At 38.5% G+C, this 220,160-nt stretch overlaps 1 protein-coding gene across 30 annotated transcripts; it reads right to left on the minus strand.

Annotated features, from left to right (window-relative positions):
* Positions 1-5,789: 5,789 nt before the first annotated feature.
* NEB (nebulin) lies at positions 5,790-219,872 on the minus strand. Of its 30 annotated transcripts, XM_045479819.1 has the most exons (166): positions 219,775-219,872; positions 219,072-219,156; positions 218,481-218,546; positions 214,599-214,640; positions 212,717-212,938; positions 210,824-210,931; positions 210,243-210,347; positions 209,430-209,534; positions 208,654-208,758; positions 203,433-203,537; positions 196,887-196,991; positions 196,147-196,254; positions 193,531-193,647; positions 191,561-191,665; positions 191,367-191,474; positions 191,165-191,269; positions 190,669-190,767; positions 189,521-189,625; positions 188,439-188,546; positions 188,240-188,353; positions 186,722-186,823; positions 186,512-186,619; positions 186,318-186,422; positions 185,220-185,318; positions 184,089-184,193; positions 183,437-183,544; positions 183,238-183,351; positions 180,354-180,551; positions 178,593-178,700; positions 177,001-177,099; positions 176,118-176,222; positions 175,922-176,029; positions 174,241-174,552; positions 173,935-174,141; positions 171,510-171,614; positions 170,703-170,810; positions 168,588-168,899; positions 167,267-167,473; positions 165,373-165,477; positions 164,185-164,292; positions 162,502-162,813; positions 161,720-161,926; positions 161,154-161,258; positions 160,892-160,999; positions 159,935-160,246; positions 158,603-158,809; positions 156,891-156,995; positions 155,791-155,898; positions 153,988-154,299; positions 153,641-153,847; positions 152,362-152,466; positions 151,267-151,374; positions 145,841-146,152; positions 145,450-145,653; positions 142,120-142,224; positions 140,593-140,700; positions 139,929-140,240; positions 139,285-139,488; positions 138,642-138,746; positions 138,448-138,555; positions 137,141-137,452; positions 136,639-136,842; positions 136,061-136,165; positions 133,036-133,143; positions 131,109-131,420; positions 128,469-128,672; positions 128,052-128,156; positions 126,455-126,562; positions 124,939-125,250; positions 124,073-124,276; positions 123,253-123,357; positions 118,610-118,717; positions 117,201-117,512; positions 115,649-115,852; positions 115,077-115,181; positions 114,013-114,120; positions 112,430-112,741; positions 110,234-110,437; positions 108,567-108,671; positions 108,318-108,425; positions 107,616-107,927; positions 106,694-106,897; positions 105,286-105,390; positions 100,207-100,314; positions 98,503-98,814; positions 97,493-97,696; positions 96,661-96,765; positions 95,964-96,071; positions 94,615-94,926; positions 91,688-91,891; positions 91,228-91,332; positions 87,037-87,141; positions 86,625-86,936; positions 85,833-85,937; positions 85,156-85,254; positions 84,859-84,960; positions 84,613-84,720; positions 83,887-84,198; positions 82,437-82,541; positions 82,240-82,344; positions 81,754-81,861; positions 80,853-80,960; positions 80,639-80,752; positions 80,012-80,209; positions 79,517-79,621; positions 78,719-78,823; positions 78,517-78,621; positions 75,261-75,368; positions 73,303-73,416; positions 72,808-73,005; positions 72,410-72,514; positions 71,412-71,516; positions 69,657-69,764; positions 68,158-68,265; positions 66,855-66,962; positions 66,201-66,305; positions 65,997-66,101; positions 65,256-65,354; positions 64,782-64,892; positions 55,949-56,053; positions 54,982-55,086; positions 54,608-54,712; positions 51,935-52,039; positions 51,670-51,774; positions 50,942-51,046; positions 49,809-49,913; positions 48,394-48,498; positions 47,666-47,770; positions 45,879-45,983; positions 45,392-45,499; positions 43,257-43,361; positions 41,555-41,659; positions 41,051-41,155; positions 40,281-40,385; positions 40,081-40,191; positions 39,260-39,370; positions 38,915-39,016; positions 38,701-38,805; positions 37,940-38,050; positions 37,093-37,197; positions 36,438-36,542; positions 34,949-35,053; positions 33,599-33,709; positions 33,069-33,179; positions 31,870-31,983; positions 30,833-30,937; positions 27,609-27,713; positions 26,961-27,065; positions 26,212-26,304; positions 24,869-24,961; positions 22,377-22,469; positions 21,795-21,887; positions 20,720-20,812; positions 18,920-19,012; positions 17,874-17,966; positions 17,221-17,313; positions 16,575-16,667; positions 14,740-14,832; positions 14,348-14,440; positions 13,927-14,019; positions 12,770-12,877; positions 12,480-12,663; positions 12,082-12,174; positions 11,022-11,186; positions 10,599-10,705; positions 5,790-6,546 (listed from the first exon to the last, which is right to left on the minus strand). In XM_045479819.1, the coding sequence occupies exons 3-166, from the start codon at positions 218,514-218,516 to the stop codon at positions 6,373-6,375; spliced, it is 22,704 nt and encodes a 7,567-aa protein (XP_045335775.1). In that variant the 5' UTR covers positions 218,517-218,546; positions 219,072-219,156; positions 219,775-219,872; the 3' UTR covers positions 5,790-6,372. The 30 variants fall into 30 exon arrangements, with proteins under 30 accessions (XP_045335775.1, XP_045335744.1, XP_045335743.1 ...); XM_045479788.1 differs by lacking the exon at positions 47,666-47,770; XM_045479787.1 differs by lacking the exon at positions 48,394-48,498 and having other exon boundaries at positions 219,775-219,827.
* Positions 219,873-220,160: the final 288 nt, after the last annotated feature.

The raw sequence follows: 220,160 nt of genomic DNA on the forward strand, positions 1-220,160 counted from the left end.
TATATATATATATATAGATATATATATATACATACCATATCTGCTTTATCCATTCATCTACCAATGGACAGTTGGACTCTTTTCCATAATTTTGCTACTGTAAATAATGCTGCATTAAATAGAGATGCACTTATCAAGTTAGCGTTTTCATATTCTTTGGATAAGTACCCAGTAGTGTAAATACTGGATCATAGAGTAGTTCTATTTTTAACGTTTTGAGGAACCTCCACACTGTTTTCCACAACACTTTGGCTACAATAGTTTGATTTCCCACCAACAGTGTACAGGGGTTCCTTTTCCTCCACATCCTTGCCGATGTTTATTGTTTCTTGTGTTTTTGATTGTAGTCATTCTGAGAGGTGTGAGGTGATCTCTCATTGTAGTTATTTACTTAATTATATTTAATTTTGGAGAGGGAGAGAGGGCAGAGAGGGAGAGTGAAGATCTTAAGCAGGCTTCATGCTGTGTGCAGCCCAACATGAGGTTCAGTCCCATGACCCTGGGATCGTGACCTGAGCCAAAATCAAGAATTGGGCACTCAACTGACTGAGCCACCCAGGTGCCCTTCTCATGGTAGTTTTGATTTGCATTTCCCTGATGATCTGTGATGTTGAGCATTTTTTCATGTGTCTGTTGGCCATCTGTGTCTTTGGAGATACATCTGTTCACATCTTCCTATTTTAATTTGGATTGGTTTTCTTTGGTATTGTATAAATTCTTGATATATTTTAGGCATTAGCCCTTTATCAGATATGTCATTTGCAGGTATCTCTCCTATTCAGTAGGCTGGTTTTTTTTTAGTTCTGTTGTTGCTGCCTTCCCTGTGCAGAAGCTTTTTATTTTGATGTAGTCCTGAGTTTATTTTTGCTTTTGTTTCCCTTGCCACAGGAGACATATCTAGAAAAATGCTGCAATGGTCAATGTCAGAGATATTACTGTGTGTGCTCTGTTCTAGGAGTTTGCTTCACATCTCACATTTAGTCCTTTATTTAATTTTTTTTTTTTAATGTTTATTAATTTTTGAGACAGAGAGAGACAGAGCATGAACAGGGGAGGGGCAGAGAGAGAGGGAGACACAGAATCTGAAACAGGCTCCAGGCTCTGAGCTGTCAGCACAGAGCCCGACGCAGGGCTCAAACTCATGGACCGTGAGATCATGACCTGAGCCAAAGGCGGACGCTTAACCGACCAAGCCACCCAGGCGCCCCCACATTTAGTCCTTTAATCCATTTTGGTTTTTTATTTTTTTTTGGATGATGTAAGAAAGTGATCCACTTGTATTCCTCTGCATATAACTGTCTAGTTACCCAACACCATGTGTTGAAGAGACCATCTTTTTCTCATTGCATAGTCTTGCCTCTTTTGTCAAAGATTAATGGGTCATATATAATTGTGTGTTTGTTTATGGGCTTTCTATCCTCTTCCATTGATCTGTGTGTCCTGTGCCAGTGCCATACTGTTTTGTTAACTACAGCTCTGTATATTTTGATATCAGAGATTGTGCCACCTTCAGTTTTATTCTTTTCCAATATTGCTTTGGCTATTTAAGATCTTTTGTGGTTCCATACAAATTCTAAGATTATTCTACTTCTGTGAAAAATGGCGTTGGGATTTTGATAAGGATTGCATTAACTCTGTAAATTGCTATGGATAGCATGGACATTTTAACATTATTTGTTCTTCCAATCCATGTGCATGGAATATCTCTCCATTTGTGTTGTCTTCAATTTCTTTCATCAGTGTTTCATACATTTTGGACTGACTACTGGTCTTTCACCTCCCTTGTGTGAAGTTTATTCCTAGGTAGTTTATTATTTTGTGCATTTGTAAATGGGAGTGTTTCCTTAATTTCTCTTTGTACCTCATTATTAGTGTATAGAAATACAATGGATTTCTGTATATTAATTTTGTATACTGCAACCTTACTGAATTCATTTAGCAGTTCTGGAAGTTTTTTGGTGGAGTCTTTAGGGCTTTCTATGTATAGTATTCATGTCCTCTCCAGATAGTTGAAGTTTTACTTCTTCCTTGCCAATTTGGATGCCCTTTATTTCTTTCTCTTCTTTGATTGCTGTAGCTATGACTTCTAGTACTATGTTGAATGAAGGTGGTGAGAGTGGACATCCTTGTCTTATTCCTGACATTAGGGGAAACACTCTCAGTTTTTCACCATTGAGTATGGTATACGCTGTGGGTTTTTCAGATATGGTCTTTATTATGTTGAGGTATGTTTCCTCTATTTTGTTGAGGGTTTTTATCATGAATGAATGCTGTACTTTGTCAGATGCTTTTTCTTCATCTGTTGAAATGATCATGTGGGGGCATCTGGGTGGCTCAGTCTGTTGGGTGTCCAACTTTGGCTCAGGTCATGATCTCATAGCTCATGAGTTCAAGCCCCGTGTCAGGCTCTGTGCTGACAGCTCAGAGCCTGGATCCTGCTTTGGATTCTGTGTGTGTGTCTTTCTCTCTGCCCCTCCCCTGCTCACACTCTGTCTCTCCTTCAAAAATAAATAAAATATCCTCTTGATGTAATATGTCATGTTGATTGACTTGTGAATATTGAACCACCCTTGTATTCCATGAATAAATCCCACTTGATCGTGGTAAATGGTTTTTAAATTTTTTTTTTTTTAATGTTTTGTTTATTTTTGAGACAGAGACAGAGCATGAACAGGGGAGGGGCAGAGAGAGAGGGAGACACAGAATCCGAAGCAGGCTCCAGGCTCTGAGCTGTCAGCACAGAGCCAGATGCGGGGCTCAAACTCACGAACCGTGAGATCATGACCTGAGCCGAAGTCGGACGCTTAACCCACTGAGCCACCCAGGCGCCCCAGTGATTTTTTTTAATGTATTATTTGATTTGGTTTGGTAATATTTTGTTGAGGCTTTTTGCATCTGTGTTCATCAGAGATATTGGCCTGTAGTCTTTTTATTTTTGCTTTCAGTGTCTATCTAGTTTTGGAATCAGGGTAATGCTGGCCTCATAGAATGAACCTGGAAGTTTCTTTCTCTTTTTGGAATAGTTTGAGAAGAATAGGTATTAACCTAACCTTCAAAATGTTTGGTAGAATTCACCTGTGAAACCATGTAGTCCTGGACTTTTGTTTCTTGGGATCTTTTTAAATTACTGATTAAATTTCATTGCTGGTGATAAGTCTTTTCAAGTTTTCAAGTTTTCTGTTTCTTCCTGATTCAGATTTGGGAGGTTATATGTTTCTAATAATTTATCCAAATCTTCTAGGTTGTCCAATTTGTTGGCATATAATTTTTCATAATATTCTCTTATAATCCTTTGTATTTTTGTGGTGTTGGTTATTTCTCCAATTTAATTTCTGCTTTTGAGTCTTCTTTTTTTGTTAATGAATCTGACTAAAGGTTTACCAATTTTGTTGATCTTTTCAAAGTACCAGCTCCTGGTTTCAGTAATCTGTTCTATCTTCTTAATTTCTATTTTATTTCTCCTCCAATCTTTATTATTTCTTTCTCCTGGTTTGGGGTTTTATTTGTTCTTTCTTTTCTAGCTCCTTTAGGTGTAAGGTTAGATTGTTCATTTGAGATTTTTCTTGCTACTTGAGATAAGCCTATATTGCTATAAACTTCTTAAAACAGCTTTTGCTGTGTCCTAAAGATTTTGGACCCTTGTGTTTTCATTTTCCTTTGTATCTATGTAATTTTTTTCTCTTTGATTTCTTGGTTAATGCATTCATTGTTTAGTAGCATGTTATTTAACCTTTATGTATTTGTGTTTTTTCCAAATTTTTTTCTTATGGTTGATTTATAGTTTCATAGTGTTGCGGTAGGAGAAGATGCATGGTAATATTTTGATCTTTTGAATTTGTTGAGACTTGTTTTGTGGCCTAATAGGTGATCTCTTCTAGAGAATGTTCATGTGCACTTGAATGTGTGTTCTGTTTTAGGATAGAATGTGTCTTCTGTTTTAGGATAGACTGTTCTGAATATATCTGTTAGATCGATCTGGTCCATTGTCTCATACAGAGTCACTGTTTCCTTGTTGATTTTGTTTGGATGATCTATCCATTGATGTAAGTGGGGTGTTTAAGTCCCCTACTATTACTGTATTACTGTCAATTCCTTTATGTCTTTTATTAGCTGCTTTATGTATTTGGCTACTCCCCAATTTACAATTGTTATATCTTTTTTTTTTAAAGTTTATTTATGTAAGTAATCTCTACACCCAACATGAGGCTCAAAGGTGCCCCCAATTGGTATATCTTTTTGTTGGATTGTCCCTTTTATGATTATATAGTGTCCTTCTTTGTCTTTGTTTTAGTGATTTTGTCCTATGTAAGTATTGCTACCTCAGCTTTCTTTTCACTTCCATTTGCATATAGGCGGCATCAAGATGGATCTTGCTTTTTTATCCATTCCATCATCACTTTATGTCTTTAGATTGGAACATTTACTCCATTTACATTCAAAGTAATTATTGGTAGGTGTGTACTTAATTGCTTTTTTGTTACTTGTTTTATGGTTGTTTTGTAGTTCTTCTCTGTTCCAGTCTTCTCCCGTTTCCTTCTCTCATGGTTTGCTGGCTTTCTTTAGTGATGTAGTTGGACTCCTTTCTCTCTTTTTTAAAGGTTTATTTTTGAGAGAGAGCGCAATCAGGGGAGGGGAAGAGAGAGGGGAACAGAGGATCTGAAGCAGGCTCTTTGCTGATAGCAGTGAGCCCAGTGCAGGCTCAAACTCACGAACTGTGAGATCATGAACTGAGGTGAAGGCAGACACTCAACCAACTGAGGCACCCAGGTACCCCTGGATTCCTTTCTCTTTATTTTTTGTGTATCTATTACTGGTTTTTGATTTGTGGTTACCATTAAGTTTACATATAACATGTCTTTTGCACCTAGCAGTCTATGTTAAGTTGACCATTAAGTTTGAACCCGTTCTTTGGTTCTTGCCCTCCCCTCCCTGACATTTTGGGTATAATGGTGTCATACTTTACATTCTTTATGAATTTCTTGACTGATTTTTATGCTTAGTTTTACTGCTTTTGTGCTTCCAACTTTTCTTATATTATGGCCTTTCCTTTCCAAAGAGTCCCCTTTAATATGTCTTGTAGGATTGATTTCGTGATCATGAATTACTTTTGTTTTGAAACTCTGTCTCCTTTTCTGAATGATAACCTTGCTGGATAGAATATTCTTGGCTGCAGGTGCTTATCTCTCATCAGTTTGAATTATGTTATGCCACTCCTTTCTGGCCTGTGGAGTTTCAACTGAAAAATCCCCTGATAGCCTTACAGAGTTACTCTTGTATGTAACTTTTTATTTTGTTGCTTTTAAAATCTCTTGTTAGTAATTTTGCCATTTTAATTACTGTTTTTTGGTATGGAACTCCATGACGTTGATTTTGTTGAGACTTCTGTGCCTCCTGGATCTGAATTTTATTTCCTTCCTTAGGTTTGGGAAGTTTTCAGCTTTTATTTCTTCAAATAAATTTCCTGCCCCCTTTTCCGAGATTGCCAAGGGCATATTGGAGGGGGCAGGTCAAAGGGAAATAGTAGTGGTGGGACTTGCTGTGCCACTGAGTTCCTGGTTGTCACCTGCTGATCCCATAGCTGTTTCTAAAATGTTATCAGCTGAGCCATAAGGGAAGCTTACTGAACACAGTATAGATCTGAGAAAGCCTATGCTTGTGCATTTTTAGCAGTACATTTTTTTAAGTTTTTTTTTTTTTTTTTGGTGAAGTCTAATGTAATGGATTTGCTTTATTGAAATTTTTTATTTGTAGATCTTAAAACTATTAAAAAAGTCATTACATCAGTGGTGTTTATCGCAGAATTATAGACTTTATTAGTTACTAGCTTATCAACAGTTTATATCAACTGTCACCTTTATAACTTCAGAACTGGAATAGAATTAAAAGCATCAGCATTCGGTAAGCAAGAAAAGGGGAGTATTTCTGCCATTTTTTCCTTAATGTGTTTAACATGTTCAGAATCCTGGTATTAAATGTTAAACATTTTCATAATGGAGAAAGACTCTGGATTGATACAGCAATAACATTGCATAGACTTTTAAAATGCCTATTCTATAATTAAACTTATTTAAATAATGACAGTTTTAAAAATAATGAACCTATGGGTTTAATGTTGTCTCAAGTTTTATATCCAAGTCCAGAAAATAATGAAGTAAATCTAGTTTAATAATTGAACAGATTGGTGATATTAACATTTGTTTTCCTTGAAGAATTACTTAAGTTCATATAGAAACAAATTAAGGGATGGTATAACTATTAGTCATATTGACACAAAAAGATCATTAGGCAGCTTGAGTAACAGTGGAGTGTCTGAACGGAAATACTGACTAGAGGTTCTGCAGGTCCTCTAGACAGGTGCGATACTTGAAATGCTTAAATAGCCTCCACGTAGTTGGCTGGCAGCATGCCGGTCCTGCCGGTCCTCTGCACAGTGCCATACATCCAACCTTCATCAATCGCCTGAACATTTACAATAGCATCTCCGTCTCTGAAGGATACCTCATCTGCATCAGCAGCCATATAGTCGTACATGGCACGGAAGATTTTCTATTTGTGAAGATGAAAAAAGGTAAAAAAAAAAGATACATATTAGATTTGCAACAAGTACCCTAAACACCTAGTTTTAAGGTCTCTTACAACTTACTTCACAAATTTAAGTTGCCCAAAATAGAATGAACAACTACCACCAAGAAAGTAAAAAGACTACTCACAAAATAGGAGAAAATATTTGCAAATCATCTATCTGGTAAGGAATTACCGTCCAGAAAATATAAAGAACTATAATTCAATACTGATAAAAGGTGGGGGGAAGGGCAAAAGATCTGAATTCTCCAAAGGAGATGTACAAACAGCCCGTAAGCTCCTGAAAAAAATGTTCAAACCTTAGTAGTCATCAGGGAGAACCACAATGAAATACCACTTCACACACATGAGAATGGTGATACTCAATAACCAGTTTAGGGGAAGATATGGAGAAATTTGAACCCATATAAACTGCTGGTGAGAATGTAAAATGGTACAACCACTCCGAATAGAGTTTTGGAAGTTTCTCCCATCTTAAATACAGAGTTAGCATATTCTGGTCCTACGTAGGTAAATACGTCCACATAATAACTTCTACATCTGCCACTGATAGCAGCCCAAAAGTGGAACTAACCCAAATGCCCACCAACTGATGAATGAAGAATGAAAAGGTGAGATTGTCATACAATGGAATATTATTTGTTGATAAAAGGAAATGAATTATTGCTGTATGATACAACTAGATGAACTAAGACCATTAAGTTAAAAGAATCTAGTCACAAAAGATCACATATTGTGTGATTTCGTTTACATGAAATGTCTTGAATAGGCAAGTAGAAACAAAGTACATTAGTGGATCACTTACAATTGGATGGTGGGGGATGGGGAGTGACTGTTGATGGGTACAGGGTTTTTTTAGGGTGATGAAATATTAGGAAATTAGATTATGGTAGTGGTTGAATAACAAAGAAAATCACTGGGCCTGTACACTTCAAATGATGAACTTAATAGTATGTTAATATATTCATAAAATTGTACGAAAAAAGAATGTTTTGTATATAGCCTTTTCTTCCCTTTTGAGGAAGTCAATCTTGTGTTTTGGAGAAGAAAAATTTGAAAAACCATAGCAATATTGCATGTATCTCTCACTTTCGGAATTTGGGAGCATGTTAGTAGTAAAAGTTGCTACAAGCTATCCTCCACATGTTAAAAAAACAAACAAAAAAACCTGTAACATGGGAGGGGAAAATGGGGAATTAAAATCAACAAGCATAAAGTTTCAGTTAAGCAAGATGAATAAGCTCTAGAGATCTGTTGTTCTGGAGATCTCTAGAGATCTGCACACACAGCCTTGAACCTATAGTGAACAAGAATGTACTGAACACCTAAAAGTGTGGCAATAAGGGGGGGCTCCTGGGTGGCTCAATCAGCTCAGCATCTGTCTTGCCTCTTGATTTCAGCCCAAGTCATGATCTCGTGGTTCAGTTCATGAGATTGAGCCCTGTGTTGGGCTCCATCTGACAGTGCAGAGCCTGTCTGGGATTCTCCCTCCCTCCCTCTCTCTGCCCCTTCCTCCCCCTCATCTCAAAAATAGTTTTTTCTAAATGTTTTATGTATTTTTGAGAGAGAGCAAGTGAGTATGCATGAGCAGGGGAAGGACAGAGAGAGGATCTTTCTGAGAGAGAGGGACAGAAGGGAGGATCTGAAGCAAGCTCCATGTTGACAGAGAACCTGATGGGGGCTTGAACCCATGAACTGTGAGATCTGACCTGAGCCGAAGTCAGACTGAGCCACCTAGGCACCAGCACCGCCCCCCCCCCCAAATTTTTTTTAAATATGGTAAGAAGGTAGACCTCATGTTAAATGTTCTTAGAATAGCAAAATAAGATTTTTAAAAACTGTAACAATTTGGAGATAAAAACAAAGATTGAAAGTGCTCAAATTTTCTTGATAGGAACAGGCACTAATTAGTAATTAGTATATAACCTACATATTTTTTCCTAGCATTCTGAAATATACATACACATGTTCATATTCAGTGATAGGTTTCCCCTTTCCTGCTGTGTAAGTAGAACAATACTATAAATAATACTTACTGTTCTTTCCATTTAATACAGCTTTGAGGTCTTTCCATATTTTAGTAATATCACAAATTAGCCAGGTCTATACTTTTGGTCATTTAATTGTTACCATTTTTACTTACACTAATCCCCGAATGTTTGTCTTCAGGCAAGTATTTTAGGAAAAAAAAAAAAAAAAAAAAAAAGCTTTTAAAGGTGAAAGGTCAAATGGTACGTGCATGTTAATTTTTTTAATTCACTACCATAATGTTCTAATATGCTACTTTATTATTGTTTTAATTTGCATATTCCTGGTTAGCAATCATCTTTTGATGAACATCTTTTTTGTTGGGTGTTTTATTTCTTCTGCTGTAAGTTGTTTATTCATTTGCGTACAGGTCTTTCTTATTTTGACTGGAAGGGGAATAATTTGTCAATGAATTTTTGAGTGTTATGCTTTTTAGATATAAATCTTTTTGTTATGTATACTACAAATATTTCTTCCAGTTTGACATGTTTCTTTTTGTTATAAAAACACTTAAAGTTTTATGGTTAAATATATGTGGTCTTTTCTTACACATTCCTAGGTTCTAGAACTTGCTGAGGAAGGTCTTCCCCTGTCCCCAGTATTATAAAAGTAGTCTCCGCTTTTCTATAGTATTTTACAATTTTGATTTTTTTTTCCCTCTGCTAATCTGTAATTCTTTAAGGGTCCATTTCTGGACCTCATCTATTTTCACATCTATTCCCATGCTAAGATCCATATTTAATAACAATTTTATAGTATGTGTTGCTCTTATTTGGTTAATAGGTTCCTATTGTCACTTTCAAAATTTACTTGATTATTCTTGCATCTTTACTCTTTCAAATAAATTTTAGGATTAATACACAAAATGGTTTAAAATTCCTCTAGGATTTTGACTCGAGTTGCCTTGAATTTATGTATTTATTTCAGGAAAAATGACAACTTTACAAGATTCCCTTCCTGAAATATAATGGGTCTCAATACTTAGATCTTTATGTCTTTTAGTAAAGATAGTTTCTTCATACAAATATTTTTATTTCAACCCTAAAGAATTGATGTTTTTGTGATATTATGAATGAGTCCAGGGTTTTAAACTAACAGTTTTTTTAAGTAATCTGCAGAACTGTAAACATGATTTGACTTATCTCTTCTTCAATGGATATTAACAAGGGAAATCTAAAATAATGACATGTTTATATGTGTGACATGGGCACACATACATATATTCTTCAAGAATGAGGGGCGCCTGGGTGGCTCAGTCGGTTAAGCATCCGACTTCAGCTCAGGTCACGATCTCACGGTCTGGTCCATGAGTTCGAGCCCCGTGTCGGGCTCTGGGCTGATGGCTCAGAGCCTGGAGCCTGCTTCCGATTCTGTGTCTCCCTCTCTCTCTGCCCCTCCCCCGTTCATGCTCTGTCTTTGTCTCAAAAATAAATAAACGTTAAAAAAAATAAATAAAAATTAAAAAAATTAAAAAAAAAGAATGATTCCAAGCAGCAAATACAGTAAGACAGTGGGTAGGACCAATGAACCCCAAATGATCATTTGCTTTAGTTTGTTCTAAATCACTGAATAATGCTTTTTAATTAATTTGAGTTTGGTAATGAAAGGTTTCTGATATTACTGGTAACATGAGATGTGTATTAAAAGCATTACATGGAAGGAAAAATAAGATAAAAACAGGGAAGGAAACCCTAAGACAGTCTCTTAACTACAGAGAACAAACTGAGGGGTGATAGAGAGGAGGTGGGCATATAATGGGTTAAATGAGTGATGGGCATTAAGGAGGGTACTTGTGATGAGCCCTGGGTGTTGTATATAAGTGGTGAATCACTAAAGTCTATTCCTGAGACCAATATTACACTATATGTTAATTAACTAGAATTTAAAACTTGGAATTAAAAAAAAAAAAAGACCAGAATAGCGATAATCATTATTGCACATATGAAAAGATAAGAATGATTTCAGTAAGCTCCTGATTGCTTACTTACCCCCGCGGTAGATGGGTGAGATGGGATAGAGGATACCGTGGTCTGTTGGGTGGCAACTGAAGACGATCGCTGTTGTGGGAGTTCCGTGGTTTTCGCATGTTTGTAAGCTACACGGTAGGGGGAAAGTAGTTTACGAGAAGAAATGGTGGCTAGACGTCATTCAATCAGTGTCAAACAGTGGAACAGGGTTCTCTTTTCCCCTAACTTAAAAAGAACGATTTCCAAGAAAGGAGGCTCTCATAAAAGTTAATGAATGAAACATCTGGTTTCATGTGCTTCTCCACAGTTCTAGGCTTTTCTTATCATTAGAAATGATTTTTAAAAATCCAGATTTAAAAAAATTTTTTAACTGAAAGCATCTGCCCTAGTAACCCAGTCAGCGGGCGGGCCGCGACTGTCCAGGGCAGCGCCACCCACTTGTACCTGTGGAGGTGGCCGAGAAGAAGACGCCGCCGTCGCTGTAGGTGGAGAGGCGCTGGTCGGCCGCTTCCGAGTGCTCGGACTTGTCCTCGCCGCCGCCGCTGACGCCGCTGACGCTCAGCGCGCTGGCCGACCGCGACTGCTCCCGGCTCCGGCGCTGCGCTTGCGCTGGCGGGTGGGGGAGCAGGCGTGAAACTTACGCGGTAGCAAAGCCTGACTGTAATGAATCTCAGTTCGGTGGGGTGGGGGATTTGCGAAGCGTGGTTTTCGGTAGACTTCCACGGATTAAACCCTCGAAACCCTTGTATATCATGTGGTTGTCATCCTCATTTTCCACATGACAGCTGAAGTGACTTACCGAAGGGCGCGTGACTGCTAAACGGTACAGCCACGCTTCAAATCTCAGCCTGTCCTGGCCCACAACCCCTTCCCTCCACCCTGTCCGATTTCCTGGCTCATAAAAATTCACAAACTCCACATTAAACTCCTCCAGAAAGCCCTCCCTCACTTCCAAATTAATTTAGATCCCTTTCTCTGAGTTCCTACAATTTGTGTGCAGACCTTTAAAACTGCACGTGTCAGGGTGTAACCACTGATTTACTTGTCTCTCCATCAGGAGAATAGAGTGTAAATCCTTTAAGGACAAGCACTATGTATTATTCTACATTTTAACATGAACAGAAGACACAAAGGCATGTGGCCTGTCTTGTTAATAATCTTCCTGGATGACATAAGAGTGTTCAGAAAGTTGCCAAAGGTCAAATTCATTCTCTTCCCGGTGCCTATGTATTTTTTTCCATTATGTCTCCAATAGAAAGATGTACTACCTTTTTTTTCTTTAGAAACAAAACGATAATAGTGGGGCCTAAGGAGATTTACATGGAGGCAGTGAGGCAATCTTTCCCTGATACAAATTTTCGTAGAAAATGATGTTGTCCCACCGGTCAGGGAGGTGTTTCTCTGCGGAATGGCAACTGAGAACACTGAAGACCCTTGAGTTTCCTTGAGGTCACCGATGCTAGCCCACTAAATGGTGACATTTATGTCATAAGCTATAACATACCATTAATCATGTGTAAGCTTCGTGATTGTATATTGTCTTCTGCTGGATCATAGTCAAAAACTGAGCCCGGATTAGTACGCCAGACACGTAAACCTAAGATTGAGCGAAATTAAGGATCAGAACAGATGTTTTTGGATGACTCCTGATATCTTGGAAAGCAAAGCATGAGCTTAATTGACCACAGGACCACTAACACCAATTTAGCTTAGTCCTCAGAGGAGAACAAAGCAGAAGAAAGAAGAGAGATCAGCTTCGCAAGCTGTGAAATAAGTTTTCTTTTACAACTAGTGAAAACAGAGACTGAGGTCCCTTTATCCTTTGCCTTCCTATGGGTAATTCCACTCCTGTTCTTCTACCCCCTCAGTTTAGAGTTGATTTTCCTTGTAGGCATCATATACCTGTAATAGTCTCCTGATCCTGGTCATTCCGTTTTTGTTCCATTTCTACCACTTTTCTCTGAATACCTCGGTAGTTAATGTCACTGAAGTCCTGTGTGTTCTTCTTTACTCGTTCAGTGATAGGGTCCGTCACCACTGGTGTGAAGCAACCCTTGTGTTTCTCAAAGTCTTCATGATATTTCACCTGAAATTTCATTAATTCACTTTGTAAAAATATGACGGTGTGATCATTTCCTTTTCCACCTGATCCAGCAGGCTGGCCCGTCAATCCTGAAGAATCCCGGACTCACCGTTGAGATGTGACGTTGGGTCTCCCGCACCCGTCTCATCTCTGGAGTGTCTAGGACATAGGCAGCTTTGCCTTGTATTTGTTTCCGGAAGCTATCAGAATAAAGAACCTGGTAGAGAAGAGACCGTGAATTAAGTCCAGATCATGGTACTGTTCTAATTCTGAAGTCTCAAAACTTTTCCAGCACATGGAGATAAAAGTAGCTGGGAAGGGAAGCTTGAGTCAACTGGAAAGACCCAGTGATACCCTTGACTAACGGCTGAACAGATTAGCATGAGGACAAATGGGCAGGGCTCTCATCAGGAGAGAAAGGACAAGTTTTGTCTTTGAAAATGCAACTCTGATTTTCAAGGGAGACAGAGCACAGTAGAATTTCAAAGAGGATCGGAAGAAATTGGTCTCTTGGATTTGCTGGGAATTGCAGCACCAGCAGACTGGATGCTATTTGGCACTAGGTGTGATTCTGACATTGAAAACAACTATCCTTTTAATTTTTTAAAAGTTTAATTAATGTATTATTTAATCTCTACCCCCAACACGGGGCTCAAGCTCATGACCCTGAGATCAAGAGTTGCATGCTCTTCTGACTGAGCCAACCAGGTGCCCCTAAACAACTGTCCTTCCAAACAAGTGATCATTTTCACAGGTTTATGTCCAGATTTCATAAACCCATATGTTAACACAGAAATCAAGGTCCTCCAGACATGAAAAACCCAAAATACCAAAGCCAAAGAAGGCATCCACCTCAGAGTATTACCTGTTTCATAGAATACCTTAAAAATAAAGGAGAGCAGAAGATTGAGGCTGTTAGGAAGTCAATTTGTTACAGTTGGTTATGTAAGACTACCTAGTTGGTTATATAAGATTACCTTGGAGTAAAATAAAGGTAAGAGAAAACATTGGCAATTAACTTGTTATTTCTTAGTATGATCATTTGGAATTTAAAAGCACAGTTGTGTTAATTTTAATGTAAATTTTCAGTTGAATGAGAAGGTGCATGTTTTTATGGTGTTAAAAATGTTATTTTCCACGATGTTGCATTTCTTTTTTTTCATTTTAGTGTGCTTTCCAAGTGAATGAGAAAGGCGTGTTTCTATGATGTTAAAATGTTATTTTCCAAGTTGTTGCACTACTCCTGTGTTTAATCCTAGACAATACCGAGCTAATGTTTTCTTGGTTGCGCTTAGCTCGCTCCATCTCTGGAGTAACAGGTGTCGGAGTTGCTTTTCTCATATTCTCTTTGTATAATACCTAGAGGAGCCAAGAGAGCATCCAGACATCAGAAAGCAGAAAACCAGTTCTGAAAACCATCATCTAGCTTGTGTTACGGCTCAATTATATCACACTCTATAAGAAACGCATCAGGGAGATAAAGCCATTAAAATGTTATTGTATAAAGCCAGAGAAGAAGAAAGAATTAAATCAGTTTGAGCTGGAGGGGTTGGTTGGTTGTTTTTAAGTGGGTAAAGATGAACTTAAAACAAAAGTTCTGGGGAAAATGTGAGGTAAATTAGTGATATAACCATGATTGCCAGGCTTATTAAAAGGGTAACGATTTCTTTTTTCCTCTCCAAAATACCGAGCTAAAGTTTTCTTGATTGCGTTTGACTCTTTCCATCTCAGGAGTAAAGGGTGTAGGGGTCGCTTTCCCCAGGTTCTCTTTGTATAACACCTGTGAGATACAAAGTTGGACCCGAAAATCACCAAGAGGCAATATTCAGGCTATTAAATGTAATGTGATTTGGGGAAGAAAACTCCAGGTTTAATCTACTACATTAGTGAGAACGGCTCTCGAGAAGAAAGCTTAAAAAAATAGTTAATGGCAATAATACATGTAGTAGGTCATTTACAGGAGATTCTAAAAAAAATTGGCATTTTGCTGGTTTTTAACCTGGGATGGAGTTAGGAGCAGGCCAAACTGCAGGGGTTACTTTGCAAAGTTAAAAGCACTTTCGTTTCTCAAGACAATACCGAGCTAATGTTCTCTTGATTGCGTTTGACTCTCTGCATCTCTGGCGTGACAGGGGTTGGGGTGGCTTTCCCCACATTTTCTTTGTACAAAACCTACGCGGGTCCAATGGATCCAAAAAGCCAAAAAGAAAAAAAAAGTTACAGTTACCAAAAGATTAAACGGAATAGATAATTTGTTATGAGGTTCAGGGTGTCAAACCATTTAGGCAACAAGGTTAGGCAGAAAGAGGTATGTTTCCAAAGGAAGCTGAGTATAGTTACAGCCAGACACACATTTCCAGGGTAGGCCCCTGCCCTGACATCCTGGCAGACCACCTGACAGAACTGCAGTGTGCCCCAAAAAGGATGAAAGACAGCCTTCATTTGCCCACTAGTCCATGAATTTCAAGCACCAGACAGATCATCTAGAAAGGACTGTGGGGGAATGCGCTTGAGTGACACTGAGAAGGCGGGGCCAGTCTCTACACAGGAGTGGGCGACTGGATGGTTGGTTGTGCAGCAACTCTGTATACAGACACATCCATACAATCCTGGGCCCACAAACAAGGATTTCTCCTACTCTTTTGTTCCCTGCTGTCATCCGTGCTCTGTCTCCTACTTTAGTTCACCAGCAAACTTCTCAGTAAGGAAAAATATTCTCAGCGATTACATCATTAGCATCACCATAAATCCTTTACCTCAGTGTCTCCCTTCAGTGTCATTCATGGGGAATGGGTTTGGGAAATGATGTTCAAGAGAAGGAATTCTGTTCAAGTAATGGTTCTCAAAGTGGGGTCCCTGAATAGCAAGCTCAGCATCGCCTGAGCGCTTTGCTAGAATTGCAAATTTGCTGGCCTCACACCAGACCCAGAAAATGAGAAACTGTGGGGACAGGGCCCTACAATCTGATGTAACAAGTGCTCCGGGTGATTCTGATGCTCTGTGCTCAAGTACTGGAGAAACCCACACATAGCGCTGATGTGAGGGGTCACAGGCTTCTTCCTTACACGAGCTAGTGTCCTCCCCATACGAATCCCAATCTCCGCTCCCCCCCCCACCAGTAATCACTAAATATATATAATATCACAGAGCACAGGCTTACAGGAAATGGTTTACTAAAGCTAACAGTTAAAGACCACGCTAAAGACAAAAAAAAAAAAAAAAAAAATTAAAATTGGCAAAGCAAAAACAGTTCGAGTGACACTTTCCTTTTTAAGTAAATTGATAGTCATGTGCTGAAATCACTAGTGGATCTTAGTTTTTTCATTTCTATGAGCACAGTACCTCCAAACAATCACATGGGGATTTGAGATTGTTAGAACTCAGTTTTGTTGTTATCCAAGCAAACTGAAAGTTTTTTTTTTTTTTTTTAATATTTAAAAATATCCGATGGAATAGAAATGTCATTATCCTTGAAGAAGAGAATCAGGGGTTATTTCCCCAAGGTCTCTTTGTCTAAATCTGACAGGATAAATTAGAACCAAAAGTCATAGGTGCAAAAGCTGAAGAAGATCACAACTCCGATGTTCCAGAAAGAGCTCTCATACCTACCATGCCACCCCCCAAATTTCATGAGTGCATAAAACAAAGAGACCTTGAGGATAGTAGATAGAGAGTAAGTTTGGGGAGAGATGAGTGAAAGGATATTTTATTGGAAAATCTGTTACTTCCTGATATTAGAACTTTATGGATTAAAGCAATGTTGTTATTACAGGGTTAAAGCTAAGAGTAGCCTTCTAGGAAAGAAGGATACATGTGATAAACAAAATTCACAAAATTTGTTTTTTAAAAGTAGGATTAATAAGTATTATTTTAAATCATTAAAGAAGTAGTTTTTGCTTTTCTTGCCAAAGTACCGAGCTAATATTTTCTTGATTGTGTTTGACTCTCTCCATCTCTGGAGTGACAGGTATAGGGGTTCCCTTGCCCATATTTTCTTTGTACAACACCTGTGTGATGAGAAAGCATCCAGAAAAAAACAGCCGTCAGTAATATTTCATTGGTTTTAAGATTTTAAGGATGAATTCAACTTCCTTGTTACCACATGACACAGGAGTTACAGGTTGACAATTTGCCACAAACTATTTTAATGGCAGCCAGTCTTGGGCTGGGAAAGAGGACTATAGGGCAGCAAGGACCTCAGCTGCTGGGGAAAGGTTGTCAGTTATTCATGTTATTGTTCCATTTCTGTGAGCACACTGCCTCCCAATCGTGGGGGTTTGAGATGGTTAGAACTCGGTTTTGTTGTTATCCAAGCAAATTAAAGACCAGTGGCTTAAACAAAAATATTTTAAAATATCAGATGGAATAGAAGTCAATTAACTAAAATTAAAAACTGAAGCCATAGTAACAAGGTAAAAATGCAAAAGTATGTCTTTTTGCTAAGTGAGGTATGTTAGAAACAAAGGAAGGGTAGTGGGTTTTTAAAAAGGAATAAATGTTAAATATCTATTTAATTATGAGGTTAAATGGCATCTTCTTTTCCCTTTCTTTCCAAAATACCGAGCTAAGGTTTTCTTGATTGTGTTTGACTCTCTCCATCTCTGGAGTGACAGGTATAGGGGTTCCCTTGCCCATATTTTCTTTGTACAACACCTGTGTGATGAGAAAGCATCCAGAAAAAACAGGCATCAGTAATATTTCATTGGTTTTTAAGATTCTTAAAGACAAGTTCAACTTCCTTGTTACCACATGACACAGGAGTTACAGGTTGACAATTTGCCACAAACTATTTTAATGGCAGCCATTCTTGGGCTGGGGAAGAGGACCGTAGGGCAGCAAGGACCTCAGCTGCTGGGGAAAGGTTGTCAGTTATTCATGTTATTGTTCCATTTCTGTGAGCACACTGCCTCCCAATCACGTGGGGGTTTGAGATGGTTAGAACTCGGTTTTGTTGTTATCCAAGCAAACTAAAGACCAGTGTTCTTTTTTTAAATATTTTTTAAATACCAGATGGAATAGAAGTCAATTAACTAAAATATAAAAAAAATGAATCCATAGTAGTAACATAAAAATGTAAAAGTATGTCTTTTTGCTAAGTGAGGTATATTAGAAACAAAGGAAGGGTAGTGGGTTTTAAAAAGGAATAAATGTTAAGTATCTATTTAATAACGAGGTTAAATGGCATCTTCTTTTTCCCTTTCTTTCCAAAATACCGAGCTAAGGTTTTCTTGATTGTGTTTGACTCTCTGCATCTCAGGGGTGATGGAGATTGGAATTCCAGTCCCCAGGTTCTCCTTGTATAGCACCTGTATGATAAGAAAGCATCCAGAACAAAAAGAGCAATCAACCACTTTCCCCCACTTGTGGAGAAGTGGGGAGTAGAAGGGCAAAGAGGAAGAGAATGAGTTAGAGGAAACACCAGAAGCTTCTAGATCCAACCTGTACGAGCCTAGAGACATAAGTAAGGGAATGCAGGAAAGAGCAGCAAAAACGAAGAGATAGGAAAGGAAAGTTTTGTTATTTTTGTTGTTTGAACAAATCCCTGTAGCACTGAGCAACAGAGTGCACCATGAAAGGGAAGGATTAGTGCCCCCAGTTTGTTATGAGGAAGAGAAAAAAAAATTAAAAGGGTAAGAGACAAAAGGAGAACCGAGGAAGTTATTTTTGATTTGGAAATGTTATTAATAATCCACATAAGGGTATTTGGGTTTTAGAAACATTGTATATATGAAGATACCTACACAAACCTTCTTTTGTTGACTTTTCAAAAGAAGTCCAAGTATTTAATTTTTAGTTTGGGTGAACACATTGGGAGAATTACTTATTTTTAAAGCAAATGGAGAGCAATGACAAGATTCTAAAAAAGGAAACTTCAAAAAATCTGTACAAACACCAGTAGGGGCAGAGAAAGTTAGAACAGAAATGAGACCAACATTCTGATCTTTGCTAAATAAATTTTTATAAGCTTTACATTCAGATCAGATTTGCCAAAGCAGGATAAATGTGGGTGCTTAGACACTGAGAAGGTTATGTTTTTAAAGCCTGGGATAGAACACTGAACACTTTTTTGTTTTATAAGTCAAATGATTATATTAATACTTAACCAAAATGGGGAAATGGATTCATAGGAAATGGCAGCATTAAGTTGTGAACAAGACAAGTCAAAGTTTTTATTGGGATAAGCTGATTAGATTAAAATTATAGCCATTAATTTTTGGTTTAAAAATAGTTAAAGGGATTTTTTTTTTCTTTTAAATACCGAACTAAAGTTTTCTTGATTGTGTTTGACTCTCTCCATCTCTGGAGTGATGGGAATTGGGATCCCTTTCCCGAGGTTTTCTTTATACAACACCTGTATGACACAAGAGAGCATCCAGAAAAAACAAAAGCAGTCAAAACAGCCCTTTCATCCGTCCTGTAGGGACCCTCGTACGAGACTACAGACACCAAACAGGAAAGACAAATTCACAAAGTCAACCTATCTCTTCAAATACAGATCTGGATGAGAACACGCTCCATATTTCCTTAGCTAACGTGCCAGTGTATTTGGTATTCAACTCAATATCAACTCATATTATACTGAATGTTTGTTTCCTGTGTTGGGAATTAAGGAAAAAATTACAAATAATTTCATAAAGGCACTAAAGTGCTTAGTGTACAATAGAAAAATTATTTTTTAATTAGATTGACAAATACCTATTTTACCTACATAGAACATCTATTTTGCAGAATAATAGATATTTAAATCCCCAGGCCAAATTTATGCAATATAGCAAAATTGGTCTTTGTTGAGTAAATTCAAATTCTGGAGGTGGCCAAGTCAGAAAGGTAATGTTTTAATACACAGTACTATTTATTTCACACAGAATCTTGAAAGCTCTATGCACCACTGGACAACTTTGCCTAAATGCAACCTGTGTAAAAATGAACACAATGGTTATGTAGGAAAAAAAAATTGCCCAGTACTGTCAGGATCATTACGATCTCAGATATAAACAGTATACTTACTCTAACGTAGAAGAAAATAATTAAAATATAGTTTTGAAAATTAATGCAAACCTTAATTCTTCTAAAAGAAGAAATCATCATCATCATCATCATCATCATCATCCCCCCACAGGGAAAATAATGACTATAACATTCCAAAGGTAACATTAATTTACATTGACAATTTAACAAAATTGAAAGGTTAGTGAATAGTGATTAAAAACAAAGGAAAACAAAACCAAAAGACACTGGGACCAAAGAAAGTTACTGATCTAATTATGTGGAAGAATAAAACTTTCTGAAAATATTTAAACTGACAATAAAAGCCACTTTGGATCAAACCTGCTCCCCCCAAAAAAAACTCCAGCTAAATTTTCCTGTTGACATTTGATTTTCTGTCTCAGGCATAAGTGACTGTTAGGATCCTTATATAGCAGTTTCACAGACTGAGTATTACGGAATTTTTCAATAGCATTAATACAAGAAAAAATAACATTAAACATACATTTATGATTTGATTTGTATATTAAAAAAAATCAGAAGGTCTGGATCTGTATTCATGGAATAGCTTGTTCAGCACAGTATCAAGATAAGATTGCTTTGGGTTCCAACACTGAGCTACTTTCTTTTTCTGTCCTGTGTTTATCCAGATAGGATCTAGGTTAAAGTAACCACTGCTCCCAAGCCAGAGCCACTAGTTCTGCATGTGGTCTCAAGTCCTATGTCTAGGACTTCTGCTAACCCAGAAGCATCAAATAACAAGAGTTCTGAGTAAATAAGAGCTATGGTGTTTGGGTTTTTTGGATATCAAGGAACTTCAAAAGTCCCAGCGGCAACATAAAAGTTGAAAAAAGAAGGAAAGGAACCAATTAAAAGTTTTAAGGGACTATTATAGAAGGTATAAAATGTTAGAATCAAATGGTAAGTAAAAGACGTGAAAACAGGATCCAGTTGATGATATTAAAAAATGTTAAACTCATTATTTTAAAGGCACTAATAGTGAGAAGTTTGTTTTATAGAAAGTTGTTATTATTTTTAAAATATGGAATTAAAGGAGGTTTCTCCTGAATACCGAGCTAAAGTTTTCTTGATTGCGTTTGACTCGCTCCATCTCAGGAGTGACAGGAAGGGGGGTCCCCTTGCTCAAGTTCTCTTTGTACAAAATCTGTGTGCACAAAACCAACAATCACATCAGCATGGACCCATCTTTTAGGTAATTAACCTTCAAACTAGTCTCTAAAACTATTTTTGTTTATTTTCATAATGGCATGAAATAGGCCTGACCAACTTTAAGAAATAGAACCAATCACTTTGACATTTCGTCACACACAGTAGGATGTCTGTCACTAAGTGGCATTAATAGAGACATAGCTGCCAGGCTGCAGGCAGGAGTCACTAATATAGGTCTTCTCTCAAAGACAGAGGTATTAGGCCTGATCAAATAGTGTTCAAGTTCATTGAAATTAATATCCATAATGAGTTGTTGGTAATGCTAAAATAGGGAACAAGAGAGAGAGAGAGGTTGGGGGGAATAAAATAAATATTAATAAGTATTAGAAGCTAAATAAACATTAGCTTTCAATGGTCCTTAAGCTATTCCAAAGTAAACCTCATTTATATCTGATGTGGTACACAAACTAACTGAGCCACATTTCTGAGTTACTGTAAATTGTTCTGTCATCTCATGAATGGAAATATTAAGAGTCACATTCTTCTACAAAAGGCTACAAACACAAACAAATAACATCAAACAGAGCCAGAATAAGCACAAATAAAATTCAAATTAACACTGACCTTTTGAAAGGATGTTAGATTTTTACTTTTGACTTATGCCACAACAGTTAGAAACACTTATTGTTATTAAAGGAGGATTTGAGAGGGGAAAAACACAGAACACTGAATATTATGGGTTTTAAAGGAAGTGACAAATAGTTATGTTTTAGGGAAAACAGTTAAAAATTTCACACCAGAACTCAAGTAACTACTAAATTAGATTTGGGTTGAAAACTGAGGTAATATTTGGTATCATTATTTTCATTATATGAATTTAGTAATTTTACAGGGAGAAAAATCATATGTTTGTAATGTGTTAAAAATATTATTTTAAATAAGAATTAAGGGATTTTATTTATGCCCCTAAGAAATACCGAGCTAAAGTTCTCTTGATTGCGTTTGACTCTCTCCATCTCTGGAGTGATAGGTGTTGGGGTTCCTTTCCCCAAATTTTCTTTGTACAAAACCTGTGAGATACAAGAAAGCACCCAAAAGACATTCAAAACAGGCACAAAGATTAAGGAAGGGAGAAAATCAGGGGCAGGGAGTTGGTGTGAAGAGGGAATCTTTCGGTGAGTAATTAATTTAGTAAGGATAATGCTTTTCCTTTTTCTTCACCACTTTAATGATGAAGTCTACCATGCTAATTCTGGGGATGAAAAAGTACATTGGTTATAGGAAATGAGTATAATGATGAGGGATCTGGTGTTAATTCTCCATACAGTAATTCAGACCTAAGTATCCACACTTGTCAGTCGCTAAAAATGTTAAAGTACCATCAGAAAAGTGAGTCACTATGTTTAAGTCCAGATGGTTTGGGTCAGGTAATAACACGCATACGCACACACAGGATTGTTAAGATGTTACTTTAAAAAAAAAAAAAAAGGATAATGGGTTATTCTTGTAAATTTTTAAATGGGGAAATAGAGTTTCTTATTTGATATATTTGTAAATACCGAGCTAAAGTTCTCTTGATTGCGTTTGACTCTCTCAATCTCTGGAGTGACAGGGGTTGGAATGCCTGTTCCCAGGTTTTCTTTGTACATAACCTGTAGGAGATAATTAGCCAAAAAGGTAAAATGACCATGAATCCTTTAGATTATAGCCACATGTGTGGGCTGTGTGGTGGAAACCCCTAAAAACAATCTGCTTTCAGATAAGACACTCAAGGGATAAGCAAAAGAAACTCCACAAAATTTTATGTTCCCTCTTCAAAAGTAGTAATTTTACTACCTTGAAGACTACTTTACACACAAATGTGTAATTTAGTACACGTTTTCTATAGTCAACACTTAATACAGTCCTAAAATTCATTAAAAAGTGGTAATAAATTCAACAATGAGAAAAATCTAACCATTTCATGACATTTAGTATCAGTAGGTCCACGGTAGATTTGTACTTAATACATAGGTTATGTGGTTTAAAATCTTATAATCATGTGACACACTATTCTTTCAGGTTTATTGAGAATTTTGTTTTGTGTTTTCTACTGAAAATTCGTAGGCGGCACCTAGTCTGTAGGTGCCCTTAATATGACAAGATTTAAACAGTGTGTTTTTCAGAAATTCTTCCCTGGAAATTCCTGATGACTGTTGGATCATGTAAATTACTAGTTTTCAAACTGAGGGATGTCCCTATTTTTTAGGGGTCATATCAAAGGTCTGTAAATTTTAATGAAAAGAGTAAGGAACTTCTTGAGCCTCTGGCCTCCTTTACCTTCTTCCCTCTTGATTAATGTTAAGAATTGTCAGCCTAAAGAAATGAATGAATTCTTTTCAAATAAATAGATCCTATGGTGTACTTGAGCACGGGTGGGGTCAACATGAACAACGTGGGAATTTGTGTCACAGATTAATTCTGAAAATACTGACAGACTAGTGGTGATATCTTTGTTTTGCTGAGAAACTTTTAGGGATCTTTAAAAATCTACCGTGTTTGGGGCGCCTGGGTGGCTCAGTCGGTTAAGCAGCCGACTTCAGCTCAGGTCACGATCTCACGGTCTGTGAGTTCGAGCCCTGCGTCGGGCTCTGGGCTGATGGCTCAGAGCCTGGAGCCTGCTTCCGATTCTGTGTCTCCCTCTCTCTCTGCCCCTCCCCCATTCATGTTCTGTCTCTCTCTGTCTCAAAAATAAATAAAACGTTAAAAAAAAAAAAAAAATCTACCGTGTTAGACAAACTTGTGTTTCTTTACCCAGCAAGGCAGCAGACCTGGTCATGGACAACAGAACAAAACGTAACCAGAGAAAGACAGGAAGTTGTAATCAAAAGTGACTAAAGGAGTTTTCTTCGACTGGTGGCCACAAAAATGTGGATTGAAATTTGTACCATAAGGAAGCCAGAGTATAAGCAAAGAGTGAAAAGGGAGTGAGATCTAAATAGTATGAGCAGTTTGCAAGAGAGATATCAAGGGTCTCCTAATGGCAATGAGAGTTCAGTCCTCCAGAGACCAGCAGAACCTATAAGACCAAGGTCGTCACCTTTTATTGGCCATCAAATATTTCCCAAGCTCCACAGTGTCTCTTGCTAGTAGCCAGCTTTTGCTTAGAATCTGCTTACAGATGGGAAAGCTGAGGGAGTGAGCGTTTGTGCACGCGTGTGTACGTGCACACAGTGTTGGGAGGTGGGGAGGAGAGGCTAGGCTAGCCTGATAGAAGTCAGGAGAAACATATGCTTAACCTGATTATTTCAGGTGTGAGGGACCACCCCCATCCCTCACACCCTTCCCCCACAGATAGACACTATGCACAGGTGCCTGAAATTCCTATACAGAACATGCTTACTATATGTCATTGTGGGTAGATAAATGACAGCTGGCACCTTAGAGACACAATGCATTTGCAAGACAGCAGACGATACAGGGCAAGAGATCTTGAAAGGGAGAGGAGAAGGCTGCATAGACTTCACAAGTCTACCTAGAGTTTTCCTGGATGGGGGAGAATAACCTGAGGTGCATACTCACGCAAAGATATATATAAGAGTAACACAAAATCTTATATATATAATTTTCTATATATATATTTTTTATATTTTTATATATTTATATATTTATATATATATAATATATATATAAATATATATTTTTATATATTTTATATAAAATTATGTATAATTTTATATATATAATACAATATATATGCAATTATATATGTAATATTTTGTATTTTTATATTGATATCTTTTAACTCACTTGAAATCATTCTGATAATCTTATTACTGCTGGCACTTTTTACTTTAGAAACTGCAGGCATGATGATTAATCAAGAAGCCAAGTCCCTTCTGCTCCTTAATTATGTGAAGACAGAAGTTTCTTATCTAGGATGGAGGGAGGGAAATTCACACCCTCCTCAAGGCACGGGAAGCCCTTGGTAGGAGGAAGAAGGGATGACAGGTAGGTAGCAATTGGGAGGTGGCTGGTTGCACAAATGCATGCCCAACACACGGGCCATTACCGAGCTAATATGCTTCTGTGTCTCCTTGACACGTTTTACTTCAGGCAGGTCAGGGATTGGCGTTCCTTGTCCAATGGTTTCCTTATACTTCACCTGCAGATATAAAAATGGGAACATGTGCATGTGTTTGGTTAGTAGCTCCGCAGTTTGTAAAGTCACAATTTAAATAATACAAACTCTACACTTAGTGTGAACGGGGCCCCAATCTGATGCTGGGTTGGAGAACAATTATGGACAAGGACACTTGATCTCTTTCCTATCAATTAAGGGTGGGGTGAAAGAGGAGTCCATACTTAGACTGTAGCCCCTCATCTTTCCGTGCACTCCAATGTTCTTATGCCCAATAGTTCATTTGGCCAGGACAGATATATTCACATGTATATATCTAGGAAGGTTGATTTTTTGACTTTAACATATTCTATTTTCTTACAAATGACAAACAGTCTCTCCTAGACCAAACTTTAGTCAGGGTCCTCTGATTCCTCTTTCCAATCAGGCCTCAACTTTTGGACTTCCAAGTCTGTCTTTGTATTTGCCCAAATTTAGCAAGAATCCTTTAGCCAGAATCCCCCTACCCTTGGTATCTCATCACTCTTGTTATCTGACCAAATTCCTTAGCCCACCAGGCAAAGTCTGGTCCCCCTGGCCTGCTGCCAGCAAGAATCTGGTTAGGTAGGTTCAGCCAGAACCTCCCTACCCCTGACGTTTTCTCTAAGTTTCTGTCCTCCCTCTGCCTCCTTACCCCCCTGCCCTGCTCCCACCCCCAAATATAAATCCTTTTCTTTTTAAAAAAAAAAATTTTTTTTTTAATGTTTATTTAGTTTTGAGACAGAGAGAGACAGAGCACGAGCAGGGGAGGGGCAGAGAGGAGACACAGAATTCGAAGCAGGCTCCAGGCTCTGAGCTGTCAGCACAGAGTCTGACGCGAGGCTCGAACTCGTCAACTGCCAGATCATGACCTGAGCCAAAGTTGGGCGTTCAACCGACTGAGCCACCCAGGTGCCCCATAAATTCTTAGCTTTCCTTGCAGTGTTTGAAATTGAGCCCAGTTCTATACTCCGATCTCTTTCTCCTATTTTAACAGTCCAGACTAAAATCTGTTTTTACGTCTTGAATCAGCATCTAGCTCTGGTTTGCTCTGATACCAGCCTCTCCATCTCCTACGCATAACCTCCCCTCATGACACCTGCTCAGCACCGCGCTGACTGTGCGACGGTGCTCAGCACAGGCACCCATTCCAGCAGCTCCTGGTGACAAAGGTTCTGAGGGCAGCTCAGCCCTCAAAGTAAATTATCAAAGGGAGGCAGAAGACACTGCAGGTGAGTTCACGGAGGCATCCTTACCGAGCTAATGTGGTCCTGTGTTTGCTTCACTCTCATCATCTCAGGGGTCTTTCCGATTGCCGTTCCCGGAGAGACATCCTCTTTATATAAAACCTGGCCATTCAGAATCAGGACAATGTTACACAGAGGAAAAGAAAGCCCAGCGATTCCTGGAGGAAGACTAGGAAACATGGCTTCTGTGAAAACAAAAGACCCTAGAGAATGTCCTTAGCAAGGTACTGGAGTATCTGACGATCTGACATCTGCATCAGCATCAGTAACTCCTACCATATATACAACACGGATAACTTTCCAGATCTTGAGAGCCCTTTCAAGATTACCGTACTGTATTAACACAGGATGAGAAAAACCAGAAAAATGTTGATTTAAAGAAAACCCTCCCATATGAAACACAAAATCCGTTAAAGAAGTGTGAAGTCAGTTATTCTGGGGAAGGAGAACAAAAGAAATCACAATGTCAAAAAGAAATCTATCTTCATGGAACAAGACAACACGTGTTACTCCTCTGGGATTAAAAAAATTAGGAAGAAAGAAAAGTTACTGTGTTAGCAGATTTAAGTTGTTATTTCAAATGGTCCCCAGCGTCATGTTTTTAGAGCAAAGTATGGGAAATTCGATCAAATAACCGCTGGTATTAACTGGGGAGGTTAGATGTTAATTGTCTGAATCAACAAGAGGCTAGCATATTTCTACAGAGGAGAATGGAATTATTCGGTTAGCATTAAATGGAAAATAAATAGTAAATATACCGAGCTGAAATTCTTTTGATTTTCTTTAACACGCAGTATTTCTGGCGTGTCTTGAACAACTGTAATTTTTCCTTTACTGTTTTTAAGGTCACACTGGTATTGGAGCTATGAAGAAAGAGTAAACATCTTGTTAAGATCTCAACATCTTAAAATATATTTTAAATTGTCTATATTGTGTAAAGGAAGTTAAAATCCAAATTAAAAAAAAATACGTATGCCACAATGATCATGGTCCGATAGCCAAAGGGAAATTCTTTAATAAGAATTTTATATAAAAAAATTTTAAAGACACTAAAATTTGTAAAGTATCAAATTAAGTTTCTTAAAAATGCATCTCTTCCTGAATCGATTTTGAAAAAGACCAATGTCAGCACGAATGGAAGATGGAGACAGTTCACATGCAGTGGCAAGAAGCTACTAACACAGTAGCAGGTGGGTCTTTCACGTTATGATTTGGTACTGAAATATCAGGTAATCCCGGAGCAGAATGGAGCACACAGTTCCTGGGCCACTGGTGGGAGTTGTAAAGGGCCACCGCACAGCCCCACTGCAGGGGGACGGCCCAAGTGTGTAGGCCCAGAGGCATCCACAGTGCCGGCCTTATCCCAGGGATCAGTGGGCTGGGTCTTAGATTCAATAAAAACTTACAAGGCTGAAGTTCTTTTGGTTCTCCCGGACTCTCTGCATCTCTGGAGTGTCCAAAACAGTCTCATAATAGGACATGCACTTCTCTGCATCTTCCTTGTACTTTTTCTGAGAATAGATTCCAAGAAATAAGGATGGAGAACACCACAGGAATATGGGCCAATGGGACCTAAAACGGCCCTTCCTGCTCAGTCAGCAGAAGGAAAGTCCTTTGTAGGTTTTTGACTGTTCCTGGATATTAGGTTGTTCTAAAGCACGGCCCTCTCTGGTCAGTGAGTGCCATGCCTTTTCTTTCTGGGAGAGCTGAGGCTGGGCATCCAGTAAGACCCACTGTCACGGCAAAGATGGCAGAAGGAGGCCCTCGCTGGCTGGCCCACCGAGGAAGGGGACAACCAGGCTCCTGGCAATGGGGTGCCTACTGTGAACTGGATAGGGAACCAGCCAGGAGCCGGACTTCCACAGGCAGGGAGAGAAAAGCAGGAGGGTTAGGAGCCATCAACAGGCCTCTGTAAAGCTGGCCTTAGCTGGTGACAAGGAGATTTTTGCTGAGCTGATGTGTGGCTGGGGTTCCTGGCCACAGGATGCACCAGGCAGGCAGGACCAGCAGGTACTTCCAGAATGTGGCTCTGATGCTGCAGCACTGGGGGCTCTGCTAAACAGCATTACGACCAACTGACTGGCCAAGGCTCTGAGCTGGCCTTCACCTCTCTCAGGCTTTCCTGACCCTGCCGAGCCTTTGGTTGGACACTGTGCCCACAGGTCTGCTCTTCTGCCAGACACCTATACAGTCAGTCCCTGCAACAGAACTGACTCACTTTGGTTAATCTTTGCAGCAGAACACATACTTTGCCTGAGAACCAGATTTTTCTTTTATTGCTTGTCACTAAGTCCTTTCACTTTTCTCTCCAGCTTTGTTTACCTCCAGTTTCTCCCACTTTTCAGGGAAGTTTGGGTGTGGCAGAAAGGCTAGCTACTTTTGCAAGGGGATAAAACTATTCTTTGTACAGCTCTCTCGTCTAACTTGTACTACACACACATTATGAATTACATTTATATGTTGAAAGATTTGATCTCAAAGATGATAGCTGTTTCAGTCAATAAGAGATTTCAGTTTAGATGTTTAACAAGAAGCCAGTTAAAACAAAGATTTCTGGAAGGAAAGAACAGTTCATCACATTCCCAGTTCAGGAAAAAGTAACCTGAATGAATTTTCTTAGTTACGCAAATGTAAGGCAAAGAGTTTTCTTTCTCCTGGGAAAGGGGTAAGACCAGTCCTTCTTTTTTCTTTTTTCTTTTTTTTTCTTTTCTTTTCTTCTTTTCTTTTCTTTAACGTGTATTCATTTTTGAGAGTTAGAGTGCCAGCGAGCAGGGGAGGGGCAGAGAGAGAGGGAGATACAGAATCCGAAGCAGGCTCCAGGTTCTGAGCTGTCAACACAGAGCCGGATGTGGGTCTCGAACCCACAAACCGTGAGATCATGACCTAAGCCGAGGTCAGGCACTCAACCGACTGAGCCACCCAGGTGCCCTTTTCTTTTCCTCTTATTTTCTTAACATTGAGCAAAAGCTGCCTTAACTGCTTGGCCAAGCTAGTGATGGTCACTAAGAGGGGTGATCAGTTTGTATTTGGAATTGGGGGTGTTATGAAGGGCAAGAGTCCTAGATCCCTGGCATTAGGAAGTATTTAGTATATGGGGCACCTGGGTGGCTCAGTCAGCTGAGCGCCAGACTTTAGCTTGGGTCATGATCTCACAGTTTGGGGGATGAAGCCCCACATCAGGCTCTGTGCTAATGGCTCAGAGCCTGGAGCCTGCTTCAGATTCTGTCTGTCTGTCTGTCTGTCTGTCTCTCTCTCTCTCTCTCTGCCCCTCCCCCACTCACACTCTGTCTCTCTCTCTCAAAAATAAACATTAAAAACAAAAATTTTTTAAAAAAGTATTTAATATATTATCCTGAATTTGTGGGCCCATTTAGACTGTTTGCATTAACCCCCAAGTATGAGATTTAGAAGTTATAAAATATGTACTTTTCACTGGAAACCAAGAAGCAATTTTGTAGAAAGTACCAGCACTACTACATCACTGAAAGGTAAATACTAATTTAAATTGGGAGGGAAGTAACTCGTCTGGCCATATTTTATGCCTTGAGGAACTAGCAGAGGAAAGTCCCAGGAGAACAGAGTAAGTGATTTAATTCTTCCCTGGAAAAGGCCTGCACTCTTGGGTTTTCTTGAAAGATCAGCATTGTCAAAAAGCTCAAGGTTATACAGCTGGCAAGCCTCTCACAGCCCCAAGAATGCTGACTTCCCCCAATGAACACAACATAGTAGTTTGGGGCCCATATAATTTTGTTAATGATTCCCCACCCATCCCCAAAACAAAAGGTTTATTTCTCCCATTTGAATATATCTATTTCTTAAATAAACAATTCTCTAGTGATAACGATTTTTCATGTCTAATTTTACGATATAAAATTATATGTTGATAGTACAGGATTTAAATTCATAATTTCCCTGACGCAATTGGCCATTGAGAGATCACCTGTGACGACTGAAAAGAAACAAACAAATAAAAACAGATTTCCAGGGCCTACATCAGTCTTAGTAGCTTTAAAATTCCAGGGTGGGACTAGGAAAATTATATTCTCAGGTGTTTATAATGCATAGCCTAGTCAGGTCACGACAGCTTTATAACTCACTGCTCAGAAGACAAGCAAAAATTCTACCTTGTAGCTTCTTAAACAAATTGCAGATCCCTGATATCACTGAAAATGAAAACAAATGAGGGTATATCCTGGTCTATAAAAGACCTTCTACTTCCCTTCATTTCTGTTTGTGGGAAGATAGAGAGTTATCTCTCATGGGAAGAATTGGGGTTAGATTGCATGGTTGGTGTTGATGACCTATTTCAATCTGGTTAAGGAGACTGATATTCCAGATAGGGACTGTCTACTTTGTTTCTTCCAGATTTGCACATAAATTTTACATCCACATTATAGGAGATTTTACTTGTTAAAATACTGATTCATTAATATGGGTGGTACCATGTAAGAGTTTGTCAGCACCTTAAAGTTCCCTCCCATAATCTATTTTAATTTGGATACAGCAACCTCAGCTTCTCTTTTGTTGGGCAAAACTGTGTTTTGAAAGAGGCTACTTAGGTATTCATGGAAAGACTTTTTTGTTCCTCACGCCTGGGGTCTATGAATGATATTCCAATGAATGTCCTTACCTGGCTTGAAAGGTTCTTGACTTGCTGGGCATGAATGATCTCTGGAGTATCAACCACAGAAGTGAAATTGGCTTTTTCCATTTCTGCTGATTGCTTATACTTAATCTGCAACAGAGCACCCCAAAATTGGGTAAATGTTTACAATGTACATGTTTGTTGATTTTGTTTGATTACGAGGTGGTCAGTATTTCTTTTCCAAAAGGATTCATTCATTTGAGATTCGATATTTTTTCCTATTGTGTTTATAGCTTTGTATGAAAGAGAAAGTCAGAAAGGTTGAGTCCTAGCTATTGAAAGACTTACTATGTAATTTGGCATAGGGGCTGGGGAGGGAAGAAGTAATGGGAAAGGAGCAAGATGATCAACACATAGTAAGGCATGGATTGTTTACATATAGAAGAGCTGGGAGCAGGACAAATAAGCAAAAGACAATGTGAGATGTCTAAAAACTACGTTTAAATTTAGGTCTTGAGACAAAGCATAAGAGACTGTTAAAAACTGAGAACAAACTGAGGGTTGATGGGGGGTGGGAGGGAGGGGAGGGTGGGTGATGGGTGTTGAGGAGGGCACATTTTGGGATGAGCACTGGGTGTTGTATGGAAACCAATTTGACAATAAATTTCATATATTGAAAAAAAAAGTGAAAAAAAAATAAATTTAGGTCTTGAAAGGAGGAAAAGAAAGAACCCCCAAAATAGTCTAAACAAGGAATTCTTCGTGCTGAATGGGGGTGAAATGATGAACAAATATAACCAAGATGTCAGAATCTGCCCTAGCTCCAAGTTCCCCAAGTTCTACCCTTTGCTCTGAATGTCTTCTGTGGTTATAGACTCAGAAAGACAGACAAACCCTTTGCAGGCCTGGCATAGGGTTTCTGATTCTTATATTAGAATGGATTCCACCAGGCAGATGTTTAAAAATGCCACTATATACATATGACTGTTATTGACCAAGTAAGATAATAGAAGGACAATATGTGTTGTAATCACAACTTTTTTTTTTTTTTTCCAAGATTGACCTGAAATAATGACACTGACCTGACTGGCAATATCAGTAGCATTCCTGGCCCTCATGAAGTCAGGAGTTTCATTGGCCATGGCATTCAGACCTCTTCCTTTGACTTCCAGCTCCAAGTCTCTCTTATATTCTTTCTGTAGTAGCATTAAAAAACAGTTACCTAACTTTCACAACTAGGTAGTAAATGTATAGCATGAAAATAAATCCACATAATATATCATTTCTGTTACTAGTGTTCACCTTCACCATTCCATGTGGTCAGAGGCAATAGTGACCACAGAAACCAAGAATAGGAAATAGAATAGGAAGCAGGAGTAGAATAGGAAACTATTCTACTCACATCAACATGGAAGCCTTCCTTTTAAACACTTTTAGCATTCTCTACTTAGAAAATCGAAGTACAGGGGCACCTGGGGGGCCTAGTCAGTTAAGCATCGGACTCTTGATTTCAGCTCAGGTCATAATCTCAGTCATGAGGTCGAACCCCATGTTGGGCTCTGTGCTCAGCATGGAGCCTGCTTGGGACCCTCTATTTCCCTCTCCCTTTACCCCTCCCTCGCTTGCACACACACACACTCTCTCTCTCTCTAAAAACTAAATAAATAAAAAGACAACCAAAGTATAAAAAAATTTTTAAATTTGGTCTGCTACATAACTAGTTTTGAACCTAGGTGCCCAACACTCCAATATGGTATTTTAATTTAAACAAGCTCACTATGGGTGCCTGGGTGGCTCAGTCAGTTGAGCAACTGACTTCAGCTCAGGTCATGATCTCACGGTTTGTGAGTTTGAGCCCAGCGTCAGGCTCTGTGCTGACAGCTCAGAGCCTGGAGCCTGCTTCTGATTCTGTGTCTCCCTCTCTCTCTGCCCCTCCCCCACTCATGCTCTGTCTGTGTCTCAGGAATAAATAAACATTAAAAAAATTTTTTTTAAACGAGCTCACCAAATGGATTGTGGTTAAATCAAATAGATCTATCTATCTGTCTATCCATTTATCTATCAAATAGATAAATAGATTATGATAGCCACTAGATACAAACTGTTATAATCTCAACTCATCAGAAATTGAGATATCACTTATTTAATGGCTAATAACCACGTTAGATATGGAATTTGAAATTCAAAACTCTCTTTTTCTCTCTTCCTTTTTCAGTGTAACTTGGCTTGGAGGAAGAAGATGCTCTGTTAATTATATGCATGCAGTTGGCTGTGGGCCTACCTCATTGAGGATTTGAGTGGCGTTCTTTGCTCTTAGCATGTCAGGTGTGTCTTCCATTTCACTGAGACCCTTCCCACGGATGCTTTCCTCTAGATCTTTCCTGTATTCTTTCTATATCACAAAATAAAAGCAACATCACTGACAAGAAAACCCGGATTGTTCCTCTTAAATAAAGAGCCAAAAAAAAAAAAAAAAAGAAAAAAAGAAAAAATACCCTTCCAATTTTAGATAGTTACAGTTTAGTGATTAAAGATATGCATAAAGGCAGGTCATCGGTTAATACTAAATATCAGATAAGAAACTAGACATTAACAGGATGCTAAGGTAAGCATATTTTATTAGGTATTCAATTAAAAAATGAGAAGTATTAACGTGAGTAATAGATTAGATGGTAATACCAAACACATGTGAACCCAACTTGAAACCCGCGAAAGTTAGGTAGTGATGAACTTGCTAGAAGGAACATTGATGAGTGTCATTAGTGCAATTATTGGGATCAACAGGGAAAGAAAAGACCAAGTGGGCACTACCTCGCTGGCTATTTTGGTTGCATATTTGACATGTAATAAAGCTGGCGTGACCTCCAGGCCCGTCAGGTTTCTGCCTTTAATGGACTCTTCATAATCTTTCCTATATTCTTTCTAATGTGAGTAGGAAGGAAACACAAATTAAAAAAAGAATCTTTATCACAACTTATTTCTCAAACCTAGGAAGAAAAAAAGATTATAACATTGACCTTCTATGTATGGCCTTTTAACTGGATCATAGTTTTGCTAACAGTCACACGTTTGAAATGAGTCTGATTATTCTGGAAATTCTTTGTCTACAGCAAAAGAGACTCAGCTGTTGAGAAGCCCTGTTGGGCTCCTTGTTCACTTGTCAAACGCTGTGACTCAGGCGGCCCCACTCCCTGCTTCACAATAGGGCAGGACAGCAGAAGGTCACATGCGCCATCAGACTCTGAATCCATTGTCATCTCTCCCCAGGCAACAAAAGATTTTACTTCTGAACTAGAAGTAAGTGAGGGGAAGATAACAATGCAGAGGAAGAAGAGCCTGAGGGCACCAAATGCAAATTTGGCCTTTTTAATTTTGATAGGATTTTAAATTTACAGAAAAGGTGCAAGACTAGTACAAGGAACTCCCACAAACCCTTTGCCCACATTCACTAATCATATGAAACATAGTTTAACTTTTGATTATTTGGCCTTCTATATACCAGAAAGCTCTGTAAAATGCTACTTTATTAACAACCATTTATCTTTATAGTTGGAGATATGCCCCATGGGGGGAGAGGTAAAATGCAATCCAAAATAAGTCTGTTTCCCAGTGAAAACAGACCTCCTAACATTCAAAGTAAGATTCCATTCTTCTCTGCTATTGGTTAAAAAGGGAAAAAACAATGTTTTTTTTAGATGCTTCCGGTTACATTTCTAAAATAGGAAATATGGCATCTTGGCTTTTGCTGTTTTGATAAACATCTTGATTACTAATCTCTTGTTTGGTTGGGGTTTCCTATTAAGACAAGAGCAATCCAAAGCCAATGGTGGGTCTGTGCAGAGGGAAACTCTCATTTGTCAAAGAAAAATTCATATTACATTCAATATAATTTGCTTCAGAGTTAGGAGTAGTTTGCTATGCTCTAATGCTATGGAAATGAGGGTTGAAATAAAACATACAATAAATGTTTAGTATTCAGAATATTTGTTATAACCGAATCATAAGATTTCTGAGATGGAAAAATTTTAGTGACCACATGTCAATAAAATTTCCGTCATCTACAACTTTTGGATAACAGAAGGCTGGACACATTTGAGGGCAGAGTTTGTTTTTAACAGCTTGATGTATGTTTGCTGTGTGGTGTGTTTTTGTAGAACTTACCCCACTTTGCATCTGTTGAGACTCTTTGGCGGTGATGTACGTTGGTGTTTCAAAGTCCAACATGGGCTTTCCTCGTTCCTTTTCGTACTTTTCTTTGTATTTCACCTAGTGATGAAAAGCCTTATTAGATATAACTCCTCTGATCAATTCACAGACAGAGGCCAGTTTAGGGATAGTTTGTAACTGATACATTAGTCCACCTGAGTGGCACCTCATTGCCACCCAAAACAGGTTCCTGTAGTGTTTCAGATCTAGTACTTTTTGTTATTGCCTGGGAGAAAATACCATTACTGTCTGCAAGGCATAATAGGATTTATGTTCAATCCAAGGAAACAAAGAATCACTGCAGAAGAATCAGCTGAGAGAAATGTTGAGGAAGGAAATGCATGGGGAAAGCACCCATAAGATGAAGGTTGGACAAGATCTGGTATGTGTAGATGTGAACATTTTAACCATAGCATCTAACCATATTTCTGAGAAATATCTCTAGATTTTCTTTCGTAAGGACTTTTATCAGAGACCTGGGGTCCTAATTTGATAGATAACACACACAACTTTATTTATATGTCAATAACTGGGTCTCGGTCATAACTGGTCACATATTCAATGCAGTCAATATAAATTCATATAGAAATGAAAACTACTTTACATGTTGGATGACTTAATAAATTTGACCTTCACAAAAGACCTCTCTGAACTATTTTACAAATACAATGTTCTCATCCTCATTACGTGTGATTAGGAGTGGGGGCAGCCCATAGATATTCAGAAATTGAAAGTCAGAGAGACAGAGGCCCTTGTTCACAGAGCATCTTAATGGCAATGCTCAGTCTCAGCAATCTTGCTCAAAATAGAAAGCTGGGGATGCGGGCTGCTTCCCAGATGACACGAAGACACTTCCAGTAATTTAGCCCTCTTTGTGAATGCCCAACAAGAAACCTAAATAATGCCAACCTAAATAATTTGTGATATAGGAAGTCGTGTGACAACAAACTCCTTCTCTGAGTCCTTTCTTTTGAGAAACTTTATTTTACAAATTTTGCAATTTCTTAAATACCCTCAGATATTTCGGTGGTATATCTGATCAGGTCACTTCTCTGTTCAAAATCCTCCTAAGGCTCTCTATCATCATTGTAAGGCTTACATCCTTAGTGGGGGTGCAGACTTGTGAGGGCACAGTGGGGTTGGTGTGAGGGGTCTGTCCCCCTTGTAACATAATACGTATGCTTCCAGCCCCTGTCAGTAATCTGAATAACACACATTGCATACACCGGCACTGTGTCTCCAATACATGTCGATGCTCTTATTTAGAACATAAAGTTTTGTTGCAAAATGCCACTAAATTCCAAGCCCCCTTATATCTTTGGGCAGTTTTCTCCAGCAATGGTTATTAAAACTGTAACTACCATTCTGAGGGGGAATCCATGAACATTTTTTGACACTGTGGCTGAACGAGCATCAGGACAGAAGGCCGTCTTGATTGACTTACTATACTCTGTAATTCTGTGGCCTCCTTTAGATGAAGCTGCTCCAGATTATCTGGTATTGTGTGGTAGTGGCCTTTACTCTTCTCATAATTCTTCTTGTACTGGTACTGAGGGGAAAGTGGCATAAAGGCACATTGAGAGAAATACTGCTCAGCATTTCTGTTTTTCCTCTTTAGGTTAGACATTTATGCAGCAGCAGCATCAAGACCAAATTAAAACCAGCAAACAGTAAGTGGGCGGTTACAAAAACCTTTTAAAGGAGGAAGATCCACATTCTGTACTGCCAGTTAATACAGGATGGTAAATACTTTGGTTAAATGGCTTATTCAAAGTAGGTTTTAAAAGTGAAAAGTGAAAAGTGAAAGAAATTATTCCAAACCATAATTCCATGTCCTTAGAAGGAGGGAAGGGCTTAGTTAATTGGGAAATAAAAGTTTAAATACTTGAAGAATAAAAGCATTTTTATATTCTGAGAGATGTTACAGTCAGTGGAGAATGGATAGACTAATGTTTAATTTGGAAGAATGCATTCAAACAACAGAAGAGTTTTCTAAAGCTAGCATCTCAGGAGCAGAGAAGATGTGTGTGAGTTCAGCAAAGGAATTCAGCCACAAATGGGTGAAACATGCTGTTTCTGTAGCAAATGGCTGAGCTTACAGAACTGGCAAGCTGACTCGTATTCAGCACGTGATTCATTATCAGAGATTCCTTCATGTCAGTCACAGGTTTGTGAAGTTTCTTCAGGTCAGCCTTATATTTAACCTGCAAGTCCAGGGGAAAGAAAGAAATCACATAAACAGGAAACGGAAAACAGTACTAATGGAAGCCATGCTACGATATCCCATATCCTGAAACAAGTGCTGGAGATGGTGATGAAAATAACACCCCTAGTTCACAGTAGCTAAACAGTGGCAACAACTCAAGCGTCCATCAACAGATGGGGAAGTAAAATGTGGTGTATACATACAACGAGATTATTATTTAGTCATAGGAAGAACTTCAGTTCTGACAAATGCTATGACACGGACGAACCTAGAAAACATGGTAAGTGACATAAGCCAGACAAAAAAAGACAAATATTGTATGATTCCACTTATATAAAATTCTCTAATAGGCAAATTCATAGAGACAGAAAAGAGATTTATAGAGATTACCAGGGGCCTAGGGGGAGAGAGGAATGGAGAATTATTGCTTAATGGTTGTAGAATTTGTTTGGGGTGATGGAGATAACGGTGGTATGTGGACAACACTGTGAATGTAGTCAATGACACTCAATTATACATCCTATGTATGTGTGTGTGTGTGTGTGTGTGTGTGTGTATTTATTTAAGTAATCTCTACACCCAGCGTGGGGCTTGAACTCATGACCCTGAGATCCAAGAGTCATATGTTTTTATGACTGAGCCAGATAGGCGTCCCTCAATTGTACATCTGAAAATATTTAAAATGGCAAATTTCATGTGATATATTTTACCACAATTAAAAAAAAAACACACACACATACCTCACTTGCAAGATTGTTAGCATCTTTCATGACTTTGTAGAGCTGGCTGTCTTTTGGATTGTATTTTGGTGTTTTGCCCTTCTCTTTGTTGAAATTTTCTCGGTATTTAACCTAACAGGAAGTGCAAAACTCCAAATTATTTCTGAGCATCAATTATTTTGAAAACTAAGAAACGGACGAAATATAAATACAAAAGAACACGTCCTATGTAAAGTGATCATACAACTTGTTTTCCGAATAGGACACTTGGAAGCATAAAGAAAAGCACAGCTAATAGTTATGTTCATCCATTCATCCCCTAGTTCTTAGCCCAGTCATGAAATATACGGATGCTGAATGAAAGAATAAAGGTGGCTGCATCCGGGTGGGTTCTAGAAGTTCAAATGTCATTACTTGTGCCTGTTAAGTTCCCACAGTTGACCCAAGTATGAATCCCACCCTTGGGATGTAATCTTACTACCTGAGGAGAGGTGCCAGTAGGCCCTCACAATCGATGTTTCTCTTCCATGAAGATAGTTAAGCACACAAACATCTAGACACACCCACAAGTGGAAAAGTGGAGAATGAGAAAGGCTTGAGATGTTTGACAGAAAGGAGAGAGAAGGTACTTGGTATGCCTTCATGATACCACTTTTCCAAGCTCAGCACTTTTATCAAAGACTGAGGATCTCTTTTGTGGCTACTATTGCACTTTCATTCTGGGAACAACTTCCTCCCACAGGTTTTTCACATGAGAGCTGCCACTCGCCCATCTGTATTACCTGGCTGCTCAGCTTGGCTGCCTTCTTGGCCATTTCAATGTCTGGGCGACCAAGCATGCTTAACCCATGGCTGCCTTCCTTACGGTGCTTGGCTCTGTACTCCACCTGAATCAAAGAAAACCAAGATAGGCAATACATTCTAGGGGGTGGGTGCCTTGTACTACTTGGTGGCAGTGACCTCTGGGGAGCAGGTACGTTTTAACCACACCCTTACCTCACTGGCCTGTTTGGCTGCCTGCGTGGCCTTCTTGATGTCCGGCCGATCGGCCACTGTGGTGTAATGCAGGTTTTCCTTGGCATCTTTTTTGTAAGCAACCTTTGTTTGGAGAAAAAAGAGTGTTTACTCACTTGGGAGATATGCTACCTTTAAAAAAGTCCTCATTAAGCACAAGGAAACTTTTTATTAAAAGCAAGCCAATTTTTTAAGCTACCGTATTTTTTAAACTACCAGACAGAGAAAGTAGGGCTACCACTCACAGGAAATAGCTCAATATGCTCCAATTTAGGATCCACCAGCTCAACAGAACCCCTGAGAGTATAGAGGGGTAGGAGGACTTACATTACTCTGCTTCTTGGCCACTTCCATAGCATGTTTCACCTCTGGGGGCTCCAGCATGATGGAGTAGTTGGATTTCCCTTTCTCCTTGACAAACTTCTTTTTGTAATTTGTCTAAATAAAGACAGAATTATTTATGTGAGCAGAGGAGTCTGGGAACAGAACTGATTTACTTGAGGAACTGTGAGAAGACCTCCAGGAAAATCTGTGGCTTGCTATTTTGGCCTCAGTGTGGAACCTGGATCTCTGATCCATATTCTAGCTCTTCCCGGTCATTTCTGTCCTGGAACCCAACACTGGAAACACATAGCAATCTTTGGAGAACTGACTACAAGCCAATTAAGTTCTTTTCATTTGCCATTTCTATCTTGGAAAAATACATGGAACCATAAAGGGCTCTAAAAATATAATACCATGATTATTAAAGCATCACTGATAAGGACAAAGTGGGCAGAGATTACGCAGATACAAAGTGGTGATTTTACTTCTCTAAAATTGTTGAGCAGTTTAATGACAGGAGAGGCCACTCTTAATCAGCAATGCTTCCACCTTTTATTAACACTGGGTTACTAACATCTTGTCCTGCAGATAACATGCCCTGTGGCAAAACCCACATTTTCTCTAGTTGCCATAATTGGAAACCTAATAAATATCAAGTCCTCCTTTGAAGCAGAATTGAAAATTCACAAATGGGCATCGATGGTAAGGGTGAAGCGACATAAAAGAAAGCCCTTGTAAGCAAAAAGGCAGCTTGTGCTGGATTTCCCTGGGTTCTACGGTAAAGTGGTATTGCTGTGCCAAGAGTTGTGGGGCTGGTCACTTACATCACTGACATTCTTGGTCACTTCCTTGACGTGAATAGTGTCCCTGGTCTCTGGCAGTGTTGTGTATGAGCCCTGGGCCAAGTGCTTCTTGACGTGGTCCTTGTACTTGTTCTGAGGGAATCCACAGAGAGCTTGTTAGAGTGTCTGCTTGGGGCGTTAGCCCAAGTCGGAAGGAGAGCATATGGTTGCTAGAGGATTACCTCAGACACCAGATTGCTGACAGTCTTTGCCAGGAGGATCTGAGGAGTGTCAGGCACAGCATGGCAGGTTCCTCTTTCCTTGACATGTTTCTCTTTGTATTTCAGCTACAGGGGTGAAAAAATATTTCTTTAGTTAGTCTGGGTGTCCTGTATATATTTATTCAGTCCCCAAATCACTAGACAGAGCTGGGAAAACAGCACCACTGACACAGGATGAACATTAAACTCAATAAAAGACTCGATGTTTGGAAATCTTGGAAAATGTACAAAAGAGATGTTCTTTCTCTCTTGCAAGTTGAGGCTTCAATAACAATCAAAATGGATTTCATGATGAATCTTTCTTTATACACCTAGCCTTAGTTCAAAGGACTTTCAAATATGTCATGTGATCTGCCCCCTGAAGCCTGGGAGGCATTCCTGTTTCTCCTTTACAGATGAGGAAACAGCAGCAGAGGAAGAATATGATCACACAAAAATGAATGTTTCCGCATAGAATCCAGCCAGAACTTCAGTTCCCAATTCTTGCTGTGTGAATTATCTCGTGGTGCAGTATAAAACAAGAATGAACACCTGGGTTTAATGGTTTCCCCTGCTGTGACCCTACTCCGCCATGTGGCTGGTGTTCAAGGGGCAGGGTCGTATTTCAGGACTCACGCCTGAGCTCCTACACCAGCAGCCTTCTCTGTCGTTCCTTGGGTGTGGCTGGAGACTGTGGCACAGAGGACAGCCCCGAGTGAGGTGAGCCATCATGGAAGGCACCGGATACTTACGTCACTTTCTATTATAGAATTCCTCAGGGCCAAGACCATGTCTTTATCATCAGTGACAGAGAGCTTGCAACCCTTGAGGAACTCTCGGTCCAGCTTATATTCAAACTGAAACAGAAGAAAGGCAGAGGAAGAAGCGGGCATTTGATTAAATTTGTAAGGGATCCTCCTTTGAAGGGCACTATGACGACTTGCTGCTGGAATGGGGGCAGAGGCTTCCTGGCCCCTCACTGCATGCTGGGCTCCCCCTCTCCAGCCCCGTGGCCAGGACCAAGCCCTCCCAGCCTGCTCACCCCCAGTTTCCAACCCCACCTGCAGGAGACCAGGCTCCACGGCAGCGGCTCTGCTTCCTGTACTTGCCTTCCACCCCTCACACTGCCCCTCCCCCCATCCTTACTGGATCTCAAGTGAACTAGGCTGACACCCGCAACAGTGGCTATTATGAGTAGTCTTTCATTTTTTCTGCCTCAGGCGTGTCATAGAGCCCAACCCTCTCTCCCATCTCACATCGCTCTGCTGCAGGGATGACTTGGCTGCCTGGATGAAGTCCGGTCGGTCAGGGGTCCACCTCCAGTGGGCTTTGTTGGCCTCATACAGTTTCTTGTAGTCCAGCTGTTTATAACAAGATGGAAATCAATCATTTTGGTCAGTGGACTGAATTCATAACCGCATGTGGCACAGAGGGACTCCTCTTGCATTTCAACAGACAACATTATCACTGTTCTTTATGCAAGAGAGAGCCCCAATTAACATTTCTGTACAATTTATGCAACTAGTCAGCCATTTAAAAGGTCATCTTGTGGGACCATTTGGTCTCAAAATAGGGGCTAAAAATTTTAAAGGCCTCCAGGTGAGATAATCCTAAATCTGCCAGTGCAGCTTTATCATCTTCAGAGTCAAGTACCGTTAATTTCTAGCTAAACTCAGGCTTAATTGTCTTTTTAATTATTAAACTTATAGTATTTATTTCATGCCAGGCACTCTTCTAAGTGCTTCATAACTATGAACTCATTTTAATCTTTATAACAACCGCATGAAATGGACAGCTGAAGAACCGTGGAGAGGGCTAAACAACCTGCCCAAGGGGAGGCAGCTAGTAAATGGCAAAGCAGAGACTGGCTTTGGAGACACTTGCACACTTGCTAGACTTTCACCTGAGTTGGGCAGCTGGTGGCCTGGGGCCAAATCTGAGGTACAGGTGCTACATAATTTAATTTTTCCTTGGAAGAGCCCTCACTGTCAGGCACATTTCTTTCCTCACTCTTTTTCTTTTTAGTCAAGGTACCTTTTGCACATAATAAAATCTGCATGCTTTTGACATGAGGGTTGCTTTTGGTGCTATTCTATGAGGTTTCCCCCCATGTTATTATGAAATTTTTCAAATATACAACAGAGCTGCAAGAATGTGAGAGAATACCCACCCATCCATACATGCCTGGATTCTACAATGTACATTTTACTGCATTTGCTTTTTCACACACCCATCCTGCTACCTATCGCTCAATCCAACCGCGGGACACCTACAATACCTGCCAGCCCCTAAAGGTGTCTGCTGACCCTGATAAATATATGTTCCCTCTGGCACTAGTGGGCATTCATTGAGTTATTACGGTTTCATTATTTAACCATCTATATATCTTAAAAGTCAATACTCCTCTAAATGCACAAAAATGTTTCTGTGGTTGAGGCTTTAAGATGTCCCACCACAAAAAAAGTAAGGAGTCCGTGCAGGGAGATCTGAAAAGGAGAAAGGCCTAGGCCAACCTCTGACAGCCTCAAGTAATTGAAATGTGTGTGTGTGCGTGCACGTGTGTGTGTGCGTGCACGCATGCGTGGGTGTGCATGTGTTTTCCAGAAGAAGCAGGTGCTAGGATTCAAGGCAGGAGGAGGATACAGAAGGTGGAGGGAATGAAAGATGCTGAAACACTTATTTCAGAATAAAATCTCCTATTCTTCAGCCACCTAGCACACAGGCTGAGGGGCGTGCCATCTGTCGTACAGGGTTAGGCCACCTGTGCTCTTCCCCGTCTCCTTTGTGACAACCAAAGGCAGCATTTATATTCCAGCATCATTAATCACGCTGCTGGGGCCTAACTCTTGATCCAGACTCATTATAGCTCAGTCACCTGAAGAGATGTAAAAGGAGGTCATGTGTCCTGCAGAAGCTGATAAATCCCTCATTAGACTTAGGGAAGTTTCTGGAACTTACATTGGTGTTGACCTTGTAGGCATCCTTGGCTGCTTTGATATGAACAGCATCTGGCACTATGGTGCAGTTGGACTTATTTCTTTGGTAAACTTCTTTGTATTTCAGCTGTGGGAGGAAACACAGTGACAAGGTTAATTTTTTTGGTGACCTAAGCATTTTTAAAAAATGACAAAAAATTAAAACCATGACTGTAATACATAATGCTTCTTAAGACAGAATAACCTGTTGTGAAGAAAGAATGTAGCCATGCACATTCCTGTCTCAGGTCTTAAAACTAGCTCCCCAGAATAGATGGAGTATGCTCACCAGGGTCACCGTAGGATTTATGTCCCCTAAGCTTGGCTGAAAGGGCCATGTGTGTTTTCCTTTCCCCAAATCAGAAAATCCTGAGTTCAGCACATCTTGAAAACTGCTGATGGAAGAGAAAATCCCCCCACTAGCTTACCCAGATGTTGTTAGTCTTGCCTCCTTCTGTGCCCCCACACTTCTGGCTGTTACCTCATTGTGTTGTAATTATGTGCTTACCAGTCTATTCTTCCATTAAGTTGAACCCCTTGAGGACAAAGATTGTGCACCAGGTTTTGAAAAACGAAGGAACTGATGGGTGCTGTCCACTACCATAATTGCTAGAGCCACATCTAGCAAGTTGGGCGTGTGTGGGTTTGGATGGGAGAGAGAGAATGGGAAAGCTTAGCCTCTGTGGGCTCAACAGGTACTTGCCCATCCTGGGCTTGGCGTTTCTAGCTTCACCCACTTCTGCTCCTCTTAAATCCAGGCTCTGGGACACCCTCGGGGTCTTCCCACTACTTGTTGCAGAGGACTTTGGGTTTTAGTGTTCAGCCTGAAGTAAAACTGTTCTAAGGAAGCCCCTTATATCATATGATTCGTGATATAAATCACGATCATCTGCCACTTTGCCATAGACCTAGTAAATCAGTATTTTTAGGGAAAAATCCACATTTTTCATATCTCCGGTTATTGTTATAATCAGAAAGTTTGAGGGAATGGATACAGAAAAGTTTCATTTTTCTACAGTGAGAGGGAATGGACGGCTCCACACAGAGGATCTGATAGGTGTTTATGAACCAGTGATGTTCATGTTTGAAGTGCCAAAACTTATTTTCACATAAAAAACATTTTTAAAATGTTCTATACATTTCTGCCTTCATAAACAGTGCACTGGACGTAATTAACATTTTTCATGGCAACTCTGGGTCAGCAGTGTGAACACATTTATTTACCTACCAAAGAATTCCTGTGCACCAGCCATAGTCAAGGTTTTGGGGTAGGGATGAGCTATTCTACAGTTGCCTTTACTATTCTTTCTTGTGCCCATATAGCCATGGAGTTCTTTAAAAATTTTAATCTATTTTTTAAACTAAAATGGAGATAGCCTTCAACCACAGAATCTAGCCACATATCTGAAAATTTATTAATACAATTTCTCCTCAAATTCAGAGTGTTAGAATTTAATGGTTACCTTGTTCTTCTGGGTCAAGATAAAGCTTACAGAACATTAATAGCACACTGCGTTTATGGCACACTGCGTTTTTCAAAATGACCTCAACAATGCCACAACCCCTACCCGCACCCCCTCTGTGCTTCTCTGCAATGTGATCGTGCCATTTGTTCATCCATGGTGGCACTTATCTCTTCATCCCTTGAATCTGGATATGCACCGTGCCTAGCAAAATATGGTGAAAGTGACTCTGTCAATTCTAAGAGTAGCCCTTACCTGGTCTGGAAGTTTCTATCTCAGGCTCTTGGAACCCTTCTACTGTGCTTTGACATGTACAAACCATATGGAAAGGACACATACAAGGGTTCCTGTCTATGCAACAGTCCAGCTCTTAGCCCATAGCCATCCTCAGCTGCCAGCTATGTGAGTGAGCCATCCTAGATGTCCTGGCCCACCTGGGCTTCAGCTGCCTGCCAACAGCACATGATGGAGAGGGTCCACTCATCTGTGCCCAATTAGTTCACAGAATCACGAGCAAAAAAAGACGATTCTTGTTTCAAGCCACTGAATTTTAGGATGATTGCTACACAGGAATAGATACCTGGAAAAGGGTTTATTGTATCATGTTAGCAAGAGCCCGAGATAACAGGTGCTGCAAAGCCATTCTTGTACTTACATCACTGACTTCATCTTTGACCTTTCTGACATGCAGCAACATGGGTGTGTCGTGGATTGTGGTGTAGCCTCTGGGTTTGGCCTTGTTGTATTCCAATTTATAAAGTATCTGAAGGAGAAGTGAAGGCAGAAGGAGACAATATGGTACGTCTCAATTTATAATACAATGTAATATAAAATATAGACACAATTTTTTTTGGATTTTTTTAGTGTACATAAAGGAAAGACAATTCTATAAACTCAACAGGTAATTTCATGCTTTCTGCTAAAGCTCCACTGCCTCTAAAATGGTGTGTCTGCCGATTTAGTTGAAATAATTCTTCATTACAAAAGAAGAGTTGTAAGCATACCAGGACATTTAACATCCCCGTCTCCCTCCCACTAAATGGCAGTAGAATCTTCCAGACGTTGTGACAATCAAAAATGTCTCTCCGTATTTGCAAATGCTCCCTGACTTTGAGAATCCATTCAGTGTTTCTTGCACTTACATCACTAATTTGTTTGTTGACTTTGGTAGTACGCAGGTGTTCTGGAGTATCCACAACTGAGGTAAATTTGTCCTTTGATTTTTCATAGTCTTTCTTGTACTTGATCTAAATTGTAGAAGAGAAGAACAAGTTAACTTGAAGTAGAATCAAGGGCTTTAACGATCTAATTTTCTTCTTGAGAGAGTCCCACAGCAAATTGTAGGATTAATACATAAGTCACAGATGTGGGGAATGTGGGGCATGGTGTCATACTTTCTCTCTTAATCCTAAGAGAAATGTTTAATATAAGTCCATATTTGATAGTGACAGTGTAATGGAGTAGCAAATAATAAGTGACATTTTCTATATTTGCATACATGTGGAAACTCAGGCCCAGAGAGGTTAAAAGACTGAACTAAGGGGGACACATACAGAGTGAATCTCAGAGCCAGGACTGGACCCTTGTTCTCTGGACTCTGACAGGTAATGATTACTTACAATACGCTGCATCAAATATGTATAATGTCTTAAGGCATGTATCCATGTCAAAGATGAAACAGATACCAAATAAAAAAGGAGTATACATGGTATAAAGTAGTTATCATTTTTAAAAAGACACTCACTTTCATAATTTCCAAGTCACGGGTTGTTTTCATGCACATACGCTGTTTAAAGCAGTACAGATACAGAGAGCACAACAAAATTTCATGCACAACTATCTGCTGATCACATCAGGCAGGACACAGGAAAAAGTTCAGGCAAACAGGATTTTCTATGTAGACCTCATACCCTTCATTTCACGTATTGATTTGGTGTCAAACGTAAATGATAAAATGAGTTTCTAATACAAAAGACTGATTAAAAATTGTGTTTTTTGGGGGGGACAATGGCATTTTACTAACATTATATCTGGTAGTTAAGCAAAATCATCACTGTTTTTTGTTTTTCGTCTTTTGTTTCGCTGCTTCAAATGTACCTCTCAGCATGTGATGGAAAAGTGGTGATGTGAGCTTCAGCTGACCTTGTGGGAAGGCAATGTCACCAGAAACATCACTAACACGTGTGTGTGTGAGGACAGATATGTTGGAAATAACCTAGCAAATCAGCATCAAACGAGAGGCCATAAACGTGTGTAAGATTCAGAGAGCTGCCCTGCGGTCTTCATCCCTCCCAAATGGTACAGTTGTAGTGATCACTGAACAACAGGTATTAGATGATGAAAATATTATTCATATATTTTAGAAGCCATTGAATCTACTTAATTTCCTTAATCCATAAGGAACCCATTTTTTTTTTAATTTTTTTTTTAAGTTTATTTGTTTTTGAAACAGAGACAGAGCATGAACGGGGGAGGGTCAGAGAGAGAGGGAGACACAGAATCGGAAGCAGGCTCCAGGCTCTGAGCTGTTAGCACAGAGCCCGACGCGGTTCTCGAACTCACAGACCGCGAGATCGTGACCTGAGCTGAAGTCGGACGCTTAACCGACTGAGCCACCCAGGCGCCCCAGGAACCCATTTCTTGGGGAAAATACTAAAAAATTGAAATTAAAGTTATACCAATTTAGAAATAAAGTTTAAAAAAGTCTCAGTTAATCTTACTAGGAGTTACTAGATGATGTACAGATGATGGCTGCTGCATCATCACTCTTGGCCAAGCCAGAGTTCATTTATAAAGAGTGAATATTTATGCAGCTTAATCACACGAAACCAGTTTGGGCAGGGAGCCAGGGAAAGAAATCAAGGGAAGGGTAAAAGTGAACGCCTTCAAGGCCTCTCAATCTCTTCTTCACATCATTATCAAACATTACCTGGCTCCACATGAGTGTGTTGTAGAGGGCAGTCAACATATCTGGACGCAGAATTTCATTACATCCTTGTTTCAGAAGCATCTTGGCACTAGATTTATATTTTCTCTGTTCATGCAAAGAGCAGTGAAGCACAGAAGAGACTTATGAAGACAGAAAAGAACATGGCTCTATATCCCAATCACTTCTGAGTGAAGAGATGTAGGCACGCACACTTTATGTACTCAAATATACATGTGGGTGAAGACACTAAACCCATTATACTGCCAAGTAGAACGACTGCAATACTTGCAGTTGAGCATCCACAGTCCTTGTGAATGGGAGGTAAGACAGCTCATCCTGCTAGCGTTGCCTTACAGGAAAAGAAGACATCGCTGGAGTAGAAAACTCCACGACGATGTTCTGTCTTCTTTCCTTCCATGAATTTTTGTCTTTGTTTTTGCTTTGGCAACTCAATTTGCAGCTTACAATTAGACCCTCCAGAAAAATAAAGGTGAGGGGTCCCAGCTTTTCTTTTTATCTTCACCACAGCATATGTGAGGACACAGAGCATGGACTGGCACACTCAAATAGCTCATGGGCTCTTTGGGTGGCTAGACAGATATTTGAAACAGAACATCCCAATATCATAGGCAGAACCTATGACATCCTTGCAGCAGACGGAACGACATCTCATGAGAAATCTGGAGCACAGTCCTGCCTGGGCTGTCCAGCCAGCCCCATCACAGTACCTGACTTATCTGGTCGCCTGCGATCTTAGCCAGCAGATGTCTAGGCTCATCGACTACCAGGTGGTATTTATCTTTCCGCTGCTCATAATCAGCTCTGTATTTTTTCTGCTCAAACATCATATCAAATTATAGCAAGAGTACAACTTCAAGGCTACACAGAAATGTCTCAAGATAAACACTCCAGAGAACCAGAAATAGGTCATTTCTAGAGGTGGGCTCTTAAGGCATCCAGGGTAATAACAACATGGAGGCAAAGAGAGTCAAGTGAAGATCACCTAGAGAAGGCTGGGGCTTGGGATAGATATGACTGATGACACCAAAATTGGACTACCTTGTGCGTAAACATCTTCCATCTTTAAATATGATGCCATTAGCAATGTTAGGTTTTGTGGCATCTTAAGTAAGGCACTGATGAACTACAGGTTTACTATCTAAGGCTGTGAGAATCAAAAAAGCATATTCATGGGCAAATTCTACCAGTCTTCTAATGGTAGTGAATTTGATTATAAAAGAGACCCTGGAAATCTTTTGCAAATTATGAAAACAGAAAGAAAATATATCAATACTGTCTTCCTAGGAAGCTATTGCAGTAATTCTTCAGTCATCTTGCCTGGAAATCTACTGAAAATAAACGATATCAAATTTAAAAATAACAGAAACAACACAAGATTCATATACTGAAATAAATATACTATTGGCTACATTTTCATTGTTAGATACATTTTACTAATTTTCTAAAATTGTTTTTTTAATTTACATAAATCCATGGAAAATCCAAAGATAGGAAATTAAATATAAAGCCATCCAAACATAAGTTAATTCATAGCTTGCTCATTTTTGGCCATTTTAAGCTAAATTTAAATTATTGCTACAACAGTTCCAGAAAAGATTTGGGTGCAAACGGATACTTCTCTGCACCAATATGAGTAACAAATGGCACTACATTTGAATGCATGAATCACAACTATCCCTTTAGGGGTAGTTATTTCAACCACTGCCATTTCTGTGCCTTGGTAAGGGACTCCAAATGAACCTTGAGCTTCTGGGTCTCCCAACACTCCACAATGTCATTTTTAAAGGAGTTCAGCTGTTAGTCAACAAAATCCTTGACCTCTTTCCTCTTGTCACCTAAAGGGCTGTGCTGCCCTATGCTAGTGCGAACAGAGGCAATGATGGCTGTGGGACCCTTACACCACTCTGGACAGTCCCTTCACTTGTTTTGTTTACTGGACAGTTTCTTCCCTCTGCTTTTGGCAGAGGCCATCAGATGGTGACATTATAAGGGCCCAAATCTTTATCTTGAATCAATATTTAAATTGACTTTCCTGTCATTCTATGTATTGGGCTTCAATCAAATAACTCTATAGACTTCTTAAGGGAACTGAATAGGTTGAACTGGATAATGTCATACATACCTCATTCATCAACTGAGTTGCATACTTGAAATGCTTATTGATTGGACAATCTGCTTCATACTTGAAATCTGACTTTGTCCTTTCAAATACCTCTTTATACTTATACTAGAGAAAACAGAACATGGTTACTTGATAGCAGGCTGTGATTACCTTAAGAACAAGACATGTCATTTATTTTATCATACAACTGAGACAATTTATTCAGTGGAGGCTAACAAGCAGTTACTGAACACTTACTTTGTCTCCTAAGGCAATGAAAAGTATACCCACATGGAAACCCTAAACACTAGCCCCACAAGACATACTTTATTGAATGGATGTCAAATCCATCTTCCATTCTAGGCAAAAATACAAATTAGTTTCTTCTTTGTTTCTATATATTATACTGATTATTATTTTATTTTGTTTTACTCCAGGTGAACTTGAGGGCATTTTTAATCCATTAATTTGAAATGATTTTCCAGTAATTAATCAGATAATCATAATACTTTAAAGCAGAGGTGAGCTAACATCTAAATCACCATCTGCTTTGAAATGACCCCATGAACTAAAAATATTTTTTTAAAATAATTTTAGGGAATTATAACAAAGACTATGTGACAGAACATGGCCCATAACATCTAAAATATTTATTATCTGGCACTTTTCAGAAAAATTTGTTGACTCCTATTTTAGAATTCAGAGGAAGCTAGTCCAACTGCTTTACTTTGTAAATAGGAAAATGAGGACAGAAAAACCAAGTTATTTGCTTCAAGTCACACATCTCATTTGTGGATTAAAATAACCCCACTTTATATTTGCTAACATATCAACTATCAACTCTAACAAGGTAAGTCACTCAGAGACACAGTAATAGGGAGGGAATTCTGAAAGGGCCGTGAGGAGTTATACTGAGATGACTTTTTATCAAATTCAAATAAATGATACAAATAAATGGCGACTACAGTCAGTGAAGTCAGTACGAAAAAACTTCCTAAGCAGAGTGAACAATTCAGTATGCACTCTAGCTATAGGGTCTAGAAACAGAACAGGGATGGACTTATGAAAAGTTGTTTCTTCGGTACTAATTCTCTCTGTGGGCACTGGAATATGTTACATGCAGGTAGGTGGCTCTTATACTTGAGTAGACATACCTTGCTATAGAGAGTCTTGTTCTTTTCAGCCAGAGTGAAGTCAGGAGTATCATAGGCATAGCAACCAATGCCCTTAAGCCAGGTCAGATCTTCTTTATATTTTACCTGGGAGAAGAACATCATCAAAGAATTTTACGAACCTGTCTCCAAACAGTAGTAGGTTAGGGTCAATACAGGTAGGCCAAATAGCAGCTCTGATTGCTGACGTATAAATATTCAAGTATTAAGGCAATTATTTAACAGAAGTTTCTACTAGTACTGATTTCTGCTTATTTTATGGTGTACTGTTCTACATGGAGATTTTATTTTTTAATACTAATTAAAGCAGTTCAAATTAAATGGGCATATTTTCCTAGAAAGTATATTACCTCAGCAGCTGTATTTTCAGAGAGAGAGAGCTGAAATTTCTTTCCAGATGAGCATTGTTATGTGTCTTCATTGATTCATGAAGTTGTTCATCAAAAGGTCAAAAATACGCTATTTCTTAAATGAAGCATATCACTTCCAGTCATGTAATATGCTATTATGCAGGTAGGTATATAAGTTTGAATATAGATTTCTCTCTCCTAAGTTAAAGTTCAGTTATGTAGCAAGGAGTTTTAGGATTTAAACATCCATATAGAAGATCTAAAATCTAGCCAAGTGTTCAATTTTTATTCAGTGTATAATTTTATAAGTCACACGGGAATATGAATTTATATGTAAAAACAGAAGATTTTAAAACTCACATCACTGACTGCATCAGTAACTGCCCGATGGTGGAAATGCTCTGGGCGATCAGGAATGGACCTCCAGATCCCCAACTGACTCATGTAGTTCTCCTTGTATTTCACCTATGGTAAAAGCACAAAGACAGCTATAAAGTCTTACCCAACTTTAATGTAAAAAAGTCTACTTTTCTCTAGAGAGTTTTAAGAAAGGAAGAATACTTAAAAAAAAAAAAAAAAAGGTAGATTACTAAGCCCAACACAAGTAGAAACAGTAGGGACATACTTTACTAATGTCATCTGTGACTTTGCGATGATAAACAATGTCCAGAGCATCCTTCACAGTGTGGTATTTTCCTTTGGTCTTTTGAAAGGTTTCTTTGTAGCGTAGCTGGAAAGAGAAAAAGCACACGGACTGTAAAAAAAAAAAAAACTACCAAATTAAATAATTGAGTTCTTTTCAGTTTGAACTCTCTTGAGTCTTCTCTCTTGAATAAATTTAGGAGAGATTAAAAAGCTCATTTTCACATCCTGGAAGAGAAAAAGGACATTGGGAAAAAAAATTGGTGAAACCTGAATAGAGTATAGAATTTAGTTAATGATAACATATCAATATGAATTCATTGGTTGTGACAAATGTACAATGGTAATGTAAGGCATTAATTAACAAGGGAGGAAAATGGATGTAGGGTATATGGGAACTCTCTGTACTATCACTGCAACTTTTCTGTAAATCTAAAACTACTTAAGAAGTTTATTTAAATCTGAAACAAACAAAAAGCTAATTTGGAGGAGGAAAAAAGAAAACAGCCTTGTTGAGCCCAAGGCTTACTAATGTACGTGGAAAGAGGAGAAAGATTTAGTTTCTCTTAGTATTAAAATGACTTCTCCATGAGGCAGTCTTAAAATTTTATTTTATAATCTTGATCTTTCTGGTATAATCTTGATCTTTGTGCTATATTATAATCTTGATCTGTCAACATCTCTTGACTTAAACCTAAGAATATCACACAAGATTCATCCCATTTACACAAGATGGGTACTTCTCTGAGTAGTCTGTTTTCAATCTCAAGTAAGTGTTTTCTTTTGGGGTAGCTGAGCAAATACGTAATTGAAGATGACTTTTCTCCTGACATTGTAACTTTAGTTTTCAGATCTCATAAAATTGCTTAGCTCTACTTATGGGGACAGCCACCTATACATAAACCAAACTCAATGCCAGATACAACCCTGGTTACACTGGACTGTTTTAAAGGTTAGAGTTATTAGCATTGGTATAATAAAGTTCTAGGGGTGGGCTGTCCATTTGGGGCATAATGAGCCCCGGGGGCCAATTTCACTGTGCGACCACTCCCAGAGAGTGGTGATGTAGAGTAGGCTTGTTCAAATTCATATTCAACAGCTAACATTGAAGTGATAAAGATGAGGATGTCAAAAGACGACTAAAAATACCCTAGGGGATAGATTTTGAAGGTAGTATATGACTTTCTTAGCTTATATTTTAAGCAAATGTTCTGCCCCTGGACCCCTAGAGTGTAAAACCAGTGCCTTGGTATGTTGGTACACTGCAGGGCTGAGCAACACCTAGGCCACTTCTATGGGCATTTTACCTTTAGTGAAGAGCATGCTAATTACTTTGGATGTTTTAGGAGATGCTGGCATTAGATGCTCAGCCCATTTATCAGGCCACTGGATCTTGTGCAACTGTACACCAGGGGTGGGACCTGAGGTATCCCAAAGGGTCAGGAGCCAAGGGGCTAGTCCAGTTAGCAAACTCCTTTCAGCTCTAAATGAACTGAGATATTGTTTCAATTTGCTGTATCCTTTCACATTTCTGTTTAGAGATCACTGTAATGACTTTAAGATGCCTTGAAATCCTAGAGCAATATTCTTAAATTGAGGGCTTATAGGGTTGCTTGAGATTTTGCCTGAGTTTACGTCCCAATATGCCCAATGCTCCAGGATTCTGGTTCTGGTAATGGGTGCAATGCATTTGCAGATGGGCTCTGAGATACAAAACTGATAAGAACAGGTTACCTACGTTGAGCTGATTAATTTCCTACCTTTATTAACAGGTAATCCCATTACCATTAAAAGCTAGTCATGTCCTTGATCATGTGGCATGGGAAATGAAAATCTGTCCTAATTCTAATGAATGTGTCATTCTCATGACTTAGGTGGTCAAGAGAAGAAAGGGAACAAACGTTTTCTGAGTGTCAACTAAGAGCCCAGCACTGCACCAGGAATATTATGTACATTATCTTGTTTTGTCTAATTATCCTCATTTCACATATAAGAAAACAGAGTCTCAGAGAAACTAAGTAAATAACATAGAGTCATACAGTGGGCAAGTGACAGCAACAGGATTTGAAACCATGTTTGGCTGATTCCAAGACCATGACGCTATGGACAAGTAACAATTAGTTGTCAAGTATCCCTGAAAATGCTACCAGAGAATTATTAGAAAAGGTCATAGTTTTCTCCAGAAGGGCAAGGAGAAGAACAACGGGCTTTTAGCATCTCTCAGCATTATTCTTTTTTTTTTTAATTTTTTTTTAAATGTTTTATTCATTTTTGAGACAGAGAGAGACAGAGCATGAACGGGGGAGGGGCAGAGAGAGAGGGAGACACAGAATTGGAAGCAGGCTCCAGGCTCTGAGCCATCAGCCCAGAGCCCGACGCGGGGCTCGAACTCATGGACCGCGAGATCGTGACCTGGCTGAAGTCGGACGCTTAACCGACTGCGCCACCCAGGCGCCCCCTTTCAGCATTATTCTTAAGTACTGTGCCTGACTGATACTAGTTATGCCCTTTTGTGGTTTCAGTGTTGTTGTTCTCATGACCCATGTTGTGGGCCAGGTCTTTGAAGTATGGATGACTGTAATATCTTCTGTTTCTTAGGTACGATGACCTGGGCTGTCCCTGTCATAACAGAAGAAAAGAAGAAAGGGATGCATACATCACTGGCATTCCAATAGGCCTTCTTGGCTCTGATGAGGATTGGCGTATCTGGAACGGGGGTGTACTTGTCCTTCATCTTTTCATACTGAATCTTGTACTTGTTCTAAGACATAAAGATGGAAAAAAGAGACAAATGTAAGTTCAAGTGTTTTTATCCTTCCCAGTTCATAACCACATCACAGATCCAGCCTAGACACATGCTGTATCGGGCTCAATAAGAGAATAGCTTACCTTCCGTGTTTTAATGTTGCTGAGCACAGTGATAGAAGTGTGCTCTCTGATCAGAGGCAGCAAGTGAAGGTTTTAAGGGAATACTTTTTTTTTTTTTTTTTCTTTAACCCAGTGCGCTTTGGTGCCAAATTCCCAACTTACCTCACTGACCATGTCCTTTACATCTTTAGCGTGCTTCAAGGCTTTGGTCTGGTTTCCAGCATGGTGATGGGGTCTTTCTTTGGTGGCAAGTTCAACATACAGATACTAATCAGAGAATAGGGATCAGATGTGATAGAGATAAAACATTCATTATTTAGTATCCAGTTATTTTCACTCATTTCTACCCACTAAATCGGAGGGCCATGTCTACCTATTGTTGTCCCGGTTTTTTATTTATCATATATGTTTCTGTTCTTTTTTTTTTTTTTTTTCAACGTTTATTTATTTTTGGGACAGAGAGAGACAGAGCACGAACAGGGGAGGGGCAGAGAGAGAGGGAGACACAGAATCAGAAACAGGCTCCAGGCTCTGAGCCATCAGCCCAGAGCCCGACGCGGGGCTCGAACTCACGGACCGCGAGATCGTGACCTGGCTGAAGTCGGACGCTTAACCGACTGCGCCACCCAGGCGCCCCATATTTCTGTTCTTTTATTTCTGTGTTTCACATTTGGAAATACGTGTACAACATGCTAGTTACCTAATACCCTTACTGTTGGGTGTGGCCCAATCTAAATCCCCGTGATAAAGAATGCCAAGGGGAGAATGAGAACGTTCTGGCAAAGCCCTCAACACATTCTTTCCCCATTTTCATCTGAATGCATAAACTGTGGTTTCATTTGTCATGAACATCAGATAGGTCCTACTGAATGAATCAAGCAGTTTAGTCCATAGATCACTCATCCAATAACAAAAGTTGCATAGAACTTAGAAAAGTAGACATGGGATTACTTGTTTATGTAAAACACAACCACAGTTATGATGGCCCAAAAGAAAACTACTTCTTGAAGTTAAGGGCCATTAGGCTTTATCAAGGACAACCAAGTGTGAGGGGCTGCACTGACCTGGAGTGGTCAGCCACACATAACCACCCCCTGTGCTGCCAGTGCTGTAGGTTTATGAATCTTACCTGACTCTGAAGCTTCTGTCCTCGCTTGGCTCTTAAAAGATCAGGCGTATCAGGAACTGAGGTGAAGATAGACTTCTGCTTTTTGCCTGCAGCTCTGTACACCAGCTGGACATAAAGGTCATTACCGTTATTTCTGCTTCATTGACACATTATGTTCTCTGCTGAGAGATGCCTTTACTACCTACTTCATAAAGAAATCAGGGCCTGCCCCACTGCAACAATCTCAGTTTCTGCCCAATAAACCAATAATTTATTTACCTCCCTAGCCCTCCTTTTCTTTTTCCCTCGTATCAAAATAAGACATTCTATAACCTGCTCGAGATTCAAGCCTCCTACTGTGTTCTTGGGCCTATGCTCGCCTGTTCCGTTCTAGAAGCCTGTGCTAGCAATGAATTATACCCTTCCCCTCTACACCTTCAACCTTCCTGTTTCTCCAGCCCTCCCCCTTCATCTGCTAACAAATTCCAGTCCCTTCCCTTTCACTAAGCCTTTTCCAATCTCTACTGACGACCTTGTTTCTGCCTTTCACAGCCAAGAAATACTATGTATTTCTTCTTTTTCTCTCTTTTGATTAATTTCTCAAGGCAACAGTTTGGCTTGCACCCAAACACGCCAATGAAGTCATTCTTATTAGGTCTACCAAAAACTTTACGACTGCCAAATACAGAAACAGTTCTCTGTAGCAACTAAAACTGCTCAGCAGTTTCATTCCCGAAAGTGTTCTTTTCTGCCTCCAGCATTCTAAGTGGCCTCCTATCTTTCAAGGCACTCCTTGGCTTCCTTCTATGGTTCTGCCCTAGCTGCCACTAGCTGGAGTCAGGGTTGGCCTCTTTCACCCTATGTATTTTCCATGCATAACCTCATTTGTATCTATGACCTCAATCATCAATTTGAGATTGAGGATTTCTAAATCTATATATCCATTATTTTTCCTGAGCCAGACCCAAATTTTCAACAATGTCCTGAACTTACCATGTTCAATGTGGCATTCTTTATATTACCATCTCCAGCCCCAACCTGCTTCTTCACCTGTTTTCTCTACTTTGCTAAATGGCTCCTTGATCTCTATCATGTAGGACAGAAACTTGAGGAGTCATCTTAAACTTCTCCCTTATTCCCACAATAAATGGTCATGAATCCTGGGCTCCTAACTTTGTGATATCCTTTAAGTCTGATCCACTTTCTCCTTTCTCACAGCCAGTGCCCTAGTTCAGCCTCCTTTATCATTTCTTCTCTACACATCCTCAAGAGCCTCCTAAAACACCTTCCTAAGTCTCCCACTGGACCACTCCATATGGCTTATTCATCTTTCACAAATCTGAGAAGATTTTATGAATGCTCATAAATAATTCTTCAATGATTTTTCATCAAGTCCAATATTAAGATAGAGCCCTGGAGTCTTTATAAGCTGGCTTCTATCCTATGTTTCCAGTCTCTTTTCCTAACATTCTTCTACACTTCCTTTGTGCGATTTGAAACTATTTCCAACTTCAAGAACTGATGATGGCCATTTTCATATACTGCCTTTTCTGCTTAGAATGTTCCCCCACTCTTATCTGCCTGGAAAGCTCCTAGAGTCCATACTGTCTTGATTATCCCTACAGGATATCATTTATCATATTGATGTTTGTTTCTTTTCACACATTATGAGCCCATGGAATGCAGGGGCTCAGCTCTTTTTTTTTTTTTTTTTTTTTTTTAATCACCATGTGTTTGGATAAAAGATCTGAAAGATAGTAGTCCTCTGATAAATGTTGAAGGAATTTAATATAATGAGGCAAACTGGGAAGTAAATCTGGGACAAAAATTCAACTCTCCCATGCCATTTCTATAATTTTCTTTGTCCTTTCTTTCCCCTATACTTAGGTATGCATTGTTCATGCTTCTTGGGACAATATCCCTGCTTCCTAGTATTACAATGTATAAAAAGTCAAAAGTCTATACAACTCAAAGACAATTCAAAAGTCAAGAACTTGAACTTCCTTTTGCCATCAAACTTTTTACTCAGACAATATTTATGAAATTTTCCTGATCCTAAAATATCCCAAAGTCCTTATTAAAACAGATTTATAGGTTCTACTGAAGATTTTCCAAATACAGAATAGTGGCTTGGATCAGTATTTTTTTTTAATTCAGTTTATTTAAACTAAATTTCTCCCTCTCACTTCTCCCCACCTATGGTGCCCACTATACATATATATATATATGTATACACACACACACATATATATACATATATATACATATATACATATATATACACATATATATATACATATAATTTTTTTTTTTTTTAGATTCCACATATAAGAAAGGTCATATGGTATTTGTCTTTCTCTGACTTATTTCACTTGGCATAATGCCCTTGAGGTCCATTCAAGTTGTTGCAAATGACAAGATTTCATTCATTCCAATATTTGTGGCTACCATTTTCAGGACACCTCTTGGTCACTTGGCCCTGAAGGTCAGGGGAACTTGTGTTTCTGGTCCCATGGGACTGTTATAAGCAGGGTCACCCAGAAAGGAGCTCATAGCCTTTTTTGGGAGCCTAATCTTTGCAGCCAGGAGACACCTCTATACCATCTAGGTCTAGTGGCTGGTAGGGCCTACTCTTATTGGTCTCATAGGACTTTAACCAATGGAGAAAAAGTTCCTAAATAGCTACCATCCCCAGGCACAGCAAAAGACAACAGACCCAGGACCTCATTCTTTCAGTAAAGACTTGTTAGCTAATCATCATGACTATAGCTTGAGGGGCAGACTTCTTTAAATTTTTTTTTTTTTTTTCTTCAACGTTTATTTATTTTTGGGACAGAGAGAGACAGAGCATGAACGGGGGAGGGGCAGAGAGAGAGGGAGACACAGAATCGGAAGCAGGCTCCAGGCTCTGAGCCATCAGCCCAGAGCCCGACGCGGGGCTCGAACTCACGGACCGCGAGATCGTGACCTGGCTGAAGTCGGACGCTTAACCGACTGCGCCACCCAGGCGCCCCGAGGGGCAGACTTCTAACTAAAAATGTATCTTGGAGCTGACTATAATCCTTTTCAGAGATCTTAGAGGGCATGTGCTATCTTTATGCTCACCCTCCACTGTGCTTCAGAGCACCAGCATCTCCTGGAGGGAAACTTTTTACACAGCTGGTGCCTGGGTTTTGCAGCTGCCAAGCAGGGGACACCCCTTGACTGCCTAGCACTAGTAGCCTGGGGGGCTTGCATTCCTGGGTCCCACAGGACTATGACAATCGGAAAGACAGTTCTTGGTAGGCTACCACCCCAAGGGCACAGCCTGAGGCATACTCCTAGTCTTTCTATGAAGAAGGCCTTTTTCCTTTTCCTGAATCTTTGGCCTGAGGGGTAGGTGTTAGGTTTGACACACACTTAGTAGCTTATAGAGCTGCTAACAAGGAACATAGGTTGTGGATGCCATATTGGTTCTCTACCTTTGCCTTGCTCCAGCTTGCTGGTTTCATTTAGAAAAAAATGTATACGCTTGTCTGGGGTCCCAGTTTCTATGACCACCAGCCAGGAGACAACTCCAGATTGTCTGGCTCTGGTGGCCAGCAGAGTTTATGCTTGAAGTCCCTTAGGACTGTATGTATTTACATACATTTAAAAGTTGATGCCTGGGGGTCTGGCTTCCAAGCAGCCTAAATCTAGATGCTAAGATCCTTCCCTTTGGGACATTGGGTGGTGTTAGCACATCCTCAACTACTGGGAGCTATTAAAGAGATAATAGGCTACTTGCCCAAGCACGAAGGTTTGAGAGACAAACAAGAAATGAAACATGATTGAATAACAAGTTTCACTTCCAGCATGAAGCCACTCCTTAAAGACTGGGAAAGGTAGTTGCTTCATTTATTGTATAGAAATTAACACAGAGAGTTGAACAAAATGAAGAAATAGAGAAATATATTTCAAATGAAAGAACAAGATAAAACTAAAAAAATAAAAACAAACCCAGAACAACTTAGTAAAATGGAAATAATTTACCTGATAAAGAGTTTAAATTAACAGTCATAAAGATGCTCACCAAATTGGAAAGAAGAATGAATGAACACAGTGGGAATGTCAACAAAAAGATGGAAAATATAAGAAAGTATCAAATAGAAGTCACAGAGCTGAAAAATATAATAACTGAACTGAAAAATATACTATAGGGGTTCAACAGCAGACTAGATAAAGCAGAAGAATCAGTCAATTCAAAGACAAGGCAGTGGAATTCACCTAATCAGAGCAGCAAAAAGAGAAAAGAATGAAAAAAAAAAAAAAGTGAAGATAGCCTTAGGGACTTGTGGGACAGCATCAAATGGACTAAAAGTTGCATCATAGGGCTTCCAGAAGGAGGAGAGAGAAATGGAAAGAAATCTTATTTGAAAAAATAAGGGCTGACAACTTTCCTAACCTGGAGAAGAAAACAGACATCCAGATCTAGGAAGCTCAGAGAGTTCCAAATTAGAAGAACCCAAAGAAACCCACACCAAGACACATGATAATTAAAATGTCAAAAGTTAAAGACAAGAAGAAACTATTAAAAGCAAGAGAAAAACAACTTGTTACATACAATGGAACCCCCATAAGAGTATCAGCAGTTTTGTCAGCAGAAACTTTGCAGACCAGAGGGAGTGCCACAATATATTTCAAGTGCTGAAAGAATACTTTACCTGGCAAAGTTATCATTCAGAAATGAAGGACAGAGTTTTCTAGACAAGCAAAAGCTAAAGGAGTTCATCACCATTAAAAGCAGGCTTATAGGAAATGTTAAAGAGACTTCTTTAAACTGAAAATAAAGGGTGTTAATTAGTGATAAGAACACATGAAAAATAAATCTCAATGGAAAAGTAAATATATGGTAAATACAGTGAATTAATCATTTATAAAACTAGTATGAAGGTTAAAAGACAAAAGGAGTAAAAATAACTACGATTACAATTTGGGAAGGGATACACGTAACAAAAACATGTAAAATGTGACATCAAAAACATAAAACATGGGAAGTGCTAATGTTGACCTTTATGATGAGATCAAACTTAAGTTGTCATCAACTTAAAATAGACTGCTATAAATATAAGTTGCTATAAGTCGCCTCATGGTAATCATAAAGCAAAAACCTATAAGGAACACACAAAAGATGAAAAGAAAGAAAAATAAGCATACTGTTAAATCATCAAACCACAAAGGAACAAAGGAAGAGAGCAAGATGAGAAGAAAGAGAGAAGGAGGGACTATAAAAACAGCCAGAAAACAATTGATAAAATGGCAATAAGCACATACATATCAATAATTACTCTAAATGTAAATGGACCAAATTCTCCAATCAAAAGATATAGAGTGGCTGAATGGATTAAAAAAACAAGACCTACTGCCTGCATGGCTCAGCTGGTTAAGCATCTGACTCTTGATTTTTGCTCAGGTCATGATTTCATGGTCATGAGACTGAGCCACACATCTGGCTCCACATTCCCAGAGCAGAACCTGCTTGGGATTCTCCCTGTCTCCTCCTCTTTTTCTGCCCCTCCCTGCCTGTGCTCTCTCCCTCTCACTCTCTCTCAAAATAAATAAACTTTAAAATAAATAAATAAATAAATAAGATCTATCTATCTGCTGCTTAAAGAGACTCACTTATTTATTTTTTAATTTTTTTGTGTGTGAGTTGAGTGTGTACACACACATGTGAGCAGGGGAGGTGCTCCCTGCTCAGCACAGAGCCTGGCATGCAGCTTGATCCCACCACCCTGGGATCATGACTTGAGCCGAAATCAAGAGTCAGATGCTTAACCAACTGAAGCATCCAGGTGCCCACAAGAGACTCACTTAATATATAAGGACATACAGAGACTGAAAGTGAAGGGACAGAAGAAGATATGCCATGCAAATGGAAACCAAAAGAAAAGTGGAGTTGCTATACTTACATGAGACAAAACAGACTTTAAAACAAAGACCAGTAAGAAACAAAGATGAGCATTACATAACGATAAAGGGGCCAATAAGAAGATATAACATTTGTAAATATGCACCCAACACAGAAGCACCTAGATATATAAAGCATATATTAACATACCTAAACAGAGAGACAGCAATAGTATAATATTTGGGGACTTTAATACCCACTTACTTCAATGCATAGATCATCCAGACAGAAAATCAATATGGAAACATTGGCTTTAAATGGTACAGTAGACCAGATGGATTTAACAGATATTTACAGAACATTCCATCCAAAAGCAACAGAATATACATTCTTCTCAAGTGCACATGAAACATTTTCCAAGATAGATTGCATGCTAGGCCACAAAACAAGTCTCAAATTTAAGGGGACTGAAATCATGTCAAGCATCTTTGCTAACCACAATGGAATAAAACTAAAAATTAATTACATGAAGAAATCTGGGAAATTCACATATATGTAGGGATTAAATAATATACTGAACAACAGATACAAAACAACAACTTTGACAATGGGTCAAAGAAGAAATCAAAAGAGAAATAAAAAAAATATCTTGAGACAAATGAAAATGTAACATACCAAAACTTATGCATGCATTTTTTTAAGTTAATTTATCTATTTTGAGAGAGAGAGAGAGAGACTGCATGAGCTGGGAGGAGGCAGAGAGAGAGGGAGAGAGAGAATACCAAGCAAGTTCTGCACTATCAGCACAGAGCCCAACACAGGGCTTGATCCCATGAACCATGAGATCGTGACCTGAAAGAAATCACGAGTTGACTGAGCCAACCAGGTGTCTCTGGGTGCAGTTGTAATCGGAAAGTTCATAACAATATATACCCACCTTAAGAAACAAGAAAAGTCTCAAATAAACAACCTAACTTTACACCTCAAGGAAATTAAAAAAAAAAAAAAAAAAAAAGAAGACTAAACGAAGGCCAAAGTCAGTGGAAGGAAGGAAATAAAGATCAGGGAAGAAATGAATAAAATACAAACTAAAAAAATAATAGAAAAGATCAGTGAAAGAGCTGGTTCTTTGAAAAGATAAACAAAATTGACAAATCTTTCACTAGACTCACGAAGAACTCAAAATCAGAAATGAAAGACAAGATGTTTTAACTGATATCATAGAAATACAAAGTATATAGGAGACTACTATAAACAATTATGCACTAACAGATTGGACAATCTAGAAGAAATGGATAAATTCCTAGAAGCATACAACCTACCAACACTGAATCGTGATAAAATAGAAAATCTAAACAGACCAATTACTAGTAAGGATATTGAATCAGTAATAAAAAACCTCCCAACTAACAAAAGTCCAAGATCAAAAGCATGCATGAATTCTGCATTGATGAATTCATTCTTCACTGATGAATTCTACCAGACATTCAAAGAATGAACACCAATCCTTCTCAAACTCTTTCAAAAACTGAAGAGGTGAGTCAATATTTTATCATTCCCACGTCATTCTTCTGGTGAGGCAAGTGTGGGAGGAAATGAACTACTGAAGAATATCTATTCTTTTTCCTCAGTGTTGATGCATAAGATGCAGAAAATCCCAAAAGGAATTAGGAAAAGGAGAAATTAAAGTTTTAGATAATTCTGAATCCAAACAGCCAAGAGAAATAAAAGTATTTCAGAGATACCAATAAGCAGTTTAAGTTACCAAACTATGTTTTATTATGTGGTAGCTGGAGGACAGATGGGATACTTTAAAGCAGTGGTTTCCAACACTGACTGCATGTTAGAATCATTTTGGAGCAGCTAAAGGCATGCAGATGCCCAGACACAGACAATCAGAAAGTTTGCTGTGAGGCTGAGGAGTTAGAGCCCACTCAAGGGTAGTTTAGAAACATTTCCCAGGTGATCCTGATACTCTGCCAGGGTGGAGAAGCACAACTTTGCTGAGACAGAAGAACGTAAGCATTCCTGGAAAAGTGCTCGTGCCGGGTGAAGTAACACAGGTAAGCTTTCAGGAAAGCAAATGCACTCAATGTAGCATTTGCAATAACTAAAGAAATAATCATCCTCTGCCTCTAGCTCACTAGGAGCGTAGGAAGCTGCACATCCCCTCCACTGAGGGCAACATTTGGTTTGCCAGGACATCTCAAGGTCTAAGAGCATAAGTGATTCCTAATTAGCAGCATCAGAACTATTGAGAATGGGGAGTCAACGAAGTGGCCTGACCGCTAACATGTGGCTTAGCTCGGTGAAGTCTGAGGAGGCCACAAGACAAACTGAAAGTTGAATGAGAACAGCCAATTCATCTATAATAAGAAAAACTATTTATATTTGTGAAATGCCCTGATCTTTACAAAGCACATTTAGTCACTGGCAGCAAGGCACTATGGGATACACAACTAAATAAGATGGGGTCCAACCCTCACTGAACCAAGTATGCAGGTGAGAGCATGAGATATCTATGCACAACTGTTTATAATAAATCAGAAGTCTCAGTGCCAACCGAAAATGAAACAACATAGTAGTTTGGAATTTGTTGTGGGCAGCAGAGCAGGGAACCATATAAGACTTTTCAAATGGCAGTGCTGTGTTCAGAGTTTCTGATAGCAGGGATTAAAGAGATAGTTTTGAAAAAAATTCAGTTTGGAGACTGCAACAATAGCATAAGACAGAAGACCTTTCTAATTTATAAAATCATGTGAACTCTCAGCAGCCCTAGTCACAGGTAGTCAAGTATCAACAGCCTCATCAAAAGGGGACAAAATCAGTTAATTGAGGCAAAATGAGGTCAGTTGACTTGCTTAGACATGATGGACGTGTCTGTAATTAAAGGCAGAGTGGGGATTTTTTTTGCCTAGTGTAGTTGCCTGAAAAACAGTCACCGGAAGAACAAGTCACTTATAGTGATAGGTTCAGCATCCTTACCTCACTCAGATGTGTCTTCAGTTCCTGTACTTTTCTGTATTCTGGAGTGTCAAGAACCACTTTGTATTTGTCTCGCATCTTCCTTGCTTTATCAGTGTACAGGTAATTAGACTTAGAGAAAAAAAAAAAAACAATGGAAATACAAGTTAATTAGTCATTTAAGGAACTGCGTGTCGTGGTCATATAACTCTCTCTCAAATGCTGGTATGTGCAATGTGAGCAGGCCTTCCATGTGTCCTGGATGTCTTCCCGGGGAAGGAACAAAGACAACTGTCATTTAATTGAGTTCATCACCTCTTACAGAGGCACATGGCATCTTAAGTGGGTCATGACTTATTCAAATTGGTTAATGGTAAATTTACCCTTAAAAGTAGCTGCAGGCAAAGAGTCTTTCTGTCTAGGACCTTGAGGCTGGTAATGAGACATATGGAGGCTGTCCAGGGGTAGCCGTGTGTTGTGAAGATGTGCACTCACCCAGAGCTTGCGCAGGTGCCTGGAGCGGACCATGTCGGGAGTGTCATACAAGAAGCAGCCCAGTCCCTTGAGAATCTGCAAGTCCTCTTTATATTTAATCTGTGTCACAGAAACAGAAATATAGCAGGCTGTGAGTAAATGTAAACCAGGAACAAAGAAGATAGAGTAGTGATACTTTTTATATTGATATATCTTTCATTTTGGTTGAATGCATCTACCTGGTTGAAAACTCTTAGTTTGCGTGCACCCAAATGAATCACAGGTTTTAAAATTTAATCTCTAATTCTGAGCTGAGGAGAGAATGGAGTATTATGTTATTATTATATTGATGGGAGAAAAGCATAGGCTGAATGGAGTGGCCTTTTAGGAGAAGGAAACATTTAAGGAGAAAAAAAATGGTAGAAGGAAGTTGCTAAAAAGGGTGAGAGTGGGGATGAGCAGGAGAAAGATAATATAAACAGGACCTAGGATCAGAGGTCATGTACGGTGAGGAGCTGGTAATGATTCAGTGTTGAATGCAGAATGGTGGTCAGCAATTTTTGTCATTCTCATGTGTTCCTCTTACTACTGTTTTCATAGCTGGAGAAATGTGTGGTCCTACTTCTACACAATTTCGCCTCCAAGCTGTATATTCAGTTTAGAAGTATTCAATGCAGAAGGCTATTCAAAGACCAGTGGTGGCTTAAATGCAGACAGCCTCTTGGTAAGAGCCTGTCAGAAAGATCCCTAGGAGATGCTTACATCACTGGTGATGTCTCCCACGTAGCGGCAATGGATCACTTGGGGTGTGTATGGCAGTGAGATCATGTGGCCTTGCATCTTGAAGAAGTCTGATTTGTAGATCAACTAAAGAAAAACATACCCAGAAACACACATCAGAGACTGAATGGTTGACATTCCTGCCTGGGTTCCACAGCCTTTCCTCTCTCCTAAGAAAATACCCACCTCACTAACAGCCTCTTGTGTCTTCTTGACTTGGCGGATCTCAGGTGTGTCAGGAGTTGTATGAATCTTGTCTTTCAGTTTATGGTACAATTGTCGATACAGTCTCTACATTGGAGGAAAAACCATTCCAGTTATTTAGTGGAGGAAGATGAGGGCAGCCATTGACTAATCAGCAAATATTTTACATAAAGAGCCATGAGAGGGGTGATTAAGGACACAAAAAAGTGATTGGGATTAGGAAAAAAGAGAAAATGGTATTTATCTTATTTAGGTGAAGAATTTTGACCACCAAACCTTCCACATTCTATCAGATGATTGGATAGGATCAGATATACAAACCAATCATTTGTGTAGAAAACCAGGGTCATGAGTCAGACTAAAATGCAAATTTATTGAAGTTTTTTGTATATAAATGTCAAAAAAGGAATTAATTTGCATTATAATCTATAAATTGGATCTGTAGAATGGCATCAGCAAATATAGAAAAATGTTGCCAATGGATACCAGTATCAAAATGGTAACTAAAAGGGCTCTCTTACTCCTTGCTGATGTGTGAATTTATAGCTAAAATATAATTAACTTTTAATGCATTTCAAACAAAGCCATGGTCTTTGAAACTCAGTCTTTGCCCAACAGAATCCGCATTCACAGTACCTCACTGGTAACATTGTTGGCCCTCCGGACATGGACAAATGGAACGTCATTGGGACCAAGTGTATATCCGTTTGCCTTGATGTGTTCATAAACTTCTTTGTACTTGAACTGCAAAAGCAAAGTCAGAATGAGTTCACAGATGGGTAAGCACAGAGTAACTTTATACTTCTCAAATAGAAAAGAGCTGTCACTTTCATTTGAAAATTACTCTCTAAGCATTAAGTATAAGGAAAAGTCCTTGACAAAATTTCTATAGTAATTTGAGTCTTGAAAATTATTTTGTTTGCTAATAAAGCCAGGTCCAGAAAGGAATAAAATTCAGTGTTGCCTAGATAAATCTGTTTATAGGCAGGAAAGAAAAATACAAGAAAAAACCCTGTATTTTTAGCCCTAGTACAGCTAGGGAATTAGAAAATGCAAAGAAGACATAAGAGCCTACTTTTAAGACTGATGAATGGCCTTACAGACTGATTTAAAAAATGACATGTTAGATTATTCAGTCTGTGACTCTGCTTTGGAAACCTTATTTTTGGGCCCCTGGCTATTGGACCCTACCTGGCCAGCAAGTTTGATTCCCAGGACTCTAAAGGGCAACATGGAAGAGACGGCTTATTCTTCGACTGATGGTTGATTTGTGTGTATGGTATGCAGGCCAGAGTCACAGACATAGTAACACTTGCCTAGGCTTTTCCATAGGGTAAATGCATCACATTCCAATGTGGAACTTTTAATTCCAGGGAAGGTTAGTGTCAGTGACATGTGGACAAGCTACAAGTGGTGAGAGCCTATTTACCCCCTCTGAGCTTTTTTTTTAAGCGAGCACAGAAGGTAAGCAGTGGGGCAAGTATCAGAGCCAGCAGCAAGGCAAGAAGTCCTTTCTTTTTCAAAGGAATACACAGTGATGTTGTATCTTGAAGGTAATACTGTTGCCACACATCAGCAGTGCATGTACGAACTTCCGTTACTGGTATATGGCTTGGAATAGTTCAGGATTCTTCTGTGCTAAAGCCAACAGAAGTAGACGTATCCTAACAGCCATAAACCATAAGCTGAAGTAACTGACTCATGCAGATGCAATCCCACAAAAGCCCTATGCTAACCCACTGGGTTACACAGATACTGCTAAAGCAGGAGCAAGCCAATTCCATAGCAACCCTAGAAAACACACTGTCTCCCCTTCTCTAGTCCCATCATTATATCATGTTGAGCATTCAGAGTATGACTAAGGGCATTAGGTAGGCTATTAATGAATATTAGTGCTCCCACCACCTTCAGACCCCATCTTAATGAGGAGACCACTCACATAACTGCTCATATATCGGGTGTCCTTGATGTGTTTGAAGTGAGAGGTGTCCACGGGAAGCCTATATCCAGTAGGCAGGGTGCGCCGGCCAGCTCCTCGGTATAGACCCTGCAGGAATGAGGAAGAGTAGATAAATGACATCTACATCAAATAACTGATCTAAGTTAAACAAGTCACATGCAGTACACAATAGATTTTCAATTAGATACTTAATGTTCTTATGATCACCAAACTGATTTCAGGAAGAAATTAAGTAAGTTCTAAGAGTCAGGCAATGAATTAAGTTACTCTTAACTTTTGCTTTTGAAAAGAAGAGTGATGAGTGAAGGGGCTTATAGAAAATAATAATTCTCTGTTTTTGAATTTATGCCCCATTAGTTGCATGACAATCTAGCAAGAAAATAGGAAAAGTAGAGAAAACAGGCAGTCAGTGCTGCCTCTGTCATTAACCCCACTCTTAGATGCTATTCATATCACCAGCAATCCCTGAGACAGTCATAATTATAAGGCACATCTTTGGAATCCCATCCCCACCATAAACGTGGCATCTTGAAGTCAGGCTGTGAAGAGGTCAAGATACTCCTATCCCTAGTAGAAAAGGGAAAGGAGTTTCTCTGACTGTGACCTTTTAAATAGTCTGTCTTGGGGTGCCTGGGTGGCTCAGTAGGTTGAACATCCTATTCTTGGTTTTGGCTCAGGTCATGATCCTAGGGTTGTGGGATTGAGCCCTACATCAGGCTCTGTACTGAGTGTGGAGTCTGCTTGAAATTCTCTCTCTCCCTCTCTCTCTCTCTCTCTCTCTCTCTCTCTCTCTCTCTCCCTCCCTCCCTCCCTCTGCCCCTCTACCCCTCTATCCCGCTTATGCTCACTCTCTAATAAAAACTATAAATAAATAAAAATAAATAAATAAATACACAAGTCTGTCTTTAAAGGGAGCTACAGGAGTAGGAACAGTGTTTGAAATGTTAAAAACTAAATTACTTTTAACATTCAATATAGGAGAGTAACATTAAAGGGTGAGACAAACGTAGCATCACACCAGGTAATACAGAATAGGGATATTAAATATATGAGTGGAATCCAGTTTCTCTTCTGAATTCCAACAGCAATTTCTAGCTCTAGCTCTTAAGTGAAGTCTTTTATGATTATGTGCCTTGCCTTCGTCACCTTGATTTTAAGTTTTTTAGGCAGAGAGTGTAAGTTGGCTTTCTTCATTGTATCTTGTAAATATTGCTCCAGAAAGTACCCATTGCTTGCTTGGTATAAGGATCTTGCCAGCCAAGAGGAAGACAGACTATGTACTATTTTGGTTTTTTCTTTGTTTTGCTTTTTAACTCATGTGAATGGAACAGCACTTATAAATGACAAGGTCAGGCTGAGATATATGCCCAAGCCTTCTAGATACATGCCCAAGTGGCTTCTAGAGAGGCCAGTGGCCTGGCCCTTTAGGTTGCATCTTGGACTTCTGCTGGGCCCTGTATTGGGTTCTAACTACTCACCTCACTCTGGAGCTTGTATGCATGGAGGGCCCGATCCAGATCCACAGTTTTCGTCGTTGGAGCCACTTTGCCTCTGACACTATGCACATAGTCATGGTGGTAAACAGCCTGTGTGCAGAGAGGAGAAGGGTCAGCTGATTCAGACTGCATCAGCCTTGTTGGAAAGAAGTAAATGGAAACCCAAGTCTCTCTTAAAAAATGAGAAAAAGCTAGCCTGCTTCCCTTTGCCTAGGGGACTCTATCTGATCTATTATTGTGTCTTATTAATAGGATCACAACCAGTGTGTGCTCCCCACACCGAGAGAGAAGTAGAACAGATGGCTCAGGCTTAGGAAGAGGAAGAGTGGGTATTTTACCACTATAAGTTTCAAAATAATAGGGTTTTTTCCCTTTGCATTTTTCTTTTTCTTTCTTTTTTAAATTTAAATCCAAGTTAGTTAACATATAGTGCAATAATGATTTCAGGAGTCGAATTTAGTGATTCATCACTTATATATAACACCCAGTGCTCATCCCAACAAGTGCCCTCCTTAATGCCCATCGCCCATTTAGCCCATCCCTCCACCCAATGCCCCTCCAGCAACCCTCAGTTTGTTCTCTGTGTTTAAGAGTCTCTTATAACTTGCCTCCATCTCTGTTTTTATCTTATTTTTGCCTTCCTTCCTCTATGTTCACCTGTTTTGTTTCCTAAATCCCACATTTGAGTGAACTCTTATGATATTTCTCTTTCTCTGACTTATTTTGTTTAGCATAATACATTCTAGTGCCATCTCCATTGTTGTAAATGGCAAGATTTCATTCTCTTTGATCACTGAGTCATATTACATTGTATATATGTACTACGTATTCTTCACCCATTCATTAGTTGGTAGCCATTTGGGCTCTTTCCATAATTTGGTTATTGTTAATAGTGCTGCTATAAACATTGGGGTACATCTGCCCCTATGAATCAGCACTCCTGTATCCTTTGGATAAATACCTAGTAGTGCAATTGCTGGATCATAGGATGGTTCTATTTTTAATTTTTTGAGGAACCTCCACACTGTTTTCCAGAGTGGCTGCACCAGTTTGCATTCCCACCAACAGCGCAAAAGAGATCCTCTCTTTCCACATCCTCGCCGACATCTTATGTTTCCTGAGTTGTTAATGTTAGCCATTCTGACAGGTGTGAGGGAGTCAAAAGAATAGGTTTTAACATTCTAACTCACTGGTGGGATTTGACATTTACTTATTGACCTGGGAGGTTAGTTGAAGATAAGAAAGTACAGCTTTGTGCTGGGTTCATCTGCTGTTTTTCAGGCGTAATGGATATACGTGGTGTACACATAAGGATGCCGAGGCTCAGAGGGATTAGGGCTTTTCCCAAGCCTCACGAAGGATGTGTGGTAGGGACTGTCCACATCTCTGACTTCAGAGTTTTCTCCCTCCTCACCCTAGTGTCATTTGCTCTAATTTATTAGAATTCTTAGACAGTTGAGACAGAGCTGTTGCTCTTGACACAAGGATACAAGAAGCAACTTCGGACACTCTAAAACACCAAGTATTTAGTAGACTTAGATCCCTTACAACTCCTCACTGGGACATGATTGAACACATCAGGTTTCAGAGAACAAGAGCAGAGCTGTAAGTACTTTCCAAGGTACTAACTCTGGTTTCCCAGTGAGAAAAGACCACTTTTTTTTTTTTTTTTTGCCACTTCTGCTTGAGTGGCAGTCTGTCTTTACTACTGTCCACACTACTTCCCCGTGCACCTACATCACTTAGTTGTTTCCCACTTTTGACAGCCTGCACATAGAGTGGAGTATCAGTGACCAACTTGTAGTCATTCCTCGTCTTCTGTGCATGAGCTTTGTACTTGATCTGTCAAGAGAAGAAAATAAACCTGTGTTAGACCATTCACTGTATCAGAAATTGCTGGTTTTCACAGAGGGTCTGATTGCTTTTAACTTTTTTCCCCCAAGTTTATTTATTTTGAGCAAGCAAGAGAGAGAGAGAGAGAGAGCACAAGTTGGAGAGCACAAGGGGAGGGGTGGAGAGAGAGGGAGAGAGAAAGAATCCCAAGGAGGCTCCACACTGTCAGTGCAGAGCCTGATGTGGGGCTCGAACTCACAAACCACAAGATCATGACCTGAGCAGAAGCTGGACACTTAAATGACTGAGCCACCCAGGTGCCCCAATGTTTACTTTCATTAGCACTTATTCAACTGACCAGGATGTATTTGAATTTCATGACAATCTGTGTAATCAATGTTTATAGTCCTATAGAGCTTCCAGAGCCTTCTAGCAGGCTTGACAGCTGCTCTTCTAGGAACATAGGAGCTTTTTCACTGAAATCTTGATTACACTGTTAATTTGCCTAGCAAATCCTCTTTTTATAAATAGATCCTGTCTATAGCACCACAAACTCCTAACAAATGAGATTTTCCTAATATGCAAATCATGTGCTCAATATTTGAAATAGTCCAAATGTAGAGAGAAGAAAAGAGCCAGGGGTCCCTTCTCCACAAGAAGACAGTGGGACAGCTTGACTGCAGTGTTTCATTGGAAAGCTACAGGCATTCCTGTGCAATGGCCATTCTCTGCTCCTTAGCATCTTTCTCCAGCTCAGCCATCCTCAACACCACTTATGACATAGCTGGTCTGTGACAATGTCCATAACTCTCCCCCTGACTTATACTATGTAGAAAAGGAAACATACTTAAAAAAAAAAAGCCAAAAAACAAAACAAAACAAAAAAAAAAAGGCAAACTCACATCATTACGTAGATCATAAGCATGTTTGGCATGAAGAATTTCAGGAGTGTCCCAGATGTAGCAGCCAATGCCTTTTAGCCAGTTGAGGTCATCTTTGTATACAATCTAAAGGATTGCAGCAGACAGAAGGAATCAGACCAAAAAAAAACCTGATCATAACTTTAACACCCTCTGGACCCAGGATGACTTTATGGAGTGAAAATCAAAAGGCATTACGCTGTGAGGCTGAGGGTACCATGGAAACATGGGCACACAGAGCCCTGCTTCCAGGGATAGACCCATAGGTATGTAGGAAAGCGATAGTGGAAGAAGGCTGAGGGGAAGCAACAGGGAGTCTGCTTCTCCTCAGGATGGGATGTGGAGCCAGGGAAGGGGACCTTCATAAGCAATGGGCTTACGTCGCTGATCTGATCTGTGACTTTTCTGACGTGGCTGTTGACTTGCAAGTCAGGGTGGCAAATCCACTCATGGAGGTGTAGGCGGTAATCAATCTCACTGACTTTCTTCTGAGAATCCTTAGCAGTAACCATCTCCACCATGTCAGGCACGATGTGGATTTTCATCTTGTTCTTTTCATAAACTGATTTGTATAGGCGCTATGAGGATAAAATAACATGCCAATCATACAGGAAATTGTGAAAGGTATCCTGGCAATACATGCTTTTCTTATATACCAGAGAAGTCAGGGTAACCGACTTACAGCAATCAGGTGGGATCTGGAATTTTCTGACACTTCCTACAGATCCACGGGGGTTGGGGAAGCAGAAATAACACTTCCCTTCTTCACATATGCACAGTCAGTGCCATGTGCATTAATAGGAAACGTTCTGATCTATGATAGATGGCTATATTACTTGGCTTTGATTTGAAGGAAGGTCTTTGGGATTACTTACATCAATGTTAAACTTGCCGACTCTGAGACACCGTGCTGTATTTGGATCATCTTCGACGCTTTTTGGTAAAGTATAAAGAGCTTTGAATTTTTCATATTCTTCTCGATATTTGATCTACAGAGAGAAAGTACAAAGGGAGAAAAAGTTTTGGAGAGTAATGGATTTATATTGTTAAAGAGTATGGGACATAATAGGAAGGGCCCAACCCTGAGATTCAGCCAACGTGGGGTCACCACTTCTCTGGGCTCGTCTCCTCATCTTTGCAACTGCAGAGAGGTATAAACTTTTAGTTACTGTTTTAAAAATGCCCATACCGGGATGCCTGGGTGGCTCAGTTGGTTAAGTGTCTGACTCTTGATTTCAGCTGAGGCCATGATCTCATGGTTTTTGAGTTCAGGCACCATGTCGGGCTCTGCTCTGACAGCACAGGGACTGCTTGGGATTCTCTCTCTTTCTCTCTCTCTGCCCCTCCCCCACTCACATGCATGCATGCACATATGCTCTCTCTCTCTCAAAATGAGTAAATGTCAAAAAAATAAAATATAAAAATGCCTGTACCAATACTTCTGCTACTACAATTAATTCATTTTAAAGATTATGTAATTTTTAAATAATCTCTTTCATGATAATGACTTTGATTTTCTCAACCATGAATGAAAGATGAAAAATGTGCTCAGTTCTTTTAGTAATTGACAAGCCTGATGCTTAAGAGACATAGTCCTTGAATTTCAGTTTTTATGAGGTTTCCCAAAAATACACTGTAACCAGTTTCTATGGGAAAACCAACTTTTAATTCTTAAGACATATTGCCTATGAATTAATGCTCCATGATTACATGAACTAGCAGGTAAGGCCCTTACAGAAATGAAGATCCAATCTCCTAGCACATGATAAAATTTCTCTCATAACTCAAAGGCCCACAACTTAGTAAAACAAAAACAAAAACAAAACAAAAAAAGGAAGATGGGATTATTTGTGTAAGAATTGCAGTGGAGCCCTTTGCTGACTGGAAACCAACAAAAATTCCCAACAGAATTTTCCAGAACATTAATTCACATGCTCCTTACATCTAAACCATTCCTCAGTTATAAAGAAGATAGTATTCAAAGGCACCTTTTTTTTTAAGCTACTGTTGAAATCTTTCTTTTAAGGGATTAATTTCTCTGTGTCCCACCTTGTTCCAAAAACAAGTTGCTGAAAATTCTGCTTCTATAACTTTTTTTTATGACTAAAGGAGCAAATATCTGCTGAGCTTTTCAATTCTATCTACAAAACCTCTCTTTCCAAATGAAGTTTGCTCCTTTGGGTTAGTCTGTTTGCAGTCTTCCAAACAGACTTGGGTCTGAGAAAATCACATATATTCGTTTTTCTTTCAGGTAAAAATTAAATTCCATATATTATCTAACAAAGTCCTTTCCTAATTACACATCTCTAGGTCCCATGAGAAGGTAGTGAAATCAATTTACTGGGTCATTAGCACTTAAATGAATAGAACAGAATCGAAATGATCAGAGTGCATTGTTTTTAGTGTAGCAGTATGCTCTCTTCTGTAAAATATTTATGTCAGAAGGAACTCATGTAAACTTCAGGTGTGTGTATGTGTGTGTGCGCACACGTGTGTATGTATTTGCATGCTGGCTTGCAATATCAAATCAATTTCTCACTGTGGGTCATGGTAAAAAAAAAAAAGGTATGAGAAATACTGATCTAAAATGCTATGTAAAATGTTCACAATTAAGTGGTAAAAGTCTCTAGAAGAGGCTTAAGTTTTAAGAACACTTTAGGCATAAAGGGTTCAAAAGACTAAAGATCTAAATAGATCATGTAATTTAGGATTTTCTTTTACAATATACATAACATACAACATAATCCATATGACAACCAGAAAGATTCTAGGAGCAGAGAACTGGGGAAGGCAGATGGTGGGTGGAAGGCTATCACATTTGTATTTGACTTACATTGCTGGCCAGATGCTTCTGGTTCTTGGCATGTGTCAGGGACATAGTGCTGGTAGGCAGGATATAGCTGGTGGCTTTCACTCTATCCCAGGCCTCCTTGTACAGGTTCTGTAGGGGTTAAAAATCATCTTGTGAATACAGAAAGATGCATTCTTGTTGGCTCTTGAGGAGGGGATCTTTTCTGTATTTGTCCTTCTCAGAGACTCCTTACCAACCTCTAGATCTTCACCTTCAGGAGGATCCACGTACCCCTACATGAATAACAGGTCTAATGCCATGACTATAATTTCACAGTCCATTATTTTGTTCCCTACCATAGTACTTATCACAGTTTGGCAGTTATCATGGGGTGATAAAGAACTTTTCTATATCTTGAATGCAGTGGTGGACATGTGACTATGCATTTGTAAAGCGATAGTATTATACATCACAAAGAGTGAAATTTACATAAATTAAAACAAAATTTTTGATGCTATATTCATTCTCCATCAGTCTAGGAATTCCTGGAGGATGAAAACCATTAACTTAAAATCTATTTATCCTTTCCTACTTTTTGGTAGCTGAGAGCCCCCAAAATATTTCCACTCCTAGGTATTTATTCACTCAAGGGAAATGAAAACTTACCTCTACACAAAAACCTATACACAAATGTATACAGCAGCTTTATTCACAATTGTCAAAAACTAGAAAGAACTCAGATGTCCTTTAAGCCTGGATGGATAAACAAATTGTGGTACATCCATGGAATGGTATTAAAAGAATAAACTACTAGTTTATATAGCAATGTGTGTAGTACATAAATTCATTTTGCTAAGAGAAAGAAGCCAGACCTGATGACTACATAATTCTTAATTCCGTTCACATAACATTCTGCAAAAAGGTTAAAAAATTTTTTTTTCTTTTAACAAGTGCAGAAAATGCCTCTGTGGATGTCAAGGGAGAAAAAAGGGGAAGCAAGAGGGAAATTTTGAGGTGATACAGAAGTTTTCTGTATCTTGACTGTGGTGGTGAATACATGACTCCATGCCTTGCTAAAAGCCATAGTACTACATACCACAAAGAGTAATTTACAGTATGCAAATTAAAACACAGAAGCAACCAGAATGGGGGACAGGACTAAAATAGGGTAAAAACTCTAACAAACAAATCGAATTGTGTTACAAATGTGTAACAAACTACACTGGAGGAAGTGAGAAAGAAAACTAATTTATTTTGGAAAATGGTATTTTGTCTGTAACCAAAATAACCACACAAAATACTGTACTCTAGTTATTAAATTTGTTTCCCACAGGAATATGGGTTAGCAATTGTGAAAACATTTTATGTGCCTGTAAGAGTTGAACAAATAAGTACATGTATCATAGGTGATGAGAGTTGGGCTTTCTGGAAAAATTAAAAAAAAGACAAACACAACTTGGAAAAATAAGAAAAGGTAGAAGGCTAGAATGAACTCTGTGGTGTAGAGTTATATTGGAGACATCAGTAGGAACTCATGTTTTAAAACACAGATATGGTTAGGTAAGTATAGAATACAGATATGTATGCATATGTGGGTTAGTATACACATATTTCTGAGCTCTGTCCCCATAGGAGTCCTAGCAGCAAATGAGCACACCTAGTATTTTGATCTTGGTTTTGAAATGCCATTCTCTAATAAGTAAACTAGGGCTCCTTAGAGAGGTGGGTCTAGAACAGGGGAAATACAAGATGAGCATGTTGTGGTGCCAGAAAGTAAGGAAGTGCTGGAAAACAATGATGGAGTATGTCAAGGCCTTATAGGAGACACCTTGAAAGAGCCCCCAGTGGTCAAAGGTAAAATAATTAGAGCAAGAAAATAAATAACATTATAGACTACATCCTATGGAATAAAATAAATATCCATGAGTCCATACTGATACAAATAAAAGAAACAAATGGTAGGAAGAAATAGTTGTTTCTTACAGAATTCCAACTAATAAATGTAGAAAGGATGCAGGAAACAGAAAATCACTAACAGGCATATTCCATAGCAATAATTGTTTCAGGCAAGATCCATCAATAGATGCTAAAATACGTGAGAAAAAAGTTCAAGGAAAAACAGGATACGTGCATAGTTCCAAGTATCTCCTCCATGATATTTCTTCATAACAAAGGAGAAAAGAGTAACTTTACAGTGGAAAAGCTCAGCAGACAGTGACCTAGCCAAGTTACCAAGGTCAACATCACCAGTTATTGATGTCATGTGCCACCTGCCATGATGCACTGAGAGAAGCACATCACTTTTGTGTTATGCTCGCCAGAACTGCACATTATTGATCTAATCATGAGAAGTCATCATGTAAAACCAAATTGAGGGACATTCTACAAAATAACTGGTCAGTATTCTTCAAAAGCGTCACAATCAGAAAAAGACAAGGACGAACTGAGAAATGATCAGATTGGAGGAGGCTAAAGAGTCACGACAACTAAATGCAATGTGGGATGATGGACTGGCATCTGAATCAGAAAAGCACACTAGTGGGAAAACCCTGGTGAAAAGTGGATGAAGTCTGTAATCAACACTGCAACAATGTTAATATTTTAGTTTTGATAATTGTATTACAGAGAAAAATATGCTGGAATTCTCTGTACTATTCGTGCAACTTTTTTGTAAATCTAAAATTATTTCAAAATGAAGTTTAGGGATGCTGGGTGGCTCAGTTGGTTGAGAGTCCTGCTTCGGCTCAGGTCATGATCTCATGGTCAGTGAGTTCGAGCCTTGCGTTGGGCTCTGTGTTGGCAGCTCAGAGCCTGGAGCCTGCTTCGGATTCTGTGTCCCCCTCTCTCTCTGCCCCTCCCCCACTCATGCTCTGTCTCTCTCTGTCTCAGAAATAAACATTAAAAAAAATTTTTTTTAAAATGAAGTTTAAAAAATGCTTGTTGAATTAACCAGTTCAGAGGAGGAAAAAGAATGTGTTTGCAGGCTGTAAGCCACTGGCTACCGGAGAAGTCAGGGAAGGACAAGTCCAGGGTCAATGTAGCATAACTTCAACTGCACCTGCCTGCAATAAGGAAGGAGCTCCTAAATTTGTGTCAACTGCATGAAACGGTGCAATATTTAAAGTGGGGCTTATTTAATTGTAACTAGGACTACTGATGAGATAGAGTAGGAATTTGAAGGTTCATGAAAAAAAACTGGAAAAACTTTTGGGGGTAAGGTGTCTATCCCAACTATTCCCTTATTGTCTCTAAAGGAGAAAAAGAGAACTCAAATACAAAGATGAGAAAAAGAACTCACACTGCTATAAAGATTCTTCAGGTTCTTGGTTCTGTCGTAATCCACTGTTTCTAGAACTGTCGTATATTTGTCCTTAATCTGATGATAATTTTCTTTATATTTCACCTACACACAAAAAAGATGAGTTATTCTTTTCTGCTGTTTGAAAATACATAAAGACAGTAATGGCTTGTCCTGGAAGAGTAGTACAAGGAAGACGCACCTCACTGGCATTAATGCCACTTTGAAGGGCAGTCACGTAAAGTGGTGTATCTGTGACCAGGTTATAATTCTGTAGATTATCTTTACCTGCTGCCGTGTATTGTAGCTGTAAAGAAAAACAAGTGAGCAGAAATGGTAAAATTTCAGCTTTCACAGTTTGTGCCAATTTAGATGAGCCTTTATTTCTGGGTTTCTGCTTTCATACTAACAAAGAGGCTGTCATTCTATATTCCTGCCAACATGGTTTGGCTGTCAAAACTAATAGTTTGTCTTTACCAACAGTGGAGTTTGGCTCTTTGCCAGGTCCTCTTCCTTTTTGCCTTTTCTATGCATGTACCCCAACCCGGACTACAGTCCCACAGCCTCGACCTTCCATTAACCTGCCCTATCAGCCCAAACATATGCTGGGCAATTTTCCAGATATCTACTTTTTACTTCAGAACTTATCTACCTAAGGTCAAAGCATGCATTTGCATCTTACTCTCTGCAAGTTAACCTCATCAACTTCAGGACAGATGCTTGAGAGTTAGTTCACTAGGAAACACCTCCCAGGTAACTTTTTCTTATAAACATCAAATGCTTAAGCCACAGGAGATACTAAAACCGAGAAGGTCCAACACAAGAGGAGGTCACCAGGAGAGGTTCTACTGGGCAGGGATCCTTTGGTTTCCTTGGATCATGCACTGTTAAAGCAGCTTTCTCCGCCTGGGCACAGGGATGGCCTAGTTGTCACCCACGGAGAGAATTACAAAGTCCACGGATTCAGAGTGAGCCAGTCCTTCTAGGAAGATGAGCGCACCTGACTCTGGAGATCATAGGCTTTCTTGGCATGGAGGATCTGAGGTGTATCCCAAACGTAGCATCCAATGCCTTTCAGCCAGTTCAAGTCATCCTTATACACATTCTGCAAGAAAGAAGGGGTGATGAAAAGTGGCAGGTGCTAACTGAACTTAGAATTGCATTTTGATAATTTCCTATCAGCGGCTGGCTGTGCTCAGTGGTCATAGAGTGGGCCTCTCAACAGCTGGAGGTCATTAATGCCCCGACCTAAAGAAACTCAGGAGGAGAGCAACAGCTAAGTCAAATCTGGTATAAAAACAGATTAAATATCTAACATAGGTGTCACAGGACTCAGAGGGGACTCTTACACCAAAAAGTGGTTACCTGTGCCACCATGTTTAAAAAAAAAAAAACCAGCCACATTTACTAATACAGGGACAATTAGAGCATTGAAGGCCTAGGCAGGGTTGGGTGAAGCCTGTAACCAAGTTAAGCTTCAGAAAGGACATCATACATCACTCAAGATCTCTTGGGCATTTCGGGCCCGTATAACGTTGGGTTCCTCCGGAAGAGATGTCCACTGGTGGAAGTAGTGTCGATACTCCAGGTCACTGAGGATGTACTGGCATTTTTTAGCCAGCACGTGATTCATCATATCGTTGGGGATATGAACATTGGCTTTGGTGTCCTCATAATCTCTTCTGTAGTTCAACTAAAGAATAATATTTTTTTTAAAGACAAAAAGAAGAAAGGAATTAAAGTGTGAATTATTCAGATTGATCTCTCTTAGAGTCTAATCTCTACCATAGATCAGTACCTTTAGAATAAACAAAGATTAAAAAAATTATACTTTAATATATTCTTCTTTTTCAGTTTCCCATCCTTTCATAATAGAGGGGTAAACAGTTACCTTGTCGTTTTCTCCTTTTTCCAAACAGCTACCTCACTGTGTGTTTGGTAGTGGAGGAGGAAGGAAGGGGAGGAGGCCCATAGCTGTCAAAGGTACACAAGGCTAACTGGCAGGGGTGGGGACTCATTCCTCACACCCCATGCCCCTCTCAACCAAAGAACAGATTACAAACAGGCAGACTAATAGTACACTTAAGGGTACAAATCCTCCACTAAGGTGAGTTTTGCTTACCGCACTCCTCATCTTTTGGAAATCCAGACAGTGAACCACACCAGGGAACTCACTGATTTCTTTTCCAGCCAGATAATGACCCTTCTGCTTCTCATATGTCTCTTTGTATTTAAGCTGTGAAGTAGGTACAACATTGAGAATCACTGGGATTTTCTAACCAGCTTCCCAATCAAGAAAGACTCTGAAACCTATGAGAGGAAACAGTACTACTGACCTCACTGTTCACATAGTCGGCATGCTTAGCTCCAACAATGGGAATATAGCGTTCATCCAAGGTATAGCCATAGGCCTTGGTTCCTTCCCATGCCCCTTTATACAGTATCTAGAACAAAGAAATGTGTGTCAACAAGTTTGTATTCAACTTCCTTCAGATATTGCTAAAAAGAAAATGGTAAAACCAAGGTAAAATATTTATGTTTAAAGGCAAAGCTTACGTCTTTATTTAGAGCCATGATCATGTCTACCTAAGAACAGGGCAGAGTCTTCTGGCTTATTGCAAATTAAATCTACAGACACTGAGGCATTTTATAACAGAGTTTAACTAAGTTCTAATAAAAGTGAAAAATAAATTTTCACATAGGGAGAGAATCACCAAAGATTGCTTTCCATTGGGCATACAACATACACACTATGTACACACAATCATCATTTAAATTAGCTGAATTAAAATTTGGAGGTCAAGTCTTCCATTTGTTGGCTACAGATATTTATACATGATTGTTAAAGAAGAACCGGCCTTTCCTCTCTTTTCTCTGTTGATAGATGCTCAGTCCTATGTGCACCTAGAGCTGGTACAGCACTTGTGACATTATTATCTATTTCTTTGGATGTCTGTCCCTCTCATTTGCATGGGCTTGTGAAGGAAGGACTTGTCTTTATTGAGCTTTAGCTCCTTAGTGCCTCCTACCGTCCCTGGCACATCACAGGAGCTCAAAAATACTGGCTGAACAGATACTACTTCTAATAAACAAGACTAGTTATTTCTAATAAACAAGACTACATACAATAAAAATAATAGATCTTACATGTTTAGTTGTTCACAAAATCAGCCAAGGATATGAATACTGACAAGAGCTTAAAATTAAGAACTGAGTTGTAAATTGCATAAAACTTACGGTACTATAGAGTTTTCCCATGTCTTTGGAGTGGGTGATATGTGGTGTATCTGGAGAAAATGTATACTTGCCCTTTATTTCTTTATTAAATGTTTCTTTATACTTTATCTAAGGAGAAAACAAGACAAAACAAAACAAAGCCTTTGGTTACTGTAAATGTGTATTTAAAGTTTCATGGGTTCTACCTAGCAAGATAATAATCAGTCTAGATTTAGAGGTTAAAACTAACCAACTGGTTGAATTTCAGCTCATTTTTAGCTAATATAGCAGAAAAATTTGGACAAGAATACAGATATTATCTAAAAGTGAGTAGAGTATACATTCTACTAGTGACTTTTCAGACATTCCCACCAAAGATGATCTTACAGTTTCCCACCCCAATGTTCATTTTCTTACAAGCAGTTATCTGGAGTTATGCAAATGCATTCAATGGTGGACAGCTAACTCCCCAGTCCATGTACCTCATTATACACAAAGCAAACTTACATCACTTTGATTGACTGAATTAATCTTCGCCAAAACAATCTCTGGAGTATCCTCTACACTTTTAAAGTTAGGATAGTTGTCAAGAGCATCTTTCTTATATTTTATCTGCAAGGAAACAGAGATGATTAAGGCTGGGTACCTATCCCCACACAGCAGGCAAGGGAGTCAGGCATTAGGTGAGAAAAGGCTCTGTGTACCTGATTCACCATTTCCTGGTTCTTAGTAACCCTCACATAGTCCACAGAATCCAGGGGGATCCAGCCAATGCCACGGAGCCACTCCAGGTCAGCTTTGTACACATTCTGAGAGCAGGAAGAGAGACAATGCAGGTATAAATGACTCAGACATAGTATTACAGACAGCAGATCAGAAACAACTTTTTCAGGAGCTTTTAAGGATTTATGTCTCATGGCTCTTGTCTCATTGATTCCATCATGATTTCATCTGTTTACCTGGGGAATATTTCTCGAGCCTGTTACTATGAGTGAGGTGCTGTGCTAGGTGCTTTGAGGAATAAGTATATAAAGGAATCTAGTGTAAACAGAAGTCATTTACAAGGTGAAGGGTGGTAAGTGCTATAAGAGCAGAAACATTCAAGTGCTGTGGGAATTACGGCCAGTAAGCCATTATTTTCAGCAATGAGCCTAACGAAAGGTTTTACCAAGGAGAGTGTAATTTTAGACAGACTTGTATTTGGTATTTAGAAATATGTGGGACATTTACACTATACAAAGTAAATTACACAAGTAAGTGCTCATGTATTATAGAGTAGGGGGACACATCCCTCTGGCCAAGCCTAGCTCTCCTCTCCCCCACCCAGTGCCTGGATTCTCTTGGGCCACCTCATACCAAAGGAGCTGCTAATCTGGTTAAAGGTTCACAATAGTCACTCTGTTGTAGCAACAATGAGGTGGGATGTTCAAATTCGGCACCTGTGCTACAGGTGGTCCTTCACTTCTTGATTCTGATTTGGTAATGAGAATATCAGGCAGGGTTAGCTCCAGGGTATACCCAAGCATCACTTCAATGCACTGTGTTTCTATTCCTTACAGACTGTTGGTGGTAGCTAGAGGTCTTGACTCAGGCTTCGGTGTCAGATGGCCTATGTCATGTATTCTCTACCCTAGCATTACCAAAGCTGTGCATGAGGGATTCTGGGCCCTCCTGTGGCTCATTAGTACTTTGTTTCCTTTTTGTTTTGATTCTTTGCAAGCAAGTCCTTCATAAATGCCTGAAGGAGTGAAATGCTCACAAAGCAAGAATGGGGTGTTCCCAGGTCCTTGACTACACGATCATCCAATATTGTTAAAATCCCAACTCGCTCTCCAGTATCACCCAAGCCAATTGTTACTCTAAATCAACTGATAACTTTTCAGGCAGATGTGAGATGTTGCTGATGGCAAAGATGATACAAAAACAATTTTTTTTATTTGACTTTGAAAGTTATTCAGAAATGCATCGTCAAGGCAAAGCTGTCAATCACTGCCCACGGTCTTTCTCTACTTCATATCCAGCCTTATTTCCCTTCTGGGAACAAACTCAATATTTATGGCTCAAAGTTTCCAAGACTGGTGCATCCAGAGTGCTGCTTATAATTCTCAGAGTACACCATACATTTCTAGATAATTAAGAAACAAAATCACTTACATCACTCTGTAGGTCATAGGCCTTCCTTGCCTGGATAACATCATTTTGATCAGGATGACATATCCATTGGTGCAGGTAATTACGATAATCAATATCACTGACAAGCTCCTGCCCATGCTTGGCGGCCAACACCGACACCATGTCAGCAGGTATATTGATTTTGGCCTTTGTTTTATGATAGTCTTCTTTGTATAGTCTGTCATTCTGAATCTGGCCTGCGTGCTCAAACCAAACCAGTTTAGGATCATCTCTCATCGTTGGAACACCAACATAATGACCTCTTTGCTTTACATGTTCAGCTTTGTATTTCAGCTGGTAGGAGAGAAAATAGAGATTCCATCAGTTATGACAAGCACTCAAGGCAAAGGGGGCTGGAAACATCAGCATTCAGCCCCTCAGCCTTTTGTCAACTGACTCACTGAGACTAAATAACAAAAAGCAGTGAAATAAATAGATATGAAGAAACAGCAATTTAAAAATAGAAAAAGAATATTTGTTTTCTAATTCTGCCTGTATTTTATTTGAAAGCTTAGAGATTTTAAGGAAGAGGGGGAAAAGAAGAAACAGTAAAGCATGCAAACAACAGCTTTTAAAGAAGCCAAAAACAAACTCCCAAAGCCTAAAGGAAGGACTAGAAGGGAGCAGATACTCCAACCATCCCTAAGCCCGGCCAGGCCTGCTAAGCCAAGGAACACTCCAACGTGCACTCACATAAGGATAAATTACCTCGCTCTGAACATCACTAGAGTGATGGGCATGGACAAAGGGCACCGCATCCGGAGGCAAAATGTAACCTGTAGCTTTTTGCCTCTCCCAACCTTCCTTGTAGAGATACTAAAAGACAGAGAGCCACAACAGAAGCTTAAGTAAGGAGTCACAATGAGGGATTGGTCATGTACATACATCTCCCACAGTTATATTATGGTCCTTTGTCTCCACACAAAGTACCAGGCATCTGGCTAAAATCCATACCTGGTCCAGAATCCGGGCTGCCTCCTGGGCAGTGTGCAGCAAGGGGGTTTCTGTGAGGGTGTACTTTGATTTGGTATCATTCCAATCTTTCCGGTATTTAATCTGGAAATGAGAGGCAAGAGGGTAAGTTACTTGATGTTAAGAAAATATAATGTCGTCCAAGCAAATGCAAGCATCATCTCAATGACTACAATCTGTATCTCAGACAATGATTGCATGCTGAGCTTAAGTAGGTGGAAAGCTTTGGAAATGACATTTCACGACTGGGCAATTTTAGAACGACAGCCATGTACTTACATCATTTAGGATCTCACCACTTTGTTTTGCAGTCACATAATCAACTCTGTCATCCACAGGAGTAAAGTTGAGAGTTTCTATTTTCGTGCGGTATTTTTTCTATGGGAAAGAAAATATCTTTCAAACAGTTGTAGTTTCTGGTCCTGTCTGAGCTGAGAAAGAGATACTAGACTTAAGGGTCCTTCTCGACTAGAAGTGTAGAGTGCCTATTTGAATGGCACCTTCTTGGCAATTTGGCCTTTTTTCGTAGTCTTTTATTTTTTAACAACTGAGTGGTTTCTCACACCTCCCACAGATTTTTAAAGTAGCAGGTTTGCTTAGTTATCAAAGTCATGTAATACAATACTCTGTGTATCATGATACTCAATGTGTGTTTTTTCAACTGTGTAAACTTCTCCCAAGTGCGGTGTCATTGCTGACAAAAGAAGTTTTCCATTTACACAATTCTAAGCATCAGTGAGTGTACTGGAGTGGCCCCATACAGTGAGTGTATGGATGTGGCCCCATGATGTGATAGGGACAGTAGAGGATTGTTTTGGGACAAGATATTTCTGGCTTAAATGACAGCAATTGCAGTTATTAACATTGCTGATGGGGCATGACTTCATTTTGGCTTGTGTAATTTTGTCCAGTCTCCCAGGAAATGCACTAAATGGCCAGGTAAAATCTTGGAATACCTCACTGAAGATATCTGCAGCATGTTTGGCATGATTGACAGAAACGGAATCAGTTGGCATCCACCCGATCCCACGTAACCATTCCAAGTCAGCCTTGTAGACAGCCTGTGGGAACAGAGCCATGTGATTTCAGCAACTCTGGTCATATGGTCCTATTTATTCTATCTATTGATTTGATGGAAAAATACAATATAAAGATGACATACTCAAGCAGCTGGGAAGGTAACATAAGTAAATTCATTGGGAGGTCAGGAGGTATGAAAAACGGGGAGACATTTTTCTATTTAAAGGGGGTTAGCCTCAATTGGGCTCCAGTTATTGTTGCCAGGGCGTAACGCATGTCCAGGAATTTGTTCTCTGATTTTTCTAAAGAAGTAGGGAATCCTAGATTTGTACCCCAAGTTTCCTGATTTAAAAAACCTTGGCAACTTAATTCAAGATTTTTAAACACTATATCAACTGAAAAAAAGCCTACCTGTGCCTACATCCTTTCCACAGACTGCCAACGTTGTACCTTTGTTGCTACATAAATTCCATAAATAATATTTTCACAGTAGTTGTCTTTATACAGTCACAGTTAAGATTTATAGTCACACAACCATATATTCCTTAATACAAAATCTACATCTTTCACAGCTTTGATGGTTTTTGACACCATACTATATGATGTAACTAAAACCAAATTCTTGGCTATATAAAGACAGGAAGCAGTGATACAAAATTTAATGACAAACGTTCTGGGAGTCATGGCAAAATGAGAAAAGAGCTCATGCTAAAATGTAGCCCACTCACATCGCTTTGCAGTTGGTAGGCTTTCTTGGCCTGAATCACATCGTTCTGGTCAGGCATGCACGTCCACTCGTGTAGGTAATTGCGATAATCAATGTCGCTGACCAGAGTCTGGCATTTTTTAGAGTGCAAGATGGAAAGCATGTCTGCAGGGCTTTGGAACTTAGTCTTCCATTTGGCCCAGTGCAGCCGGTACTCTCTTTCATTCTGAATCTTGCCAGCGATGAGGGCCCACCGGATCTTGTTGTCATCCCTGGCTGTGAGGGTACCCACGTAGTGTCCCTTCTGCTTCTCATGGTCAAGCTTGTATTTATACTGGAGATGGAAAAACAAAGCAGATGGGTCACAGTATGTGCTCTTGATGCACCTAGGATGTTTGCTTAAAAACTGAGAAGTTAAACAAGGCCACACTTACGTCACTGGCAATCTCCCTGGAGGCCTTGGCAGCCTGGATAGGGATGGCATCCAGCCGCACATCGCAGCTCATCTTCATTTCATCCCAACCTTCGCGGTAAATTTTCTGAAGAGGAGAAAAAAATAAGGTATAATTTTGGATTCAAATGTACCAATAACTTCAGGGGCTCAAGTAGAATTAATATCAAAGCAGTACAGTTTTGAAGTCCCAGAATAGGTTGAAAAGAGGATAGGTAAAAGAATAATTCCGCACCACGCTACTGGAATACGAAATTGTGTATGGAGTCCAAAGATCTGGGCTTGACAAGAGTTGTTTCTTTTTAATTTAAATCATGGCCTCTATGTAGTTATTCATAGTTTATATAATAGCATTTAGATGCTTCTTTTTTTTTTTTTTTTTTTTTTTTTAGATGCTTCTTGTATCAGTAGCACTGGGATAAGGTTATGGTTAGACTTAATGAGAAATCACTGGGTTTCTTTAAGTTAATAATTCCAATTTATTTAATTTTAAAATTCAACTCAATTCTGTCACCTTCAGAATTATACACTTTTTATATTTGTGGGGAGGTTTTCCCCAGGATGGTTTCTTAGATTTTTTTCATGTAGTTGATGATGCATATTGTTTGGGAAAGTTAGATATTCCTTCTGAAGCACAATTGTATGTTAATAGCCATTAAAATTTTTTTTTCATGTTTATTCATTTTTTAGAGAGAGAGGAGGGGAAGGGGCAGAGGGGAAGGAGCAGAGGGAGAGGGAGACACAGAACTCGAAGCAGGCTTCAGGCTCCATGCTGTCAGCACAGAGTCTGATGAGGGGCTTGAACCCATGAACCGTGAGATCATAACCTGAACTGAAGTCAGGGGCTTAACCGACTGAGCCATGCAGGTGCCCCAATAGCCATTTTTAAAATGCAGTGTGTTTTTATTTATACACAGGAATTAAGGTAGTGATTTACAGATAACTTTTAAAATATATGTTCATATTTAAATGGACACACTCTGTGTTGATGATGTAAGACTCAAAAATAACAGTAATTTAGGGGCGCCTGGGTGGCTCAGTTAGTTGAGTGTCTGACTTCGGCTCAAGTCATGATCTCACGATTCACGGGTTCAAGCCCCGCATTGGGCTCTGTGCTGATAGCTTGGAGCCTGGACCCTGCTTCAGATCCTGTGTCTCCCTCTCTCTCTGCTCCTCCCCTGCTCGCGCTCTCTCTCACTGTCTCAAAAATAAACAAACATTAAAAAACAAGAAGTAACAGTAATCTAAATGTATAATTCAGAGATCATACCAATCAAGGTGGAAGCTTTAAAAGTGCAGAAAGATGAATTTCAATTATTGACAGTTTCACGGGCTTTGCATATCGGAAATATGAGTGTAGACAAGTTTTGTATGAATTTTCATTCAAGTTCTTGTATGAATTTTGGGTAGGCCTATTTAACAATTGACTTTTATTTTTAGACAAAATAAAAGTGTTCTCCACATTTAAATGTAGAGTGTTCTCCCACATTTAAATGGAGAATGTTTAATGCAAACTTGTCATGTTATTTAGAATTTGTTTTTATTTTATTACATATAATGTTATACTGTTTTTAATTATGTATTAAATTTTTGTTTATGTGTTCAAATATATTTTTTATTTGAGTTAAAAAAAATCAGGGTTTGAGACCAAAACTTCGTCTACTAACTTTGAGAACACGGATCAATTCCTCAATCACTTTAAGTCTCAACTTTCCCGTCTGATAAAAACAAAATAGCACTATATATTTTATTCATGTGATTAGATTAAATGAGTTAATTTAACATGAATTTGCTGGTTACCTAGAAAATTATATACAAATATCTTGAAAAAGTTGTGCTTTCCAAATGATAGAAACAGTCTTAAGTAGTGAATTTTATCAAGATTATAGTAATAGTGACACCATGTTTTAAAAAAATGTACCTTTTGGTTAGCATTCACATGGGAGGTTTGATTTCCTCCAAAGCACAAGCCATTCTCATTAATGTCTTTTTACTTTTAATTTTAGAGAGAGAGCAAGAAAGTGTGTACAATCAGGGGAGAGGGGCAGAGGGGGAGCGAGAGAGAATCTTAAACAAGCTTAACATTCAACACAGAGCTCATTGCGGGGCTCGATCCAATGACACTGGGATTATGACCTGGGTGGAAATCAAGAATCAGATACTCAACTGACTGAGCCACACATGCGTCCTTCATTAATGTCTTAATATCGAATATCTAAATATCTGAAGTTTGTAACTTTTGGTATAGTTTCAAATACTACTCTTGCTTACATCGAGATTATCAGCTGTAGGATTCTGATATTTCCAGCTAAGAAATATATCATACAAAAAAGAGCACATGAGACTTTCCCTGATTGTCCAGCCAAAGGTGCCTCTGGATGGAAAAGAAGAGGCTGAGGACTTTGTTTCTGCTGCAGTTTGGTGATGAGAAAGCACTGCACCATAATACTACTCTTGCCTGAAAAAAATGTATCAACGCCCTAAAATTTCATTTTCTTCCCATCTCTTGGAAAAAACTAGCTCCCAAGTGGCCCATTATAATACAATTGATGGTGTGGTTTGGCACGTGGTGAGAAATCTTTTCTGGGCAGGTTCCTTCTCTCACAAAGATTTATTATTTTTTGAAAAATGTCAAGTTCCAAACCATGGTGAATGACTTTAAAGTAGTATACTTCTTCTAGGGTCATACTTTTTCTACTCACAAGAAAGCTCTATGATCCATGAAGACAGTACCTTTCTTGAGATTTCTTAAAGTGTGTAGCTAGCCACTGAATTCTCTCATTTTATTAATTATACTCTTTAGTTCATTCTCTTCCTTTTTCCAGACATAACGATTTATCCTGTAGGTAATGATAATTTTGCCTTTTTAAACCCAATATTTATCTCTTACTCTTATGTAATTATTTTGGCTTGAATGAGCTTACTCACTTAGCTAGAAATTCCAGCAAACATTAAATAATGGTGATGTCAATGGGCATCCTTGTTTCATTCCTAGCTTGAATGAGAAACTTAACTTACTGAGAATGAGTCTGGCTTTGATTTGAATTTGAGATTTATTCTTTTAGTCACATCAAGAAGATAGTCATTTAACCTTATTTTACTAGGATTTTATTTTTAAAAATAATGGATATTAGATTTTGTCATATGCCTTTTCAAATCTATTAAAATAAAGATGTGATTTTCTCTTTTGTTCAGACACATTATTAGGTTTCTGAATATGGAACCCTCCTGGCATTCCTGAATGAACCCTAATTATTTTTTCTTGTATCATATTCACATACTATTAAACTTTATTTGTTAATATTTAAGATTTTCTTCACTATTGGTTTACAGTTTTCATTTGTGGAACTATCTTTGACAAGTTTTGGAAATTGTGATGGCTTTCCTTCTTTCATTGGGCTCTATTATAGTTTGATTATTTCTTAAAGGTCTGAAAGAATTCTATGAAATCATCTGGATGACCCTGACATCTGAGAGGAGGGAGGAGAGTCTTTAATAATCCTCTTAATTTCTTGTTATATGTTTTTTTTTCCCCTTGGGCTCATTTTGGTAATTTATGATTTCCTAGAAAATCCCCTACAGATCCAGGCTTTAAAATTAATATGTATAAAGTTTTGCAAGAATTCTTATAATTATTTTGTTCATCTGACTATTGTTAATTCCCCTTTCTTGGTCATGTGTCTCTTCATTCTTCTTTAAACTTTCTGGTCCTTATTACCTTCTCCCTTTCTGTCATGTTGACACTGGCTCACCAGTAACTGGCCTTGCTGGGTGACTCAGAGCCAAGGATCTGCTCCTTTCCTCACTTTTTTTAAGTTTATTTTTTATTATGAGAGAGAGAGAGACAGAGAGAATGCAAACTGGGGGAGGGGCAGAGAGAGAGGAGAGAGAGAGAATTCCAAGCAGCTCCACGCTGTCAGTGTCAGCTAGATGTGGGGCTCAAACCCACGAACTGTAAGATCATGACCTGAGCCAAAATCAAGAGTCAGAGGCTTTATGACTGAGCCTCTCAGGTGCCCCCTGCTCCTTTCCTGGTCAAGGACTTATGGTAAGGAGTCTTCCCCATCCCCACCCAGTCAATCTTTTCTCCCTTGGCTATGAAGAGTTCCCTGGGGATATCATAGCACCAGCTGGGGAACTTATAAACAAAAAGGGAGTCTGTTGAGGTACTTACATTGCTCACATTAAGAGCATTGGCTCTAGCAAGATTAATTTCTGGAGTATCCGGCATTATGTGGACTGAAGTTTTATCCTTGTCCCAAACTTCTCTGTACTTTGGCTATGGAAAGACCCAACAATAACAAAATTACTTTGCAACTTGTAATTTTGCGAGTTCCAGGGCACAACTTTCAACTTTTCTGATCTAAAATCTTTTCATATTAAGGAAAAAAAACTTCCAAAAGTCTTTCATATAAGTTACTCAAGTTTAATATGAAATTGGTAATGATACCTTTTGTTAGTACTTTGAGTTTTTGTTTAAAGTTTATGAACAATAATAAAACAGCCCTATCAACATTATGGATTAAAATCTTTGCTATCATCAACATCATTATCTTACAAACAGGTTGCCAAGTTAATTATTTATCATTTACGAGCATGATTTAATTTTAACACAGAGGGGAAAAGTGACTTACAATACTAATATTTTCAGCATTTGACTTAGCAAGGACAACTTCGGGTGTGTCAACAATACTTGTGTACTTTAGTTTCACCACAGGTGTCCTATAGACACTGTCTCGTAGGATCTCCTGGGCATTTTTGACTCTCAACACTTCAGGAGACCCTTCGGGCATCCAGCCGATGCCACGTAGCCACTCCAAGTCAGCCTTGTAGATGGCCTGGGAAAGAAAACAAAGTTAAGTAGAGACAGTGTTTTTTTTAATTGTGGTAAAGTAAGAAAGCAGTTTTATGTTATATTTTACCTTCCACAAACGATAATTAAAAATGAGCATTGACAGACATAATTCCTCAAACGCACAGCAGTGTTCAGTTCTGCTTTGTTTTTTGTAGCAGGGGCACTTTACACACTCTTAAAAAAGCAGAATGATGCAGAAGGAGCTCTCTGTCTGCGGGATGCATGGAAGATTTTGAGTTATATTTAAGTAACATCATACCAGCTCAGGTGGGCTTTAAAGCAATAATAATGGGCTATTCAGTAAGTTCTCCACACAGCAGCTGGAATGATCGTCATAAAGTTTACAATTCAAATCTGATGCACCACATGCATCCTATGGCTTCCCATTGGTCTTAGGACAAAGACCAAAGTCTTAACATGGACTAGAAGGTGATGATAATCTAGCACCAGTCCTTACCAATTCTTCCAGTCTCGTCTTATATGTGCTTCCCTTTAACCTATGCATTATGACCCCAATGGACTTTTGGTTTCTTGTTTGTATAAAGACCCCTTTGCATATGGTGGTCGTTCTGCAGAGCCAACTCCTACTCTCCCTTTATATTCCCACTCACTCAGTACTTCCTTGGTAAGTTTTCCTCCTCACTTTTTCATAGCACCATGGATCACTCTTTCTCAGCCATCTGATTTTTTTCTATTGATATTCTGTAGTTAACATCTGTTTCTTTGTTATCAGTATGAACTCCCTAATGTCTAGAACTTTGTCTTGTTTCTTCCTCTTCATTCACTGTTGTATCTTTAGTGCTTAGCACAGTACTTGGCACATGGTGTATTTTAAAGGGATAATTAAGGATTCAGTCCCACTGTGGTAAATAAGCAGTTCCTCAAAAAATTAAAAACAGAAATATCATATGATCCAGCAATTCTACTACTGGGTGTTTACCCAAAGAAAATGAAAATGCAAATTCAAAGACCTACATGCACCCCTATGTTTACTGCAGCATTATTGACAATAGCCAAGGTATGGAAGCGATCAACAGATGGATTGATAACAAAGGTGTGGTAGGTGTGTGTGTGTGTATGCATATGCATGTACACATGAAATTTTACTCAGGACAGAAAAAAAAAAAACATGGTCTTGCCATTTGTGACAACACATATGAACCTATTATGTTAAGTGAAATAAGTCAGACTGGGAAAGACAAATACCCCATGATTTTACTTACATGTAGAATCTAAATAACAAATGAATAAATAAGCAAACAAACAAAAAGCAGAAAGAGACCAATCAATACAAAAAACAAAAAAAAACCCCCTAATGTTTTCAAGAAGGGAGGAAGGTGGAGGGATGGGTAAAAGGGGAGTGGGAGACACAGGCTTCCAGTTATGGAATGAATAAGTCATAGGGATAAAAGGTACAGGATAGGGAATATAGTCAATGGTACTGAAGTGGTGTTGTATGGTAACAGATTATAGCCACACTTCTGATGAGTGTAGACTTGTTGAATTATGCTGTACCTCTAAAACTAATGTGACTTTACGTATCAAGTATACTTCAATAAAAAAAAAAATAAAGGAATTCAATCCCTGGTTCCACAATTTTGATCTCAGTTGTTTTTTCTTTCTTCTATTTCCAAGATAGCACCTCCCTCTGAATTGGGATTTGCATTTTCTTGGTTATTCAAACCTGTTTTTTCAGCTATAGATAAGTGGTTAACCAGAAAAAATTGCTCTATGTTAAGCACCGGTTATTAATTTCATAAAAAAATCATTCTGTTTTTCAGAAATGGTATTTTAATAACCAGTTAATAGGATACAAATATCAGGATAAAAAAGGTAGTAAGAGGAGTGAAAATGCAGTAAAATTTCTATCTTAATGAAGAAGAACGTTATATATTTTAGTGTGTAAAGTATGATGGATACCCAAAATTCAGAAGGATTCTCAAAAAGGATTACATATAGATTTTGAAGTTTGCCTTCCTCATCCTTTAGAAACTTGATTCATATGCATTCCATTATATGCTAATGTTATTCAGGTTAATGGAGAGACTGAATTTCTCTAGAAACTGGCCTAAATCGACCAGTTGGCAATTCATTTCAAGTGATGGATACACTTTTCTATAACAAATTCATTCATCATGAAAGCCTCCCTTGAAGCTTATGGGAATCAAGTTCAAATAATTTAAAGAAGGCATTCATTCTACATACGAAATTAATACCCTAATGGATTCCATGATTTCTAAAAGATTGGATGAGCAGAAAATATGAATCAAAAAATACTTTAAGTAGACTAATGAAACACCATATTGTGAAAAACACTGAATTAAGGAAACTAATGAGTTTGGAATACACTGCTAACCTTTAAAATTAATTTCAAAGAAGTAGCCCTGTCATTCAAGGACCATAAGACCATAGGAATTCTTATGTTTAGGAAACTACAGACACAGCATATATTAAGGAATCTATAGAAAAAATCTGGTAGCACCACTACAAGAAAGAAAGAAAAAACACTTTCTGAATAAGACCAGCAGTAAGGTAGGCAATCAATAAACTTGGTAAGATGTTAAAGAGATGCTCATGTAAGGAGAGTTGCATTTTCCTGAGTCCTAGGAGGAATGACCAGGCAACGCTCTGGAAGGTTTTCTCCCTGGGAAACAGCTCATTCCTCAGGCACCTCAGTTGGTACTCTGTGCACAAGCAACAACTTACATCACTCTGCAGGTCGTAGGCTTTCCTGGCTTGGATCACATCATTCTGGTCGGGAAAGCAAGACCAGTGGTGCAGGTAATGGCGGTAATCCACATCACTTGCTAATGCTTGGCCTTCTTTGGCAGCACTGATGGACACCATGTCTGCCGGGATGGAGATCTTGGCCTTGTTGTCATTGTAGGCCTTTTTGTACAGCCTGTCATTCTGCATCTTTAACACTTTTGCTGCCCAAACCAGTTTAGGGTCTTCTTTGGCAGTGCGACATCCAATATAATGACCTTTCTGTTTCTCATAAGTAGTTTTGTATAGATACTGGTGTATGTGAACAGAAGAAAGAAGAATTATTTTTCCAAACTCACTTTTTCTAAACAGCCTGCTCAAAATAACTCTATCTCCCTTAGATGAGCCTTTTATGGGCCCTGTTTTTAAGTCCATACTGTAAGTTTTATGATTCTTAACACATTGCTTTGTCTATGTCTACATGCATGAAAACATTGTGAGCACCTCGAAGGCAACAACTGGGCTTCTGGATTATTCCCAATATAGGCTTATGTGGTGTTTCCCAAACTTCAGTCACTGTCTACCGCCTTCACAGGCTTTTTGCCACAATTAAGTACTATCAGTACTTCATACTTTATCAACTAGATTCTTTGTTTAAATAAATTTAAAGTGTGAACTTTAAAATATTTTTGTTCTAAAATTTATCATTCTATGTAAATGGGGAAAATCAATACTTGTCTAGCACACATTAAATCATAACTTTTTAAAAATACTTATCCATCAACTGCATAAAATTATTACAGGAACAACTTATGTATGCTGCACTTCAAGAGACAACAGAATTCTGGGGCTCCTGGGTGGCTCAGTCAATTGAGCCTCGAACTTCGGGCTCAGGTCATGATCTCACAGTTTGTGAGCTAGAGCCCTATATTGGGCTTGCTGCTGTCAGCACACAGCCCACTTCAGATCCTCTGTCCCCCTCTCTTTCTGCCCCTCCCCTGCTTGCATTCTCTCAAAAATAAACATTAAAAAAAAACCCCTCAGAATTACTTTTATCCATTGAATTTTTATAACTGCTTGTAAATTAAATAATATTGACAAGATGCTGAAAAGAAAATAAAAATCTGTTCTTAAACATAAGAAGAGCCAAGCCCTGATGCAAAAGCATCACCAAACTGTTGTAAAAGTTATTCCTGAATCTGAGATGTTAAAACAAGACACTAATCACAATGATCTCTATTCTACTTAAGTATAATTCCTTCGCAAATAAGTTAAAGATTAGACAAGTATTAATTTCTCGTGTGTCGTCTGTTAGCGTTGGTTAAGTCTGTGAAAGGAGTAGCTCTTACATCACTGGCGATATCCCTGGAAGCTCTGGCGTGCTGAATTGGAATGGCATCTTCTCGCAGGTCATAACCCGTCATCTTGACGTCTTCCCACGCTTGCTTATATTGTTTCTGCAAATGGAGATTGCAATGCCACAGTTAATCTGAAGAGGGAGCCACTGAGTCAGCATTACTGATGTGTTTAAGAGAATATGTTAAGTTACACTGAAAATTAGTCTCCCCTTAAGATTTATAAAATAGGCTGGTTTCATACTGAAATTAAGTGCCAGTAGATTTTTAATGAAATTAATTAAAGTTCATTTTTTTTAAAGAAAGTAATTTAGGAGACAGTAAATCATGTGAAAATGAGAAAATATATATATCATTTTGCTTTAAGAGGAAAAATCAATGATGGGCCAGTACAAAGAGAACCAAATATTACTATACTTGCATATATATGTTTTTATGTTGTTTTTGGTGAAACTAGTGCATTTTTCCTTCCAAAAAAGATAAGGACACACATCTCTATTTATAAACACATGCATACACATACGAGTGCATTTGCATGTGTGTGTGCACACAGAGCACTTATCGTTAAAGACTAGAAATAAAAGGAATGGTAGGGAAATGCCTTTTGCTTAACTCCCTCTGGAGTGTATCAATTTAAGTTTCAGTTAGGCCAAAAATATTGTGTAAAGCAAATGGATGTATAGTTCCTTACATCACTGATCTGCATGGCATTGATTTTGGACTGCAGCATCACTGGAGTGTCAGCCGGCACATTCACATTTGCCTTCTCTCTTTCCCAGGCATCACGATACAATGGCTGGTAAAAATGAAAAACAAAGGGTGGGTGATAAGTAAATAAGTCCATTACTACGTGAATAAATTATAGGTACAATTAAAGGTTCTCCTTGGATGTTCTCAGGTAAAAACATAGATCACATTTTGTTTTCATTGCATTTTTATTTAAAAGATGCCAGTAGTGACTTCAACAAGAATATATTCTTGTGTGATATGATATAAATGGAAAATGAGTCAGAAACCTGGTAGTAAAATGATCCTTTCCCATTAATTCACATGTAATTACCAGGCAGGTAAACCCACAATGCAGGTAACTATGAAAATCCACATTGCTAATCAAGTTCTGGCTTTCTTGGCCCAAATAACTATGATAATATCTAATATTGGGGCCACCCCCCTGGACTTTTCAACTTACCTCATGATTAAAAATAAAAAGGTGGCAGTGATCATGGTATTAAGTGGTGGACTTGTATTACAAGCAAGACCTCAAAATGTATTCAAAGTGTGTTATCAGAGTCTGTGGGGTATGAAGATGTCTACCACACTTATGTTAACCAAAGAGTTATCTAAATAAATGAAATGTGGATACTGTTAATTGATCGACTATATGAAATTCTATCTGGATACATAAATGTTCAAGGTTCTAATGCTGGCATTAGCAATTTAAAGTTCACAGAGACTTCTAATTAATTAAAGTTCACCATTGAGACTTCTCCACTATGTCTGAATTTATCATCAGCCCGGCTTACCTCACTGATTTGTACAGCATTGATCTTTGCCTGGATGACTTCAGGGGTATCAACAATGCTGGTAAATTTGAGGGCCTCAGGCCTTATACGATACAGCCTCTCATTCAGGAGATTCTGGGCATTCTTCACTCTCATCACTTCCACAGAACCCTCTGGCAACCATCCTATACCCTTCATCCATTCCAGGTCTGATTTGTACACGTTCTACATGAAGGAGAGAACCACAGAAGGCAGAAGAGTCAAATCTTCCCACAAGAACACAATGCCAGTGGCCACACACTACCTCTAATCAGCTGGGTGGCCAATCCCACGAAACAGAAGGATCAACAGTAATTGTTAATATTTGGGTGTTACATCCCGGGCACACATTTCTGGGAGAAGTTCACCATATCCTACAGGAATTGGAACAGGACTGACAAATGACACTTATAGAATGACAGATAGCAATGGTACTTGATTTTGTTTTTATATAAGGTTGAGCTTCTGTGCTCACCATTTGAAATCTGCCATTTTGGTACTACTAGAATAACATCTGTAGGAATTTGGGAGAAAAAGGTCTTTAGATGCATATATAATGAGGAAAAAATATATACTTTTACTTATATACACCTCCCTCTCTATAAATATAAATATATATATACATATTTTTCCTATATGTGTCAGAGGAACTTAAAATCTAACATTTCCTTAAGTTCACATTTGTTTCTGAAATTTAGATATCTGATTGTACAACTGTAATGGGTTGAAACAACTGGGACTGAAATTTTCTATCTAATTACATAGAATGAGAGGGTGATTTTTTTTTTTTTTTTTGTCTTAATAAGGCCTTGCTACATGAAAAGGAATCCTCTGTAAGATAGAGAATGTTCAAAATAACTCTACTACCACGAAAGGTACAGATTAAGTTAGGCTCTATTAGGATTACCACTTAAATTATGTCCCTAGGGAACACACTGTGATGATATACAGAGACAAATATCTCCCCAAGAGTCTGCTGATAATATACGCACATCGCTCTGCAGTTCGTAGGCCTTCTTAGCCTGGATCACATCATTCTGATCTGGCAAACATGTCCACTGGTGCAGATAATTGCGATAATCAACATCGCTAACCAGGACCTGGCATTTCTTGGCCTGAACAATCGACATCATGTCCAATGGCGTATTGTGAATTCCTTTAGACTTCTCATAAGCTTTCTTGTATTCTCTGTCACTCTGGATCTTGGCAGCATGTATAGACCAGACCAATTTGGGGTCATCTTGTAGGGTGCGGAAACCCACATGGTGGCCCAATTGCTTACGGTATCCTTCTTTGTATTTGTACTAAAGTTGTGAAAAAACAGACAAAAAAAAATGAAAATAATGTAGTAAGAAGACTTTTCATTAAATGTTTTCAGAATATTTTCCCTGCCTTAATGTAAATTGGCTCAACATTGGCAGTCATTACGTATTTCAGTAAGGAAATAGGGCTATTTTTGGTAGTTTCATAGAGAATATGAGTAAATCAGGAGGGAAGTAGCATGGTGAATGAGAGTAATTACAAAAAATTATAGCTAACATTTACCGAGCAATTACTAAATGCCCAATACTATTATGAGTGGTTCAAATGTATAGGTTGATTCTTGTGAAATTGCTGAATTTTTTAGTTAAAATAGTTGAGTAGTAGCAACTATCATCTCAATCTTCACAACATCTCTGTGAAGTGGATACTATTATTATCACATATTTCAGATGTGGAATATAAGACAGTAGGTGTAATCATGGTCCCCAAGGTTTCCTGGAAAGTGGGATGTTAAGTCAGATCGTCCCCCAAGAGCACTGAGAGTACCTCAGTAGGAAAAAGTCATTTGTGTGATTTTGGAGACAGATAAAGCAAAAGGTGCATATTTCAGGAATGGAAAGCAAGGTCATTGGTGTGAATCAGATGACAACAAAAGACCTGTAGGCAAGAGTTTCCATCTTGTCCACACTTGTCCTAAGTTTCTTAGGACTAGAGTAAGATAGCATCTGTTTCTTTTCTATATTTGGATAACATAGAAAAGTTTGGATAAAAGGGAGAGAAAGAGAACTGGGAATAAGGCAGATACTATAGATTGGCTATTGTGTTTAGAGTTAAAATTGAAAATGAAGAAGGAACAGGTAGATATGGGAGATAAAAAATAGAGCACAACCCAGAGAAAGAGCACAGGGTTGCTTAAAGATTTGGAGCTGGGAGTGGGGGTAAGGGGCTGGGTGGGATAATTATTTTAAGTTTTTAAATTACTATTAAATAAATTTCACAAGGTTACTGAGAGCATTATACATAAACCTTCAGTATAAAATCTTATATATAAGGTGCGATTTCAGTCTTAAGTCTTATGTGAAACTTTCACCTGTTATCTACATTTATAGATAATGTCATAAATATTTGGGGGATAAAATGATACTGGTCAACAATCAGATGTAATGAATTCTCCCAAGAATTCTGCATAGTCTCTTTTGTGTTATTTTACATCCACTCAGAAACAACTTAGAAATCATTTATACATATACCTCATCTATACTAACCTTAATGTGCTTCATTCCATTTTAATGGTTTTAAATAGGGTAAGTCTTTAGTGCAAAAAAAAAAAATGCTTTTGTTTGCATAGATTTTTTAAACCCCCCAAATTCTTGAAAAATACTCTCCCTATTTGTTGTAAGAAGAAAAAAAACCACAAGGAAATAAAACTGTACCTCACTGGCAATATCTCTGGAGGCTTTGGCCTGTTTGATTTCAATGGCGTCTGCTCTTAAGTCATAGCCTTTCTGTTTGGCCTCATTCCAGTCTTTTTGGTAAAGATTCTATTGAGGATAAACACAGGTTTGTTTACAAGAATTGAAAATAAGTGAATATATTCAAAGTACTCAAAATAAGATTCGTAAGACATAATGTAAATAAAGACAGCATAAGATGAAACATTTCTTTTTTTAAATTTTATTTTATTTTATTTATTTATTTTTAAATATGAAATTTATTGTCAAATTGGTTTCCATACAACACCCAGTGCTCATCCCAACCGGTGTCCTCCTCAATACCCATAACCCACCCTCCCCTCCCTCCCACCCCCATCAACCCTCAGTTTGTTCTCAGTTTTTAAGAGTCCCTTATGTTTTGGCTCCCTCCCTCTCTAACCTCTTTTTTTTTTTTCCTTCCCCTCCCCCATGGTCTTCTGTTAAGTTTCTTAGGATCCACATAAGAGTGAAAACATATGGTATCTATCTTTCTCTGTATGACTTATTTCACTTAGCATAACACTCTCCAGTTCCATCCACATTGCTACAAAAGGCCAGGTTTCATTCTTTCTCATTGCCACGTAATATTCCATTGTGTATATAAACCACAATTTCTTTATCCATTTATCAGTTGATGGACATTTAGGCTCTTTCCATAATTTGTCTATTGTTGAAAGTGCTGCTATAAACATTGGGGTACAAGTGCCCCTATGCATCAGCACTCCTGTATCCCTTGGGTAAATTCCTAGCAGTGCTATTGCTGGGTCATAGGGTAGATCTATTTTTAATTTTTTCAGGAACCTCCACACTGTTTTCCAGAGCGGCTGCACCAGTTTGCATTCCCACCAACAATGCAAGAGGGTTCCCGTTTCTTCACATCCTCTCCAGCATCTATAGTCTCCTGATTTGTTCATTTTGGCCACTCTGACTGGCGTGAGGTGATATCTGAGTGTGGTTTTGATTTGTATTTCCCTGATGAGGAGCGATGTTGAGCATCTTTTCATATGCCTGTTGGCCATCTGGATGTCTTCTTTGGAAAAGTGTCTATTCATTTCTTCTCATTTTTTCACTGGGTTATTTGTTTTTTGGGTGTGGAGTTTGGTGAGCTCTTGATAGATTTTGGATACTAGCCCTTTGTCCAATATGTCATTTGCAAATATCTTTTCCCATTCCGTTGGTTGCCTTTTAGTTTTGTTGGTTGTTTCCTTTGCAGTGCAGAAGCTTTTTATCTTCATGAGATCCCAATAGTTCATTTTTGCTTTTAATTCCCTTGCCTTTGGGGATGTGTCAAGTAAGAAATTGCTGCGGCTGAGGTCAGAGAGGATTTTCCCTGCTTTCTCCTGTAAGGTTTTGATGGTTTCCTTTCTCTCATTCAGGTCCTTCATCCATTTTGAGTTTATTTTTGTGAATGGTGTGAGAAAGTGATCTAGTTTTATTCTTCTGCATGTTGCTGTCCAGTTCTCCCAGCACCATTTGTTAAAGAGATTGTCTTTTTTCCATTGGATATTCTTTCCTACTTTGTTGAAGATTAGTTGGCCATACTTTTGTGGATCTAATTCTGGGGTTTCTATTCTATTCCATTGGTCTATGTGTCTGTTTTTGTGCCAATACCATGCTGTCTTGATGATGACAGCTTTGTAGTAGAGGCTAAAGTCTGGGATTGTGATGCCTCCTGCTTTGGTCTTCTTCCTCAAAATTACTTTGGCTATTCGGGGCCTTCTGTGGTTTGATACAAATTTTAGGATTGCTTGTTCTAGCTTCGAGAAGAATGCTGGTGCAATTTTGATTGGGATTGCCTTGAATGTGTAGATAGCTTTGGGTAGTATTTACATTTTAACAATATTTATTCTTCCAATCCATGAGCACGGAATGGTTTTCCATTTCTTTATATCTTCTTCAATTACCTTCATAAGCTTTCTATAGTTTTCAGCATACAGATCTTTTACATCTTTGGTTAGGTTTATTCCTAGGTATTTTATGCTTCTTGGTGCAATTGTGAATGGGATCCATTTCTTTATTTGTCTTTCTGTTGGTTCATTATTAGCGTATAAGAATACAACTGATTTCTGTACATTGATTTTGTATCCTGTAACTTTGCTGAATTCATGTATCAGTTCTAGCAGACTTTTGGTGGAGTCTATTGAGTTTTCCATGTATAATATCCTGTCATCTGCAAAAAGTGAAAGCTTGACTTCATCATCGCCAATTTTGATGCTTTCGATTTCCTTTTGTTGTCTGATTGCTGATGCGAGCACTTCCAACACTATGTTAAACAACAGCAATGAGAGTGGACATCCCTGTCGTGTTCCTGATCTCAGGGAGAAAGCTCTCAGTTTTTCCCCATTGAGGATGATATTAGCTGTGGGCTTTTCATAAATGGCTTTTACGACATTTAAGTATGTTCCTTCTATCCTGACTTTCTCGAGGGTTTTTATTAAGATGCTGAATTTTGTCAAATGCTTTATCTGCATCGATTGACAGGATCATATGGTTCTTATCTTTTCTTTTATTGATGTGATGTATCACATTGATTGATTTGCTAATATTGAACCAGCCCTGCAGCCCAGGAATGAATCCCACTTGATCATGGTGCATAATTCTTTTTATATGCTGTTGAATTCGATTTGCTAGTATCTTATTGAGAATTTTTGCATCCATATTCATCAGGGATATTGGCCTGTAGTTCTCTTTTTTTGCTGGGTCTCTGGTTTAGGAACCAAAGTAATGCTGGCTTCATAGAATGAGTCTGGAAGTTTTCCTTCCCTTTCTGTTTTTTGGAACAGCTTGATAAGGATAGGTATTATCTCTGCTTTAAATGTCTGGTAGAATTCCCCTGGGAAGGCATCCGGCCCTGGACTCTTATTTGTTGGGAGATTTTTGATAACTGATTCAATTTCTTCGCTGGTTATGGGTCTGTTCAAGTTTTCTATTTCTTCCTGTTTGAGTTTTGGAAGTGTGCGGGTGCTTAGGAATTTGTCCATTTCTTCCAGGTTGTCCAGTGTGTTGGCATATAATTCTTCATAGTATTCCCTGATGATTGCTTGTATTTCTGAGGGATTGGTTGTAATAATTCCATTTTCATTCATGATTTTATCTATTTGGGTCATCTCCCTTTTCTTTTTGAGAAGCCTAGCTAGAGGTTTATCAATTTTGTTAATTTTTTCAAAAAACCAACTCTTGGTTTCGTTGATCTGCTCTACAGTTTTTTTAGATTCTATATTGTTTATTTCTGTTCTGATCTTTATTATTTCTCTTCTTCTGCTGCATTGAGGCTGTCTTTGCTGTTCTGCTTCTATTTCCTTTAGGTGTGCTGTTAGATTTTGTATTTGGGAGTTTTCTTGTTTCTTGAGATTGGCCTGGATTGCAATGTATTTTCCTCTCAGGACTGCCTTTGCTGCATCCCAAAGCGCTTGGATTGTTGTATTTTCATTTGTCTCCATATATTTTTCAATTTCTTCTCTAATTGCCTGGTTGACCCATTCATTCTTTAGTAGGGTGTTCTTTAACCTCCATGCTTTTGGAGGTTTTCCAGACTTTTTCATGTGGTTGATTTCAAGCTTCATAGCATTGTGGTCTGAAAGTGTGCATGGTATGATCTCAATTCTTTTATACTTATGAAGGGCTGTTTTGTGACCCAGTATGTGATCTTGGAGAATGTTCCATGTGCACTTGAGAAGAAAGTATATTCTGTTGCTTTGGAATGCAGAGTTCTAAATATATCTGTCAAGTCCATCTGATCCAATGTATCATTCAGGGCACTTGTTTCTTTATTGATCCTGTGTCTAGATGATCTATCCATTATTCTAAGTGGAGTATTAAAGTTCCCTGCAATTACCACATTCTTATCAATCAAGTTGCTTATGTTTGTGATTGTTTTATATATTTGGGGGCTCCCATATTCAGCACATAGACATTTATAATTGTTAGCTCTTCCTGATAGATAGACCCTGTAATTATTATGTAATGCCCTTCTGCATCTCTTGTTACAGCCTTTAATTTAAAGTCTAGTTTGTCTGATATAAGTATGGCTACTCCAACTTTCTTTTGAGTTCCACTAGCATGATAGATAGTTCTCCATCCCCCTCACTTTCAATCTGAAGGTGTCCTCAGGTCTAAAATGAGTCTCTTGTAGACAGCAAGTAGATGGGTCTTGTTTTTTTATCCATTCTGATACCCTATGTCTTTTGGTTGGAGCATTTAGTCCATTTACATTCAGTGTTATTATAGAAAGATATGGGTTTAGAGTCATTTGATGTCTAAAACAGACATTTCTGAATTCTTCTGGTGGTTGGCCATTTACTTTATGGACTGTAGGATACTTCCGACTAAAATTTTAAAGCTAAACATCTAGGTCTACTAACTTTGAATATTTGTCTTCATCACAATACGGTACACATCTGAAAATACCCACCACGCAATACATGAAAACTAAGAACCAACTGTGAAGCTAGAAAACCTTCATCAAGGTATCATGTAAGACCTGGTAAGACTTTTCTCCCCTAACATTTCCCTTTGACTTTTCAGAGGTCCCTGCTAAAGGGATGGGACATAGATATTTAAGCACATCTTATTCTTTGGGTATAATTAAAAATTATCTTTTGGCTTTTCTAATGTCTTTGAAATATCAAGCAAGAAAGTTCTGGATCAATAAAAAAAAACTATAAAGACAAAAGAGACTATTACCTCATTCTCCCTCATGTAAGAGAAATTTAACTAGGAAATTTCATTCTTCTCGATTAATATACGATGAGACTGAGCTATGGACATTGGCTATAGGACAATGCTTTTAACGTTGAAAGGAGGAATCCAGTAGGATTCAGATATCCCAACTCTTGTAGTCCTGGGACCCACCCCTGTATTTAACATTTAAAAGAGAGAATTGCCATTCATAATGCATTGGGAATGGTACTAAAGAGAACATGTCTAGCACCAAAAACTGTACACATTTCTAAGATAGGTAATTTGTCCATTATGCCACACTCCACACACTGACATATACTGTCCTATAAAGACATTTACACTTCATATTTATGCTCTTACATTGCTGATTTGTAGGGCATTAATATGAGCCTGCAGCATGACTGGCATGTCAGAAGGAATGGTGATGTTGGTTTTATCTCTATTCCATGCTTCTTGATATAGTTTCTGTGGAGAGAAGGGAAGTATTAATTTAATACAGTGATAAAAAGTAGATATCTGAAACATTAAGCCTTAAAAACCTGGAAAAATGTTTTTAATGTTTATGATGGTTAATTTTATGTGTTAACTTAGCTAGGCCACAGTACCCAGATATTTGGTCAGACTTTTTTTTTAATGTTTGTTTATTTTTGAGAGAGAGACAGAGACAGAGACAAAGCATGAGCTGAAGAGGGGCAGAGAGAGAGAGGGAGACACAGAATCTGCAGCAGGCTCTGAGAGGTCAGCACAGAGCCTGATGTGGGGCTCAATCCCACAAACCATGAGATCATCACCTGAGCTGAAGTCAGTCACTTAACTGACTGAGCCGCCCAGGCACCCCTGGTCAGACTTTTTATAGATGTTTCTGTGAAGGTATTTTTTTTTTTTAGAAGAGATTAACATTTTTATCAGTAGACTTTGGTAGAGTACCCTCTGTAATGTGGATGGGGCTTGTCCAATCAGCTGAAGCCATTAATAGAAAAAAGACTGAGGTCCGCAGAGCAAGAAGGAAATCTGTCAGCAGACTACCTTTGTACTTGAACTGCAACTCTTCCCTAGGTCTCCAGCCTATTCTGCAGACCGTAGATTTGCCAGCCTCCATAATCATATGGCCCAATTCCATAAAATAAATCTCTCTTCGTGTGTGTGTGTGTGTGTGTGTGTGTGTGTGTGTGTGTATACACAGATATAGGCTACAGAACTATCTACATCTCTCTCATAAACATATATATGCACACATATATACATATATCTATACCTATACATATCTATATCTCCTATTGGCTCTGTTTCTCTGGAGAACCATGGCTAATACAATGTTATACCATTTAAAATGCAGCATTATGCTACAGATTTTTTTTAATGTTTATTATTTTTTGAGAAAGAGAGAGCATGGGGGGGGGGACAGAGAGAGAGAGAGAGAGAGAGAGAGAGAGAGAGGGCAGAGGATCCAGAGTGGGTTCTGTGCTGACAGCAGAGAGCCTGATGTGGGGCTAGAACTCACAAACTGTGAGTTCATGACCTGAGCCGAAGTCAGGTGCTTAAATGACTGAGCCCCCTGGGCACCCCAATATGCTACAGGCTTTAGTATTTGATAGGTGTTAAAGAAATATTTGTTCTAATCTGCATCTATATTTACCAAACTAGCAGATTCTTAGAGTTGCTCTTATTAGTAAGTCTTCCAAGTGGAACAGACCACTTGCTCTGTTTGGGTGGCATCATCTAAAAACAGTCCCACAAAAGGAATGCTTGGTAACAGGATGGTTCTTACCTCACTTATTTGCAGAGAATTGGCTTTGGCCAGGACAACATCTGGAGTGTCAGCAATGCTAGTGAATTTCAAGGCTTCTGGCCGTGTTTTATAAAGTCTTTCATTCACCAGGTCTTGAGCATTCCTCACCCTCTTCATTTCTACCGAGCCTTCTGGCATCCAGCCGATGCCACGTAGCCACTCCAGATCTGACTTATATACACTCTACAAAGATGTTAGGCAGAAATTAGGTTCCACGGTTAGACACACCATCTCATAATTGAAAAATAAAGTACATGGGATTGAGGGGTTGATGAGCATAGTAGATGGTATTCAAAAAAAGTAGGATCTGAGATTTATAGGACTCCAGGGTTTTAATATCAATGATAGAGTAATTTGTAAAAGCATAATTATATACACTAGCTGTGAAGAGGAATAAAATCATAATGCTGAGTTTCATGATAATTATTTGATATTTCCAAAAAATTATAGAACTGAAAAAATTTTTAAAGGAAATTTTGTTGAATCTCATTCCGTTTTAATCCTGTAATAACTGACTGAAGGAAATTTTGTTTAATGTTTTAGGTATAGCACAATAGTGGTAATTATTTCAAAAATATTCAGATAATTTATGTTTATCTGCAATATATTTTCATTGCCAGAAAGTATAAATGACATGAAGAAAACAGTCTGGAACCTAGGTCACAGAATAAAAGACCTGGTGTAAGTAGGGCTCTTCACCTATACTCTTTGATTCCTATGACATAACTCCTGAAGATGGATTATGTATTAAACAATGTGAGTGGTGTTCTCCTGGGGCTGTGCAGTGCACACTCTATGACTCTATCTGTCCATGGTGGGGTCTACCCATAGGGGCACTGCCTGGACAATTAATAACGCTATGTCCTCTCCTTCCATCTTTCCCAAAGTTTGTGTTACGTACATCACTCTGCAGTTCATAGGCCTTCTTTGCTTGGATAATGTCGTTTTGATCAGGTAAACATGTCCAGTGATGCAGGTAATTTCGATAATCAATGTCACTGACCAAAGTCTGACATTGCTTGGCCATCACGATGCCTAACATGTCCACTGGGCTGGAGAACTTGGTCTTCCACTTTTGGAATTCCTTTTTGTACTCCCTTTCACTTTGAATCTTCCCTGCATGTATGGCACACATAATCCTGGGGTCATCTTCTATGCTCTGGGCTCCAATGTGGTGGCCCTTTTGTCTCTCATATGCTTCTTTGTATTTGTACTACAATGAAAGAAATATCAGTTTAGAAACCAAGTTTGAAGACCGTATACACGCTGACTACAGAAAACATGAACATCCGCAAGCAAACAGATAAGAATTTCATATTGCAAACATTTTGGCATCTCTGAATAATTTTAAATTCTTTACACTATCATAAGCAAAAGTATAGTATATTCGTATACCTTCGTTGGTGAAGCCCTTCCCTGAGCAACTCTAGCTACAACTCCAAACTGTACTATTCTTCTCTGTGACAGCAAATGGAAAACGTCTTACAAAGTAAGAAGCAGGAGTGGGGATATGTGTGGAAATAATTGCGAAATGTGGCCCACCAGCAGCACAGTGGCTGTTCAGCAATGTGAGTCCAGAGGGGGTTAGATGGAGGGCACTTACATCACTGGCAATGTCCCTTGAGGCCTTGGCCCTTTTGATGGAAATAGCATCAGCCCTCAGATCATAGTCCTTCATCTTTGATTCATCCCATCCCTTGGTGTAAAGTTTCTAGGTGGAGGATGATACACAACAGAAAAAGAAAAGTGTTTCAGAAAGTTAATAGGTCAATTCCAGACAGGAAAGTGTAAGGTGGAAAAGTATTTTGAGGAATCCTAGAAAGGCTTAAAAGACAATCAGGAAACCTCTTACTTGGCTAATATTGGCAGAGTTGCTCTTGGCCAGTAGGATTTCTGGGGTGTCCGGCATCACGTGGATGGAGGATTTGTCAGCATTCCAAGCCTCTGTATATAAATGCTATGGGGGAAAAGGAGTAAGAACCTCTGTTAGCGCCCATGTATTACAGTTGTTTTCAAATTTAACACATTTTACTGTAGAAAAGCCTTTTTAAGGCTATTTGAAGGCGAGGGAAGCAAAAGGGTAGTGGGGAGAGTGAAACATGACAATATTTAAACTGCCATATGACAGCTTCATAGCTAATATGAAGCTATATAGTGGTCTTAATTATTAATTATTTTTTTCTGTGAATCTCACCCTTACTCATATGACCTCCAAGGATGGAGCCTGCCTATAGAATTATGATGCAGCAGAAATCCATTAACACAGAGTTAATCCCAAATTCAAGCCCAACTCCACTATGTCCAAGCTGTGTAATCTTGTGAAAGGTACATAATGCCTCATATTCCTCATTTCTCAGAGCTGGATAATCATATTTTTACTGAGTGCTTTTTGGTTTTTTTAAACCTACTATTTTTTTTTTAAGTTTATTTATTTATTTTGAGACAGAGAGAGAGCTGGGGAGGAGCAGAGACAGAGGGAGAGAGAGAGAATCCAAAGCAGGCTCCTCACTGTCGGGAACTGTGAGATCATGACCTGAGCTGAAATCAAAAGTCAGATGCTTAACCAACTGAGACACCTAGGTGCCCTTACTAAGTGCATTTTGAAGATTAACCATAACATATGTAAAGTGTCTGAGTCATAGTAGGCACTCAAAAGATTTTACGGTGTTTCCTATTGTTATTATTACTGTGGTTGCTGTGATGGGTATGGTATAAAATAGAATTCCTCGAGTTTTAGTACTTCAAGCTTTGGAGTTCACTGAGAGTCGATTTCATATTCTGCACTGAGCACCCAATCTCACTACCCTGAATGTCTGGAAGATGTCCAGGCAGGTGTGGAAGAATTCAGGTACATTAAATTCAACCTAAAATGTGCACATTAAAAACCCATCCATTGGATAAAGAATGACCCCAGTATCAATAAACAGATTGCTAGAACTCTGAAAAAAAAAAAGTGATTATTTATCTTATGTAATGATACTGAAACAGCAGTAGCAGCTCACTTCTCAAAGAGGTTCTCACTTCTCACTTCCACAACCTAATATGGAAGGGCAAACCAAGCAACTATTTTGAGTTGTTCACATTCAAAGAGTCAATGTGGTGCTGCTATAAACACTGTGTTTCCCAGACTTCAGAACAACATGCTAAAAGGCCGTATATTCCTTGCAGGATAGATAAAGAGAAGTCAATGGTTTGAGTCCGCTGTGCCTAGGAGAATGTACAGGGCAAAGTAATGTATGTGTGGATGTCTCCAGGTCACTGCTCAAACAAGTGTGTCCATTACTCCAGAGAAATTACCCCAGGCTATGCTTCCTCATGCACACAGAGAATTAGGGGACACAGTGTTGAGAAGAACATGAAGGTCCAACTAGAAATCAAGCAGATGCTCTGTTGAAGACGGGCATGAGAATCAGGCCCATTACATCACCCTTCTCTGGAAACTCTTCAGGGCATTTCTCACTTTATGAGCCAAATCCATGGAAGGTATGACTCAGGAAATGGAAACAATTGCATACTCACTTTGCTCATCGTCAGGGCATTATTCTTTGCCAGGACAATCTCTGGGGTGTCTGTAATGCATGTGAATTTGAGCTGGTCTGCAGGCTGGCGGTACTTCCTTTCACTCAGGATTTCTCCAGCTCTTTTCACCTTCTCGACTTCTACAGAGCCAATGGGCACCCATCCAATGCCTCTCAGCCACTCAAGATCAGACTTATAAATAGCCTGAAAATGAAATAATGTCAAATATTTATAGAAGTTATCTAGACAGCCTGGTGTCAGATCTTGAGTTAACATATACAGATAATGTATAATTCTGAATCTTACTTATATGAATTTCTGGGAAGACCCACAGGATTGACTTACTTTGGTGTAGAATGGCTAGCCAAACACTTTGTCCCTGAAGGCAGCTAATGTTTTCTAGTTTAAAGACTCATAAAATCTGTGCTCACTTTGGTAGCACATATACTACCAAACCATTTTAAGGAAATTAGTGACTGCCCCCTGATAGAAAGTATTTATTCTCTGATTTGATTGCCTGTACCTCCTTGTGCATCCATAATACTCTGTTAGAATACAGCTTGTTCCTGTCCCATTGGGCAGTGGCCTTCACAAGCAGCCATATAACATAAAGATGAACACTACTGGTTGACTACATGTTGAATTAATGTGTTTTCTGGGGACAACAAAAAGGGCATCGTTTGATTCTATATACATGCTTCTAAACAAAGAGTACACATATTTTTACTCTTGTTTATCTTATCCTCAATTCCCTTTCTTGTGTTATAGTTCAAGAAGATATTTTATCCGTCTTTAATTTTTCTTCTTTGAATTTAAGTAATTGGCTAAAGGAGCATTTTTCTCATAAGTAAAGGTAACAATTCTTTTTGTTTGTATGGCTCTTTAGGAAATTTCCTTTTTACAATGCCACTATTTTTATCAGTCTTTCAAAAGTGACAGTTGTCAGAGCCTGATCAAAAAAACAAGGAGCTACTATACCAATGAGGTAGCACTTGAGTCCCAAGGACAATCTACTGGCTGGCAACAAAAGTGCCTCACGTATTTCTAGAGAGCTATTGTTTTCAGCTTCTTAGAAAAATTGTCTCAATCTGTACAATTCATTCTTAAACTTCCTTGCGCAAATAACAGAACGTTATCAGAAAAATGATAATACAATCAATTCATTTGGAAAATTAGGTTGTGTTAAACCAGCGATTCTGAACCTGGCATCAATGTACTTGAATAGAAAAACATACCATCTTTATTTTTATTAAACTCTAATTGAAATACAATATTTATTTTGATTATAAATATAGGCTATAGATCATAATAGCATTAATACTACATAAGACTTTGTCAGCAATAAAAATCACAAATATTTTCATATCCTATTACAGTTGTTGCAGACATTTTGAGATATTTATGCCCCTTCTTTGAAATTAAACTAGTTCTTATACCCAGTGCTACATTTTTTAAGTCTTGAAAATCATGTGTATTCACTACATCATAGATTATGTTAAATATATATGTTTTTTATTTGAGAGAGAGAGAGAGAGAGAGTGCATAAATCTCAAGCAGGCTCTATGCTCAGTGCAGAGCCAGACATGGGGCTTGATCCCACGACCCAGGGATCACAACCTGAGTGGAAATCAAAGAGTCAGACACTCAACGGACTAAGCCACTCAGGTACCCAAAGTTTAATATTTTCATAATCATATTTCAATGTGATCAGTTTCTTCTGAAACATATATATGTTGCATTTTATGCATTTCATGACATTGTCTTGAGAAGTTGTCCATAGGTCTCACAGGATGCCAAAAGATTCCATGGCATAAAAAAAGTTAGAACTCCTTTAAAAAATCTTTTAAATGTGCTGATGGGTCAGTACCAAGGAAGTAATCTGTCACATGGACCTTCCCTATCCCCCAAAGGAAAAAAAAGGTAATTAACCTAATTTGACCTCCTTCCCTTTGCCCTAAGGGAAGGTGACCTTGTCTGAACCAATCCTTTCCATTCTTTTGCTAATAACCTCCTTGCCTTTATCCTCCTCCCTATAAAAACCTTTTTTTTTTTTTTTTTTTCCTTACAACTCTGGAGTTACCCTCTACTTGCTGGATGGATTGCTGCCCCATTAATGAATTGTTTAATAAAGGCATTTAGATTCAAGTTAAAATCAACAAAAATAAACACATGCTGATGAATATTAGGCCCACTCACATCACTCTGAAGGTCATATGCCTTCCGAGCCTGTATGACGTCGTTTTGATCAGGCAGACAGATCCATTCATGTAGAGGATGTTTGTAGTCTATGTCGCTTACAAGGACCTGACACTTCTTGGCCAACACCAATCCCAGCATGTCCACTGGGCTGCTGAATTTGGTCTTCCACTTCTCAAAATCCTTCTTGTACTCCCTGTCACTTTGGATCTTGGCCACATGGATGGACCACATTATCTTGGGGTCATCCTCAACATTTCGAGCCCCAATGTGATGGCCAAGCTGTTTGCGGTAGCCTTCCTTGTACTTGTACTAAAAAAAGAAAAGAGATATGAATTTGATAAGAACATCTCATTTATATAACATTTTATAGTTTCATACACACATTATTTCTTTTGATTTTTCCTTTCACTAGTGTGTGAGAGAAAGGCTAATATTATCAACCCCATTTTATAAAGTAGAAACCTGAAGCCTAGGGGAATTTTAGCTGATTTGTTCACGATCACATCACAAGTAGCTGACATTCAAGTAGAGAGCTTCTAGTTCTTAATATTTTTCCATTCTATTAAACTATATTACCTACTTCACATTTGATTGCTTAACAAGGAAGTGTAAAACATCTTGTACATTCTAAAAAAACATCTGCTTAAAGATGTGGCTTTTTCCTAAAAATGTATTAAGAATATTTTAGAATCTATCTTTTAGAATTTATACTGAATGTCCTGATCAAGAGAATGGGCTACATTTAGATGATCTCACCAGAAAATATCTTCCTGTTAGGTCACTGAACTTTCACCATGAAAGAGTTGTGCCTTGGGTTACTGTTCCATACTTTTAGAATTCAAGAACAACATGTTATGATTCATCTTATCATAAGATGATCATAGTGTGGACTTTTCCAGCTGTTTTACAGCCAGAGGATGTTTTGATAATAGAAGGAATGAAGCCTAAGTCTAAGGCATGGAGCCCTCCCAGAAGAAGGAAAGCCTGGATTTGGGTCCTCAGGAGTCATGGTACAGAATAAGGGTGCCAGATACTCTCAGGAGATGTTTCGCATGAGAAGGAAAAGCTACAGAGAAGAGAACAAGCTTCTCTTCTCAATTTGTTCTTACAACCGTTAGGGGCATATTCAGAGTTACATCTCACTAAAAGTTACAAAGGATGAAACAAAACTCTAAAACACATCTGTCATCTAGTCTTCCTTTGATGCCAGAATGGATGGAAGTAGCAGGAAAGAACTCACATTTATATTGACTGATGTACATGTTCTTTCAATGTCTTCTACAAACATCCACAGCATTTGCTGCTCAACTTCTAAGGCTCAAAAATATTAACCCATTTTTAGGGTCTATAAAACCCTCATTTTACAAGAAAATACCTCTAACTCCAACTGATTAACAGGTATCATCATGGACACATCATCTTGTGGTTTGCTTTGTTTTTATTGGCAACTTTGTACATGGTGGAATTACCAAATGAAATTGAGACTTGTAGGGACAACCAAAATTCTGGCAAGAAAAATTATAAAAGCTTCCATTTGGGAAAATCTCTAAGAAATGCCTCTTCCAAAAACATCAACTTACATCGCTAGCGATATCTCTTGAGGCCTTGGCTGCCTGGATTGGGATGGCATCCAAACGCAAATCATAGCCTTCCTTCCTGGACTCTTCCAAAGCGAGTTTATAGAGTTTCTGTAGAAAAGAAAGTCATTAATCATTATTCCTTTCATTAAAAAATAAAGCAGGTTATTATTAAATTTTCCCTGTCCTCATTTAAACTATAGAAAGAAATCCATAAAATCAAATATTAGGTGGGTTTCTACAAAATTGCTTTGTAGGTGCCTAAGGATTTTAAGGCACATATTCTAAACTTGGAGGTTTTATTAATTGGTAAGTTTAAAACACACACACACGCACACACACAAATTATCTTGGGGGGAGATCAGCCTGTGGTTGCCAAAATTTTGTTTTACTGAACAAGAATATGTAAAAAAAAATACTATTTACTGTCACCATTATAATATAAAAGAAAACCATCTTAATACTAAACAAGGAGAAAGAATAAGGACATTATCTTCAAATTGAATATATTTGAATGTATGAAAAACTCAACGTGTTATATATATTTTTTATCATTTTGCTATGGACTATCATCACAGACCATGATCAATATGTAGAGCAGGGTTTCAAATAATCACCCTGATGAAAATACTAGTCCTGAGAGAGATGCCTAGAAAAATACTCGCAAAGAATTTGCTTAAAGGGTAATGCTTAAAGGGTAACCAGAGTATTACTGAAACAGCAGAATACCAGAGGGCATGACACCTCACTGGGTTCCAATAGTGCCTCCTAAATAGCTGTTTAATCAAATAATGGCTTGATACCCACACTGACCTGTAGGAGAAGACATCAGGAGTGTAATTCCCATTGAAATATTTCTCCATAAGCATCCCATTCCCTGCTACCCTGTTGCTACAAGGCTGGCTACTTTGTGGACCTACCACACAGCCCGAAATTGAAGCAAGAGAGAACTCTATTCTACTGACGTTACTTTGGAGTGTGTATAAGTCAAACCATGTCACTTAGGAAACGGTTACAATAGTTCATTTTTGCCTTTCTGTTCATTATATGATCAATAGTTTACTCACGTCACTGTAGTTTATTCGGTTGAGTTTGGCTAGCATGATTTCTGGTGTATCTGGCATGACATGGATTGTTTTCTTATCATTGTCCCAGGCTTCAGTATATAAGCGCTATGAAGAAAGAAATTAGAAAAATTATTTTGGCATTCAAAGATGCTTTTCTTTTGATATGTGTCAGTCACCTCTCCTCTATACGAAGTAGAAATGAAATTACTTAAGTTGCATAAATTCCTACTTTTCATGTAGATAAATTACTATTTCCCAGAGTATTTAGCTTATTAGTTTACTATTTCATTGACTTGGTTGTTACTGTTTTTTATTAAAATTCTTTAGCAGTTCTGAAAAGTATAAATGGGTTGCAGTATTTAAAATCTGTAATTATGAAATAATTATAGTGCATAGTATTTTTAACAGCTTAATATTTTGAAGTATTAAGTAACTATGGTATTATAATGGAAAAATCATTTACAAAGGTATCATAAATCCTATAGGAATTATAGGAATGCTGTAACATGTCAGAATTTTTACCTTTTTCGATGGTAAATTCCTCTACCTAACAGTGAGGAATAAAAACTCACCTTACTCATGTTTATAGCATTGCTCTTTGCCAGCACCTGCTCTGGAGTGTCAGTTATGCTGGTAAATTTCAGGGTCTCTGGACGCTGACGGTAGATATTATCACTCAGTATCTCTGCGGCCCTCTTGGCTTTAACCACTTCCACGGAACCAATCGGAACCCAGCCAATGCCTTTCAACCATTCAAGGTCTGACTTATATAAATTCTGCAAATGAACAGATAGGAAACACATTTACTAATTAGAATTTTAGATTCATAGTCACAAAATGCCTATTAGGGAAATACAAAGTATTTGTGAACAAATAATGCTCCCAGCATAGCTGATCACTCATTTAAAAGTATTATTGAATCCTGAGAATATTTTTTCCCCCTGAGCATTTTTTGGTACAGAGGATTATACCAATATGATAAAAGAACTTTTGTAAAATGTAGAAGACACCTGCCCTTGAGGGTAGTACACGATTTTTACACAGAAGTGGAGCTTCTCTAGCTCTGAAAAACATGCTCTAACTGGGTGTTGTATGTAAGTGATGAACCACAGGAATCTACCCCAAAAACCAAGAGCACACTTCACACACTGTATGTTAGCCAATTTGACAATAAATTACATTAAATAAAAAAAAATAAAAAAGAAAAATGTGCTCTAATAGCTCCCAGTAAGACCCCACACTCAGACCAATGCTGCTGCAGTCACAAAAACTCTTTTGCCTTTTTTAAAGGAAAAGAGGTGAAATTTAACTACAGTAATGAGTATCAGCATATAATAATGTTAACCTTTGCAAATCATGCTCTCACATTTTTAAAATGGAGATATAATTGACATGTAATATATTAGTTTCAAGTGTACCACATAATGATTTAGTATATGTATATACTGTAAAATGATCACAATAAGTCAAGTTAACATCTATCACTACACATAGCTGTACTTCTGGTGTGTAAAAAGAACTTTAAAAAAAATCTTTATTTCCGCCTTCAAAATCACAAAATATCAAGTGTGTAATGTGGTGTTGTAAAGATAATATATAGTCCTCTATTCATTTTATTTTACTATCACTAGTACATGGTAACTGTTAACAAGAATTAGACGATTGGTTTTGAAAAAGACAGTAATATATTAGTATTTCCCTGTCAGTAGGTAGAAAATATGAAATGTTTGTTAAAATGATTTAGTATAATATACTTCTGTTCCCACTTTTTCCACCTTCCTCCATGCCAACATGTATTTCTCTCTAAGCCAAAAATATGCAGCTATATACTTCTGAGGACTAAGTTTCACCTAACTCATGCAAAGGAAGCCTGAATTACTAGGAAGAAATGTACCTATATATATAATTGATAATATATATTTTATTTCCTCTTTTACATATGACTTTGGGGGGAGAAAAACTGTGAAATAAACTGTAGTGCTTCCAATAGGAAACTCTTTAAACATTTAATGGTATATTGTTTAAAATATACAAATAAATTCCAGTCTCCTGGCACTAGTCAGAATTTAAGGACATGTTTCAGATCTTCTTTTAACATGCAGAACCAGCATCAGGGATACTCACATCACTCTGGAGGTCATAAGCTTTCCGAGCCTGGATGATGTCATTCTGGTCCGGCAGGCAGGTCCATTCATGCAGAGGATGTTTATAGTCCACATCACTGACTAAGGTCTGACATTTCTTGGCCAGAACGATACCAAGCATGTCCACTGGGCTGCTGTATCTGGTCTTGTATTTCTCAAATTCTTTCTTGTACTCTCGGTCACTCTGCACTTTGGCGATGTGGAGAGACCACATTATCTTGGGGTCATCGTGTACTGCTCGGGCACCAATGTGGTGACCCAACTGCTTACGGTAAGCTTCTTTGTATTTGTACTGAAAGAGAAACCAGTAAATAAGGAGGGAGCACCAAGGGCTATTTCCTGTCATTCTTTTTGTGATGAGGCTTTTCTATGAAATCCTTAAGACGCTAGGGTACGTTCAACATGTGCTGAGATGCTACACATTGGAAAACGCTTACTTCCAATGAAGAGGATGTTGTGCTCATTTGCATATTTCTACAGAATAATTCCACAATGATCACTTTATATGATGCTAAAAATCTTTTTTTGATAAAAGGAGACTAAAAAGTGAACTTTGAGTGAGTTCAATTGTAGTGATAAACAGTGTCTCAGAAGTTGGTCATATGGGTGGACTCAACTGAGATTTTCCTAATCTTTTTTCTAGGGCATTCTGAGAAATAATTTTCCTCTGCACAAATAGTCTGGGAGCAGTAGTTTAAAAATGGGTGAATTTTGTTGTTTGATAGGTTTAGAGTTTCAGTTTTGCAAAATGAAAAACTTCTGGAAGTCTGTTGCTCAATAGTGCGAATACACTTAACACTGCTGAACTATGTAGTTGAAAATGGTTAAGACAGTAAATTTTATATGTTTTTAAACCATGATTAGAAAGAAAAGCCAATAAAAATGGACAATTTGCTACTATTCAGATTAATATTTAAGTTGTCCAGTAATCTGATATCTTCACTTTTAAGGTAAAGGAATATGCAGACATCTTTTTTGCTATCCTATGTCCTTCCTCGAGTCAGGAGGGAGAACTCCATTAAATCCCGCTCCTTTCCTGGCATCTTTGTCTTGAGTGTATCCTGAGGAGAGCTCATGAGGTTTTATGAGCTACTAGCTCAACATATGTCCATCTAGCCTTAATGAAGGTACCCAATCTTATTAAACAAAGACCAAAGGACAGGAATCGAAGGAACTACATTCCAGTCCAGACTTTGTCTCAATGATGCTTGTGATCTTGGGCAGGTTACCTACTGTCTCAAACCCTAATTTATTTGCCTGTACAGTGAAGGCAGTTAAGGTGGAAGACTACAGATCCATGTATGATGACTATAGAGACATCCATCTGTGTTTCCCTGCACAGAGGGCTGGCCTGTTGGTAACAAAGGGAAGGACTTGTTCAGCTCTTACATCACTGGCAATGTCTCGGGAGGCCTTGGCAGCCACAATGGGAATGGCATCACTTCTCAAGTCATAGCCTTCTTTCTTGGCTTCTTCCATGGCCTGGCGATAGAAGTTCTGAGGAAAGAAGTAGCAACATTCATTCGTTCGTCTATATACATATATATATACATATATATACATATATATATATATATATATATATATATACACACACACACACACATACATATACATATATATATATATATATACATATATATATATATATATATATATATATATATATATATATATATCTTATTTATTTTGAGAGAGAGAGAGAGCGCGCGCACAAGCAGGGGAAGGGCAGAGAGAGGGGGAGAGAGAGAATCCCAAGCAGGCTCCATTCTGTCAGTGCTGAGCCTGACACAGGGCTTGATCTCACAAACAGTGAGATTACCGACCTGAGCTGAAATCAAGAGTCAGACACTTAACTGACTACCTACCCAGGCGTCCCAGAAATAGTAGCTTTTAGATATAATACTTTCACTCTAAAAATGTATTTTTGTCCAAAGAAGACTGCTTTGGATGCAGAATTAACTGCACTAATATGTTCAGCTTTAAATCTTAAACACACACACACACACACACACACACACGCATGCACACACACACAAAAACCCCTCTTTCTTTTCAATTCTATTTATCCAAGCTATTTAAGCTGAGATTTTACATCTGGCAGGCTTTAACACTGCAAGTTCTCTTTAAACAAACCCTTACAGATTTTAGACGTGAAGTCAATAGCTTTCAAATGTGTTGGATTGTTCAGCCCTTGCTCTTCTCATCAAACAACCATGAAGTGTTGATTTAACTCCAAATTTGAATTAGGGACAATTTTACTAGCAAAGAATATGATTACATAACAATACACAACACCACCTTAAATATATATGTGTCTACAACCAAATAGTGCTGAACTAAGGATAATCTGTTCCTGAATGGCTTTGTTAATATTGATTTGCTCCATAATTATTACTTTTTTATTTAAAACTTTTAATTATAAATTGTTAATTTATTAGTTAAAAACACAAAACTAATTAAAATATATTTGATAATTTATTCTGTAAATTGGAAAAACACCCACTATTCAGTTTCTACGATAGGATAGATACACATAGAAGGTGGAATGCAGGTGCTGTGGGAACACAGTTTGAGAACCAGTACTTTTAACAAATCATCTATACTAGAAGTCTTCATTCAGCATTTTTTGCTTGTGAGCCACCCACAAGAATTTGACCAAATCCTATATACTGTTAAGATAAATTTTAAAATAATTGCTAATATTGTTTAATTAATCAATAATAAAGTATGCATTGTGATAATTTTTAAACATAAAAAGTAAAAATTTATTGGATCTCTTAATGTTACTTTTGTACTTTTGATGTTACTTTTGATTTATAGGAAATCACAGTACCTTGATTGAAAACCTTGAAAAAGGTTTTGGTGGATATTAATGAATTAAATTGTTTGGCAGATTTTTTGTTTTTTTTTAAATACACTCAGGCATGTACCACATTAACTGCTGTAACAGGTATGCTTTCTTTTTTTCCTCTTTTTAGAAATAAAATCTTTAAAAAATCTTATCTGGTCAAATATTTTAATGTATGTTTTAATATTTAAAAATGTATATTTTCCTTATTTTGAAAAACTTCAAACCTACAGAAAAGTTTTAAGAATAGTACAATGAACACCCAGCTACCCAATTATTAGCACTTTTGCCATATTTATTTTCTCTTTCTCTTTTATGTGTGTATGTTTGGCATGTATATTTGTTTTTTTAAATCTTATTTTCAATTATAAGAACCAGTTAAGAGTAAATTGTAGACATCATGGCTTTCACTTTTAAATATTTAAAGCATATATTGCCTAAGAAAAAAGTCACTTTTACACAACCACAATATATTTATTAAATTTGGGAAATTTGATATTGACACAATACTGTTATCTAAAAGACAGTGAATATTCAAATTCCACCAACTGTCCCAGTAGTGTCCTTTATAGCAATATTGTTTGTCTACCTAGAATCCAACTCAGGAGCACGAGTGGCATTTGACCGTTCTCGCAGGTTTTTAGGCCTTTAATCTGTGCTTTTTGTTTGAAAGTTAAAGAAGAGTGGCTAAGAAAGAGGAAGTCGACACCACTGAGGGCAGGGCCCCTCAGGCAGGTAATTTAGAAGAGTAGGGAAGGGAAGCCCTCCCTGTTACAGTGATTTGTTTATACCACCACACGCCAGAGTACTCACTGGAAAGACTTTGTGTTACCTCAAGGACACCTGAAGTTGGAAGGTAGCTCATCTTTATACCCCAAAACAGAGACATAGTTCTTAAAGTGGTCTATGATGGAATAATTTAATCTTTAATTTCAGTTTCCTCCCTTTCCTCTTTTAAAAGAGTTACTGCTTCAGAGCAAGTAGATGCAGAACCTGTAGATAGTTCTGGAAAAGGATTTAGGAATTGCTTATGGTTTTAAGGGCAAAACAACAATGACCTACAATTCTTCAGGGCTTTATGTTTCTTCCTACTCTATAATGTTCAGTATTTTGTCACTGTTGAGGCTGCATGAAGACAAAATTTTAAATGTAAGGAAAAAGTTTAAACATGTGGCAGAAATAGTGAAAACGAATTGCTTCATCATTACCCCCCATTCTCATGTTAGATTGAATTAAAAATATTGGAATAATGTCTGAATTTTAAATATGATGCAGAGATATTTAATTTTTAAATGACTTGAGTCTTAGAAGGAACTTATTACATGTTTTTAATGTAGATTATCAATACATGACAAATTACATTCTTCCCAAGATTTTACAAGGAAAAGCTGAAACAAAAATAAGAATAAATTGGATACATTTAAGCTAAAATCCCAAGGGCATTTGATCTTCTTAAAAAATTCTAAAATGTTTATTTCATAACTGGAGAGTCAAATAGTTTGCCTATTATATTTTTCCTTTGAGGACTCTGTCCTTCTGCAGAAGTGGAAAAAATGTGTTTAAATCATCTCATGTCTTTAGGCCAAACAAATTGATTTATTTCATTCTTTCAACATTTGAAAAAGATGCAGGGCTTCAAAGAAGAGAACGCTTTTGGTTACCATCAAGATTATGTTTTAAAGCTTGTTTGGTAAGTAATTTACCCAAAAGAACTAGAACAAGTAAATGAGAATTTGAGAGAGAAAAAAGATGTGGTTGCTTTGTTTTGTTTACATTTATTGAGTACGGAATGAAGGTACCAATTGGGTTGAGAAAAAATTCAAGTGAGCCATTATGAAATCTAATCTTCAGAAGACAGTCCTTAGGCAATTAACATGATCATGCCATTTTAAAGAAAATGAATCCAGCTGAAAATTGCAGAAATAAAAGCCTAATTTCCTCTCAGCAGCTAAAAAACAAAAACAAAAACAAAAACAAAAAAACACCTACCTCATCTGACCTCATTTTAACAAAAGGCAGAGGCTTAAAAGCATCATTACAGTTTGGGGTAGAAACTAACTTCATCTGTCTGGGGTGAGACAGACCTGTTGGGAAAAGCTAAACGAACAGAGAAGCTCTGTGGCCAAGAGAAAAATTGTTTGTTCAAAAAATGACTGAAGCCAAGACCAAGCAAATACTTATGATCAGGCTTGTCCTCAGGTCTGTTTTATAATGTTAGAGGAAGGGAAATCGTACCCTCTTCATTTCACTTGTCACTTGTCATGGTTAAATGAAGCATGACTCTTCTTTAGGGCTGATTATAAATAAAAGTAGTCAATACAGATAAAAGAATGAAGATGGCCAAGTCTTGAAAATGGGTGCTTAATTTTCCAGTGTTCTCAAACTGAAGAAAAGTCTCCCCCCGCCCTTTTTTTTTTAAACGAAGACACACAAACGTGTGAGAAAACAATCTCTTCTTGAATAAACCAGTAATTGTTGATTTTGGCAAGTACAACTGGGCAAGAAGCTGTCCCTGCAGCAGTATTTCTGGACTGCAAAGATATGTGATGACACGTTTAGTGAGGCTGGAGATAACACATAAAAAAATATATTTTATTGTCTTCAGGCAATTTTGAAATGGATGGACTTGAGGATTCTCATTTCAGTTCTTGTAAATAAAGCTCAAGTTATTTTGAGTATATTAAATAAATCTAATTTGCATGGTAACAGGAAGAAGTTAAAGTTTACTAAGCAACTATTTGTGTCAGGCCCTACGTTGGGCATATTATATATACTACCTTATTCAGCTACCACGAAAATTCTTCAAGATAGGTATTTTTATCCCATTTTCACAGGTGAGGTAACTGAAGAAAAACTCACAGAATACTGAAGTGCTAATCTGATACATAGCAATCATTTTTTAATTAAAATTATAATGAATTTCAATCATTAATAGTTGACTTTCATAGTTTTCTTTCTCCTCCTGAGATGCAGATATTTTTGTATTTATCTACTTCTGTATCATTTTATGTATCTACTTTTTGAAAAATGGCACATATATTCAGGGTAAGGTGATGGGCATAAAAAATCAAAACTAAGCCAACTGGTGCACATGAGAATTAAATCCATAATTCTAACGTTTTTACTACATCAGCAAAAAATCAATGTGGTCAGACCAAGAAAACAAAACAAATGGTCTTACCTCACTGTAATTTATTTTATTTTGTCTTGCCAACATAATTTCAGGTGTATCAGGCATGATGTGAATTTGGGTCTTGTCTTTGTCCCAGGCTTCTGTGTATAAGCGCTGTGAATGATAAACAGGTTAACGAATGAGAAAAACAATGTTGTAAATAAGAGTTTCTAATTTAGAGTTCATGACAAAGTTGGAAGCCAGGCTCCTCCCTATCTATGCTGTGTACTTTATACCAACGCTCCAAATCTCTTTGCTATTACAAGATATTTATTGCCACTAAATGGAAACATAGACTAAGATATGAAAAGAAAACCTGTGTGTGTGTTTTGTTACACTATCACCTGCAATTAAATTATAAGCATTTTCCAAGCATACATACCATATGCACTGTGGTTACATTAAATCCTTCCCATGGTTTTGTTTGTTGTTTGTCTGTTAATGGCAAATGTAACTGGATACGCCATCTCCAGATTTCTTTTTGATGAATGTTATGGAGATTCGCATTGACTGGCTAGTTTTGTACTCACTTAGATAAATACCCAATGGGAAAGAAACCTTGATATCAAACCATGCATTACTCTCATTGACTTCAAACAAACTGAACACCAAACACCTGTCCTATTCTTAGCTCTGGCTCTTTCACAAGAGATGTCAAAGCAGAAATTCCCACATACATTTTTGGAATCCTAACGTAACTGAATAGAAAATGCAACCAAACCACTAAAGACAATATGGCAATTGTAAAACAATTAAAAGACTAAATTAACCATAGATATTCTCAAGGGCATATGGTTCTACTTTAGTTTCCCCCAAACTGGGGACTCACCTTGTTCATATTGATGGCATTGTTCTTGGCCAGCACCTGTTCCAAGGAATCAGGCACACTGGTAAATTTCAGCGTGTCTGGAGGCTGGCGGTAGATGTTGTCACTCAGGATCTCCGCAGCTCTCTTGCACTTGACCACATCCACAGACCCAATGGGGACCCAGCCAATACCTCTCAGCCACTGGAGATCTGATTTGTAAATGTTCTGGTGAGATTAAACACAAAAGCAAGTCTTAGTTAAGCTGTTATGACACTTGATTTTAAAAATGAAAGAAAAAGACTGAAAAATTGGGGGTGCCTGGCTGGCTCGGTCAGAGAAGCACATGACTCTTGATTTCAGGGTCATGAGTTTGAGTCCTATGTTGAGTATAAAGATTACTTAAAAATTAAAAAAAAAAAATTCTTAAAAAAGACTGAAAAACTTTAATAGCTAAACATCATGTCTATGTCTTTTTCAAACAGGAAGCCCAGGGGCACCTGGATGGTTTAGTTGGTTAAGCAACTGACTCTTGATTTCGGTTCAGGTCATTATCTCACTGTTTGTGAGTTTGAGCCCACCATCAGGCTCTGCACTGACAACACAGAGCCTGCTTGGGATTTTCTCTCTCTCTGTCCCTCCCCTGCTCTCTCTCTCAAAATAAATAAATAAACATTAAAAATATAAAATATGAAGCCAAATTAGATACACTTTCATGGGATCGTGTTCTCTCTAAAAGAAAAGCAAAGCACAGTGAATGAGAGGTGGAGAGAAAAAAATGTTATTACTTCTGAGGGCTCTAACTAATCCTAGACCATTATCTATGTATCACTGTGTATTACCATTGTAAGCATGGTCACTGGTGGTATACAACGGGTCTTAGTACTCACATCACTCTGGAGGTCATAGGCCCGCCGAGCATGGATGACGTCGTTCTGGTCAGGCAGGCATGTCCACTCGTGCAGGTAGTTCTTATAGTCCACATCACTGACTAAGGTCTGGCACTTCTTGGCCAGGACCACCCCCAACATGTCCACTGGGCTGCTGAACTTGGTCTTCCATTTCTCAAAGTCCTTCTTATATTCCCTGTCACTCTGGATCTTGGCCACATGCATGGACCACATCATCTTGGGGTCATCTTTGATGTCTCGGGCTCCGATGTGGTGGCCTAGTTGCTTGCGATAACCATCTTTATATTTGTACTGAAAAGTAGTCATTTAAAAGGCAAACATGTTAGAAAGGGCTAAAATCTTGGTGATTTAAAACATCATTATTTTAAATTTGGAACCATCTGAATACCAACTTGTTTCCTTATCCTAAACTCTGACTTGACTTCACAACAATACTCTAATGGGAAGACAGGGCCAACTACATACTTCTAAGGTTTTGCAGACATTAAGTCCCTGGAAAAAAAAAAAAAAAAAAAGGCAGCAACACTTCCAGAAAATCAACTGGAAGCATAAACTACCTTTTCTTTATCTTGGGCCAGTGAAATCACTATCCCAGAAATTTTACATTTGATTTTGAGAAGGCTACTTCCCAGGCCACAGGTATCATATTACCTCCTCTGCCCACCCCTCCCACCTCCCAAATCTAGCTCTGTTGACTTTCACTGCACCACCTGACTCCCTAAAATGGGCTGGCTTGCATTTTCTATTCAGCATACCCTGCTCTGTTGGAGATCAAATTTGGCTGGGGTTTCTTGGGATTCTTCAAGTGAGAAAACAGATTATATAACTACAAGAAAGCATTTTAGTGGTGGTGATGGTGGTAAGTGCTGAATGGATATTTTCTCTTCATTTTAGGAAATAACATCACACAAATCCTAATGTATATGTATAATTCTTCATCGAAGGACTCACTTCTTTCAGAGAGAGCAAGAAAAGAAATGAGGATCACCATTTTACTGTTTTTGGTTGTCTTTGTTTTTCTGTTTTCGTTTAAAAAGAGCTCAAAAGGAATCACTTAAGGTAATTTTCCAAAGAAAGAGTTGGCAAAGATCCAGAGCAAGATTAAGGAAAGGTACATTTTCCTAGACCTGGCTGAACCAGGTCTTTTTCTGATATTGAGCCAACACATGTAACCAAATTATTATTTTTTTCTCTTCTGGCCTTTTCTTATTTCTATAAGAAATATCTATAATTGTAGATATGAATAACTATAGATTCAAATTCAATTTTATAATAAAGTTTAGGACACCACCTCCACCTATGGGACCTGAATATTAAAGTTTTTGGAGTTAAAAATATAAAAGAGCTTTTTCCAGTGAAAAACTTTTTATTTTTTTCATTTAAAGCACAATATGTGTGCTTTAACTGGCACATAGATTCATCTCCCTGCTGTACTAATGATCATTTGTTCCCAATCCTATCCAGCCATGTACATACATGGAGTGTGGCTACTCACATCACTGACGATGTCCCTCGAGGCCTTGGCCGCCACGATGGGGATGGCATCACTTCGCAGGTCGTAGCCTTTCTTCTTTGCTTCTTCATTGGCGAGTTTATACAGAGTCTATAGAAAGAAAGTCAGAGTGAAAGTAAAAGGTTTGACAGCAACAATTTAGAGATTATTAAGTGACATTCCAAGTAATTTTAAAAAGGAGAGGGTCTGGAAACAACTAAATTTCCAGCAATTTTCAAAGTAAATAAATTATATCTTACTGAAAAAACCCCATACACATAGCTTTAGAAATCAATGAGATCAATGGATATTTACATCGATTGATATTTTAATCCATCATATATGTTAAAAATTAATATATAGCATGTAGTTTGTTATATTATGCATATCAACATATATTAATGTAATCTAGTAATCTAGATCAATTTACAGACCAATCTATACCTATTTCTAAGTGAAAAAATAATTGCAGAACAATGTTTAATATTGTTAGTTTACATATAAAATATATATGCTTACATACTTTCATTTCTTTATTGCTTAAAACATTTTCCACAATCATGTAATACTTTATAATGCTTAAAAAAGAAAGGTGGAAAAAACTGAAGTACAATTTAAAACAGCTAACTGGACTATAATCACGACTTTAAGATTCTAAATTTTGTCTATATCATATTAGTAAAACATGTGCCTAAAGTAAATTGCATTTTACTTTAAAAAACCCCAGTGCTGTTAATAGAGAACACTTCTTTCCCACACCTGAAGCTTTCTTTCTATAGAAGAAGCTCAATTATTTTTCTCTGACCTTTCTCCTTTCTCTGCCTCTTTACTCTCTGCCTGTGAATCACGGACTTACCGATTTATTTAACTAGCAGGAATGGGACGACTAGACACTTCCCACTCAGCTCAGACCCGCTCCCTCTGGGACTAAGCCCAGCCCCTTCTGTCTCTCTGGGCTCTAAGCCCTAAGACCTTACCCCTGAGGGGAGTGTAGCTAATTGCCCTTCTCTAGTGTGGCCTCTGACCAAATGGGAACCTAATTCTGAGGTTCAGTTAGGCTCATTTAGTTCTCATCCAAATGTATCCTTGAACTTAACTTTAGTTGTAAAAAATGTGAGATTTCAACTTCTATTCATAGTCCTTTGTTTTACCTCTCAGTTGTACTGAGGATCCAGGTAGGGAAAAGTTACATATTATCAGAGGTCCCCTTGGGCAGATTTAGCAAATAAAAAGATAGCAAGCCCAGTTGGACTTGTATTTTAGGTAAATGACAAATAGTGTTTCAGTGGAAATATTGGGTCACTAGTTTATCTGGCTATCCTACCCCCTTGGAGATGCAGAAAATACTACTCAGTCGCCTTGGCCCACACCAGCAATGGCTATAAACTAAAAATGCAACTTCAGTTTGCCCACGGAATCCTATAGCAGATAATATTCAAGCTAGAAATAAAAGGCTAGATGGGCTGAGTGTTCACGTCACAGAGCCACAGGCACCATGATTGCTGTGGCACAGCAGCAACCTCCATAGAAGCAAGTACAGGAAAGCAAACTGTGGCAACAATAAAACGTGTGGGGCCGCACCACAGGAGTTTGCCCTAACCTGGCTGTAGTTGAGCTGGTTCTGCCGTGCCAACGTGATCTCCGGGGTATCAGGCATTATATGAACTTGACTCTTGTCTTTGTCCCAGGCCTCTGTGTATAAACGCTGCCAAAGAAGATGTTGATAGAATACTATTTGAAATGGGAATTATAAAAAGTTAAGCATGATTATTATTAATCTAATTAGGAAAAACAAACCGAACTTGGATACAAGGTACTAAATTGGAGGTTTGAGTCTTAACACTAGTGATCAAAGTTAAAATTGGGAATAACAGAAATTAGAGGATTTCGAGTATATAATTTAGGAGATAAATATGACCCTACACACACTTCAATGGATAATTTTAACTGCACTAGTCGTTAGAGTATGATAGCATCTTTTGGCATCTTAGAGAAGCTTGAGGTAGCTGGGGCTCACCTTGTTCATATTGATGGCATTGTTCTTGGCCAGCACCTGTTCCAGGGAATCAGGCACACTGGTAAATTTCAGCGTGTCTGGAGGCTGGCGGTAAATGTTGTCACTCAGGATCTCCGCAGCTCTCTTGCACTTGACCACATCCACAGACCCAATGGGGACCCAGCCAATGCCTCTCAGCCACTGGAGATCTGATTTGTAAATGTTCTGTAAAGACGAAAATGGAAGAAACTCTTCAGCAAGACTTAAAAGATTTATGGTAAAAATGCCAATGCAATCAGTAATAACGTACAATACTGGTAGTTGTCTTTTCGTGGAAAATAAGCTCATTGTGTTAGACAGACTAAAGGAGGCACTATGTTCAAAAATGACCCAGAAACATCTCCTAGCCATAACAAAAAGTGATCATATATTTCTGGTGGCAAGGACAGGACTGATCCAAATTACTGTCAGTTCAGTGAATGTTATTATAATGCCCATGTGTACAGGAAAACAATGCCAGCCCAGAGTGGGAGAAACCACAGATACGTCCAACAATAGCCTACCAGTAAATAAAGGTGAGGCCTAGTCAAATGAAATTCTCTGCAGCTACTAAAAGTCTTATTTTAAAGGATATTGATGACTTGTGCAAAGGTACTTAATATAACATTACACGAAGGAAAACATAAAACAATGTATGTGGATAAATTACATGAGCAGGAGTGGGCTTTTTCAGTGGTTGGATTATGTTGGATTTCATTGCCTTCTATGTATTTTTTCTTATATTTCAAAATATCTGTAGAGCTCTTTAGAAATAAACAACAAAAAAAGAATATATAATAATGATGTAGAGCCCCTGATACATTGAGGCAGAAATTCATGGCTTTAACGCTGTCCGAGGCTCAGGGCAATTGGTGATCATTTCATTGGTCCAAGGCCCCAGATTCTTTCCACCAAGTTCTCAGGACAAGAAGGTGGACTTCTTGGGGTGCCTGGGTGGCTCAGTTGATTAAACATCCAACTTTGACTCAGGTCATGATCTCACGGTTCGTGCGTTTGAGCCCTGCATCGGGCTCTCTGCTGTCAGCATGGAGCACACTTTGGATCCTCTGTCCCCCTCTCTCTCTTCCCCTGCCCCACTCATTTTCTTTCTCTCTCTAAAAAATAAACATTAAAAATTTTTAAAAAAAGAAGATGGACTTCTTTCCAGAGTTGTCTTTCCATACCTTTCTCTCTTGATTTGTTGTTTTTAAACAAAAATCTGTGTACTTTTTAAGTTTATTTATTTTTCAGGGTGGGGGAGGGGCAGAGAGAGAGGGAGACAGAGAATCCCAAGCATTCTCTGAGCTCTCAACATAGAGCCCGATGTGGGGCTTGAACTCCTGAATTGTGAGATCATGACCTGAGCTTTAATCAAGAGCTAGTATCTTAACTGACTGAGCCACCCAAGCATCCCTCTCTCAATTTATTTTATATCATTTCTCTGCTAAGGATTTTTGTTAGCCCATTAAGTATTAACTACTTCACAACAAAGGAATTGGACCTTTGCCCAGCTCATTTGAAGGATTTTACCCATAACAGCAACTAATACAGACTGATATTTTGCAGTCTACACAAAAAGCCTATTGGAATTGGCCTAATGGATTACTATGTGGATTGCCCCCTAAATAACAACAGCAAGAATGAAAGCAATAACATTGTATACCTCTGGAGTGCTTTTTAACTTTCCAATGACTGTTAACTTTCAAATAACCATTAAGGCCCCATCACAGTGTGGGGGAAATTGATTTTGAAAAGGCACTCAACAAATAGACAGATGTAAGCAGTCTGTCAATGCTGTCAACTCCATGGGTGGCATTAACCATTTTAACTCATGTGCAGGCAAAGCTTTTCTTTTCAGACACAATTGCAAAACACAGGGTTCTGTATGTCAAAAGCTACAGAACAAATGTGGGCATTTTCACAGGTGGGCTGTACAGTTTTTAGTAATGGCCAATTAATTTTAAAAATTAATTTAATTAAAATAATTAAACATAGATATAAAATAAATTAAAAATTAACTTTATTTCCCAAAATCCTCTAATGCTTAAAGAATCCCTTCAAACATTTGTAAACTATGTGCTGTAGGAAACGTGCTTTTCACACCCAGATTTGATATTAAAAGCATCAGCACTAGCTACCATGTGACCCCTGTACAGAGAGCTGTGCTAAGAGAAGAAAATGTCAGTGAACTGATCCAATAGCTTACAAATACAGCAACTTCTTTTGTTTCGTAATAATAACAATTAGCACCATAACAGGCATTAGAATTCTACTAATTATAACCTTATCTGGTTTGCAAAGAAGCTAAAAAAATTGAGTATTTTTTTAAAATAAAAATGTGTTGTTTCTACCCCTTAAAAGAATAAAAGAAAATGTCTCCACCTGGTGGACTCTGAACATTGCTTAATTCCAGTTTTGTTTTTAAAAGACCAAATCCAGTTTGTAAACTTCCCTTCCTTATAAAGCCTATTAAATGTACACATAATAAAGCAATAAAACTATATACTGATTCAAATCTCATTCACTGATCAATAAGTACTAGCTTAAGTATGCCAATGGGTTGCATATAAAGGATAACTTTTATATAGCTGAACACAGCTCTTTTATAGATGCTGTACTCACGTCACTCTGGAGGTCATAGGCCCGCCGAGCATGGATGACGTCGTTCTGGTCAGGCAGGCATGTCCACTCGTGCAGGTAGTTCTTATAGTCCACATCACTGACTAAGGTCTGGCACTTCTTGGCCAGGACCACCCCCAACATGTCCACTGGGCTGCTGAACTTGGTCTTCCACTTCTCAAAGTCCTTCTTGTACTCCCTGTCACTCTGGATCTTGGCCACATGCATGGACCACATCATCTTGGGGTCATCTTCGATGTCTCGGGCTCCGATGTGGTGGCCTAGTTGCTTGCGATAACCATCTTTGTATTTGTACTGAGACAAAACACACAAATGAGGTTTTTATCATAAGCCCTTGAAGGTTAAAAGTCTGTACAAAATCACCTTGCTTACATCAAAATTATAAGTTGACTTTTTCTAATAAGCACTAACTCAAGCTGCTATCCTGACCTTTATGCTTGAAGCTTATAGAGCTAAGAAAATAGATGGAATCTGTATAATTGCAGTGCATATTCAAAATCACCTATGGCTTGGTAATAAGGAATAATTCTCGAGGCAGGTAGTGCTCACAGGGGGAAAGGCCATTTGAATAAGAGAACTTGGAGAAATGAATTTTAGGCACTAAAAGTATGTCAGGAAAGAGTCGCACTTGGTAACATGGTGTGCGTAATAAGTCATAGAATGGGTACCTGGTTCCTAGAAGGATGAAGTACTCTATGTCAAGGACCTAGTTTAGTATTAGTGTACTAGTTACTTACTATACTATCATAAAGTAATAGTATGCCATTAGTGTACTAATATAATACTAGTATTATTATACTAGTAAAGCTGATATAGCAGTCCAACTGGTTAGAGCATGCTCCAGAAAATGCATGGGTTCTACCCCCACATGGGCCAAGAATGTTTTTACTATTCCAAGTCCAATGATGTTGTTCTGGGATCTGAGCCAGTTATTCAAAACACATGCCTCTAGTCTCAAAGATAACTAAGTAAGAAAGTATAGATGGGTCAGCAGGAGGCGATATGGTACAACAGGAAGTAATGAGGTTGTCTGGAGTTTCAACTCCACCACCTACAAGGAGTTTGATTTTAGACAAGTGGCTTAAGCAACCCACAAAACAGGGATAATGACAATACTTACATCCTAGGATAGTTATGAAGTGTAAGTAAGATAATGCATGTCAAGCTCTTCGCATAGAATTCTCAACACTTCCTAGTTATTCCTGTTATTATGGTTGACATAAATCCATTTGTGGGGGCAGTCCAACATACATAAACTAAAGGGAGTCACTAACACAACATCATGGGCAGCGAATTATCATATTCCAAAATAGTGGGCCTTGATATTTAGAGCAGTGGTCTGTTCCTCAAGAATCTTCTGAGGCACCATGAAAGGTTGATGGTTTTATTCAACCTGTGCTAGACAGCCAGGAGCTGTTATTAAGGGTGCAAGCTTGGGCTAGTAATCACCTCTGGTATAGATCAACTGCCTTCTTTTTCAATCTTAGAAGGGTGAATTATAAAGTCAAGTGTCATATGAATTTTGTGAATATTATATATTAAAATGTTATACAAAGACAGGACCTGATTCTCACTGGGAGTACTTAAGTTTATGAGTTATGCTTTCCATAAGCACGGCGTTAATTTTTAGATCTCCAAGCTTGCAGCTGTACTCTAATAATTTCCATGAATGGATCTTTCTCTGATTTTGGTGGGTCAGTTTTCACTGAACATACTGTACCCTAAAAATTATAAACTGCTTTTTGAACATCGAATTTTTCACTTCCTTCAAAACTAGGTTTTTGAAAAAGCCCATATAAATACATTAGGACATATTTCCAAAGGGTGAGGAAAGTTCTTTTTGAAGATTTAGTTCAGTATAAGTGTCACTTCAGACTGATTATATACTTGGGGCAACACTGAAACTCACATCACTGGCGATGTCCCTGGAGGCCTTGGCCGCCACAATTGGGATGGCATCACTTCGCAGGTCATAGCCTTTCTTCTTTGCTTCTTCATGGGCAAGTTTATACAGACTCTAAATTTGGGCAAAAAAATATGTAATTATACATCAGTTAGATGTTGACTTTCATATCCAAAAACTGACAGGGGCCTAAAATAATTCACTAAGTTCTACACAGCTAGGTGCCTATAATAATCTTATTCTGAGAGGTCTAAGCCTTTGCACTGTTTGCTAAAGACTTAAAAATATACGTATATAGAACACTGCAGCTTTGTTTTGTATTTTAAAACTTATCTTGAGTTAACGAAACATAAATATTACCCAGTGTTTCAAAATTTTTTGTTACAACCATGAATCAGGTTTTTTTTTTTTTTTTTAAGTTTATTTATTTTGAGAGAGACAGAGACAGCATGAGTCAGTGAGGGGCAGAGAGAGAGGGAGAAGAGAATCTCATGCAGGCTCTGCAGTCAGCATGGAGCCTGATGTGGGGCTTGAAGTTATGAAACCATGAAATCATGACCTGAGCTGAAGCTGAGTCTGACGCTTAACCGACTGAGCCACCCAGGTACCCCCTCATGAATCAGTTTTGAAGAGATCTAAAAAATTAAGCTGAAACTCATGGGCTTAAGGTGGCAAAATGTGGATAAGAGGCAAAGACTTGATCATGGAAATTAATTCACTCTACACCTATTCTGCCCCAACTGTGTGCTGTGAATGTGCTGGGTGCTTGGGAATCAAAGATGAGTATGAGGCCTCTCCCATCATCAGGGTTGCAGGGGGAAGTTATGGAAAGACTGATAACCCACAGAGGAGGCTACCAATAGAGGTGATTTAACCATATTATTAGCAAAGAGCTCCAGGAAGGAGTAATTAATCCTAAATTAAGAATCAGGAAAGTTCCTGCAGTGGGATTGATCTTTGCATTGGACCTTGAATGATGAGTATGATTTCAGTAGACTGGAATGGGAGTCAGGGGCAGAGGGAGTTGCATGAATCAAAGCACAAGGAAATGATGGTGCAGGGGTGTCAAAGGAAGGGGGGGAGCAGTGCCAGGGACAAGTACAAGAGAGGACTGAAAAGAATCTGGAGTTGGACTGAAGGCTTGGTGCTAAAATAAGTTTGTGCTTAATTCCACAGGAAATAGGAAACCATCAATAAACTTTGAGGGAGAGTGACATAATCAAATCTGTATTTTGTCTTCCTATCCTCAATGAGATAAAAATTACAAAAGAATTGAACTAAGCTGAGAGAGAAAAGCCCGAGAAAGCAGATCAGGCAGGTTAGGCATTCAGTTCAGGGCATTCTCCCTGGGTCTCTTCTAACCAACAGCACACTACAGCATCTCTGAACTTTTGCAGCAAAGACAGAGTCCAGAATTCCAGAAATGCTGAGTGGCTAGTTACAGAGGCTCTTTGTCTCCTGAGATTCTAACACATGCAATACATGCTTTCCTGTAACAATACAGGACTTATATCATAGGTTTTGCTAAAAAATTCACTCCTTTTTGCTTTGCAAGTAGGACTGGATGTTTTTCGTTTCTGGTGACAATTGAGAGTTAGTTACGTAAGTGCTAAAATTATAGTTTGCACTCCCCAAAATAAAATGAATTAAGAGGGTGGCTCATCTAGCTAAATCCTCTAACTTATGTCATGCAGAAGAGTAATATATTGTTTACTTATGTTTTCAAATAAAAATATTTTCTTTGCTGGTAGCACAAAGCTGGGAGAAATAACTCATACATCAGCTGACAGAAAAATCAGATTCACAACAATCTCCACGGGCTTAAACCAATAGGCTTAATCTAAGAAGAAGAAATTGCACAGAGATAAATGTTAATCTTTGAACTGATTTTCAACTGAATTTAAGTTGCCAAATGTGTAAATTCAGGCTAGAGGAAACCTAGCTTAAGCCCATGCAAAATGTCTTAGGGTTTCAGTCGATCCCAAGTTCCATGTGCCCGGGCAGTGATATTGCTGCCAATGTACCCTGAGGCACAGGGCGCAGAAATGGAGGCCAAACGTCCGTAAGAGGCAATATGATGTCAACTATATTCTATACTTGCAGGATTTTGTTTGGTTTGGAGGGTCACATTCTAGCAGGAGTGTCATGTGAGGAATGCCCAGGAGCTGTGGATGTTTGGATGAGAAAGAGAACTTGGGGTGAGGTGGCAGGGGAGGCACCAGAGTAGCTATCCTCATCTCCGTAGAGTTGGCAGAGATTGGTTTTGCACAGCCTCAGAAGACTACAGAAGTCAGCAGAGAGAAATCTTTGACTCAGTACATTACAAGCATCTTCTAATGGAATTTTTCAGAATGAACGGGCTGATTCAGGAGATAAATTCCTTGTCACTAACAACACTTAAGCAAAGGCATGATGACAACCTGTTGGGTGGGGACTCTTGTAGAAGAGGAGCTGACCTCTTGGGTTAAACATCTGTGGTTCTGACATGAAGGTACACGGCCCCATGCTCATAGAGGGTGGAAAGGAAATGGACTCGCTGATATATACCCTGGCAGATCCCCTGTTTCTGTTTCTTTCTCTCAGTATTATTTGATAATACTGTAATTTTAGTTCCTGACTTAATTTTTTACATTAAAAATCTTAAATTTTGACTTTAAACCACAATTTGGAAAAAGGAAATCATATATGGAAGATAGATATAGCACAGTGATACAGCATTAGGAGGAGATAAATGTACAATCTATTGCTAATTTCCCAATTTAAACAAATTAATAAAAGAAAAAGTTTTGATTATTCTTATGGTTACTGCTTAAATCATTAGTTCTTATTATTGTCACTTTGTAAGGGATCATTTGCATTACTTGAAGTTTGATGTTTAGGATGAGGATTCAAAAATGCAGGAGTTGCTATTCACACCAAGCAAGAAAAAAGATTCTTTATACAATTGTTATTTAGTATTACATCACCTTGGACAGATTAACTGAAATCAGAAATCGCATGCAAACTTCATAGAATTAGTATCTGCTCCTACCTCACTGTAGTTGATTTTGTTCATCCTTGCCAACATAATTTCTGGTGTGTCTGGCATGATGTGGATCTGGGTCTTGTCTTTGTCCCAGGCTTCCGTGTATAAACGCTATCAAAGAAAATGTGTAATGTCATCAGGAAAAAAATTCAGCGTGTAGTTAATAAGAATTTCAGGGGCACAAGAACTTTATAAACAAAAATAACAAAAGGTTATACATTTTCTACACATTATGTATTACTTGAAGATACATCTTCAAGTAATCAGTTCATAGAACAGATGTTTGAGTGCCTTATGATAATCTGAAATGTATGTTAACAAAAGGAAATTGAGAATATCTTTTATGCAAAGATGATCTTCCATAAAAATGTCTTTTTCTCAAAACCATAAAGAATTACTGAAGTAAATACTAAATATAAATGACACATATATCAGATAAATAGATACAGATGGATAGATAGATAGATAGATAGATAGATAGTCTTTTGTTGATAAATGCTTTCTTTCTTTTCTTGATTATATTTCTTTCTCTTCGATTTTGCTGTCAGGAGTCCTGCCTTGGTTCTCTGAATTTGAAGCCTCACCTTGTTCATGGTAATGGCATTATTCTTGGCTAACACTTGTTCCAAAGAATCAGTCACACTGGTAAATTTGAATCTGTCTGGAGGCTGGCGATAGACTTTATCACTCAAAATTTCAGATGCCCTTTTGCATTTTTCCACATCCAAAGAGCCAATAGGAACCCAGCCGATGCCTCTCAGCCATTGGAGATCCGACTTGTACATATTCTGTTGACACAAAATAGTCAGTAAAATTTTATCTTTGCATTGGGAAAACATTTTCATCTAAACGATATGAAATAAGGAATACTCTTGAAAATTCAGTTTAATGGACAGGCAGCATATCAGACAATACTCCTTTTTGGTCTGGAAGGTTAAATAATTAATACTCACAAGGAAAGAAGAAATGCTATTCCTGCCTTGCAGGAGATGGTAAGCTTGGTTCCACCTATTGCTACCTTCTCCAAGGGGTGTTAATTCACTGATTTCCTACCTTTGCACATCATTATGATTCTCAGATACTAACATCACTCTGGAGGTCATAGGCCCGCCGAGCGTGGATGACATCATTCTGGTCAGGCAGGCATGTCCACTCGTGCAGGTAGTTCTTATAGTCTATGTCACTGACTAAGGTCTGGCACTTCTTGGCCAGGACCACCCCCAACATGTCCACTGGGCTGCTGAACTTGGTCTTCCACTTCTCAAAGTCCTTCTTGTACTCCCTGTCACTCTGGATCTTGGCCACATGCATGGACCACATCATCTTGGGGTCATCATGTATTGCTCGGGCACCAATGTGATGGCCAAGCTGCTTACGATAGCCTTCTTTGTACTTGAACTAGAAGAAGAAATACAGACAGTCAACTATTTTAGCTTTTAGTAAAAAGCAATTACTAGGCCCCAATTTTCCTGTTCATTAAAAATATAATGATTTCCTCTTGAACATATACATACATGCACTTTGTAAACCATTTAGAAAATAAAGAATACATATATGTACACAAAAAAAGAAAACAAAGACATTATTCTATCATTCAGTGAAAACCATTATAAAACTGTTTTTTGTAGTGTGTGTGGGTGGGTGTATGACAGAGAGTAAAACTGAATAGGAGTCATATTGTATATACCTGCTTTTTTCATTTATTGCATAAGCATTCCTCTGTGTCATTAAATATTCTCTACAAACATGAATTTTAATGGCAGCAGGTATTACATTATGTTGGTATATGTTAATACTTTTAACCTTTCTCTGATTATTGAACACTTATTTTTAAATTATGATGGTTACCTTCCCATATTTTGGAAATAAAGAAAATATTTTTGACTTTATAGACTAATGAAATAGAAGGATAAACATTTCTAGAAATGTGAGCCAAGCCATCACTTAAAATAAATATTGGCATCCGGTCACTGGACACAGAAGTAAACATATGGTACATGTGGATGGACTATGAATAACGTGTCCCATTCCCTCAGCCCTTGTAGGTTCACTGGTTCATAAGGCATGTGTTTTTTTTCTGAAGGAATCCTACAATGAGTTCAATTGTATATAAGAATATATCAGGTGGAAAAGCCCAAAGGATGTCTAACTATAGTCAAGTATCTAATGCTTTAATTCAGCAGGAAATGGACAATATTTTGAAATGCATCTATGGACTCAATCATACCTTTGTGTTGACAATTTCACTACCATTATTAAAAACTATTTACTTAGAAAAAAGACTGTTAGCAAGAACTTTAACCTCATAGCTTACTTGCTCTACTATATAACCAGGAGAGAGAAAGCAATCTTTGAGCCAAAGCCAAGGCAAAGAACTTTTCAGGTGCACTTACTTCACTTGCAATGTCTCTGGAGGCCTTGGCTGCCCTGATGGGAATGGCATCCAATCGCATATCATAGCCTTTCCTCTTGGCTTCTTCTAGGCCAAGTTTATATAGTTTCTGAGAAAGACATAGATCATCATAGGTTTGATTTGTAAAGTGCAGTATAAGCAAAATACATCACGTACCATGAATATATTACTTACCTCACTATAATTTATTTTGTTTTGTTTAGCTAGTAAAACTTCAGGGGTATCTGGCATAATGTGGACAGTGGTTTTATCTTTATCCCAAGCTTCTGTATAGAGGCGCTAAAACAAACAAAAAAGATGTGACTAGTACAGGCTAGTAATGAATAGATACATTAAAAAAATCTCGTTCTTAATGAGAGTAAAGACAGTCTACTCTGTGAGTTGGTATTTTAGAAAAAAAATTTTTTAATGTTTAATTATTGAGAGAGAGAGAGAGAATGAGTGGGGAAGGGGCAGAGAGAGAAGGAAAGGGAGAATTCCAAGCAGGCTCTGCACTGTCATCAGAGAGCTTGACACGGGGCTCCAACCAACACATGGTGAGATCATGGTATTGACCTGAACTGAAATTAAGAATCAGATGTTTAACTAACTGAGCACACCTGGGCACCCCTGTATTTGTGACACCTTTAGGCCTAGATGTCTCATATCAGTAAGAAGCATACAGCACTTAAATACCACTTTAATATGAAGCAAAAGAATTAAATATGGTTTTCCTTTTATAGAAACAGATTACCATGTTTACACACACACACACACACACACACACACACACACACACACACACACTAATACCCCTTCAAGTGAAGAAAAGACTTACATGGTTCATGGTAATAGCATTGTTTTTTGCCAAAACCATTGGGATGGAGTCCATAAGACTAGAAAACTTGAATTTATCTGGATGCTGGCGGTAAACATGATCACTCAAAATCTGAGAAGCTCTCTTGTTCTTCTCATCCTCAAGAGAACCACTGGGTAACCAGCCAATGCCTCTTAGCCACTGAAGGTCAGCCTTGTACAAATTCTGAAATTATAAGTGACAAACCAGTAAAGCATAATTATATGCCCCTAAAGAAATAAAATTATGTATTATATTTTACTATACATTTTCATGCTTGAATGCTTGGGACATTTATAAATTCTGGTATGTCTTATGAATCGATGGAATATTCAGATTAGAAGCATATTTTGGAAAACATCTAAAATAGCAGCACAAAAAAAATGATCCAAATCTTCTAGATCAACATATCAGAGTCTTTAACCAAAGCAATGGGGGCTCTGTCAGCTCTTTCTCTGTGGGGTAATGGTGCCTCCAGATGTTTGGGGATTGGATAGGGTGTGGGCATTAATCTAGGGATACAGAACTCAGTTGTGTAAATGCAACTCCCCTTACTTTAGGGAAAATTTGATTCTTAGGAAAGCGGCCATGGTTTTTAGTTGGTCAAAGGAAAATCTTGGACTCACATCACTCTGGAGGTCATAGGCCTGCCGAGCATGGGTGACATCATTCTGGTCAGGCAGGCATGTCCACTGATGTAGGTAATTCTTATAGTCCACATCACTGACCAAGGTCTGGCACTTCTTGGCCAGCACCAAGCCCAGCATGTCCACTGGGCTGCTGAACTTGGTCTTCCACTTCTCAAAGTCCTTCTTGTATTCTCTGTCACTCTGGATCTTGGCCACGTGCATGGACCACATCATCTTAGGGTCATCTTTGATGTCCCGGGCTCCGATGTGGTGGCCCAGTTGCTTGCGAAAGCCTTCCTTGTACTTGTACTAAAGGAAAAAGATAGGTCTTGAACCTTTCAAGATTAACTTATGTTGCAATTGCAAAGCACATTAACTCCCAATATTTCACAAAGCCTAGAGAACCACAGGTTTAAGTTTTTTGATGAGAAATATTAAACGCTAACTCACGCTACAAGTTTCATTTATAATAAACTTCACACAAATTCCAGCTACAAATACCTTGAGTTTATCTTCATCCCACCCTACCTCTCTGGGATCATTTTACTCTGCTTTAATTTGTTACTCCTTGGAAGATTCTGTTCAATTTAAAATTAAAGTGAGAATGCTTTAAAGTGATAAGTTGCAATCAAATCAGTATAAACAGGGGATAAAGTCTTACTTCACTGGCAATTTCTCGAGATGCTTTTGCTGCTTTGATTGGTATGGCATCAAGGGGAAGATCGTAACCTTTTTTCTTCAACTCCTCATAACCCATTCGGTAGAGTTTCTGTTAAGAGATGAAAATCACTTTGAGAAAAACTGTTTTCCATAAACAACTATAGCAGAATGAATGCAACATGCTAAATATTTTAAGAATCTCCAACAATAGTATCTGCTCTGGAATACGCCAATGTAATTGGAAATTATGCCCATTGATTGCTACAGATCCTATTTTAAACTTTAAAGCTCTTCAATTACCCAGATCAACAAAATTAAATCTCAGCTCTTCCCAAATACTTCAGTGTATGAGGCAGAAGCAAATTGATAGAGAAAGGAAATAAAACATCATTTAGGTGCCATTTTCCAATTACCTTGGAGTGTTTCATTAGAAGTTTTTGTTAGAAAAGAGCAATGCTTTTAGTGGGGAAAAATTACGCCTGATGGGCTGTCTCTTTCATGTAGCTACGGCATTGTAAAATATAGTCTATTTTACAACATAGGGCTGCCCATAGCAGGATCTGCATCTGTAGGTAGGAAACAAAATCCTTCATAATTTTTTAAATCTAAGATTTTGGGGAGGAAACTTTAAATGTTGAATTTAAAAAGTATAAGTGAAGCAATTTGTTTCTCCAGATTTGTTACATAATGAAACAAGTGAGAATTTAATGCATTTTATCCAGAAACCAGATTGTTTAAAATGCCTATTGATCTTGGAATGTGTTTATATTTCAGTGATCTGTGGCATTATTCTAAAACATTATTTAATGTTAAAGTCTTTCTATTAGAGTTTAGAATTTGTCTTTAAAATATTTAATTTTTACACCTACAGATTTCTGGAGATCATGCTATGATGATGATAAAAATAAAAACAGAATTCTCCTACATGGTTTTTTAATGCTTGTTCATTTGAAATTTCATGTGTGTTGGGACTATACTAGCTAAACACTGCAGGCCCAATACCAACAACACAAATTGTCTCTGACTCTGAGAAATACCTGTCCATATATGGGAGAGCAATATAAACCATTACATTACGATGATATGTGTAATAAAGGACTACAAGGAACAGAGAGCACACACCCTCAACTCTGCCTGAGACAGGGAGTACCAATTAGATATTCAAGTTAAAAGCCACTAAATAAGAAATCTAAGTCACTTGTAGTTTATTAATTAAAATGATTCAGACATTCAAATTTACTTCCAAATAAATTCAATGCCTTAGAAGCAATTAAAACGAGCTTTCTGGGGGCGCCTGGGTGGCTCAGTAGGTTAAGCGTCCAACTTCGGCTCAGGGCATGATCTCACAGTTCATGGGTTCGTGCCCCACGTTAGACTCTGTGCTGACAGCTCAGAGCCTGCTTTGCATTCTGGGTCTTCCTCTCTCTCTGCCCCTCCCCCACGCATTCTCGCTCACTCTCTGAGAAATAAATATTAAAAAAAATTAAAATGATCTTTCTGGAAATACATGCTGAATTTGGAAACTTACATCACTTGTATTGATTAAGTTTGCTTTAGCCAGAATAATGTCAGGTGTATCAGGCATGATGTGGATTTGAGTCTTGTCCTTGTCCCAAGCTTCTCTATAAAGTCTCTAAAATGTGAAATAAGAGATTTTCAGCAGTTTTGTTAGATTAGTCAATGACATCGTTAACTTTAAACAGGATTACTAAATTCATCTGAATTAAGCATTTTAACTGACAGCGTAAGCAGAAAATAGGTACGGTATTTTTTGATTTGTCTGGGGAATAACTGCCTTTCAAAATATAAAGTATGGATTACCTTTTCAAATTTACAAATAACCCTGCCCATTAGAAATCAACCCAAGTAATCAGAGTCTTTGCCAAGATCGTCAAATAAAGCAGAAATTCTCCATCTGATTATAAAAGTCTCCTTCGATGTTTAATTGGGAAATAGCCCTTCCCTTCTCAAAAGAAGATGTATTCAAAGTATATCTAGAAATTAGGGAATTGCATTCTCTATGTTTTATTATTTATGGTTATACCTTATAATAATCTGGGGGGATTAGGATCCCAAGAGAATTTGGTATGGAATTTATCCAAAATCTCTTACGTGTCCCAGAGCCATCCTCTTTCTTCAACAGAAGACAAGGGAACTCAAACAAAAGTCTCATTGATTTACTAACACAAGGGAGTAAAATTTTGATGAAAAACAGGATGCCTACATTGTCAGAGAAATCTCCCCCAAGATACTTATCAATTCCAGAAGATAAAATGGTAATTTGACAGTGGAGAAACCTCGTAACACCATTTTAACCAAATGACCAAAATTAAAATGATCAGTAATGGGACAGACCGGTGTCTCGTATCACTGGATATGACACATGGAGGAAGATACTACATGTGTTGTCCTGCTAAGTACAAAGCATGAATGTAATCATGAGGAAACAAAAGACAGACCCAAATGAGGGAGATTCTACAAAATGACTGGCCCATGCTCTTTTCCAATGTCAGGGATTTAGAAGGCAAAGGAATAGTGAGGAGCCAGTCCAGATGACAGGAGACTACAGATAGCACAAGCAAATTTAGTGTGTGATCTTGGATTGAACCCTGGGTCAGAAAATAGTTCTTATTTTGTGTAAAGGACATTCGTGGTAAAATTGAATAAGTTCTATAGACTAGTATTGTTTCAACATTAATTTCCTGATTTTGATCGTCGCACTGTGGTTAGGTGAGAGAAATGTTCTCGTTTTCAGGAAATGCACACTGAAATAGTTAGGGATAGAGAGGCATCATAAAGCAACTTACATATTTATGAAAGAAAAATAAGGAGGGAAAGTGGGGGGGACGCAAATGTGATAAATGCTAACAATTGGAGAACTGGGGTGAAGATACATATATATACATAATTATATTTATATTCATATTTATGTATTTACTATATATATATGTTATTTGTACTATTTTTGCAACTTTTCTGTATACTTGAAATTATTTCAATATACACAATTTTAGAACTCTCACTGGTTTTTTGGACTTGCCAATTTCCCCTTAAGGCATGCAGCGTGGGGTACAGGAGCTGGTACTTTTCTCCTTCTGGAACATGCTTACTACATAGTCCAGAGAAGCTGATTAAGATCTTCAGGACCAAAACAAAGCAAGGCTTGTGAATTTGCACATACGCTTATCCTGGTTATGCGCTAACCTTTCCAATTAAGACCAGAGATTCTCAGCCTTAGCACTACTGGTGTTGTATACTGGAGGATTCCTGGTTGCAGGGGTGCTGTTCTGTACATTTCTGGAATGTTTAGCAGCATCCCTGACTTCTATCCACTAGATGCCAGTAGCATGCCACCCTCAAGTTGTGACAATGGCAACGGTCTCTAGGTATTGCCAAATGTCCCCTGTGGGACAAAAATATACCTGGCTGAGAACCACTAAACAGGACCATTTCCTCAATGGCATGTGTCACTTTCACCACAACCCCTGCCCTGATCCCTGAAAAACAGAGAAAATGCTAATATTTGTTTATACTGAGATAGAAGTATGGGTGTATTCAAAAGGACAGATAGTAGGCTCAAGGATCAAGTGGCCCTCTTCTGAGGTCTGAGGGGATCAGTGTCTTAGCCTTCCTACAACCAGGGCACACTGTTGAAGAGGTCTGTTGTGAGACATTAATGTTGATAAACTTCATGACTGAGGGTTTTTCTCTTGACCACCTTGTTAGTTCAGAGCTCTATAAACAGCTCTGCTTCATGGAGAGAAAGAAACTTGGATTCCAAAAGGGGAGATGTTTTACATAAATCTGTTGCTTTGTTAGCTTGCTGGATTCAAGTTGCCATCATAAAAACAGAGAGAAGAGATGAAAACTTGAATATTCATAATAAAACTAACAGGTTAGCATTTATTATAGATTTTGGGTGTAAACATTGTGAGTCTGTGAGGGGGTGATTGGAAAAAGAGCAGCTACAATTTATCAAATGCTTATTATAAACTAGTTATGAGTTTTATATAAACACTTATGTGTAAAATATATAGATATTGTAAGTATTCAGATTCTTCTAAGACCCAATTATTACATATAAATTTAAATTTTCTTATCAGTTCCAGAATCTCAGTGCACATAATTCAACTTTCTGTAATTTTCAGAGTTATGCTTCTCAATGAACAATGATGAGTAATCTTTCCCCGTCTTGGTATAGAATTACTCTACACTACTATCTTTCATTTATTTTATTCAATAAATATTGAGAGTTACATGCTAGACACTGGTGTCAGTGCTGGAGAAGGAAATAACTTGAAGATGGGATACACACACACATGATATGTATATATATATGTATATGTGTATGCATATGTATATGTGTAGGTCTTCTTTACTTGTCTTGATTCGGCTTAACAAGATGCATTATAATCACCTGGCAGAAAATACACTCTTTTTAACAGTTCTACTTCGTTTGTGCAAAGTACTCAATATACTGCCCTCTCAACACTCTGTCCCAACAACAACACAAAATCTAGGTCTTTAATGCATTCAAATTTCAAAGAAAAAAAGTATGTTCAATAGTTTTCTCATTTTCATAATGGATGGATGGATGGATGGATAAATAGAGAAAAGGCAAGTAAATAAGAAAGAAAGCTTTAGGTGACAAAAATTGGTACTAACTCATTTTACATGATCCAGTACAGGGTAGTTGATAATTCAAATGAAGCAACCAAGTATTAAACATTATGCTATGTTGTACCACGCAGTATGATATGCTATGCTATTCTACTAATTAATTAAGCAAATGTTACTGAGCTCCTACCAGGTATCAGGTACTATAAATTTTCCTATTTATTTCTAAAGAGTTACTCACATCACTCCTATTTTTAGCATTTGTCTTTGCCAGAACTATGTCCATGGCATCAGGAATGCTGGTGAACTTGTTTCTGTCTGGAGGCTGACGGTATTTCTTCTCACTGATGATTTCTGAAGCCCGTTTGTTCTTTTCTGCCTCCAAAGAACCCAGGGGACTCCATCCTATGCCTCTCAGCCACTCAAGGTCAGACTTATACAGATTCTGTGAAAATACAAGGCACTCCATCAAAACCCCATCCTCATCTGGACCTACAACTCAAGTGATTCTATGTATTACAAACAGATGCACTTTAGATATTCAACAATAATTCCTCTTTTCACTCTCTGTCTCTGACTAAATAGCTACTCAAATGGCAACATATAAGCTATTGAATTAAAAATAAACTGACCTCACTCTGTAGTTGATAAACTTTTTTAGCTTGAATAACATCATTCTGGTCAGGCAGGCACGTCCACTGATGCAGGTGGTTCCTGTAGTCCACATCACTGACTAAGGCCTGGCATTTCTTGGCCAGCACCACTCCTAACATGTCCACTGGGCTGCTGAACTTGGTCTTCCACTTCTCAAAGTCCTTCTTGTATTCTCTTTCACTCTGCATCTTGGCTACATTCATGGACAATACAAGCTTTGGATCATCTTGCAGGCTCCGGAATCCAATATGGTGGCCAAGTTGTTTGCGGTAGCCTTGTTTGTATTTAAACTGAAATCAAAGGAAACAGTTCTTTTATTAGCATAAACAGAGGTCAAGCGAAGCTCAACAATTTGAGCTTAATTAAAAACTCAATTTGCTTTATTTGCATGTTTATTTTCCAAAACTGAAGTGAGAAAAGCGATGTCCATGTTAACTTAGTAAGAAATATGAAAACTGACCTAGAGGCTTCTAAAAAAAATGCAACAAAGTTCATTATCAAGAGAGGTTAAGATAAAAAAAATAATTCTAACTAAGGGCACAAATATATGCCATGATATGCTAGACATTGTGTATATTGGCCTCAGGGTAATATTTGTGATAAACAAAGGTAAAGCTCTTGTGATAGCTTTATGGAAATGATGGAAAGGTATGGGCTGAATGGCAGAAAAACAAGGAAGGTTCAGGATTTTATGAACAAGCCTAATAGCATAGATTAATTTATTGAGCAGTAGGATTTTTGGTGGTTTGCCATATGGTTATGTCCTATAAACTTGTCCTGTTCAGGATCCATATCTTCATGCACATGTAGCTAAAAATAGCTAAATATATTAGATTAGAAAGAAAACTCCACAAGACCTCAACATATTGCTAAGATGTGTCAAAATGAATTACATAAATTTAAGAAAAGTGAAATCCAGTATTTAGATCAATTGGGAAAAACCTGCATTAATGCTGGATGACAGTAGTAATAGTGACAATAATATGACAGTAATGATAGCATTTACTTGATGCTAGATGCCCAGCACACATTACATTTCATGGAGTTACGTTCTACTCTCTTGGGTTCTACCCAGCTTCATGGTTATGTATATTAAAAATACTCAGAAGTTTAAGTTGACTATAAGCTTGATATGGGCAATCTTATAAAATTTCTTATAAAAGTAATGTCATGGATTCTGTAGGGGCACAGATAAAAACAGGTCACAAACTCATTTACTGTGGGTATTCCTGGGTGGCTCAGTTGGTTAAGCTTCTGACTTCAGCTCAGGTCATGATCTCATAGTTCAGGAGTTCAAGCCCCATGTTGGGCTCTGTGCTGACAGCTCAGAGCCTGGAACCTGCTTCAGATTCTGTGTCTCCCTCTCTCTCTCTGTTCCTCCTCTGCTTGCACTCTGTCTCTCTCTCTCCCCAAAATAAATACTTTTAAAAATTTTATTTTAAAAAAATTAAAAAAGAAGAAAAAAAGCTCATTTACTCTGACCTGACCTCTTATAACAAGAAAACAACACTACATTTTGGGGCCCAATCTTGAGAGGGGTAATGAAAAAAATATAAGTCACAGGTAGAGTGAAGGACTTTTAAAGAATATTGAATATTCAGAATATTGTAGGACTTATAACTCTAAAACCAAAGGAGAATAAGAAATTTGTAATATGAAGAGATATCAGGTGGCAGAGGAAATAAGTTCCTTTGTGATGTTCCAGAACACAGAACTAGAGTTGATTGATAACATATTCAAGTTGAAAATAGGGAATTATATAATAAAAATTAGAGATGCTCTAACAAGGAAATGACCTGCCCTGAAGGACACAAAAATTCTTATACGTATATGTATCCATAGACCAGACGGCCATCTTTTGGAGATGGAGAGAGGGCAGGACACTGAGTAGGAGACTGAATTAAACAGCCTTCATGTTATCCTCTAACCAAAATCTATGATTCTAGTTTATTAAATTAAGTACTCATAAAAATAGCTCTAATTTCCTTAAATTTTATAGAATATGAAAACCATTTGAAACTGAGAGGAGATATAATCTCTACAATGGGGGGAAGTTCACTTAAAGTTAATTTTAGGGGAAGATTTCAAAAGATTACCTAAGAAATTAGGTCCTATCAAATGGGTAGTGAGAAAATCACTGATGCTATTTCTTCAGTTTCTAAATCATCTTCACCTAATGGGGAGTACATAACATTAAATGTTCCTGGGGGAACATTCAAGCATCATTATTGCTGTAGGTTCATCAGTATATCGATTCATTTAAATAAGGAATTGACCCGCAAGCAATAAGTAATAATAAATCATCTAATTAATTTCTAACATTTCTGGAATGCCACAAATTAACTGATTTAAAGAGAATCACTGGGTGTTACATGTATGTGATAAATCACTAATTTCTACACCTGAAACCAGTTTTACCATATATGGTAACCAACTAGAATTTAAATAAAAACTTGAAAAAAGTAAACAGAATTTGCCCTTATATTCTTAGAATTCATGGTGCTGTCTTTAGACATACTTTCTCCAGCCCAAATCCTTGTTTTGTTTAAAGATTTTAAGAGGGGGGCGCCTGGCTGGCTCAGTCGGTTAGGCGTCCGACTTCAGCTCAGGTCACGATCTCGCGGTCCGGGAGTTCGAGCCCCGCGTCAGGCTCTGTCTGGGCTGATGGCTCAGAGCCTGGAGCCTGCTTCCGATTCTGTGTCTCCCTCTCTCTCTGCCCCTCCCCCGTTCATGCTCTGTCTCTGTCTCAAAAATAAATAAACGTTAAAAAAAAAAAATAAAAAACAAATTAAAAAAAAAAAAAGATTTTAAGAGGTAGTTCTTCCCTCTGAAATTCCAAATTTCTCTGGATTTTTTGAGGCTAATTCTTAGAATTAACATAATGACATGTTTATCTATACACAGAATATCTAAGTCAAATATTTATAAACATTTAATTAGTCAATAGGAATTACACCTAGTTTATTTACCAAATTAACTACCCTTTTCAATCATAACCAAAAGTGGCCTTGGAGAACAAATACCCAACAGAAAGTTAAGCCCTCTGGACCTTAAACCTAAATTCCTGAAACTTCCTGAATTTTCTATGCCCCTAGCTCTTTTAGAATTATTTACATGCAAGAATGGGTTAAATAAAAATAACTGGCAGCTAATTTTTAAATATGTGCATATAAAAATTTATCAACATCAGGTTGTTGAGTTTGATTTATTAACTGGCACTTTGGATTTGTCTAAAATAGACAAATAGAAAACAGGAAATTGTTTTCAGGCAAGCAGGGGAAAACTGAAATCTCTGGTTTCTTTGTAATGTCTACAAACATAGCATCTTAGGATAATGGCTCTTTTTTTTTTTTTTTCAATATATGAAATTTATTGTCAAATTGGTTTCCATACAACACCCAGTGCTCATCCCAAAAGGTTCCCTCCTCAATACCCATCACTCACCCTCCCCCCCACCCCCCATCAACCCTCAGTTTGTTCTCAGTTTTTAACAGTCTCTTATGCTTTGATTCTCTCCCACTCTAACCTCTTTTTTTTTTTTTCCTCCCCCCCCCCCCATGGGTTTCTGTTAAGTTTCTCAGGATCCACATAAGAGTGAAAACATATGGTATCTGTCTTTCTCTGTATGGCTTATTTCACTTGGCATCACATTCTCCAGTTCCATCCACGTGGCTACAAAAGGCCATATTTCGTTCTTTCTCATTGCCACGTAGTATTCCATTGTGTATATAAACCACAATTTCTTTATCCATTCATCAGTTGATGGACATTTAGGCTCTTTCCATAATCTGGCTATTGTTGAGAGTGCTGCTATAAACATTGGGGTACAAGTGCCCCTATACATCAGTACTCCTGTATCCCTTGGATAAATTCCTAGCAGTGCTATTGCTGGGTCATAGGGTAGATCTATTTTTAATTTTCTGAGGAACCTCCACATTGTTTTCCAGAGTGGCTGCACCAATTTGCATTCCCACCAACAGTGCAAGAGGGTTCCCGTTTCTCCACATCCTCGCCAGCATCTATAGTCTCCTGATTTGTTCATTTTGGCCACTCTGACTGGCGTGAGGTGATATCTGAGTGTGGTTTTGATTTGTATTTCCCTGATGAGGAGCGACGTTGAGCATCTTTTCATGTGCCTGTTGGCCATCCGGATGTCTTCTCTAGAGAAGTGTCTATTCATGTTTTCTGCCCATTTCTTCACTGGGTTATTTGTTTTTCGGGTGTGGAGTTTGGTGAGCTCTTGATAGATTTTGGATACTAGCCCTTTGTCCGATATGTCATTTGCAAATATCTTTTCCCATACCATTGGTTGCCTTTTAGTTTTGTTGGTTGTTTCCTTTGCTGTGCAGAAGCTTTTTATCTTCATAAGGTCCCAGTAGTTCATTTTTGCTTTTAATTCCCTTGCCTTTGGGGGTGTGTCGAGTAAGAGATTGCTACGGCTGAGGTCAGAGAGGTCTTTTCCTGCTTTCTCCTCTAAGGTTTTGATGGTTTCCTGTCTCACATTCAGGTCCTTTATCCATTTTGAGTTTATTTTTGTGAATGGTGTGAGAAAGTGGTCTAGTTTTATTCTTCTGCATGTTGCTGTCCAGTTCTCCCAGCACCATTTGTTAAAGAGACTGTCTTTTTTCCATTGGATGTTCTTTCCTGCTTTGTCAAAGATTAGTTGGCCATACGTTTGTGGGTCTAGTTCTGGGGTTTCTATTCTATTCCATTGGTCTATGTGTCTGTTTTTGTGCCAATACCATGCTGTCTTGATGATGACAGCTTTGTAGTAGAGGCTAAAGTCTGCGATTGTGATGCCTCCTGCTTTGGTCTTCTTCTTCAAAATTCCTTTGGCTATTCGGGGCCTTTTGTGGTTCCATATGAATTTTAGGATTGCTTGTTCTAGCTTCGAGAAGAATGCTGGTGCAATTTTGATTGGGATTGCCTTGAATGTGTAGATAGCTTTGGGTAGTATTGACATTTTGACAATATTTATTCTTCCAATCCATGAGCAGGGAATGTCTTTCCATTTCTTTATATCTTCTTCAATTACCTTCATAAGCTTTCTATAGTTTTCAGCATACAGATCTTTTACATCTTTGGTTAGATTTATTCCTAGGTATTTTATGCTTCTTGGTGCAATTGTGAATGGGATCAGTTTCTTTATTTGTCTTTCTGTTGCTTCATTGTTAGTGTGATAATGGCTCTTATAGGTCCTCTGACTCAACCTCTATTCAAGAAACCCTTTCTTTGATACTGGATCAGTAAGAAAGAAAAGTGAATTTTTGGTAAACTAAGAGGATAGGAGAAGATGAAGAAATAGTATTACATTTTGAAAGGTAAGGCCCATCTGTAAAAATAGTTACCAGCATTAAGATACCTGATTCAGATAACATATCATAAAAGCCAAACAAGTACTTACATCGCTAACGATGTCTCTTGAAGCTTTGGCCATCTGCACAGAAATTGCATCAACTGGGAGATCATATCCTTTCTTCAAAGCTTCTTCCCATCCAAGTTTATAGAGTTTCTGGAAATTAAATAATTTAGCATTATTCAGTATATACTAAAACCCCAATGAATTACTGAATAACAGTTTACCTAGAGAGTAGACGTCAGATTCTATCATCTCCCTTATCTCTAAAGATATGGATAAAAACAAATGAAGCTGTTTTTATTAAGCACTGACTTAGCATTACAGGATTTTGCTTCAATTTTCTGACTCTGAGAATACACTCAGTTATGAGATACATATACAATTTTAGAGTTGCTTTTCTGTTCAGACACAATATGGGCATATCAAGTATATTAGGTACTTTCCTCCTGCTGTTAAGTACAGTCTGGGCTCACTATTTGAGTCACAGATGTGAAAAAATTGGTAACCAAAAAAAGTCAGGTAACAAAATTTTGATTATCTAAGTGATAAAAGTAGTAGATACTGAAAAGCCTTTTATGAGGCACAATAAATGAATTCATCTTTATGTATGAAATTTATTGAATAGATGCAAGGGGGTTAAAACTGGATAATAACAAAAATAGTTGTAAGTCATCCAGACTTAATGTGTTTCAACACAGGTACTGTGTGGAGAGCCTTCCATGGAAATTTCTCATTTGGTCTTCACAGCAATTTAATTTAATGTCATAAGCATTATTATGGTCCCAATTTTAGGAATGAGGAAACTAAGGCTTAGACCCAATGTTATATAATTCATAAAAGCCAAAACCCAAAGCAGGTCTGTCTGATGCAATTTTTTTTTTCAACAATTATTTATTGATTTCCTACTCTGTGCCAAGTACAAGGAGTACGGAGATAAATCACACAGGCACAGTGCCTCTCTCCATGGAGCAAAAGAGTCACAGCTAAAGCCCTTCCTTTTAACCGCCATATTTTGCAGCATCTCTAGTTAGCCAGTGTGAGTCATTCATTTCCATTCCTTCTGCATTTACATCAATTATTTACCATTACATCATTTAATAAGTTTATTTAGTTTTAAGCCAAATTTTTATATAACTTTACCTGGCTATACATAGCTTGATTCTGCTTGGCTTGTAAAATATCTGGTGTATCTGGCATCACATGAATCTTGGTTTTATCTTTGTTCCAGTCAATGGTATATAAGTGCTAGGAAGTTAGGGGGAAAAAAGACATTTGAAATTTGAATAGCTTTTTAGGACCCACAGGAAAGAAAAAAACTTAACAGAGCATTTGAATGCACTCAATTTGAATTAGATTAATTTTAGTAACTAAAGTCGCTTATGATTCAGAAAAGACACTAAAAACAAACTCAGATTTTTAAAAAATAATATTGTAGGTCTATCTTCTAGAATGGATTAAAAATACTTAACATATAATAATTTTAAAAAACAAATGATTTGAGGGGCGCCTGGGTGGCGCAGTCGGTTAAGCGTCCGACTTCAGCCAGGTCACGATCTCACGGTCCGTGAGTTCGAGCCCCGCGTCGGGCTCTGGGCTGATGGCTCAGAGCCTGGAGCCTGTTTCTGATTCTGTGTCTCCCTCTCTCTCTGCCCCTCCCCCGTTCATGCTCTGTCTCTCTCTGTCCCAAAAATAAATAAAAACGTTGGAAAAAAAAAAATTTAAAAAAAAAACAAATGATTTGTAACTCAATGATAAGATTCAGGAGAAATGGGGCACCTGACTAGTTCAGTCAGTTAAGTGTCCACCTCTTGATTTCAGCTCAGGTCCTGATCTCACAGTTGTGAGATTGAGCCCCACATCAGGCTCTGTACTGGATGTGGAGCCTACTTAAGACTGACTCTCTCTTTCTCTTTCCCTCTGCCCTCTGCACTTGCGCTCATGCACTCGCTCACCCTCTCTCTCTCTCTCTATCTCTCTCTCATAAAAACCCAAAACCAGGGGCGCCTGGGTGGCGCAGTCGGTTAAGCGTCCGACTTCAGCCAGGTCACGATCTCGCGGTCCGTGAGTTCGAGCCCCGCGTCAGGCTCTGGGCTGATGGCTCAGAGCCTGGAGCCTGTTTCCGATTCTGTGTCTCCCACTCTCTCTCTGTCCCTCCCCCGTTCATGCTCTGTCTCTCTCTGTCCCAAAAATAAATAAACGTTAAAAACAAAAACAAACAAACAAAAAAAAACCCCAAAACCAAACAGGGGAAATAAGAAGTCGGCAGAAGAAAATGATATAGGGACATGCTCTGGAACTGTTTGTCACTGCCCAGAAGTGGTGGACTCCAGCCAAATTCCCCAAACAAGAACGAGAGGCTGCTAGCCCTGCCTTCCTGGGAGCTGTATGGAAGGACCTGAATAGAAGGATGGCTGCCTACCTTGTTCATGGTATGTGCATTCTGCTTGGCAAGAACCATGTCCATAGAGTCAGTCAGTTTCTTAAACTGGAAGTTGCTAGGATGCTGGCGGTATTTCTGATCGCTGGCATATTCAGTTGCTTTCTTGGCCTTCTCCACTTCTAGGGAACCAGCTGGACTCCAGCCAAGCCCTTTGTACCACTCATTGTAGTCCTGCTTGTATTCATTCTATAAAGAGAAGAGACAAATTCTCCTTCACCTTATCAATTACTTTACCTTTGTCAGTTTAGACACAAAAGTATAGAAGACTGTGATCTCCATTCCTGGGCTAGGAATCCAACCATCACCCAGAAAGAAGAGAGACTTACATCACTCTGTATGCGATTCATATTCCTGGTCAGCTCGATGCTCATGGCATCTGGAAGGAGGACATACTTGTGAATCAAGTGCTTGTAGTTGGTGTTGGTGATGTTGGCTTGGGCATCCTTGGCAGCTGTGACACTGAGCATGTCAGCAGGAGTGTGATAGCTGGTCTTTGTCTTCTCATAGTTTTTCTTGTACTCTCGATCAGACTGCATCTTAGCCACTTGCATGGAATGGACCAACTTGGGATCATCCTCAAGACTACGGAAACCAACCATTTTCCCCCTTTCCTTTTCATAATTGTATTTGTATTTATACTGTGAAAAAATTAGAATATTTGTTACAGCAGTTCTTTTGACTAGAAGCATTCTAGTGTCAATATTCTGTATTTCATAAAAAGTGATACTTGTGTAGACTTCTACAGTTTATAAAACACATTTTTCACATTTATTTGTGTAACTTGCTACTCACAACTATATGTTGTGAGGTAGATTACAAAGTTATTATTACTGCCCCAATGTTACAGGTGAGTAAGCTGAGACCCAGGGAGGTGAGTGGCTTGCTAAGGTCACTAAGTATTAGAACCCAGAGCCTGTGATGATACACCACACTGCCTTCCACACGTACTCTGTTGTTAGTGTCAAAGAGAACTTCAGTAGGGCAAATGAGTGAAAAGAGCAGAATGTTCTAAGCAGTTTAATGCTGCCCTAAGAAATCATCAGCCAGCCTTTTACAGTTGAGAATAGGCTTAGTTATGGGATATTGTTTTAAAGTAGTTGTGTATTTGTAGAACTCCTTTTCCCTGAAGACTGGCATAATGGGGAAGAAGTTTTATTTATCACTCAACTTCTTTCTACAGAGAGAGGATCCTGATACATGGAAAGCTTTTATTCTGCCTGTCTCTTGTGAGTTTGAGTGTGTGAGTTAGGGGGCAGGAGCTCGGGGAGCCAAATTACTCCAGCATAATAGAGGGAAAAGAATTTGGAGATTTCAGGACAATGTAGTAGTGGCATCAGGATGGGCAGGTAGGAAAGATGAAGAGCAAGTATGTAAAATGAGAGAGAAAGTGTCATTGCAGGAGTGGCTAAGGAAAGAGTGCTCTGAAATGTGCTCTTCCCATTACCCCCAAATAACTCAGTGCTCACTGTGAGCAGATTTCTTGTGGAAACAACCAAATGAAAGAACTGAATTTCCCACAGGTGATGTGTTATGGCAATGGTGTGTTGGCACACCGGCGATTGGAGGGATAAAGGCCCTCATCTGCAGTGTTTGTCAATTTCTGTGGTGTAAATACTCCCACCATGGCTGATGTCAAGCTACCAAGAATTTAACAACTGGCTTGCAAAATTTCTGATTATTTAATAATCAGTTGTCATGAGTCCAAAATATCAGCACCCCTAGTATACCACACAATGAGACATCCTGTTAGGAGGACAGTTCCTAACAGGCAGGAAGCAAGAACAATCCAAGTCTTTCTGCAGGAAAGCTTGGTGAAGGGCTTTGGATTTCTACAGGCCATAGCCTTGGGGATGAAGTTCAAAGAAAATTCACCTAGATCTCATAAGCTGGGGAGCACAAAGATATGTGGTCATAATGTGGTTAGCATTCTGTTTTTTTCAGAAATACCAGAGACAACAAAAGAGCAAACCTAAGAGGTACTCATTGAATAGGAGGCCATTGTTAGTAGGCATGCTTTGTTCCCCCATATTTTATCCATTGAGTGTTTCCAAAACTCAGCCCTTATTATTTTGGTAAATTAGAAAACAAAACAAAACAAAACAAAGTTGAGTGTTTTCCTGCAGACTTACATCACTTGCAATATCTCTTGAGGCTTTGGCAGCTTTGATAGGAATTGCATCAGTTCTGAGATCATAGCCTTTCTTTTTAGATTCTTCCAAAGAAAGTTTGTAGAGTTTCTGTAAAGAGAGGCAAGGGAATAATTTTCTTCTAAATAGAAAAGCCTGGGCTTATTTTAAAAGAGTAAACACTAGTGCTGTGGCATCATTTTTATTTTTAAGTAGAATGCTTCCTTGGTGGTTCAATGGCTGAATGTTCTTACAAATAACAAAATTGTGTTTGGAAAAAGTCTATTACAAACCCAAACTTATTTTCAAGAAACCATCAGAAAAACAGCTAATGATGTCTTAGGTTGTAAATATGCTTTTTAAAACCGCTAAACCCCAGCAGATTCTAATTGATAACGTTTTTACCAATTAAGAGTCAAGGAAAGACTACGAAACAACCATTCTCTTAGATCAAAAGAAAACTTCACTGTTTTGCAAGTGACACTTTTATTTATGTAATTGTGTGGATTTTACGATCCAAAAAGGAGTCATCGATCCTAAATCCTTATGGAATTCAAAGAGAAGAAAAAACACTGGTAGGATTGGAGATTTTCTAGCAACTATGGTTAGGTTGAGAAAGGAAGTGAAATAAAACACCTACGCATTTTCTAACACTAAGTGTGGAACATTCCTTGTTATGGAGCTTGCTCCAAATTCTTCAAAATGTTCATCTTCCCTTTCCATTTAACTTTCCCTGAGACCCCCCTCTTTAGGACCATCTCAAAGGCTTGGTAGAGAGACTACAGGAACCGAGACCTAGGATTTTCACTTCCTTTTTCTCCTCTGGGAGAGGGAGGGGGCAAGCCCTTCTCTTCCTGCCAGGTCTCTTAGTTTGAGGAGGCATATCCGCCCCCCAAACAAAATCCAACTGCCCTTCAGATTCCTAACTGCTGGGCCCAAGTCTCATTGACAGGCCTGCTCCAACTCTTAGCAAAGCAAGGTTAGAAAGAGAAAGATTGTCATTTGTTGATTCCTCTTATTTTCAAAACATTCATTCTTCATAGTTGAGACATTACTTTATTTGTTTATACTGGTTCAAATAAACCAGGGGGGATTATACTTACATCACTCATATTAATTGCATTTGCCTTTGCCAAAATAATCTGCGGGATATCAGGCATAATATGGACTTTGGTCTTATCAGCCTCCCATGCTTGTTTGTAGAGATGCTGGAAAATTTAAAAAAGAAAAAAAAGGAAAAAAGAAAAGTTAGTATTTACAAATCTTAAAATGTGCTCATTTAATATATATATATATACACATACATATGTATATATGTATATGTATATACACACATCAATATTGTAAGTATTTTTATTAACTCGATTTTTTTTTTATGGAAAAGATACTCATTCAAACAAGACAGTAGAGATTATGTAAGATGGAAAGTAAAATGATGTCAAGATGAGAATCATAGATATAGCAAATGCTACACTGAGAGATATCTTGGTGGTCATCAGTTGAATCCTTTTGTTGCAGATTTGAGGAAATTATGGCCCAGAGAAGCAATGTACCTTGCCTAAAGACACACAGCAGGTCTCGGCTATAATTTCCACAACTTTGCAATAAGAGGATGAAGATTCTTACTTTAGCATCATTATTCTGAAATGGTTAATAAATCATTAATGCTGAAAAAGAAATGAAAGGTTTATGTGAGCTTGTGAGAGGTTAAATACTAAATCTTAAAAGAGGCACTGAGATTTGTGCCTTGTCTTTTAGGCAAGTCCCTATCAAAGGCAACGGTCATCTTGACCAATCAGTTTTCTTTCTCAGAAGACTCCAAGGGATTTACTCAGAGACTTAGTATAATACAGCTCTCTCTAGTACAAGTAGAACCATAATTTTATGCAACTGTTTAATGTTAAAGTCCAAATAGTTTTTTTTCTCTTTTGCTAATCAATGGCATTTCAAATCGTGATCCACAACAATGCTGTTGCAATTATTTTATTATTTGTAACTTAGAGAAGTACCAGGTTGATGTGTTTGTTGGTGCCGATATTTATTATGGCTAACAAATTTTTTAAAATACAGTAAGCCTTTTCTAAAGGGTGGAATAATTAATGATCCAAGGGACTACTGATGGGAGAACAATTGCTCTCATGATTTGCCCACAGAAGGTCCCGGCTCCGAATGCTGCCATAGCCACATAATCTAAGAGTCTTCTTCAATTCCACTGAAGCAGCTAGGAAACAGGGTAGGCTGCAATACCCAGTTGTTATCAGGCAAACAATGTGCCGATTCAGCGTCATGAACTTCTACTTAACTTCATCTTAGACAAACAAGATTTTGTTACAAAATGTGCATGAAAAGAAACAATTCATATTTATTTTGTTATGTCTGTTGGGAAAACTGGTTCACTAAACATTTGGGAGGCCACGAATTAGGACTGACTTCTATCATGTTTTTTAACCACAAGTCCCCCCTTTTAAAAAATGCTTTATGTTTATTTATTTTTGAGAGAGACAGAGCATGAGCAGGGAAGGAGCAGAGAGAGAGGGAGACACAGAATCTGAAACAGTCTCCAGGCTCTGTCTGAGCTGTCAGCACAGACCCCAACTCGGGGCTCAAACTCATGAACCTGAGATCATGACCTGAGCTGAAGTTGAATGCTTAGCCAACTGAGCCTCCCAGGCGCCCCAACCACAAGTTCCTTTTGCAAAGTCGAATAAACATTCATTGTGATGCCCTAAAACTATTAGCAAAATCCATAGGTCAGATGTAAGAATGCCTGGCTTTTTCCCGGTGCTTAGGAACTATCACATTACGAATGACTTACTTCATTCATAATTTTTGCATTATTCTGAGCCAGAACCATGTTCATTGAGTCCATCAAAGTGGAATACTTCAAAGTGTCCGGGTGCTGGCGGTACTTCTTTTCACTGATAATCTCCATGGCTTTCTTGTTTTTCTCAGCTTCTAGGGAGCCCAGAGGGAGCCATCCAATGCCCTTCATGAAGTCAACATAGTCAGCTTTGTACTGATTCTGCAAAAGAGGAAAGGTTCATGGATGAGGAGAAACCCAAACTTCCAAGGACTATGAGTGGGTGTTTAATATTCCCTAAGTGTTCAACCAACAGCATAACAAACTTCAACTCTTTTTGTCCCCAAACAGTATCTTTTCACATTTTCTTGCACAAACAATTAAAAACAAGCAGTAATATCTTTGTGATTTATTTTCTGCAATGCCTTCATTAAAGAAAAAATGCTAAGAAATACCAACTAAACTACTACATGACTATTCTCTCAAGAAAAGGAATGATGCTGGCCTTTCTTACAAAAATTCCCAAGTTCCCTTGGTTGACCGAGGACTCACTGGGACCCCGGTTATCTCTTTCATTGTAAGTTTTGCTCACCCACCACTGTTACAACTCTCTCAGGTATGCCAGAAACCTCACTGGTACTCTGTGCAAATTTTTTGGTCCCCCCCCCAATTCTGATATTGTCCTCTACAACTCTGCCATGGTTGGTTTTATATGAGCACTTAATTGCCAGGGGTGGGGTACGAAATAGCTCAGCTCAAATATTCCCAAAGAGAAACACATGCTTGGTGTGGCCTGCCTTTGGTTTGTAATTTAAATTCCCTTCTCACAGCCACCAAATAAATGGTCTCTCTAGCTGAATTCTGTTCCTTCCTCACATTCATTCCAGTAGCTGCCTCAGCCCTCACCTCCTCAATGTTTCATCAGCAAGTTGCAAAGTTGGAAGGAGTGGAATGAAAGCTGGTTAGGAGTGAGGGGCAGGAGCTACCAAGTTATCTGACTTTCTGCCTTTCCCCTTCTGTATCAGGAGCCATTTATGCTTCTGACTCTCTTTGCTAGACAGGTTTCCTTCAGCATGCTCTCTGCAACAAAATTTCATTTGCAATTGCTGGATCCAGCATTCAACAATCCTCACAGCAAGAATGGTGGAAAATAAGACTTTAGTTTCTAGAATTTATCCCCTTTTGTTAAAAGAAATAAATTCAATCTAAGTTAAAAAATATATATAAACAATTTGGTGGGAAATTACACATGAATTTCTTTCAGGATTTTCATAATTATTTAGGGTCATGAATGATCCACTTATTATCCAGAGTAAATGTTCTACAAGTGATATGGCTGTCACATACATCACTTTGAATCTGCATCATATTTTTGGCCAGTTCAAAGCCCATGGCGTCGGGAAGCATGTTGTAGGTATGGATCACATTTCTGTAGTTGGTGTTAGTGGCTGCTTCCTGAGACTTCTTGGCTGCCACCACACTGAACATGTCCACCGGGGTGTGGAAAGAGGTCTTGGATTGCTCATACGCCTTCTTATATTCCCGATCTGACTGCATCTTGGCCACCTGCATGAAGTGCACCAACTTGGGGTCGTCCTCTAGGCTCCGGAAGCCAATGTGTTTCCCTTTGGCTTGTTCATAGGCTTGCTTGTATTTGTACTGCAGATGGGAAAGAAAGCATGGTGATGAAGTTAGTGAAGGAAAGAGAACAAAATGTAATTCATTAGACGCCATGAGATTTGTCATAGGTGTACAGTTTTAGAGCTACTGTACAATTAGAGAGAAGCTCATGGGGGCCGTGAACAAAATCTTTTTACTTCAAATTTCTTGCCAGACTTGATTCCATGGAAAGAAAATGATCTCAGAATTAATCAAAGAGATGCATAAGTAAATTGTTTTAGGGTGCTTTAGAAAGCAGCTTTCCTCACTCAGGTGTCTAATCAGAAAAGGCTACAGGCACGATTTCTCCTGGTGCATCTTTAATTCAGGAAAGAGCCAGATCATGGGTCTCTTGGGTAAAACGTGTAGATTGCATCCCTACATTCACCCAGAATTGCCTATAAATGATCTGAATACTCTAAAAGCAACTTGTCTTAACATGACCCAGTTACTTTTTACATCAAATAATGAACAAATGATTAGAGGGTACTTGGACTGGGTGAAGGAAAGTGTCTTGTGTGTTCCATGGATGATAATCCCACCAACACTAGGTAGAGTTGACTGCAGCTCTTGAATATGCATAGGAACTTGGCTCATTTGTGTCTCATTTGCTGAGCCTAAAGAAAGCCCAGTGGAAGTACTTACATCACTGGCAATGTCTCTACAGGCTTTTGCAGCCTTTATTGGAATGGCATCAGGCCTCAGGTCATATCCTTTCTTCTTCTCCTCTTCCCAGCCAGCTTTGTACAGTTTCTAAATGACAAAATAGAATAACACCTGCAGCTTGTTATTTGGGTTCGAATGGGAATCCTGATTTTGAAGCAGTTGGTATGTAAAAGAGAGGCATCCCATAAATATTAGTTCCCTCCAACCTTCTCTCCCACTTTGTTGCTGTCAATCTACTTACATCACTCATGGTGATTTGGTTTATTCTGGAAAGCAAAATGTCAGGAGTGTCTGGCATGACGTGAATGGTGGTCTTGTCTTTGTTCCACTTTTCAGTGTAGAGCCTCTGCAACAAGAGGGACAGGCACATGACTGTAAGGCAGGACAAGTTTGTGAAAGTGCTATCAGGAGAAACAGACTCACATCTCCATGATAGAAGAAATTAAATCTGATATTGGGAAATGGATAAAATGGCAAGAAGATGGGGTGATGAGACTGAACACACGAGGGAAAAACCTATCAAAGAAGGGAGTCTCCTTCCACTGAAACAACACATGCCATGTTGCCCCAACCTCACACCACATGGAGTTTTGCAGTTCTGTCACACCCTCTGAGTAGTGCACACAGATGGTCTGAGGATCAGTGTATGTGACAGCTCTCCAGACATGATGAAAGTTACAGAATTCCCCCTCCCACCACCACCAAGACCATCACAAAGATTAAAAATGCTGATGAAGATTATAGTGGCACCGCCAGGCTCATGACTTGAGTGCTGGCTCGGAATGAGGCCAGCAGTTGGGTTCTTACCTTATCCATATTCAGTTTGTTGCTTTTGTTAAGTGCTTGTTCCATTGTGTCCATGGCATAGGTGAACTTCAGCTTCTCAGGATGCTGGCGATACTTCTTCTCACTAAGAATCTCTCCTGCTTTCTTCGCCTTCTCCACCTCCAGTGACTCTATTGGGACCCAGCCGATCCCTTTCATCCAGTTGGTGAAGTCGGATTTATATAGATTCTTTACAATGAAAAAGGACATTTTCATTTCAGAAACAGTCAGAGCGTGAGTTTCTTTGGCTAGATAATTTACTCATTATCAAAAAGAAAAAAAAAAGAGGGAAAAGAAAGTAACCTGCTTTTTATTCCCTGCCATCTTTTGGAAAAGAAACCAAATTACAAAATGATTGAATTCATGGTGATTTTGAACAGGAAAACCTGACCCAATAATTCCTTTTTAAATTTAACTTTCTTGGAGGAAAGGGTAGAAGAATTTTACACTGGAAAGACAGTATATTGCACTAATTTGAACCTCTTAGCTTTTCACAGAATATATCATATACTGTGTCTAACACACACACACACACACACACACACACACACACACACACTAACTAAAACAAAAATGTTAAAGCTATATATAGTTCACATGAGTGAAATTCTAAAACTCCAAATTCTGGAGAGGATCCCTAATTATAGTGAGTCCGGCCAGGTTTAAGATGAAGTAAATGGAATTGCCAATTTCTTGTCCGTCCCTCCCACCGGCTAGAAATGGATAACTAATTCTATGCCCACAATGTGTTGACTGTTACGTACATCGCTTTGGATCTGCATTGCATTCCTGGAATGCTCCACATTCAAGGCATCAGGCAGCAGAGTGTAGCTGTGGAAGGGTTGTCTGTAGTTGGTGTTGGTAACAGCCTCCTGAGATTTCTTGGCTGCTGTCACGCTGAACATGTCCAAGGGTGTGTGATACCTGGTCTTGCTGGCTTCATAGCCCTTTTTGTACTCACGATCTGACTGGATTTTAGCTACATTCATGTAATGAACCAGTTTAGGATCATCCTGAAGACTGAGAAATCCAATTTGCCTGCCTTTGGCTTTCTCATAAGCCTCTTTATACTTGAACTATATTAAACAGAAAGACAAACAGACAGAAGGTTGATAGGGTCAATTATAGGAAATACTAAAGTGTTATACTGAATTTACGTAACAAATGAAGCAATAGCCAAATTTGGTCTGAATGCAGGTAACATCTAAGTTTTTTAGTATTTTTAAATAAATAACTAGGAAAGTATTTCTAATGGAGGGTCTTGAGATTTGATGGGGCGCCTGGGTGGCGCAGTCAGTTAAGCGTCCAACTTCAGCCAGGTCACGATCTCGCGGTCCATGAGTTCGAGCCCCGCGTCAGGCTCTGGGCTGATGGCTCAGAGCCTGGAGCCTGTTTCCGATTCTGTGTCTCCCTCTCTCTCTGCCCCTCCCCTGTCCATGCTCTGTCTCTCTCTGTCCCAAAAATAAATAAACGTTGAGATTTGCTCTGGGGATAATTAAGAATGGGGTAATTTGTGGTTTACATCTAGATTATTTATAAGTAGATTCTTTGAGTATTCTCAAAGGTTCCTGAAAAGTTTAGTAAGGATTTGGTGTATATATATTTTTTAATAATCAATTCCAAAAAGAACTGCATTATTTTATAAAGTACTTGTGTAATCCTGAGTAAATTTCAGCAGAGCTCTTATACAAATTAGTGTATTCAACTCCAAATGAATTTTTACTATACCAAGTTATATTAATTCATATAGAAAATATAACTTAATTTATAAAAAGCAAATAAGTAGGTAAGCAACTAAAATCCTCTCATTTAAATCTATAATTCTTCCTGGTTTTCCATATTTTATCAGTTTAAAAATTTTTTTTTAACGTTTATTTTTTGAGAGAGAGAGAGAGACAGAGACAGAGTGTGAGCAGGGGAGGGCAGAGAGAGAGAGGGAGACACAGAATCCGAAACAAGCTCCAGGCTCTGACCTGTTAGCACAGAGCCTGATGCAGGTCTCGAACCCACGGACCATGAGATTATGACCTGAGCCAAAGTCGGATGCTTAACCAACTAAGCCACCCAGGTGCCCTTATATTTTATCATATTTTTTCTTTGTGAAAATTATGTTAAAAATTTTTATTCTTTTAAAATACTTGGAGACTTTTTTTGACTTAGTGACATTTTAGTATGCCAAAGTTTTTTCTTGAAAAAAATTCAAATAAAAAGCAGTTTCCAACTTCAATGAGAGTACCAAACATTTTTCACAGTTTAAAAAATTTTCTTTTTGTATTGAATTTCTAAAGATTTTAAAGCAAAGTAATATAATTCATTGGCACTTAGGATGTTAGGAAATATTTTAATACTATAATATTTTATTTCCTAATTTACCTCATATATCCTCGTATACCATGTAAAGGTTTTAAAAATAGAAGAAGAGTTTTCTACTTTCAGATTAGACTTACATCACTAGCAATATTTCTTGAACTTTTTGCAGCAACAATTGGAATGGCATCTGGTCTCAAATCATAGCCCTTAGCAAGAGTTTTCTTCCAGTCTGCTTTATAATGAGACTTGAAAAAAGGAAAGAGTATTTTATTATTTTATTTTTCTACTTGAATATATTTCTACATTTTCCAACTTTTCTATAATAAGCATGTAATACTTTAATTTTCTTGTATTTTTTATAATGAAGCAATTTAATCTTATAGAAAGGTATGAAAACTAAAATAAAAAATTCAGATATAGTACCACCCAGATTTAATTAATGCTTAAATATTACTTACAAAAGCAGAAAAAAAATTTAAATAAACCAAAAGTATAGAAATGAGTACCAAAAAATTTTATTTGGAGACAAAAGAGCCTAGAATGTTAGGAAGAATGACTAAGACATCTTTTAAGAAATGAACAATTTTATCCAGGTTTGGTTACATTTTTAAGTTAGAATTTACCAACTTTTTTTTTAAAGCAAAAGGAAACAACTCATAATAGCGAATTTAAACATCACCACCAATTATATATCTAGACTACCCAAGAGGCTATTTATATGCAAAAAAGAGTTTCTAAAGAAAATTAATAATAAATTTTTATACAAGTTTTAATGACTGAAACAAAAATTAGACAAAGCAATACTTGTGCTTATTACAGACTATTCATTACTGTTGAATGATTTAAAAATTGGCCCCCATACATGGAGGGCAAGGTGAGACCGAACAAAGAGGGAGACCACTGCAGATTGGCAGGTGACAGGTTTAATAAACAAGGGAACTTACACACAAGGCTTGTCGTGGGCGGCCATGAGACAAGTAGATCTCCTCACCTGCCCACCACAATCTTTAAAGTTTATACAGAGGCCTTAACTGGGTTCAGTCACATATGCCAGTCAGATGGTCCCAACAGCATACTGCTCTATCAAGGCTGCATCCTTGAAAATGTCTCCTACTGTGGGAATGATGGGCAGAATGGACATTCCAAGGACAGGGGACGGGGTGAGGAGCCTCAGGTTTAACCAGCAGTCATGTTTTCACAATGACTTTCCAACAGAGACTCAAAAGGTCCATACTCCTTAAAATTCTCACTGCTAGAATTATACAGAACTGGAAAGAGGAGGCCCATGTTAGCAATATTAGACTGGCACCAGGCCAAATACTCACATCACTCATGTTCAAGGCATTGACCTTGGCCTGAATAAACTGAGGCAATTCAGGGTCCATAGTGTACTTATGCTTCCGTTTCTCTCCCTCTATTTTGTAGTTCAACTAAAAACAAAGGAGGCAGCATGCAAATGTCATTAGTTAACATAATGTAAGTTTCATCAAGCACACACTCCTTTAAAAAGGAAGGTTATCATTCATGTTTTGCCATATGCAAGTCAAATACCCGTACTATCAAATGGCAGGATGTTAGCAGACCTATCCATTTGCTTATTCCACCAATATTTACTGGACAGCACTATGGGCTAGGTAGGGGGGATAGGTTTCTGCGTGTAAATTGTTGAAAAAGGCAGACATGTCTTCTTGAAGGTTATAGTGCAGTAGAGGAGACAGAATAAAAATGTAAACTGTAAGAGCTAGAGTGTATGATGTGTTGTAAATAGAATAACTTTAGGAAAGAAACAAGGATGGTCAGCAAAGGCTCTCTAAGCAGGTGACATTTATGCCCAGATGAAGAAAGGGGAGGAGTCCAGGCCAAAGCAGAGCTCTCAAGTCTGGAAAGGGCACGGCTAGAGTAAGGGACTGAAGGCAACCTGTGTCACAGGGCTAGAATGTGCTGAGGGAGTCTGGCAGACTTCAAGAGGATGGGGAACGTGGCCACAGAACTGAGGGCCTTTTCAGCCAAGGTAACAAGTTTAGATGTTCAAGGAGCAGTTACTAAGAAGTTTAAAATGTAAGAGGGATGTGATTTATATTTTAAGATAGCTCTTCTTGTGGTCATGGGTGACCCCAGACAGGGAGTCCAGATACCATGCAGGTGTCCATGAGAGATATGGAAGCCCAAACTAGGACTGTGGGCAGCTGGAAGACAGAAAAGTGCTCCATAGGACGCTGGGAGAGATTTAGGAGGCTAGCTCAGCAGATGCATTGATGGAGGGATCACACAGGGAGACATCAGTAATAACATCCAGGTTTCTGGCTTGAGTAACTGGGTAGATGTTGATGGCATTTATTGGGATGGGGAAGACAATTAGTGAGTGTGCAGTTCTCCTAGCTCACTGGAAAAACACAGTGAGTCTCTCACTCGGTACAAAAGAAATCAAAAGAATTTACACGTTTATTGCCACTAAAAAAGAATTAATCTCAAAATATCCATGGTAATGTGAAAGCAGAGACTGGCCTGAGAAAATCCACAGATAATCCTCAGATCTGAGCCAAGCAAAGCATTCCCCACCTTCTAATATCTGGGGCTAAGAATACACATCTTTGCTTTTTACTTACTGTTTTCTTTCTGGTGGAGGTATTTTAACAGAACTTGAAATTATCAAGTGAGATGAAGCACCAAACATTGTGATTAGGCTCTACCAAGGGTAGAGATAGCAAGGGTCCAGATAGACCTGGGCTCAGAAATGAGACTCAGCTGACTCTGAAAGTAAACTGCTTACCTCCTCCCCAGAGGCCTCTCTCGGGATTGCTTTTCAGAACACAGAGCTCTTATGCAAGAGGATTAGGGCATTGCTCCTTCTCCCTGTGTAGCCAGGTAGAACGGTTGCAACTCAGAGCAATAAATAGCTTGGTTTACCATTCAGATGGAATCACAGATGATAAGAGTAATCATTTTATTTCATTTCATGTGTATAATGATAGGGGTCTGCTTATAAATAGTACATATTCTCTATATTTGGAAAATAAAGCAACTTTGGAAAATCCTCCTTCTCCCTTCCCTGTTCTCTTTATGTTCAAGTTCCAAGTTGCTTCAAAAGTGAAACCATCCTATTCTACCCTGAAAGCAGTTGATATGCTAACACAGATTCATCTTCAAGTGTTGGATTAAAGAAGGATGGTGGAGTGGGTGTTATTCATGGACAAACCCTTTTGAAGGGAAACTACTTACATCGCTTAGTTGTTTTGTGTTCTTCTGAGCCAAAACCATGCCCATGGAATCAGGCACACTTGTGAACTTGATGGTATCTGGGTGCTGTCGATACTTCCTCTCATTTAAAGCATCACCTGCTTTCCTGACCTTCTCAACCTCTAGAGAACCAATAGGGATCCATCCAATGCCTTTGAAGAAGTTGTTATACTCGTCTTTATATACATTCTGTAAAAGAGTAATCTCATATGAGGAGATATCCAACAGAATACTCAAAAGATGTCTCTGAAACCTTCAATTCTATCCAAAGGAAATGAATAGCAACACTTTCAGCACGCTCATGTCTATAAAGAAGCTTTTCACTATGTCTGCCACTGAGCTTCTTACCCAGAATTTGGTAATAAGAAAAAGCAGTCTGTTGTTAGAGTGCATTATACAGTGCAGAGAGAATCTAGGCCACATATTTCCATGGGTAATACTAAAAAAAAAATTTCTCTTTCAACAATAAATTGGGCTTTCTTTTTGATTTCACTGAAAACCCCACCACTTTGAATTTCACCCATACTGCCCACCTAGACTATTCCTGATCTCAGCTGGGGAGAGACACCTTTATTGAGCCACTATAAATGAATACCATATCTTCCCTTACAGAGGATGATTCTTACAGAAATCTGGTTCCTGCAGAAGGAAATGCCCTGAATATTAAACACCCTCCCCATGCAGCTCTCCATGAATCATGCTGCAATCACAAAGCCTTCCTGGTTCATTTTAGATGACTCATTACATAGATTAACATGCATGAGAGTGCGATTTTTGGTTAAAAAAAGGAAAAAAACTTTTCTGGGTTCAAAAGAATAAAGAATATCAGCACTTAAGCAGCAACCATTTCCTCTTGTTGAGAATCAAGGTGGTTTATATACTTAGTGGAATAAGTTTACCTTTGATCCATAATAAAGACAATGTCAATGACTTCAATAGGAGCACAGAAAGCCAGCAAAAACATAGCTTGTCTACCATGCATTTGTTAGTCTTTCAATAATGATTGTTTATTATACATATATTTTTTTCTTTTGAGACAGACAGAGAGAGAGAGAGAGAGAGAGAGAGAGAGAGAATCCCAAGCAGGCACCATGCCAAACTGGACCTGGGGCTCAATTTCATGACTATGGATCATGACCTGAGCCAAAATTAAGAGTTGGACACTTAGCTGACTGAGCCATCCAGGTGCCCTGAAAAATGCACTTTTCAAATATCACTGTATTGTGAAGTCAACTAAAATGGGAGGAAATGATTGTCCCTCAAGCACCAACATTTCTGGGTCTGTTATGTTATACATACTTACATCACTCTGAATTTGATTCACATTCCTGGTATGCTCAAGACTCATGGCATCGGGTAGGTATGTGTAATGATGTATCGGCTGTTTGTAGTTGACGTTGGTGACAACATCCTGGGCCATCTTTGCAGCAGTAATGCTAACCATGTCCCCAGGGGTATGGTAGCTGGTTTTGGTGTTCTCATAGTTCTTCTTGTATTCACGATCTGACTGCAACTTTGCCACGTTCATATAATGGACCAGCTTGGGATCATCCTGGAGGCTTCTAAAACCCACATGCTTTCCCTTTGACTTCTCATAAGCTTCCTTGTATTTATACTGCAAAGGCAAAATTTGGTTAGCAAAGTCCTAGGCATTGATAGGTATAGCAAGTATATTCATACACAAAGGCACTTAGAACATTGTGACTTCCTGGAAGATTGTACAAGAAGTGCAAACCATACCCACCCACCCCATTTGCCTCCAGAAAGTTCAGACTGAAAACATTTATATCCAATACTGCTGGGTTACAAGTGGGTAGCATGATAAATTCAAGCCCCGTTTCTTTCTTTGCTATAAATCCTACAAATGCATTTGCATGTAGAACTTTACGTAAAGCCAATTGAATTTTCATGCTTAGTATAAACAAGACACATTCGCAAAACAAGGCCAATACCTCTTGGTTTCCTAGGGATGTGAATTTTCCCAAGCCAATATATTATCACCATCATAGAATGTTATCATACATCACAGAATATTAGAAATTAAGAAAATCTTCCATTTGCTCTTCCCATTGGCCAAGTGATATGTATGCAACAGATGCAGAAGAAACTCTAAAGGATTCCATGTGCAAGTTCACACTCAGTTTTTCTTGGGGTGGGGTGGAAAACATTATTTTGTTGTCTCAGGCTGACCAAATAAAATAAAAACCCTCTTCTTTCTAGGTGGCATCAATTTAGATGCTTGGGCAGGGAGCTGGGCCTTCCCCACCCATTTCTCAGCAGGTACTTTCCAAGCTCACTGCTGAAGCAGCTGCAGAGGAATTAAAGAACTGCAGTAAGGGCGGGAATGGCTGTGAGCTTTCCCCATCAGTAAAGACCTAACTACAAAAGCTCTGCAGCCCATGGTATCTCACTGCTGGAACTGGCGATGGGATGTAGATTGAGTCGTACTGTATATAACAGGTCAAAACCTCAATTTTTAGGTAAGCGAATGCAAATCCACCTAAACTCTGCAGATACCCTGCTCTTGTCACATACGCACTGATTTATAAACAAGAGTTTAGCAGGCAATCGGATTATCAAGACATTTCATTTCTAGGCATGTTAGACAAAGCTCTGTGCAAGCTCTAAAAAAAACAAAAATAAAAATAAAAAAATAAAAAAGGTAATGTCGTACTTTAGACTTTCACTTTGTCCTTAAGCTAGAAATTTATTTCATAACAGCGTGCAAATCTTTGACGAACACATTTTCAGTGGCATCCCTACAAGGAATGTTGTAGAATTCTTACACCGCTAGCTCCCAAGTGGTCTGTACACATGGGTGGTTTCTTTCTCCTCTTTTCCTAAACTGTGATTGTAGCCTCCAAAATAGTATGTGACAGTGAAGTCTACAGGGCATGCTTGCTGGTTGAAATTTTTGAGTTTCAATGACGGGAAGAAATGCAAGTGTATACTTTTCCTATTACAGATGAAATGGGCATCAATTTACATAAGCCAAAATTATATTCTAGAAAAATGGGCCTTTTAACCATTTGGTTTATAAGATCTTTACATTTTATATAACATCTTTGCAATCTTCTTAATACAATTATAATGCAGGCAGTCATGTGAATTTAATGTGTTAGTGTCAGGGTGTTCTCACTGAAAATAAATGTGGGCTGTCAGGGTAATGTGTCAGTAAAGGTAATTTGGGCTATGAATCGGGGAGAAAGTGGCTTTCAGATTTATGACAGCTCTACCAAGTGGGGTCAACTGAAAAGAATCACAGAATGTTGAAAAAGTGACAGGTTTTCAAAGCAATATTTTGTGGAGAATTTGAATGTCATTAATTCAACATACTGTTTTATCATTTAGACAAGCACACATCTGATTACCGTTTAAAAAGGCAATCACCCACATTTCACCTAAAATTTTTACTCACATCGCTGGCAATGTTTCTGGATGCTTTGGCTGCAGTGATGGGAATAGCGTCACCCAGCACATTGTTGCCCTTGGCTATTAAATCATGCCAGTCCCGTTTATAACAGACCTGGGATATAAAAGGAAAAAGGATGTCAGCATGCTGTGTATTAATCAGCTAAAGTGATTCCTCAGTTGCTGGGATTGTTTCATTCTTTTCCAGCTATACAGTAAAGGAATCTCCTATCACATATTCTGTTTTAGGAAGTCACGCTGGCAAAATATCACACTTTGTGTAGCATGAAATTATAGGACTCTGCACCAATTACTCACCCAAACCTGGTTTGGCTACATACTGAAGCAGAATACTGAGAAACTGGAGTGGATCTAGAATAAAGATTCTGGAAACCATGGTATGTGAGGACCAACTGCAGAAAATGAAGTTGTCTAGTCTTATGAAAGGAAGGTCAAGGGAAGACCAAGTGGTTAGCTTTAGAAACTTCAGTATTATTGTAATAAAAGGATTTCATTTATTCCTATGTTTCTGCAGGATAATAACTTTCTCTATTTGCAAAACTAGGAAAAATAAGTTGAAGTTTTAGAGGAACAGATGTTGGGCTCCACGTAAGGGAAAATGGTATATCCTTGTGAGTTTTCTTGCCCTGGAAAAGGCTGACTCAAGAGGCAGAGAGCCATCATCAGGAGATAGGCTTCATACGGGGTGTGTAGGAAATTGACCTAAATAATTATCAAGGTCCCATTCTACTCTAAAATTCTATTATTTTACCATCATGTCTGGATTTCACACACCATCAAAAACCCTACTTACATCACTTATATTGTAAGCGTTGCACTTGGCCTGGAGAAACTGAGGAAGATCAGGACTCATAGTGTATTTATGCTTCACATCTTCTCCTTTAGCTTTGTATAAGATCTGCAACACACAATCACAAAAATAAAATGCATTAAAGATAGCACAAAAACGAAAAAGGCTTTAATTGCACACTTAGCACAGTCCACCACGATTCCTGTTGTTAAAAATCATGAAAGGTATTTTCCTATTTTTAAAAAATTCAAACATTTTATTGTCTTTAGAAAGATCCCAAAGCTTTGTGTATTAAAATAGAGAGAAAAATAGAAAACAGGAATCTTTGACTGAGATGAATAGAAAATAAGTTCAAATGCGAAACCCTATCATGAATAAACAGGATTCACCCAAGCCAGAAACGTTCAGTGTTTGCTAGTGGCATTAAAAGTTCTTAAGGTCTGGGGCGCCTGGGTGGCGCAGTCGGTTAAGCGTCCGACTTCAGCCAGGTCACGATCTCGCGGTCCGTGAGTTCGAGCCCCGCGTCGGGCTCTGGGCTGATGGCTCAGAGCCTGGAGCCTGTTTCCGATTCTGTGTCTCCCTCTCTCTCTGGCCCTCCCCCGTTCATGCTCTGTCTCTCTCTGTCCCAAAAATAAATAAACGTTGAAAAAAAAAATTAAAAAAAAAAAAAAAAGAAAAAAAGAAAAAAAAAAGTTCTTAAGGTCTTAGAAAATGGTAGTTAGAATGAGTCTTTCACTTCTGCTAAAAACTTTCCAATTATAATTGCAGCAGTAAAACCACATAGTAATTTCTTCAGTATATGAAGGCACTTATACATAAACCCAATGTACTCAAAAGGTTTACCATTTCATATTTACCGTACTTTATCTTTTTACAGATGTCTGAAAGACATCTAAGTGCATGGTATAGAACTTGTATCCTCCTCTTGGTAATAGAAAAGAAATTGCTTAATTTATAAAACTAAAACCCAACTGAAATCACAAGTAGATTACCAATCTCGACTGTCATTAATCCTATAAATCCCTAGGCACGTCTATGTACAACATCACATATAAACCGGTATGCATTTATCATAAAGTCTAAAGTGGCTGATATCTATTTGAACCTTCAAATACTAAATAATTCATTCCAGAAATCCAAGAGCTATCTTTACTTCCTCACTGCCTTTAGAAACCATAGCTAAGCTTTCACAGCATTCACAGAATCTCATCAGTTCTACCTTCCACACATCTCCATTCCCATTGCTACTGCTTTAGTTGAAGCCCAAATGAGCCTTCTGTTAGATTTCTGTCAGAGCTTTTAATCCACCTCCAATCTCCTTAATTTAATCCTTACCTCCAATCTCTCCCCTCAACAATGCAATCTCAGCACTTGTCAGAGCTATCTTTTAGAACACAAGTCTGATAATGCAACTCCAAGGATTAAGATCTTCAATACTTCCCATTACCCACCCCACGATGTCCAGAGTATAAATTAGGACACAAGACCCTCAATGATGAAATAACAATCCCAAACCCTTCATTGTCCTTCCACTCATTACCTCTTGATGGTCATTCTGTTTTTTTCTTTTGCCAAGAATGCACCCTTCCCTTATTTGCCAGGGAAGCCTTGGCAGGCAGTTACCTCTTCCCTTATATTTATTTGGCACATACCTCTCCTGTAGCATTCACCTCTCAGTAGGACAATGCTCTGGTTTTGTCCATGCCATTTTATACTCCTATCTTATATCTTTGTCATATCCTATATCTCACTAATCTTTGTCTATGTCATCTTTATACCCTCAACATATAATACAGTACCTGGCACAGGGAAGGTATTCAAAAACATTCATTCAATGAATAAATTAATGCTTTTGATATCCCTTTAATTCTTCTATCTAACTTTCCTTTGGATCGCACTTTAGCCAGATCATATACATTGTTCGTGGACAGGCAGACAAACAATATACTAATCTCTAAGACCTAAGGTTTTGAAAGTCTCTATAATATTTATATATGATGAATTCTGAGATGCAAAATCATATACCCATGTGAGTTACTTCCCTGTGTTAGTATTTTACATATGAAAAGCAAATATAAGCAACTTAATATAGAATTGAATATATCTGCCAAAGTGTCTGGGACTTAAGCTTAAATTTTGTGTGTATGTGCACACAGGCACACATGTGTAGTACTACAGAACTTGGTCATCATGACAAATTTATCCAATAGCAGTATTTCAAAGGAAGCTAAAAAGAAGGTTTTAAAAAGGAAAGTAAATAGCAAGATAGAGGAAAATGAAAATATTAGTGCCCAAACTAAAAAGAATTTTAATTTTTAAATTAAATAAAAGGAAAATTATTGGCTCAGAAGAATAAAAAAATTGAGCGACTGTTTATTTTGTTAAAGCCTCCCTCCGTTCTTTGCCCCCTTTCTTTCATTGTACTTACATCACTGATTTGTTTTGTGTTCTGTTTTGCCTGGACCATAACTGGGGAGTCCACAATGCTCGTAAATTTGAGCGTGTCTGGATGTTGTCTGTACTTCTTTTCGTTCAGGGCGTCACCCGCCTTCTTAACTTTTTCTACATCCAGACTGCCAATAGGTATCCAGCCTATGCCTTTCATCCAGGTGTTGTAGTCTTCCTTGTAGGCGTTCTACAGCAATGGGAAAGAAGAGGAGTAAGTGCCCCGAGTGGTAGGATCTCACACGGGTTCTGACCTCAGAGGGGGACTGTCTGGTGGAGTGTCACTTACATCGCTCTGTATGTGCATCATGTTTTTAGACAACTCCAGGTCCATGGCGTCAGGCAGGTAGGTGTAATGATGGAGAGAATGCTTGTAGTTGACATTGCTGGCAACGTCCTGAGCCTTCTTAGCTGCCACAACGTTGAACATATCATGGGGCGTGTTGTATTTCGTCTTTGTCTTCTCATAGTCTTTTTTATACTCCCGGTCTGACTGCATCTTGGCCACATTCATATAGTGAACCAGTTTAGGATCATCTTGGAGACTTTGGAAGCCAACCATTTTCCCTTTGGCTTTTTCATAATCTTTTTTGTACTGAACCTATTGGAAACAAAAGTGGGTATATTTTAAAATGTAGTTATGAAGATTTTACTGAACAATGAGACCATGATTTAAAGCAATGGAGCTCCCCAGAAATTACTTCAATAACCAAACAATTAGATATTCATTTGTACACAGTTTGAAATGTAGCCTGGTAAAATTAAAATGTTATATCGAGCCCATTTGATTGTCTATAGCTACTTCTGCCACACAAGAGAGGTTGGGATGGGGGTGTTAACCATAATTCACATCAGTGACGAGATAGAATTATAGTAGCAGTAGAATTTTAATGAGTCTTTGGATACCCAAAGAGAGATCCAGAACCAGTTGTATGTAAACACGAATCAGCTCTGAATAAGAAGGTGAGAAGAAGTGAACTTGCTTGGGGAGATCTGGGAAAAAGCATGGGAAACTGAGAAGCAGAGACGTGAAGGAAGGATTGTGTGTATGTGTCGGGGTGGGGAGTAGCTGGAGGAGTACCCACAGAGAAAGGGGGTGGGTAAGAAATTTTGGATGGCAGGGCTTTTAGGATACAGATATTTATTATTCAATTGTAACTTATTTACATTGGTGCAAAGTCAACTTCATTTCAAACAATCGGTGAGGTTGTGCTTGGGACTTAAGGGGAATCCAAAACAGGGGACTGTGTTCCATCTCTGGATCATGCAGACCAGAAAGAGAAGTGAATCTAGAGTAGGGGAGTCCAGGTGAGCCAGAGCAAAATCATCACGTGCAAGCCAGGAGCTGGAGTTATGAAAAGACAATAAACCTCAGAATATCTGCAGCAAGCTGAGGGGGAGGGTACTCCATCAGCTCTAGGTCAAATGATAGGGGCTTGAGTCAATTTGATTTAACTCTCAAAGAGGAAAGTAACTAGTTCACAGCTGGGTGAAAGTAAGATGAGGAAAAGAAACAAAGACTAACAAAATTCCTAACTTTCATGAGCCTAATGATTACGGTGAAACTTGGGGCCAATTCATCCATCTCTGGAAGCAATGAAGTAAAAAGAAGTAAGGCAAAGAGGGAATTCATATAAATTAAGCAAGTTTTGAGATAAAATCTTACTACCAGGAGGCTATAAGGATTTAAACAGTGAGTGACTTATTTCCACGAGAGAAATAACGTGAATCTGTGTAGCAATATGGATGAGACCTTTAACTTAGGGTGTTTGATGAGAACTGGCCAGTAAAGATTCTACAAATCGTAACCCCCAGGAAAACTCAAGTCTATTTAGGGAATTTCCCCTTCTCAATAGTTGTCAGAAGGGATCGCTTCCAATTAGGGACAACAGACGTGGTGACTTGGGGATAACAAGTCCACCCTGCCCACACTTTCTAGTTACACACAGGTGACCACCGGCTTGACTTACATCACTCGCCGCCTGCCTGGCAGCTTTGGCAGCTTTGATGGGAATCGCGTCCGATCTCAGGTCATATCCCTTCTTGCTCAAATCTTTCAAGTCTGTTTTGTACATACTCTGAAAGAAAAAAAGTCATCTGAATACAACTCAGGCCACATTTAGAGAGGGCTTCACATGCAATCAGCAGCTGAGCTCATGTGCACACCTCACTGATATTGTAGGCATTAACTTTAGCCTGGATGAACTGGGGCAGGTCTGCTGGCAGACTGTATTTGTGAAGTATTTCTTCTCCTTTGGCTTTGTAGGCAACCTGAAAGAGGGAAAAAGTGCATAAACAAACAAAGTAGGGAAGAGGGGTTAAATGACACAGGAAAATAACTTCAGAGTGATCGTGTCGCACAGAGTTGCTTTTTATGAAAGACATTCCCTGTGTCACCCCCACATTCACCTGCAAAGATCTGTAGGCCTTCAAAGTCTCATATGCAATGTACAGGGTCACCTATCTTGGGTGCCTGTTCGGCCCTGACAAAGGTCCTTAGGTATGCCCGAGGAACCTCTGGATTTTGTTAGGGGCACCTCATGGAAGTTAGCCCAGGGAGGTGACCTGATAAAAATGTTAACCTGTAGACGCTTTGGTCAGCACAGAAGAGGCTAACTGGGTAGGATACACAAATCATCTATATTATATCTGTGGGTTACCGATGGGACTTAGGGGTAGTTTATATGATGTTTGTCTTAGCTCTGACTTACAGTGTGACTCCCCCATAAGATGTATTGCCTATATTCATTTTCCTGGTCTTTTCTAGAAATAGGTTTGTGGTGTTTTTTGTCATCAAGAGAAGTCCCTCTTACCTTCTCCTTGGATGGCAATGTTAAATGGCTGAAAGGACAGTGAACCCAGTATACATAATACTCTAAAGATATGAATTAGGTATGCTTTATTAATGAAAGGCTGAGAGAATTACAGTTGCTCACAAAACTGAGTCTCTTCAGAATGCATAATAATTACAGGTAATCAGTATAGTAGGAATACAAATGTACTTGTGTTAATTAATATTTATTAAAACAGAGATAGGATTAATACTTACATCACTTCTCTGAGCCTGGTTGATTTTAGACTGTACTATAATCGGAGCATCTTCAATCGAGGTAAACTTGAGAGTGTCTGGATGTTGGCGGTATTTTTTCTGTTTGGTGAATTTAAAAAAGAAAAACAATAATTTTACTCTCACTGAAGGCTAATATATAAGAAATCCTTGAAATTTATTTTGGAGAGACGAGGATTTTTCCTGATTTTAAAATGTAAACAGATTCTTGGTTGGCTTGGGGGAAAAGATGAATACAATACAAAAGCCAGCGTTTTAAAAATTGGCTTAATTTTGGATTGTCTGGGGCAGTACAGCCCAATACAACTTTCAGGAACCAGACTTTGTTTCTTGCTTATGAAATGAAAAATGAAATGAAAGAGGGTACTCTCAGCCAAACAGAACCCAGAAACACCACAAAGTTTTCTAAAGGATTACCAGAAAAGCACACAAGGAAATCTGGATTGTCTTTGCCTGTCACTAACAGGTTCTCAAGTTCCTGTCACTCCAACTGAGGTAGAGAAGTAAAGAAGCTCTCTGGCTGAGGGAGGAGGAACAGAGGAATTAGGGTAACAGCGAGTGGTTCCTGTAGGAGAGGGAGGACTTTTGTTCTGCAGCCCCCGTGTGCTTAGTACACAGGTTGTCACTAAAGTGCTGAGGAGCCACAGGAGAGACGATGTTGGAAGGTGTTCTCATCGGAAGCTGGCAACTTCTAGCTACATTCCTGTATTCTTCTCCATCTAGTCTCCTGGTCGTCTTCCATTGTACATATTATACATCCCACTTCTGTGTACAAAGTAGCACCACCCAGCTTCAGACTTCTGAAAACTACCAACCTAGAACCTTTTTGAAAAAATCTGATAAAATGTTGTTCACCAAAAGCAAGCAAAAGCACAGAACAGAAACTTGAGCGGGAAGAAAACCCTCACTCAGCACCTCTATTCCTTCTTTATTTGGCTACCCTCACTGATGATGGATTTGCCTGACAGCAATGGGAATGTTCCACTGTTAGACAACCAAACTGCAATATAGCTATACAAAGGAATACTACTCAGTAATACAGAAAATATGGCAGACCCATGCAAAAACATGGTGCTAAGTGAAAAAAAGTCTAATACAAAAGAAATTTCTAGAAAAGCAAAACTATAGAGACAGAAGGCAAATCTATGGTTGCCCGGCATTGAAGATGGAAGCAGGAATTTTTCAAGGAAACTTTGGTGTACTACAAGCATTTTAAAATTCAATTATGGTGATGACTGTGCAACTATACGAACTTATTAAAACTTGTCAAGGTGTGCACTTCAAATAGGTGAATTTTATGGTACGCAAATCATACCTTGATAAAGTTGTTCAAAAATATTTTTATCATGAATGGTTAACATAAATGATTCTGGTGACATAAAGGGGTATGCTTATCTACCTGGATAATTCATGCATGTGGTACGTTGTTTTTTTTGTTTTTTGTTTTGTTTTTTTTTTAATCTCAGCAACAATTACTAGAGAATGAAGCAGTAAAGAAGGTGCTTGCGTGGTTTTGGGGGCTTTAACATAGCACGTTCCCAACTCTCTCTCTGTAGCACATAGGACGGCTTTACCTCATTCAGGATGTCTGAAGCTCTCTTTGCCTTTTCCATTTCCAAGGACCCAAAAGGTACCCAGCCACAGCCTTTCATCCAGCTGTTGTAGTCGGCTTTGTATTCAACCTACAACACCAAGAGAAAGGTTACTGTTCTTTGCTCAGCATCATCCTTACTCATAAAACCATTAACATTTTACCCAAAAGGATGTTTTTAGGATTTCTGAAAAGCTTCTTCCTCTGTACATTAAGGTTATTTAAAAAATTTCCTTCGTGAGAGATTTTAACAGCCCTTAGGTTATCACTGCTTTTCTAGCTGGCATATATTCCATTTGATCCTTATTTCCAACTGAAGGGAAGTTTATGGAACTCAAGTTCCAAACTGGACAAATGCTACCCTGCAAGCTGTATTTCAAAGAAGAAATAAAATTGTTATATTTAGATAATCAAATGTGAAATGTTTGCTCGCTAGAACTCTAAGTCAAATTAGGGCTGAAGGCCACATTGAAGATGGATAATTTCGCTCATTTTCTAATTAGATAAGATTTGATAGTAGTTAATTTGCAATATGTGTTTGCACACATTGCCCTTCATATGTAATGGTTAGTTTAGGAGTGTTTCTGCACTGATTAACAATGCACATTAAAATAGTCACACTCGTTAATTTGTTTATGGAAGGTCATTATCATTTGGAATTACTCCTATTTTGGGGACAGTTACTCGATGTTATTAAAATAATAGGCCACTCTTATTGTCTGGCTATAGGAGGTACCTAAAACTCACATTCTAGATACAAAATTCAAATTGCTGTTTAGTGTGGGCCTTTTTAATTGGAATAAAAAAAAAATCAAGAAACTATTTGTTTCCTGCCTTTGAGAGGCTTACAATCTACTTAGGAGAAAGAAACATAGCAAAATTAAAGAGCTAAATAAGCTAATAATGCATAAAGTAAGATTGTTAGTAATGGGAATTTCAAATTGTGCAGTTGCTATAAAAAACAGTAGAGTGGTTCCTCAAAAAATTAAAAATAGAATTACCATGTGACCTAGCAACTCCATTTCTGAATGAATACTCAAAAGAATTGGGGGCAGGGTCTCAAATAAATATTTGTCACCTACGTTCATAGAAGCATTATTCGCAGTAGCCAAAAGTTGGAAGCAAACCAAATGTCCACTGGAAGATAAATGGATAAACAAAACTTGGTATATACATATAATGGAATATTATTCAGCCTCAAGAAGGAAGGAAATTCTGACACATGCTGCAACATGAATGAATGTTGAGGACATGACATTAAGTGAATTAAGCCAGTAACAAAAAGACAAATACCAAGTGACTCTACATGTATGAGGTCTATAGAGTAGTCCAGCTCAAAGAAACAAAAAGTAGACAAGATAGCTACCTATATAAAAAAAATTGTTGATAATAATGAAGGAGATCTTTGTGACAGTGGTGATGATAACAGTGAATGTTTACTGAGACTTCACCAGGGCCTGACACTAAGCTAGGTATTTCGCATGAATTCAAATTCTCAAAACAATTCTTTTATTCTAGTTTTACAAGGAAGGGATATAGTGATGGGTTCATGCTAGAGTCACGTCTCTCTAACTCTTAAGGGCATGGTCTCATAGAACCACAAAGGTCATCTTCCTATTACATACTTGCTACATACAGAAGACAATGCAGACGCTTCTGAGAATTGTCAAAAACATGACTCCACTTAAAGATTACTTCAGTTTTTACCTTAGAAAGAGGGAATAGAGAAAAACTGATTACTCACATCACTCTGTAGTGCATAAGCCTTCTTGGCAAGATCCACGTTGATGCTATCGGGCGGGTAGCTGTAATTGTGTAAGATGTGCTTATAGTCCACATCACTGGCAATTTCCTGAGATTTCTTAGCTTGAGTGACTTGGAGCATATCAAGAGGTGCAGTGTAGATGGTTTTTGACTTCTCATAGTCTTTACGATATTCACGCTGTGAATAGGAAATTTCCATTTATTACTGCAAATCTTCAATGGATTTCCAGAAAAGCACAGAAATCGCTCATAAACAACAAACACGAGTTAGAGAAACACATTCAAACATCTGAGTACTTATTTTTTTCCTATAATTTGTTCATATGTTACACATTACTGAATGCTTTCCCCCCCCAAAAAAAAATCATACATGGACAGATTTTCTCAAATCTCTTTTTAGCTCAAAGAGCAATGTCAGACATTAGGAGCCCACAGCTTCTGCTTCAACCAGGTATTACTTTATTTTAAAACGGGTTTTCAAGGACTTTTAACAAGAATTATTTTTACCAAAGCCATCTCAACTTTGAATTGTTTTCAAATAAGGAAGTATTTTTTAATTGATGAGAATTCTATGACAATCATTTCATACTTCCGATTATATAAAATAACTACTTCATGAATAGTGCTGTACATTTGACTGCTTGGCTTTTCTAACATCATCTTTAAATGGTTACTGATTTTTCAACCTGACTATGCTTCTGACAGTAGATAAGCTCCACTGAGAATCCCAAATGTTTTTCATACCAAGCTTAATTTTGGTAACAATTTAAAAGAAGCTTCAGATTGCAGCAGTAATAAGACCTCAGAGGAGAAAAGTTTGTGAAACTGAGCCATTAAAGTAACCTTGGCACTTATTACAGTGTTCTCATAAACCAAATGCCTTGACTGGGCCTCAGAAGGCGCTTTCATTGGCTGGTTTTCTGGAATGTTAGGGTGCTAATTAGGTCAAAGCCCCAGCTTTATCATGTCCATTCACCAATTACCTTAAGAGAAAAATTCTGACCCAGTGCCTCTAGGGAAATTCTAAACCCATTATATCTCCCCATAATCACATAAGCATTAAAGACAGTGACCTAGGCTAGTAAGTATAAATATGCCTTATAAGTCTTCTGTAGAAATTCCTTGTGCAAATGATCTGATCTTTTAGCTTTCTTAGGGAATACGATCTTCTTTCTAAATATTTTGTGGGCAGTTACTTTTACTGAATAAACTTATCACTTAATTATAAAACCTAGACTTTGGTTTATAAAAATAAAATATGGAAATTTTCTGACAGTATGCATGAACACTGAAAAACTGATAAAGCAATGTCACAACAGGATTAGTGTGGGGAAGTGTTTTTGACTAAATTGTTTTGACTCTTTTGTTCATGCTCATACCAGTTCACACATATCTGCGTCTATGAAATGCTGTCAAAGGTCCAAATGGCTTTAAAAGATTCTCTTTAAAAGCTATGCACATTCTGTATCTGCAGCCTAGCATTTAGCCTGGATATTCTGTGAGAATGATTCATCATTGACTATCTCTTTTGGTTGCCGATGTCAATTACCACGTATTTTATGAACACTTACTTTGTGCTTAGTGTTCTAATGGGTTCTGTGATAAGATGAAGAACAAAAGATAAAGATACATGTGCTGTTAACAGGCAGCTATAAACTTTTGAGTTGAGAAGAGATAAGGATCTAGTGAAAAGCGCCGTATTATGTATGTGAGCACTGTATACTGACATAATTCAGTGTGAAGTTATTAGAGAAAATTACTGAATATGATGTTTTAAAGTGTTATACGACTATACAGCAGATGCGAAATGAATTAAAGAAGGTATATATAGATCATTCTATGAACACACGGTTGAAATGAAAGTAAATGATACAAACATCCTTCTATTTAATTATGAAAAATAATATTTGCAAGCTATTTTGAAATTCTTACTCTAAAGGAATTCTCTAAACATTTTTTAAGCAGTATACACTGCAATTTGTAATAGATATTTTCTTCTCTGCAGTAAGAATTTTAATCAAAAGATGAGACTTGGACCATAGGGAAGCCTTAGGGAATTCATAAATTCTCTGAAATTCAGACAGAAGGCATGAAGAAAAAGTTCATCTATCTAGAAGAATGATCCAAGACTTCTATCAGATTCTCAAGGTGGTCTAGAATCAATGGAGTATTTTTCTTGAACCTATGCCAATACTAATTACTAAACTTAACAAACAACAATAGTAAGATTTTTATCTGTGATACATGATTTTCTTCCAATATATAGACAGTTTTAAAACCATCATTTTAAAGGTTATTTTTCAATCAGGAGAAAATATGAAAATATCTACTGATGTTTTCCAAAAAGTTTTGAGAATTAAAATCAATATTCTATTAAATATTAAAGCATATATTTTTCACAGTGTAATGGACATCAAGTATAAATCAGTAATTTCCCTCCTTAAATTGAAAGGTACAAGAATCTGGGAAATAATTCTACTTCCAAAATTTCTCCTCAGCAATTTGTTGTGAACATGACAGAGCCCATGGATATGGAATCTTTTTAATATTTTTAAAATGTTTTTTTTTTTGAGAGAGCATGCACAGGGGAGGGGCAGAGAGAGAGAGAGAGAGAGAGAGAGAGAGAGAGAGAGAGGTAGACACAGAATCGAAAGCAGGCTCCAGGCTCTGAGCTGTCAGCACAGAGCCCAATGTAGGGCTTGAACCTACAAACCACGAATCATGACCCAAGCCTAAGTTGGATGCTCAACTGACTGAGCCACCCAGGTGCCCCTGGATATGGAATCCTTTTACATGCTACCACCCTTGGGCATGTTAACAGGGATGTTATCTTGAAAACAAGACAGATTCACAAAGACACTCACATCACTCTGGTTTTTGGCCGTCTTCAAAGAGTGCAGCATCTTGGGATCGTCATGAATGCTGAGGGCTCCAATCATTTTCCCTTTGTTTTTCTCATAGTCTTTCTTGTACATCACCTGTAAAGACATCACACATGCCAGAGCCCACCCATCGGGAAATGTCAGTGAGGGCGCCCTGCCCAGGTGCCCAGGCCACACTCACATCGCTGGCGATCCTGCTGTTGGCTTTGGCTGCCAGCAGGGGAATGGCGTCCACTTTGATGTCAAACTTCTTTGCTTTGCTCTTCTCCCAGTCTTGCTTATAGACATTCTGGACAGAAAAATTTCAGCAGAGATGTTGTAAGAATGAATCTAACACAGATTCATCCAGTAAAAGAAAGAGATTGAAAATTTGTATATATAGACTTATTTCACCTACAAATACCATATTTACAAAATGATAGTACAATTATTCATTAATCTGTCATCCAGCTTCTCCCCTATACTCTTTTTAACATTCTGTGAACTTTCTAAAGATTCTGCTACTCTGATGTATAAAGGACAATGTATAATGACAACCATTTTGAGAAAGTGAAATGCAACATTTATAGGACAGATCTTACAAAACTCTAGAGATTAGCAGGGGCGTAATTCAGAGGATGTTTCTGATGGTAACAGAGAATGTGGGAAATGAAAAAAGGATAGCTAAGTAAGAGCCTTCCGAACATTTAGGTCTTAAAACTCCACTCACACTCTGGAAACAATCTCCATAGTTGTTTAGTTGCTGAACTCCTAATCTGGTTTTTTACAACACCCATCACATCTCCTCTTTGCAGGTACATGCAATGATAGACTTCTGTGCCTTTGGTACTTACGTCACTCAAATTATAGGCATTGACTCTGTGTTGGATAAACTGTGGAGCATCTGCTGGTACGTTGCACTTGAATTTCTCACTTTCATGTTTTGCTTTGTAATTCAGCTGGAAAACAAAAGATATCCAAACAGTTCAGGATCAGAATTTCCTTGAGGGCATATAGAGGAGTGTTGATATATATGGCTAAGTACTCCTACACTTTTCAGAAAAAAAATGCCTCAAAGAGGTAGTCCATCCAATCAAAGTCCATTACAGAACCTTGACCCTGACTCCCTCTTTCAGGATTGGGATGGAATCCAGTTTGCATTGTCATTTTGTAAATGCTATCACAATGTATATAGGGGAAACTCATTGTCTAAAGTTTTAGGCTGTGCCCTCAGGACACAAACACTCAATCTATTAAATTCTGTGATCTTCTACTCAAAGTGTGGTCTACCAACAGCAGCAGCATCACCTACAAGCTTGTTAGAGAGTCAACATATCCCTCCCAGACCTACTGAATCAGAATATTTTTGCAGGGTCACTGGGTGATCCACATGAAAGTGAATGTTTCAGAAGCACTGCTGTTCTTGCCCTGTTCTTCACATGGCTGGACCATTCTGCTTTAGATCTTCCTTGACCACCCAATTTGAAGTGTCCCCTCACTCACCCCCTCTCACATCATTCTGTTTGAATTCTGTCTCATGACCCCATATTAGTTTTCTTATTACTGCCAGATGTCTTTCTTGTTTCTGTGTTTTTTATCTTCTTATAAAGTCTTAGCAAACTGAAGAATGGAGAATGCTTGCCTTGTTACCTGCACAGATAGATGCTCTTGTTGTTTTTTTCTTTAAGTTGCCATCAAGTCTTAGTCTGCGTTATTTTGGGTATGTGACACATCCTAATGAGCAAATCCCCCACTGAAAATTGGTGACTTATTGAAGAAATATTCGTTATTTTTATTTTTAACACCATCTTTCCTGAGGCTACAATTCAATCTGGCGGCTTCATTTGCATTTTATTAAACCAATCTTGAAAAATGACACCGTTGGGATGACAGATGAGACCATGAAGATTAAGCAAGAAAATGCTTCTATTTCAAAGAAACACAGCATTCCAGGTCACTCACACTTGCACAAACAGGGCACTTACGTCGCTAAGCTGTTTTGTGTTGAGCTGGGCTTGCAGCAGTACAGGAGTATCAGTGACAGCTGTGAATTTAGTCTTATCTGGGTGAACTTTGTATGTATGCTAGAAAAAAAGGTTCTTGAATGAAATTTCATAATGTTTCTTTATATTCTTGTTCATATACACACTAACATATAAAAAATTTCCAGTCAAACATAGAGTTTATTTCCTAAAAACTTGGTTGATATGTTTTCACTTCTTCTCTCTCTCTTTCTCTCTCTCCTGAAGTTGCCTCTAAACTGGCCTCCCTGCTGCAATTTAGCAACCAGATTAATCTTCCTCCTATTGAAGCCTTACAATGGCTCTCCATTGCACATGCCTTCACTCTAAATTGTACCCTGGCTGATGAACCCTACTCTACAGAATCCACCCCCAACTTCATCTGTTACCATTTCACCTCTTCCTACTGTCCCTCCCTCCAGTACACTTCAGCCACCTCATCCTTTCAATTCCTTGTTCTTTGCTTAGACTGTTTTTCCAGTTGCTCTCACCTTGATCTTGGCCTGGCTGCACTTTCCTGCCTTAGATCCTCCTTGAGCACCTGGTCTATAGTGCCCATCCAGTCTCTCTCTCCCACATCATCCTATTTTAATTCTATAGCATCATTCTACATGGGTTGTTTTACCATTGTCTGATATCTTTTTTAAGTTTCTGTGCTCTTTATTTTCTGCCTCTCCCGGTAAAATGCATGCTTCCCAAGAGGCAGCCCATCTTGTCCCCTCTTCTCCCCCAGCACCAAGGACAGTGTCTGACACAAGCTAGCTCCTCATGTAAATTTGTTAAATGAATGAACACCTATGTCTCATAAATCTCCCTATTTTCCCTTACTTCCCAAACCATGTATATATAAACTAGTGGACATAAAGATTTCTAAAACCCAAGATATTTTCATAACAAATAGTTTTCTTCACAGTAATTTTTGTGCTCTCCAATACCACCCAAAATTTAAAATTTAACATCTGCTAATCACTAGATGTTAGCATTGAAACTCCTGCTAAAATTACCACTAGATGGCACAAGAATCCCAAACCCAATTTTAAGAATTCAGGGCAGCTGACTTACATCTTTGCACTGGTCTAGCTTCTTAATTGCTTCATATTCTTGCGTTATTGTCTGAGGGAAATAACATTTCCCTTTATCTTCTTCATATTCTGCTTTGTAATTTTTCTAGAAAAAGAAAGAATAAAAATGGATCATGGTTATTATTGCCCCCAAATAATATCACTGAGAGGCATGGATATTTGTCTTCAACTTACGTCACTGTTTTGTGCTGAAACTTTCATGCAGTGTATTTGATATGGGTCCTCGAAGCTGCCTACATAATGTCCCAAAACATTCTGTACATATGAATCTTTGTATTTAGCCTGAAAGAGAAAACATATTGACAAATATGTCAATTACATATGTTATTTGTCAAATGGTAAAAAAAGCCCCGAAACCCCAGGGGTAACCATGGCCTTTCGAACCTCACTGAAGTTCTTCAGCAGAGTGTCAAGTTGATATTTGGGGGTCTCACAGTAGTTCATGCTCTTTGCTTTTGTCTTCTCATAGTTTTCTTTGTATAATCTCTGTCAAAGGAAAAAGAAAAACAACGATAAAAAATATGTATCTCATGATATAAAAGCCATTCTCATCATTGCTATACTTAACCAAAAAGGCAAATTTTGTATTTTTTCAGTATTTTCCATGAAGCAAAAAAAATAGAATGAATATGGTAGAGCCTCAGGTCTTGTATAATCTAGGCTGCTAATAACCATATATATGCTTATATTATTTATCCTAACATTTCTCCACCAGAATAAACCAGAATATACCAATGCTGCTCTCTAAGCAATTTTTTGTCTTAAAATAATTCTTTCCAGGGGCACTTGGGTGGCTCAGTTGGTTAGGCAACTGACTTCAGCTCAGGTCATGATCTCCCGGTTTGTGGGTTCGAGCCTCGCATCGGACTCTGTGCTGATAGCTCAGAGCCTGGAGCCTGCTTCGGATTCTGTGTCTTCCCCCCCTCTCTCTACCCCTCCCCTGCTCACGCTCTGTGACTCTCTGTCTCTCAATAATAAATAAGTGTTAAAAAAAAATTTAAATAATTCTTTCCATTTGAATGTGTTTGAAGGAAAATGGATTTTTTAAATAGTGCAAAATTAGGTAAAAGGTAGAAGGTGGACCTTAGATACTCAGGCACAGTCCTAGAAAAGTATTCAGTTCAGCACTCGATGAAAATACATTTTATAACACCTTTGGAAGTTGGATTTTCTCATTGAGATCTAATATTTTCCTTTATAGTAATAATGCACAAAAAGATTTTTTTTCCATTTTGTTGTAGGTAGCATGTATTTCTACACATTCTCCTTAATTCTCCCAGATAGAAATCCAAAAATATACTCAATAAAAATAAGAATATTTATAAATGATACAGAATAGGGAGTTTCTCCTTTATGCCATGAATTAGAGAGGCAATTTTTGTAAAGAGTTTTATTTTATTTTGGATATTTTAGTCTTTAAAATGAGATCAATACTTTATAAAATTTTTATTTTATAAAATAAAATACTTTGTTCTTGAGGTTATGCTTCATCTAGTTTTCCTACTTTGTCTTTAGCCTGATTTTCTCACTTCTTTCCTTTAATTTTTTCTGTATGTATTTTTGCAAAGCACCTTAGATCAGATCATGACAGAATAAATATGTACTTATGGGTACTGAGATATTAAGCCCATTTCTAGAAAAACAATAAAGAAAATGCTATTGCTAGTATCTTTTGCCCTTAAGAAAATAGGGCATTAAAGAGATTAAGGAAACATTTACAATATTCACTGGTATCTCAAAGTACAGAATGAAGAGCTTAATCATCTTTTACCACTGGGTTTTCATGTTTGATTTGTTATCCTGAATCTGAGATTTCACTTGGGCTAACATCCCACCCAAAGTTATATTAAACTGTAAGTACAACCACATCTGAAAATAAGGGTGATTCACAAAGACACTCACATCACTCTGGTTTTTGGCTGTCTTCAAAGAGTGCAGCATCTTGGGATCGTCATGAATGCTGAGGGCTCCAATCATTTTCCCTTTGTTTTTCTCATAGTCTTTCTTGTACATCACCTGTAAAGACATCACACATGCCAGAGTCCACCCATCGGGAAATGTCAGTGAGGGCGCCCTGCCCAGGTGCCCAGGCCACACTCACATCGCTGGCGATCCTGCTGTTGGCTTTGGCTGCCAGCAGGGGAATGGCGTCCACTTTGATGTCAAACTTCTTTGCTTTGCTCTTCTCCCAGTCTTGCTTATAGACATTCTGGAAAGAAAAATTTTAACAAAAGAATTGGTAAAAATGACATGCATGTTATCACACTTTAAAGACAAAGGAATATCTCAATACTCTTAGTATGAATGAAATAAATGGGTCATTTTCATTGTTCAGAAAATCGTGCATATTTTAGGTATTTCTCCTCAAGCTAAAGCTTCGAATTTTCCAAGATCAAGATTTTCTGTTCTTCATTAGAATCTTTCATCATATTAACCTAATTCTAGTTACCATACTAATATTTGATCCTAACATGGAGTATTTCACAGAGTGGCACAAATATTCTATAGTTAATTTACTTTTTAGGATCTAAAGATAACACTTTAGTTTGATCTCAAAGTCCTTTGATAAGATTATTTCCTGAATCATTACAATATTCATTGATGCTGGATAATCTTAGCACTTATTTACAGAATTGTTGAAGAAATTGAGATCTCCCCTACAAGGAGAATTTGACTTTTCTATAAAATTAAGTTTTGAAAATGAAAAATAGCAACAGACACCTGGTCTTATGCCTTCTGAATACACTATATCTTAGTGCAAGTTCTCTTACATGTAGAAATAAGCACCATTTGTGTAAAAATAGGGACATTAAACCTCTGAGGAGTAAATAAAATGAAATTATATCTAAAAAATGAGGTCCTGGGTGAAAATTATAGCACAGTATAAATGAATGTGTGTCTAAAAGATCTAACATTATCGTTTGCAATTAAACATACATGAGTGATGGCATTTTGAGGGTTGATTGAAACATATTAAGATTGTCTAATTGTATGAAGCTACTAACAATGTTGCTACCCACATTTATAAGGTGAGTTCAAAGATATGTGGGCAGAGGCATAGGAACATGATACAAATGTTAAATATTCTTCCCATTTTTAATGAAATGTTTTTTCAGTGAAGCAATCCAGAAATAAAAACACAGGTTGTCAGGATATCCCATAGCATAGCACACAGGAACTTACATCACTCAGGTTATAGGCATTGACTTTGTGTTGGATGAAGGCAGGAGTATCTGGAGGTATGTGGCACTTGAACTTTTCGTTTTCATGTTTCGCTTTGTAGTTCAGCTGAGAGAGAGAGAGAGAGAGAGATAGAAAGGGACAGAGAGACAGGCAATAAGGGATACAACTAGTTCTGAAGAATTGTTCCAAAATACAAAAATTTTGTGTGGTACATTTCATAAAATAAAATGTAAAATACGTTTTGGTAAATAACAACTGACAATGTTGTTAAGATCAAGAGAGAAGTCTAGAGCTAGGGTAGGCCTCCATTGACAACCTGTGTGCTGAACACATGATGGCTGATGTTGGTTACTATAGTAGAACTGTCCTGGAGGGAGGTGGCTCTTTCATATATGCTTCCTCTCCATGCATATCACAATCAGCCCCCAGAATCAGTAGATTCTGAGAGTCACAGCCCTTTCTTTCTTTTTATTGTCAATGCTCATGTATTGGAGAGCTTACATCTCCTCACATCCATTACAGTTTGTTAATACTCTTATCTGAAGACTTTATTTCTGGATATAAATCTACTGGGATTACTTTTATTGTTTTATTTTGTTTTAACACAAGCTTGGAGGTTCATGCTTAAAACTCATGTGATAAAACTTATCTCAAAGACTCCATTTTCTAAAAACTTCTTTGAGGGAGAGAAATCCTCTGTATTGAATATCTGCTCTGGGTCAGGGTATTTACTATGCACACATCTCCTTTTATTTACTCTTCAAAACAACCACAAATTATAAAAGGGAAATATGAGGCAAACTGAAGTTAAACGATTTGCCTGTGATGTCAGGTCATAAATGACAGAGGTACAATTTGAATCCAGTTTTGTCTGACTCAAAAACTTATGGTCTTTTCCAGTGTGGTAAGCTACATTAGTTTCCCTTATAGAACCATTTTGCTATAATTGTTATCCATCCAAGAAGATGCAAGGCAACTAAATAAGGAACTATTTTAGGTGATTACAAATATATACAAGTTAAATTTGCTAAAACTGAAATAGTCTTTTTTTTTTTTTTGTAAATGTGACAAGTCACTGGATTTTATATATGGAGTTGTGAGATGTTATCCCTCATAATTGGATTTCTTGAACATTTAGATGAACTTACATCACTCAGTTGTTTGGAATTGACTTGGGCTTGCACCAGAACGGGAGAGTCCGTGACTTGAGTGAATTTTGTCTTATCTGGATGGACTTTGTAGGTGTGCTGTGGAGCAAAAAAGGAATAGTTTCAGCAGTCAAATCCAAGTTGACCTATAGACCAAGCAAGCAGAAACATTGCCCAAAACAAAAGAAACTTGTAGTTAATAAAACACATGGTTCTTTTCTCATTAGACTGCAGTGTCTTTGAGAGATGCCTTCACACTGTACAAGAAACTTTCTCATTCTTCACATTTCTGATAACTCTTCTTGGGGGAAATGAACTAGAATTAGCTCTTGAAATGTATTGGTGACCACAGGGGAAAACAGTTTACTATCAAATAAGTTTTGTTTCTTATAATTTCCTTGCCTGCATGTATTTGAAAAGTGTTAAAATTTTAACTATCTCTTGACCACTGAGGCTATGGAGGTCAGGACGTTCAAAGTTCATGCTACGGACTTACATCTTTACATTGATCTAGTTTCTTGATTGCTTCATATTCTTGAGTTATGGTCTGGGGGAAGAAGCCCTTGCCTCTGTCTTCTTCATATTCTGCTTTGTAGTTTTTCTATGAGGAAAAGACATCAGACATAAGGATGCAACCATTTTATTCATGCCCTAAAGATGTGTTCATTGGAAAGCTAAACAATGGTCTTACAACTTACATCACTGTTTTGAGCTGAGACTTTCATGCAGTGTGTGTGATATGGATCCTCAAAGCTGCCTACATAATGTCCCAAAACATTCTTTACGTAGGAATCTTTGTACTTAGTCTGAAAGACAAAACATATTTCATGTACTGATTGGGGGGAATAATGGATCTTTTCTTAACACAGGGAGTAACCACAGGATTGCTTACGTCACTAGTGAAGTTCTGCAGAACTGTATCAAGTTGAAATTTGGGGGTTTCACAGTAATTTATGCTCTTTGCCTTAGTCTTTTCATAGTTTTCTTTGTATAGTTTCTGTCAAAGAAAAAAAAATCAGTTAAAATAGATTCCTGTCACTCCTACACTGATTATAACACTTGTATTTCCCAACACGAAACAAAAGAAGCAGAAAAAAGATATCGCCTGTCAACTGTCTTAAAAACGGATAATCAAACATTGGGGTGTTGTGAATAAGTTTCTTCTATTAGTAATTACTGTAAAGCTTAGGCTTTTAACATTCACCAAAAAAAAAAAAAAAAAAAAAAAAATCAAGAAACCAGAATGCTGCCTCAGACCATGCCCTTAGTTGTGGAGTTTGGGTGTATTTTGGAACTCCTACTTCCTCTATGCCCCAACTCACACATGTCCCTCACTGACAGTGCCACAACAGAGAGGACTATTCTGAGCAGCAGTGATTTTTTTTTTTAACAAACATGCATGAAAAATTTTAGTATACGTTGAGAAAGACAGTCTCTCTTCCTCCTTCTACCAAGGGAAAATGCCTTATTATACAGATAATATATCTTAAAATTAAGGTATATACAAAAACTCAGATCATGAACCTGCTCACTCTTCTTCTCTGCTAGGATTTAAATTTAGCTCTAACAGTAACAACTGTTGGATTTTATTTTTTTAACATTTACTCATTTTTGAGAGACAGAGACAGAGTGTGAGTGGGGGAAGGGCAGAGAGAGAGGGAGACACAGAATCTGAAGCAGGCAGGCTCCAGCCTCTAAGCTGTCAGCACTGAGCCCAACGCAGGGCTCAAACTCACGAACTGTGAGATCATGACCTGAGCTGAAGTTGGACCCAACCGACTAAGCCACCCAGGTGTCCCTACAACTATTGGATTTTAAAGGCACACTGATAAAGTGGGCTATTGTCACTTTCTCATGTTGGGTTTTGAAATTGTAAATGGTGCAATTCAGTTTTTATATTTTTATATTGCTCTCTTTATCAACAAAGTAGATTTGGACCTGTGCTTTTATATGCTTGATAAAGATGATCTTCATTTAGGAAACAGGAGACAGGCTTTGCATTAATTTCCCAACAGAGCTATGTGGACAGACCTACTGACACCTTCTCACCTGCCACTCCACTCACCCCATTCCCAATCACATGTATGCATCTCTACAGTGCTGACTGAATTCAAGGGACAAAGAAAAGATAACTAACCTGCAAAGAGAACCATGTTTCATCCTCAAATATTAGGAAAGCTTAACACAATGTAACTCTAAGGGAAAAACAAAACTGATCACATGTTCAGTCTCTTATATAGTCAAAGTGGTTTTGGGCTGTTAGTCTCTTAATGCCAGTTCTCACTTATCTATTTTAAATGTAATTAGATTGGTCAGGCTTTTATTTCCACAAGTAGAAATTCCTGTGAAGACTTAGGGAGCCATCTTTTAAGTCATGCTGTCTGCAAATGATGGTTTCTAGGGCCAGCATCCGCACAGAAAATGGTGGTGGTGAGAGGGAAAAGCTGTGAAACACAGGACACTGGTCTTCTCCCAGTGGCTCGAAGAACACAAGGACAGGGTACACACACAACCTGATCCCTCTCTCTTGCTCCCCTCCCCTCCCCTTTCAAAGTCTCCTCCTGTCTGTGTTAAAATCACATGTATCTCCTACAACCTGCTCTTTGTTCATATAGAAGTACCAGGGCCTATAAGCAAATGAAGATTTCTCTGCCATTGAACAAAGAACCCCCAAAATGGACATACATCATACTCAGAGGCATTTATGTCTTCCTGTGGTTAAACAGTTCCAGGGAAACTGCTACACTAGAATCATAAAGTATTTGCAAAGTTATATTTGCATTTAGCCATTATAGAAGGAGAGAAATTTCACCTCTCTGGCAGCTAAGGTGGAAAAACACTTTTTGACAAGAATGTACTTACATCACTCAGGGCATTTCCTGCTGCCTTCAGCTGCTTGAGCAGTGGGTTCTCTGAAGCAGGAAGTACATTATAATCTGCTTTTCCTTTATTCTTTTCATAGTCTTCTTTGTATTTTACCTGTAGGAGCGAAATAAAGTAATAAAGTAACTCTCTGGGTTATTTTTGCTCTTGTCTCTATTATGGATATTACGACATAGTTCCACAAATCAACTTTCTAGAAAAGTGACAGCTTGACATTTTACAAACAAAATACTCATAGTAACTCATAACAGTAGCAGAGAAACTGCATATATTTCCAGGATAACTTCCTGCCATTCATTTATTCATTCAAAAACATCCATAGGGTATCAATTACGTGCTGGCTCTGAGACAGGTGCAAGGAAGAATAACATATAGTCCCTGCTCTCAAAGACAGAGATAGCCACACAAATAATGATAGTGCATCATGTCCCAGACACTTACTGCTCCACAACCCTAATTGAGCTCTTAGCCTCTAGCTGCCTAACTTCCAACGTATTTTTAAAGAAAGCAAGCCTCAAGCATCATCAATCTACCCTTTAATGCCTCATCTATGACTGTGTGTAAGCATGTGTGTATTTAATGTACATGCAGAAGGAGGAGGAAGGGGCTGGAGGCTGGATGAAGGATGACAACCTCTCCTTTTCTTTCTGCCCCTCCTGCTTTACACCTTTAATTCCAGCTTTAGCAGAAGCTTTAAACAAGGGCTCAGAAGCCCCTGTCAGGAGCACGTCCAAAGGGAGAAGAACAAGAAATGGATCCTATTTCTTGATCCACAGTGCCAGCCATTTATTCCGGCAATATAACTATAGAATATAGGAACATTCAAAGAATCCTAGATAAGCTACTAACATTTGAGAACCTCGAAAAGCAGACATAACCAGCTTGGTATCCAAAGGCAGGAGATACACAACTGAAACACAAGTGCACTATCCCCTGTAGCACACAAAGAAGACTCATAGGGGATACACTACAGGAATGAAAGACATAACCTTTCTCTAGTATAGAATTATGTGCTTCATTGAAAAATGGAAACAACCAGAAAAGGAGTTCCACACACCCTCCTATCTTCCTACCTGTATCTGGGATATGTGGTCTCCTCTCCTGTTTATGGATGAATTGTCAAGACCCATGGCAAATTACCCCTCCTGTTAAGCACCAGAACGCTTCCCTTTTCACCTACTCAAGGGTATTACTTGAGCCACTCTTCCCTCCTCAGACATCATCACGTTTTCCCCCCACACTGGATTTTTTTCCATCAGCATAGAAACATGGTGTCTTTGTCTCCAATCTTAAAAGAATCCCCTCTTCATCCACATATCCTTCAGCTACTACCCCATTTTCTTCTTTTCCTTTCAGGAAAATACTTTTAAAAACTTGAGTATACTTACATTTTTCTATTTCTCTCTTCTCATCCACTCATGAGCCCTCTCTAAGCAGACTCAACCAAATTGCTCTTGTTAAGTTCACCAGAGACCACCTATTGGTAAATCCACTTCAGAAACATTTGACACAACTGATCACTCTCTTCACTCACTTCCCACTTTCTCGTGACTCTATTCCTACCTCACCTCGACGATGTGTTCACATGGAGATACTCCAGAGTTCAGTTCTCAGAGCTTTGGGTCTACACTTGCTCCCTCGATGGCCTCTAGTTTTATGACATTAAATACTATCCATCTACTGATGACTCCCAAATTTATATAATCCTTCTGGATGCCTCCCCAGAAACTTCAGACTCATGCAATCAACTGTCCAATTAATATTTCCACTTGGATGTCTAAAAGACATCTCAAATCTTACATGTTGAAAGCTGAGCTCATGTCTTCCCTGCAAAAATAATCATTCACTCTTTCCACATTCTTCTCTATCTTGATAAAGGGAAATCCCATCTGTCTGGTTGCTTAGACCCAAACTTTCCTCACATATCCCACATCCAACCCAACAGCAAACTAGGTCAGCTCTACCTTTCAAAGTACATCTCATCACTTGCCTTGCCCCGTTCCTGATCCAAAACATCACTATTTTGCACCTGAATCCTGAAATAGCTTCCTAGATGATATGATCTTCCTGCTTTCACTGCTCCAGCAGAGCCAAGGCCAGGGTTTGAATCAAGTCTAATTGGCTTTGAAGTGTATGCTCTTTCTAGTGCTTTAGAATGCTAAGGACTCTATTTACCAAAGTCTACTCTATAGAGTATATGCATATCCATGAATTTGTCTATCTTGTCTGTGACTAGATTTTCACCAATTAGTAGGAAAATAAGAAAAATAATGGTAATGGTGAGTGTGGGAGTGTCCATATTCATATAAGGTCGCCAGTTGTCTTTTCTTGGGGGATCCTCCTATCTGAGAGGATAGCCTTTCTACTTGCAGGTATCAAAAGGTCATTTATGAAATATTAAAGATGGTTATTTAGTATTGTTAATGGTCACACACAGCCAAGTTTTTCAAAAATTGGTAGCCCTATTATAACCCCAGAATATTTCTTTTGTTGTTCCCCAAGAATGCTTTTTTCTCCATTATATACAAAAGCAAGAGTTATAGGAAATTCACCCACACTAAGACCATCATGACAAATGAGAGCATCCCCTCATACCTTGCTAGCTGCCACCCCAGCTTGTTTATTCACTTTGTACTCTGGTGTTTCGGTCTGCATGAAGTAGATCTGGTCTTTCATACTCTCAAAGTCTTCTTGGTATTTCCTCTGTAAGACATTACACATACTGGAGAACTGCTGTGGGCATAGACTGTGCACAGGTTTCACATGGGAGGACAGGGGCTGGTGGGAGAGGTTACACAAAGCCACTCCTCTTGGCTTACACAAGTCAGGTTACAATGAGAGAATGCAGTGCCATCACAAAAACAATTAGCAACTTAACAGAGATTTGGAGCAATTATAATAGGCTGAAAACCAGCCTTCAAGAAGGAGCTCTAAAAGGCCAGGGGCAGAGAACTTAAGAGAAAAGAAAGAGTGTTTTTCAGTGAAGAAAATCAGGGAAGAAACTAATCAGTTTCATAAATGTATTGTTTGGGCTCCCCAGGCAAAGAATAAATTTAAAAGGGCCCCCTTAACCTGTACTCACTTTGAAACTGTATTGTTCATATGAAAATTGAGGCATGAATAATGGAATCTGATCAAAGCAGTATTTCTCAAAAGGAAAGAGAGATAGGGGAATTTCTTTCTTGATAGGAACTCTATACAGATCTTACCCCCATGAAGGGGTACCCAGACTCTAATGTTCTGGTACCACTTTAGATGCAGCTGGGGGTCTGAAGTCATAAAAGAAAGGGTCACACTTTCAACCTAAGAACATCTGGTCATTCCTTCCTACTTACTGTGCTGATGTTATCAGCATTCATTCTGGCGGTTGCAATTTCAAAGCAAGGTGTCTCACTCCATTTGCCTTTGACTTTATTTTCATAGTCTTCCTTGTATTTGTTCTAGGAGAAAAAAAAAGATGAACTATAGAAAATACAGAAATTGACAAATAGGATAGAAAACTAAGTGGTAATGGGCAGCTTAAAAAAACTTTTTTTTAACTTAAAACATATCTTGACTATGGTCCTTAAGTTCTTAATAGATGTCTTCAAATGTTCCAGGATAGTATCAATTTACCCAAAAAAAGTTGGGCGAGAGGGTAGAGGTAATAACTGACCACCTTCTTGTTGAGTCTGGGAACTTAGTTCATTCAAAACTTATAGATGTTCCCTGATGTTTGAGGGAGGAGACTCAAGAGCATCCTACACTTATATTTCAGAGTTATAATAAAACCACTCAACCCACATTTCCATGCCAGATGAAATTAGCCATAAATTTCTGAGATTTACCAAAACTTCTAATTATCCAGAAAGGAATGCCACCACAAAATTTCGCTTGAAGGCTAATAAATAACACTTTCCAATTTAGACTTGAAGAAATTTTAATGAGAACTCGTAAGTAATTCAAAAATTGCCCCATCTTATTCACAAACACCATTCCACCTGAACCCCAGGCTGTGAGCAGCCTTGAGAGGAATTATGTCTTCTTTATGTTTATATCCTCAGAATCTAACACAAAATGCATCACACAAAAGTGACTTCATAAATGCATGTCCAACAAAACTAAACTGAACTAAGCCCATGATATGTGGCTTCAAACTGCCTTGGCCTAGAGTGTTCTTAAAATAAAATTAGGGGCACCTGGGTAGCTCAGTCAGTTAAGCGTCTGGCTTTGGCTCAGGTCATGATCTCACGGTTTGGGAGTTCAAGCCCTACATCAGGCTCTGTGCTGACAGCTCAGAGCCTGGAGCCTGCTTCAGAGTCTGCATCTCCCTCTCTCTCTGCCCCTTCCCCACTCATGCTCCATCTCTCTCTCTCTCTCTCTCAAATAAATAAATATTTAAAAAATATATATGTTTAAAATAAAATTCAACCAGTCAATCCTAAACCTGGGCATATGAGCCAGAGCTGGGTTATAACAATTTCCCCTTCTTGGCTCATAGAAATGTGTTAACAACCAGCCAGTCTCAAAGTGTCTGCATGCCTACACCCCCACTTCACTCTTCAGGAAAAAAGAAAGTGATTTTCTGGTATACCTTCAACAGAACCAGTACCAAGGATGAGTGATATGCAAAGCCAGTGAGTTTGAGTTAAAGGATGCTCAGCCCTCTCTCAAGTGCCTTTATCCATTCTTCTCAAGAGGCTAATACGCTAAATGCTAGCCAAGTGTTTTTTATAACTATAAATTTTAGATTCCTGGGATGGAGTTCAGAAGCTCTGGGCCCAAGACTAAAGTCCATCATTACCAAAGATGTGGCTTAGCCTCTCCAAGTTTCAGGGTTCTTAACCACAGCACCGGCAATAATAATTCCATCCACAGAGGACTGTTGAAAAGTTTACATAAGTTTATACCCTGAAGAGTCCTTTGCAAACTCTTCAGTGCTAAACAAATGTACGGTATAATAATTATAACAATAATGTTGCCAACATTGCTAGCATAACAGAGTAAGAAACTCTGGAGAAAATTCTGTGTGTGTGTCTGTGTATGCACACGCATGTGTATTCTTCAGTGAAAATCTTTGTTGAGATAGTATTTACATTTAAGTGTCAATTTGCCTACTCTCTTCTTTGGAAGCTTTAAAAAAATTGAAGTCAACTCTTTAGTCAGTCAAAACTGACTGAATTCAATTGGTCAAAATGGATTTTTTGATTTGCTGATTGCCTATAGAAGTATTTCTAATCTTTTTGGCGAATAGACCTCTTCAGAAATCTGAGAAAGCTATAAAATGCCCATAAACACAACTTCAGAGGTTCTTGATGTATACACACCCCAGGTTAAGACCTCCAAATCCACATTTTTGGTGGAATACTGCCCTTTCTCTGCTTGCTGGCAAAGGAAGAGACCTTTAAGATTAGGGGATAGGGGCAATTTGACTTTGTGATAGGATTTAAAATTGAGAAGGCAGCAGATTCTCTTAATGAGATCCAAAAGTTGGGTTATTGTGAAGAAATAATTAGAATCACATATGTAGATTTGTTAAGAAAATTAAAATTCTTACATTAAGAGATGGATGTCTGATTTTTTAAAAGATATTAAAACAAGATGAAAAATAAGAGTACAAGACCATCCAGCACCCTCACCCAAAGTCCTTCCCCACTTCTTCCTCTTCATAAACCAGTCACCATAGAGTTGGATCTCTCACAATCCACCCCTGAGTATTCCCAAGTCTGGGAAGATTTTCATTGTAAGGAAAGAGGCTGAGGCTTGTTATCTATTGAGGAAGTTATGGCCTTCCCCTCCATCTATAGGTAGGAGAGGAGTTAAAAGGCTGAAGGCCTGCAACTTGAGGAATGAGAAGGAGAGTGAGGTATGTGTCTATGTGGTACCCCTCTGTCAACCAAGTGGTCTTATTCTACGAGTCTGGCAGCAAGGCCTGAGTACTTATGTGGTACACAGAGATTGTTAGCCGTACCAGGGTCCAACATCCAACTTTCCCCCCAACCCCACAGGGTCCAACATCCAACTTTCCCCCCAACCCCACTCTAATTCTTCTGTCCAACTCTGTCATAGGTAAAGCCAATCAATGGAAACCTGGCAGCAAGAATCGATTTAATATTCTCTAAAATTCTGTGTTCACTTAACAGAGGAAAGTACATTGAGTCAATTACAAGCTATGAAACACCTTCTGTGGGCAAGAGAGTAACTGCATGTTAATAGATGTAGTAAAATTGCTTCCCCATAGTCCTTCCTCCCCAGAAATGAGCTGAGAGTGCTTCCATTGGGCCACAAATTGGACACACTAATGTCCTACTTAAATACATGGTTTCATTTTCTACTTTCCCTATCTGCATCTGTGGTTTTGATGTGGTTATCAAACGGAAGGAATACAAAGCCAGTTTAGTTAATCACACTTCACTCTTTTTCTATGAGTAGCTAAATACTGGGACTTCTGACAGTTTCATTCGAAGACAAGTTATCCTCTCAGAATTGTGGAGGGGTTCCCAACTGGTATTTTCATTGCCTACAGTGGGCCCAGGGATGCTTTCCTTACTCAACCCAATCTCTTCTGTTGACATCAATGGAGATCTCCCCCTAATTCTTTATTATAGAGGACTTTCCATGGTTTTAGAAGATCACAGTTTGGCATCTTCATGCTGTGTAACAGTATTTCCTGAAAGATATTTTTTAAAAAACATCCTAGTGAAATAGTATATATCAGTCACTGCCTCCAGTTCCTAACACAGAAGTCCTAAACCTTGTAATCTCCTGAGTGATAGGGTTGTCTTTTGTTTCAATGAGACAACTCCTGGATAGATTTATGATGGGGGCTGGTCATGAGAAAGATCAAGCCATGATTAGAAGCTTGGAACTTTCCACCTCACCCTTCATTTTCTGAGGAGGGGAGAGGGGCTGGAGATGGAGTTAATAATCAGTTAGGCCTATGGGATGAAACCTCCATAAAAATCCATGAAGGACACAATTCATACAGCTTCCATTTTGGTAAGCACATCCACACACTGGAAGAGTAGTACACCCCAGCTCCACAGAGACAGAAGGTCCTGTGCTTGGGACCCTTCGGGACCTCACCCCAGGTTCCTCTTTATCTTGGTTGTTCATTGGTGTCCTTTATCATGTAATAAACATAAAAAAGGGTTTCCCTGAGCTCTGTGAGCCAATTATTAGCAAATTATTAAACTTGAGGAGGGGGTCACGGGAACCTGGATTTATAGTCCAAAGTATGGGAGGTCCAGACTTATGACTAGTGTCTGAGATAGGGGTAGTCTCATGGGTCTGGGCCCTTAACTTGAGATCTGAGCTAACTCCAAGAAGATAATGTCAGAATTGAACTGAATTATAGGACACCAATTTAGCGTCAGAGAATTTGTTTGGTGTGGTAAAAAACCCATTTGGTGGCAGAAGTACGCATAGAGAGTAGAGGAAACAGAGCTTTTCCTTTCAACTCTACGTCCCTGAACTGGAAATTCTAACCTGAAATCTCACATTTCTCCCTTTACGAATCTGGAAAGAAGCAGAGAAGCAAGCACAGAGAAACTAAAGGGACTTCCCAATGTTGCATGCAGGACCCCACTTTCAGCTGGCTGTAGTGTGCATAGTGTCCTCACCTGGAAGGCTTGCTTAATGAACAACCCTGCCTGCCTGTCCGTCTGTGTTAGGGCTACAAAATGCAGCTGAGCCAGGATGAGTGCTGGTATTGGAGCTGGTGCCTTTGGCCAAAGACAAAGGTAAGAGAATTGATTCTGACAGGTACAGTAAGGAAAGCTGGTAAACAGAATATAATCAATATATAAGCAATATAAATTGTTACAGATATGCGATCATTATATTAATGTATGAAATAAAGGCTATAAGACAAAGGGATGTATTGGGAGACACAGACAAGGAAATGCTGAATTTAAATACATAAGAGTGAGTACATAAGGAGATTTAATCTATTTTGGAAAGAAAGGAAATGATGATACTGAAACATGCATCAGAGCCCATGACCATGGGGAATACTTCAAGAGAAAAGAGGTAGGTCCCACAGCAAAATCACCTCTTTCTCCTCCACCTGCAGCCCCACTCCTCTCTTATTGGATGGTTTGTTGTTGGATGGACTGCTACAGATCACAAGCATTTCTTCCTAAATAAAGTGAGTGTTATTTTGAATGCACAGCAGCCATTAAGAACTTGGTATTTGGGGAAGACTGGGATAAACAGCCAAATACGGTGACTTTCATCCTCCCCCATTCTCCCTTGGCTCACATTGTTATTCCACAAGGGCAAATCCAGCCCCGGTGAGGTTTTCAAGTGTCTAATGATGCCACCGTATCCGGCTGGAGTGGCACAGTCCAACAGGCATATAATGCAAGCTGCCAGTGTAATTTTAGATTTTCTAGTAGCCAATTTTTAAAACGTAAAAAGGAACAGGTGGGAAATTAATTTTAATAATATATTTTTACTTAACAAATAGGTCCAAAAATATTATTTCAACCTGTAATCAGTATAAAAATAATGAATGAGCTATTTTACATTCATTTGGTTATACTAAGTGTTCCCAGTGTATATTTCACACAGAGAAGACCCTCAGTTTATACAATCACATTTCAAATGCTCAATAGTCACATGTGGATGATGGCTACTATATTGACGAGTGCACTTCTAGACTGGTGTGTCTAAATTAGTGGAGACTGGAGCAGTGTGAAAGTGATTTATTTTTTATCACATTCAGGTACCCACACTGCACACTCAAGGTAAGAGCATGTTGCAATAGTAAGATAGCTTTTAAAATGTTTTAAATAAAAATTAAAAATAAATTTCTCTTTACAAATAACCACTTGAAAGGAGCTTTTTCTTTTTCTTCAAAAAAAGGTCCATCACCCTTGTTTTCCATCACCCTTGTTTCCCAATCTTATTTAAATATCAACACTTTCAGTAGGCCGGCTCTTTATGGACAGTTCTAAAGTTCATTTCCACTTAGCCCTGGGCAAATGTCAGGGTCATGGCATTCCTATTAGTGAAAAGTTACTGTACTTAGCAGATTCTCCAAATAGCCTCTGGTTATACAGTTAGTAGTCTGCAATATCAGACACTAAAAACATCATTGAATAGACTTCATCATCCATAACTTTTCTTCCTTCTTCTTCACTAGAGACATCCTTTCCCACAAAATACCTAAACAAAATGGAAACCTTGAGGTTCCATCAAAATTCAAGCAGAAGACCAAACTGGGACTCAACTCCACAGAGGGCCAAGAAAAAAGTATTTAAAATCAGCAGTATCCCAAGAGAAAGTGGCCTGATTTGAACCAATTTAAAATAGGAATTTAGCATGGGTCTGGTCACCAGTTGGACATCTGTCTCTCTGCATTCTCTGTCAGGCCTGCATTCCTCAGAGCTAGCTTACCAGCCTAAATATAGACAGACTAAGCTGTTTGCCTGGGCTTTAAAAGTTATGAGGTGCATTGCCCATGGCTGTCAAACTAATGGCTATGTCTGAGAGATCACGCATGCATTCTTATTTTCTCCATGTCTGACTGATAGCTATAAAACTGTACACTCAATTAAAACAATCAGATCCTCCAAAGAAAACGTGCGGGGACTCAGTTCTTTGTTAGTATCACTCCTGCAAGTCAAAATGTTAAATGACATCAGGGCACAGGTTCTGTTTTCAAAATGCGGCTTTCATATTTCCTCATCATGGAGCCATTAAGCTGGCTAACCATTTATTAACATGGTTCCATGATGTTCATGGATGTAATGTTTTTGCTGCCGACTTTTCAGTCATATTGAAAAAACACCCTCACAGTGTTGGCATTGGGTCTTTAAATCCCCCTTACTTACTTTCTCTGATGTTTGAGATTATTAAGTCAGAGTTTTCAAGGGAGGCCAGTCCTATGTACTTACCTTGCTCACTTGATTGGTCACTTTCTTCGCAAACTCTATATCTGGAGGATCCGGCAGAGATGTGAATTGAGATTGCTGTTCAGCATGACCTTTTTTGTAGGCGATCTGACAAAATAAAAGACAGGGATGCTCATGGGCCACAGAAAATTATTCTATTTCCCATGTTCCATTTGTTGGCAATTTTGAAAAAGACTATGTATTCATCTGTATTTGAAGTCTTAAACTTTAGTCTATCACGTAACAGTAACTTATCCTTGCAGATGCTACACGCCCTTGCTCTCAGTATAACCAGCAATTCCTATTTCGTTAAGTCTTCCCTCTCCAAGATTATTAATCCTAGATCTGTTTCCTTCCATTTGTACCCATGCCATGATTTGCAGTTGAAATTATTCTGTTAACTGGCATCCTCAACTCCCAATCTCTTGTCTTTACATCAGCTACCATACGCCTAGCTCTGGACCAACTCAACTACACACTTCCTCTAATCTTATATCCAGGATGATGAGTGACACTGAAGAAAATCACACAACTCTATTGAATGGATAATGATAATGTGATAAGCATGATTAAAAGGGCCACTGGAAGAAGGTACACAAGTGGGAGAGGGGGCCTCTTGAACCTAAGCCCTTAGCTTGAAGTCAGGGTGCCTACCTAGTGATACGTGCTTATGAACAACAGCTTGCTTGGGGCTCTGTGCCCGATACTCTTGAGTTTATGGTATCCAATTGCCACTTTGCCTTCAATGAAGCTTGAAAACCCCATTATGCATCTCTGGTCAGTCTCTACTTTCAGTGGCTAGTGTAAAACCCCAAGACTGTCCTTAGGCCCCCAGTCAACTCTCAGCTTCCTCTCTCATAGAGTAAAGGGAGGCTATACATATGCTTAGCTTTCCCTGTACTCATCCCTCCTTCCCACCTGCTGCATGGTTCAGAGAATCAACCCTTGTAGGGCAGGAGTCCTGTACTCAGACAGCTGATCCCTCCAGTAGCCCTCTGGACCTAGATCCATCCATTGCCCCTTCTCTTTCTTGACAGCTTCAACTGCTCCCTCTTCATTGGTTCCTTTCCTTCAGCCTGTGAAAGGCCTCTCTTGTCTTAAAATAAGTATCATGTCTATTAATCATGCAGCCCCTTCACTCTTTCCCTCCTTTGTTCCTCCACTACTGACTTAGACATTTTCTTCCACCAATCTTGAGCCCTGCCCCCACAATGCAGAACTATTTGCAGGTCCCCAGACCCACAAAAACCTCTTATGCCTCTGAACCTTGTACCTGCTGTTCCCTTTTCCCTGGAATGCCCCAGCTCCACACTCTCCCCATGTGCCTGCAAGCTGCTGCTCATTCTCCATGTCACAGTCTCCCCTCCCTAACCTGAGGACCTTTTCCTGGGATCTCACTCAACTTGGCCCTTACTTCCTTTAAAGGAATTATCAGATGACACTGTGATTGGTTGCTTACACATGTGTCCCACCTTGGACTATGAGCTCTGGGATGATAGAAAACATACCTGTTCATCTGTGAACACTTGTGGCTTGCACGGAGACTGACTAGAGCGAAGGTTCAATGATTGATTTCTGAATGTGTGTTTTATACACTGTGGCCATTGGAGGAAATCACAAAAGGAGATTTATCATCCCAACTCTTCTCCTACTCACTTGTGAGACTTCTACAAATTATTTCTCCTTCCATGTGGCAGTATTCTTATTTACGACATAAAGAGGTTGGACAGTTCCAAGGTCCCAGTCATCTCCTTCATGGTTTAACCAAGTCTAGCTATGTCTTAGCTTAATAATGTCTACCTACTGCCTATAACAAAAGCTTTTATGAACATTAAATCAACAGGGATACAAAAGAGCAATTTTAAAATGTACTTATATTAATTCTACTGCTCAATCTTTTTGTTGTTGTTGTTGTTAAGTAGTGAAGACTTTATTTTAGGCATAGGGCAATTGGTATTTTCCATGGCTGGCTAAGTCCTCAGAGAGTATGCAACATCCTATCAAGAAAAATGTTTACTAACTATGACATTCTGTCAAGAATTTTCAAAGAAATCAGATCTGGAAGTCCTAACTTCTCAGGAACCTTATTCAGAATTCTGTATAGTTAGAATTCTGCACTCTGGTCAGCTTAAGGACTCTCTTGGGGTTTGCAAAGTATTTTGTCTCTGCTTAGATAACAAGAAAAACATAGTAAGTAGTGTTCAGAGAAACTGGAAGAAGGTGCAGGAGAGGGAGAGAAAGCCTCTGAATCCAAGCCCTTAGTCTGAAATCTACATGCCTATCCAGTCGTATGTTCTGTGAACAACAGTTTGCTTAGGGTTCTGTGCCCAATAACTGTAGAAGTTTATGGTACTGACTTTATTCATAGGCATGTTGGTAATCTGATACTTAGTGCGTAATCTGCAAAACATAAAAAATAAAAAATAAAAGCCATACCTTAACTGCCAAGTTTTTCTAAGGATGGGAAGATTTCACTTCATTGTTATATATTCTCCATTATGTACTCTACTGAGAGATCTCAAAATACGTGGCCAACTTTAACTGTTCAAAGTCCATAGCACTGGAGTGGCATGAGGTGTCCCTTCATCTCTCCATTTTACGGGTAAAGGGAGACATTTGGAGATTAAGTGTCTTCTTGGAAACCTCTTCCTAGGCTTACATGACATGGCAGTTCCTGGTTGTCCTTCAACTTCTCTGTTCGTGGATGGCTCCTTTCCAGATGTCCTAAGTGTGGTGTCCTCCAAAACTCTGCCCTTGGCCATACACTGTTCTGCCTCCCTCATACATGGTCACGCCTGCAGCTGTCACTTTTATTCTCATGACTCTCAAATGTTAATCTCTTTCCTGCTCTCACACCTATGCAACAGTATGAAATTTCTAATTTATCTACAAAATGTCTTGATCTGAATGTTCCATTATCTCAATTCCATTTCTCTTTCCATGAATGCATATTTACCACTTGTACCCCTATATACCCAGACTACCAGTCTTTCACATTAACTCCTTTATGGCTCCTTTCTTTCTTTCATCTCCAATATCCAATGTCCTTAACACTTTTACAATACTTACTACCTTCAGATTCCGTTCTTCTTCTCCTTTGTCCCAGTCATCCCTTCAATCCTTCTGTATTACTTAAAATAGCCTCCTTAAAATTATCACAATTTTTCTAGTCTCAATGCACTGTATTGTCTATAAAATTTTTCCATTTGCTACTTTTAGCATATTGTTTTCCCCACCAAAATCATATGATACCTCTTATTGAATACATATCATGTCAAAGCTATCTTGCCTGATTTTCAAGGTCCTGCTGCCAGTTTCTTAAACATGGCCTCCTAACTAGGCACACACAGCATTCACTTTCTTTGCCCTCTCTAGACTCATTTCACTTCTGTCCCTTTGTTCAAGTGCTCTCTCTACTTGAAAAGCCTTTCCTGTTCATCACTGCCCATTCCCTTTGGATTACCACTTCCACATGGCCTTTGCTAACTGCTTGCATGTGCCCTGTCTTTCAGCAAGTATTAGACTATAGAATTTGCTTTCTATATAAATATAAAAATATAAAATTAAAAAAATCAAAAAAAATTTTCATGTTATTTAATATATAACACTTTCATGTTATCAGCCTGATTATAAATTCTCAAGGGAAAGGATATGAAAACTTCTTATACTTTTCTATCCTGCTAGGTATGCATGCATAATGGCCTTTCAACACATAACTATTAACGTTTATTTATTTTTGAGACAGAGACAGAGCATGAATGGGGGAGGGTCAGAGAGAGGGAGACACAGAATCTGAAACAGGCTCCAGGCTCTGAGCTGTCAGCACAGAGCCTGACGTGGGGCTCGAACTCACGGACCGCGAGATCATGACCTGAGCTGAAGTTGGCCGCTTAACCGACTGAGTCACCCAGGCGCCCCTCAACACATAACTATTGATCACTTGATAAAGGTTACACAACAGTATTGTAGATTTATGAGATACAGAACTGAAATGCTAAGTTAAAAGAGAAGAGGTCCCTACACATCAAAATGGGTACTGTGTACTAGACGGCCTTAAATTTTTGTTATGGCTTCATTAGTTCCTAACTTACTCTAGGGAAAGATAGGAGTATTTCTATGCTATATTTTAACCAATTATATGCAAATGGAGATAGAAATATGTCCACTAAATTTGCAAATGATATCAAGTGAGAGGCAATAAAAAATTAGACCTCAAAAGCTGGAGATGCCATCAAATGAATATGCATAATTCCAGTACAGGGCAAGATAGGATCCTAAGATCCACTGGAAGTAAATCACAATAATTTTCAACTGACTTGTTGAAAATTTCAACTGACTTACATTCACAGTGAATGTAAGAGGTTCCGGGGGCTTAGTTGACAACTGAATGAAAAACAACTTGTTAAATAATAAAACAGTGCTCTCCTGAAGACTAGAGTAGTAGTCTTTTCAATACGGCAGCTAACAAATCCAGGGGTCAAGAAATAAAGAATCTCAAAATGAGGGAAAGTGCTAGAATCGAGTGGGGCTCTCTGCTGCTGCCACTGCTTTCAACCTAAGGACTAAAACTATTAGGCTCTTTAGTTCCTCTAATAAACTGTTTTCAAGGTCTAAAATACTAAAATTCTGGCCAGAGGACTGACTTTTTACTAACTCTGAAATATCCTCCATGTACACCCAATGGCAAGAGCTTTTTGCAAACTACACGAACATGTTTGGACAAGTATGTCAGTCCACGTAGAAAAAGGGGGACAGACCACAATTCAGACTTCATAATTAGGATACTTCAATAACATTTTTCACTTAATATGTTTGGGAAAGTGGCTATGATCTCCATAGGTTTTTAAAAATGCCCCTGTAACGTCACAGAAAAACTTCAACTCCAGCCAAGGGGACAGAGGGCACATGCTGCAGTGGAAAGAACACTGGTCTTGAGATCACAAGACCAGGCCTCTAATCTGGGCTTTGCCACTAATGACCTATGTGGTCTTAGATTCAGGTTCTTCACCTATGAAAAAACAAGATTGGACTAAATTATATCTAATATAAGTTATAAAATCCGATTTAAGTAAGCATCATAAATTATAATGATTCTAGATGTATTCATCTGCAATAATGACATTTAGTCTTTTCGAAAGAAGAACTGCAATGAACATGTGGCCAGAAGACAATCTGAGGTCTTCTGATTCCACCCTGCCAATGAGGTTGACTGTATTTTACTTACATCACTGAGGGCTTTCTGGGCTTGGGCAACCCTCCTCAGCTCTGGACTATCATTGTATGGGTAAAACAAGCTCTTGTCAGCTTCCCAGTCTTCAGTGTACAGTTTCTAAATCAGGCAAGAGTGAAAAGTTATGAGAAAGTGAGCTCACACTTACAAGAAATATACAATTTTGAATTCATCCATCAATAGCAAAAAGAGCCAAGGGCAAGGTGAGATCAAAGGTAAATAGAATCCACAGATAACCTGCCCCTTTCCACCCAGAGTCATATTTATTAATAGCTCGTCCTGCTTTCCTGGCAAATCTTATTTTCAGAAGAGTAAATGTGTCTGATTTGGTTTCTTCTCTGGGACTTCACCTGCTTCCTGCAACAAGTACTAATCCAAGTGTAAGGAGCCAAGAGGCACTTAGCATAGTTTCTGTCAGAAAATAAACATCGAGTAAGAGTGATAGCCAGAAATACCCAAAGTGTAGCCCAGGGTCTGTACTTTGTGGGTCTCTCAGAGCCAGTTCCCCGGTGTATCTTCGTTCTTCCCATGTGTTCCTTCATCAGGGTTGCTCAGGCTCCCACCAGGACCCTCTCCTCTCCTCTACTCCACAGCTTTCTTCTCAGTTCCCCCTTGCCAACACCTACCCCTGCAACCTGCATGGCTCAAGGATACTCACAAAAAGACTGAGGAACTGCATTCCCCATTATCAAAAGTACTGGGTATTCCTCTAAATTACACATTGGAAGGACATAGGAAGACAGAAGTTACGACAGAGCAGAAGCTCTTACCTTACTGAACATGGCTGTGTTCTTAACTGCCTGGACAAGTTCAGGGGCATCAGGGGGAAGCAGGTACTTATCCTTGGTGTCTTCCCAGTTCTGCTTGTATAAAACCTAGACAGAAAGAGCAGAGGACGTGTGGTTGATGTCTCCCCCAAGGGCATGAGGGTTTAGAGAACACAGTGTTGTGAAGTCTTTCATTATCAAAGTGTCCTCACACAAGAGGCTGCCCTTGTGCCTTTGTGTTTTACTAGCATCAATTGTGAAAACATTGACCATGTCAACATCCCATAATACTTTTCCTGCATTAGTAAGCTTTTACTTGAAAAGTCTGATTTTTTTTTTTTTTTTAACTAAATCATGATTATGATTCTCTATAGATTCCTTTTAAAGGCTGCAATCTTACTGGTCATTGGCTCAATTTGGATAGTAAACGAGTTTCTTTTGACTTACGTGTTATTTTTTAAATGTTTTTAATTAGTTGCCTACATTTGAAATTTGAGCATTTCTCATAAAAATAAAGCTCCCTAGCCTCTTTAAAAATAAATCAGAGACTTTGGGGACATTGGGACTGCACTCTGTATAGCAGCTGCCTGGAGCTGAGTTGCAGGGCATATGCTCTCCAATCCACCATAGGTCCTATGGCCACTTCAGTCATCTGTGCAGCCTTCCTGACATGTGTGGATACCAGAGCTCATGAGGCCCCTGGATTTAAGTGAGACTGGTGAGCAGGATCAGGCCTGTCCAGTTTTCTCCTCTAAGGCCAGGTAGAGGTAATCTACGTGCCACTTAGCATCCCAGCCATCCATAACATGACCTCACCTTACTGACTTGCTGCGACACTTTCTTTGCATGTTCGATGTCCTTTGCTTTTTCGTCTACGTGACAGATAGTTTTAGCAACATCGCCATCCATTCGATACTTAACCTGCAGAAATAATATACAGAGTTCATGACAGGCATGCACATGTGAATATACTAAAGGGTATCTTCTAACAAAAGGGCATTAACCCAATGACTCAACGTCTGCACCACAAAGCAGACTTTCCACATTTTAGGTAGAAAACTGTGATCTCCAAAAATCTGCAGAGTCCCTGCGTTTATTGCATATCTGCTTTCCTGGCTGAATTTCAGCCTCCCTGCTCTCCTACATGGAAGACCACAGTGAATTCCAATTTACCATCTCATATCTCTTAACCTAACTTGCTAAGCCAAGCTTTTAGAGGTCTCTTGGGGTTCACATTTAGAGCAACATAATCTATAGCCAATACTTCGTCTAGATTTCTGGACTGGCTCACAGCAATCCGACTGCTCATTTTTTCTACACCAATTAAAGCCCTCAATTCCCAGTGATGGGCATGTTTTTGACATGTCTGTCTCCTTTCTTTTAGCAATGCAGCCCACCTCACTGAGTTGATCTTGTACTTTCTTGATTCGGCGAAGTTCTGGGGTATCGGATGTGATGGCGTATGGCTGTCCTTTAGCTTTCTCATACTTCTCCTTGTATTTATTCTGAAAAGAGTATCAGATATTAGCCTAAAACCTGATAAGACAGCAGCAGAAATTTCAGGCAATGTATTTATCCCCAATAGATTAAAAAAAATCCTGCAAATTCTAACAATTATCAGTTATAACAGCTTTTTGTCCCCTACCCTGATTCTCAGCAAAAACTAAAATAGATTTGTTAATTGCTCTTCCTAAACACAGTTGGATACTTGAGACAGTAGAACTTTTATTACAGACTATTGTCTTGGAAATGCCCTAAAATGATTCTCTCAATGTTTTTATTGCACATATAAATGCACATATAAAAAGCCAGAACCTCAATAATTTTAGCAAATATAGAAATTATCTGAAAAGATTTGATTGCTAATACAATGCAAAAATATTCCATTCAGGAGTTCAATCTCAGTGGTTCAGATAGCTGAGACACCAGCTGAATTAATGGAAAGTCTGAATTATGGAGTATTTTGAAAAGGAATGCAATTTTGTTATTTCTGCCAAATATACAGAGTTCTCACTTTAATAACAACGTGTATAATTTATCATTATTAATGCTTCAATAGTACTCTTGAATGTAGTCAGCAATCTAAATTACACTCTTGATTTTATCAGTAACCATTTTAAAAATACTATAAACCTTCGACAACATTTTCTTCAAGCTAGCAGAAGTTCTAGGATATTAGTGTCAGAATTTGAGACTTTATGGCAACAAACTGACAAAAAATTTTCTATTTTTTGCTGAATACCGCAAGGATAAAGGAGGCAAAATAATCTTGTTTTTACAGATCAAAGTCTTAGAAAACTAGGTTTTAGATCATTCGAGACTCTGAACTAGAATTTACCAAATAGTCCCCAGGAGTTAACACTAAACCAGACATAAATATTTACTGACCAATCGCAACAGGATGCTTCTGACATAAGCATTTAGTCCTATATAATCCAATGTTCCCCTGAGCTGCTTTTCGTTTTTTTAAAGCTGCTGGAGGCTATGCCACCTAGTGAGACCTCAGCCCACATGGACAATCAATAAATGAGATCCAATCTGCTTCCAGTCAGTATAACTTGTTACAGTCTAACTGTACATGGAAAGTTAAGGATGAGGGACCTTCAACAGCAGTGATTCTGGACTAAGGCTGCACATTAGAGCCACCTGGGTCGTTTTTAAAAATCTTTATGCACAGGTCCCAACCACGGATAAAACCAGAACAGCCTGGGTATCCATAATTGTAAACCTCCCAGAGGATCCCAATGTGCGGCCACAGTTAAAATCCACTGTTCTGGGGTATAGTCGAACATTCCAATCCTCATTTCAGAGGAGTTCTTACTCTGATCCTGGGGTTCTGAACTACACATTCTTCTTCGCTATACAACTCTTAAAGATCGTTTTACATATTGTTAACTAGTCTACTTTAGGGGCATCCTGCTCAGGCATAGTTTTAATTAGACGTTATTTAGCTTCTTTGAACTGATTTCAACTGAATATATTCAGGACTTCATTATTCTAGATTGGCTAACAAATTGTGATTAAATACCAATAAATGCTGTACGATTGGCCTTCTGTTTATTTTGTGGGAATAATTTCAGAAAGGATGTTTTCCCTGATACTGCAATGGTGCAAATGAATTAGAGGAAAGGAAAATTAAAGAGTCACAAGAGCTTATATTTCTGCAGAATAAGTTGTTGTCTCATAGGAGGTTGAGAAACAAAATCCAGCTAGCATCCAAAACAGAGTTGGTAGAGATCAGTAATTTCTCACTCATAAAGCCAGATTAGCAGAAATGGTTTGAAACTTACAGGGCTAAAGAGATCCTGCATTTTCTGACTGTGTACAATGTAGGGCGTCATGAACTTAGAAGAATCCAATTTCTTCCGGATAACCCTCTTCCTCTCCAGTGGCTTGGCTGGTACCGGCTGTGCCGATACTGGCTGTGCCAGTGCCGGTTTGGAAGTTTCTGATTGCTCATAGTCAGATGTGATTGTCCTTGTTGTCGTAGTTTCATAGACTTTTGTTATTGTCTGAAAATGTGACATGCAGTTCAACATTGTTATGTAAGTAAAAGCCGTGATATCACGATCTTGTATATACACATTATTCCGACCTTGAGTCAGACTTACATTCCTAGTGTTATTCCTACATATTTAAAGCCAGTCAAAGCAGGAAATCATACACTCGGTCCATATGAAGATACATCACGTTACATAAATCTGAATGCTGACTGTCCAAGATGGCGTGGAACAAAAAGTTTACTCCTTAGTAATTTGCTACAGGGCCTTAACATTCCATTTGTAGAAAAGAACCCAAACCCCTTAAGGTTGGATGAAAATCAGAAATACAGTATTCTTAACCATTTAAAATCTTAAATCGTCTAGGTAAAGTAAAAGCAAACGTGGGATCAAAGAACAAAAGATGAAGATGATCAAATAAAGCTCAAATTCTTGATTTTATATTCACTTGCAAATGAGTCTAAGAAGTTGGTTGCTTGTTCCCCAGGTCTTTAGGCATTCTCCCCTGCAGTCTAACACAAAGAATAATGAATTCTAAAGAATGAATCACATCAGTATTACAAGTGATTACCATTCTTTTGGCTTAGTCAGTTAATTAATCTGAATCGGAGTGCCATTTACACCAATAAATGCTTAGGTGGACAAGGATAACGATGACAACATAAGGGGGTAATTATCCTTACAACAGTCCTATGCATGCGGTAGGTGGGAAATGACTGTTTCTTACAACAGGTTGTATAGTGGGAGAAACTAAGGCCCAAAGTTTGGGTGTGGTCCAAGGTTAAAAATACTGGATGTAAGAAAAGAAGGTAAGCAGACAAGTCTTCAATCCATCTCACAGCATGATTTCCTTCACAGCTAATATCATCTGTACCAAATGATGAAGAGAAACTTAAGTAACAAGGAAATTGTACCTCTACGACAACTTCCCCTAGTGTTGTCAGATCATTGCTAATAGGTGGCTTTCTGCCCATTATTACTGACGTACGGTTGATGGTGAGAAATGAACCAGTTCACAGCATCTACAAATGTTAGGTTTCATGCAATCACAGGCTCTTGGAGCAGGCTCCAGGGATAGCCATCCCTGTTTGTCACGATCAAGAAAAACTGCTCTATTCAGAAAATAAAGCGTGAGTGAGGGATTTCACCTTAGAAAAAAAGTTCCACCTTGGAATATCTATGGGAATTCTTCCTTAGAATTCTTAATGTGCTAAAATCTAAGTGGCACTTCACTGTATCATCAGGGACATAGGCTTCGCGGTGCTTGTCCCTGTTGGCAGAGACGGTGCCCCACAAGTTACAACTCTATATAATAAAACAGCTGGTTCCCATGCAAATCGTATGTCCAAGGCTATGTGATTGCTGCAGTCACAGAGTGGTGATGGCCATTGATATTGCTTTAATGAGCACCACCTACACCAAAAATACTACACGAACAATGGGGGAATGATCCCCAATCACTTTGGATACGTTCAATAGCAAGAACAGGGACGTATTCTGTCAAACAAGTAGCATTCATTCTTGTATCATCTGCTGCTGGGCACACGTAGGTGAGGGATTCTTCTCAGATTCTCCCTCTGCCAGCTCCTGTAGCCCTGGAGGTCTGTGAGAGGGGAAGGCTCTGCCTGCTTTAATCAGCATGAAGTTCATGCAGACACAGGTTGGGTCTTACCTCTCCTGGCACCTCTTCATAGACTGTCTCTTCTGTGTAGTACTATAAATAGAGCACAAAGGAATCATCATGAGAACAAAGCAGAGATCACCTCTCCTCTGCCTCAGCTGAACCACTGGATTATTTCACTAGCTCAGCCAGTGTGCACTATCTGTGGGAAACAAGTACACAAGGGAGCGTCTTCACATTTTGGGACCCATTTTAGCTTTGTGAAACTTCAGGGGAGTTAAAGTGAATGCTACCAGACAAGGCAAGGAGATGCAGGGTGATGAGAAAGGTGTCTGAGGCTGATTATTTATTAGGGGCAGTTACTTAACTTGAGACAAGGTAAGACTTTTTCTTACAGTACCCAGGGCAGAATTTGCAGAAAAAATATACTAACAATATCCTGAGTATGTGGGTTGGGCAGAAAAAAAAAAAACTTGCCATAACTCACTATTTGTGACTAACAATAAAACGAAACAGAAACCTCAATGTGAATAACATTTTTTTTTTCAACGTTTATTTATTTTTGGGACAGAGAGAGACAGAGCATGAACGGGGGAGGGGCAGAGAGAGAGAGGGAGACACAGAATCGGAAACAGGCTCCAGGTTCTGAGCCATCAGCCCAGAGCCTGACGCGGGGCTCGAACTCACGGACCGCGAGATCGTGACCTGGCTGAAGTCGGACGCTCAACCGACTGCGCCACCCAGGCGCCCCGTGAATAACATTTTTAACTGGATTGTATCATGGAAATAATAGACCCGAAAGCATATACACATCTCGATTATCCGTACACCCTCCTGATTACTAAGGAATGAAAGTTTCTTCCAGAGTGCGGGGTGTATCCTTTCATAGCACAATGGTCTTGAAAGGATGCAAAGATGAAAATTTACAAATGCCAAGGGGAGAGTGAAAACATGCAAAGATTTCTCAGCACAAGATGTGGGAAAGTTAGGCTGCAGTTTGTAGCTGATGGCTGCGAGGTGCCTGCAGCCTGGATCTGAAATCAAACCTACTTTTGTTCTACTTCTGACATCACTGGCAATAAATAGATGCTGATGGGAACTGGCTGACATTTTGTTTCAGATGCGTAAGGGGAGTGGAATCTTTCCCCCAGCCTCACCCAGCAAGAAGCAAAGCCTCAGGCCGAGGCACAAAGGAAAGGGATAAAAAGGAAACATTTGGCTCATTTTCTCAATCAACAAAATGTATAACATTTTATGCTTCCTTTTTCTTTTCCCTGCCACCAAAACATACTCAGGGAGAGGGTAAAACACTGACTTCTTAATTTCCCTCAGTTGGCCTCTGTTCTTTTGCCCCTTGGTTCAGTGAACGCTTATCAAGTTATTTAACCATTGTCAATAGGCCGCAGGCTCTATTTCGTCTGCAGGAAGATAGGAGAAAATTTACCTAATGTCGCCTACTCCTGGGCTTTCTTTGCTCCTGTACTATTTCTTTAGTTTCAGATCTAATTCTATCGGTGTGTCCTTACACAGAGCGACAGAAACCACAAACTCCGAAAGGACAGAGAATTTCTCTTTTATATGCCTGTGCCTTCGTCACACGGGAAATATCATTTGGACATTTTAGGGAATACTGTTTAAGGCTGATTCACACACAGCCATGCCTGTGGCCACACAAAATATCAGTGACTCGAGAAGAAATTTTAAACTAAAATGAATGATTCACAACTATTTTGGATTTTCTGAGCCCCCAAGCAAAAGCAGATCTTTGGGAGCTATCCAACTTTACCTTTGCTGGGCTCTCACCATTAGTAAATGTATCTCAGAAAGAAGCTTATAAAAAAAGTAATGTTACCCAAATGGTTGGCATTAACATATATGCCAAATCTCACTTTTTTTTAGAGCTGCGCCACTAATTAGATAGTACATCCTTGCTTCTTGTCCTTTCTATCCAAGTTAAAAAAATTTTTTTTTAATGTTTACTTATTTTTGAGACAGAGAGAGACAGAGCATGAACAGGGGAGGGTCAGAGAGAGAGGGAGACACAGAATCTGAAACAGGCTCCAGGCTCTGAGCTGTCAGCACAGAGCCCGACGCGGGGCTCGAACCCACAGACCGTGAGATCATGACCTGAGCCGAAGTCGGACGCTTAACCGACTGAGCCACCAAGGTGCCCCAAATCCAAGTTTAAGTTTGAATAGAGATGGATAGCACAGTTTTATTTAGATGTCCAAGGTCCCCAGAAGATATATTTTTAAAGCTAGCTCTTGTTTTTGAACTCTTCCCTGACCATCTTCTCAAATTTGCCACCATCCCGTTCTTCATGGCATCTTTTCTGAGGTCAGAGAGCCCTTGGTTGAACACTCTCTGGCAGGAAGTCTATCCATTTAGCAACTGCTGGTCAGACCCAGAAGCAGTACTAGGAACAAAATGGCAAGGATGAGATGCCTAAAAATAAAAACAGTCCCCTCCGTTTTTATGACATCTAGTTAAATCAGTCAAGTCTAGCACTGAGGATAACTTCCAGTGACCAATGAATACAATTATTTTAAGAAAAACAAGGGATTTTTTTTTTAAGTTGGAGGCTAAAAATTATCACTGATATTACCACTATAGGGAAGGCAATTTAATGTATAATTGTGTCAATGTTTTAATAGACATTATTCTGATCCATAGGGACATATGTAAAACAACAACACCAGTGATAATACTGAACACTGAGAATGTAGCCTTTGGCACTTAAGCCAGAGAGGTGGAAAGTTCTACTGTAGGAGATTCATTCTGTGTTTTTTTTTCCCTAGATCCTTCAATAATAAAAGCAATTTTATTTGTAGAACAAATTTTTCTTCACCTAAACATAAACTGGCCACTAAAATAATCTTCCAAAGACAAATTTTGGCACTTTAACTTGGAATTTGGTTCTGGGTAGCTCTTAATTTCATTCTGATGAAGAAGCACAGATTTTCAAAACTACCTCCAAGTATCATCGGCACTTGGAGATTTTCATATGTTTAGATCACCATTAATTATGAAGTATCAAGCACTTTCAGATTCAATGGCAATATATTTATATGGATTATAGCCCCTAAACCTTTAGGTTTTATTTCTAGAATGTAAAGCTGAAGGCAAGAGCTGGTGAAGAAAAACCATAATGTGATTTTAAAATTTTTATAAAACAAACAATTACCAGCTTTGTAAAATGTGTCAGATGTCCAGAGGAAGTTTTTTAAGATGTCCACTTCGGTCTTTGCTTTCCTCCCCGCCCCTCCCCCCCCAAAAAAAATTTAAAAGCAAAAGCTAGTCTTGTTCCCTTAGGTAAATATAATAGGATTGGTCAGAAAGCTGACCCCGATTGACATCCCGATTGGCTCCAAATGTCACTAGTACGGCAAATTTCTATTTACAGGTATGTGTGTACATTTACATATATTTATGTATATATATAGTCTCACATATATGTATAATCTCATATATCTTATTCTGAACATTGAATCCATATCACCCTATAGAGGATCAGCTGGTTGAAGCAAAGAGCAAATAGCTCTTTTTTCCCTATTGCTCTGCAGAAACTAAAAAATAGAGTTCAGTTTTCGGAACTTTCTCTTCATCTCCTCGGTCCCTTTGATCAGGAGAGTTGGCAGGTGGGAAAGAAGGAGTTTTAGAAGACAAATTAAAACCCGCCTTTCCCCCACACCATGTTTTTCTGAGAGTTTAAAGAAAAGCACAAGTGGGAAACAGTGATATTTCTTTTCAATTCTAAATCCCACATAATTATAGTGAAACCGAACATAAAATATTCCTTTCTCATGCTTTAATAATGAGTCTTTGTGAAGTTATAATAGACAATGTATTTTTCAAGTGATTAATTCACCTACACAGCTTTGATTGTCGCTACATAAAACACTTGGCTGTCAGAGTCAGGTGTTTTAGTCTTACCTCCACGACCTCCTCATATTCTTCGTCATCGGCCATTTTCCCAGAGTAGTAGCGGCACCCTACAAACTTTCCATATTCCAAAAAACAGAAACACATTAGAATCTCTCCCTAGGACTGAAATCATAACATTACAAAAACAGAAGTTAAGACTTCTCCAGCCTACATACCCATAGATTTTTGGAGGCTAAGCAAGATATGTAAATACAGGTCTAAACAACTGAGGCTTCAAATTACTCTCTCTTGATTCCCTCAGGAACATGGTAAGTACTGGTACTTCTAGCTACGGGATCAATTGAGTTCATTGTAAAACTTGCAAAAGGAAGTTGAGGGAAGCAAGCGAGAGGGTTTGGATTCAAAGAAACAGAGTATTTCTATTTCTAAATACTTGCCGAAAGACATTTTCAAGCAAAAGCATTAGTGAGAGGGAGGTCAGCTTGGCTCCCAGAAGTTAGAATTTTCCCCCAGCATCAAAATTCTAAGAGGGCTGCTTTTGGTCCCCACGCCGCTCTAATACATGGTAGCATTCTAGCCTACGCTTGAAATTAGAACACAGAAAAACAAATCAACCGTTTTAGAAGAACAAATAGAAACCTCAAGGCAATGGGGTTATTTCTCCCCCGAACACCATTGGCTTCTATGGATTTTTCTCTTCTGTTTCTGTAGCTCTTCCTCAAACCTGAAAAATAGGAAACGTTTAAAGCACTGATTGAAGTATATGTAAGATTGTGGGTCTTTGGCCCAAGCTTCTAATTCAGGAACTAACGAAAGGATCTCCCAAGGCCTTCTTAGTTTGACGCCAGAGAGTGGGACTCTCCTGATAAAAGTGGATGATGACTTGGAGCAGCTGTCCCTTCGCCCAAAGATATTTGCCATGTAAACCAATACCCCGCCATGGCTGGTTTTGTTAAGCTGGCGAAACTGCCACTCCTTCTGAGGCAAATGAAGCCCAGTAGAACAGGATAAATATAGGAATGCAGAACATAGATCCTTTTTCATCCTAATATATTTAGAAAAAAAAATCAAAGGCAAAACATTTTTAAAAATTTTTCTGTTTGGACGAGAAAGCCAACTCAGTCAAGCAGTAAGTTGGTTAGTAGAGGACTTGACTCTAATCACACACCACATGGCAGATGTAAGTAGGGCCTGAGTAGGGCAATAGGGTCACAAGCTCTTCTAGTCACACTTTCATCACTAACTTCCCCAGTTATGACCCCAAACTTCGGAAAATACTTAACGGAAACTGCAGAACATCTCCAGAAAGAATATGTCAGAAAAAGCCATAAACTGGCCTTACCTTTACTCTATCAAATCAATTTCCTCAGCAGCAAAGCCTCTCCCAACTCTCCCCTCCTGAGAACCCCAGGCAAGAGCGAGCTTGGTGCCTGGGCTCCCAATTATCACGTGGCAACAGCAGCCAATCAGACCCTGAGTCGCTCGAATTTCAGAAGCTAAATATACTGAGTGATCTTCTAAAAACCACCTGTTCATCAATTCCACTAAAGGATAAAGGGTAACAAATTGCTTGCTTAGAACTATTCAAATGTAATGGAATTTTACCTAAGTTCCAGCATATGGAGTTCAAATTTAGGTTTAATCTCTCATTTCCGGCAACCCTATTTAATACCATATTCACGTAAAAAAAAATTAGGATAAAATAAGCATGCCTTGGAGGGGGCTGTG

This window comes from Leopardus geoffroyi, chromosome C1, assembly GCF_018350155.1.
Source record: "Leopardus geoffroyi isolate Oge1 chromosome C1, O.geoffroyi_Oge1_pat1.0, whole genome shotgun sequence".
NCBI lineage: Eukaryota > Metazoa > Chordata > Mammalia > Carnivora > Felidae > Leopardus > Leopardus geoffroyi.

What these genes read in the sequence shown, in the direction of transcription:
- NEB (XM_045479819.1), bottom strand. Translation starts at nt 218,516, where the DNA reads ATGGCCGATGACGAAGAATATGAGGAGGTCGTGGAG. An exon ending in CTTCAGACATCCTGAATGAG is followed by an intron (nt 177,100 to 178,592) that starts GTAAAGCCGTCC and finishes TTCACCAAACAG; the next exon opens with AAAAAATACCGCCAACATCC. An exon ending in ATGCACATACCATGAACAAG is followed by an intron (nt 152,467 to 153,640) that starts GTAGGCAGCCAT and finishes CTAACTTCCTAG; the next exon opens with CACTTATATACCATTGACTG.